This window comes from Suncus etruscus, chromosome X (assembly GCF_024139225.1).
Source record: "Suncus etruscus isolate mSunEtr1 chromosome X, mSunEtr1.pri.cur, whole genome shotgun sequence".
In the NCBI taxonomy this organism is placed as follows: Eukaryota; Metazoa; Chordata; class Mammalia; order Eulipotyphla; family Soricidae; genus Suncus; species Suncus etruscus.
In genome coordinates this window covers 99,840,109-100,128,466 of record NC_064868.1, presented here as the reverse complement: position 1 = coordinate 100,128,466, position 288,358 = coordinate 99,840,109, and the positions used below count along the sequence as shown (strand labels likewise).

At 42.5% G+C, this 288,358-nt stretch overlaps 1 protein-coding gene and 1 non-coding gene across 2 annotated transcripts; one reads left to right on the top strand and one right to left on the bottom strand.

Moving 5' to 3' along the window:
* Nucleotides 1-118,813: 118,813 nt before the first annotated feature.
* On the top strand, nt 118,814-118,948 carry LOC125999740 (small nucleolar RNA SNORA51). Its single transcript, XR_007492215.1, has one exon. It is a non-coding gene; the product is annotated as a small nucleolar RNA SNORA51 (small nucleolar RNA).
* Nucleotides 118,949-130,150: 11,202 nt separating this feature from the next.
* Nucleotides 130,151-280,582, bottom strand: GPC4 (glypican 4). Its single transcript, XM_049766672.1, has 9 exons — nt 279,936-280,582; nt 170,143-170,301; nt 154,389-154,780; nt 139,083-139,248; nt 134,187-134,317; nt 133,905-134,072; nt 132,574-132,710; nt 131,428-131,603; nt 130,151-131,323 (listed from the first exon to the last, which is right to left on the bottom strand). Exons 1-9 carry the CDS (start codon nt 280,093-280,095, stop codon nt 131,121-131,123), a joined length of 1,692 nt encoding a protein of 563 aa, XP_049622629.1. The 5' UTR covers nt 280,096-280,582; the 3' UTR covers nt 130,151-131,120.
* Between the last annotated feature and the right edge of the window lie 7,776 nt (nt 280,583-288,358).

Sequence of the window (288,358 nt, the reverse complement as noted above, 5' to 3'; positions counted from 1 at the left end):
CCTTTTCTAGCAGACCGAGAAATTCCTTTTTATTATTATTACTTTAAACACTATAGTTTACAAAGTTGTTTATAATACAGTTGTTTCTGGCATTCAATGTTCCAGACCCATTCCTACCACCAGTGTAATATATCCTTTAGCTCAAAAATAAAATGTTTATCACAAAACATAAACTAGAAAGGATATGTGCACATCAGTGTTCATTGCTGCCCTTAGTAAAATGGCAAGATATTGAAACAACCCAAATGACCAGCTATGAATCAAGTTATTTCTATGTATATATATATATTTACACATATATACACAATGCAATACTATACATTTCTAAGAAAAAACAAAATAGTGCAATTTACATCAACATGGATGTAACTAGAGTATCTTATGTTGACTGAGGTCAATATATCCTCCACCATAGCCCCCAGTTTCCTACCCACCCCCAAGCTTTCCCTTTTGGCAGACACAAAATAATTTCTTTTATATTGCTTGTTACAAATTAAATGGTAATAGAATTATTAAAAAATCTTCAGTAAAACAAAATTTGTGAAAATTGTTTTTTTGTTTTTTGTTTTTTAATTTTTATTGTGACTGAAGTGCATTACACAGAATTATTTACGGTAAATAGTGACCATGAATGAAGGGCATTCTCACCACCAATGTTGTCCTCCCTCTACTCCTGTTTCCAGCATGTCTCCCATATCTCCCTCCTTTACACCCCCCCAAGAATACTAGTGTAACTGGTCTCCACTTTACAGTTTGTTGTAGATTGGATATCTATTCTGTTGTCATTGACTTTGGGTTTGGTGTTCCAGTCTGGTCATTTTTTATTTACACTACATGTTCATATGACTGGTCCTGGTATCATCATTTCCCCCCTTCAATTTATGAGGCTAAATGATTCAAGTTATGCTATTCTGTTGGAGATAAAAAGGTTAAGAAAAAGAGAAGAAAAATTTGGTATTTACTACTAAAAAAAAGAGAAAAAATCACCAAATAATATCCACAAGAGTGAAAAAGAAAGAAAAAAGTGGAAGAAAAAAGAGAAGGAAAATAATATCAAAAACAAACAAACAAACAAAAAACAAAACAAGAAAAAGGAATGCTGGAGTGGCAGGGTTTGGTGTTACCCCACTTTTTTTTTGCATAGGCACTGTAAGTATTGGGGAAGGAAGAAAATTCCCGTGGTCTAAGAGATTCAGGGTATCTCCACTCTTGAAGCATATTGTCATGGAATAACCACTGGCTCCATACCCTCTCATTGCCATATCCCAGGTTTTTTTGTTTTGTTTTGTTTTGTTTTTTTTTGTTTTTTTTTTTTTTTTTGTGGTATCAGGAAACTTTCCTCTTGGTTATGGATGAGAAAATCAGGCCACTGTAGCTAACAATCTTGGTATTTGCGCAGGTCCTAGGACAAGGCCTAGGATAGAGTCTTTAAGGTTCTAGAGGTTCTGTTCCATCATTGTTGGTGTGTTCAGTTTTCTGTATCTTGTGCTCCATGTTTTTGCTCGTTCCCTAAGCCAAAGTCTAGGAAATTATGGTTCCAAAGGTTCTGCTTAGTCTCTGTTGTCAAAATTGGGCCTCTGTACTAAGAAATCTTAATTTTTGTAAGAGTCCTGGGCTATAGCCTAGGGTAGGGTTTTCCTTAATGGTCTCAAGGTAAGTTCTGCCCAGTCACGGTTGTCAAAGTCAGTTTTCTGTAGTTAGTGCTCTTATTTTTCATAGTTCAAAGGACGATACATCTTTTGATTTCCACTTAGTGTTAGGTGATGTGATAGGACCTCCTGGTCTTAGGTCAAGTTTTCATTTCCTCGCTGTCCTCGTTGTCATATTAACACTGGCACAAGTAAATCTCCCAACGAAGTTTAGTTCCTGATGTTCTTGCAGGAAGTTGTTTCAGTTCTAAGTCTGGGATCTGGGATTTGAGAATGAACTAACACTGTCCAATCTCATGGAGACTGAATTGTATCCACGTGACATACGTCCAGGATGGGAGGCACCCTTATATAAAAAGTGTGAGTTCTTATCCTTAGAAGAAGAGATCTTGTGTCTGTGTCTATGATTTCCCCTTAATTACTGTGCCTATACAAAAATGTATGGTGGTGTCCTTTTGTATTGCTGGTGCTATTCTGGGTAAGGATGACAGGCTACACACACATTATCTGTGGTATGGTCTGAGCTTTTATCCCAGGCAAGACGTTTTCTTGGTTTTTGTACCAAGCAGCACCAAAACTGGTGAGGATAGAGAAAATATGTATATATAAAAATAGAACAATAGATAAAACTGAGATAAAAAAGTAAATTGAAGGAAAAAAAAGTATTTGAAGAAAGTGATGGGGGAGGCTATCTGTATGTTTAGAAATACATATCTTAAGATGCATTATTATAAAGGTATTAAGCTTATGTAGGCAATATAGGCCTCCCAATTAGGTCTTCTGAGATATTCTTGTGGGGAGTAAAAGCCAAGGCACTTTTTCGTATCACAGACTTTGGTCTAGTTTGAGTTATGATTTGCGGCATTTCAGAGTCCTGTAGTGTCCTTGAGCTTGGGGTTTTGCTGAAGATGATTCTGGTATCATGCAACAGTCCACGATTTTATGGGGGTGAGAGGAGTCACAAAGCTTGAGTCAGCAGGCATGTTGGTTGTGGTTTCTCGCTGAGACACAAGATGGGGGGTCGAGAGGGTGTATTTCAATGAGGAGCTGGATGGTGGTCTGTTGGGGAAGGAGGTCGGTCTTGGTGCCTAACGAGTTAAGAACTGAGGGTAAAGAGGGTTAAATAAGGGGAAGATAACAAATCCTGGTTGGGATATAGGAGAGTAGAAGGGTCTCTGGGTGTGGAAGGGCAATATATAAGAGGGGCTATGTGAAAATTGTTATATCTCACAATGGGGTCATTAAGTTTCATTTGAAGGTTTAAATGTTGTTTGCTGCTAGTTAAGCATTCGGTGTTATTGGGCTTCTTTTTGTTGTTGTTGTTGTTGAATTTAGATGGCTTCTATGCTATTTTTCCATTTAATTTGGTGTGTTCAACTGATACATACTTAACTGGGGTGTCAGTATTGAGGAATTTAAAGTTGGGTGCTTGGCTTTATATCTCCTTCAAAAACAGTGTGTCTGTGGAGCTAAGCTGCTGGTTTTACATGGAGGCTGTGGCATGTGAGTCTAGCTGCAGAGGGTTCTGGAAATATGGTATGTAGAGGGAGGCTGCCCATCCCCTTTCCAACAAGTCTCCTGAGTTTTTATCCCCAAAACCCAGTGTACCTGAAATTTTTTGTTAGTTTGGTGTCTCTGCAGATTTAAGTTGTGAAGCAGTGAAATTGAATCATTGACATGGCAGTGACTTTGGGGTGTGAATGTGGCTGCAGGGAGGGACTTGGCTTACCTCCTCTTGAGGGTGCCCCAGAGTTTTTAACCAAGGAAACCAGTGTGCCCACGAATTTTAGAGGTTTGGCTTTCATCTCTTCTGAAAACAGTGTGAGTCTGTGGAGCGAGGCCAATGAGTTTACATGGTGGCAGCTGTGGGATGTGGGTGTAGCTGCTCCAGGCAGAAAATTTCTGCAGTCGGTAGGCCATGGGAAACTGTGTACTCTATTGAGTAAAGAAATGTGAATCTCAACATGGTGTTTGTGGTAATGAATTTGAGAGAGAAAAGGGACTAAACTGGATCCTTATCCAAATCAAGAAGTCTAACTTTCAGACTACTTACCTCAAAGCAACTACTATCCAGTTTCTAAAGTTTTTTAGAGAAAAATGAGCAGATTTCTTATGGCAACTTCCTTCTAGTAAGACAAAAGAGAATTTTTGTGTGCTAATAAGCATTTGGTCTATCATTAGAACTTCCTTGGGTGATTGAACTTTGCCATCTTTGTGGAGTCGTGTAACATGAATCTCTACTGCGTGTGAGTTATTTTTAGTGTTGTATATCAATCTTTGGAACCATGTGAAGCAAACATGCAACCACAGCAGCAGGACATGCATGCAAACCATATGCAAAATTTCCTGGCAAAGAGCAAGAGAATTGACAGACTAGACAAGGGAGTTAATGAATGCTTTCAAATTCCGTGAAGCCCCCTGATATGATTCCCATCAGAGAGCCAATCATCATACTCTGTCCTCTTCTGCCTCTCTTGTGGTCAGGCACAAGTGTCCTGTCCCAGAACATGTTCCCTCTATATGAGTTTTAGCTTCTTACAAATGTTTATTTATGCATTTATTTTATGGGGTCACATAAAGTAGTGCCCATAGCTTTTTACTGGCTTTATATTCAGGAATCACTCTTAGAGGGCTTGGGAAACCATATGGAATTCTGAGGATCAAACATGGGTCAGTCATATGCAAGGCAAACACCTTCCCCATTGTACTACCACTGTGGCTTCCTATTTATTTACTTAAACTTTTAAATTGAGATTCTGTAGTTTACAATGCTATTAATAAAGGTTTCTCATCCACCTAATTCCAACACCACACCTATCACAAGTCTACTCCCTTCCTCTCCCAAGGAGCTCCAGATCCCTCTCTTCCCAGCTTCCCCCTAAAATCAATTGTGTTGATTAGCTCTCCCATTATGTTGCCTTTGACCCTTTATTGCTATCTTGATATCACTAAGTCCCACATGTAAGAGAGATCATTCTGTCCCTTTCCTTCCGACTGACTTCACTCAACATGAGATACTCTAGTTCCATCCATGTTGGTGTACATTGCATTATTTTGTTCTTTCTTAGAAATGTATACTATTGCATTGTGTATATATGTAAAAATATATATATATACATAACTTGATCCATAGCTGGTCATTTGGGTTGCTTCAATATCTTGCCTATTTACTAAGTTCAACAACGAACACTGGTGTGCACATATCCTTTCGAATTTATTTTTTGTGATAAACACTTATTTTTGAGCTAAAGAACTTGAGTTTCTGAAGTAAATCAGCAGGCTAACTTCTGAATGGTTCAAGGTGTCACATTGGGAAGATAGAGAATTTTAAAGATTTTATAAATTTATAAAACCTTGTATCATTTTCCAACAAAAGTCTTTGAGAGCTTATAATGTGAAGGAAAATATCTGTACGGTAGATCCTAGCCAAACTAGCGATGATACTTTTCCTTGGAGGGCAAATATGTTCATTGCTTAGTGCATAGGAAGAAAATCTATCTTCAAAGAAAGATTTAATTATAGCTCCAAATATCAATGTTGCAGTAGCCTGAAACCTTCTTTCTTTTTTTTTTTTGATAGTTCTGGGAATTGAACCCAGAACTTCATACATGCCAGGCAAGTGCTTTAACCCTGGCAAGTGCTATAACCCTGGCAAGAATACCTATCTCTAATAATTATATTTTTCCTTTGAGGTGATAATACAAACAGTATTTCTTCCCTCACCTACCATTTTGGAACCCTTACTATGTGCCAATTGCTGTGTAGACAGTATCACATTAAATCTGTACAAAGAGCCTGAGAAATAGTAGGAATTAAAGAGCTTTTTTTATGCACAACTGATCTCCATTAGCACATGGCCTCTCTGACTTCTAGTACTGCTGGGAGCAACCCTACAGTATAGAACTAGGAGTAGTGGCCCAAACCAATCTCTTCTATAACATAAATCATTACAAAAACTTTCCAGCTAGAAACCAGCTAGAGGACAGTAAGGAGCATCCCAAACATTGCCCAGCAAATTAGAGGCAGAATTAGAGGGATTTGAAGGCCTAAATGTCTGACCCTCAAACTCCCTCTTACTAAAACATAATCATTTCCCAATGGAAATAGTCAACAGAGAAAGATAGGAAAATAAAAAGTACAACCCAATCTGGGACTGGAGAAATCGTATAAAGGGTAAGATGGTCCCTTGCACATGAATGATCCTGGTTCTATCACCAGCACCACAATCATGTCCCCTAGGTACTACCAGGAGTGATCTCTGAACATAAAAGCAGGCCTAATCATTAAGCACTACTGAATGTGGCTCTGATAGTGTCCAAAGAGTACAGGCAGGTGAGATTAGGAATATGGCCCTAAAGAAGAGGAATAATTGGTATGGAAAATTGCAAGGGAGATCTAATAACCTGGATGATCTAGGCTCTACTGAATCCCGACAGCACAAAAATATCAGCTCAGCATCCTCTTTGTTTTAATGTTCCACATTCTTGGAACATAATAAATAGTCACTCAACCCCCTTTAATGAGAGTATATAAAATAAGAAAAGTTTTTTATTTTCTTCAGAATCCTTCTTTAGGAGGCTCCTTCCATAATCTGGGAGCTTCTCTGTATTCCTTTTCTTTCTCTTAAATAAAATATTTTCTGAATTTGGCCACCAGATCTCTAGTCCTTCCCTTCTTCCTTTCCTTCTTTCCTCCCTCTCTTCCTTCCTTTTTTGGGAGGCCCAAATCATGGGTGCTTGGGAATTACTCCTGATTCTATGCTCAGGCATCACTCCTAGCAGTGCTTGGAGGACCATATGGAATGCCAGGGATAAAACCCAGATTGGCCATGTGCAAGTCAAGTGCCTTACCCACTGAACTATCAACCTGGTCCCTTCTGTCCCCCCTTTTTACATTTTTTACTATTTGAGAAAAAGAACCTGAATACATGTACCTGTTATAACAAGTCGAATCCTGCCATCTCACTCCACACACACTGAAATTATGCAAGCTAACTGGAGCAGAATTTGCTACAATGGAATATATACATTTGACATAAAAAGTACTTTAAGGGATATGGATGGTTTCAATAATGAAGTATTTTCTCTGCATATGTGATTCCCTGAGTTCAATTTTCAGCTCCAGGTCATCCTTGAAGAATGGTAGAGAGCAACCTCTGGCATTAATGCCAGACATGAACTAGACCATCTCTGGGTGTGATGCCCAAATAAACAGACAAGGGGCCAGTGAGGTGGCGCTAGAGGCAAGGTGTCTGCCTTGCAAGCGCTAGCCAAGTAAGGACCGCGGTTCGATTCCCCCAGCGTCCCATATGGTCCCCCCAAGCCAGGGGCAATTTCTGAGCGCTTAGCCAGGAGTAACCCCTGAGTATCAAACGGGTGTGCCCCCCCAAAAAAATAAATAAAAAGAAAAAAATCTGTTTTGTTTTGTTTGGGGTCTGCATCTTCTCAGGGATTACTTTTGGCTTCACAGTCAGGAATCACCCCTTGTGGGGGTCTCTGGCCCATAAGTGATGCCAAGGATCAAACCCAGGTTCACCATGTTCAAGTCAAGCATCAAGCCTGCTGTACTATCATTCCCACCCACAGACATAACCCTTTTGAACAGCTTGTTTTAGATAAATGTGACACAGAAGTTCTAAAAATTGATGCGAAGTTACTTCTCTGTCACACTGTTTCTAGGAGAATCTTTAATTTTCAAGCAATCTCTCTCCGCGTACCAGGAAAATGACTCTAAGTGTCTACCAACTTGCTTATCATTCGTGGACAAGCAAAAACTCGATCTGCAGAACAGTCCTAACTTTGTGTATTGTCCTTTTCCTGGTAAACTCCACAGCCTTTATTCAGTTAGTCTCATCTTTATACAGCATTTTTGGTTTTAGTTAAGGAAGATCAAGTTTGGTTTTAATTGGTGGTGGCTCAGGTAGTTTCAGGGAGCTATAGTTTTACTGTGTCTTTCTCATGTATACAATATGTATATGTTTTAAACCTCTATTTTATTTCTGTTAATTTCGTTTGGTACCATCCCCAAAATGCTGGGGGCTACTCTAGACTCAGTACTTAGTACTCGACACTCAATGCTCAGAATATCTCCAGGATGCTCCGAAGAGCCATGTGGTGCCAGGGGAATCATGTCAACACAGAGCTCCTGCATGCAAAGTATGGACCCCTCAACCTGTTGAGTGATCTCCTGGTCCTCTTCTGTTATTAGTATCATCATCATCATCATCATCATCAACAACAACAACAACAACATCATCATTATGATTATTACAATGGGATCAGAGTCAAAAATTGAAATAGGTAGAGGAAAAAGTATTTTTCTTTCCCTTCACTCACACACACGTCAATTCAATAAATAACAAGGTTTTTAAAAGGAACAGCAAGAACCAGATTAAGTAAATCATTTATGCAGAATACCACCAACACTTAAAACGAAAACTCCTTGTGTTGGTTTCAGCCAATTCCAAAAGTTGGGTTTGAAACCAATCTGGAATTTTCTGGTTAGCAATAGTGAGTGTGTGATAAGAATTTTCTGCCTTCCCTTAAGGGAAAAAATTCTTCCATGAAATAATAATCTTTCTTTTTTTGTCCTGTCTTTTATTGACTTCTTTAAAAACTTTCCATTATGCACACTCCATGGAGAGAGTTTCTAGTTAATGGATTAGATGCAAGCTGAGTAATAAATCATTTAATAAAGCCAATTAGATCTTTAATTTTATTTGAATAATTTTTAATTAGCACATTTGGTAGCAGCGGTGGGATCTGAAACAAAGTTTGAGCAGCATTTAGAGACAATGAAATATACATACATAAGGTGCAGTGTTTACTAACACTATTGAGTTCTTTGTTGTTTTTTGTTTTTCTATTTCTATTTATGGAATGTGGGTAAGTTTCTCTTTCAGCTCAGATCTTTACTTCAAGGTCCAGATCTATTTGACTTTCCAGTCTAGGGTTTAGCGGGACTCAGCCTGGTACTGGTAAATACTTTTATTCAAAATTTAAATCTCTAGCTTTTGGTTTAACTGGTTGTTTTTTTTTGGGGGGGGGGGGAGGGAGAAGGGGCACATCCAGCTGTGCTCAATATTTTTTTTTTTGGTTTTTTGCCACACTCGGCGGTGCTCAGGGGTTACTCCTGGCTGTCTGCTCAGAAATAGCTCCTGGCAGGCATGGGGGACCATATGGGACATTGGGATTTGAACCAACCACCTTTGGTCCTGGATCAGCTGCTTGCAAGGCAAACGCTGCTGTGCTATTTCTCCGGGCCCCTGTGCTCAATATTTACTCCGGCTCTAAGCTCAGGGATCACTCCCAGCTCTGCTTGGGGAACCTTATCTATGGTTCTAGGAATTGATCTTTGGTTAGCTACATGCAAAGCTACTGCCCAACCAGCTATACTGTTGCTCCAGCCATAGGCAGTTATTATTTCTTCTTTGGGTGGGGGAGAGTCTACACAAGGCTGTGCTCAGGGATTACTCCAGGCTCTGTACTCAGGAATTACTCTTTTGGTGCTCAGGGGACCATCAGGGATGCACAGGATTGAACCCAAGCCTGGCACATGCAAGAAGCACCTTACCAGCTAATGCTGGCCCCATCAACTATTCCTTCTTGCTATATCTACCCTATTTTCACTCTACAGTGCCCATTGCTGAGGGGTTGTTTGTTTAGTCTTTTTCTCACTTCCAGTCTCCATTTACTGCAATTCTCTGTTTCAGTCTTTGTGATAGCATATGGAGTTGTACTGGATATAACTTAGAGACCTATAGAGGAAAGGATGAGGCTGAAGAGACAGTACAATAGGTAGGGCACTTGCCTTGCACAGGTCACTCTGTATTGAGCCCCAGAATCCCATAAGGTCCTTCAAGCACCTCCAAAGGAAATCTCTGAGTGCAGGGGCCGGGCGGTGGCGCTGGAGGTAAGGTGCCTGCCTTGCCTGCGCTAGCCTAGGACGGACCGCGGTTCTATCCCCCGGCGTCCCATATGGTCCCCCAAGAAGCCAGGAGCAACTTCTGAGCGCATAGCCAGGAGTAACCCCTGAGCGTCACAGGGTGTGGCCCAAAAACCAAAAAAAAAAAAAAAAAAAAAGAAATCTCTGAGTGCAGAGCTAGAAATAAGCCATGTGAAGCTGGGTGTGCCCACCCAAATAGATAATAGATGCATATTATATATTGATTGAGGTATCAATATAGCCCGATGGGCTTAACTCTGAATAATATTTATACACCAATTGAAGGGGTAACAAAGTGTTTCCAAAAATGCATTGAATCTTATTGAAATAGAGTTGTAAAGTTATTTGTGATTGCGTTTACAGACGTGCAATGTTTCAACCCAATACTTCACTAGTGTGCACTTTCCTCCACCAATGGCCTCAGCTTTTCTCCCACCTCCTGTTCTGCCTCATGACAGGCACATTTTCCCAACCCCCGTTTTAGATCCTGTAGTTTATAATACAGTTGCTGATAGGGTGTGATGACCAGCACCTGGTCCTAGTCTAGAGTAACCATTTCCCACTATCATTGTTATAATGGTCTCTTCCCTGACCTATCTCATCTCTCCCCGGCCCAGTGGCATACTTCTTACCAAGGAACACTTCTCCTGCTCTTTGTTCCTATTGCCATTAAGCTTTCCTTATTCCCCTACTGTATTTCTCTTTATCCCACACGTGAGCAAGATCATTCTTTGTCTGCCCTTCTCCCTCTGACTCAGTATGATACTCTCCAGATCCATTCTGTATCAGCAAATTGTATAACTTAATCTTTTCTTAAGGCTGGCTCATATTTCATTGTGTATCTTGACCTTAACTTCTTTATCCACTCACCTATTATTGGGCACTTGGGTTGTTTCTAGATTTTGGGTTTTGTGAATAGTGCTGCAACAAACATAGAACTGCAGTCATTTTTTTCTTTTTGTGTTTGGGTCACATCCAGCAATGTTCAGGGGTATCTGGCTCTGAACTCAGGAATTACTCCTGGTAGTGTTAGGGCCAAGCCAAGTTGACAGCATGCAAGTCAAGCACTCTACCTACCATACTATGTCTCCAACCCATCTGCAAATGTGTTTTTGGATCCTTGGGATATATTCCAGGAGTGGAATTAATGGATCAAATGGAAGCTCATTTTCTAGTTTTTGAGGAATGTCCATATTGTCTTCCTAAAAGAGTGGATCAATCAACATTCTCAACAGCAATGAGTAAAGCTCTCTTTTTCCTTCACATCCATGCCGAAACTGATTGCTATTGTTTTAATGAGTGCCCACCTCTGCTGTGAGCTGATATCTCACTGTTGGTATGATTTTCATTTTCATGATGATACAGAACATTTTATTTACAATGCCTTTTGAAATTTTGTATTTCTTCTTTGAGGAAGTTTCTCTTGGTCTCTTATTTTTGATTGGGTTGGATTTTTTTCTTATACAGTTCTACCAATACTTTGTATACCTTATGTAGTAACCCTTTATCAAATGAGTGGTTGTATACCTTATGTATTAACCCTTTATCAAATGAGTGGTGGGTAAATAATTCCTCCCAGTCTGTGTGGGCTGTTTTTTTTATTCTGCTCATGTTTTCTTTTGAGGTTCAAAATCTTTTTAATTGATTAATTAATTAATTTTTGTCTTTAAGCCACAACTGGTGATTCTCATGGCTTATCCCAGCCTTTACATTTAGGGGTCACTCTTAGTGATGCTTGGGAACCATATGGGGATTCAGGAATAAAACTCAGGACAGCCACATGTAATAAAATACTTATTGTATTATTCTCTGGCACCAGAAGCTTCTTAGTTTAATGTAGTCCCATTTGTTTACCTTTGCTTACACTTGCCTGCTCAGTGGCATTTCATCTTCTAGATTCAATGTCAAGGAAATTTCTTTTTTTATTAAATATATTTTTTATTTAAGTAAATGATCCTATTTGGGTTACAGTCATAACCAGAACACCCCCCTTCACCAGTGCAACATTACCACCTCCCTCCTTCCCATCCCCTGCCTGTATTCGAGACAGGCATTCTACTACAGTAATGTTTTTAAGTTCAGTAAGTTGTATTTTTTTCCTTAAAGGATAAGAGTAAAAAAATATAGTAAAGGTGTGATAGTGGCAATCGCCAATGTTTGCATAGGTCCAGAAAAATGGAGAAAATGGAAAAAAAGTCCTTGACCTGATTACAAAAAGGCCTCACCCCAGAAGTTTATTGGCATAAGACAGACTCTGGGTTGTAAGCATACCAGTCTGTCCAAGTTGAGTCATGCTCAAGGTCCCGGTGAAACTTTTTCACACTTTAGCTATAGTTGGTATCAGACTCATATTTAAAGACTCTGGATTCTGTGCATTTCTTTCATCGATGTCAGGCTGATGTGGAGCATCCTCTAGTTTCAGCATACCATTAAATGTGGAGCGATTTGCCCTGCATGCAGACTGTTGCTGAGTCACCTGGGTGTTGGGAGTACTCTTTGGCGTAAGTCAATGCCAAAGCAGTGGTAGGACTTCTCTGGTAGAGGCTTGGATCCTGGGAATGTTAAAGACAATTGTGGTTGTTCCATAGATGGTATCCATTGTTCAGGTGTGTGTGGGCAATGCCCATTCTTCTGAGGCCTGAGCCAAATCATTATGCCAATGTTCAGGGTAAAAGGCCTAATTACATTACCACATTTATGTTCCCATCTCTATTAAATAAGAACTTGTTTGCATATGTACTATTTTCCCATTTTAATGTGCCTATGCAAAAGAGAAGCAATGCCACAAGATATTGTTGGTGCATCTGGGGGCCAACAAATAAAGTCCAACATTTCCCGTAACTTGGTATAAATGTGAAATCTATACAGAGTTACTCTTCTACCAGTATTGCTTATAAAACAGATCTCACAGGGGGAAAAATCAAACAATCAAATAACTAATCTAGTGGGCAAAATTGTCACTATATGAGGATATTCGAAAAGAGTTATATATGTTAAGGGAATACATCTGAGATATACAAAAGAGATACATGTGACCCTTTTATGTTTTAAAAAGAAAAAAAAAAGAAAGAAAACAAGGGTATTTGAAGACAGCAGGTGATAGTTGAGTTTGAGACTTTTTTTTGCGACATTACAGAACCCTATATTGTCCTTGAACTAGGGGTTATGCTGAAGCTGATTCCGGTATCATGCAACAGTTCATAGTTTAATGGGGGCATGAGGGGCCACCAAGCATGGGTCAACAGGCTTGTTGATTGTAGTTGTTTGTATAGGCATGAGCTGGGGACCGAGAGGGTGCCTTTCAATGAGGAGCTGGATGGTGGTGTTGGGGCAGAAGGTCAGTCTTGGTGTCTACCCAATTAGGAACTGAGGATAAGGAGGGTTGAATAAGGGGAAGATAATGGTTCAGGGTTTGGGTATGAGGAGGTAGGAGAGACAAAGGGGTGAGGTGAGAGGCAATACATAAGAGACTAGACAATAAAGGTCAATTTGAGTGTTTTATCAGAATCTTGGGCATCCTGATTCTATTCCTAGGAACAGTCTAGGATCAGGAACGTTTTTGGATAATGCTTAAAAAGTATATTTGTTGGTTTTGAAAAATAGTATTACTAGCAAACAAAACAGGGGGTCCAATATACATAGGGGAGGGGTTTCCCTCCTTTGCCCGCCCCCCAGGGCCGGCCATGAAGACTCGCCTGGCATGGGGGGGGTCCCAGTCTCCTGGACCCAGTGTTCAGTCCAGGAGATCTGTGGCCCGCTGTCTGACCAGCGACCCTGACATAGCAGAAAAACAGAGGGACGGCTTTCCTGGCATGTGCAATCTGCTGGGTCCAACTGCGAGCTCCCTCTCCAGTTTGAAAATTGAAAGGGAGGGGTTTCCCTCCTTTGCCCGCCCCCCAGGGCCCGAGTTGCCAGGGCCAGCCATGAAGACCCGCCTGGCGTGGGGGGGTCCCAGTCTCCTGGACCAAGTGTTCAGTCCAGGAGATCTGTGGCCCGCTATCCAACCAGCGACCCTGACATACCAGAAAAAAAGGGACAGCTTTCCTGGCATGTGCTCTCTGCTGGGTCCAACTGCGAACTCCCTCTCTAGTTGTCAAGGAAATTTCTTCTTATTCTTTCTTCTTATGTACTCATGTCAAGGTTTTTAATCCATTTTGATTTGACCTTTGTACTTGGTATTAGAAAGAGGTATAGTTCTTTTTTATGCAGCCAGCCAGTTTTCCCAGAGCTACTTTGTGAAGAGGTTTTCATTGTTCCACTTCAAACTTTTTGCTCCTTTATTGAAGATTAACTAAACATATGTCTGAGGGTCTGTCACTATAAGAATTTGTGGGGCAGAGAAAAAGTGTTGTTGAAAGGAAATTTAACCTGTTATCAAGCACTCAGAGGGAAGGAAGGAAGGAAGGAAGGAAGGAAGGAAGGAAGGAAGGAAGGAAGGAAGGAAGGAAGGAAGGAAGGAAGGAAGGAAGGAGGAAGGAAGGTAGGGAGGAAGGAAGAGCCCATATATATAGTCTTAAGAAACTGGAAAATTAACAACAAAAGGAGCTCAAAGCAGAGAGGAGGAAGGAAATAATAAAATTTAGAGCAGAAATTAATGAACTGGAATCTCTAAAAACAATAGAGAAGATTATTGAAACCAAGAGTTGGGTCTTTGAAAAAGAAACAAGACCTATAATCCATGAACAACACTGTGAGTCTTGAGTCTTGATTGACAGAAAGAGGACCCCAATTAACTAAACCAGAAATGAAAGCAGGGAATGTCACAACAGATAACACAGAAATTTAAAAGATCATCAGGAATTGCTTAAAAAATCTTTATGCCACAAAACAAGAGAACCTAGAATAAATGGATAAATTATTTGACTTCTATAACCTCCCAAGGCTGAACCAATAACATATGAAACACCTGAACTACTGAGGAAACTGAAATGATAATCAAAAGTCCCTCCAGAACAAAAGCAAAACTCTTAAAGCAATAACTAATAGACCTGAGGAAGACATCTATAGCAACAGAATAGTAGTAATAAATTTTAATACACCAGTCTTATAGGTGGACACATCATGCAGTGAGAAAATAAAAAACAATGGTTTTAAATGAAGATTTAGAAGAGTTGGAGTTAATAGACACATACTCTCCGTGTGCCTCCCACAGACTAAATCAAATACACATTCCTTTTCAGTACACAAGTATTATTCTCTAAGATAGACCACATTTTAGGAAATGGAACAACTGACTATAAAATCCCCCAAGTAGAAATTATATCAAGTTTTTCTTAGACTAACACGCTGTAAAGGTAAAATTTAACCACATAGGGCCCGGAGAGATAGCACAGCGGCGTTTGCCTTGCAAGCAGCTGATCCAGGACCAAAGGTGGTTGGTTCGAATCCCGGTATCCCATATGGTCCCCCGTGCCTGCCAGGAGCTATTTCTGAGCAGACAGCCAGGAGTAACCCCTGAGCAATGCCGGGTGTGGCCAAAATAAAAAAATTTAACCACATAAAGAAAGCTGGTGAAGGATTCAAAATCCCAAATGCCTCCTTGTCACCAACCTCCTCCAGGGTAGGTCCATAAGACACTCTGTCAATGAGGGAACAGCAACAATTTGATCTAAAGGCAGATTACCCTACCTCACCACCCAACGTTTAGATGAAATCAGAAGGCTCTCCACCCTAGGATCTGTGCGAGAACCAATATCTCTAGTTACAAAAAACTGTATAAAACAACCGTGTCTAAGCAGAACTTTTCCTGGGACCACTTTATCCTATGCTTCATCCTAGGACCTGTACAAAAGCCAAGATCTCTAACTACAGAAGGCTGACTGAGTCAACTGTAACTGAATCTTTTCTGGGACCATAAAGAGAGACATTGGGGCTGGACAACCAACATGCCCAGAGCCTGTAGTTGGTCTTTTGACAGTATGCTATTTGGTGGAGACACAATATCTCTTAGGCCAGTGGAATTTTCTTTCTAATTTTCCCAAAGTTTGATGTGCTTATACAAAGAAAAAAAGCCATACCTGCCCCTCTGCTCCCTTTTTTTTCTTTTCTTTTCTTCTTTTAGTTTTACTTATATTCTAGATAGTGGGCTCTTGCTTTTCCTTAGAACCATAGAACTTAAATCACTTTGTTCTGTCTCATATGTCTATGTCTTTTTACAAATTGATAAAAGGGGGAAAAAGTGGATGGGACCCAGGGGTCAAGTGGTCTCAGGAATATTGAGTGGGAAAAAAAAGTCAGATCTAAATACCCAAGCCAAAGTCAGTGACAACAAAATCAAGAGACCCAAACTATAACAAGCTAAACACAAAATGAACCTGTTACACTAGAAGTTCAGGGGTTAGGGGTGGAGGTTTTGGAAGCACACCAGGAACTATGGTGGAGGAAGGTCAACACTGGTGGTGGGAATGGCCCTAATTCACTGTCACTAAACACCTAAAATACAACTGTGAAAGACTTGTAATTCACAATGACCTCAATAAAAAAATTTTTTAAAGAAAGCTGATGAAGCTAAAGTATTTGGAGACCAAAACATTACTAAACAACTACTGGGTCAAAGAGAAAAATGTCTGGGAGCGCTCAGGTTTACTCCTGGTTCTGTGCTCAGAAATCACTCCTTACAGGCTCAGGAGACCATATGGGATGCCAAGGATCAAACCCGGGTCCATTCCAGGTAGGCCACATGCAAGGCAAAAGCCTTACCACTGTGCTATTGCTCTGGCCTCCTCAAGGAGAAAACTTGAAAGAGGAAATAAAATGTTACTCTGAATAAGAATGAAACAATAAACTACCAGGATCTATGGAACACAGCAAAGGCAGCATTAAGAGGGAAGTTCATAGCATAGAGGTTTCCATTAGGAAAGAAAAAAAATGCTCAAAGAAATAACCTCACATCTTTAAATATTTTTTAAAATTATAACACTGTGATTTACCACATTGTTCATAAAACAGTTGAATAAGGCATTAAATATTCATTACTAATCCCACACTACCAAATTGCATTGCATGTGGCCAACCTGGGTTTGATTCCTGGCATCCCATGTGATTTCCTCAAGTAGTGATTGCTGAGGCCAGAGCCAGGGATACCCCTGAGTACCACTAGGTGTGATCAAAAATAGATCTAAAATTAATTTAGCAGCTTGGCAATTTGATAATGTTAATTCATGGATTGGAGCCATTTCTGTCAGAGGGTGTAGGGTATGGCACTGAACTGCTATGGTTTCATGCAGAAAGGAGAATCTGCCCCAACCCATTCTGAGAATGCAACAGAGAATTTGGCAAGGATCAAACTACCTGGAAAGACTCAGCAGCCATTATTTTCTTTTAAATCTTGGTAAAGGAACCAAGTCCTTAACCTCACATCTTAAGAAACAATAAAAGTAACAGCAATTGAAACCAAAATTAAGCAAAAGAAAAAAATAATCAAAGTGGAAATAAATGATGTAGAAATCAAGAAAAACAATACAAAGAGGTTAAGTGATGTTTTTTTTTCAAAAGCATAAAAACATTGGCAAACACCTTATCTAGAATCACAAATAGAGAAAACACAATAAATTAGATCAGACATGTAAAGGCAGAAGTTATAAACACTAAGGAAATACAAAAGATCCTAAGAAATTACTGCAAACAAATTTATGCAACTAAATTGGAGAACCTAGATGAAACGAATACATTTAAGACTCATGTGACTTTCTACGATTGAATCAGAAGGAAATAGAAAACCAGAAGAGGCCAATTGCAATCAGGGAAATTAAAATTATAATAAATTGTCTCCCCCAAATCAAAAGCTCAGGTCACACAGGTTTAGTAGTGAGTTTTATCAAACCTTCAAAGAAAGCTCATTACCTATTCTTCTAGAGTCCTTCCAAAAATAGCAGAAACAGTAATTCTTCGTGGCAGTTTATATGAGGCAAATGTTATATTTCCAAAAGGTGACAGATACATCACTACAAAAGAAGTCTATAAACCAATATTTCTAATGTATATAAATGCAAAAATGATTAACAAAATCTTATAAAACTGAATGTGAATGGGAGAGAAAGTACAATGGGCACAACACTTCCTGGTAACCAGTTGACCTAGGTCAATCTCTGGCACTGCATATGGTCCCTCCAGTCATATCAGGAGTGATCTTGGAGCAGAGTCAGAAGTAAACCTGATCACTGCCTTGTGTGGCCCTAAAACAAAACAAAACAAAACAAAAATATCAAAAGGGTCTGTTGTCATACACATGTAAGATCACTTTACTTTTTCCCTTTTGCCTTTTCTAAGTTAATTAGCACAAGTACCCTTAATTATGTCAACTCTAACCCTTAGGTAATTTATGTTAAACTGACTAATAAAAGTGGCAGGGAAAAGCAGCAGAGAAGTTCAGCTGTCTCTAAGATCCAAGAAGCTGCTCAACACCCTTGGCGGAAAAATGTAATTTTAACTGATTTCTTGTGTGAAACTGCAAGCTGAGATCCCCAAAGAATTACCCCCACAGAAGGATCATGTAACACAATCAAGTAGGATTCATTTCAAAGATGTAAAGGTGGTTCATTATATGCAGGTCAATTAATTTATATATTACATCAACAAACGTAAAACAAAGCATACTATCATACTCTCATAGCAATTGATGTATAAAAAGACCTTGGAAAAATTCAACACTGATTTATGATTTAAAAAACTCAACAGAAATGGTATTTCAAAAGGCCTTAAATAACCCCACAACTAACATCATACTAAATGAAAAATATTGCAAGCCTTCTTTAATATCAAGCACAAGACATTAGAGAGATAGGACAGCAGGTAGGACACTTGCCTTGCATGCTGCTGACCCAAGTTCTATCCTAGCATGGGGGATTTAGCCCTCACACTCCATCAGAAGTTATCCCTAAGCAGAGACAGGAGTCAATGCAAGCACTACAGGAATGAACCAAAAACAAAACATAAAGCAAGCAAACAAAAATATACAGCACAGGTTTGCGTGCAGATGACCTAAATCAGCACCACAGAGTTACTCTAGTACTACCTGAATGTACGTTGAAAGTTCCTGGGTATTCCCAGATGTGGGTCTAAAATTAAGTCCTTAAGTCCACAGCTGAGTGGCTACGTTTCCCCTATACAGAAGGACACAAGGAGTACCGCAACTTGGGGGCCTCATACTGAACTTGTATCCTTGTGAGGGGCCTCATAACTTTCTAAGCACAATGTGGGATACCCCAAAATAAATAAGAAAATGTACAGGGGCAGGAGAGATAGTTCACTAGGTAGGGGACTTGCTTTTCATACAGTTGACATGGGTTCAATCCCAAGTATTGTCTATGGTTCCCTGAGCCTGCCAGGAGTACTCCCTAAGCGCAGTCAGTAGTAAACCCTAAATACTGCCAGTTGTGGCTCTAAAAATATCAAATACCAAATAAAGAAATAAATAAAGAAAGGAAAGAAAGAAAGAAAGAAAGACAGAAAGAAAGAAAGAAAGAAAGAAAGAACGAAAGAAAGAAAGAAAGAAAGAAAGAAAGAAAGAAAGAAAGAAAGAAAGAAAGAAAGAGAGAAAGAAAGAAAGAAAGAAAGAAAGAAAGAAAAAGAAAGAAAGAAAGAAAGAAAGAAAGAAAGAAAGAAAGAAAGAAAGAAAGAAAGAAAGAAAGAAAGAAAGAAAGAAAGAAAGAAAAGGAAATATACAACATGTTTTTAAAAGTAAATAACTAATCATGTGTGCTATCATTCTGGTTTTATTGTTCCATTTATAGATCACAGGCAGAACAGATTTAGCATCATTCTTTTTATTAATTTTGGTTTTGGACCATATGCTACCATGCTCAGAGTTTATTCATGGGTCTGTCAGAGCCCACCTGCTGGAGATGGGCCTATGCCCCTGGTGTCCCAGGGATCTTGCAGGCAAGACTTTGACAAATATCTGTCTTTTTTTCCGTTTTATTTTTCGGAAGGTGAGTTGTTATACACGCCTTGGTGGATTCTGACTTCTATGACCACTGTCCTGCTATATCTCAGTCTTATTTATTAGTGAAACCCAGGGGCCAATGACAAACCCCTAGACCTGGAGAGAGATAAAGAGTTCGATCCCTAGTGCAACATGGCTTCTTGAGCACCACCAGGAGTGACCACTGTTTAAGCGTAGTGCCTGAGTACTGCTGGGTATGGTAAAAACTCCCTTCCCTGAAAACAAAATCAAAAGCTTGGCCAAGTCTTTTGGAGAACTTGCTAGAACCTCTATTCTATGTCAGCACTTGCTGATTCACCTTGCCCTATAATGGTATGGCTTCTTTCCTTAGGTGATATACCTCTGTTAGCTACAAACTTTTAATCTACAGCTCCATCACCTCTCTGAGCTTTTATAGTATTCATAGAATTGGTGTCTCTCTCAGGATCAGGCTTTGGCTGAAGGGAATGTTGTGGTTGGTTTGCTTTTCCATACAGAAGACTAATACTTTCTCCCTATCAGCAATAAGGTTGTTTGCTTCTTTACCGTTGGTGTGTTCACTGGAGCGGCACTTTTCATTTCCTTTAAGAATTTTTCCTTTTCATTCACAACTTGAACAACTGTTGGGGACAAGTGGCCTAGCTTTTAGTCTCACTTGGCTTTCCACATGCCTTTTTTCATTAAGTTTTATCATTTTTGAAGTGAAGTGCATCTTGAATCCTGTCACTTGAATGATCAGAGGTCATTGCAGTGTTATTACCTGAGCTTGTTTCAATATTGTTGTGTCTCAGGGAACAAGAAGGCCCAAGGAGGAGACAGCAGGGAATATGGTTGCTAGGTAGAACCATCAGAACATACATAATCTTAATCTATTAACTGTCTTCTACAGGTACAGTTCATGGTACTCCAAAACAGTTACATAGCAATATCAAAAAATCACAAATTATTGTTTGCAGCTAAAACAGTAGTGATAAAGCTTAAAATTTTGAGAGAATTGTCAATGTTGAAGATAAAATCATGCTGAGAAGGCATGTTATCAGGAAAATTAGTGTAAACTGGGTCAAAGGGTTATCTGCATGAGGTAGACTTGTGTTTCTGCCCCATGCCATCCCACACTGCACCTCTGGAGTAACTTCCAAGCATGAAAGTTTAGGGAATTACCCCTGAGCACCACTGAACATGGGCTAGAAACAAAGCAAAATGGTGCCAATAGAATTGCTGAACTTCAAGTTGCTGCAAATCTTTAATCTGTAAAATTCAGGATCTGGGAAACATGGTCAAGTAGAAGTCATAAAAAGAGCGAGGCCTGCTGGGGTCATGACCTAAGCCTTCCCCCAACTCCTGTCTTCTACTTCCTTATAACCTGGTTTCCTTCCCATGAGACCCTGTAAGGCATGGATAGTTTCTGTCTCTAGTACCTGGGGAAACAAACAACGTTGTTTCTTCTCAGTTTTCTCTAGTGACCATTACCTGACTTTTGACCTTTTCAAAAAGAATGTAAAACAGCCACATGTAATGAGAAACTGCTGTGTCCCAACTGATATGATATGGACTGGGGGTATAATAACAAATAAGTCACACAGAACCCCTGCTCTAAGTAACTTACAATGCAATAGAGGACCTAAGTTATATTCCTGGCACTGCAAAAATGAGGAAAAAGATGACTAAACTTTCTTTACAATGTCTTAGACACACTAACAGTAGTTAATCTTAATGTTATTGTCAGAAATCTAGGTATTTTCTCTAACAATCCTTGCTATTCAATGAAGTGGTCTCTCACGCTTCCCACTCTCCAGGTAATAAGACTGAGGTGGGTCAGGAAGATACCTCAAAGGGATAACCTTCAATCACTGAAGTAAGAGTAGCTTCAAACTCCACTGAGTATGGCCCCATACTGAAGAATGGAAAGGTGAAATAACTTGCCCAAGGTCACATAGATAGAAAATAGCAGTGCCAGGACTTGAGGTTTGGTCTGTATGGATCTTAGTCATTCATGCTGGTATTGTGGGGGAAACATTATTCAGTCACTTATTAAGAAACACAATCTGAGGATCCAGAAAGACAGTACAGTGGGTAGAGGGCATACCTTGCACAGTCAATAAGAGTTTGATATCTGCCATCCCATATAGTCCTCAGAACCCCACCAGGAGTGATTTCTGAGTTCTGAGCCAAAAGTAAGCCCAGTAAATTTATTCATGAAATCCCCAAATAAAAACAAAAGGATAAAGAAATATGACCTGGACTGGAGAGATAGTATAGAAAGTAAGTCACTTGCCTTGCAAGCAGCTGCCATTGCCATGATCCTGATGCAAATCCTCTGTACCATATATTGTCCCCCAAGGACCACCAGGGATCAATTCTGATCATAGAGCCAGAAATAAATCCATAGTGCCATTGGGTGTGGCCTAAATAGAACCCCCCCCAAACAAAGCAGTCTAAAAAAACCAAAAAAGTACAACCTGAATAAAAATGATGCCACTTTGTACTGCTACTTCAGACTTGAATTAATGAATGGAAATGTCTCTCTCAAGGGCATATCCCACTCTGCATGTAGCAGATAATATTATGAAATTGTCTTTACGTTAACTATATCATCCCAACAATTTAACAAAAACAGATCCATCTTTTATATATGTCTTGCAACTAATATCTGAGTTAGGTCTCAGGAGAAAGACCTTTGGAGAGGGAATGTCTTGTGGCTTTCAAGTCCTTTCCAAGTCCTGGCCTCATAAATAACAACCAATAGATTTGACAGCAGCGATTTCTGCTGTGCATTACCATGAAAGCAAGATCAGTAACACATATGCAAAGAACACAATCCTCAGGACTGTAAAGATAGTACAGTGGTTAGGGCACTTGCGCCAAAGATGGCCAACCGGGGTTTGATTCCCTTGCATCCCATATGATACTCTGAGCCCCATTAAGAAGTATGCAGAGCCAGGAGTAAGTCCTTAACACTGTGGGGTGTGGCCCAAAAGTTAAAAAAAAAAGAAAAGAAAAGAAACAATTCTCAACTTACTTGCATTACCCAGAAACTGATTCTGAATTGGCTGGAACAGTATGGCTTACACAATATTTTCCATATTCAATCCACATTGAGAGCCATCTCACATTTTCCAGCAAAAATCACTCTTTGGAACAAGTAAAAATCACATAAATCAAAAGGGGCAGGGAAAACTTTTGGATTTGTAAAGCCCTCTTAGTTTCTAACAAATGATCAAATAATATTGAATAACCATTTTTGAATGAAAAGAAATAAAGCCTTATTCATATCCCCACTGTTTAAAATAAGCTTTTCCTCTTTTTGGGCTCCTTCTTCTGTTATCCTGTTCTCTATAATGGTATTGATACTAATGGGATAGCTTACTTTTTAAATATTTTGGCTTTATTTTTGAGCCACATTCAGTGGTGCTCAGGGCTTACTCCTGGTTCTTCCCTCAGGGATCACTCCTGGTGGGACCTGGGGAGAATATAGGACATATGGGGAGCAATACCTGATACCAGGTATTGAACACAGGTTAGCCACCTGCAAGGCAAGCACCCTACCTGTTGTATTATTTCTTTGACTCCCGAAAGTATTTTTGATGCTACTACACAGTCTTTGTAGTTATCATTTAAATTTGTTAATGGTTAAAGCCTAAGTGATAGTACAAAGGGTAAGATGATTGCCTTGAACATAGCAGACTTGAGTTCAATCCCTGGCACCAGACATGGTTCCCTAAACGTCACCAGGAGTAACTAATCCCTGAGCATAGAGCTAAGAATAAACCTTAAACAATGATGGGTGTGGTCCTCAAACCAAAAATAAGTTAAATTAAATTAAGACATTTGTGACTTGTTGCATTAATAGTTCTAAAGTAGAAGGAACATAATAGATTTAACCATCACCTATTGTTAAATGAGTAGGTTATTTCCATTTTCTCATTAGTATATTAGTATAAAAATAAAGGAGAAACACTCTAACTTATATATATATATATTCTCTATTTTTTGATATTTTGGATATTTCCATGAATTTCAGTTTCTTTGGGGGGGTTGGGGTTGGGGACACACTAAGTAGTATTCAGGACTAACTCCAGGTTCTTTGCTCAGGAATCACTCCTAGTGGTGCTCAGGATGCCATGTGATATCAGAGATTCAAACCTGGGTAAGTCAAATACAAGGCATGTGTCTTAAACCCTGTACTACTTTCTCTCCAGTTTCAGATATTTTTTTGATTTTTCTTGAGACACATTCCCTTAAGTGTAGTTACTGCTTCAAATTATGTGAAAAATATTTTAAGGGGCTAGAACCAGTGGGTGATTGTCTGGTATAACTCTTGCTTCTCCTTCAAAATTCATTTTAAAGGTATTCTCTGCAAGAATGGTTCATTACTATCTTATTTGGGGAAGTACTGTACACAGTTCTTCACCTCAAGTAAAACACCAGTGGAATAATATTAGTCAAGTCATTTAACTTCTCTATAACTTCTCTAGCTTCATATTCTTTTCCATAATATGGGAATAACCATGTCCAATTCACAGAGCAACTGCAATTATTCTATGAATAACATATACATATCTATGAAGTCCTTAACATCGTGTACACATTTTTAAATGGAAGCTATTATTATCAGCACATAGTATTGCGCAGTTACCTGACTACTTGACCATGAGCTACTAAGAAGAGGGTTTATGTCTTGGTTAAATCTATGTATATAACTCAGTCCCTCACCCATAAAAATAATTCACCTTTAATGAATAATATAGGTGAATGCTTAACAAAATGAACTAATGAATGACTTTTAGTTGAGAAAACATTAACTGCTACCAGCCCTGTTTAAAAATAATCTTCTGTAGGGTTGAGGGATATTACAGGGGTTAGGCACGTGCAGTGAATGTAGCTAATCCAGGCTTGATCTTTGGTATCTCATATGGTCCCCTGGGTCCACCAGGACTGATCCCTAGGCACAAAGCCAGGAGTAAACCCTGAATACTTCCAAGAGTGACCTCAAACCAAGGAAAAAGAATGGGATGGAAGGAAGGAAGGGAGGGAGGGAGGGAGGGAGGGAGGGAGGGAGGGAGGGAGGGAGGGAGGGAGGGAGGGAGGGAGGGAGGAAAGAAAGAAAAAAAGAAGAAAAGAAGGAAGAAATGGATAAAAGGAAGGAGGGAGGAGGAAGGGAGGGAGTGAAGAAGGAAAAAAAGGAAGGAAGAGGGGATGGAAGGAGTGAGAGGAGGAGGGAGGAAGGGAGGGAGGTAAGAAAGAAGGAAGGAAAAAAGAAGAAAGAGATGGAGGAAAGGAAGGAGGAAGGGAGGAAGGGTGGGAGCAAGGGAAGAGGGAAGGGAGAAAGGGAGGGAGGAAAGAAAGAAGGATGAGTGAAGAAAAAGAAGGAAGAAAGGGAGGGATGGAAGGAGGGAGGGAAGGAAGGGAAGGAGGAAGGAAAGAAGGAAGGGAGGAAAGAAAGAAGGAAAGAATGAAGTAAAATAAGGAAGAAAGAGAGGGAAGGAAGGAGGGGGGAGGAAGGAAAAAGGAAGGGAGAGAGGGAGGGAGGTGGGAGGAAAGAAAGAAGGAAAAAAGGAAGGAAAAAGAAGGAAGAAATGGAGGGGAAAGAAGGAGGGAGGGCAGAAGGAAAGTAGGGATGGAGGAAGGAAGGAAGGAAGGAAGGAAGGAAGGAAGGAAGGAAGGAAGGAAGGAAGGAAGGAAGGAAGAAGGGAGGGAGGGAGGGAGGTGGAAGGGAGGAAGGAACAGAGGAAGGGAGGAAGGAACAGAGGAAGTGAGGAAGGAAAGGAAAATGGAAGAAAAGAAGGAAGGAAGGGAGGGAAGGAAGGAAGGAAGACCTTTCTGCATTTTACTTTTCAAGCGTTGAGCTTTCGTGCTGTATGGAAAAGCAAGTTTATCTTCCAGCACATGTAAGGCTGTTTCTGCCATTAAAGTGAAAGATAAATAATACTTGTGGATAAGCTTCATTTTCACTCTACTCTGGAAAGGATTGGAGCTGCTGCTTATAAATGTATTAGAACTAGCCACATGTGGCCATTTATTTCTACTCAGTTCTAGCCACATTTCAAGTGCATATAAGTCTTATGGTTGCAATATTGGATGGCACAAAAGTTTTAAGTAGATAATGTTGCTGATAATCCAAAAACAACTTCCTTTGAAAACATTTCATGGTAAATTTGCCATAAAGGTTATTTTAATAGCTAAATTTGACCAATTTCAGACCAGATTATTTTGACTTTCAGTTTTTGCCGGGGAAGTATACCTAGCAGTTCTCGGGGATCACATAGGACCAAGAGTCAAAGCCAGGGAATTGCACAAGCAAGAAATGTGCCCTATAACTTCAATCACATTCATGAACCTTGTAATTGACTTATTTAGGTGGTCAAACATATCAGTGCTCAGGAACATTCTTGGAATACTGCAGTGTCAAGTATTTATATGGACTACTACATGTAGAGCAAGTACTACAGTGCTTGGAGCTATCTCCCTAACCTGTAATTGACTAATTTAAATCCAACTAATATCCCCTCCTATGAAGTGGGAGAATATAACCACAGATCTTGAGAAATAGCCAGGAGAAATTAGAATGATATTTTTTAATACAGAGGCTGGCAGTATAGTTGAGGAGTAGAAAACTTGCCTTGCAGATATAAGACCATGGTTTTGATCCCTGGCAATGAAAAAAATTACATGAAACCAAATTAAGCTTTTAATAATAGATGAGTGTGTAGAGAATATGTTGTTACATATATCTGTCTGTCATATGTGCATATGCATACATTGGATTCAATCACACATAAAAAGAAGGAAAATTTGTCACTTGCAGCAATATGGATTGGCCTTGAGTTAATTACCACAAGCAAACTGAATACAGGTCAGTCAGATAGCAAAAGACAGATATTTTACGATTTCATTTCACTTACGTGAAATATAAAAAGCAAAAACAAATGAATAAACAAAGCAAATTGTATAGATATAGTGAAGAGAAAGGTAGTTCACAGAGGGTAAGATGAAATGGATAAAATGAGTCAAGATTTACAAACTCCCAGTTATAAACTCACTAAGTCACTGAGATGCAATGTATTGCATTAGGACTATATTATAATGTATATATGAATTTTCCCAAGAAATAAAATCCTAAGATTTAACTTTGAATGGTTATATATGGTAACTATACTGAGATCATGTATGAAATATACAAATATTTAATTTATTCTGTGAAATATTGAATCATGATGTTGTATACTTAAGACTAATATGTATATATTAATTTAAAATTATTTTTAAGATAGTAACCCAGAGTTACTAAACATGGTAGTAGCCAAAACATGGGAACCCTAGGCCCATCATAAAGAACTGACAATTTGTGATATGCAGTGGAATACTATTTAGTTATAAAAAGGAATGAAGTATTGATATAAGCTATATTGTGGGTTAAGCTCAAAAGCATAATATTAAGAGGAAGAAGTCAGACATAAAATGTCACATATTATATGATTTCATTTAGATGAACTAGGCACATCAGTAGAAGAATGAAGCCTGGTAATCGCTAGAGGCTGGGGGAAGAGGAGAATAATAAAGAGTTGTTGCTTACTGGCTAAGTGGTTTTTCTTTCAAAGTAATGGAAATATTTTGTAACCAGATAGAGGTGGTGGTTACACATGAATGTTCCAAATGCCACTAAATTGTTTACTTGAAAATGGTTGATTTAATAAAATAAAATAAAATAAAATAAAATGGTTGATTTCCTGCTATGCACATTTCAATTTAATGCAGAAAGTGTTTGTCACAGACATTCCACGAAGCAGATCCCTGGCACACAGATCAAGTATAGAATTATTCAAACTTCAATATGGGCAGTGGTTTCTTTAGCTGGATATTTGCAGAACAAAAAGCTGCCAAGGAGAGATGGTTCTTGGAGGTCTCTGTAGTAGATAGTCTATTGGACTCGCGCATGTTCCAGGATAAGTAAGTAGTCCAAGGTATTGTATCTTATTGTGTGGAGACAGATTCGTGGTCTTGGAATTGAAGGAATTCACAGTGGAATGCACCAGAGGTCTCTAAACACAAAGTAAGTTTATTGAAGGATAAGCAAAAATATAACCCCCGGTTCTGGGGACAGGCTACTAGAAAACAGACTGCCCCTAAGGAAATCAAGATTCTGACTTTTTAACCCCATCTTTATAATGGAGAGGCAGAATATTCAAAGAAAAAATTGTAGGCAGTCTTTTCCTGGAAAGCTCAAGCCCTGGCCTGTTGAGCCAATCCCTGTCCCTTTTCTCCTCTTTTTAAAACAAAACTGGAAATGTAAAAATTTTGAGGGAGAGCACTTTCAAAATGGGAACAGTAATGTTAGACTTACTGGGATATATATAATAAGTAAAAGGTCACTCTGTAGGTACCTAAGACTGCCATGCTGTCTTAATATGGTTTAAAGTAGCGGGGTTAGGGTATTTATGAACCCAGATATTTATCAGCTCTTAGCAAGGCATGGTATTCTATCTGGGGTCAATACTCTGTCCCTAGCAATTTAGGATGAAGTTGGTTATGGGCTCAAGCTAACTCATTCTCTCCCTTGATCCCTCCTCTTTTTCTTACCTTGCCCAATTCATTCTAGACTTATCTGTTGTGAATTCTAGATAATGGATAAAGTGTCTAATAGACATTGAGAGGACTGGAAGCAATAAAGGAGAGAGAATAGAAAAGGAATATAACCACAGGAGACTCAACTTGCTGGGCATGAATTGTTTTTTTCCCTCACATTCTTGTTTTCACAGTTAGACATCGCCCTCTGAACAAGCATCTTCTTTTTTTTTAAAATAATATATTTATTTAAGCACTATGATTACAAACATGTTTACAGTTGGGATTTTAGTTGTGCACAAGAGTCCAATATCAGTTATTCCCTAGAATGTGGATAAGAAAGCTGTGCTGAGTAGTTCTTGGTCCTATATTTGAACCAAGTGTCTGGGCTCATTTAGTTCCCCAGATATCTTTTCCTGATGGAACGCTATGCTTGTGCATAGGCCACCTGGAGTCTAGTCCTATTTCATTAGTGATTTGCAGAGTGATTTTGACAAGTTCCTTCCCCCATATTAACACCAGTGTCTTTATCTTACAAAAATGTTGTTCTTAAAGGCCCAGTTTTCAGAGTAAACTTAAAGTGTACTATACTCTTCATGAATTTTCAAAAAGGTAAAAAAAATAGTTCACCGTTAGTATCAAGGAACCACACAGAAATTTTGAGAAAGTTAAAAATAGCACACAGGTTCATAGAGATTCCTTAACAGAAGTCTTTGTGTCTCTCTGTGTGTGCTCTTGTTGGGTCACACACAGAAGATCTCAAGGGATACTTCAGCACTGTGATCAGAGATCATCCCCAGTGGTGCTTAGGGAAACCTGCAGGGCCGGGTTGGCCTTCCTGCGAGCAAAGCACATTTTCTACCTTGTTGAGAAATATTCCCAGCCTAAGAAAGCCTTCTGTTTGTTTTATTTGAAACAAAAAGTCTCCCAAAAGTGGACTCTAAGGGTCACTTATCCATATCACTACTCGGCTCACCAGGCTGGTGGTTCATGTGTGTCGTCTGGAGATTTCCAAAGTCACACCTGGAAGTGGTTGCACACTGCTTGGGACACCATGTAGGCAGGTCATTGAACCCAGATTAGGTACATGGTAGGCATAGATCCTAACAGCTCTTCTGGCCCTTTAAAACAGTTTATGATACTTTTCTACTTCTCCAGAGTCTTTCTTGAAGAAAAATTAATGTCCTGCCAAGTCATACTAATTGTACCTTCAGAGATAAACATGTTACTTCATGAGAAGACATAAAGCTCAGCTGTGATATTTGCACACAGAGCAATCCAGACATTTGTGCCCAGCCTCACATGGGACCAATGTGATCTTCGCTGGTGAAAGACACACCTGTCCCTGTCAACTCTTGGCAAGCAAGGGACATTCTACCCACTTTGAAAAACAGAATCAGTTGATTTTAGGCAGTGCAAAAATATGGAGAATGAAAATGAGTTATTTTATTTTCTGAGGATTGGAAGAGACAAAATAGCAACTTCTCCCATGGAGCCCTATAGAAAAGGGATGAGACCAAACAGCAGCAAAAATTCTAGTAAAAACAGACCAGTTCCCTAAAACTATGAATAAATGATGGCCACATCAGAATTTGGAGCGCCTGCATAGAGAGCTGTTTGTATTCTCTGCAAAGCATTCCTTTATGTTCTTTCCTTCTTGTACAGATAAAATGTTCTTAAAATAGCAGCTTGTTTCAGCTACGTCTAGAGGAATTTCCCCAAAAAAGTATTCTGTCTACAAGGGGCCAAATCATTAAAGGAAGAACATGTGGTGAGGACGAGGCTCACAGCAGTGACTATTAAAATGAGAGTCCCCATGGGACCGGAGAGATAGCATGGAGGTAGGGCATTTGCCTTGCATACAGAAGGACAGTGGTTTGAATCCCGACATCCCATGTGGTTCCCTGAGCCAGCCAAGAGCAATTTCTGAGCGTAGAGCCAGGAGTGACCCCTGAGCTCTGCTGGGTGTGACCCAAAAACCAAAACAAAAAATTAAAATGAGAGCCCCTAGCACTGAAGAGATAGTACAGGAAGGGGATAAGTGATTTCTTTGTACGTGTCTGACCCCTGTTGGACCGTGGTAGCAAGAAGTAAGCCCTGAGGACTGCCAGGTATGGCCACCTACTCCTCCACAAATAGAGGGACAGACCCTAAGAGGACTAAGTCAACATGATACAAGTCAAATGATTTAAAAAGCTATCTTCTTGGATCTTGGGGTAGTGAGTATGAAGAGCATGCCAACCATTGATTGTCCTCTGCGTTACAGCTTTTTATTTATAGCTCAACATCAGCTTCTGTTTATGACAAGGACAGCCTTAATAGCTACCTTTCAGCAGCTCCCTTTTAGCAACAATAGCTTCTTTGGCAACTCTGTCTAGAACCTTTCTCTTCCAGGACCCCAATTTCCAGCAACTCATGAACTGTACTTATATACTTCAAGTATTGACACCCACTTGTCTCACTGGTCCAATATCAACAAGGGTGGGAAAACCCATCAATCCAATTGGTTATGCAACACAATCAGATCACTTAAAGACCAATTAGCTTACTTAAATAAAGGCCAATCAAATCACCTCTTCCATGCACCATCCAGATAGTATAGGTAGAGGCACTTGCCTCTTGGAATTCTACTGTATCAAATCCTGCCACCCTGTTCCCTTAATCTTCCTTCTCTTCATAACATCCTCTTCATATAGGCCTGTTTCTGCTGAACTTTGCCCCGGATTCGTTTATGCTTTGTTTTTTATACGAACTACCCATTCTCTTGTAGAGCCTTCTTACTGTTTGAACTACCAAGTCTTTTGAGAAGCTAAGGGAAGGGTGACCCACTGCATATTTCCCAATGTAGCAGATAGTGATTCTTCCATGCTCTGGAACTGTTGGGGGCATAAGGAGGCATTAGTAGTTTCATATACAATTGGTGGGATGCTATCTTATTAAAATGTCACTGGAAAATTGCAAAGCAATTCATGATTGGGTTTCAGACATACAATGTTTCAACCCCAATCCCTTCACCAGAGTTCATTTCCCTCCACCAGTGGCCCCACACCATTTGCTTCCCACTCACCAGTCTGTTCCTATGAGAGGCACTTTTTTTAAAGTTGCATTTTGAGCTTTAGTGTGCAGTACTGTTTGTAATAAGGGTTTCAGTACAAAACACTTTACCACCTTTGAGCATATCTCTCCTCTGGGCTGAATACTTCACTCCACTATAGATGGTGCCCCTCCTGTCCGTGTGCCCCAGCTTCCTCAAATGGCACATTTCTTACTGAATACCAGTTCTCTTGTTCTTTGCTTCCATTGCCTTTGGGTCTTTGCTTATTGGTGGGGTTTGCTTTCTGTTTGTTCACATAAATAAGTAGATTTCCAGGGGAATGGCTTTGGGTTTTTGGTAGGGGGACATACTGTGGTGCTCCATGGATCACTACTGGTAGAGCTTGGGGAACCAGAGGGGGGTTCCAGGGATCAAACTTGGGTCAGCCACGTGCAGGCAAGTACCCTACATGTTGAACTCATTCTTTCTTTTCTGAAAAGGAGCAGTAGGAAGTTATTTGCTTCACTGAATACAATTAGGTTTCCGGAATGTCTAATCAGGCAGGTGTCATGGAGAGATAAATTCTTCCCTCATTTATGAATATGGTGTAAATTATAGGATAATACTATTATTACCTACAATTAATTCTGCCCTGGAGCCTGAAGAGAGCTTAATGAGGCTAGCACTGTCTTGCACACAGAAAGCCTGGGTTACAATCCCTGGTGTTCATGGTTTCTCTGGATTACCACTAGGAGTAACCCCCAAGCATAGAGGGTGCTAATAACCCCTGAGCACAGCTAGAGTGTTGGCCCCAAGACAATCAAAAAGGAAAATCAAAATTATTCTGCCCTGACAATGAAAGCATTTCAGCCTAGACTCTCTCCCTGCTCAGCAACCCCCTCCCAGACATACTCCCAGGACTCACCACCATGTAAACCTGTAATCTCTTTTTATGTCACTATCCATATTGGTTTATAAAACAGAGGTATGCAACACATTGGAAAGAAAAATGGCACCTGTCAAATACCAAACCCTATGAAATGCCTGCGCAATTTCACTTTTCACCTAGTAAATATCCAATTATTTTCCAGAATAGCTCTTTCCAGAATTCAAATCTGTTTCCATTAATATTAAAAGTTTAGAGGTCTGGGAGAACAGGAAGAGGCTGATTAAAAGCAGACAGGGTTCATTATCTGGTTAATCACAATCCAGCATTTCCCACCCCCATTTCCCATCCGCCCCCACCCCCAACATAAGGTTCTGCCTAGGAAAAGGTCACCCTAACATTCTGCAAATAAAACCTTATCCTATAACCTATCCCAGGGTGGAGGTACATTTTGGAGGTTTTGAGATGGGTATCACTTTAAAATAAATTTATTTTCTCCCATTTGACCAGGGAAAGAAAATATCTTGCGAAGAATCGCTGACTGTTCTGTTGAACAAAGTGGATGGTCAGAGTGCTCGTTAGAGCCAGGCTCTGCCTGAATAGTAATCAGAGGAGATCTGAAGTCGGATGTGCCTCCCAAGAGCCCCTGCTTATTTAGTAGGTAGACGAAAGACTGAGAAATGGGAAAGGGGTTGCTGAAACTGCACCACCAGGTAGTAAGTAGCTGAGCTGAAACTAAGCTCCATGGCACAACGGACTGGTGGCTGTGTAGGAAAAGTGCAAAAATAGCCTGAATTGGGATGAAATGTAGCCATTTCTCAATCCCCCAGATCTCCCTGGACCACATGTTCGTGGCTCATCATTTATGGCTCCCTTGAGAACTGACTCCAAGACAGAGCCCAAATGGGTATTTTAATGCAAAGCATATTAGGAGGCCAGAAGGGAAGAGGAAGCATCTTCTCAGGCAGTCTGACTGCACTTGGGGAGGGGGAGTTTTGCTCCAGGTCTTATTAGTTTTAAAGGCTACACAAGTGAGTGTAATCGAGTCTAATGTAGAGATACAGACAGGTTCTAACTTCCTGTGGAGCCCACGATTGACAGTGCTGGGGGGCTAGCACTGGCCTGGTGCTTAGGGATTACACATGGCACTGCTATGGGGAGCAGTACAGTTTAAGGATTGAACCCAGGCCTTCTGCATACAAAGCATGTGCTCCAGCTCTTGGAGCCATCTACTGGGTCTCATAATTTATTTTTTTTTGTTTTTTGGGCCACATCCAGTGACGCTCAGGGGTACTCCTAGCTATGTGCTCAGAAATCGCTACTGGCTTTAGGGGACCATAAGGGACCCGGGGGGGGGGTTGAAACGTGGGGGGGGGTTGAAACGTGGTCCTTCCTAGGTTAGCCGCATGCAAGGCAAACACCTTACCACTTGCACCACCACTCCGACCCCTTGTTCTCATAACTTTTTGAAAAAAATTGTGAAATATACATACCATAAAATGGACCATTTTATAACCATGTGTCCAGTTCAGTGGCATTAAGTACCATCACATTTAACATGCTACCTATTCTACCTTCAGTTCACAGATCATTTTTTGGGGGGTCACATCCGGCAGCACTCAGGGGTTACTCCTGGCCCTATGCTCAGAAATCACTCCTGGCAGGCTCAGGAGACCATATGGGATGCTGGGATTCAAACTGCCAACTATCTGCATGCTAGGCAAATGCCTTACCTCCATGCTATCTCTCCGGCCCCTGGACATTTTTTCTCATACAAAGTTGAAACTTTTGACATTAATAATAGTAAAATAATAAATAATTAATAATAGTTCTCTGCTGCCCTTTCTCTTGTCCCCTGACAGCCTATGTTTTACTTAGTCTATATAGATTTGATTTACTATTACGTCCCTGTTATAAATGGAGTCTTACATATTCTTTTTTTTTTTTTTTTTAATTTTTTTTTTATTTAAACACCTTGATTACATACATGATTGTGTTTGGGTTTCAGTCATAAAAGGAACACCACCCATCACCAGTGCAACATTCCCATCACCCAAGTCCCAAATCACCCTCCTCCCCACCCAACCCCTGCCTGTACCCTAAACAGGCTCTACATTTCCCTCATACATTCTCAATATTAGGACAGTTCAAAATGTAGTTATTTCTCTAACTAAACTCATCACTCTTTGTGGTGAGCTTCCTGAGGTGAGCTGGAACTTCCAGCTCTTTTCTCTTTTGTGTCTGAAAATTATTATTACAAGGGTGTCTTTCATTTTTCTTAAAATCCATAGATGAGTGAGACCATTCTGCGTTTTTCTCTCTCTCTCTGACTTATTTCACTCAGCATAATAGATTCCATGTACATCCATGTATAGGAAAATTTCATGACTTCATCTCTCCTGACAGCTGCATAATATTCCATTGTGTATATGTACCACAGTTTCTTTAGCCATTCATCTGTTGAAGGGCATCTTGGTTGTTTCCAGAGTCTTGCTATGGTAAATAGAGCTGCAATGAATATAGGTGTAAGGAAGGGGTTTTTGTATTGTATTTTTGTGTTCCTAGGGTATATTCCTAGGAGTGGTATAGCTGGATCGTATGGGAGCTCGATTTCCAGTTTTTGGAGGAATGAAGAGTCTTACATATTCTAAGTTGAAATGTTCATCTGTGACCAGCTTATTTCAGTTAGCATATGGTATCAAGGTTTTCATATTGTACCATGTGTCAGAGTTTCCTTCCTTTCTTTTTTTGGAGGGTGGGAGTTCCCAAGGGGGCTCTGCTGATGATGCTTAGTCAACTGCATCAAGGGAATTGCTGTGAAAGAACTTTCTTTTCTTTCTACCCCAAGGCCTGAGCTTCCTGGGGAGACAGAGTAGTGATTGAAGAAAGGACTTAACTACATACAATAGCCACTAGTTGTTGGGCTGTGGGACAATTTATAGGCTTTAAGGTCCATATAAATTGCCAGAAAGGAAGAAAACTAGAGAGAGAACAATACAAGGCCATAGTGGAGCTAACTAGCTATGGAGCTGTAGTATTAGTCTCCAACAAATGATACTTTCAACAGCATCCACACATAAAAATGCAAAGAATCATGCAGTGCAAAGTCTCCCTCTTCAGGTTCACTTCTCTGCTCTTCTTCAACTTCCTTCTGAGACTTAGCCTTGGAGATTTGTGCACATGTGCATAATCCAACACAAGGAAACTCTAACTTTGTCAGCTATGCTGCCATAATAAACATCTATTGACTAGGTGGCTTACACAGCAATGTATTTTTTATTGGTTACATTGGCTGGAAAGTTCAAAATTAGAATTCCCATAGAGTTGGTTCCTGGCAAAGCGAAGAGGGGGAAAGTGAGATAATTATCTTTCTTCTTCATCTCTAAGGTAAAGTCTCATGACCATGTCCCAATCTCTGACCTCATAAAACCTCAATGACCCCCTAAAGACCCTGTTTCCACATACAACCACATTGGGGAGTTATGGCTCCAACATATAAATTCTGAGGACATAAAATTCAGTCCATAGCAGCAGGTGCTCTACTAGTTTTTGTCTCTTTGCCCTTTGGTAATTGCAGACAAGTAGACTGTGCCCTATTCAGTAGGCATTAACCAAATTTCTCAGAGACTTTGCTCAAAGTACAAGGCCCCAAGAGAAATAATAATGGCCTTTGCTAAGTATGGATATATTTTTTAAATATTTCCCTATCCCCCAGACTATAGGAGGGACCCAGTTCAAGAATATAAATGCCTCCTTGTATTCAGGTCAAGGCTTTTCCTTTCCATGTCCCCCATATTTTGGTGGGCCTATGCAAACAATATTTGCCGCTCTAACACCATTTTTACTGTGCTCCTTTGACTCTAAACCTTAAAAAAACAACACTTAAACTTTTGATGTTAACTTAAACTAATATGCATGTGTATGAAAATGTAAAAAAAAGTACTATGCCTTCAATGTTTAAGGAGTCACATAAATTTCATGACTTTAGATTGCTTTGTGTACTGCTAAAAAATGTTATAATGTACTACAATCTGGGGACTTGTGGACAAAGTAATTGTACATGGGTTCCGTTTTATTCTTCTTAATGTTCTTTGATTGTAAGTACAAAATTTAGGTGTCAACAAGGGGATTTCTTCTGAGAACTCTGTTTATGGGTGATTTTCCTTCCACTGTAACTTTACCTTGTCCTCTTTCTTTGCATCATTGTTCTCATAATTAAAAATAAAAACTTAAAAAAATACATAAAAAGAATATAAATGCCATTATAGGAAATGCCCAATAAAAATAAAATTATACAATCAAGGCAACAAACTGATCAAATATGTTATGGGATCAATGATACTTATAGAACACTAATCTGGCATGTGGGAGGTACTGGGTTTGAGTCCCCAGCATTGCATAAATAGACATGCAATATATGTAATATATGTTATATAAATGTATATGCTATATCTCTTATTTTGTAGCAATATTACAATATATATTGTATATATATGTATGTATATATTGTAACAAGATCAATGCAGCTGAATATAGTGTTCATATATGTTATATAAATGTATATGCTATATCTCTTATTTTGTAGCAATATATACAATATATATATTGTAACAAGATCAATGCAGTTGAATATAGTGTTCATCCCTTTGAAAGTAAGCACTTTCAAAAGGAATTCAGTTATGACTATGTTTTTCTGGATATTATTTTGATGTACCAAGAATATCTGATTGAGTAACTACTTGAAGACTTATATAATTCAGACATTATCTTGTCTTTGTGTCTCATAAAATTTATTTTCCTGCCTTTATAATAGTAAATCATTTTATTATGTTGCTTAAATCAAAATTTATCACCTGAATTGAGAAATAGTTATGATCTAAAGCAGAGATCAGCAAAACTTCTGTTACTGGCCAAAGTAGTAAAAGTTTGAGAGTTTGCAGAATCTAACATCTGTCTTACTACAGAACTTTGCTGTTATAGCCAAAGACCATGGTAGACAATGTTAAAAATGAGGGTGTATGGGACTATATGCTGATAAAATTTGATTTACAAAAATAAGCAGCTTACCAATGTCCATAGCTCGCTAATCTTTGACAACAAATTAAAAAGTAGAATATAATTGTTGGTCTAGGAATGTAGCTTAACAGTAGAGAGTATTTACCTTGTATGTTAAGGCTTTGAGTTCAATCTCTGCCACCACACACACAACTCTATTAAACATATTTTCATCAAAATCATACAATGCCCCTTTGAAACTTTGGTATGTTTTCAAAAGAGCTTGTTACTTTAAATACTCAAAATAAAAAAACAAGTATAACATTCTAAGTAATAAATTAAAATGATTTTACTGGGCCAGGGAGAAGGCTAGCTCAAAGAGGTGGAGCCTATGCCTTGATATGGCAACCCTGATTTTGATCCCTAATACTGACAACAGGACTGGCCCTTTAATTAATACAATGAAATTAAAACACATTTTTACTAGATTGAGTAATCATTTCATCTTATTTTGTTTTGTTTGGGGGCCATGCCCAGCTGTGCTCAAGTTTTACTCCTGGCTCTGTGCTCAGGGACCACTCCTGAAAAGCTTTGGGGTTGAACCAGGTGAGCCATATGCAAGGTTGCTACTCTCCTGCTGTGCTATCCCTCCAGCCTCCATTTTTAATCTTTTCTTAAACATATTTTATCAAAATTAAAGGTATTTGAAAATTGAATGTTCTAAGTCCACAGGGATCTTGCTACACACTTTTCACCTAGAGCTCCATATTCACAAATTAAGAATAAAATGAATAAGTGCAAAATGTTCCTTGGCTGCCAAAGACAGTGCTTATGAATTCAAAGCTAATTTGTGAATACCTTCAGAACCACAAATTGAAAGCAACAAAATGGATTTCTGGGAAACAATAATTGGTTATGCAAGAATCACTTGGTTTTTTTTTTCCATTCTCTCCATCCACCCTCCCCTTTCTTTCACTGTGGTTGTTGCTCTTTTTGTGATGACCATGGGTGGCACCCACACACCAGGCTGTGGTGCTCACCAGGAGTCCATCAGCAGGCTTGACCTTGATGTTCACTGACCCTAGGATTGTGCTCCTTTTGTTGTGATGCTTACAAACATGTTATTTGGGATTCCCGCTCTTAGTTGAGACACAATGAGTTGTGGTACTTATTGGACAGTACCATGATGCAATGATCACACACATGCTTGCAAAGAGGATCTTACTTCTTAGACTCAGTGCTTGAATATCTTTATTCAATTGTGGTGCTTGCTGCAGGGTTGCACACTTAAGTCTGTTTATGGGTGGTTCTTACACAAAACTGGCTATAGTGCAGCATTAGAAAAATTACTTTTTTTGATTTTTGTTTTAGGGGCCACATGCAGTACTGCTCTGGGCTTATTCCTGGAACTCAGTGAACACTCCTAGTGGGGCTCAGAGGCCATATGGGGTGATGGGGATTAAACTTGTTTGGGCTGCATATAAGACAAGCACCCAATTCACTTACAAAATATTGGGAAGGTTTGCTGTGTGGATGGGTCTTACCATTTTGTCTCCTTGGCTCCCAATGGTGGAGATGATAGTGTCGAATGAGATTCCCTCTTGGAGATTATTAGGGAGTGTGGGCAATCTGCTTAGTCTCGCCTTTATCAATGTTGTATTCCAGGATAGGGAAACGATTGTGGGGTTTGGCATATAACAATTCTCTGGAGGAAAGATCGTATGAGAGCTGTCTTTATATCTCAGAAGAAGCTTCCTGTGGAAGAAAGCATACACAGGATTCCCCAGAGGAAAGGCCTAGGCGCAGCTAGTAAACATTACACAGACATCATTGCTGTTCAAAGGGAGTCAGCAAAGCAAGGACTGTTCAGGCAGCAGGAAGCACCCTGTGCTGGTGCTATTTAAGAAATTTTTATGTGTCAGTTGGTTAGCATAAGGATAGAATGATTGTTGGCTAGGGCTATAGAGATAGTATAACATGTAAGGTGCTGACTGGCCTTGCATACAGTCAACCCAGGTTCTATCCCCAGCACCACATAGGTTCCTTCAAGACCCTATGTGCAGAGCCTGGAGTATTCTGAACAAAGCAGAGTGTGTCTCCCTGGAAAAAAATCTACTAAATAGTTGAACAGTTAGGACAGTCATTATTAAAAGGGGTCCTGGGAACGTGATAGTTCAGAGGGTAATACACTTACTTTGCATATGACCAACATGGATTCAATCCCTGGTATCCTATATGGTCCCCCAAGCACTGCCAGGAGTGATCTCTGAGCAGAGTTATGAGATAGTCTTGAGAACAGCTAAGTTTGGCCCTAAAGCAACAATAATTGGAATGTCCTATTCTTGAGAGCTAGCTACAGGCGACCGAGAATTGTGGTGCCCTGTGTTTGAGCCTCATGCTGTATAGCTTTCAGGGCCTTCCAAGTACCACTGAAGTTGGTTCTGTGGTTGGTACTGACCCTGAATACCTCCAAAGGTGGCTCCTCTACAAAATAAATGGCCATTAGGCCATAGAAATCTATTAGAACACCAATTAATTTCAACAAGGATTGCATAGAGATTGTATCTACTTTAGGGAACTAAGAAATCTAATTTTTGGATTACACAACCTTTTGGACTGATGTGATCTCTGTCCTTGAACAAGCACAAAACACTGTGTGTGTATATATATATATATATATATATATATATTTCTATCATCTGATATTGTTGTTTGATTTTTTTCCAGATGTGGAGTGGTCTTTCAGCCAAACTTGGTGGTGTTCAAGAGCTATTCCTGGCCCAATGCTCAGCAGTGACTCTTAGCAGTGCTCTGAAAACTTAAAGTGTTACCAAATATGGAACCAGAGTAATACATGAAAGGCAGATACCTTAATCTCTGCACTATTTCTCCAGCCCCAATGATTTATTCAAAGCTTTTCCACCTTTACCCATAACCCAGATATCCCAAACATGCAGGCTTCTTTGGGCGGGCACTCCCAGTGATGCCCAGGGGTTAATTCTGACTCTGCACTCAGGAATTACTTTTGGCAGTGTGCATGGGACAATATGGATTGCAAGAATTGGACCCAGGTTGGCTGCATGCAAGGCAAGCATTTTACCCACTCTACTACCTCTCTGGCCCTCTTGCAGGCTTCATGGGAATGCCTTCTCACTGCCCCTGACTCTGAGGGAATACTTTTTCATGAAGAAGGGTGCTGGGTGGTAGAGCTCTTAGGATCATATTAGAAGATGAAAAGGGAGAGAAAGGAAGGGACAACCCTGTTATAAAAAAGAACTTAAGTTCTCTTAAATGTTGACTCTTCCTACTACCACCATTCTATTCTATTAATTTGGCTTGGGGTTTACACACAGTAGTAATCAGGGACAATTCCAGGCTCTATGCTCAGGGGTGATCCCTAAGATCAGGAGACTATATGGTGTCAACCACATGCAAGGCAAGAATCTTAATCCAGGTACTATCTCTCCGGCCCCATCACCTGACATTTTAATCAAGGCATGAATCTCTACTGATAATGAAGCCAGGTTCACTGATGATGTGAGTCTCCAAAGCTTCTGAATGAACAAGGGAATTTGAAGTAGAAGACAAATTTCCTGACTCACACCCCTAACTCTAACAACAGCCCCCACGATGCCAACTGCTCAGGGATAGAAGGGCCTCGCTCGACCAATTTGAAAATCCTCTCACTGTGTGGAGCTGAGTAGAAAACATAATGTAAACTTTCTAAGTTGAAAGTCTATTTCCTACCGGGAAGATGAGACATCTGGTTTGTAGTTAAATAAGATGAATCCTAAGGGATCTTTGACAATGAGTTGCTTTTCGAAATCTGCCTTGTAGTAATTGAAACAAATGCGCATGAGAACCATATGGATGAAATGGAGGAAAAGGGATGCTATTGGATTGGCAAACAATGAGAGAATCTTAGAATAGCAGGATAGAAAGGATTTCCAAGGGATTGACAGTCAATTCTATCTTCTCCTCTGCCTACATGCTTTCCTTCCATCAGGCAAGCTGGGTGCCCTGAGTTTTCAGCACCTATTGTGTGCAGTGGCAGTTAACACAAAATAAACCAGGAATAAGTGGGTTTGTTGCAAGAGAGTAGGCTCTTTCAGAAGAAGAAGAAAATGGGCTAACCGGGTTCTCTTGACATCCAATGACAAGATGCTTGAGTATACCGGAGCGTATCTGTGAGCTCTGTTGTCTTCTGGGAAATGGGGCCAAGTTTCACTGTGCACACAAAATGTTATAGTATAGGGTTAGGGAGAAAATAACAGAAAATCCAATAGATGGGAATCTCGGATTTAAATAGTTTGCATTAAGTAAGTTTTCTAATTCAAGTTCTATGGGACTCCATTTTGATACAGGGGAGAGCAGCAAAGTTGGGCCACACTTAACATGTTCAGGGGTTCTTACTGGCTCTGTGTTTAGGAATGGCTGAGTGACTCCTGGTGGCAATCCAGGGACTATGCAGTGCCCCAGAACCTATAGCCACTGCCTTGTGAGTGAAGCACCTTAACTAGCTATCTCAGGGGTCCCAGCAATATCTGCTAGTATTAAAAGGACCCAAAGCTAACATGTGGCTGCATCAGAAGCCTCACAGTTAATTTTTAGACTCTCTTTTGTGGGTGCACATATCAGGGGCATGTGTATGTGTGCTGCTGTGTATCTTGCTAGCTTGCTCCCCAATGGTTGTTTGGAACCCCTTTAGCAAACGAGAATTGTCACTGTCTTGTAACAGAGTATCCTGCTGTGTGTCAGCTCCTAACTCGGACAAAAGGCTCACAAAGACTTCAATCAAGGCTGCCTCTCATGGTCTGGGCTAAGCAGAAGCAGGTTTGGGAGAAATCAAATCACTTTCCCCTCTACTTCAAAGGGGCAGACAGGAGACTGACTGAGAGTCCAGGAGGAATGCAAGGAATTTCAATAAGAAAATTTGATTAGAAATATAAGGAGCCATAGCTGTTCCTGAAAAACAATCAAGCAATTGAAAAGTAGGGAATGGGGATTTTAAGAGGCACCGAGAAAATCTGAATCTGAAGTATGACTCTATCGTTTAATTCAAAGAACAAAGATAGATCAAAGGCTAAGTCTATCGTTTACTTAAATGTCTATAACAGAAAACATGGAAAAGAAATTGAAGAACTTTGAATGTCTCGGGGAAATTAGAGGAAAACCGTGGTTTTTTTTCCCCTGAAGTATTAGGAGATACTAACTAGCTCTTTAACGTGAAAATTATACAGGAAGTCTTTGAAATTTTTGAGGGGCTCTCAAGTGGTGCTTAGTAGGCCCTGGAGTCCCCCAAGCAACTCCCAGCCAATCGGCTGGTGGTATAATGCAAAGGCTGGAGAATGCAATGTTGCTCAGGCTCTGTAGTGCTGTGCATAGGAGAGGGTCTGTTGTTGCTGGAGGCCTTTGGAGTCACCCCCAGCGGTGTTCCTGGGCCTCCAAGGCTGCACCTCACAATCTCAGGGTACTGTGTAGTGCTGGAAATTGAATCCAGATCAAGTACATGCTAGACATATACGTTCACTACTGTATTATCTCAGCCCTCTCTGTAATCTTTTCGCATTTCCGTCTGAAACAATTTCAGAATAAGAACAGTTCAAAGGAACAATAGAAATGTCCGTCAAAATACAGGAACCAGGAAGTTCAGAGCAGCATTACTCCAGGAAATTCCTAACTGAAAACAACACCAAACAGTCATAAAATGGAGAAATAAAATATCAGGTTTGAGCAAGAGCAATCTTTACATTTGCATGCAAATAATCAAAGTACTGGGTCAAAGAACCAGCTCAGGGGGTCATGAGCTCATGCTTGTATGCACAAGGCCCCAATTTCCAGATCCACTATTACATGTGGCATCCAGCACTGGCTGGGCCCAAGCAGTGAACCAGGCATTGAATCATCTGGCCCAGTTGGCCAAATCTTATGAGGAATGATTCCCAAGCTACTTGAGCAGTGCTTGGGGGACCAAGTTTCACTCCAAAAGTGCACACCAGAGCTAGAGCAATATGAAACAGCATGAATGAATTTCACAGACAAGCTCTTTTTCAATGTAGTTATAATTTATTGTGCAGTATAAGTGGTTCTAGGTCTTTCCTTGATGTCCAGGTCTCTTTTTGATCTGTGAATGATACTACTTACCTGACTCTTCATTATATTCGATCCAACGTATGATTTCCTGGTCTGAAATCTGCAATGGAACCATGTAAACTTTGAAAACTCTTGCTGGGGTTTACTGCCCTGAACTATGTCTCTGGAACCCCTGGGCTGTGAGTTCCAGAGAATCCCTATCACTTTGGCTGTTCTTTGTTCTCAGGCCACATGGATGAGAAAATGTTGCTCTTTTTTGGCCCAAATAACAGGTCAGAGAGTAAGATACTTGACCCCATCCTCCCTTTTACATCTTACCATTTTCCATCAGTTATCTCATCATCTGTTTTGCTCTCACCGACAAAGTCTTGAATGAAAGAAGCCAGATCAGAGGTTAGGTATTGTGGAATCCCATTTATTAGAAGTTCAAGTATGTTGAGCCCTGATCTACAGCAATGGCATTCAGAATGGTTCTTAATCTGGGGCAGGGGATATGGATTGGAGAGGGACCAGCCATGAAAGAACCTGGGGTTGGCAGAAGTTGTCACAATTCATGGAGATACAAAGTGGACTCTGAGCACTTGAGCCAATAAAACTGCACCCTGATAAATGAAAGTTGACTTCTAGAAAAGAAGGGGATGGAGAGATAACACAGCAAGTAGGACACTTACCTTTCATGGCCAAATCAGGTTTTATCCCCAGCATCCCATATGGTCCCCTGAGCCTATCAGGAGTAATTCCTGATAGTACCAAGCCAAAACTAATCCCTGAGCTAGGAATGTCCCCAAACCAAAATATTTTTACAAAATAAAGAATATAAGAAAAGAAAAAGAATAAAAGACCTGGGATTGGAGAATTCCAGTTCTGGCTTCTTATCTAGTACCATACTCCTCATTCATCATTTCCTTTTTTAGCCTTTACAGTGTGCTGGGTTTCAGCACAGAGCATATGTCCATTTCATTACATTAGAGTGGGCCTACATCCCTACATAGCTGTTAATTTAACCAGATTTCAACTTCCTGGAGGATGGGGGAGAATATCTTAATCATCTTTCTCAGCATATGAGATACCTGGCCTCAGAGTTATATATTTATATATTTATGATTGAAATTCTGTGATTTACAATGCTTGTTTATGATGGTTTCTCATGTACATAATCCCCAACCATACTCATCACCAGTGTTCCCACCTCCCTCCCCTAAGAAATCTTTCAAACTGCCTCACCAACACAATTGGTCCCATGTTTTAGGGCCTCCTCTGGACTGTGCCTTTTGCAGAAACAAATTAAAACTTCCAAAGGAATGTGCCAGGCCAGAGGTTCTACAGCTTACCTTGCAATCCATACTATGGATTCTCAGGGCTCAGGAATTGTCTGCCTAAAGAGCCAGGTGCCTGCTTCTAGAACCTTCTGTGTTGATTTCTATGCTCAGTTCATCCTCCAAGCAATGTGAAAAGTTAGATACACAGGGCCTGGGTATCAAGTCTATGTCTGTAAGATCCCTCGAGGGTTTCTGAGGAAAATGGGGTGAAATATGAAGGGGAAAGAAAGGACAGACTGTTCTCTTTAAAGCTCCAGTGAGACACTGGAGGTTCTTTCTCTGGGGATTGGGGGATGGTGCCTAGGATGGAACCCAGAGCCTCAACCCTGTTAAGCATGTGCTCTCCACGAGCTACAACCCTGCTCCTGAAGTTCCCAAATAGAAGAAACATGTGGTGAATAACACATTTTAGGAAGAAGCATCTGGAGATCACAGAGACTAGTCAGTAAGAGGAAGTGAGGAGGAGGAAGAGGATGAGAATGTTAGTCATAGAAAGTTCTGCCAGTTCACTCTGCTTTGTCTAGAGTTATCTTCTAGAAGTATCTCCAGGCCAGAGGGAAAAACGTTATTGCTTCCTTTTTTTCATTTTCCAGGTACTATATTTTACATTTATGCCACACTGATGTTTTGTGTAGCTCTAGGGACAACAACCATGGGCTACTAAACACGGTTTCCACAATGGTGATATCTTGGTAACTGGGGACCCTGTGTCAATAACCAAATTCACCCCACAGAAAGGAAACATGTCTCTTTGATTGGTTTTGGTTTTTGTTTGGTTTTGTTTTGGGGCCATGCGTGGTGGTTTTCAGGGGTTACTCCTGCCTCTGACCTCAGGAATCACCCCCGGTGGACTCAAAGGATGACATGGGAGGACAGAGATTAAACCCAGGTCAGCCATGTGCAAGACAAGTGCCCTACCTTCTGAACTATCCCTCTGACCCTGGCTGCATGTCTCTTTGTAATAACATTTTCTTGCTGGCAATTAGAATCACTAGAGAGCTCAGTGTCTTTTGTATCCACTGTTGCCATTCTGAAGAGACATCCCCATAGGACCAATTTGCAAGCACACAACAAATTCCAATAGGAATATTACATGAATGCCTTCAATTATCAAGAGCTCCCCACCCAATTTCCTCCAAACTAATAGAATTGGCCCATATTCCAACGTTTCCATTGGAGCATATATACACACCTCAATCAAATGAAGGCAACCCAAGCACATGTGCATTCTGGCAGCTCAGCAAAACTTGCACATGGTCCAGCATACAGACAGGCTTGGCATGAACAAGCTCTCAGAAGCCAAGACTCAGGTCCCTGATATTGGTTATTATTAGGCTAAGAGAGATAGGATAGGCTTAAATTGTCTATGCATGCAGCTGATTCTGATTTGGTTCATAGCCTTGTATACCATTCCCTGAGCCCTTCCAAGGTTGCCCATTGAACTCAGAGTCTTGAGTAAGCCGTGAGCACTACCAGGTGTGACTCAACCCCAGCCCCCAAAGGTCTAAGGATAGATAGACACTTCTCTCAGAAATCTTTGGGTTTGCTCTCATTAATGTTGTAAGGAGAACCAAACCCTCCATCACTTGTTTTGATGGCTTCCATCTTCAGGAGGGTCCATGGTAAATCTGAGCTTTCTTGCTTTGTGGTTGTTGTTGTTATTGTTGTTGTTGTTGTGTGTATCACCCAGCAATACTCAGAGGTTACTCTTGGCTCTGCACTCAAGATTTACTCATGGCATTACTCAGGGGACCAAAGGGGAAGCATCAGATTAACCTGGGTGGGCCACTAGCAAGGCAAATTCCCTAGCTGCTGTACTAGCTCCAGCTCGTATATACCCTAGCTCCAGCTTTCGTATCCAGGTTTCATGAATTAAATTGTTTAAATGGGCACACATGCTAATAGTTCTAAGACATATGAACTACCTCCAGTCTCTGAATTTCATTATCCTAGGTACCCTCTGAGAGCTCCGATACACCCCCCAAAAACATCTTAGGGAAAGAAATAGGGAGAAAATGAAAGGAATGGTTTGAGTTAACACAAGAACAAAAATAAGAATCCTGTCCCTTCTCAGTATGTCCTTGTAATTAAAAGCAAAGATTCAGCCGAGCTGAAGAGACTAGATTACAGTGTTCTGGTAGAAACGCCGCCAGAGCTGAGCTCACCGATGCAGTCACCGCACCCACTCAGCTTGGAAACCCACCAGAGAAACAACTTCATTAAATCAGCCAAAGCCATTTGTCTAGGTATCCTGGCCTTTGTAGATCACTTTCAGCTCAAACTTGGGAAAGATGTCCTAGTTGCCCACCTCCAACACTTGTCCCAATTGTGAAAAGCCAACTAATTATTTTATAGCAATTTGGAATTGTTTACATAAACTAGATGTAAATTATAGTTGAGGCCAATTGTTACCTTAGATCCTGGTTCTTGGGAAATGGGGGCTACAGTTGTTTTGTGGATTAGCATTCCCTTAAATAAAGTATTGTAGAAGATGAAAGTATTATAAAAGTTATGACAAGTTGGGGAGACCTTTGAAGACCCTATGTTCATGCTTTGCATGCTGGAGCTCCAATTCCATCCACAGCACTCTGTGGTCCCCTGAGCATTCTAAGATGCATACCTAGATATTATAGCTATGGAAAAATACAGATATGTCCCTTCAAACAAACAAAATTTATTAAAGCTTTAGGCAATAGAGTATAATATCAGAGGTCAGGCTGGTTAGCTTCACTGATTTAGCATGCAGTTTTTGCTTGTTTCTTTTGGGAACCACATCCTGCACTGCTGAAGAATTACTCCTAGCTCTGCACTTGGGAATCATTCCTGTCAGTGCTCAGGGGACCATATGGAATGCTGGGGATTGAACCTGGGCTATCCATGAGCAAGGCATACTTTACCTGCTGTACTATAACACCAACCCCAGCATGCTTTTTTTAAATTCAAAGATCATCTCAAAAGACTGGCATTTGGGCCCCTATTATATGTTTCTTCCTATTTGGATTTTCATATTTTTGTTTATTTGGGTTTTTGTGGGTCACACCCAGTGACACTCAGGGGTTACTTATAGCTATGCACTCAGAAATCGCTCCTGGCTTGGGGGACCAGATGGGATGCAAGGGAATCGAACTGCGGTCCGTCCTAGGCCAGCGCAAGCAAGGCAGATGCCTTATACCCTGTGCCATCGTTCCAACCCCATGGCTTTTCATATTTTTAAGGCCCAACCACAATGTCTGTATGCCCAACAAGATCTCTATAACCAACTGTTATAGTTAAAATTATTGTATTTGAATTGCTATATTTGAAGATGCAAAAAAAGGTGGGGAGTAGGTCTGGAGTGATGTACAGCAAGTAAGGCACTTGCCTTGTATATGGCAGTCTGCACCTCAGTACCTCATATCTTCCCCAAGCAAACCAGGAATGGATCCTGAACTCAGATCCAAGAGAAAGTCCTGAGCATTTCTAGGCATGTACTAAAAACAGAAAGAAAGTTAAGAAAGAAAGAAAGAAGAAAGAAAGAAAGAGAGAGATGAGAGAGAAAGAAGAGAGAGAGAAGAAAGAAAAGAGAGAGAAAGAAAGATAGAAAAAAAGGAAAGAAAAGAAAGAAACAAGGAAAGAAGAAAAGAAAGAAAAAGAAAGAAAAGAAAGAAAGAAAGAAAGAAAAGAAAGAAAGAAAGAAAGAAAGAGAAAAGAAAAGAAAAAGAAAGAAAGAGAAAGAAAAGAAAGAAAAAAGAAGAAAGAAAAAGAAAGAAAGAAAGAAGAAGAAGAAAGAAAGAAAGAAGAAGAAAGAAAGAAAGAAAGAAAGAAGAAAGAAAAAAAGAAGGAAGAAAGAGAGAAAGAGAAAGAAGGAAGAAAGAGAGGGAGGGAGGGAGGAAGGAAGGAAGGAAGGAAGGAAGGAAGGAAGGAAGGAAGGAAGGAAGGAAGGAAGAGAAGAAAAGAAAGAAAAGAGGGAGGGAGGGATGAAAGGAGGTAAGGAAGGAAAAGTAAAATTCTTTACTGCTTTGTGTTATTGCTTCTACTTTGTCTAAAGTAAACAGCAACAGTAATCACTGTTATGTGAGTAGTTTATATGTGTAATTTTCTCACCCCTAGTCAGTCCTTAATGAGTCCTTGATGACTGGGATTGCCCAATTGTTTTGGATATTAGCACTTTGAACAGACACTTCTATGAAGAGTACACACAAATGGCTCTTGAAAAAGTAGGTAAAAGTGTTAAGTGTCACTTTCTAATCAGAGAAATGCAAATCAAAATAGCACTGAGATATTACCTCACACCAGTGAAAATGGCCTATACCATAAAGAATGGAACAACTAGTGTTAGTGGGAATGTGGTGAATAAGGAACCCTCATTGGTAGAAATGTTACCTGATGTGGCCATTATCGAAAACAAAATGGAGGTATCTCCAAATATTAAGAATTGAGTTCCCAGGTGACCTTGCATTCTACTTCTTGCCATCTATCCCAAACAATAAACCATTAATTTGAAAAGATACATGAATAATTATGTTCATTGTAGATCTTAGAACAAGACCTAAATGTCCAAGGACAGTTGAATAGTTCAAGAAGTTGTAGGAGGTATGCTCAATGGAATACTATGTAACTGTAGTTGTTTTAGTTTTGTTGTTGTTGTTGTCTTAGTTTTTGTTGTTGTTGTTTGTTTGAGGACCACACTCAGCAGCACTCAGAAGTTACTTCTAGCTCTATATACAGAAATAACTCCTGGGAGGCTCATGGGACCATATGGGATGCCAGGGATCAAACCTGGTCATTCGTGTGCAAGGCAAATATTCTGCCTGCTGTGCTAATGCTCCGGTCCACTATGCACCTGTAAGATAAAATCATGTCATTTCCTGAACCTTGGATGGTACTAGAAGGCATCATCTTAAGCAAAGTAGGTAACAGGGAAAAAGACAAATATCTGATGGTTTGTCTCATATGTGGAATATAAAAAATAATAATAGAAAATAGCAAACATCCAATGGCAACAGACCCTGAAAGCTGGCCTACAGAACTGAGTTTTAAGAGGGTGGGGTAGAGGATGGGAGGAGGGGACCTTGAAACAGTGGTGGAATAATCACACAGCAGGTGTGATTCAAAGGGCCAGACATGGCCCAAAAAATAATATAGTGGAAGGTACTTGCCTCGCATATTACTGACCCTAATTCAAATCCTGAGCACTATGAATCATTTCCCAAACACCCCTGATGGTTGCTCTTTAGCACACAGCAAGGTTTAGCCCCCCCGAATACCACTAGGTGTGTCTCAACAGCCCCCCAAGCAATCAAATAAATAAACAAGGTCCAGGTCAAACGAGATGAGCAACAAGCTAGAGCTGGAGACTCTACCAAAAAATCCTCAAGATTTCCCAATTGACTTTTCTCCCCTGACTTAGCATTCAAGATTTTCAAATAAACACACATCTACTGATTGTCATGTGCCCCTTGAAGCAGACACCAAATTTACACAACAAACCAGGACTTTGTGCTGTTCCTCAAACACATGAAATATTTGAGCAAGATATTTTCACTTGCTTTGCCTGGAAAACTCTTGTATCTAAAATCCCCAGATATTAGATATAATTCTGCACCCACTTACTCTAGTATTTGATCAAATAATATAATAGCACTATGCCTTCCCTATACCTTTTCTTTTTTTCTTTTTTTCTTTTTTTTTTAGTTTTTGGGCCATAATCGGTGATGCTCAGGGGTTACTCCTGGCTATGTGCTAAGAAATCGCTCCTGGCTTGGGGAACCATATAGGATGCTGGGGATTGAAGCCAGGTCTGTCTTAGGTCAGCCACATGCAAGGCAAACACCCTACCACTGTGCTATTGCTCCAGCCCCTCCCTGTCCCTTTTCTCTCTGACTCCCAGAACTTCTCATGCACCCTCCACTTTAGAACTTGTTTCCACATATTGTGTCCATATTTATTGGTTTTTCTGTTTGACTTTCCTTTAAATGTAGGCTCCATGTGTGGAAAGGGAGAGAAGGGTGCTGTCTCTTAGTCCCCACTTCCCAGCAATGAGCAGGGTCCCTGACATGGAATAGATGCTCAATAAATATTTGTGGACAATGAGGTGAAAAGTTTGTTATAAAAAGAGTTGACCTTCAGAGTCTTCATAATGACTCCCTAACTGCACTTAAAGCATTTTAAATTCTTGTTCCAATTCTTTTTCACAAAACAATGTCAACTTTTATTTGGGCATTCATGTCATATTATAAACATTTCATAGTAAAAGTTATAATATAGTAAAATAATATACAAGTTTGCTGTGTTCTAAGCATTTGATTTTGACCCACAACAGCCCTATAAAGGAGTTCATTTTGGATTCACTAATGAATTCTTTCAAACTTTCCAAGAGGAACTACTACCAATCCTGGCAAGACTCTTTCATGAAATTGAACAAACGGAAACACTTCCAAACAGCTTTTATGAAGCCAACATCACCCTAATACCTAAACCAGACAGAGATGCTATGAAAAAAGAAAATTACAGACCAATATCGCTGATGAATGCAGATGCAAAGATCCTCAACAAAATCCTGGCAAATAGGATTCAATACCTCATTAAGAAGATCATCCACTACGATCAAGTAGGTTTCATCCCAGGAATGCAAGGATGGTTTAACATCTGTAAGTCTATCAACATAATACACAACATCAACAACAAGAAAAATAAAAACCACATGATTATATCAATAGATGCAGAGAAAGCATTTGACAAGGTCCAACACCCATTCTTGATCAAAACTCTCAGCAAGATGGGAATGGAAGGAACCTTTCTCAATATAGTTAAGGCCATCTACCACAAGCCAGTGGCAAATATTATCCTCAATGGAGAAAAACTAAAAGCCTTCCCTCTAAATTCTGGCACAAGACAAGGCTGTCCTCTTTCACCACTCCTATTCAACATAGCACTGGAAGTACTTGCTATAGCGATTAGGCAAGAAAAAGATATCAAGGGAATCCAGATAGGAAAGGAAGAAGTCAAGCTCTCACTGTTTGCAGATGACATGATGCTCTACTTAGAAAACCCTAAAGACTCTACCAAAAAGCTTCTAGAAACAATAGACTCATATAGCAAGGTGGCAGGCTACAAAATTAACACACAAAAATCAATGGCCTTTCTATACAGCAATAGTAATAAGGAAGAAATGGACATTAAGAAAACAACCCCATTCACAATAGTGCCACACAAACTCAAATATCTTGGAATCAACCTGACTAAAAATGTGAAGGACCTATACAAAGAAAACTATAAAAGTCTGCTCCAAGAAATAAGAGAGGACACGTGGAAATGGAAATGCATACCCTGCTCATGGATTGGCAGGATTAACATCATCAAAATGGCAATACTCCCCAAGGCGTTATACAGATTCAACGCTATCCCTCTAAAGATACCCATGACATTCTTCAAAGAAGTGAATCAGGCACTTTTGAAATTTGTTTGGAACAATAAACACCCTAGAATAGCTAAAGAAATCATTGGGAAAAAGAATATGGGAGGAATTACTTTCCCCAACTTTAAACTTTACTACAAAGCAATAGTTATCAAAACAGCATGGTATTGGAATAAGGACAGACCCTCAGATCAGTGGAATAGGCTTGAATACTCTGAGAATGTTCCCCAGACATACAATCACCTAATTTTTGATAAAGGAGCAGGAAATCCTAAATGGAGCAAGGAAAGCCTCTTCAACAAGTGGTGTTGGCACAACTGGCTAGCCACTTGCAAAAAATTGAACTTAGACCCCCAGCTAACATCATGTACGAAGGTAAAATCCAAATGGATTAAAGACCTCGATATCAGACCCCAAACCATAAGATATATAGAACAACACATAGGCAAAACTCTCCAGGACATTGAGACTACAGGCATCTTCAAGGAGGAAACTGCACTCTCCAAGCAAGTGAAAACAGAGATTAACAGATGGGAATATATTAAGTTGAGAAGCTTCTGCACCTCAAAGGAAATAGTGCCCAGGATACAAGAGCCACCCACTGAGTGGGAGAATCTATTCACCCAATACCCATCAGACAAGGGGCTAATCTCCAAAATATACAAGGCCTGACAGAAATTTACAAGAAAAAAACATCTAATCCCATCAAAAAATGGGGAGAAGAAATGAACAGACACTTTGACAAAGAAGAAATACAAATGGCCAAAAGACAGATGAAGAAATGCTCCACATCACTAATCATCAGGGAGATGCAAATCAAAACAACAATGAGATACCACCTCACACCACAGAGAATGGCACACATCACAAAGAATGAGAACAAACAGTGCTGGCGGGGATGTGGAGAGAAAGGAACCCTTATCCACTGCTGGTGGGAATTATGTCTAGTTCAACCTTTATGGAAAGCAATATGGAGATTCCTCCAAAAACTTGAAATCGAGCTCCCATACGACCCAGCTATACCACTCCTAGGAATATACCCTAAGAACACAAAAATACAATACAAAAATCCCTTCCTTACACCTATATTCATTGCAGCACTATTTACCATAGCAAGACTCTGGAAACAACCAAGATGCCCTTCAACAGACGAATGGCTATAGAAACTGTGGTACATATACACAATGGAATATTATGCAGCTGTCAGGAGAGATGAAGTCATGAAATTTTCCTATACATGGATGTACACAGAATCTATTATGCTGAGTGAAATAAGTCAGAGAGAGAGAGAAAAACGCAGAATGGTCTCACTCATCTATGGGTTTTAAGAAAAATGAAAGACATTCTTGCAATAATAAATTTCAGACACAAAAGAGAAAAGAGCTGGAAGTTCCAGCTCACCTCAGGAAGCTCACCACAAAGAGTGATGAGTTTAGTTAGAGAAATAACTACATTTTGAACTGTCCTAATATTGAGAATGTATGAGGGAAATGTAGAGCCTGTTTAGAGTACAGGTGGGGGTTGGGTGGGGAGGAGGGAGATTTGGGACTTGGGTGATGGGAATGTTGCACTGGTGATGGGTGGTGTTCCTTTTATGACTGAAACCCAAACACAATCATGTACGTAATCAAGGTGTTTAAATTAAAAAAAAAAGAAAAAAAAGGAGTGCATTTAATACTGCTCTATGTCACAAACAAAAAGACTGAGGATCTCAGAAGTAAAACATCACACCCAAGACCTCACAGCTAGCTACTTGAATGGGGCAGGGATTGTGCAGCCTTAAACTCAATGAATGGATGGGCAAATATCAGTTGAGAAGTGTTTATATAAAGAGGTATGGGGATATGGGTATGAGATGAGAAGGGGAGCAAGAAAGAACTGAGCAATATATAAGAACTAGGAAGTGGGACCAGGGAGATATTTCAGTGGTTAAGGCACTTGAATTTATGTGGTGGACCCTAGTTCAATCTCCAGCACCATATAGTTCCTTAAGCACCACATGGTGTGATCCCTGAGCAGAGTCAGAAATAGTTCCCGAGTACCTCCAGGTATGGTCCCAAAAGCAAAAAGAAAAGAAAAAGAACAAAAAAGAAACAGAAAAGATAAAGTACTAGAAAATGGAAAATTAGTTCTAAGACATGGCCCTGGGCCCGGAGAAATAGCACAGCTGATCCAGGACCTAAGGTGGTTGGTTCGAATCCCGGTCTCCCATATGGTCCCCCCTGCCTGCCAGGAGCTATTTCTGAGCAGACAGCCAGGAATAACCCCTGAGCACCGCCGGGTGTGGCCCAAAAACCAAAAAAAAATAAAAATAAAAAGACATGGCCCTTTAATCAGCAAGACCCAGAAATCAAAAGTTCAAATGTACATTTGTCAAAAAAGGAATTCTTATTTACTACTATTGGTTATTTAAGCCCTCTTGGAAAATGGTTTGGAGACAAACCAAGAAAGTAAGACTAGAACTTTCATCAGGCTCTGCAATCCTGGGCATCTATCCCTAAAATACAAAATCCTTCATCTTAAAGGACATAGGAACAATTATTTTCATCATAGCATTATTCACAATTATGTTCATCATAGCATTATTTACAATTGTGAAGCTCTGGAAACAACTCAAGTGACCAGCTTATTAAAATGGGAAGGGGATTCCTATAGCAGATAGGGTGCATAAAGCAGATCGGCTGCTTACCTTGTATACAGCTGACCTTGGTTCAATCCCTAGCATCCTATATGCCCCACCTCTGAGCTCTACCAGAAATGATCCCACACAGAGCCAGGAGTAAGCCCTATATAGAGATAGATGTGATCCAAAGACCAGTTTTTGTTTTGGGGGGGCTCACTCAGCACAGGGCTTGCTCCCAGCTCTGTGCTCAGGAATAACTCCTTGCGATGCTTGGGGGAATGTATGTAGTATAAAGAATTAAATCAGGATCTTTGACAAAGAAGGCAAGTGCCTTAACCCCTGTACTATCTCTCTGACACACAAATTGTTATTACTTGACATCAAAGACTGTACACTGCCAATGCCACACATCAGCTATGTCTCTGGAATGGGAAGGAAAGAACACAGAATGCACAACTGTTGCAATGGGATCGAGGTAATCAATACCCTTTCTTATGACTTTGCTTCCTCCTTTCCCCTTCCTTACCACTGAGTTGATAATAACTCACAGCAGCCACAACATACAAGATTGGACAAGAAAATTCTGCTGCACTGTCAGGGCTATGTTAGAAAGAGTTCAGGATAAAGCTGGCTCTAGCCTGGGCTGACTCAGAAATTATCCCCAAGAACCCCCATTCTCTTGGCTGGAGAATGTTCAGGGGGAAAACTGTTTATCTTGCATGTGACTGACTTGGCATCAATCCCCAGCACAGTATAGGGTCCTCTGAGTGCTGCAAAGTGTGATTCCTTTGCACAGAGAGAAGTAGCTCCTGAACACCATTGGGAATGGTCTTAAAACCCACCATACTCAATTAAAAAAACCCTATTTTGGAAGTCATTGCTGAGGCCCAGGTTAACTATAACCCATTTTGTGTGTCATGCCAAGGGACTGACCATCCAGATTAGGTTTGATAGGGTCTGACTGGCTTTGATTCTAGGATACAAAATTTACTAAAAGACAAAATTATTTATATGTGTTTATTTCTGGTTCCCTCATTCTGTGATCAGCGGGTTCCAGGGATCACTCCCAGTGTTTCTTGGGTGTTCCTTGGCCCAGCAATACTAAAGGCCACGAAGATTCCTCTGCTAGTGTTGGAGAATCAACCCTAGGACATGCAAACCATGAGCTCCAGCTCTTTGTGCTGTCTCCCCAGCCTAGAGATCCACTTATTTTTATTTTGTTTTGTTATGTTACATTCAGTAGTAGATCTTGGCTCTGATCTCAGAGACCATTCCTGCTAGGGCTTAGGGGATCATCTGAGGTGCTGAGGATCAAACCATGCTGAGGTCACATGCAAGGCAAGCACCCTATCTACTGTAATACATCTCAGGTTCTTATATATTTGCTTCTTAACCCTAAATCTGAATTGTCTTCCTCCTGCCTTAACATCTCCACAACTACAGCCAAGACCCGTACTTTTTATTCATGCTCTACTTCCTCCCTCCACTACAAGCTCAGCACCCCTCCAGTCTTGGTACTTCTGGAGGTGACCAGGGGAAATGGCTGCATGTCATGGCCTGATTATTCCTGGAACTCAGGCCCAGCCCCATTTACTCTGGCAGAAGAGAAATCTGAGACAAAAAGGAACATGGTAGAATGAAATCAAAATATATATGGGAGGAGCCGGAGCAGTGGCACAGTGGTAGGGCATTTGCCTTGCACACAGCTGACCTGAAATGGACCACGATTCGATCCCCTGACATCCTATATGGTCCCCCAAACCAGGAATGATTTCTGAGCGCATAGCCAGGAGTAACTCCTGAGCGTCATCGAGAGTGGCCTAAAAACATATACATATATATACATATACATAAGTATATGTATATTTGTATATTGTATATATACACATATATGTATACATATATATTTATATATAACAAATATATATTATATTATATATAATAAATACATATATATAGAAACAAATAAAAATTAGTTTACCAAGTGTCAGGGTAAGTGGCTACAGGAGAAGGAAGAGGTGAACTAGAGGTGGCATGTGAGTGCTGGTGGAGTCTTGGGCACTTTAATGGTGGGGTTAAGGGTGTAATACTTTGTATATCAAAACTGTAATATCAACACTATTATAATCATGTTAACTAAACTAAATAATATGTATTGGGGGGACTAGGGGCCATGATTGGCAGTGCTCAGGGTTTACTCCTGGCTGTAAATTTACTCAGCAATCATTCCTGGAGGGCTTGTGGGACCATATGAAGTGCCAGGGGTTGAACTCAGTTTGGCCACATTGCAAGGCAAGTGTCCTGCCCACTGTATTATTTTTCTGGCCCCTAAATAATAATTTTTAAAATAAAACTAAAAATCTTCCAGGGCTGGAACCAGAGCGATGGCGCAGTGGTAGGGCATTTGCCTTGCACGTGACTGACCCAGGATGAACCACAGTTCAATCCCTCAGCATCCCATATGGTTCCCCGAGCCAGGAGTGAATTCTGAGCACTGAGCCAGAAGTAATCCCTGAGTGTCATCAGGTGTGGCCCAAAAATCCAAAAAAAAAGTAAAAAAAAAAAGAAAAAAGAAAAAATCTTCCAAGGTATATAAGTGTTTCATGTACAACTATAATAGTGAAACATTGACTTAAAATAAACTCGCAGTTACTAGATAAAAGCACCTTCCTGACTGATTCTCTAATCAAAGTTATTTGTGTGTGTGTGTGTAATTTTAAAGAAATATGTATTAGGGGGCCAGAGCAGTAGCATGAGAGGTAAGGCATCTGCCTTGCGTGCGCTAGCCTAGGACAGACTGCGGTTAGATCCTCCAGTGTCCCATATGGTCCCCCAAGTCAGGAGCGATTTCTGACCGCATAGCCAGGAGTAACTCCTGAGCGTCACTGGGTAACTAAAAAAAAAAAGATGTCTACTAGGCTAAAATGTAGTGACACCTAAGCAGACTTGGGATTCCCCTGGAGATATTTCAGGCTCTCTCAGTAGAGATTAGGGGTGAATCTTCTCATTCAATGGAGTCATTGATCAGGTCTCACAACTCAGTTGCCTAAATAACCCTCAAAGTTCAGAATCACAGAGCAGGAGAGATAGGACAGGTGGTAAGGTGTAGCTGATCCAGTTTAATCCCCTGCACAATATATCATCCCCTAGCTCTGCCAGGGTTCACTCCTGAGCACAGAACTTGGAACAGCCCCTAAGCACCATTGGATTTAGCCAGCCTTCCCACCGCCAAATGATAAAGCCCTTTCTATATCCCTAGGAAAATAAGCTCAGAGTACTTGATGTTAGCACTGGGGCATTGGTATCGATGTGGCCATATCCTGCTATTGGGCATATTGAAGATTGCCTTAAGATCTGATGATCAGGTAAAGAAGGCACTCCAAAGAGCTGACTTTTACTTTTACTATTCCCTTCCCCCTCCAAAGAAACAAGGTTTGCTCGAAGTAGGTACCACAGTCAGTTCTTCAAGCCTCATCAAAGGTCCATTTATGTGTCTCAGCTGTGACTGATGAATGGCGATCCATCCTCCTGTGACTGCAGTGGCCGTTAGTTGTCATAGTAGGTAAGCAATTGTATAAATTACCTCTCATCCAAGTCACGCAATATGTTTGCCAAAATGACTTCTTCTAGAATTGTCAAAGTGGAAATAGAGTGTACAGAGAGAAATTGTGTTTGCTCCAAGGGGCTATGAATGCACCATTAAGGAAGCCTCAAAAAGAGATTAGCAATCCATCTGGTGTGTATGCACATCATTTAGTGCCATTTTGGGACATTTTAGAAGCAATGACAGTCATGGAAGGGAGAAAGAAGAGGAGGTGCTACTGGTCATTAAGACCATATCCTAAGAGGCTGTGCTTATTAGGGCATACAGCTGGGCAGGGTGCTGACCTCAGCTCAGTGAGAAATGCAAACGTGCCAACATTTCATAAAAATCAGTGCTGGGATACCAGTGCCAGGAAATTTGCTAAGATATTGTTTTAAGCTTTGGGCCAAGTTCTCTGAATAAATGACTTTTCACATTTTCAGATCTCTTTTTGCTCTGTGTTTCTCTTTGTCTCTCTGTCTCTGTCTCAGGTCAAAGAGATTCTACAGAAATGAAGGCACCTAGCTTGTATGTTACTAAGCCCATTTCAATCTCTAGTGCTGCATATGGTCCTACTGAATACCATGCTCCTACTTATGCCCAAAGCCAAAATATTGACCTCTGAAGCTATTTTCTGAGACAATACCACAAAGTAAATTTTCAAAACGATAAAATATTCGAGCAGAAATAGTTTATTTTAGGCTTGAGAGATGGTACAGAAGGTAAGACAACTGCTTAGCATGATGCCGACCCCAATGTAGTCGCTGGCATCAAATCTAGTCACCATGAGCACCACCAGGGGTCACTCCTGAGCACAGTGTCAGGTACAGTTCCTGAATGCAGCTGAGTGTAGCCCCAGCCCTCACCTTCCCATGCAAAATATGTTTATTTCTTGGCACTAGCCCAGGAAGGAAGGGCCCCAGAGGTATGAATCTCTGTAGAATGCTGCCAGTTGGAGCATAATCCACATTTCTGTCTTATTTTCTTTATTGATTAGAATTTTAAAAGCTTCATGAGGCTTCATAGGGTCTCTAAAGCCTGAGTAAGATGGCTCTAAAGGAATGAATTTTGTTTGGTCTGCTTTGGGTAACACGTTGGGTTCCTAGCATAGAGAAGTATCAGACACATAGTAAGGACCCAACAAATATTACCTGGTTTTTGGTTTTAGCTAGAAATAATGATGTGGATTTTAAATTTAAGAGGGATTAGCTTGGGGATCAGGTTTCCCTGGCCTTGCACACATAAGGTCTGAGTTTGATCCCGAGTACCACATAGACCCCAGAGCACCAAGGGCATGGAGCCCTGGATGGGCTCAAGTTCCTTGAGAACTTCCAGATTGTAGCATTGAGCCATTAAGTCTGGCTGTCCAAGTAGCTCCAGGAGTGCCCCCTCACCTGGGGACACTTGAGCCTTGTTATCGAACCTTGCTTAGGACACTCTGAAATCTAACTAACTTCAGGTTGAAATTATTAATATAGATTTTACCATTCTGAGAATCAGTAGTAAGAGGAGAAACCCTGTCTTGTGTCCTCTGTTATGTTTCTCTACTTCTGTGCCCAATTCACGTCTTACAACCCTATGGACTGTGAGTCAGAGCACATTCTCTCAGCCAGAGTTGGCCACCGCAATGCAATAGCATGGAAGATCCAACACTGTCTAGGACAACTTTGCCAAGAGAGCAGATGGCAGACAAAATGGACAACTGGTGTCCCCAGGAGACTGCTGCTCTTACAGAAATGGAACCCAAAATGTGGTTATATATGAAAGCTGGTGGTTATACCCCTGCCTCAATTTCTAGGGCATGAACTTCTAAATCCCCAGACACATACTCTTTTAGAAATTTTTGGTAGGATCTATGTGACACTTAAGCATTAGTACCAAAATACTTGGGGCCCAGAAGAAGTCAGGTAGTTACTGGTTATTCAAACATAATTAAGGAGTAGTGTTCCCCAAAGCAGGAGGTACCAAGCCCTGGGGGAAGCACTGGCATGAACCAGATGGGTGGTATTAGCCGCAGATGCAATTGTAGGCACTTTATGTTCATTCATTTAACACACTGACTTGACCACTAGTGGCTTACACTTGCATGTCCCATAAACAGTGGATATCATTGGTGGCTCACATTTTTATGTCATCAGAGAGAATTTTACCACCAATTATTCACAGTAGTTCAGTATACTCACTTGGGAAATAGGAAAAAACTATCATATGGTTGAAAATTAATTTACCCATTGATCATTTCAAAATTTTAATTTATATTTATTGAAAGAGAGTAAGATGTATTTAATGAAGGTGCCAGATGGCAAGAAGCACAATTTGCATACCCATGTATATGTGGAAAGAAGGGCAATTTCCAGGAGGTCACTGAATAATATTTTTCTGAGATGGGGATGATGGGCCAAATAAGTTTGGAAATTTCTGACCTAGAAGTTGAGGGTTCCCTACTCATTACACTACCTATCAGAAATAAGCTTACTCTGTTTTTCAAAAAAAGAACCAATTATACCGGTACAAAAGTATAAGAATGAAATAAAAAGGATAAGAATGATTTTGAAAATGATTTCTAGGGGGCAGAGAGATAGTACAGGAGTTAAGGTCCTTACTTTGCACTCCCTTGACCCAATTTCAATTTTCACATACCTGAGCATCATCGGGTCACTCCCAAACACAGAGCCAGGCCTAGATTCTGAGCTGCTATGTGTGGCCCCTAAACCAAAACCAAACAAAGTATTGTTGTATAGCAGGTAGGGTGCTTGCCTTTCTCATGGCCAACCCAGATTCAATCCCAAATACCATGAATGGTCCTCTGAGCCAAACCAGTAGTGATCACTGAGCCAAGAGCTAGTAGTAAGCCCTGAACACTGCTGGATGTGGCCTAACTTCTACCCAAAAAAAATTTTTATTGTAATTATAGTTAAGAAATGGCAAAACCAAAAAAAGTGGCAAAACAAATTTGGGTTTGGGGAGAAAGCACCAATAATTCTATGCCTTCAATTTTTTGTTTAGAATTTTCTTGACTTCTAGCCCCAAATTATATTCATATTTTATTATATATAATATTTGTTTTAGTTTTTGGTTTTGTTTTTGGGTCACATCCAGCAGCACTCAGAGGTTACTCCTGGCTCTACGCTTAGAAGTTGCTCCTGGCAGGCTCAGGGGACCATATGGGATGCCGGGATTCAAACCACCGTCCTTCTGCATGCAAGGCAAACGCCTAACCTCCATGCTATTTCTCTGGCCCCAATGTAATATTTTTAAGTATTTAAATACATAAGCATTATACATTCACTATGTAAGATTCAAGAGTAGGGTATATTTCAAAGGACTGGAGCACATACTTTGTTTAATGGAACCCTGGACACCATTGTACTGTTACATGGTCCCTTGAATGTCCCCTCATCTTTGAGTAGTATCTCCATCTCCACCAGATGTGGTCCCAAAATTCAAACCAAATTATATAGGTGTGGAGGAAGAAGAGCAAAATGGTTTAAAATCTTAGATACCATAGACAACCAATGTTAGCATTTTGGTGCATATTTCTCATCTTAAAAAAAATAACACACATACACACTTGTGTGCAAATGCCTTTAGATTCACATTTTCCTATTTAAGAAATTGCCTTTTAATTTTGATTAATAATATATTTTTAATATTTCTCTAAATAGCATCATGGTTATATACTTCTTATAACTTCTCACAGCCTATAAGTTCTAATTATTAACTTTATAAGTCAAGTCTCAGGTACCTACATTAAAATGTATCAATTAAGAAAATCATGGTCCACTGCCTGTTGTATGCCTTACAGTGGGTTATATTTCACAGAGAAAAACATACTTACCTACTACCTATTACCAATTTATGCTCCAGACAATGTGCTAATGGTTCAATGCAAAGTTTCCTTTTGAGGTTAGTGTCTATTCAACCCTCTGTACTTGTTTCTATTAGATGAAGAAATACAAAAGTCTGAAAGAAGTATTTAAACTGTCTCTTAAGGTCAGAGAGATCAGGTCAGGCATTTGCCTTGCTTGTAGGTACAAGGGCTGTGACCCTAGTTAAAATCCCAAGTACCCAATATGATCTCTTGAACACCACCAGGAATCGCTCCTGAGCACAGATCCAGGAATAGTCTCTGAACACTGCTGTGTGTAGCCCCAAAACTCTCCCCAAAATATATATATCATTGTTATAGCTAGAAAGCTAGGAATGACAAATTGAAAGTAAATATATCTGACTTCAAGGCCACTCTTGTTCTTGAAGACATGAAGAGTTCTTGAAGAAATGGGAATATAGTTCCATATAAGCATTCCATTTTCCATATAGGCAGTTGGTATATGATATAAAAACTGAGTGGAGTAGAGGAAAGCAAGGGAACTAGGAGATCCAGTCCAGTAAAAGCTCTCAACTTGTGTGGAGGCCAGAGGTATAGTACAGAGATTAAGGCACTTCTCACGCATGCAATTAGCTCTGGCTAGTTCTCTACACTGCATATGGTCCCCAAATATAACCAGGAGTGAATCTCCTTAGCATAAAGCTGGAAATCAGCCTTGAGCACCTTCTGGGAGTTAACAAAAATCCAAATTATTTTTAAAATATATTTTTAAAGACTCTTAATTTGTGTGAGACTGACAATAGATCCTATGATTTTGGATAAGAAGAGATTCCTATTGCCAATAGTCAGAGAGCTTCCTGAGAAGGAGAAATTAGGGATTGCTCTTGAAAGATAAGCAAGGAGGGCATTGGTGATAGAAATGTAACACTGATGGACTTGGCCTTGGCCTTGGACTATAGTCTCATGAGAAAAAAGGGTTGGTCCTGGCAATGAGGCCATTGAAGAGGGCTGACTGCTTGCAAGTAGGGTCCTGCACAGCATCAGTGAGAGTCACTCACACTCTGACAGTATTTGGAGAGCCAAGCTATGTAGAACATTTTGTTTCCATATGGTGAGTTAGTTATGAGTTCCAGAACTTGGAAACCTTGCAACCTTTGGAAAGAATCAGACTACATATTAAGGGATTAAAGTTTGAAATGTCATTTTCTGTTTCTGTCCAAATGAGGTTGAAGCATTTTTGATAAAAAAAAAAATAAACTTCATAATGGGTTTCTTGCACAGTATCAGAATGCTCTGATCACTGGTTGACTTGAGGATAGCTACTAAATGCTAAAATGCAAGTCCATGCTGATCCAGTAGATCTCAAGAATCCAAGTCTAATCCTGATACTGATTGCAAGAATTTCTAAGTTAAGTTGTTCAAAGTATTTTCTTTCTCCTAAATACCCAACCCAAAGTCAACAAAAGAATCAAGAGACCAAAACTACAACAAGCTATACACAAAAGGGACCTGTTACACTAGCAGTCCAGGGGGCTAAGGGTGGATGTATGGGATGCATCCTGGGAACAGTGGCAGAGGAAGGTCAACACTGGTGGTGGGAATTGCCCTAATTTACTGTCACTATGTGCCTGCAGTATACCTGTGAAAGACTTGTAATTAAAAAATAAAGAAAAAAAATCTTTCAATTCGCTTTGTTAATACCACTTCCCTTTTGATAATGCAAAGCTTCTCTTTATCATTTGCTCTATCTGTGTGTCTAAGTCACCCCTGTAGAAGTATCTTCCTGAGAAACACCCTTTTTGAAGGACTCTACAGACTACAGTTAGGCTGAAAATTCTCTTGATTCTGTTTTGGCACCTGTCTACAAAGAGAACACTGCTTATCTGAATTGTTAACCCTTGAATCAATTATTCTGATGACAAGTAGATCTGGGCTAAAGCTAAGCAAGAGTACTTGCATTTGTTCCCCTTCATTGATGCAACAATGGAGAAGGGTTCAAATGTCATCAAAAAGAGTAGGCAGCGTTTTATGTTTCTCCTTAAAAGCACAGTTAACACACAGTTCACCAGATCTTCTCTATCTGGTTTGGCTAGGAATCAGGTGAGTCTAAAGGATGCAAAACCTTCTTCAAGAAAGACTTTGAAAATGGACACAGTCTCTATTTGCCTTTGTTATCCAAACTCTAATTGCTATTGGCAGTGGCATTTATTTGTTGAGAAAATCAGATGTGAATTCTCAGAAGTGTAACACGATTGATCTCTGAGATTCACAAGGTGACCCAAGATGAGGATTACTTTGGCCAAGTGGCTTGAACTGCCTTTAATCCTTGATGCCTTTCTTTAGATGTGTGCTAGTGAGTCATCTGCTGGAATTGGATCAATGCTGCCCTGTCTTGTTGAAGTGGACAGAGATTCCACCCAGATCTCATATAACACATTGACTTGGAGTTTACCATGCTCTCTTTTCCAGTATCAATTCCTCGCTACAGGGCATTCTACCAATTCTGAGTAATTATCAAGCCTAGAGCTTATATTTTCATTTCCTTTAATAATTTTTCTACAATAGAACCAATATAATTTTGCACTTGCAGTGCTGCTACACATTGTCTACCCCAAGGGGACCAGTATCTCTCTGTCATTATCAAAAGTCCCTTTCCATGCTCCACCCCTCTCCTTGGCACCCATCAGATTACAATTCTACTGACTTTATCTCAGGGTTTGTTAAGCCAGTATATGTGAATGTATGTGTTTTAATTGGGGGGGGCACATCTGTAAGTGTTCCGTGTCTTCTTCTTTCTGTGTACTAATAAATCACTCCTGGTGTGGCTCAGGGGGCCATATGTGATAATGGGGATAAAATCCTGGTCAGCCATGTACCAGGCAAGTGCTTTACCCATTGTATTATCTCTTTGGCTCCCATTTTTTATTTGGTAGCTTGATTCACAGCAGTTTCTCTATAGTTTAATTATTTTGCAGTGTATTTTTCCACACCCAGAACCACCATGTCAGTAGCCCATCACCACCTTCCCAAGGCCCCTGTACACACATCTTTGGCACAAACATCTCTGTGTTGCTGGCATTGGCTCAGAATTTGCTTCTACTGGAGACTGTCTACTCTGTCTTTCTTCTTTATATTCCATCTATGAGGGAAATCATACAGTGTTAGCCTTTCTCCTTCAGCCTCATTGTGTTCAGCATGATCCTCTCCAACTCCATCCTGCTTGCAGCAAACTGTAACTCAGATCACAATTGTGGCCATTGCATTGCTACAATGCAAATCTTAGCTTTAGATATATCCCTAATCCAAATCCCTTTTCTCATGTAAATGAGACTCTCTGAAGCTAGTTTTTCTTATTTATCCAATGAGTGTGGTCCAAGAATTTAAGAGTTAAACTCTCTGAAATGGAATTCTGTTCCTCATTACCTCCATGACCCAAAGCACGAGTCACATTTAAATTCTCTGGACCTACATTTTTCTCACCTATGTTTCTCACATGACTCTCTTTCTGCTCTGCATCCCATCAGTGCTGCTGGAACTATCACAGAAGCTAAGGTACATCAAAGTACTTCAAAGACCATCGATGATAACACATATATGGGATTATTATCATCAGTCTGGTCTTTCAGGACATGGCATCGTTAGTATGTTTGTCTGTTCAACCTAAAACTTTATAATATAAAAAGTAGTAGACATCTAAAAAAAGTAATAGACATCTATATTTTTCTTAAAGAAGCCTTGTGGCACTGCAAAGATTTGTAAACTTAGGCAGAAAGTTTGAGCATTCCAGGAGAATCTATCCCTCCCCCCAAAAAATTATACTTGAGATAAACCAATAAAAAGGATTTTTTTCACTTTAGGAGCTTCCAAGTGCCATCCCAGCAGATGGGCCCCAGCTGTCAGTGACAATGCGGTCCTTGAAGCATTGCCAAGAGCCTACCACCCAGATGTTCTGAGCATCTGTTCCATGTTTAGCAAACTCCTAAACTTTCCAGAAACTACCTAAGAACACTCGAAGATGTTATTTATGCCAGGCACTGGCACAGGAACCTAGTTTAAACCAAAGAGGGAAGGATGTCTTTTGTGGGGCAGGACCAAAGAAAGGCTTAGCTATTTCTGTGAAAGAAGAATCAGACATAACAAATTCTTGTTCTGTATACATAAGGATGAAGTGAACCAAGCGAATACAGGTTTGGCAAGAGACAAGGGTCACTAGCACAGGCCACCTGATGCTATCCCACAGCCTTGTCTCCTATTCAGGTCAATCTGAGTTAATAAGCACCTTTTGCATTTAAGATACTACTAATAGTCATGAGAATAAGAATCTATGAGGTCACTTACACCTTAAGAGAAATGTTTTTAGCTAAGTCTCAGTGATATTCAACAATCTGATTTATATTACAGTGTGACTGCCAACACCTAATGTACTTTTTGAATTTCAAGTATGTGGGGGAAAGGGTGGAGTTCTGGTGGATTATTTGATGGGTCAAACATTTTCTGTCATACATTTTCTGGGGCTAAAATGAACAAAAGCTACCAGAATGCCAGATGAAAATATCAAAATTTGGGGAAGAAGGACCTCAGGGACTCAATATAGATCTCCAGTTGTTTAGAAAGCTAGTGAAAATAGAATAAACTGGATGTGTTGGAAATATTAACTGTGGCTAGCCCATGAGAAATAATGGGATGTGTACCAGAGAAATAATACATGATAGAAGGGGAATTGCCTTGCATGTGGTCAACTCTAGAGCCCCAGACACCACATATGGTTCCCTCAGCACCACTAAGGGTTGCTCCTGAGTACAGAGCCAGGAATAGCCCTTAAGCACTGCCAAGTTTGGGCAAACATCTTTTCCCAATCAAATGATACACTTATGGCCATCTCAGTCACCAAGGCCCTTCATTCAGCCTCAACAACAAATACTACACAGATTTTCAACTATTTTAAAATTGTAGTTACATTTTTTGTTTAAAATACTATTGATCGTGGTTTCTTATGGTCAGAATTCAACTGGAGCTCACTGAGCTACACTAGTAGTTTAGCCACAGAGCCCTGGTTCTTCCTCTTATCCAGACAGTACCAGGAACCTGGAACATATCCGGGAGAATATCCAGGATATACCAACTCACTAGAGAAAATAGCACTTTCAGGTGAAGATGGATTTTTCCTTTTAGTAAGTAGAGAAAAGAATAAAAGTTTCACAAGAGTTCCAAGATATGCAAATTACTTGGAGCATATTCATTAGGCCCAAATCAACTTTTCTACTTCAAATGGCCAGAGAGATTATATAGGAATTATGGCACTTTCTTTGCATGTGAGAGGGTATGGTTCAATCCATAGCAATGCATATAATCCCTCAAGCCTAGGGCCATTTAGCACTGAGGCAGGAATCACTTTGAGCACCTTTGAGTATGGCCAAAGGTAAGATAGGTCTAGGGAGGACAGGCAAAATTTGATCACAATCTTTGCATGCAGGACAGGAGGTCTTGGTTCAAACCCCACCACATGGTCCCCAAGGACCTCAGGTCATTGCCCCCAAACAAAGAAAAAGATGTCAGAGGATGGATGGAACCATAGTAGGTTATTAAACAAATATAGGTAAGCAATGATGGCAAAATATATGTATGAGCCATAGCAAAGGTCTCTATAAAATATTTTAAAGTTGCCATGGGTTTATATTTTTCATAGTAGAATGTTGAAAGGAAAATAAAATTAAAATTTTCATTTGCCAAATGGATCATTTAGGGCAGTGGTCCTCAAACTATGGCCCATGGGCCACATATTGTATTTGTATCTGTTTTGTTTCTTCATTGCAAAATAAGATATATGTAGTGTGCATAAGAATTCATTCATAAGTTTTGTTTTTACTATAGTCAGACCCTCCAATGGTCTGAGGGACAGTGAACTGGCCCCCTGTTTAAAAAGTTTGAGGACCCCTGATAGGGCATGTGTAATTTTGGTACTTGCTTAATTTGGGGGGTATACCCAATAGTGCTAACAGACTATTATTATCATGGGTTATTCCTGATGGTGTTTGGGGAACCATATATGGTGTTAGGGTTGAAATGGGTTGGCCACATGTAAAGCAGTGCCTTATCTGCTATATTATTTCTCTGGTCCTTTATCTGCTTAAAGCTTTAAATAAATGCATCTTTTCTGAAAGAGATAGGGTGCTAGTTTAGTGCAATCCTTGTTCAATTGGTTTTAAGTACACTGCCCAATCTCTTCAGAGATAGAAGGAGCTTCAAAATAAGAGATGTCCAAAGTTTTCAAGGAAGTGTAACCAGGTCATCATGACTTTTAATATAATGTTCCAAAACTTTTAAGGAGGAAAGTATTCCTCCAGTTTTAAATAGCTATATCACTCTGTTTGGGTATGCTTAATACACATGTGTATTTTAAACCGTCTCTTATAAATATTAGTATAATTTTTAGTGGATACAAATCTGCCAATTAAAATGGTTTGAAAAGAAATCTTTAGGTGAAAAGAATACCCTTTATGAGAAATCAAGAACAATGGACTTAGGGATGGGGAGGTGTTGGGGATTGAACCTGGCTTCACACACATATACAAAGCATGTGCTCTACCACGAAGTTGTGAGTAGCTCCTGAGTACTGCCAGCTGTGGCTACACCCATAAATTTAAAATAAAATTAAATGAAAGCACACATTTTTCTGTATATGTGGCTCAGTGGTAGTGTAAAGACTTGGTTTTGATCCCTTAATACAGGGGTCTTCAAACTACAACCCGTGGGCCACATATTGTATTTATTCCCATTTTGTTTCTTCACTTCTAAATAAGATATATGCAGTGTGCATAGAAATTTGTTCATAATTTTTGTTTTTACTATAATCTGGCCCTCCAACACTCTGAAGGACAGTGAACTGGCCCCCTGTTTAAAAAGTTTGAGGACCCCTGCCTTAATAGGAAGGAAGGAAGGAAGGAAGGAAGGAGGAAGGAAGGAAGGAAGGAAGGAAGGAAGGAAGGAAGGAAGGAAGGAAGAAGGAAGGAAGAAAGGAAGGAGAGAAGGAAGGGAAGAAGGGAAGGAAGGAAGGAAGAAGGAAGGAAGGAAGGAAGGAAGGAAAGAAGGAAGGAAGGAAGGAAGGAAAGGAGGGAGAGGGGGAGAAAAGGAGGCAGGGAGGGAGAATGGTAAGCAAGGAGGGAAAGGGAGGGAAGGAAGAAGAAATGAGGAGGGAAAGAAGTAAGGAAAAGTTATAAAGGGAGGAGAGGAAGGAAGAAATGAGAATGGAAAAAAGGAAGAAGGAAATGAGAGAAGAAAGAAAGAATGGAAGGAGGAAAGAAGGAAAGAAAGGAAGAATGGACGGGAGGGAGAGCAGAAGAAAGCAAGGAAAGAAAGGATAGAAACAAGAGAGGAAAGAAGGAAGAGATGGAGGAGAGAAAGGACGAAAGGAAGAAATGGAAGAAAAGAAAGGGAGGGAGAAAAATGAAAGGACCGGGTATGAAAGAAGAAGAAAAAAAAAAAAAAGAAAGAAAAAAAAGAAAGAAAGAAAGAAAGAAAGAAAGAAAGAAAGAAAGAAGAAAGAAAGAAAGAAAGAAAGAAAGAAAGAAAAGAAAAGAAAGAAAGAAAGAAAGAAAGAAAGAAAGAAAGAAAGAAAAAAGAAAGAAAGAAAGAAAGAAAGAAAGAAAGAAAGAAAGAAAGAAAGAAAGAAAGAAAAGAAAGAAAGAAAGAAAGAAAGAAAGAAGAAAAAGAAAGAGAAGGAAGGAAGAAGGGAGGGAGGGAAGGAAGGAAAGAAGGGAGGGAGGGAAGGAAGGAAAGAAGGAAGGAGGGAAGGAAGGAAAGAAGCAAGGAAGGAAGGAAGGAAGAAAGGAAGGAAGGAAGGAAGGAAGGAAGGAAGGAAGGAAGGAAGGAAGGAAGGAAGGAAGACACTCGGAGGTACCCCTCTCTGTTGCTTTAAGCAACAACCTTTCTCTCTGCTGTTACTAGGCATGTGGATATTCAGCAAGATCACACATGGCTACTCAACTCAGTACTGTGTATTTTCAGACTGGTAAATATATGAGAAGGCAGGGTAAAGCCCTTTATCTTTATGAAGAGTCTCTAATAACCAGTCAGCCCAGCAGGCCTTGGTGAGAGGAAACTTGTTTTTTTGCAACAGGCTTTGCTAAGCTAAATAGAGGAGCAGGTAGTATCCCAAGTCATGTATGTCAGTGAGTGAACTGAGTGACACCTGCTCTCTCTGCTTTCCTCTTAGACCTAGGGAAGAACTCAGTGATTTTCAGTGCCCTGACCAGGGAGAAATCAGTGTGTTTGCAATATCGAAATGGCAAGGCAAATCCTGCCTTTTTGATCCAAAGGGATGTTTGGAGAAGAGAGATCAGAGTCAGCTTTGTTTCCCCCACCCCTGGTCCCCCCTTGGCTGATTTCATAAAGGAAAAACTGGGAGAATAGTCTGTCAGGCTTTCTCAAATGAAAAACACGTCCACACGGACCGACATAGACTGTTTTCTATTAAGGAATCTGGTCATGGTAACAATTATATTTTTGAATTTATCATCATGTTTATAAAATGATACTCAAAAAAATATTTGGGGAGGAGATTTTAAGAACGCATTCCTCCAGCCCGACTCTCTTTGGGAATGGCTCAGTAAGCACCATTAGCTCCGCTGCTGGCATTTTTATTTTCTCTTGAACTTCAATCCAGAGGTTTGACAATGAGGGCTAATTGACAGAGAGGGTCATCTTCTGTTTTCCAATCGGTGATATTAGGGCTTTCTGTTTATTAAGTTCTCCATGCCACCTAGTGTTTATCTGAAGAAATACCAGGTTCCTGGGAAGTACCCCCAGTGCAGTGTTTCAGTGTGGGATTACATGTTCCAGCTGTAACTCAGTCATACATAGACAGGGTATGTGGAACCCTGTTTGTCATCATCTTCATAATTTCACAACTCAACATTAACACAAATGACTAAATTCTTCTTTCCGAAGGAAACCTTGTGTTGTTGCTCTTCTAGGATATACTGATATTAAAGACTCTGGAAAGATAATAGAGGAAGAGTTTTTGGACCATTTCCATCTCTCTACCTCTAACTCATTGTTGGACTCATTGTCAAGCAGTGTTTAAGGACTTCTCTGAAACTTCCACTTTTTTTTTTTTTTTTTTGGTTTTTGGGCCACACCCGGCACTGCTCAGGGGTTACTCCTGGCTGTCTGCTCAGAAATAGCTCCTGGCAGGCACGGGGGACCATATGGGACACCAGGATTCGAACCAACCACCTTTGGTCCTGGAGCGGCTGCTTGCAAGGCAAACGCAGCTGTGCTATCTCTCCGGGCCCATTCCACTTTTTTTTTTATCTTGACTTGCTTTTATTTTCCAAGTTTCTAAAGGACTTTGCAAGAAAGTCCAGGAAGGGCCCCCAAACTATTAAGGATCTGTGTTTTCCTGCGAAATGCAGCAGCACACTCCAGAAGCAATGAGAAGAGAGCATCCAAGAAAAAGAACAGGCCTGCCTTAGCTCTTGGCAGATGCTGGCCGAGCAGCAAAATCCAAGACTCACGGGTCCTAACTGGAAGGCTTGACCGAATTCTCCTCCTTCTTCCTATCCTTGTCCAAGAACAACAAACTCTAACAAACAATGCCCATAATGTTGGCAACAACATGCTGTCCTTCGCAAAAATCTGTGTTCTATCATTTGCCTTCAGTGATTACCAAAGCCTTCTAAATGCTACCAAAACCGAGTGAGGACTGGCGGAATCTGTGAGGATGGCAACAGAAGTAGGAATGAAGACCGGGTTTTCAAAGAAACCGAGGCAATCCTGCAGAGGCCCTTTGGGGGGCAAGGGGGTTTACAGAAACTATTAGTAGTTATAATTCTGGCAAACACATGTCCTGTATTTTAGACAACTATTCCAGTTTCAAACGCTCTCCATTATCATTCATGGATGCACATGGCCCAGTCACATCATGAGTCGTGATTTTGTGGGAGGGGAGAGCTTGGAAGTAAGCTCACCATTTCTTCTGGGGGAAATTTCATGATAGCCAGCCACATACTCTGCACACTTTGGCAAGCATCCTCATTCACTCAGTTGCTAAGGTTGGGGCTTGGGCAGTTAGCTTGAGGCATACAGAGTTGGCAACCTTGATCTATGCCCTTGGAGTCTATAAAGCACATTTACTGTGGGTTAGTAAACTTGAAGTCGATCTGAATTTGTTTTCTTTGTGGGGGAGAGCATTTTCCCCAGTGTACAAATCTTACTGCAATAGACAAAATACCATTAGAATGACTATATTCAAACCCATGTGCAGTGAGACAGGGAGCCAATTGTCAGAAGTCTCTCCATAGTAGACCCCAGAGGATATCACCAGGAGGTGAAAGCTACACTTGACAAAATCCACAGGCTCTGAATTTCTTGTCAGCTCTGCAGGGGAAGGATAACATTCCTGCTGACCACAGAACCCTAGAAAATTTCCTTAATTGGAACTTGGTCACCCAAACACAAAACCCTTAGGTCCTATAAAATTCTCAGTTTTGGTAGAAACATTGCAAAGGAAGCACCCAAAACCAGCTCTGAGAGAAAGTGGGGGTGTTATAGTAGAAGCAAAAATGCCAGACAGTAAAGAAGAGGTAAAGGAAAAGAGACCAGGATGCAAGGAACAAAGATAACCTGCAGAGTGGGTCAGGGCAGATCAGGCAAGACTAGGAAGTAGGCCATGTTGGCTTGACTCAAAGGCCATCAGGGCATGCCACCAATCAAAGTTTCCCCAGTACAATTTAAAGAATAAGAGAAATGTAGGTGCACACCTTAAATCTTTTTCTCCCTTTGAGTGGCATTACCACAACCTTGTTTCCCTGTTTGGTTCCTTATGAATTTCGCTTGCTTCTCCTTCTGTGCTTTTATTGCATTATCATGACACCTGCCCCATTTAGCAACTCATTTATTTTATTAATTAATAAATTTTAACTGAATCACCATGAGATACACAGTTTGAAAGTTGTTCATGATGGGGCCGAAGCAATAGCACAGCAGCAGGGCATTTGCCTGGCATATGGCTGCCTAGGATGGACATGGGTTCAAGTCCTGACATCCCATATGGTCCCCCGAGTCTGCCAAGAGTGATATCTGAGTGCAGAGCCAGGAGTAACCCCTTAGAGCAGCCGGGTGTGACCTCCCCCCAAAAAGTTGCTCAAACACTCATCCCTTCACCAATGCATATTTCCCACCATCAATGATCCCAGTTTCCCTCCAGACCACACCTACCTATATGGCAGACATTTTCTTCTCTCTCTCTTTCTTTTTAACTTTTAGACACTGTGGTTTGCAATATGGTTATTGAAGGTGTATCAAGAGCACTTTCCCTCCTTCCATCACCTAGTTCTTGTCCAGAGTGATTATTTCCAATTCTCATTGTCATAGTGGTCCCTTCTCTGCCCTAACTGCATCCCCCACTCTTTGAGTCAAGCTTCCTACAATGAACTGGTTGCCCTTGCCCTCGTCTCTATTGTCTTTGGATATTTTTACCATACTATCTTTTTTTCCTATCCCACAAATGAATATGATTATTCCATGTCTATCCCTCTCCTTCTAACTCATTTGTTTCTTTTTTCTTCATCTGGCAGTTTCCAAGCATTTTCTAGTCTGTGGCATTTCTAGTAGTCACTCCCTTAATGCTTTCAAACTAGGTGTACCAAGCCCCTTATCTCACCACTTCCTGTTAATACCTTCTACTTCTTTCTCACTGGTCTCTCCTTTCCTATGGCCTCCAAGTCCTAAACAGCAGGGTATCCCCTAAAGAGAACTTGTGTTGGTGACTAAAAGGGACTTAGGCAGGCCCCAATGGTCTAAATTACACAGTTTCATTGGCATGAGGGTAACCAAACCTCCTACTTAGTAGGAAGCAAGGTTTCTTGCTCCACACCCCAGAGTTTAGGTAATGTTCCCCTCAATTTCATGGAATAGAATTCAAGGCCTCTGTGGAAAAATAGTCCTGCTAACTTCCTCCTTCCTACCTAGCCACTACCACTGGCTGTCTAATTTGAACTACGTTATATCAAAGTACAGAGTAGAACATTCCAAACTACTAAGCATAAAATATATTGTTGGGTCAGAGCAAAGATACAGTGTGTAGGGAACTTTTCTTGCACATGACCAGCCCAAGTTCAATTCCCAACATTATATAGGGTCCCCTAAACCCTGCCAGAGTCAGGAATAAACCTGAGCACTGCTGTGTATGGCCCCCGAAAAATATCTCAATGATAACAATTATCTAGAAAATAATGTCTTGAATTTCTACTCCCCAAATTTCATTTCTATGGCAGGGGTGGTGGCAGGGTTCCACTCATTTCTGTTTAATACCCTTGGCAAACTAGTTTAATTTTATATTGCCTTAGATTCATGTGGAGAGGAGGCTACTAGAGATATATCCAACTCTCTAGCCATTTTTTATTTTCACTCTAGAACCTTCAAGGGGGGAAATACCTTGAAAGTAGATATTACATTAACAACTATCATGACAATGCTAATGAGAGAAGGAGAATGCCTGTCTTGAATACAGGCAGGGGTTGGGTAGGAGAGAGGGGAGGCATTGGTGGTGGGAATGTTGAACTGGTGAAGGGAGGTGTTCTGTTTATGACTGAAACCCAACTACAGTCATGCTTCTAATCATGGTGCTTAAATAAGATTTTATTAAAATATTAAAAAAATGAAAGTAGATATTTATACCACGGTGAGTTCAGACGAGTTCAAAATGGAAAAGCTTTAAATAGTCTCAAATTTTTGGCACCAGAATCTCATATTGGGATTCTGTGGGGTTCTTCATGGCATGAAGTTTGGACTTCTAGAGTCAGAGACAGAGGAGGAAACTCCTGGATTAAAAGTAAAGACCACTGACTAAGGAATGGCCAAGCTCTGCAGTCATTGTTCTGTGGTATTTTTCCAAACTTGCAGCCTGGTAGCAGGAGGAGGGGACAATATTGGCAACTGTACTTTTCAACTTGGGGCTCAAGCTCTCAGTCTTTGATCTTTTCTTCTCACTTTATGTTTAAACTTGTGTTTCTAATTTCACTTCTTCGTTGCCTAGCTGACAAACCCTACTTCTCCAGTATAAGACATCTTGTACACAATGTACTGTGCTTTCTTCTCCAAACCCAAGAGACGTGAGCCCATTTGACCTCTGTGGTTTGCACCAAATCACCACAGGCCTCAGAGGAATCGCTACATTTGCGAACGTCATGAACTTGTGGAATCTCATGCTGAGTGGGGCTGTTGAAATGATCTAGTTCAGAGGCTGTTTGAGAGATGAGGCAACTATTCTCCAGAGAGGTGGGAACATGTGTGAAAAGGCACAGTCTGAGACTCAGATCTCACAATCCTACTTGATTTCCTTCCTCCCTCCCTCCCTCTCTCCCTTCCTCCCTCCCTCCCCCCTTCTTCCTTCCTTCCTTCCTTCCTTCCTTCCTTCCTTCCTTCCTTCCTTCCTTCCTTCCTTCCTTCCTTCCTTCCTTCCTTCCTTCCTCCCTCCCTCCCTCCCTTTCTTCCTAACTTCCTTCCCTCCCTCCTTCCTTCCTTCCTTCCTTCCTTCCTTCCTTCCTAACTTCCTTCCCTCCCTCCTTCCTTCCTTCCTTCCTTCCTTCCTTCCTTCCTTCCTTCCTAACTTCCTCCCTTCCTTCCTCCTTTTCCCTTCCCTTCCATTCTTTATTTCCTTCTTTTCCTTTTCTTCCTTTCTTTTCTTTAGTTTTTTCTTTCTTTTTTCCTTACTTTCTTCTTTTTCCCTTAATTCTTCTTCCTTTCTTTCCTTTTCTATCATGTTTTTTCTTCTATTTTTGCTTTTCTTCCCTTTGTTCTTTTTCTTTCTTTCTTCTTTCTTTCTTTTTCTTTCTTCTTTCTTTCTTTCTTTCTTTCTTTTTCTTTCTTTCTTATTCCTCCCTTTATTTCATCTTTTGTTTATTACATCCTTCTGTCCTTCCTCCTTTTCCCTTCCATTCTTTCATTCTTTTCTTCTTTGTATTTCCCTTTCTCCTTTTTCTCTTTCATTTTTTCTGTTTCTTCTTCCTTTCTTTGCTTCTTTCTCTCTTACCTTCTTTCTTTAGTTCATTCATTTCTTCATTCCTTTTTAATCTTTCTTCTTTTGCCAAACCTGATATTGATTCCAAGTCCTTGCTCTGTGCTCAGGAGTAACCCCTCGTGGTGTTCAGAGGACTGGATGTAGTGCTGAGGATCAAACTTGGGTTGGACACATGAAAGGCCAACTTGAGTAGGTGTCTTACTCACTGTACAGTTTCCTTCCCCCAACCAACTCTGGTTTTTTTTTTTCTGGTTTCTTAATAGTACCCTGCCTTATGTGGTTTGAATCCCTGCCAAATTATTGGGAAATGTACCATAGTCATATATTGAACATCCTTAAAATAGATGAAAGTAAAGGGATACTATAAGTATGAAAAATGGATTATATAAAAAGATATATAGAAAGTCCAGAGAGATAGTATATGAGATTAAGATGTTTCCTTTACATGAGGCTGACACTTTTTCAACGTCCAACACCACATATAGCTCAGGAGTGGTTCTTGAACATAGAGTCAAGACTAGGCCCGAAGTATAGCCAGGTATTCCCCAAATACCAAAAACAAGAGCCACATCAAAGCCATATCTCCCACTTTACACCAAAATCGATTCAAAGTGGAATAAAGATCTTAATACTGGATCTCAATCCATAAAGTATATCAAAGAAAATAAGTCGAATACTTGAAATTTAATATGGAGGCACCTTAAATGTCATTGTTCAAGCAAACAGAATGAAAAATAACCAAATTGGACTATATCATAGAAGCTTCTGCTCCTCAAAAGTAGTACTGACAGGAATGAAAAGATACTCCATATACTGGGATAAATTATTTGCCCAAAGGATGGTGGTACAAATCCTGGCATCCCATATGGTCCCCTGTGCCTGCCAGGAGCAATTTCTGAGTGCAGAGCCAAGAGTAACCCCTGAGCGCTGCCGGGTGTGACCCAAAAACCAAAAAAAAAAATTACTTGCCCACCACTCACCTGACAGAGTGTTAACTTCAATGATATATCAAGCACTGGAAAGTTTAGCAACAGGAGCAAAACAAATAAAACCATCCAAAAAATGGTGAGAAGAGATGAACAAATACTACCTTAAATAATTCAGACAGGGGCCTGGAGAGATAGCACAGCGGCGTTTGCCTTGCAAGCAGCCGATCCAGGACCAAAGGTGGTTGGTTCGAATCCCAGTGTCCCATATGGTCCCCCGTGCCTGCCAGGAGCTGTTTCTGAGCAGACAGCCAGGAGTAACCCCTGAGCACCACCGGGTGTGGCCCCAAAAAATAATTCAGACAAATAACCAATAGAATATAAAAATTCCCCTTCATCACCTATTAGGGAAATGCAAGTCAAAACAACCAGTAGATGTTTTCCCACACCCGTGACACTGGCACTCATATAAAAAGAACAAAATAATCAGTTCTGGCCTATATGTGGGATAAAAGAAATACTCATCCACTATTGGTGGGAATATCAACTGATTCACTCTTTTATAGAATAATATGAATACTTCTCAAAAATCTAAGAATTAAGCTTTAATAAGACCCAGAAGTTCCTCTTCTTGGCATGTGTCCCTATGGTCCCAAACCTCTCTTTAAAAAAGATCTTTATGGTGTCCAGATAGGACATTCACCTTGCCGGTGGCAGACCCAGGTTCATTATCCTGCTTCCCATATGGTCCCCCAAGCCTGTCAGGAGTTATTTCTGAGTGCAGATCCAGAAGTAACCCCTTAGCATTGCCAACTGTGGCCCCAAAACAAACCAACAATGAAGACCTGTGTATCTCTATGTTCATTGCATCACTATTTAAAATAGGCAAGGTTTGGGTAAAACCCAAGTATCCAAGAACAGATGACTGGACAAAGAAGCTATGGTGCATATACACAATTGAATACTACTTGACTATAAGAGATGATGAAATCGTGTAATTTGCCTGTATGTGCATGACACAGTAGAGGGTATTATGCTGAGTGAAATTAGTCTGAAGGAGAGGGACATATACTGAGTGATCTCTTTCATATGTGGTATATAAACAAACAGTAAGAAAACAACAAATGATACGTGTTAAAAAGAAGTGGGTACCAACCTATGGGTTTGGGTCCAGGGATAGGGAAGTTGCCCTGAGAGCATTCTCATTTTATGCCTGTCCAGAATGGAGTTTTCCAAAATGTGGGGAGAGGGGATTTTCTATGTAGTGTATAGAAATGTGTCAGGGAAGCTACCTGGCAGCACAGAGGGAGCCAGCAGCTCAACAATGCCCTAAGGTGGTCAGTTTAAGCCCCACAACCTTGACCTCTTCTTGGCCCAATAACTGAAGGGGAAGAGGCCCTCAAGACTATAGAAGCAACCAATCATTTTCTCAATACCGCTCCACCAAGGCTGGTCAAAGACTTCTGGTTATGTTTGGACCATGGATCAATATATTTTATGGGAGTGGGAGTAATGGGAGCAGTGGTCCAGACAACAGACTCTAGCTGCCCCTGAACTAAGGGGAGAATCACCTTGCAGGGAATACAAGGCACTGGGCAAGTGCTTCATACCCACCCTTGGAGGGGCCACCAGGGTCCCCTCCTCTTACCTAAACTACTTCAATGAAACTGTAAAGGACAATGTAGTTGCATGGGGAAGTATTCCCCATTGGGGATCAAATGAAACATGGCTTGACATGTGTACCAAGGAACTGACCCCCTGTGTGTTTGCCATTGCTGTTGCAACTTAAACAACTCTCCCAACAAGTAGACGTTGATCTGAAAAGATCTCATTTTTCTATTGATTGTGATGTTAGAAGAACAAGTTGCCTTCCTAGCTGAAGTTGCTCTTCAGAACAGGCTGGGACTTAACCTATTCTTCCTGAAAGAAGACTCTGGAGATCAATGTTTCTAAGCTAACAAGTCAGGGGCCATCCATGAAACATTGCAGCAGTTGAATGGAATGGAAAAGGCGACGGAAGGATTCTGCCACCTGATAAGAATAGTGGTTCAATCACCCTGGAAAACCTTTCTGATTATGATGCTTGTGCTGATGTTCCAGTATGTGCCCACAAGTCAGAACAAGGATGAGGAACTTCAAGGAGAGTCAAAGATTTGACTCAGATCCATAGGAAGTGGAGGAAATGTGGAGACCTGGGTTCTGAACAAGGTGGGATACCATTTTATAAAGGCCACATAGCAGGCTTCTCTTCTGTTCTGTACAAGGAGGGATGCCATTTTGTAAGGACCACATGGTATAAGCCACATGCTAGGTTTCCTTAAGCTTATTTCCATTAACATCATCCCAAGATACCTGGCCATACCTGGTAACTGATCAGGGAAGGACACAAGGGAATAGTAGGAAGATAGCCCTAGTCAATAGCCAATCATTTTAAAGATCACCAAAAAGCTAGGACCTCCCTATATTCCTTCCCTCTATAATCCTCTTCATTACCTTGGGTGAGGTTCATTTCCTTCTAGAGATGACCCTGGCCAGACAGTTTTGGGGTTGTTGGCAGACAGATTAAAGTATTCAACTTTAAAAAAAAATGGCCAAAGGCCTCAGAATTGGAGAGTTTGTTCACAGAATTTAGCTAATCTGGGTAGGGAGAAGGGTGTGAGTGGGAGGTGTCCCTGGGATCAGTGGAATCAATCTGATACCCTAGTGATGGATGTTGTATTGAAACAATGTGTCCATGAATCTATTGTGAACAATATTGTAAATCACATCACCTCGATAAAAATCAAGGGAAGGTGCCTTCTCCATAGACACACTGTTTTCTCTAGAAAATATAAAATATATAAAAATATAAAAAATATTTTGATGTATACCATCGAGATGTACATACCAAGCCATGAAAGACCATATTCAGTAGAAAGTGAACCATATCAGGAGGATTGGGTGGGCTGAGCCCTTGCCCTGCTGAAAGCATGCCTGCACCCACAATTACTATTTCTGCAAAGGCCCTGCCTCATACTGACCCTAGAATTTCCTTCAGAGACACCAATCTGACCAAATTTCAGGTACACCAGTATTTGGGCTAATAACAATAGGGTACCTGATGGTGAGGTGAAACTAGAGGACACCCCACATCATCCTGACTTCACTGAAGGAAATGCACAGAAACCAGAATCTTTAACTACAGAAACTTGACACCAACAACAGCTAACCTGTGAAAAAATTTCATCGGGACCACAGAGAATGACTCAGGGGTTGAATAACCTATTATGACTGGAACCCAGAGTCAGTCATGCCAGAAAACTTCAGGGATAAGGTCTCCTTGTATTTAGGCCAAGGCTTTTTTCTTTCCATTTTCCTCATATTTTGCTGGGCCTATGCAAACAACAATTGCCACTTTCACACCGTTATTACTGTATTTTTTAACTTAACCTTTATTTTTTTAAAAAAAGGAGGGCTTACTAAACTTTCTGCTGGTACTTTAATGAATTCATTGTGATTCAATAATTTTCAAAAATATACTTGCTACTGTTTCTTCTTTCCTTTATCTTCCATCTCTTTAATTTTTCTTTCAATTTTCTAATTTTTTAAATTATATTGCTTTTGGTCTTCCAAAAACAAATATATTATGATCAGTTATGTCAATTATATAATGCATTTTCTTTAAATAAATTAAAAATAAAACAAGAACTATACAAATCTCCCAGAGTTTAGATACCAAAATCCAAGGTTCCTAAAGGGTCCCAATGAAAATAGACCTAAATAGAAAAACTCCAAGGCATATTATAATCAGAATGACAAAGGCCAAAGACAGATTTAATATTTAATAGTAGCAAGACCAGAAAAGGAACTTTACATACATACAAAGGAAAGCCCATGAGATTCACAGATCTATCAAATGAGACCCTACAAGCCAGAAGAGAATGGTGGAATATAGTAAGAAAAATACTCAATAAAAAACTCACCAAGAATACTCTATTCAGTAGATTATCATTCACACAGAGCTTCACAAACAGACAACAGCTTATGGAATTTATAGATGTTAAACCAGTCCTTCAGGAATCATCTTTAACAGACAAGACAAACTTATCAGCAATTGAATATGGTATTCATTCATGGCACATATAGCTATACCCTCTACATTAAAGGGAAGGTATATTTAGTCCTAAATTTCTCAGAGTTTTTTTTAAATAATTTTTATTTTGACCAAAGTGAATTATGAATCTTTCACAGTAATATTTTAGGTACATAGTGACATTGAATCAGGGGCATTCCCACCACAATATTGTCCTCCCTCTAACCCTGTTCCCAGCACGCATCCCATCTCCCCCTCCTTTACCTCCCCCCGGGCTGCTAGTATAAGTGGTCCCTTCTGTGTCTAGCTTGTTGTAGATTGGGTATGGATTCTGTTGTAGTTGGCTTTAGATTTGGTGTTTAAGTCTGATCATTTTTTATTTCTACTCAATGTTCATACAACTGTTTGGTCTTGGTGCCCTTCATTATTTCCCCCTCAATTTGTCTTCAGAGATTTTTTACGTTTTCAGTAATTAACATTTCATTCATATGGATTAGTCTATGTCTATTCAGGTATTTTTTGCATCTATAGAGATTTTTATAAAAATATTATATATTAATGCAAATAAACATTATATATAATATTTTATAACATAAAAACTATACAAGCTTTGGAATGATAAATATGTATTCATATCAGAAAGAACTTTATGTATAGTTAGTCATTCTGTCAATATTTTACTTAGACATTAATTGAACTAATACTGATTTTAGATGGTGGGCCATAACTGGTAGTGCTCAGAAGCTATTTATGGCTCTATACACAGGAGTAAACCTTGGCAATGCTCAAAGGACCATATGCCATGCTGAGGTTGAACCAGGATCAGTCATATGTAATATAAGTACTCTCACACTTGCCCCAGACTAATATTGATATATTACATGAATGACTCTAAGAAGTCTTCCCAAACAAACTCAAGAACCCTCCAACCTCAAAACCATGTCATCACTTAACCATTTTATATTGTTTATAATATTTAACAAAACCAAAAATTAACTGACATATACTCTCTCCCAACCCCCATTAGAATGTGAACTCCCTGGTAGAAAATGGGGGGGAACAATATTGTCGGGAAAGTTGCACAGATAAATGGGGGTGTGCATTCTACGACTGAAACCCAGTTATGAACATGTTTGTAACCATGGTGCTTAAATAAAGGAATTATTTTTAAAAATGGCTTCTGATACTTATCAGGTAGTCCAGTCCTGGCTGATACCTCTATGGCATTCTCAGTAAGGGAGGGAAAGATTCCCCTTTAAAAAAAAATGTGAAGATTTTGCCTGCTTATTCAGTACCTATGTACCTTCTTCATCTAGAACTTAGCAATATGCCTGAGATAAAGGATGCAATTACACATTGGTTAAGGATTTTAAGATATAGGAGGCAATTGCACATTGATTAAAGATTTTGCAGTGGCTTAAAGGAAGGTTCAATATTAAATAGCATGAAAAGTTGTACAAGTCAGACTGTTGCATGATAGAAGTAGAAAAATATTCCTGATATAATATCATTTAAATTTTAAGAAAACATTCCAAGTAACACTACATATGCATATATGCCCTTGTAAATGTATTAAAAATGAATAAAGGGATCAAGAGATAGCATGGAGGTGGGGCGTTTTCCTTGCATGCCGAAGGATGGTGGTTCGAATCCCAGCATCCCATATGGCCCCCCAAACCTGCCAGGAGCGATTTATGAGCTTCAAGCCAGGAATAACCACTGAGCACTGTCAGGTGTGAACCAAAACCAAAAACCAAAAAAAAAAAAAAGAAATTGAATGAAGAGTGAAAATACTTGCTGACTCATTCCATAAGGTCAGCATTGCCTTCATAACAAAAACTAAACAAAGATACTACAAAAAATCCAGATCCATAATAAAACTTGATCCAAAGGTCTTTAACAAAACATCAGGATACTGAATTCAATAGCACAAAGAATTACATATCAAAACCAAAACACCTAGATTGCCAGTATAGTTCAGCACATGAAAACCAATTTAATATACCACATTGACAGATTTTTTTTTAAAACTACATCATTATCTCAATTTGGTGCAGAAAAATGTTTGAAGAATTGTAATGTCATTCCAGGATATAAATAATCAAACCACAATCTAGGAACAAATGGAAACTACCTCAATATAATAGATACCACAGTTATCTTATTCAACAATGAAAGACTAAATATATTTCTTCTAAACTCAGCAAAAAATTTAATATTTGCACCACTCATTCAACTGTTTTAGAAGTCTTAGCTAGAGCTTTAATACAATAAAAAGAAGACAACCCCACAACAAATAAGTTGATTATGAATATTTGGTACATATATATAATGGAATACATAGTTGTAAGGAATAATGCAATTATGCAATTCCCCGAAACATGGTCGGAACTGGAACAAATTATGTTAAATGAAGTAGTCAGAAGAAGAAGGACAAATACAGGATGATATCACTTATATGTGGCATTTAGAATAACTGCATGAAGAAATGCAGTGGTTTAAGTGGAAGATATCTAGAGCACTCCCAGCCATAGGGTATACTGAAGAGAATCAATGAAATTGACTGGAGGATGAGAAAGACAAATAAAATAATAATGGGAACAGGAGCCAAGGGGAATCAGGTAAAGGACAGACTAAATATCCAAACAAGAGAGTAAATAACAATGAAATCATGAGACTCACACTTTAACAAACAAAATTAAAATCAGGTCTGTGGTGGGAGATGGTAGCATGGGATGCACTCTGGAAACATTAGTGAAGTGAGGTTGATACTGGTGGCAAAACTGGTACTGAAACATTGTATGTCTAAAATCGGTTGGAGTAATCGATTTTTACTTTATCCAGGATAATTCTTCTTTGAATGTGAAGTACCTTAGATTGGACCTCTACCCCTACCTGTTCTGCACATGAGGGTGATCCTACTCTTCCCAATAAAGACCTCAGGTCAGAGAGTTTTTTTCTGGTTTCAGTCCCCACCTAGTGTGTCAGCCTGCCAGTAACTTTTGCCTGCTTGCATACAGCTTGTGCTGAAATTTTCTGAACCTGTTTTATCTCCCTAATCTTGTGTCAGCATTGCATCCAGACCTGTGTTCCTCAATATCTCCCCAGGACTGGGGCATGAGGCCTTCACTACAAAAACCAATTTATGAAACTATGAATAACTTTGTAAATCACAATGGGTTAAATAATTTTTTTAAAAAAAGAAAAAGATTCAAGAGCCAGAGCTATGGTGCAGCGGGTAGGGCGTTTGTCTTGCACACAGCTGACCCAGGGCAGACCTGGGTTTGATCCCCAGCATCCCTCGAGCCAGGAGCAATTTCTGAGTGCATAGCCAGGAGTAACCCTTGAGCGTCACCAGGTGTGGCCCAAAAACCAAAAACCAGAAAAAAAAAAGAAAGAAGAAAGAAAATGATTCAGAGATAATACAGCAAGTAAGGCACTTGCTTTGCACATTGTACACCACTAGGAGTGATCTCTGAGTACAGAGCCATGGATAAGCCCTGAGTACTTCCAGGTATGTCTTCTTGCTCTACAAAAAGACAAAACAACATCCAAATTTGGGGAAAAGTTATCTCCATTCACAAAAGGCATCATCTTATAAAAGTAGAAATATCAGGCTATAGTGAAAATACTGTGGGTAGGTTGCTGGCCTTGCACATAGTTAACCAAGGTTCAATCTCTGGTACCCCATATGGTCCCTGGTGTCCTACCACGAGTGAACCCTGAGCACTGATCCAGGAGTAAGACCTGAGCAAAGTCAGGTTTGGGCCCCCCAAAAAATAAATAAATAAAGGAGAAAAACTATAGAGATTCTATGTAGAAAACTTTTAGAACTGAAAAACAGGTTGAAGTGATAGTGCAGTGGGTAGAGCACTTGTCTTGCATGGATTTGATCCACCACATACCATATGGTTTCCCTAAGCTCCTCCATGAGTGACCCCTGAGCACGGAGCCAGGAATAAACAATGAGAGTTGCTTGGTGTGGCTCTGAAACCAACAATCAAACAAACAAAATGCAAAAATGTTACCTAATACCAAATCACTACCAATGCCAATTGTATTTTCATACAGTAAAGATGACCAATCTAAAAGAAAGAGGAAAACTGATCTCAATTTCACTAGCATCAAAAATGAATGAAGAAATTATAAATAAATTTAACCAAAGAAGCATAAGTCTTACACAATTGAAAACTTAAAAACAATACTAAAATAAATCAAAGAACATATTAATAATGGAAGACATCTTGTGTATGTGAATTGGGAGGTTTAATATTGTTAAAGTGTTCATAGTACCCAAAGACCTACAGTTTGATTGCAATACTCATCAAAACCCTAGTGGAATTTTTTGTATAAATAAAAAAATCTCAAATCTCATATGGAATTTCCAGAGACCTTGAACAACCAAAATAATCTTGAAGAAAGAACAAAGGCTTTACAATTTGTGATTTCAAACTTGCTACAAACAAAAATAGTCAAGACAGTTTGATGGTACAAAGATAGACATATAAACAGACCACTGAAACAGAAAGACCAAAAATAAACCCTTGCATGTAAGATCAAATAATTTTGACAAGCATTTGAAGATCACAGAATGAGAGACAGATAATTCCTTTAACAAACTATTTTGGAAAGAATGGAATGTCCATGTGTTAAAGAATGAAGTAGAATCTTAGGTCTTAAACTAGATTAAAAAGACCTATAAACCATAAGACCTATAAAACACCTAGAAGAGAACACACAAAAGATTTTAACACATTGCCTTTTTCAATGACTTCTTGGATATAATACCAAATTGCCAAAAAAATAAAGATAGACAAATGGGATTCTATTGAACTTTAGAAATTTGATGCATCAAAGGAAATGATCAACAAAATAAAATAGCATTTACATAATAAAACATACTCAAAGAGCCGGAGAGATAGCATGCAGGTAAGGCGTTTGCCTTGCATACAGAAGCACGGTGGTTCAAATCCTGGCATCTCATATCGTCCCTTGTGCCTGCCAGGGGCGATTTCTGAGCCTAGAGCCAGGAGTAACCCCTGAGCACTGCCAGGTGTGACCCAAAAACAAACAAATAAAAAAACATACTCAAAATTCACATATCTAATACAAAATGAAAAAATAAACAGACAGATTAAAATGAACAAAGGGCGGGCTGAGAGATAACATGGAGGAAAGTAAAGCACTTACCATTCATATGGCAGACCCCAATTCAATCCCCATCATTGTCTCAAATCAATTCCAGGAGTGATTTCTGAGCACAGAACCAGACGTAAGCCCTGAGCACCACTGGATGAAGATCAAAACAAAAATGAAATCGAGAAAATAACTTAAAGATTCAATTTCCTATTAAAACTTCTACAGATATCCAATAAGTAGATGAGAAGTACTCAATATCAGTAATCACTAAGGAAATTCAAGTCAAAATAACAATGACATACTACCTAGTAGTCACTAGTATGGTTCTTAGTCCAAGAATAAGAAGCAATAGATGTTGGCAAGGATGCAGTGAAATTAGAAAATGTGTGCCCTGCTGGTGAAAAAGTAAAGATTGGAGGCTGCTGTGGAAAAAATGTATGGTATACCCTCAAAATTTAAAACCAGCAGCTCAGGAGAAGGTTCAGTGGCAAAAATTACCCACTGAGAAAGCCTGAAGCTGGAGTTGTTGATCCTCACTCAGTCTCATAGACCCAGTGTGGTCCAGGTGCGTGCCGTTTGAAACCCTAGGCAGCATTCCATGCAGAATGTTCGAGAGCACCATAATTAAAGGCTTGCAACCCCCCAAGCATGTGTGTGACCCCTGGTTGTCACAACAGCAGCAACCACAAAAGGATAGGGAAGGGGGAGAATCTCAAACAGGATTATCATAGTAATCCCACTTCCGGGTAGATATACACAAGACATCAACACAAGCTCTCAAGGAGATACTTATAACCCTGTGTTCATCGCTCTGCTATTCACCTGAGCTCAGAAACAGAACCAGCCCAAACGTACCTCCATGGATGAATGGGTAGACATAAGATGGCAGAACCATTCCTTGGAATAGCTTTCAACTATTTCGGGGGGAAAGAGAGCACACTTGCTGGCTCTTTTTCTCAAGGGGGCATTCCTGCTAGGGCTCAGGGGTTCCTAGATGACACCAGGAAACAAACCCACATTAACTGCAAGCAGGCAATCACTTCACAAGGTGTACTATTTCCAGGACTCCCAAATATCATTCAGGAATGACATTCTGACCCATGCTATGATGTGGCTAAAACTTGCTGTGTTTCTTCTGAATCAAACAGGCCAATTCTAACAGACCGGAGGTGTGGAGTAGTCTTGCATGCATGAGGCCATGAATTCGCTCCCACATCCTGGAATATAATCTTCAGGACTGTGTTGTGCTCCCCAGCCCCCCAAGTGCAATCCTTTGTGTTCTATGCCAACCCCCACCCTTACTCATCACAACTAAGAATAGGACCTTTGGAACAATAGCCACAATGACAAGAGTAAAGGAAGAGGAGTGTGTGATTAGTTTGACGGGAGGCACCTTCATGTAGAAAAAATTCAAAGAGCAAAGAAGTGGACAACAGGTTGCCAAGGGCTGGAGGGAGGGGAGAGAGGGACACTCACTCATGTTTAAGAGACCGAGAGTTTCAGTTGGGCAAGAATGAAAAGTTCTAGTCATCAGTTGCACAACAAAATGCGTGCAGTTAACAATCCCAAGCTGTATAATTAAAAATGATTAAGGAGGTAAATGTAATGCCCTGGGCTTGTAAAGAAATTTAGAAATTCAAACAAAACCAAATGTCTCAACCCCCCTCTAGCTTCCTTCTAGGGAAGGAACGGGAATAGGAAACTGAGGAGCAATATTGCTTGATTTCAAGCACTTCCCGCCATCGTCCTGAATTTGTTTTTAGGTATTACGTGTATAATTGAAATAGTTGTTAAGAGCTTTAGGAAAAAAATTAGAAAGGGTCTCTGCCTGGGAGGCTTTAAGAGTCTGGTGAAGGAGACAGACATGTACACAAAGCTTGTGCCTTCGAGTGTGGCGGGTGCGTGAGAGCTATCTATGCCAGGTGTGGGGAGACGGGGGCTTTCTCTTCTAGGCAATTGCTGTGGCTGACTCCGAGGACAGGTAGGGATTTGTCTGGAGGAAGGCCAGTCTCAGCCGAGACCACACCATTCAAAACCTCCTACTTTACTTCCAGAGGCTCAACTACAATATATTCAAAACACACTTAGCTCAAAGAATGCCATGAAATATGAAGAGGAAGAAGGCTTTTAAAGATCCCTTTGAAAAGAGTTGATAAAATAACTAAACGAAATGTCAAAGAATGCTAAAGCCCTAAAGCTTATTCTAGGCATCCACAAAGTGATCTAAAGCAGAGGCGGGGCCTGCGAGACCCCACAAGCTGGTTCGAAAGTAATTTTCATACACTCGTTAGGTTTAGCCAAACAAACCGATTACACAGAACTCCTTAGAGGGGCTGCCGAATGAGTAAGAATGTGTTTTAATCAGCATATTAGGGGTTTTTTTGCATCAATGTTTTAAAAAATCAGCTAGAGGGGGGTTGAGACATTTGTTCTCTTTAATTCAGCCAGGCTTCAGGGTTTACACTATTAATTTGCTCAGCACAACATTTATTCATAGCTGGAGCAAAGGAAGCTTAATTTCAACCCTTGTCTGAAATTCAAGTGAAAGGGATTAGAGTTAGAGAGGCCAGTCAAGAAAGAGTAAAGTTAGCTAGTCAACTCTTAAGTTAACCCCCTAAAAGAGGAAATGTTTCCATAGAAGGCTAAATATTTTCTTCAAGGAATACAGTTTTGTTTTCTTTCAGTAAAATATGAAAACCAGTTTGCAGTCCTAGAGTTCCTCGGGGACAGAGGAAGAAATTAAAAAATAGCCATTTGAAGGCTGGAGCAATAGCACAGTGGGTAGGGTATTTGCCTTGCACGCAGCCGACCCAGGTTTGATCCCTGGCATCCCATATGGTCCCTGAACCTGCCAACAGTAATTGCTGAGCACAGAGACAGAAAGCAACCTCTGAGCACCACTAGGCATGGCCCAAAGCACAAAAGTATATAGTCAGTTTGGGTTGAAGAAATAGTACAGAGGTTAAGGTCAACCAGGGTTTGCTCCCATGTACTGCATCCAGTACCCTGTGCGCCACCAGGGGTCGCTCCTAAGCATAGAGCTTGTAATAATGTCAGAGTACTGCCAGTAGTGATCTCTGAGCATAGAGCTAATAGAAAACCCTGAGCACCACAGGTGTGGCCCCCAACAAAAGCAAAGTAAAAGAAATGAAAATAACAAAGTCCCAAGTTGAACCATGCCAAAGGGCTCTCCATGAGTGACAATGGCTTCCAGGAATCTTCTTAGCTCCTTGATGCTTCCCATATCTCCAGGTTGGCCTAAAATGCCAACTGGCAGCTTCCCAGGCTACAGTGCCAAATCATTTCTCAAAATAAATAGTTAAATGTAGTCACCAAGTGTGCATTCAGCCAGCTCCATAGACTCACTCTGTTCTAGAAAGAGATGTAAACTAAGATGTGAAAAATTATGGGTACACTGCCACACAGCTGACAGCTGGCAATCTCTGGAGGAGAGGGCAGTTAGAGTACCCACTCTGCCAAAGCCATGCCTGTTGCACTCACTCATCACCTACAATCATCACTTTGCTAATGGTCCAGCTTCACCACTCATCTACGGCTCTCTGAAGACATCAATCTGACCAAAACCCCAGGTATGCTGGTATTTGGGCTGGCAACTCCAGGACTTTTTTTAAAGTGAGTGTGGGTACCCACTCTTCTTAGCCCCCAACCCACCCATACCTTCTCATATTTCCAGCAGCTAACACTACCCACAAAAGCTGCAGTATCAGGAAATACTGAGATGCTCAGAGTGACAACTCCAATTTTTTATTATTGTCATCCCCATAGAAACAAACCAATTTATATGCCAATGTGTATCTGAAGCCACCTATGTTTAGCCACAAAAGTCATAATGAATGATCAACTAGCAGTAAGAGCTTACTAAAACTTCTGACATGGTTTAATGATATCATTGCAAGTTACAATGATTTTCACAAATTTTCTTGATGTTATACTCTTTTATTTCTTTCTTTTATTTTTCATTTTTAATAATTTTGCTCCAACTTATCTGGGAACAAATGTATTATGATCAACTATGTCAAATATATCAACAATAAAATATTTTTTAAAAAATTGTTCACGGGCCCGGAGAGATAGCACAGCGGTGTTTGCCTTGCAAGCAGCCAATCCAGGACCAAAGGTGGTTGGTTCGAATCCCAGTGTCCCATATGGTCCCCCGTGCCTGCCAGGAGCTATTTCTGAGCAGACAGCCAGGAGTAACCCCTGAGCACCGCCGGGTGTGACCCAAAAACCAAAAAAAAAATTGTTCACAATTTGTGCTGGCAGGAATGTGGTGGGAAAGGACCTCTCATTCACTGCTTATGATAATGTATACTGGTCCAACCCCTGTGGAAAACAGTATGGAGACTCCTCAGTAAACTTGATATTAAACTGCCATATGACCCAGCAATTCCACTTTTTACTTTTTGCCCCAGCACTTAAAATCATTCACCTTTCTTAGCATGACTTCCTTCAATTCCATTCAAGTTGCAGTAAAGTCAAGATTTCATTCTTTGGGGCCGGAACAGTGGTAGTGGCACAGCGGTAGGGCATTTGCCTTTCACATAGCTGATCCAGGATGAACCACAATTCAATCCCCGGCATCCCATATGGTCTCCTGAGCCAGGAGTGATTTCTGAGCGCATAGACAGGAATAACCCCTGAAAGTCACCGTGTGCCCCCCCATAAAAAGATTTCATTCTTTTTCTTAACTGAGTAGTATTCCGTTGTGTCTCCAGCCCAAGACTTTTCTAGATATGTTGTTGGGCACATGGGCAGTTTCCCTATCTTTGCTATTGTAAATCATGCTGCAATGAACACAGTGTGCAGATTGTCCTTTCAAATTAAAGACTTTGTGTTCTTGAAGTAGATGCTCAGGAATAGAATCACAGGACTGTATAAATGTTCTATTTATGATTTTTCAGAAGTCTTCAAACCATTTTCCAAAGTGATTGAACTGGGCAAAACCTCACCGGCAGTGAGTGAGAGTGCTTTTTCAATATCAGTCTTATTTCTAGTTGTATCTTACTAACAAATGGCTAGTAAGAATCCATTCCTTCTCAAAGATTATCAGTGGTTTCCCATTATACACTGTGTAAAATGCTCAAAATGAGGCCACAGGTCTGATTCCTGCCACTGAAAACAAAACATCGAAGGATTTCATTCAGACATCTGTTTCTGAATCAACTTTCTGACCTCGCTAATCACTGTTTCCAGCTTCCAGACCTCATATTCCAATAACAAGAAGTTTCATATTCTTCCCTGGATGTGGGCCCCTCCACCCTTGTTTCTTAGGCTTTTCAGGAGGAGAGTTGATTGTCTTTCTCCTTTTCTCCCATTGAACTAAGCTATTAGCCAATGGATGCAATAGTGGATTTGCCATACTTCCCTTGAGCTCACTGTATTTGACCTCTTTCCAGGTTACATTTGCCTGTCACCCTAGAGCATAAAGACAAAGGAGATAGCAACAATATCATAAGTTCTTGAAATGTGTTATCTTAACTTCTCACCACCACTACCTCTCCTACATACAGAGCTTTACGCTACATACAGAGCTTTACACTTAATAGTAAACCAGAAGTCAGCAGGAGAGATGGTGCAAAGGTGAAAGTGTTGCTGCTGTTCCAAGTCTGATTCCAAACCCAGCACCGCATAAAGTTCCCAACAAAGCATCTCTATGCATGGCACCTGAATATGGCTGGGCATGGCCTAAGAGAAAAGACAAAATAAATACTGCAAGAATAAACATCTGTTGGAGGGGGGTCAAATTGACAGAGTTGCAAGAGCTTATTATCTGTATTTCTCAAGTGCTCTTCCCATACTGTGCAGGATAAAAGGTGATAAGATTGGATATGGTAAAGGTTTGATTTCAAGTATATAGAAATGGACTGGAGAGAGTTCGATGAGATGAGTGCATGCTGGGTGCATGCTTTGCATATAGGAAGTCTGATCATCAGCACCACTGTTCTAAACACTACTGGGAGTGACCCTCTAGGCACAGAGTCAATGGAAGCCACTGAGTCTGGTCAGATTTGCACCACCCTCACCCTGCAAAAAAATAAATCAACTCTATTACATACAGGTATATATACTAACTGTGTGACTGCAGGCAAGGTACTGTATATTCATCTGTGATAGTCTCACTTATAAAATAGAAAGGAGAACATGGGTTCTAGTTATATAGTACATGGGATAAGATGCTTGCATTGCATGCAGTCAATTCCAGTTTGATCTCGACCTCCCAGTACCACATATTAATTGACAAGCACTGCCAAGAGTGTTCCCTGAGCTCAAAGCCAAAAACAGTTCCGAGCACTGCCAAGTGTGGTCCCCAAACCAAGAATAACAAGAGCAACGATTAAAACTAAGGAGAATATGGTCCTTCTTTGGTGTGTAGTTAGTGAAATGAGAAAAAAATAACATTTCAAAGACCTTGAGAGACTGTCCGCTATTACTGTAGTGGAATGAGGATAATGATGATTGCATTCTTGACATTAAGTCTGGCCTCTAAAAGCCTTGCCATTCCACTTTCAGGTGGCCTCAGATTCCTCTCTTCACTGAAATAACTGCTCACACCACTCAGATTAGGTCAAGGGTTACAGGTGATTTAAATTCGTGAGAAACTGCCTCTGCTAAGTATGTTAAATCTTTGGTAAAAGGCAAGTCACAGCCTGTTTTTTTTCATATTGTCCCACCAGCCTCTCAAGTCAGCCCCCCCTCATCAAAATCTCCTCCAAGACAGGAAAAGGAATTGTTAATCATAACTAAACCCACAGGCCCACTTTTCTAAATAATGGGCATTTCTTTTTATTTTTTTTAACTTAAAACACTGTGGTTTACTATGTTGTTCATAATACAGTAGTTTCAGGCATTCAATGTTCCAGCATTACTTCTATCACCAGTGTAACCTTCCCTCCACCATTGTCTTCAGTTTCCTACCTAACTTGAAGCAGGTACAAAGTCATTTATTTGGTACTGCTTTTTACAACAAAATGGTAAGGGGGGTTATGGAACAATAGTCCAGTAAAGAAAGTTTGTAAAAATTGATATATCTCACAATGGGTTTATTAAAATCATTATCTGAGGATTTACTGAGCTGTTCGTTGCTAGTTGAGATGGTGTACCTGGGAATTTCGTCAGCTTGGCATCTTTGCAAAAATTAGTCATGAAGCAATGAAGTAAAACTGTATGATGGTGGCTATTCCTTGTGGGGGCAGCAGCCAGGACTTTGGCAGGACGGGGGACTCAGCCTCCCGAGGCTGCAAGAATGGTTATTTCTAAATTTGTTCTTTCCATTGGATATCACACTGGACTGGATGGCTAAGAATAGACCTTTGGAGTACAAAACCCCAGGGTGGGGGGTAGGGGGGTTGCAGTGTGTTGGCTGGTTTCCATGGGTGATCTGACATCAGGGGCAAACTGAGACAGGGTGGGAACGCTGTCAAGTTCAAGTCGAGGCTCCTTTTAATGAGTGGGCGTCCTCCTTTCGAAACAGACTTGAAGTGAACTTGGATCCGACCCTGAGTCCTGAAACAATGCATCCTACCTTTGTTGCAGTGCAGAGAGCTTTTCTGTGCAAAGGCTAGTGTGTCTTTACAAAGGGCATTCCACACATTTTCTTGAGTTTCGGACTCCTGTCTCAGCAGGATTCCACTGCATTCTTGGCAGTGGGGCACCTCTTGGCTGGCAGGGGGTCAGCTGGGGGCCATTAGGGGTCAAGGAATCTCCACAGGCTGCCCCTGCCTTGAAGGCAGACAATGCGAGTTTACCCATAGTGCTTCCTGCTGCAGCAGCTGGGGACTGCCCTGTTCAGAATGAGGGGGCCTAGGAGTTCCTCTGCATGCTGCTACAGCAAGATGGCCAGTCCCCAATTTATTTTGCCTTTGAAAGATGGTACTCCCAAGCATACTATAGTCTCTATTCAAGTAAAATGAAACATTAATTTAAAAAAAGGCATATGGGGGCACATGGGCCACACTCAGCAGTGCTCAGAGCTTACACCTGACACTGTGCTGAAGGAATCACTACTGACAGGCCTCAGGAATCTCTATGAGGTGCTGAGGCTTGAACCCACATAGCCAGTGTTGTAAGGCAAGTGTCCTGTTTTCTGTTCTATGTCTCTAGTGCTAATAAGGACATTATTTTTTCACAGCACCTCAATAAAAATTAAAATATGAAAATAATATATTTAATAGGTACCAAAAAAGACATGTAAAAATTGACAGGAATGGGGCCAGAGAGACAGCATGGAGGTAGGGCGTTAGCCTTGCATGCAGAAGGATTGTGGTTCGAATCCCAGCATCCCATATGATCCCCCGAGCCTGCCAGGAGCAATTTCTGAGTGTAGAGCCAGGAGTAACCCCTGAGCACTGGCAAAAACCAAAAAAAATTGACAGGAAAGCCAGGAAGATAGTTTGCTGGTAGGGACATGCTTGCCTTGCGTGTTACTGAACCATTCCATCATTTGCTCCACTAGAGGTAGCCCCCAGCACAGAGCTTGGAGTAACCTACAAACATCCTCAAGTGTGCTTTCCCCATAAAATGTCACAGGAAGACACAAAGGATGGGGTACCACAGGGAGCAAGGTGTTGATCACTTTCCACTTCCATGGATTCCCTGGCCATCAGGGTCCAGCCCTAGGGTGCATCTTTGAGTGGGGTAGAGGTTGTCCAAGATCTTTAGGGAAATGAAGGAAAGCCTGACACTGTGAGCTTAAGTTGGCTACAGGGGTGTTGGGTGAGCTTCCTTTATTTTCTGATCAGTTCTGTGGGTTCTCACTCATTCAAACCATGACTAGGCCTGTTATTGTGAAAGCAACTAACTGGCCCACCCACCTTTCAAGGCAGGCAGCTTCCCTTTGCTTGAGTGGGGTAGGACCTCCCACAATGGGAAGTTGGGGAAAGGCTCCAGACTCTAGAAGACTTCGATTAAAATAGTGCATGCTTTTTGCTTCTGTGACCCAGAATCATGGAAAGAAAGAAACTGGTGGAGGCGTGGAACAAGAAGAGATGGGTGGGAGGTAACTGGGATCAGAGTCAGATGCTCAAGCACATGGGTGGGTGGTGTAGAGGTATGGTATTGGTATATGCATGTACTTATTTGACATACATATATAAACTACAGAGCCAACCATACTGCAAGCATGGGATCTAAACTGCAATAACTAGACTTAAAAATGTCCCTGCCAAGGAAGCAGACTGGGGGGTGGGTGAAAGAGAACCAAGGGACATTGGTGGAGGGATATTTATGCTGGTGGTGGGATTGTTGGAACATTGTACTCCTGAAATTCAACTATGAGTAACTAGTAATTCATCATGCCTTAAAATTTGATAAAAATTTTGATAAAATTTTGATTTAAAAATGCAATAGAGAGGACGGGTTTAAAGTAGGGGTGAAGAGGAATCCAAATATAAACCTACTAGCACCTCCAACTTATTTTGATTGACTTGTTATAGATTAATAATATCATGGAATTTCAGGGGTTAGCTTTTTATCCATGGATGTGTATAATTTTCACCAACCCAACCACTGAAGTTCCAGGGCCATGTCAATATTCCAAAAGATTCCTGTGTTCATTCTTCCTCCCCCGTTTCCATTTCCCTCTAGTCTTCACTATAGTTTTCCATCAGCCAATGAGTTTGTTTTGTTGTTTCTTGCCGGTTAATTTGCTTTCATTAGTCATACTCCACATAGGAGGAGCCTTTTACTTTCCAAGTTATTTCACTGAGCATAATCCCCAAAGACCCATTCATTTTTTCCCCAAAAGGCATGATTTCATCATCTTTTTTTCATCATTTTAATGGCAGAAGAATATTCCATGGATTATATCTTTATCTTTCTTTCTTGCAGTGTTCATGATTTACCTCTGGCTGAATGCTCAGGAATATTATATGCAATGCTGTGGATCAAACACAGGTCAGCTGCCTATGAGGCAAGAACCCTACTTGCTGAACAGCTTTCTGGACCTAGCACATTTTCTTTATCTTGACCTCTGTGTGTGTGTGTGACACAGAGGTAGATGATGGTATTTCTTGGGTCTTATGAAAAGGCTACAGGGCACTGCATTAGGCATAAGATGGCATTAACTTCCAACCAGGGATTCAATTCTCTAGTTTATCCAATCTGAAAGGCTAAACCTGGGTGCCACAGGCTAGAACATTTTGTCTTAGGTGGGCCTTGTCAGATGTGATGATGTGATGGTGGCAGATGGCAGATAGCAGAGTATCTGTTTGTTGGTTGTCTGCCTCTTAAGAAAAAAGAGCCATACCATAAAGTATAAGAAAAGAACTAATGGTATTGCAGCACTGTTCACAAGAGCCAGAATCTGGAAACAACCAAGTCTGCAAGACCAGATGAGTGGATAAAAAAAGTGGTACATCTACACAGTGAAATACTATACAGCCACTAAGAAATAACAAGTCATGAAATTTTCTTATACATGGATGTACATGAAAAGTGTCATGCTGAGTGAAATGAGTCAGAGAGTAAGGGATAAACATAAAATGATTGACTCATTTGTGGGATATAAAAAACATAGATTGAGAATAATACACAAAGAAAATAGAAACAAGGGTCAGGAAGGCTGGTCCATGATAGAAAGATTGCCACAAGCAGAGGAGTGGTGGGAGTAGACTTAAGACAGAGAAGGGATCACTATGACAATGATGGTTGGAAATAATCACTCTGAACAGGAACTGGGTGCCTTGCATGTGACTTAGGCACAAGTCACCAGCACCACATACAGTTCCTCTTATTACCACCAGGGGCCACTGCTGAGCATTGACTCAGAAAGAGCCCTGAATTCTGGCAGATGGGGTCTAACCTCCCCTTTGCAAAGAAAAAAAGAAAACAGAACTAAGATTAGAATCCCAAGATTTCTAGGTTACTATTTAGGGAGGAGTAGCAGTCCCCCTCAATTCTTCATTTGTAAACTGAACACAAGCCTAGCACATAGCTGTGGAGCACTTGAGATATGACATTTTCAAAATGTAAGCTACCTGACTTTGTCCAGTTGGTACAAACACTGTAGCTTATCAATGCTTTTGGAGCACCAACAGTATGTTGAAATGACGAGATTTCTGGGTTAAATTCGTCTAGATGCAGAAATGAAGTTCTCCTGTACCGTTTTCTTCTCACTTAGAGGACACATGGGGTGTGTATTATATTTCCAATGGACAGCACTAGGCTGTACATAAGTTTTTGAACGTCTTTGGGGGACCACTCCTAGGGATCACCCATGGCTCTGTGCTCAGGAACCACATTTGCCAGTGCTTAGAGCCCCATATGCAGTGCTGGGATTCGAACCATTGCAACGGAAGCAAAAAAGACAAGTGCCTTAACCACTATTCTATTGCTCCAGCTCCATCCTTGATCTTAAGTGTTTCCCTGGCAACATCATGATAGCTTGGAGCTCTCATGTATCCCAATTTCTTTTCAAGAAGCCAGGAAAAAATGAACTAGAAAATGCTTGGCGAGACAGTTCAGCAGGGAAAGTGCAGGCAACCTCAGTTTGATCTGTGGCACCACATATTGTCCTCTGCAGGAGGATGGAGCTCTGAGCCAGGAGTAAGTTGGATGTGGGACTCAAACTAAAAAAAAGAAAAGAAATAAAATGGATTTGTGCTTATTTTAGTACCACAGGTCTAAAAGACCAAAAAGCCCTTCATGCTCTAATCAGCATCATTCAGTAAAAAAGCAGAAACATTTCTGGGGGAGGAAACTTGATACTGCTGGTAGGATTGGGGCTAGAACATTATATATCTAAAACTCAGTTATCAAGTTATCACTTAACCTTCTAAATACATATACATATGTATTATACATAAATATACATAAATACATATACATATGTGTTCTAATATATATTAGAAATATATATTTAAGATAATATATCATATATTAATTATAATATATATTTAATATATAGTAAAATATTTTCAAGCCAAACCATCAAGTCATTTTGGGAAAGAGAAGTACAAAGTTCCTAAGTGTAAGGAATTCCGAGCCATTTCTTCTTCGAACAAAATAAAACTTTTCTTTTAAAAAGAAAGAAAGCAACAACAACAGAAATTTCTTCTGTGGTTCGAGCCCACCCTACCTCGACACTCTGAACTGACCGAAGTCTTGAGGGGGGGTGCGGACCTCCGTCTGGGAAGCCCAGGTGGTGAGCTCTAAAAGGAGCCCCCTTTCCATCTTTCTGTTTCAATAGGAGGCTCCTGAGTTCCTAATTGCCACATGTCCCCTTTTGTTTGGAGGATCTCACCTTTGCTCCCACCTCTTCAAGTTCTCAAGGCTCTGGGAGTAGATTGGATCCAATGAAAAGGCCCGAGTCAGCCTTTCTCTCTGTGTGTCGGAGCCCCGCAGAGCTCCCGTACACAGGTGCCCCCATACATACTTGTCCTGTTGAATAGTTGAGTAATCAGAAGTGGGGCCCGGCCCTCCTCCTGCAGCCAAGCTGGCTCCTGCTGCTGCTCTCAGTGTGAAAAGCTCTTTTAGACGCACTGCTTTGAAAATGAACTAGGGAAGAAAGCCGGCTCCGGGCCTTTGGGGGCTGGGGGAGATGGCTGGGATGGAAACCAAGGAACACACAAGGAAATGTGGTCAGAGATCACTTGGGAGCTGGCGCAATTCTGAAAATTCCCAGTTGCTGTCTCGGAACTGGAAGTGAGTGGAGGTAAATGGGGCTGGATCACTAGTATCATCATCATCATCATCATCATTATTATTATTATTATTATTATTATTATTATTATTATTATTATTGCAAACATCATGGTTTCTCTCTGCTGACCCTGTATGAGCATGCCAAGGAACTCGGCTTCCTTGGGTCGGGTAACACCTTTTTCCACTTTCATATTCCCTCTAAGAAACAACGCTAACAGTCCTTGGCTGTCAGATGACAAATGCCTTACTTTGTGTCACTAACCAGGCAGCCGCTTCCAGAGGCCGGATACACCCTGTTCCCCCAACACACTCTCCAGCAGAACCCACAGAAGCTATAAAACTTCTCCAGGACTTTACTGGCCTATTCAGCCTCCACGTAGGGTGCGTTTCAACCACCATCTCCTTGAAAGAGTCTGCTTAGAGCATGGTGCTCGCCTCTAACTTCCACCCCACCCCAATAAACAGGAGCTAGAGGCCAGTTCCTGTCTGGGGTGTGGTAAGGAAATTGGAGACCCAGAGAACTGTTTCTGAGTACAGTAATTTGTCAATTAGCATCCTCCATAGGTTCTTGGAACTGGCAAGTTTGAGCGAAACCTACAGAAATAAAGAATGAAATGTATGGAGACCAGGTCCTCCAATGTGTGGTTTCATTCACTGCACACACCAGCAGTTCTTTTTTTTCATCAATGTTCTAAATGAAATGACATTGAGTCTGCCCCATTACTGGCAGACCTGCTGTACAGTGGCGCGTCTCTTGAGTCTAAGATAAGGAAATTCCTGTGTGCATGCTCCTAGGGTCAGAATGAACCTGTTCAGCTGTTCGGTGGTTTCTGGAAGTTCAGAAGGCCCCCTTTTTGATTTAATGAGCTCCCACCAGCTTACACAGCCCCCAGCAGGTGGAAAGTACAACAGATACTCAACTAGCTCCCCGGTGGGGGGGGGGACCAGCTGAAATGCTTCTGGGCCAAGTGTGGTCTCTTTCCTGTTCACAGAAAGCAAATTGGATAGAATACCCAAGTCCCTCAGTGGACCAGGATTGGACAAAGGCAGTTGTTTTTCTCCTGTGGTCAAGGGGATGTTTCATTGTGTCATGGAGGAAGTACCATGGTGTTTGTGTCACTTAAATTATTCCCACAGATCGATCTAGGGTGCAGCTTGGTGAAGTTGCAGGCTAATAGATTGCTTTTCTTCTCTAAGCACATTATATAAAATCGGGAAAGTGCTTTTGCTAACAACAGGGTCCATCCTTTCACTGTGATTGTGAAAAAGCAGAAGCCCAGCAAAACAACACAAAGTTGGGGCCGAAGAGATAGCATGGAGGTAAGGCGTTTGCCTTTCATGCAGGTCGTCATTGGTTCGAATCCTGGCATCCCATATGGTCCCCCGTGCCTGCCAGGAGCGATTTCTGAACATGGAGCCAGGAGTAACCCCTGAGTACTGCTGGTCTGACCCAGAAACCAAAAAGAAAAAAGTTGCTTATTTCCCAGCAAGCTGGTGTTCAGGCCAGGTGGGAACCCAGCTCTCCCGACTCAGCAAATACTTGACCCTCCACACCTCATCTCATTCCTAGGCAGTGGGGATACCTTAGTGAAGAAGGTGACCTTGGCTCTCTGCTGGCTCAAATCTTTCTGTCTCTACACAATATTCTTTCTTTTTCATTTTTTTGGGTGGGGGCTGTTTTGTGGCCACACCCAGCAGTGCCCAGGGCTCTCTCCTGGCTCTCCTCACAATAATTACTCCAGTAGTGATCGAACTGAGGTGAGCCATGTGCAAAGCAAGCAATTTACCTACTGCACTATTACTCTGCCTCCCCCTCTTTTTTTTTTTTTTTGGTTTTTGGGTCACACCCAGCAGCACTCAGGGGTTACTCCTGGCTCTATGCTCAGAAATCGCCCCTGGCAGGCACAGGGGATGCTGGGATTCGAACCACAGTCCTGCATGAAAGGCAAACGCCTTACCTCCCTGGCTCCCTTTTTATATACTATTTTAAATGGAACATTCACCACTAATTATTCCAACTCAGCCTGGCAGATTAACTGGCTCTCTGTTTCCACCAAGAATTAGAGATTTCTCTAACATTACTCCGATTGCCCTATGACTTTGGCCACTTTCTCAGTATGGGCATGCTTGTCAAACTGCAGCCTTCAGGCTAGAGAGATAGTACAAGACTTAACGTGTATGCATTGCACATAGCTGATCCTAGTTCACCCCCTAGTAGCCACACTTGACACCATCTGATCTAGAAATGGCCCAGATTCACAACTGAACCTCATAAAACTCCCAAGCCAACATTTTTCGGCTCTCTAGCTCTCAGACACTGTAACTGCATGACACCTCTGATTTTTAGTGCTGTCAGCCCAGTAGGATCATAGCAAATCTAATGGGAAAGTTTCATGGAAGACATCCAAGCTCAGTGAACCTAAACAATAACACAAAAGGCTCAATGAGCACCAACCAAACCAGTAAATCCTCAGACAATGACTTTAACAGCACCATTGAGAGATATAGCAATTATCACAGGTTGACTTTTATTGATCTAAGTTTTGATAATCCCATTTGCCTTTGTGTAGTACCAAACAATAGAAAGTGAATTTGTTTTTTCCTATAAGGAAGCAAGGCTAGGGTGGTTGGTGGGAAACCAGGAATATTGATGGAGGGAAGATTACATCAGTGGTGGAATTGGTGGGATTTAATGCCTGAAACAACTGTATTATGAATACGTTGGTAAATCATGATGTTACAATTTAAAAAAGAAGTTTGAAGTCCAGGCTTTGCATGTGTCTGGGTCTGGGTTTTGGATCTCAGTATCTAGCACTGCACAAAGGAATCACAAGCTTTTCGAGGATGAGGGAAATAGTTCAAGGTGTTAGAACCATGTGGGAGGACTGGGTTTGAGCCCTCGTACCACATGGTTCTTTGAGCGCCAGTAGAAGGAATCCCTGAGCAGATGGCTGAGGAAAGTCTCTTAGCTCTCACTGCAGCAGCGAAAAATTCTCTCAAAATAAATAGAGGAGGAGAAAGAGGTGTTGTTGAAGTTGGACTGAATTCAAATACAATTATTTAAAAACTCTTCCAAGGGGTGGTGGAGGTGGATATTTAAAAGCACATAAGGCCTGCTGTCATACTTATTATTGACACTAATGAAATTGATCATTTATATACTCCCAGGTCCATTGATTTATAAGGTAAGCAAAAGGTTTCAATCCCAATTCTGGTCTTCCTTATTTTGGTGGGTTTATTTGGTTGTGTTTGGGAAGGCACACTCTGCAGTGCTCAGGGGTTTACTCGTGGCTCTGAACTCAGAAATTACTCCTAGTGGTGCTTAGGAGATTATAGGGGATGACGGAGGATAACACCCTACCCACTGTACTATTGCTTCGGCCCCTAATTGTTTTGTGTATAGCCCTCACCAGTTATACTCCAAGCTTACACCTGGCTCTGTACTCAGGGATCTCTCCTGACATGTTCATACCTAGAATTCAATCCAGGCCTCCTATATACAAAGCAGGTGCTTAACCTGTGCTATCATTCTAGTCCCTCCATATATTAGCTGGAATGCTTTCTAGAAAATAAATCTGTCAAGGTCCAGAGATGTGGCTGAGTGTTAGAACACTTGTCTGGGTGACCACAGTTTCATCCCTACCACCTCCCCACAGGCCCAGTGTGATCCTAACACAACTTTTGTTCAGATTCCCGGCCCCTAGCACTACAAGTCAATAACTAAATATATGTGTAAGCACAGCAAGCAAGCGTGGGACCCCTGTTTTTCAAACAATAATGCCACCACCAAGTTTGGGGCCTACACCATTGCAGCAACAATAATGGGAAGGAAATAAAAAATACACCTGTACATCAATACATGAATGTATGCATGATGTTCCCCCTCATCGTTGGTCATCCTCGGGTTGATCTTGAAAGGAAATAAACTATCTTTATTTATTGCTTTTGCAAGAGTTAGCTCCCTAACACTTTCAATGGAGTCCAACAAGTTGATTTTTTTTTGTCTTAGTTCTTGTCCTTATTTTTTGTTTTGTTTTGGGGACACAACCGGTGGTACTCAGGGGTTACTCCTGGCTCTGCACTCAGAAATCAGTCCTGGCAGGCTCAGGGAACCAACAAGCATGGGATGCTGGGGATCAAACCTAGTTCAGCCACATAAAGGTAAACACCCTACCTGCTGTGATATCTCTCGGGTCCCTTGTACTTATTCTTTAAGGGACATTTTATAGTATTTAACAGGAGCAATTTAAACAATAATGCTCCATCACCTACTCAGTACCAAGCATGCTCTGGCCACTGGGCTTATAATTATGACTAAATCTTGAATAGGTCTCTCCCTTATGGCATTTATAATCTGGGCATATTTCTCTGTGGAATTGCTTCCCGCTGCCTTTTCTGTGGGTTGTTGGCTCCCTGAATGTCAAGATGTGGCCATCCATAGGGGAGCTTAGCAGATAAGCCACAATCATCAGTTCTCACCACGTTCCCCTGAGGCCCTTCAAGCTCACCCTTTGTAATATCCCTCCACCCTGTTAATCTGCACTGCACAGATTTTGTCTGACCAAGGTTTAGGGTGGAAGATGATCAAACAACAAGAGAACTCTCCTGCCTTGCCATTGTACTGCCCTTTTGGATCTCCCATGAATAGCCATCTTCAAATTACTCAAAAAAGCTAGCAGATTTTTTCCAAGAAATGCTGTATTCCAGTTATCCATGACCACCAGCACCAATGCCCTTACAGATGGGGGTTTGCTGTGCCTCCAAAGGGGAGCAGTACTGCTGAAGAGCAAAAACCTAAGCTGCAGGGTCAAGAAACTTGGCACAAACTGCAGCCTTTGGCTAACCTGCTGCCCAGGAGATATTTAGGAGAGAAGCAGGTTCCTTTTATTTCAGTTTGCCTGCCTTGGATCCCAACCATCACTGACATGGACTAGGTTGAAGAGGTTGCTGACTGCAATGAACAGGTGATCTTTTAATTATTTATTTTTGGGTTCTATGCAAACTTAGAGCATTATGGCAAGGTCAAAGCAACAGTCCACACAAAAGTTGGCTAAACATGTAAGAGATGGAAAATGTTGATGGGAGCAGCTAAATATAGTTGCACATATGGGTGGATTCCGGAAACTGCAAGGCAGTGAACCTGACCCTGAGGCCCAGCAAGATTCTGTACCACATTCTCTAACAGGTGGCTTTTGCATATTTAGAAAAGAATGTGGAGCCCAGACCCTATTGGGCTGAAAAAGGTTAAAGAGGAAACCTTTGAGCAACAACAGTCAAGGAAAGATACTTGGCACTGATGAGGAGGTATGTTCTTGTGCTCTGGTGTTCTTGTTTCTGTAATAACACCTGGAAAAGATTTTAAATATACAAGATCGTAAAAAATAATGAAACTAAACCTGTAGCACGAATTACCTACTGCCTTGTGGTTTGCCTCAAATCTCTCCATAGTCACAGAAGCTGCAGATGTCACACTGGATAAGCATGGTCATTTTATAAAATTGGGTATAATCAATAAAATAAATACTGGGACTGGAGAGATAGCATGGTGGTAAGGCGTTTGCCTCACATGCAGAAGGTCGGTGGTTGGAATCCCGGCATCCCATATGGTCCCCTGTGCCTGCCAGGAGCGATTTCTGAGCATAGAGCCAGGAGTAAGTAACCCCTGAGCACTGCCGGGTATGACCCAAAAACCAAAAAATAAAATAAAATAAAATAAAATAAAATATAAATACTATCTACATTGGTTTTTGGTTGAGTTTTAGCTGTCAGCCAGCCTGGGATATTTCTATTTTCTCAAGTCCACAGGCTTAAAAAGGCTTCTATAATAAGACAGTCTATTTAAATATGAATATAATTGGCCAATATATTTTCAACCTTTCCCCAATCTTATTTCTAGACCTCTGGAACACACAATTGTGACCACCTTCGTATCTTGCTTCTTTCCTGTGCCCCCATCCTTCAGTTGCCACCATACTCTACCAGGGGTCCTCAAAATTTTTAAACAGGAGGCCAGTTCACTGTCCTTCAGACTGTTGGAGGGCCAGATTATAGTAAAAACAAAAATTATGAACAAATTTTATGCACACTGCATATATCTTATTTAGAAGTGAAGAAACAAAATGGGAATAAATACAATATGTGGCCCACGGGCCGTAGTTTGAGGACCATTGCATAGCCCAGCAATGGCGAACCTATGGCACGTGAAGGCCTTGCAGCTGGCACTCGGGAAGGTCAACAATTAAGATATTTGGCATGGCAGGAGGCGAGTGTGCCAGTGTCTGCTTTGCAGCTCACCTAGCAATAGGGCTGGACTGGTCATTGGGAGGACATGCTGGCACTTTGAGGAAATTCTTTGGTTTTGTGCAGCAGTTTGGGCACTCGTATTCAAAAAGGTTAGCCATCACTACCATAGTCCCTCATGGTCACAGTTTTTACCTGAGGCCCCCTCTGGAATATCATGGGGACCTTTAAAAAGCCATAGCTCACCCCATTTGAGAAATGCTTACCTCAACCCAGATTCCTTAAATATTTCCATTCACAACTCCAGGCAAGAACTGCCAGCAACATCTCAGACCCAGGATGTAGTTGATTTTGAATTCATTTTTGGTTTGGGCACTCGGCAACCTTTTCCTGCAGCTGAAGTTTGGATGATGCACTCATTCAGTTAGGTGACCCCATATGAGGGTCACGAGCCACTGTTTAAAACAATAGGCCTTAGACTAGAGTGTGTTTCCCAGACGGAACTCTAATTGCTTCCTCCCTCCCAGAGCTGTGACACCCCTGCTCCAGATTTGCTGCTCTAATAGGCACCCTTCTTGACTAGAATGTTCCATGTTTCACAGATCATTTGAGTGCCCTAAACCGTGTTGACTGCCAGAATAATCTTGCCAATAAAATGCTGCAATGTGGCTGCATGGGAATGGTTAATCAGGGCTGTGCCTGGTTGACTGACTCTCCCCAGGGAACTGGTTAATGGTGGTGTCAAACTGCAGGAGAGACTGGGGCGATTCTAGAACTCCGACCTTGGGCTGATAAGCAGTCTTTGTCAAGGAAAGATGCAATAAAGAGAGTCTCTTGATCAAATTTGTTCATGACCCCAAAGCTGAGAGGGCTCGCCTGTTCAATTCTATACATATAAATAACACACAAACTCCTAACCTAAGCCTTTAACCTGAGACTAGGGGGTTTGAAGAACTGGAAGAATTGACCTGCTCACATTCCTGCTCTGAACTTCGGAAGTCTCTGCAAGTTGAAGATCCTTCATTCTTATCAACTTAATCTCAGCTCCAAAGAACCAGAGGAACTCACACTTCTATAGCCCCTCTGTTCTCACTCCAGGTAAGCCCTGTGAGAAAACAATAGTTGAGAGGTATCCATTTCATTCAAAGATCCTGGGAAAATGAAATTCTTCATAGAGATCATTTCTTGTTAAAGCTGTGCATACCAGACTCACTCTAGGGCTGAATGGAACACAATGCAATTTGAGCACAAATCTTAATGTTTTCACCATCCTTATTTGCTCAACAACAAGGCATTGCTCTCAGAAAATTCTTTAGGTCAATCCTGCCATTAATAATTCCATGAACTGAGAAGACTGACAAAGTAACGGAGTATGCAAAATTCTGGTTTCTTTAACACAGTTTTATAATTAGTGGCCTTGTGGTCCAAATGCCTTGATCTCTAAATTCAATTTAGAGATCACAACTCTCCTTTGTTTTTGTTTATTTTTATTTAATTGTGTTTAATTTGTCTTTTATTTCTTGGGTTTGGGACCACACCGTGCTCAGGGACTAGTCATGGCTCTGTACCGAGAAGGAACGCCGGTAGTGATTAGGGGGAACCATATGAGGTGCTGGTGATGGAACTGGACTGAGCTGCATGTAAGGCAAGCACCTTACCCCCTATATTATCTTTCCATACTGTCCTCCTTTGTTTTAGAAGATAGTTTAATTACTTTGATAAATCTGGAAATTTTGACCTACTCAATATGTAAGCAACTTATTCACTTGGGTGTTGCCAACTAGTTCATGAACGATACTCAAGCAAACCAAGGGGCATGGCACAGTACTTGGCTGTGAACTCTTGCTAAGAAAAGAGCAGATCTTATGAATAGTTCAAATGGGACTCACCCACTTCATCTCAGTCGCTTGAGTCACATGGACCAAAAAAAGTCCTTGAGTTTGAGGGACACAGGAATATGCGCTTTCCTCCTCCTCCTCCCCCTTCTCTTTGGACCTCCTTACTCAACAGGTGGTTATATTTTTATTTCTGTATCTTATCAGCACCTTATTTGCCATGGAATGAAGAAGGCAGTTGTTCAAACACTTTGTATATACTGATCAGTTACAAGGAAAGTTGGGCCTTAAAATACTCTGCCTGGAAAATACTTTCGACGTCCAAGAAGACGAGGTTGGCCTCAGTTTAAATTCTAGCTTACAACTGGGAAGGAAACCCCAGTGTATCCTGTTCTGAAACCAGAAAACCTAATAAACTTGGTAAATGCAAAACTTCATTCTCTTTTCAAGTCTCAGCGAAAAAATATGTAAAACACATGTACTGTGCCCATACCTGCTATATTTCTACCCTTTCCCTGTACTCCTTAGTTCTCAAAGTTTGGGGGCCCAGGATGGAGTGCAATTAGCACAGTATAAGACTTCCATGGGCAGAGTTGCTCCATTACCATATTGCTCAGCATGGCTGGGTGTGACCCCTCTACCCCCTACACAATTCTTTTTTAAAAAGTAAAGTCTATTTATCAAAAGACTCACATTTGCAGGTGACTATTACTAAGTTCTCCTGGATTTAACAGAGAATGGCTATAAGTGGTTAACATATTTAAATGATTGCTTATTTATTTGCATCATAATTCTTCCCCATGACATACTTTATGTAAGACTTCTCTTTCTTTCTTTCTTTCTTTCTTTCTTTCTTTTTTTTTCTTTCTTTCTTTCTTCTTTCTTTCTTTCTTTCTTTCTTTTCTTTCTTTCTTCTTTTCTTTCTTTCTCTTTCTTTCTTTCTTTCTTTCTTTCTTTCTTTTTCTTTCTTTCTTTCTTTCTTTCTTTTCTTTCTTTCTTTCTTTCTTTCTTTCTTTTCTTTCTTCTTTCTTTCTTTCTTTCTTTCTTTCTCTTTCTTTTCTTTCTTTCTTTCTTTCTCTTTCTTTCTTTCTTTTCTTCTTTCTTTCTTTCTTTCTTTTCTTTCTTTCTTTCTTTCTTTCTTTCTTTTTCTTTCTTTCTTTTTTCTTTCTTTCTTTCTTTCTTTCTTTCTTTTCTTCTTTTCTTTCTTTCTTTTTCTTTCCTTCCTTCCTTCCTTCCTTCCTTTCATCCTTCTTTCCTTCATTTCTTTCTTTCCTTTTTCTTTCATTATTTTGTTTTGAGACCACACCCAAAGGTGCACAGGGGTCATCTTTTAGCAGTGCTCAAGGGATTATATGGAATGTTGGCTACATGCAAGACAAGAGCCCCACCTGCAGTGCTATCTCTCTGACCCCCATATTATGTAAGTTTGCATAAAACTCTTAAGTGGATCCTCAAACAATCTGTGAGGATACCCCTATATATATTTTATATAATAAAGAATGAAAGCCATTATATTGAGTTTCAACAGAGGATAACAATTTGGGGTATTTAGAGTTCAAATGGTCTCTGTTTAGTTCCTTGCTTAAGTTACTTTGGTAAATTCATGCTAGGAAGCAAAAATCCACAATGTATAATCTGGGCAGATTCCAAGCAGTGCCCAAAGGAACCAAGAGGTTACTACAATTTTCAGCTAACCAGAAGACAGTTCAGTCCTAGAGTCAAAGGATTCCTTGTCATCTCAAGAAGGCCAGGACCATTCTGGTAGTGCATGAAGGTTTAAAATATGGGGATGTCAAACTATGTGGTGTCAATAATTAGGGTTAGATGTAGTAAACAAGACATGAACCTGAACCCCTGTGCTATCTTTCCAGTCCCCACAATGTATATGTCATTTTACTTATTTATATCTGTAGTGAGAAATTTTCTCCAAAGATATGTGAAGCCCCACTCTCTTATTTTGGTGCTCTCTTTTATTTGCATTGTTTTATTTAGGGAGGCCCCCCCTGAAATCACCCAGGATCACTCTGGTCTTCTTCATGAGATCATAGATAGTGTCTGAGTGAAATAAGTGTCAGCCACATGCAAGGCAAGCATCTTATCACCTATCCCTCTTTAGATATTATATTTTAATATATTTATTTATAGATATATTATAAAGTATATTTATATATTAATATATTTTAATATAATTTATTTTAATATAAATATTTATATTCTATAAATATTTTATTTTATAATTTTTCTAAATTTATAAATTATATAAATATTATATATTTTATGTGTTTTATGAATATTATATTTTAATATAATTTGGTGCTCTCTTAAGAATTTATATGGGAAGGCTTCACAGAGGAGTCTAGTTACTTTAAGATTCAACAAAGTAATAAAACCAACCTCTCCAGAGGGTAAACATTTGAAATCAGTAACTGTAAAATCTTACTGGTTGCTTTCCAGGTCATTCTATTCATCCCAACAGAGAACTCAGTGTAGCCCATTGCACTGGAAAAATCTCAAGGGAATTTGATCATCTCATTGAAGTTAATGTCTTTACCAATAAAACACAATTGGGCCAGAGAGATATTACAGCAGATACAGAGCTTGCCTTAAACGTCCCCAAGACTCTTCTCAGGAATCAAACCAAATAGGGTTATCTGAGCACTGCCAGGAGTGATCCCGGAGCACACTTGTGGGTATAATCTCCAAACCAAAAATTGTTACAAACAAAAGAAGCCACAATCAAAAGCAATGATGACCAATAAGGGCTACTATTAAACACCTCTGTAACACATCCTCAAACTGGGCAAAACTAATGTTATCTATGGATTTGTTCCAAACACCTGACATTTTGATCAGGTTAAAAACTTTCGAGAGCATATTCAGATCCCTAGGCAACCATTGCCAAGAATAATGGTCTTTTTGATCCAACAACACTTCCAGACTAGACTGACAGGGGTGGGAGTTCTACAATTCTTCCTTTCAACATCTCTGAGCTTTACCTCTCAACCTACATGGAACCAACATATCAAGTACACCAACCTGCAAAATAACCCAGTGAGGACCAACCTGCAGCAGTTGTAACCAGCAAACAATGGTTTCATTAAACCACTGAAAATAAAATAAGTACAAATGGCATCACGTAGGCTCACATAGGGCAAATTGGATCATGGAGCATACAAAATGCAGACACAACTTTCCATCTTTAAGTAGCAACACCTGAATGAATCATGTTCTAATATATTCTTTTTAGACAGTTCATTTTTTAATATTATTTATGGTTTGGAGGCCATTCTTGTTGGAAGTTAGAGATTACTCTTGGCTCTATGCTCAGAGATCACTCATGAAAGTGTTTGGGAGATTACACATGGTGTGATGCCTTGGATCAACTTGAGGTTGACTGTGTGCATGGCAAGCACCTTACCTCCTGTACTCTCTCTTTCTCTCTCTCTCTCTGCAGCTTGATTTTATTTGCTTCAACTTTATTTATTTTGCAGGGCCTATTCCTGGAGGTGCCTCAAGGGTCACAGTGCTGGGGATTAGAAACGGTGCCTTATACATATGAACTAGGCATGTGCTCTACCACTTGAACTATCATTCTCGATTCTTATTATTTTTGATGTTTAGTGGTTTTCTTCCCCTTTCTTCTTTTTGTTGTTGTTGCCACCAGAGAGGACGCACAAGTGTGGTGCTGCTGGTGGCTGCACACCTGCTTGTGATAGTCACTCACACTCAGTGTCAATGAGCTGGAGATTAGGTAACTAATGGCCTCACACTTGCAGGAATGGCACTTTACTACTAAGTTGGCTCTAGGCCAACTTTCTTGAAAGTCCCCCTGACTTTCTTGAAAGTCCACACACTAAAAAGATGAGATAAGAGTATGGTTTCCATCATAAGAAGAAAGGAAATGTATTATTTAAATAATAACTAGCCCTTACTTAGGGAAGTAATAAGGGATCAGAAATCAAGGAGCTTGGTTACATCAGTAGAGTGGAGAAATGGTATAGCCATATAGACAAACCACAGTTTATAGCACTGAGATCCAAACTACCAAAAACTGAACTTTAACATGTGACAATCAAGGCAGAAGTCCAGTGGAGACATGAAATAATGCTCAGCATCACTTATCATTAGGAAAATCCAAATCAAAATGACATTGAGATACCATCTTACAACAGTGGGAATGGCACATATCAAAAATAAGAACAATCTGTGCTGACAGGGATGTGGTGGAAAAAGAACTCTCCTCCACTGTGGGTGGGAATGTATTCTGGTTCAACCCCTGTGGAAAACAGTACGGAGAATTCAGTACACTTAGAATTGGGTTGCAATATGATCCAGCAACTCTACTTTGGAGCCTCTATCCCCAAACATTAAAGCCATTGTCCAAAATGGCATATGAACTTAGTATGGTAACTAAGCTATGGAATCAACCATGATGTCCAATTATAGATGAATGGATTATGAAGATGTGGCATCTGTACACAATGAAATATGGTACAACCTGCAAGCAATTTGCTGCAACCTATTGTAATTTGTTGCAATTTATTATAAGTGTAAGATTATCAATCATGTTGAGTGGAGTAAGCCAGAAGAAGAAAGAAGAAGCCAGAAGAAGAAAGATAAATACAGGATGATCTCACTTATATGTGTTGTATAGAATAATTAGATGAGGAAATGTAATGTACTAAGGGGGTGGCTAGATGACTCTTGACCCCAGAGTACAGAGGAGAGAAAGACTGGGAAGGAAAGGAATCCAAGGGCAGGAGGTAGAAGATGAGAAAGGGAAGTAATGGGGGAAGGAGGTTTTGATATTTATTTGTATTGGTGATGTGGAGGAGTGGGATAGTTATAAATCCAAAGCATGAACTCAATAACACTGAAAACATGAACTCTAAGCTGCATCCACCAAACTTTGTAAAGAGCTTGTCAAGGTTGTTGGCAGGGTTGGAGGAATAGGGGTGTGGGTTGTGGGATGATGGAGTATGGGAACACTGGTGGAAGGAGTGGACACTATGGTGGGATTGATTGGTGTGGAAACATTATATACCTAAAATTCAACTATCATTTGATTACTTTGTAAATAACAGTGATTTAACAAAATTTTAAAACTTTAAAAAAATGACATCTCAGTTCTGACTCTTTTGACTAGTAGAGATTATAGGGAGATCTTTGTGGTTTAGAGTAACTTCCTTGCAATCATGAAGTTATGAGTTCAATCCCTGGTGCCGCACATGTGCCAAGCATGATTCTGACGGCTCTGCTCCATGGGACTGCCAGTAGCTTCCAGATTACTGCACCCAGGGGTGTGAGACCACCACAACAAAGGATTGAGATGATGCCTGATGAGCACTGCAACTAAAAAATGCAAGTGTACAGCTGGAAAACGCAAGCCCAATGAACATGTGTCAAAGTACCACGGCTCAAGGAGTCCAAGCTGCGGAGCCCAAGTGATGGTACAACAGGTAGTTTGCTTGTCATGCCACTGACCCAGGTTTGATCTCTAGCACTGCATAGGACATCCCCAAGTTCCCACAAGGAGTGACCCCTGAAGAGAGCCAGAAATAAGGCCTGAGCCTTGATAAGCACCTCAGCTGACTGTTTATGACATGATGTGTAACTCCCGGTGAGCACCACAACTAAACTGTCAACACCACACCAGGGTGTATGTGTTTGTGTGTGACTCTCATTATCAAAATAATCTCAGTGAAAGAAAGGAAGGTGCATATTTAAAAAAAATCAGAGGCCAAATAGGTAATACAGTAAGGGTAAGATGCTTACCCTGCATGTGGCTACCTGGGATTTGATCCCCAGCATCCCAGATGGTCCCCCCTGAGCATCACAAGGAGTGTAGAGCCAGGAATAAGCCCTGAGCATTGCTGACTGTGGCCCCCAAACCAAAAGCAAAACATAGCAAAGAAGTTACAAGTGGTCTGGAGAAAAAAAGTACAGCAGGTAAGGTGTTTGCGTTGTGTACAGTTGCCCTGAGTTCAATCCTCAGCATGCCCAAAAACTGAAGGAAAAAAGAAAAGAAAAAGTTTCACAAAAACTATCTTGAAAAGTCTGCTTCAGTGCACTTGGTAGTTGTTTTGCCTTCTACAGTTAGTTTCTAGAAAGGAGGGGCTCTTATTTTTGTTTTGTTTTGTTTTGCTTTTTGTTTTGAGGCTGTAGCCACTGCTGCTTGGGGACTACTGGCAGAGCTCAAATTCTATTTTCCTACTTGCAAAGCATGTGCGATCCCATTGAGCCATCTCTCTTGATCCAGGTATGTCTCTTTGTGTTGTACTTTGTTATATAAGACTTCACAGAGGCTATATTGTTTGGATAAAATTAAGGTCTATATGTTGAACCTGACTATCAGTACCAATTTCCACTGACATATTGGTATATTGATATATTGGTCTCACTTTATATTTCTTTTCTTTTTTCCTTTTTCATTTCTTTCTTTTTTTTTTTTTGATTTTTGGGTCACACCCGGCAGCGATGAGGGGTTACTCCTGGCAATACACTCAGGAATCGCTCCTGGCAGGGTTGGGGGACCATATGGGATGCCGGGATTCAAACCACCATCCTTCTGCATGCAAGGCAAGTGCCCTACCTCCATGCTATCCCTCTGGACCCTCACTTTATATTACTTGTTTATTTTGTTTGCTTAGTTGGTCCACACTTGGTGGTGGTCCTAGCTTACTTCTGAGCTCAGGGACCACTCCTGGCAGGGATAAAAAGGAACCACATGAGTTACTGGGTATCTAACCCAGATTGGCTTCATGCAAGGTGAGTGCCCTATCCACTGTACTATCATCTCTACTGCCTCCTCCTTTTATATTTCTATATTGTATATTAAGTATTTTTGGTTTAGGGTCACACACACTTGTTGCCAGGGGCTAACTCCTGGTTTTGTATTCAGAGGTCCCTCTGGTGGTCCTTGGGAGACACTATGGGCTCCAAGGATTGAACCAATATCAGTCCTGTGTAAGGAATTGCCTTCTTCCTGTCCTATCTCTTTGGCCTATGTGTATTTTGTCTGAATATTCGTTTTTTCTTTTTAATATCTTTATTTAAACACCTTGATTACAAATATAATTATAGTTGGGTTTCAGACATGTAAAGAACCCCCCCTTCACCAGTGCAACATTCCCATCTCCAATGTATTTTTTTTCATTCTAGGATATACCTGGTAGTAATTAAGGGCTAATCCTGGCTCACAGCTTAGGGGTCCCTTCCATAGGGGTTTGGGGGACCAAGCAGTGCCAGAGATTGAGCCTGAACTTCTCACATGTGAAGCCTGTGCTCAGTCCATTGGGCTTCCTTGAACTACATATTTTGTTACGCATTGCCACATAAGCCTCTCTCATATGCCAATGTGATGCCTGCCTACTCATTAGGGCTCAGTCATTTTTTTTTTTTGGTTTTTGGACCACATCCGGTGACACTCAGGGGTTACTCATGGCTATGTGCACAGAAATCGCTCCTGGCTTGGGGGATCGTATGGGATGCCAGGGGGTCAAACCACAGTAACTCCTAGGTTAGCTGCGTGCAAGGCAATTCCCTACCCCTTGCGCCACCATTCCAGCCCCTAGGGCTCAGATTCATTTTTGCTGCTACTTAGGAACTTAGTACCAGCAGGCCCAAAGTATCCACATTTACTTCCTGCTGCTCATAGGGCAGCCCCCTTTTCATGTCCTGCTCAGCACTCTATTTTTTGTTCCTTCTTTTGAGCCACACTCAATAATGCTAGGGGGTTATTCTACTCAGAAATGGATGCTGGGCATCAGGGATATCGGGCACCAAACCCTGGTTGGCTGCATGCAGAGTCAACACCCTACCTGCTGTACTATCTCTGCAGACCCTGCTTGTCACTCTTAGGTGCCATCTTCAATCTTCAGGAAATAAAAGGTTGGGCCTGTCCTTAGTGGACATCATAAATCACAGCAGGGCTGTGAATTTGGAGCAAGAACTCTGTTATGGGTCTCTGACGCTCCATTTTAGGAGAATGTAAACCGACAAAAGCCCCAACACCACCTGTTTTCAATCTGCATGTCTCCAATTCCCAAATGTGCTTTTTGACTTCGGCCTCAAATTAGGTCGAATTCTAAAGCAGCCTCCAACTTCCCACCGCCAGCCCAGCCCATCCCAGAGCTGGGAACTGCCTGTATAATCAGCGTGCATTGCCCATGTTGGTCTGGCTGGCATCCACTCCTGCTTCCCCCAGCTCTGAGTGCTCACTCAGCTTATCTGCTTTCCAAATAGCCACCCGATTTATCTGGTCACTTCAGCAGGAAGGCTGCTGCCTGCAAATACAACGCTGGATGAGATAAAAAAAAATCCCCCTCCTCATGCAGGGGAAGAGCCCAAGGATTGAGGACATGGAAAGCATCTTCCTCTTGGCTAGTCATGACAAGGTTCTGGAGACCAGCTTGGTGGCACGTTCTCTCAAGGATATGAAACAATCCAGCGGCTGGTATTTTGCCGAGCTAATGAGTGATTTGGGAAACTTGGAAGCAGCCTTAGAGACCCACCCTTCCTCTCCACCCTGGCCTCAAATCCCCAAATGACAATGTCATTGGTGTGGCTGTACACTTGGCTTTTGGTCAAGAGGCACGTGGTTTGGGATGGAAAGCAGGCCCCTCGGAGTTTCTGGGGAGCAGAAGGAAGACGTTGGTATCTGGGATATGAAATAGGGCTGGGAGCAAATTTGGGTTTTCTTGCCTTTCTCTGCCTCGCCTTTTATTCCCCCCTCCCATTACAAAATTGAATTGGGGCACAAATTAAATTTCGAGACAGAGCAATCTTGAAAAAAGCTCATGGAACCATAGAGACAGCTTACTGGGCTGAGTGAGTGCTGTGCATGTGGGAAGCTGGAACTTGGTCCCCAGGACAGCAGGATTCATTGAACACTGGTCAAAGAGGCCACTGAGCAGAAAGCAGAGAGTTGGCCCTGAGCGTATCTTGAGTGTGACCCAAACAGAAACAAATGGGATGTCCCAAAGTAGCCTTGGAGCAGTTCACATATAGAATGATTTATTTTTATAAGAGGAGGAGCTCTCCCAAGTGACACACAAAGATAGGGCACTGCGCGACCCTGAGGGCTAGGGATTACCCAAATCACAGCATCAGTGCACTGGGGCTGCACCCAGGCATGTTCTGTGTGATGCTAGAAATCCAACCATAGTTGACCATGTGCAAGGAAAGTGCCTTAAACCCTATGCTTTCTCTAGGGCCTAGACCCAAAGACTTTTGTTTTATTTTGTTTTTGTCTTTGTGCTATATCTGGCAATGTTCAGAATTGACTCCTGACTCTGCTCAGAAATTACTCCTGACTGTGCTCAGGGGAATCACACAGGATGCTGGGGATGGAACCCAGTTCAGCAGCGTACAAGGCAAATGCCATACCAGCCATTCTCCAGCCTCAACCAATGACTTCTTTTTTATTTTATTTTTTATTAATAATTTTTAATTTGACCAAAGTGGTTTACAAATAATTCACAATAGTATTTCAGGTACATAGTGACATTGAATCAGGGGAATTCCCACCACCAATGTTGTCCTCCCTCCACCCCTGTTCCCAAATTGCCCTTCCTTTGCCAATGGCTTCTTTTTTTTATGGTTTTTGGGCCACACCCGGCAGCACTCAGGGGTTACTTCTGGCTATCTGCTCAGAAGTAGCTCCTGGCAGGCACAGGGGACCATATGGGACGCCAGGATTCGAACCAACCACCTTAGGTCCTGGGTCAGCTGCTTGCAAGGCAAATGCCTCTGCCTCTGTGCTATCTCTCCGGCCCCGCCAATGACTTTGGGGGGGGAGTTTGGGATGCTCAGGGGTTTGATGCTCAGGGGTTACTCCTGGCTAAGTGCTCAGAAATTGCCCCTGGCTTGGGGGACCATATGGGACGCCGGGGGATCGAACCGAGGTCCTTCCCTGGTTGGCTAGCACTTGCAAGGCAGGCACCTTACCTTTAGCGCCACCTCACCACCCCCACCCCCACCAATGACTTCTAATAAGAACACCTGACTTTCATTTTGATGAATGCTGGCTCCCCCTTCCAAGGACACAGAGGTTTCTGAGAAATCATGACTAGATCCAGCCACACTACCATGGCTTGAAACAATGCTTTGAAAACCCATCTTCATGAACTATTTCTGAGCCATGTGTGAAAATCTCCCTCCCCTTTTCCTGCACAAAATCAGTCATATGGAGGCTGAGGGAACCCCACAAGAACTTGACTTCCATGGCATTTACTCTACATGCAGAGGATCTGACTGGTGGAAGAACCCTTTAGGCAGTGCAGCAGAAATTGCATTTGTTAACTTGGTACTATGAAAAAAAAATCCAGGATTCCCAGGCATGGCTTAGTAGACATGAAGTCATGAGTTTGATTCCTGGTGCTGTTGACCTAGGCCAGGGGTCTCAAATTCGTGGCTCGTGGGCTGTTTGCAGCCCTTGGTACAACATTTTGTGGCCTGCGGCTGGCCTTCAAATATCGCGGTATTCGCGATTATTCCTGTACCGAATAATCGCAATAAAAATCGCATTAGTAAGAAAAATCGCACTAAACATTCGCATACCCCGAGCAGTTCCGTTTGGGGTATGCAAATGTTTAATGCAATTTTTTGCGATTTTTTTCTTACTAATGCGATTTTTTTATTGCGAATATTCGGTAAGCGAAATCCCTTGTGCGGCCCTGCCTCACCCTGACATTGCCTCCGGCGGCTCCCAGGTAAATTGAGTTTGACCTAGGCCAAACTGTCCAGAATAAGGTAGTGGCTTGGCTGTCTAGGACCCCAAGTGTGGTTGCTGGTGTATCACAGCTAGGTGTGTGAAAGCACCACCACTAAAGTGGGAAAACTGCATCAGGTTCCATATGTAAGAGTAATTGACCTTTGGTAAGTACAACAATGAAGGGGAAAGATTAAATCATCATTTAAAAATTCATATCCATCATCAGAACCTGGAAATATGATCCAAAGTGGAATGACTCCAAGCATGCAACAAGGTGTGAACTCAATCCCCATGCGGTTGCAAAAGCAATGGCTAATATTGTGGGGAACAACCTACAGATCATTGGGAAACTTGGAGCGCATCTGTCAATGTGCTGGGACAAAAGCTGGGACCAGAGAGACTACATTGGTCCCAGTGCATGCCTTGCATGCAGTCAATCTGGGTCCAATCCCCAACACTATGTCGTTCTACAGGTAATCTCTATCTGCAGAGACAGGTATAACCCTGAGCACAACATAATGTGGCCCCCAAACCAAAACTATCAAAAAAGAGTAAAGGCCACATGTATCTATTTGAAAGTTGATGAGATTTCCTGAGGGGTATTGTACTGGATGTGCAAAGCACTTGGCCACTGATAGAGAAGTATGAATGTACTTTTATGTTCAGTATATTTGGGGGTGGTTGGCTGCACCAAGTGGTGCTTAGGGGGTACTCCCAGCTGTGTGCTCAAGTGTGACTCCTGGTGGTGCTCAGGGAACCGTATGTAGTGGCAGGGATTGAACCAGGGTTGTCTATGTGTATGGCAAGTGCCTTCTCCACTGTTTTACCTCTCTGGCACCTCTGCCTTAACCTTATTCCCACAAATTCTATGTCTGGATATAGAGTAGCCAGGACTAAAGAAGAGTGAGGAATGAGGAGCTGCTGCAAGGAGATTAACTTTAGGGCTAGTTGTGGAGGAGAGGAACACTATACAGAAGGGGGTAACAAAAGGAGGCATGGAGCCTGAACCATAGTATAGCAGATAGGGCACTTCCCTTGCATGCAGCCAACCTGGGTTTGATCTCCGGCATTCCATGTTTTCCCGAGCCCTATTAGGAGTGATCCTTGAGTACAGAGCCAAGAGTAATACCTGAGAACTACTGGGTATGGCCCCCTAAACAAAAAGTCATTCATGACAGGCTTTCTAGAAAACCTGTAGAAAGCCTATCATCTAGAGTACAGGCCAGTGTGGGGTGGGGAGGAAGGACACTTGAGATATTGGTGATGGGAATGTTGCACTTGTGAAGGGTTTTATATATATATATATATATATATATATATATATATATATATATATATATATGTATATATATATCAAAAAAGGAAAAGATAAGGCCTCCCAGTGCTTACCACAGGCTGTGTTTTTACACTGACTGTACAGAAAGAGGAGGTACAGTAAATGCACCTCATATACACTTCAACCCAGGCCTTTTGTCTGGTCTGTATTGTGAATGGGGGGGGGACAAAAAAGTCATTCATAAACCCCATTTATCTGGATCCATGTGAACACACGAGTCTCATGTGAGGGAGTACCAAGGAAATCATGTCTTTCGAAAGGGACAACTGAGAGTTCAGCGAGGCTTCCTTAGTCTCGCTGAGGCAAAGGGACATAGGATACATCTACAAGTACTTTGTCTAAAACTAATAAATATCACAAGGCACAAGGCATCCCCTTAAAACATGCCCAGCCCCTCCCCAAGTGGCAGTGATTCGCTTCTGCTATAATCTATCCATCTCTTGTAGAAGTGTAAAGTACACATGGATTTGCCTTTTGAAAAAAATCTCAAAGGATCTTCATAAAGACAAGCCAATATTTTCCCAGAGCTCTTTGGTTGTTTATTATTTTTTAAAAGTCTTTCTTGGCAACACATAAGAATCTGCAAGAAAATTTTTGTTAGAAACATCTGAAAACTTCCATTTCCAGTGAAAACAACTTCAAAGGCTCTGCCACCTAATCACTGAGCAAACAGTACATGAGTCCAGTTCAGAGTCAATAGAAAACCCCTTCAAGATTCCACATGCCAGTTCTTCTGTGCCTCTTCAGCTGGTATGTTGGGGGCTCTGGGCAAGACAGCTAGCCATAGGCCCCCTGTGCTGATCACTTAGTCCAGGGGACTGAGATTCCCCCCATGCCAGAGTGGTCTTCAGGGCCACGCCTGGTAAATCGGGCCCTGGGGGGAGGGTGGGGGAGAGAAATTCCTCCCCTATGCATACTGGACCTCAGTCATGAGTTCTTTTCTTCCTAGTATTCATTTTCAAAAGCGCACGGGCGCGACATATATACTTTTTAACAACACACAAAAATATTCTTAATTCTCGACTGTTTCTAGAAAAAAAAAGACTGAATTCCCTAGATTTGAAGGATAGTATTCAAATAGGTCTCTAAAATCAGTGTATATGTAGATGTGACTTCCTATACAGTGGTCCTCTCTGACGGCCAAGCCTAATCCATAAACTAGTCATCTATACAATGTATATAGCCTGTCTGATATATTTCCCCTCCTCCACACCAGAGCCCCTTCTACTCCCTCATCTCCCAATCTGGATTCATTATCTTCCCCTTAATTAACCCTCTTTACCCTCAGTTCTTTAATTTTTAGACACCGAGACCGACCTCTTGCCCCAACAGATTCTGCCCTTTTGCACACCCCTACAAAGCTCATTATTACTCCTTAACTCTCTCACCCCCAACCATCAGTACCCCACATTTACCCTTTTTAACTTTAGTACTACACAGTTCTAATCATACACCAAAGTCGTGCATTGGCTTTAACAACCCCCAACTGTTTCAAAAGACATAAAATGGACACATATGTCTTTTGAATAATTTATGTGTATTTTCTTTAACAGCTATAACTCTTTCTAAATATTCTTTTACCAAGACTATTCTACCCAGTTTTTATCTTGTCTTCTCTTTGTGAGCTGTTCAATAAGGAATTTCGGTGGAAGAATCCCTCAGTTTATTATGATTGAACCATGTCATGAGGATTGTTGGACTTGTTCTTATGGCCCCCATATGCGCCGATAACGCCACGTGGCATTGTTCCTTGTTTGCATAAGCACATTAAAATGGGAAAATACTATACATACAAATAAGTTCTTATCTAATAGTGATTGGAACACACAAATCTCGTAGTGCAATGGGACCTTACACTCTGAACATTGGTATAATGACCTGGCACAGGCCTCAGAAGAATGGGCATCCTCCATTCACCCCTGAACCATGGAAGCTATCTACGAAACATCCAAGGTTATTCATAACAACACCTGGAAGCAATCCTCCACCAGGGAAGACCCTACCACGGCTCTGACATTGACCTGCTCAAAAGGACTTCCTTTAACACTAAGAAGATTTGACAACAACAACGACCTGCTTACAGGACAGGGCTCTCTACATTGTCCTTTAATTGTGAGGTGAAACGAGAAGACGCTCTGCACCATCCTGACTGCAATGTAGGATATGAAGATTCCAAGATCTTTTTTTTTGTTTTGTTTTTAGATTTTTTTTTGTTTTTTGTTTTTTGGTTTTGGGGCCACACCCGGCGGTGCTCAGGGGTGACTCCTGGCTGTCTGCTCAGAAATAGCTCCTGGCAGGCACGGGGGACCATATGGGACACCGGGATTCGAATCTACCACCTTAGGTCCTGGATCAGCTGCTTGCAAGGCAAACACCGCTGTGCTATCTCTCTGGGCCCAGATTCCAAGATCTTTAATACAGAAAAATGATGCCAACTACAGAGACTGTGTGAAAAATAAAAGTGTAATGGCACTATAGACAATGACTTGGATTGGACAAACTAGTTTGCCTGGAGCCTAGAATTGGTCTTATGCCAGGAAACTTCAGTGGTAGGGTCTCCTTGTATTTAGGCCAAGGCTTTTCCTTTCCATGTCCCTCATATTTTGGTGGGCCTATGCAAACAATAATTACCACTCTAACACCGTTTTTACTGTGCTCCTTTGACTCTAATCCTTAAGAAAAACAACCCACTTAAACTTTTGAGGTTAACTTAAACTAATATGCATGTGCATGGAAATGTAAAGAAGTACTTTGCCTTCAATGTTTAAGGAGTTACGTAAGTGTTATGTCTATAGATTGCTTTGTGTGCTAAGAAGTATTATGTACTACAATCTGGGGACTTGAGGAACAAAGTAATTTTACATAGGTTCTGTTTTATTTTTCTTAATGTTCTTTGGCTGAAAGTTCAAAGTTATCAGCAATGGGACTACTGAGAATTCTGTTTATGGGTGATTGTCCTTCCACTGTAACTTTACCTTGTCCTCTGTCTTTGCATCTTTGTTCTCATAATTAAAAATAAAAAATTAATAAAAAAGAAAACCCCTTCGAATATTTAGAGCTGCCTAAGAATAGAAATTGTTAAATAGTGAGATTCAGATCACTTGGGGTGATCAAAGTGAGTGGGCAAATGTTTTGCAGGATTACTATAGAGAACAACCAATTGTCAAAGATTAAAGTTTGTTCCAGTATCTTTTAAGGGTCAGTGGGACTGACTTTGAAGGTCTAACAGGGGTCTTCAAACTACAGCCCGCGGGCCACATATTGTATTTATTCCCATTTTGTTTCTTCACTTCTAAATAAGATATATGAAGTGTGCATAGAAATTTGTTCATATTTTTTGTTTTTACTATAATCTGGCCCTCCAACAGTCTGAAGGACAGTGAACTGGCCTCCTGTTTAAAAAGTTTGAGGACCCCTGGTAGGTGATGAATTAATATTCTGTTGTTATATATTCTTGAGTATTTGAAGCTCAGTGATTTTCTATCCCTGCCTCAGTGGGGGAGTGTGTGCCCTATACACCTACTAGCATTCATAGCAGGTGTAGTCAGTCCAATGGATGATCTACTAAAGAGCATTTCCTCCTATCTTCCTTGTCAAAGCTCTGATTCATTCAATCTCTTTCAGGTACAACTGTTCTTAACCAAGGGCATAAATCTTGGTTAGCCTTCATTTTCAACAGCTTGGGGCATATGAGCTAATTCTTGGTAATGAGAAGCAAGGACATATATGCATTAATGGGGGACCTCCTAGAACAGTTTTCTTCACTCCTCAAAAAGATTGAGGGGACAGTCTGGAGGGGAAAGTCTCCTGCAGAAAGTGGTATGTGAAGACCTACTATTGTAATCACATATTATAGCCACATTTTCCTACACTTTGCTGAGATTTTCCAGCCTTCTTTCAATAAGGGGTAAGGCTCCTCCTTAACACACTGTAGATGACAGTTTAAAAAGATGAGAAATACAAATCCTTGAGAACAATGTGAAAAAGGCCCTTCTCTGACCCTTCCATGCACCATGATGCCTTGTTATGAATGCTAAATCCTGTATTGTTTAAATGATTTTAGCTGGATTTCTCCTTGAGTCAAGAGCAGCTTAACTCATTCCATAATATCTGATGGGATCTGACCTTCTTAACAGGCAGTACACATAGATTTTAACCTATAAGGTTGGGTTTGGAAGAGTGTAGGATGGACAAAGACCTCATCCCTCCAGTACTGCTCTATAATCATTGTCATACCTGTCTCCTTATTTGACTTTCCTCTGTGGGAGTGTGATCCATATCAAATGACATTTTGATCCATTGTAAAATAAGGCAACTACATCTATCCATGAGAGATCTACATACGTCTCAATGACTCTACTTTTACTTGGCTTGATACTGCAGATGCTTCAGTATCTACTCTGATATCCATTGGGGAATACTAACCTCACCTGTCAGTCTATGGCAAGGCACTCTGAGCCAGTTTATGTGGTTTATTTCCATTCACTATTTCTCTGGAAGTGCTTCTAACTAATTGCCCAGAGGAAATGTATTTAGCCTTCTAGGGTAAACTTGAAATCCTTTTACTTAAGATCCTAATTCTCAAATTGAGGCTCTCAAGACCAGCATAAAGTCTCTTGATAGAGATGCAAAAATCTCCTACACACACCAGCTGCCCTGAATCAGAAGAGCCAGTGGTAGTTTAGCTATCACCCTTAAAAGATTCTGATGCAGTGTTGGAAAATCACTGTCCTAGACTTCAGCTACTGATACAAGACCTAAGTGAAGATTTGGGATCTTTTGGGGGCTCAAATTTATTGTCTTGCTTTGGGGTCACATCCAGTAATACTCGGGAATCACTCCTGCAGAGCCAAGAGTTAGCCCAGAGCATAGCCATATGTGGTCCAAAAAATCAGGGAAAAATAGGGTCAGATATTTGAGACTTGTGGATTCTTAGACCAGTGTTCTCCATTCCTCCCCTACTCATCAGAATATAGAGGTAGGTGGGTAAACTGGGACCAGTGGTCAGAGAGCAACCAAAACCAGTTTCCACATTCATTAGTGGGTAAGAATAGCAAGTGAAAATCTAATCAGATTTTTGGCATTAGATGTTGTCAATTTTTTGTGTTGGGGGGGTCACGCTTGCCTGTACTCTGAGCTAATCCCAGCCTGGTGCTCTGTGGTTGTTCTCAACAGTGCTCTGGAGATCATGCACTGCCAAGGGACAAGCCCAGATTTCTGGCATGTAAATATCATTACGCCTGGCCTTAGAAGTAGTCTTTTCAAATGTGCACTTGATCCTCCAGGAAAAAACTACTTGTTCAAAAACCTGAGCAATGACTGCTACCTTGGTTCTGTGTGTCCAATATCTGACCTAGGTGTAGCTTTGGAGATGGGATCTTGTCTAAGTCTCTTTAGGAAGCTCAGATTGTATTCACCAGGCCTCTTTTTATCCCAAGATATATTTACTTCCTTACAAAGCCCCAGCTGATTAGGCAGGCATGAACTTTTCCTACATAAATCATGGCAATTCTTTTCACAACAGATTGTATTTGCTGAACTGTTGCACGAGTTCAAACTTCCCAGCAATACAACTGCCAGGAGTCAGCACAGGTTTTCCAGCCAGATCACATGAGGCTGTCCTGGAGAGGGTAGACTACATCACTCATGTCCATCTTGTTTTTCTGCTGCTGTTGTTGAGCCACCCCCGGCAGTGCTGTGGGTGGAATCAGGCAGTACCAGGGATCAAACCTGGGACTCCCACCTAAAATGTATGATCTGGACACATTAAACTCTCAGCCCTGTTGTCGGTTTTTCAAGAAAGGGCACTAAGAGGCCATATGGTCTCCAGACATTAGCACCCGAGCTCTTTCTCCTTTGAAGTTGGCTACAGTGTGATGAGAGCAAACTTTTTTCATCATCAGACTTGTTTTCCAGATGGTTCTGGACTTAGGTTGGTCAAGTAAAGCCACCCGTGCCTGCCAGGTTCACGTGGCCATTCCCCAGATCTTTGTATGGCTAGCTCCACAGGCTTTCTTTTCCAGAAAATTCAGACAAGGCAGGCTAAGAGGGTTAGGGTGAAGAAATGGCCCTGGATATATACAAACTCTGGTGCCCAACCAACCTTTTTCCCCAATCTTGACTGTCACACCTGACTTCTTTGAGTCCTTTTGCTCATCCGCGAAATGCAGGGATTTCTGCTTTACAGGATGGCAAGCAAATCGACATGACCCAGTGAATGTCACAGGCAAATTGATTTTCCCCTGTACATTGGCTGTTACAGAAGCAAACGTCCCATCAGGCTTTCTTTTTAAATACAAATATGTCCAAATAAGTGCTGGAGTGATAGTAGAGTGGGTAGGGCATTTACCTTACATGTGGTTGACCTGAAATCACCCCACATGACTTTGCAAGCCTGCCAGGAATTAGGACTAGTTTGAACAAAAGCAATCCAGCCCCCTCAGAGTTCAAGCCCTAACACAACATGGTCCCCCGAAGCATTGCTGGGTGTGGCCCAAAACTCATAAAAAACATATCCTCAACACATATGCAGGGATGGACAGCTTGGAGGGTGGCAGCACATGCTTTGTGTGCAGTTTTCGGATTGGCACCCTGCATGGATTGGTTCGCTGAGTGCCACTGGATGTGCCCCCAACCTCCTGCCCTACGATAAATGCAATGAAATAAAGAGGCCCTCACTCAGGATTATTTCTTTGTGCCCAACCTGGTATCCACTGCCCTACACAAGGAGTTCCTAAGAACAAGAGGGACTATAGCTACTTTTAAGTTCTTGATGGTGAAGCAGAAAAGCAAATTGAAGACAGTGGTAAGTCAAAGCAATCCTATCTGGAATATATTTTGTGCGTGTGTGAGCACATACTCATGCATGTATTTTTTTCTTGGCAGGCAACTTACCTTCCTGATCATGTTTCCCTTAGGCAATCATTAAAAAAATGAGTCTGCATTCCCCAAGTGCTCACCACTGACAGCAGAGCAAAGGCATCCTCTTAAGTGACGAGTCAGTTGGACCTGGGAGTATGTGTTTAAAGATACACAAAAATCTGTGGGCTGGAGATAGTACAGCAGATAATCTATTTACCTTACACCTGTTTGAGTCCTGGCAACCCATATGGTCTCACCCTCCCTACTTCCCCCAACTCTACCAGGACTGATCAATGAGCAGAGAGCCAGGTGTGGCCCCCAAACAACAAGAAGAAACTTCATCTAGGGAATGAAAGTGGCAGAGAGTACAGGAGATAAGACATTTGCCTTGCAAGCAACAGACCTGTCTGATGATGCCCAACACCCCGTATGCTCCCCTGAGTAGATCGGGGGGTGGCCAAAGGTCACACCTGAGCAGAGGTAGGAATAGCTCATGAGCACTGGCAGGTGTGGGAGAAAGAAAACCCTAAAGAAAGCATATTGATTCACACTCAGGATAATAGCACTGGAATGCCAAACTTCTTCCCCATTCCTGAATCTACTTAGATAAATCAGTCATAATATGGCCCTCTCCTCTCCTAAGATGTGGTACATCACCAAGATGTCATGCTATTAGAACAGAAATCAGGAGCTGAAGAGTTTTCCGGAAGGAGATTTAAGGTGTGTTAGCCTTTATACAAAGCTGGGCCTGGTTCGATCCCCAGCACTCCATAGGGTCCTCTGAGCAACATCAGGAAAGAATCCTAAACCCAGAGCCTAGAGCTAAGGGCATGGCCCTCAACATCCCAAACAATAATTAGAGGACTCTCTATCTTTAGGAACCCTTTAAACAGTTTTCACATTAACCAAAGTGTGCTATCGCAGGGCAGGAGATACCATCTTTCAAGTCAACGGGGGAAAGATGGGGTTGGAACAATAGTATAGCAGGTAGGACTGATACTTGTCTTGTATGCAATCAACCCAGGTTTGATCTTTGGTTCCCCATGTGGTCCCCTAACCAAGGGGTCTCAAACTCATGGCCCGCGGGCCGTTTGCGGCCCTCCGTACATTTTGTGGCACTGCCCTAGAGGAATCTTTTTTGTTGTTTTGTTTTAGTTGTTTAGGTCACACCACCCAATGTTCAAGGCTTACTACTGACTTTGCACTCAAGGATCACCCCGACTTTGCCTCTTGTGGCCCCCAGGTAAATTGAGTTTGAGACCCCTGCAAGCCCTGCCTTCATTCCTGAGTGCAGAGGCAGGAATAAACCAAGCACTGCTGGGTGTGGTCCCCAAACCAAACAAAAAATGGGGTAAAGATAAAATTTACTAATCCTCTCTACTTGGTAAGTATAAACATGCTTTAGAAGATACATGTAAACAAACATTTATGTCAGGTATGGGGGAATCTTGGCAGAAACTCAAAATCAGAAGGAAATTTTTTTTTTTGTGGTTTTTGGGTCACACCTGGCAGTGCTCAGGGGTTACTCCTGGCTCCATGCTCAGAAATTGCTCCTGGCAGGCACGGGGGACCATATGGGACGCCGGGATTCGAACCGATGACCTTCTGCATGAAAGGCAAACGCCTTACCTCCATGCTATCTCTCCGGCCCCATCAGAAGAAAATTTTACGCTCTAACACTATTGGGGCCATACCCCATGATGCTCAGGTTTTACTCCCTGGCTCTGCACTCACAGGTCACACCTGGCAGATCGGGGGATACCAAAGGGGATCAAACCTGAGTCAGTCACATAAAGCAGCACTTTATCTGCTCTAGTAGTATTTTTCCAGCCCTTTTGTTTCCATTTTTAAATTCAGTCAATATACTTCATAATTAAAAATGGACATGATTATTATGTGGCAACTAACACATGGATGCACTTGAATTCCTATGTGACCATGTCATCGTTTAGATATTTTCACATTATTAGGATTATTAGGAGTTTCAAAGTTAATGCTTCATTTGTAAAGTGTCATTACATTTTTCAACTGGTTCAAGATGAAAAAAATTCAGATTATTTTTCTCTTAGTTCCAAAAGAGATAGCAAACCAGAGCGATAGTCCAGGGGTGAAGGCATTTGCTTTAGATGTGGCTAATCCCGGTTGGAATCCCTGGTACAACATATAGTTACCTGGACTATAACAGGTATATATAACAGGATATAACTATATCCTGAGCACTGAATATTGCTTGTGTTGACCACCCTTCCATACCCACACCCCCCAAAAGATAGAAAGTTGCATTTGGTAGCATGGTGTTCGCTTGAGATTGAAAAATAATACCACTCTTGTAATAAAGGGGCAGTTGCATTTTATATGCTGTTAGCTATAACCCTATTTTTTCATTTCTGTAACCACAATAAATTTCCTTTCTGTAAATTCTCTCAGGAACAGAAGTTTAGGTTGTTTTTTAGTTTTTGTTGTTTTGTCTGTTTTTGCTTCAGCTGGAGATGCTCATGGGTTACTCCTAGCTCTGCATTCAGAAATTACTCCTGGCATTCTTGGGGGACCATGAGGAATACTCAGAATTAAGCCCAGGTCAGCCTCATGCAAGGCAAGCAATCTACCCACTGTACTATCACTCTAGTCCCAGAAACATAAGGTTGAAAATACAAGTCAGGGTGTGTGTGTGTGTGTGTGTGTGTGTGTGTGTTTGTACTTTTTCTTTTTATCAAAATCAGGTCCTAATTGCTGACAGTTTTCAAAACATAGTCAAAAAGTTTTTTCCTTATGGAACAGACTGGATGAAGTGTTTGAAAAAAAAATAATTTATCAACGACTTTATAAAATAAAAAAAAAACTTCAGATACTATTAACCGAGATTTTGGAAAAGTCAGGTCACCCAACAAAGCTTTTATTTTACTTCAGACCCTGAACTCTGAAGGCTTTAAAATATTCAACTTGTCTTTATTCTTTTTTATGGTGGGGGGCAGGGGAAAGGAGAGGGGGTAAACCTGCCAGCTGGTTAAAAGCCAAAAGTTACCCAGTCAGACCTGAGTGGAAAAATCTATGATTTGTTTATTTCATAGTTCAAATTCAAAAGCAAGAGACAATTTGAATAATAAAAGGGTAACAGGAAAAATGCAAAGAAAGAAAACAAATCACTAAGAGTCCAAAAGAACCTTCAAGAATATTTAATTCGGAAAATGTTATTGGTTTAGGGAACTTGACTGAAAGAAAACAGCTGGGCAGAGTTCAAGGTTTTAAATTAAAAACAATCAAACAAGGTCTATGGGGATAACTCTTTGAGCCACATTTTGGAGACCAGATTCTATTTCTACCAAGTAAAAGTAATAGCAGTCTAAGCTAAAAAGGAAATTCCTCACAACTGAGGTAGTTACTAAGTACCGGCACAGTTTCCAAGTTCCCACAAGGCAGCTAAGCTACTTACAATCCATTTCTGCCTCATATGTAAATGCAGCATCTTGGCAAGTTTATGTCTTCTGTGATTTGTCCTCTCCCCCCCAAAAAAACCACACTTATACACGCTGGCCAGAATATGCCTATTTTATTAACATCATGCTTTAATAAATAACTGGCTACTTCTAATAAAATTAAGCCTCTGTTCACAACAGCCCCCCCACCCCAATACTCCATGTTGACCATTCTGCAGAATTTGGTGTAGAAAGGTGAATGAAATGTAGACCCTGAGCTATCAAGTAATTATGTTTCAATATAAAAATAGAGAATTACTTTTACAACTGAAGATTGAACAAGAACACAAACGAACTTTGTGGGGTTTAGCTGCTACAGAACCGCTAGGGATCTTAACAGCGGTCTAAAGCCGGAAGAGACTGGCAGATTTTTCCCTTTGAATTTCTGAAGACTTTGGGGAATGCCTTTGAAAACGATTTGCTCTATTCTCATCAATTGTTTTGTGAGCCATCTTGTGGTAAGGATACAAGGAAAGGCTTCCAAAAGGTCCAACGTGTTTTTTTGTTTGTTTGTTTGTTTTTGTCTTTGGCCTGTGACAACAGATAACTCGGTTTTGCATGGCCCTGGCTGACACCTAAGATATACTTTTCTCCACTCTACCTACTCCTATCACCCAAAAGAAAACAACATACGATAAAGGGAATACCCTATTCTCCAAGAGGGCTCAAGTCATGGGTAGCACCCCAGTGCAAAGCACTACAAGTCATTTGCCATTCTGATCAGAGGGGTCTGGGGAAAAAAAAAGAAAGAAAAAAAAAGAAAGAAACAAAACATAACAAAAAGAACACAAGACTGGAAAGATACCCTTAGAAGCTCTTGGGAACCTAGAGTCCAAAAACCAAATAAAATACACCTGCACAAACAACAAAACAGGATTTGAGTGTGGACAACTTGTCCGTGAACCCAAGCCCTGGACCCCAATTTTGGATAGCCCTCACATGGCTCTTATGCTATGGAGGACCATCAGTAACGCAAGAAACCCAAATGAGTGTGTGAGTGGCATCTTTGTGCCAGGGGATATCAATTCAAAAAATGGACATGAAGCCCACCACAGTGACTTGCTAATATGCTTGGATGAAACACAAAACTAAAAAACAAACACCCCCCCCCAATAACAACCCATGAAGTCAATCCCAAACTAAATGTGCGCATATGACAAAATTGATATTCTGAATGCCTTACATACCTTGCTAGAGTGAATGGATCAGGACATTTCTTTCCAATGAATGACCCTTTAAGTATTAGTGGGTTCAGAGATGGACCAACATTTGATCTTAGTTTTGGCAATCCCAGTCAACCAAAATGGGGTATCTGCAGTCTCTTCCAGATAGTAGCTATACAAGAAGTATAACCTTTCTGTGTTGATGCTTGAAGACAATCTTACAAGTGGCTTAGAAGCCTCCTTGTTCCTTCACATTCTGCCCTAGTTTACAAATCAAAACCCCAATGACCACCACTTCTCTTTAGGTAAGGCAACTCAAACAGGGATACATGGAAATGTTACTGTTTGTTGGGTTTCTTTCTTTTAATAAGATAACATGATAAATAAAACCTGCTTCTGTACAGCTATTTAATATTTTGGCGATACGTACATGTTCACATGCCAAGAAAGGACCCTGGTTTTCTTGGGAGAAACAAGGTGAAATCATAACTGCAGAAAAAAAAACCCACAAACAAAAAGAAAAAAAACAACAAACAATAGAATGATAAAAATCACAAATGCACAACTAACTACAGTTCTGTACCTACACTGTTAGCCACGTTGAACAAGATCGGGGCACGGGGGCATGGGGATGGAACTGATTTTATATCCAGGTCCTCTCCCCATCTCCCAAAACTGAATGCAAAAAAAAAAGTCAGCAATTTTTAAAACCAGTGGCCACATAGTAAAAACTGTACATCGTTGTCCATTCACTGAAAAAGCAAAGTCACTAAGATGGTATAAAAACGATAACCGGTGCCTTTGTAACTTTTGGATGATGAACACTTTTTGCTCTAATGGGGAGAATTATCTCCACTCTCTTTGCATAAGCAGGAACAAGACGAAGAAGCCGGTGACCAGGTAGGCCTGGGCCCCGGCACGGGCCCCAGCACCGCTGGCTTTGCCACTGGCGCTTTTCCCGGAGTGGTCGGTTGCATTGTATTCCACCTCCACAGGGCACTGCTGATACTCACATCCACTTCCGCTTCCTTCTCCACTGCTTTCATCACCTAGGATTTTAAAAAAAATGGAAAGGGAGAGATATATCATTTGCTTTGTTCTCTGTACAATGCACAGGAACACCATTTCCGCTTTCCAATCACAAAAGGCTTACTGATATCAAAGAAGTCCACATCATTCCCGTTGTAAGCATTCTTCATCTTACTGGTCATCATCCGCAAGGCCATGATTTGGCGAAGGATAAGCACATCTGGCTTGCTGGTGTCCACCTGAACCTCAGGATTATTGCCCTGGTTAGCTAATCCATTTCCAGTCACTGCAAACAGGTACCTGAAATTATATATAGAGTCTGTATAGGTTCTCAAAAACAAAAGAGTGATACAGATATCCAAGCTTTCTGCCCAGAGTCTAGTATTTTTCCAAAGAGCAAAATGAAAGAGTCATACTCCCATTTCTTTTTATTTTTAATTTTTGGGTCACAGCTGGCAGCGCTCAGGGGTTACTCCTGGCTCTGTGCTAAGAAATCGCCCCTGGCAGGCATGGGGGACCATATGGGATGCCAGGATTCGAACCACCATCCTTCTGCATGAAAGGCAAATGCCTCACCTCCATGCTATCTCTCTGGCCCCATTTCTTTTTCTTTTACTTTTTCTTTGGTTTCTGGGACATACCAAGCAGTGGTCAGAAATCACTCCTGGTGTGGCTCAGGGTATCCTATGTGATGCAGGGGATTGGATTTGGGCGGTTGCTTGAAAAGCAGATTCCCTACCCACTGTACAATCACTCTCCCCATGCTTTCACTTCTAATGAACTCAAATTTCTCCTTGCTTGGATTTCTCTTGTTTCCCAACATGGCACTGACCACTTGGAAAATGACTACTTTTGCAGAGTTGGTGGGTAGGAGCGAAGAACACAGATTATGGAGTCATGGAAGGGATGGAATTGGTAAGCAAAGTACATGGAGTGACTTCAAGTGAGAGAGAAGGCATTGGGAGAAGTGAGGCATTTGGGGAGAACTGGGACTTAGACTACAGGGATAGAAAAAGTTATCAACTTTTCTTGAATGACTTGATACCCTCCCATCACAGGTTCGTGCCAGCATGGAACTGCTGTCCCAAACTTTGGCCTCAAAGCTCTGCAAGTATCTGGGTACCTTCCCAATACTTGTAGAGTGAAGCTTATTCTGAAGAGTGGCCAAGTTATTGGTGCTGGTGTCTCTACTGATCACAGAGGACCCATCCTACACATTTCCCAGGAAGCTAAGGGAGGGAGTCAGCTTATTGCTTCACCTAGGGCTGACCTGCTTTTGCCTTTGCCATTCCAGCAATCATCCTCATTGCCATTTCCCGAGGCCATCCGTTCATCATTGCACATGTTGCTAGGAAGAGACGACCAGAATTTCTTGGCCTGCTTCAGTTTCTCTTTGACATCAGTAACCTAACAAAGAAGAAGTGGACTCATTTTAAAACGAGGTGAAGCTACTGCCCAGATCATCCTGCTGAGCCTTGCCCAAACATTCCCCTGATGTGCAATTCACTTACAACTGGAGCCACCCACCAACAGAAATGAAGATCAAAAGTGTACTCCAAAGCAGAACCATGACGATAAATTTAGCATTGACAGGTAAGCTCTGGAGAGGTTGCTGGGGTCCTTTATCCTCTTTTTCTTTTTCTTTCTTTCTTTTCCTTTCTCTCTCTCCCTCCTTTTTCTCTCTTTCTCAAGGTTGCTGGTGTCCTTTGTTCTCTTCCTTTCTCTCCTCTCTCTCTGGTATTCTTTGTTCTTTTCCTTTCTCTCTCCCTTCCTCCCCCCCTCACTCCCAGCTCTAGGTTGTCTTGGATTCCATGTCCCAGAGATTCCATGATTGAAACCAGTCTCTTTTTGAAAGACTTTAATATCCAGGCCCCAGCTTTACTGTAAGAATCATTCTTTGAAACTTACCCACTTGTTCTCCTTCCTCCACCCCCTGCGAGACCTCAGATCCCCTCCTATTATTTCCCTGTGTAGGCAGCACACCTAAGTGGCCTCCTCATGCTTTCTTCCCAGTATCCCATTTACTAGCTGGCAGTGACTTGTGTTAGTGAGCCTGGAGGCCTACTCCTCACTCTTTTGTTGGATCTTATTCCTGAGCCTCCTGGAACTAGCATGGTCATGGCTTTACTGATGTGCCTATGGTGAAATAAATGGCAGATTTTGCCATAAGACCTCTTATTTGGACGGGGGAGGTACTGCTCCCTACAATACTGGGCCATTTGGCTCAAGGCAAGAGCTGGAGAATGCAGTGCTTCTTGAGGCTTGAGACCTAATGTGCCATGAACCCCAAAGTCACGCCTGGCAGCTCTCATGGTCAAGATTCAAACCAAGACCCTAAAATGCTAAGCCTAAAAGTGCTAAGCCCTGGTGCTATTCCCTAACCCCAGACTTTTTCCCCCCTTGGCCACTTATCACCTAGACTCAGATGCATGGAACTTTCTGAGCCAAAGGCCACACCAGCTTCCTGGCATCCACAGTAAGCTTGCAAAATTGCACCTAGAATTCTCGCCCTTGCAAGCCTTCTAAGGAGGGAGGTGCTCCAAACAAAAATGTCTGTGGGGTTTTGTCATGAAGCAGGGCCCAGCCTGCCAACTTGCTTACCAGTCGGTCCAAGCTCGTGCCAGCTGCTGTGGTTGGACGTTCCTCAGGGTGGTATGGTCGGAAGCGAGCACTAAAGGCACTAAAGGTGCTGAAGGCAGTTCCTTCAGAGACAGAACGGGAAATCCGCCCAGCTGGGACAGGCTTAGGGGGGCCACAACCCTGGAAAACCTACAATGGGAAGGAGAATGGGGGGGTGATGGTGTTAGGAAAGAGTCACTACTTTTTGGAGAGGATATAGCAGCTCCCCTCCAGATGCCTGCCCATCTCCATTATCTCCATTACCTTCTGAGAAACCTGCACACTGTTCTCTTGCATGTTCATAATAGCGTCAGAAATCTTCACGTCGATGGGATCCATGACTGACTCGATGTTGAAAGGTCCCTCGAGCCTCTCCGCCACCATGAGCATAGCGTCTGACAGGACAAGGGGTGTGGAGAAAGATTCAGAATCAAAAAGGAAATAATCAGTTGGGGCCTGGTCACTCAGTGGTTTTGTTCTTTAGGGATGTTGGGCACACATCCTAATTCACTCCCTATTTTGCATCTATTTCAATCCCCCACAACTGCACTTAATCTGAGTGCATTGCTCGCACTCTCTCTCTTTTTGCTCTTCTAGCTCTCTCTCTCTCAAGTATAAACTGGCCAGATAAAGGCTTTATTTTACTTGCCAGCAATAAAACCCAATCATGATTCTTCCCCCCACTGATTATTCATCCCTTCAAACATCAGTGGCTGTCAGCGGAAGGCTTGGAGCTAGCTCCCAGCTGACAAATGTCAAGCTAAAGGCACAATACATACCAGTTCTTCAGGAGACTTTCGAAGATCTTTTCATTTCAGTTTCCATTTATAAGAGTCAGAGACATAAACCAGTTAAAAACCCAGCCTGGCAATGCTTTCCTTTCATTTTTTAATGCAACCTTTTCAGATTTGGGGGTGCACCATTGGAAAATACAAATGAGAGCCATACTAGGAATGCTAATGATTTTGTAAAACAAAGGGAATTCTGGAGAAAAATTGCACGAAGACAAGTTTTCTAGTTCCAATCAACGGGCCATGATTTATTTTCAAAGAAGACTACATTCCTCCTTTTCATCATGTGAAAAGAGAACAACAACATGGCACACTAAAACAAGGCATGGGGCCAGAAAGATGGGACAGCAGGTAAGATGCTTGCCTTATAAAAAAAAGATGCTTGCCTTATATATGGCCAACTCAGGGTTCCATATTCCAGCCTCACAGCTAGGAGTGATCCCTGAAGAAATTCAGGAATATCCCAGGTGTAGACCCCAAACAGATAGATGGATGCATAGATAGTTGGGTAGGGAGGGAGGTAGATGGGTAGGTGGATGGGTAGGTGGGCAGGCAGGCAGAAAGGTAGGTAGGTGGGTATGATAGATAAGGTACTTCCAACAGGTCTTTTTGTTTTAGGACCATACCTGGCAGTAGTCAGGGTTCATCCCTGGCTCTGTGCTCAGGGGTCATTATCCCTGGCAGTGCTTGGGGTACCATATAGGATGCTGAGTATTGAACCCAGGTCGGCCACATGCAAGGCAAATGCCCCACCCACTGTGCTATCACTCCAGCCCCCAATGGGTCTTTTGCAGATTACTCTGCTGGCCACCATGAGTCTGAAACAGTCTAATACATCTTTTGAAATAGGCTGGATGTATTTTCCTGCCATTGATGTTTATTGGGATAAAACGATTTAGTATTTTTGCCTGAGATTTCAATTGTGCAAAATGGAAAGACACTGGAATGTCATTTTTAAATAAAATGACAAGTTGCAAACTTAGTGTTCTGCTTCTTTCACTTTAATGCTTATTATAGTAAGATAGAAAAAAGGATAGTTAGATTATATTATCCAGAGCCTCAGGCAATCCCAGGCCAGGGACCGTCAGAACAGCTACTTCCTAGCAGATTCCAGTTGTTCTCAAGAGAAGGCCCTTCTCAAAGATAGGCCAGAGCTCAACTTGTACCTAACTTTCCAGAGTGGAGAAGCTTGTTAAGCATCAGCATATCAATGAAACCAAATTTGGTTCTCAAACCCTTTCACCTTCAACCTCCAACAAATGCCACATCACTTTCTCAAGCTGGGGGTCATTTCTCTCCACTCCAATTCCGATGTCACAAACCCCAAAAAGATTTCTGTGAAATGCCATCCTCCCCCCCACCCCCCGAGTAATAACAAATGAAGTTTCAGATTGTATTGTGGTGTGCGCCCATAAAGTGACGCTTCCAAACTCTAAGGAGAGGCTGCCAGCATGAATATACCATTGTACTGGAGGAGGGGGAAAAAGCTTTTGATGTGCGAGCAAAAGGAGACTTTTGTAAACAAGTGGAGCACAACTGAAATGTGTTCATCACTGACAAAGACGTCAGGGCGGCCACATCGAGAAAGCACATTCCTTTGGAGCCGCGAAGTCGGCGCTGGCTCCAAGTAAAAATATTATGAAGAGGCAGATAACAAACATCCCAGAGGCAGTGTTGGAACCAGGAGGGGCAAAAAATAGCACATTGGGTAACTACTTACTCCCCTAGTGGTGAGGAAAAGCCAGAGCACAAATGTGTTTATGAAAGACTGAAAAGAAACATAAACCCCAATTCTTCTGGCTGTTTGGTGTCTTTGTCAACTCCGAGCCAGTCGGCCATACACAAGAGCCTGGGAATGGAGAGGGAAGCCAGGCCTTTGTTGGCGCCGGTGCCATGGCGTTGCATGTTGTGCGGCTGAAGAATGTGAATGAGGTTGTGAGCTGCCTAAAGTTTGCAGCACAGGACCAAAGCTGCCCCACAGACTTGAAGCTGCCATCGAGGGGGCTCTTCCGGAGCAGCAGCCAGCCAAGATGAAAAGCCCCAAAGAAAACCCCCAAGACAGTAGGTTTGGCCTCAGGTTTTCTTCTGTTTGACCTAGACCAATGGGTCTCCTGCCCCTTGTCAGCAATTGGCTTCCTGTTCTCACTGGTTATCTCAATACTCCAATATGAAAGCTGGCTGGCAGTAACACAGACGTGAAAAGGTGGTCTGAATTCAGTTATGCTGACACAGTGACACTGGGTGATGGAGAACAATTTGTCCCTGTATCTAACAGAAACTGATACCTTTGGGGCTTTTGTTTTGCTTTCAAAACTTTTTAAAAATGGAATCCTAGTAAGATACACAGTCACTCATGATTGAGTTTAAGTCATATAATGTTCAACACCCATCTGTTCACTAGTGCACATTTCTGGTCACCAATGTACCCAGTCCCCACCACCACCAATAGAAACTGACATATTTGGGAAATGTTGTGCGTAGGTACCAAAAGAGACAGGAAATATTCAGTTTTCTTTTTCAAAGAGAAGATTTCATATAACCAATTTGTAATTCCTGGCTCTGTGCTCAGCATTCACTCCTGGGGACCATATGGGATGACAGGATCAAACCTGTACAAGGCAAGTAAACTTTTTAAAAACCAAGATCAAGGCATTTCAACTATTCGGGTTCATCTTCAATAGATGCAGTTCAGGAAAGAAATGAGACTCCTCAGCAGAAGACTAGAGAAATCCATCCTTCACCTCTTACAGTTTTTAATACGTCACACACTCAAAAACACTCAGGACTTTATCCTGGTTCTGTGTTCAGGATCACTCAGGGTCATGCTCAGGGGACCCCCTTGCTATATTAGGGACTGAACCTGGGTTGGCCACTTGCAGTTAGTAAGTGCGTTAGAATCTGTACTGTATCTCAGTGCCATCCTTTTAGAGTCTAGTCCAACTGCACACTTTTAGCAATCAGAATACTGGCACTGAGTGCTCCCCATTCCTCACATGGGAAAGCAACTCTTTTCATACTGTGCTAATATTCTCAACCCCCCCAATCTGCTGTCTTAGAGCCCGACTGGGAAAAATAAAAAAACAATTTCCAGACTTAACTCCAAGATTTTATTTAAAAGGGCGTGTGTGTATGTGTGTATATGTGTATGTGTGTGTATGTGTATGTGTATGTGTATGTGTGTGTGTGTGTGTTGGCTTGACCATTCATTAACTGCATTCACTAAAAGGAAAAAGGAGAAATGCTTTACAAAAAAGAGAGAACTTATAGCAGAGCCTTGTAAAATGGGAATTAATTCTACAACAACAGAACAAATTAATGAAACTCTTTTGAAACTTCATGAAAAGGCACCAAATATTAACAATGTCTATTGCTGCTGGTGTTTCATACCAGCTTATTGGAAATAAAGAATATACTACAAAAAAATCAAGTTTAACTATAATTAGATAACCACATATCCTGTAAAAATATCACTTAAAATGACAAAAAGAGGCAGCTTTGGCAATTATTGTAGCCAATGAAGTTTATCCGAGGTGTGATTATAACTAATTGAAAATGACAAAGCGGGCCAGTGACTGTACAGTGTGTAGGACACTTGTCTTGCATGTACTCGACCAAAGTTCAACTTACACCAAGAACAGCACTGATATCTGTCTCTTGTAAAGTATCAAAAATAGGCCTTTTGTGTTTATAGCAGTTCCTGGTTGCAAGAATTAGTTAAGTGAGCCAAAGTATGATTGTGGTTTGATATGTAATTGCAATATCTTTGATAAAGACAAATGAATTTTTAAAACAAGGATATGAAGACTTGAGTTAGAAGATTCCCCCAAACATGCTCTATTGTTGGAAGGATGCAAAGAACAATTTTCTCTGCACTTTATTCCTGATTTGTGTACAGAAAATTTAAGAACCGTAGATCAGAATCACCATATACTGATAGGGGGTGGATAGTTATACAGAGGTGCACAGGAATCACTTCCAAAGATCCTTGAGGGACTTCATGCAGAGCTGGGCATTCCAACTGAGAACAGCCCCATGCAAGGCAAGTACATCATTCCCTGTATGATCTATCAGGGCTCTGCACCCCAGCTTTACTAGGATGTAGAACTTACATTTATGGGAGGAACCTCTGAAAGTTACTTTCTTGAAATTCCAGTTGTTTTTACTTACTGTGACTAATACTTTCAGAGAGGTCACCACCCTGAGTGCAAGAGCATATTGGCTGGCAGGCAGCAAGGAGCTTCAAGCCCAGATGAAACTCTTGCACACACTTACCAACCCAGCATAATCTCACGGCTGACCACGATAGTTTTCACCCAGGTCAGAAATGGAACTAGCTACCAGGAGACCCATACCTCGATGGCTCACTCACCTATGAAATTGTTCCATTCATAATCAAGGTCTCCTTGGTTGGCCAAACAGCCTCTCATGATGTTTGAACAATAGTTGTAACATGGCTTCACGGGCACAAAACCTTGGCAATGGGAGCAGTAGAGCATCTTCAGCAGTGCCTGGGAGCATTCGGTGGTGGGTGTTACCTAATTGGGGAGAAGAAAAAGAGGATGATGAAATCTGGACAGATGCTTGACCATATTTTTAAGGTAAGAATTAATGGAAAAGCCAGAGAGACAGAACAGTAGGTAAAGCATTTATTTGCCTTATCCATATGGATTCAATGCTCAGGTCTCCATATAGTCTCCAGAGCTCCACCAAGAGTGAAAACTGAGCACAAAGCCAGGAGTAGAACCTGAGCACTGCTAGGTGTGCTGACCAAAAAAGAATGAATTGAGGTGGGCTAGGGAGAAAATATAAGAAAGACGCAAACAGTTGTATTATTGGATCTTTTGTCCGATTTTGACAATTTAGCTTTAAAGGAAATATGAATATATACCTTACAGAGAATAGTGAAGGTAAAGGAAATTTACAAGAATGAGTGATACATTATTTTTCTTTGTGAAAGGGTATATAGAATATTCTCTACCCATTTCCTCTCTTCATTTCATGTGCTCCTGATATATGGTTTACTTCTTTCATTACTTTTGGGAACCGGGGGGGTGGGGTGGGGGCGGGGAACCACACCTGGAATTTCTTGGTGCTTACTTCTTGTTGTTTTTTGGGGTTTTTTGGGTTTTTTTTTTTTTTTTGGCTTTTGGGCCACACCCGGCGGTGCTCAGGGGTTACTCCTGGCTGTCTGTTCAGAACTAGCTCCTGGCAGGCACGGGGGACCATATGGGACACCGGGATTCGAACCAACCACCTTTGGTCCCGGATCGGCTGCTTGCAAGGCAAACGCCGCTGTGCTATCTCTCCGGGCCCGGTGCTTACTTCTTATACTATTTTAGATGTAACTCCTGGTAGTTCTGTGGGGGAATCCTGTATTGATGCTAAAGCTTTGAACTAGGGTCAGCACCATTCACAGCAAATTTATATACTACAAGGAAAACTTCTTGAAATATCAAACCCTCTTTCTCATACATTAAAATTCTAATTCTTGACCATTAATGAAAGATTGTTCGATTAGCTAGCTGGCGGAGTACTCAGTAATAGAGTAATTGCTTTGCATGTATAAGGCCCTGAATTTGATTCCCAGTACCACAAAAATGGCTCAAAGCCTTTCTTGTTTTTGTTTTGGGGGCACATCTGGTGCCACTCAGGATATATACCTAATAGGTGCTCAGGGGTCCATATCGGGTGACTGAGATTAAATCCAATCAGTTACATGCACAGCAAGTGCCCTATCCACTGTACTACAGCACTCGCCCCTTCAAAGCCTTTTTATAAAGAATTTTCCAGGATCATCTTCATCCATGACCTATGGTTCCATCTTCTATCACTGTGTTCTTTCCAACTGGGCCTACAGCACATTTTCTTTTCAAACCCAGTGATTTCAAGAGTGTCCTTTCAACATGAACGTCCCTCTCCCCCAAGGTTTAGAAGGATATCCAGCATGAACTTCATTCTGTGCCACTAGCTTTACAGAAGGCAAAAATCAAGGTATTCTACCACTAAGATCATGAGTCAATCTATTTTTATTTGGAGAATTGGTGCCACACTTGTCTGTGCTCAAGGATCTTTCCAGGTGTGCTGAGGGGACCACCTGCAGTGTCAGGGATTGAGCCTGGGTAAGTCATGTGCAAGGCAAGTGCCTTAAACCCCTGTGCTATCTCTCTGGCCCTTACACGAGTCCACTTCAACTCATGGTGACATGAAGACTTCCAAAGCTTGGAAGCAAGAAAGCAGGAATGAATGAAAGATCACCTGGTGGGAGTCATGGGACTTCACTCAGATTGGGAAAGAGTTGGACCTATGTGGCCCTAGGGAGGGAAATGATCCCAGTTTGCGAGAATTCAATATACAAAATCTCTAAGCTGATAGGGACAATACATCCCAGAGTGTTGGAGTGGGGTGGAGGGATGGTGAAAATAAGGGTTGGATGCATATATATGTGTGCATGGCCTGAATTGAAAGGAGCTCAAACACCAGGCAGAAGCTGAGACACCATATGGCAGGTCACAGGGGTGATCCAAATTCCTGATGAAGGGAAGCAACAAGATGAAAGCAGTACTGAAGGTGGGAGGCTAGCTTTTTTAGCTGCCTTTGGCAGACTCAAGGCAACTTAAGTTTCACCTTTCCCACAGTCTATCATGGAAAGATGTGGGCCCTGGAATAAGTGATTCCATCCTGCCACTCATTTTCCAGCAATACTTCCACAAAAGGACCCTGGGCAAGTATCACACACCCTGTCAGTAAAAGTTCTTGTCTTTTCATTTTCTCAGACCCATTCACAATCTCTAGTAGAGGGCTCCTACATCCCTCCCCTATCAGTAGCATCCAGCCTTGCAAACTTCCTTGTGCAAGCAGATTCCTACCACTATAAGAAACAGATATTAAACTGCAGGATAAATCAGTGTACCTGCTCTAGGGTGTTTCTTGGACTACCATTTAAGGTTTCTATCTGATATTCTTCCTTTCACACACCTCAAACAGAACTCTATGCTAACAGACGAACAACAGATTATAATTATATGGAAGCAAGTCCACATTCCCTTTGAAGGATTAAGCCCTTTTCCACTGTTTTAAGCAGTTCCAAAGGCTTTCCTAGGGCTACAAATTCATTCTTTTAACTATCTATGAAGATCTGAGCTAGTCAGGACATAATGGTCATTTTGAATAGCTAGCTGATTTCTAGTTAGTTGGACGTTTCTACCTTTAAAGCCAGAGATGATTAGAACTTTGAAACATGGCCGACCCAATCATTAAGATGGACAGGTATGGACAGAGAATGATAAGAGCATAGAAGCCATAAGTGTTTGAAGGAGGAGGGCCAGAGCAACCCTATAGCTGTGACCCAAAACAAAACAAAACAAAAATATTATGTCAACCCTTCCTGGTTTATTCCAAAGAGCAGGCCCTGGTTAGTGTTTTCACAAGTTCTCATAACTCCATATTATCAGGGACAAATGCTTCCTTTGGAAGCAAATAGAGCAGTAACATTTTTATGGAATCATAAAACATCACAAATAGCTAAACCCACAACAAGCTATAAGAAATTTGGATGTATCACATAATATAACTTGAAACTATGCTATACAGTTATAGTGGTCAAAACAGTATGGTCCTTAAATAAGGATAGACTCTTTGAGTTAGAATCAAGTACCCCCCCAAAAAATATCTAGATGTTTGGTTAATAAATTTTCAACAAGGAAGCTGGGTATATGAGGTGGGGTAAAAATAGTTTCTTAAACATATGTTGATGGGAGACTTGCTAACCACATATTTTAAAAAATGAAGCTGGATCCATATTTCAGATATTACAGAAAAGTCACTTCAAAGTGGATCAAAGACCTTGACATAAGATCATAATAAATTAGGTACTTTGAAGAATTATGTTAGAAGAATGCTCCAAGATTTAAACCACAAAGGTGTTTTCAATATTATTCCATTGGCAAAGGCAACAGAAACAAAAAATTAAAAATAGGACATCAAATTAAAGAGTTTCTGCATGGCAAAAGAAACATGTACTAAAACTGGAAGACATGCAACTGAATGGGAGAGAAATATTTGCACTCAACACATGAGATAGTTAATATCCAAAATATATGAAAAACTCATAATCATCAACAACAACAAAACTATCAAAACATGAGAGAAAACGAACAGACAGTTGTCTGAAGAGACAAATGGCCAATGGGCACATGAAAAACTGCTTATCAACACTTAATATCAGAGAAAACCAAATTGCCAATGAGGCATCATCTTACACTAGTGAATGTGGCACATATTGATAGAACTGAAAAGAATCATCTATATTGGTGGAAATATGGATGGGGGAGGAAACTCTCATCCACTGCTGGTAGAAATGCTGTCTGGGTCGATCCTGATAGAACACATGAAGAAGTGGTTGGGAATAACGGAGGAAGGAGCAGAGCCCTGGGAACAGTATACAGTATACAGGGATGGTATACCTAGATATCTGAGCTAATACTGCTGAAAGTTTCAGATCCAATCTGGAACATGTCAATTTTAAAATGTACCTGTCAAGGAGGCAGGCTGGGTGGTAGGATAGAAACTGAGGACACTGACTGATGAAGGGATATTGACAACGATGATGGACTTTATTGATCGAATGCTATATGCTGAAATTCAACTACCAGTAATTTTGTAAATCATGGTGCCTTAAAAAAACTGGATAATCCCATCATAACTGCAAATTTTGTCTACAGAACTGAGCTTACATGGGTGAGGAGTTACTGAGAAGGTCTTTGGGATACTAGCACGGGTAGCAAGGCCCTCTGCCCTCTGTGATGGGTGTGGTAATAGAATGACGTCTGCATAAAAAATATAATTAGTAGTATTACAAACCCTAGTACCTCTATAAAATGGTTAAAAAAGATAAGAAAAGTAACCAGTTCAAAGCAAGCAATCCTGTAACATGTAGTACATCCATAATGTTGTATGATAATCATTTCTATCTAGTTCAACATCACTTTCATCATTCCTAAATAAAATTGTCCAGTAGTGATTAAAAAAACTAGACTAAGACATACCTTACCTTTGAACAGAAATTCAAGTTGATTCATATTCCACTCAATTAGAAGCTCAAAACCAACAACTTCTACTGCTTTAAATAACTGATTGACATAAAGCTATTTCCTTCAAGATCCAACATCAACCAAGTGAGGTCACACATGGATTAACAAGAGGCCTCCTCTAAGGCCCCCCTTCTTTTACATATGGCCATCACTGTTGCAATTTGTATTCATTAAAAACATTTGTGTGTGAGCCACCGGTGGCACGCATCAGCATCAATGTGTTAATCCTCAGTGGCAATATTAATTCTCTACTGCCTGGCATTTCACTTTGTGATGTAATTGTTTCTTGGGGATCACAGCTTATGATACTCATTTAAACTCTTTTTTGTTTTGAGGAGGGGGTCTGTTGTGCCCATATCTGAACAACGGCAATTTCTGGGAGCTTGAGAAAAGAGGCCGAGTGGAGATCAATGACTGCTTTGAGCCAACTCTTATTTTCAGGCCTTTCTTGGGACTAGAATAACGTTCTCAAAATTCAGAAAGAACAGAGCAAGGGAAAGTGCAGCCTTTCCCCTTTTGAATCACTAAAACAGGATGATGCCATTAATCTCAGAGAGAACATGTTTATTTAGCTTCTGTGGTTTCATTGTCATGAAGGTCCCAAGGTCAATATCCTAGAGAAAACTTGTCTGTTCTTGGGACAGAATTATTTGTCTGCTGATAGTGTCTATTGCATTGTATTGATTTATATGAGATAGAGTGTTCATTATGGAGCCAGGCTTGAACCTGAGTTATGTGTAAACTCATTTGAGTATGAGTAAATTCATTTGAGCCTCAAAAGAATCCTCTAAATATTATCATCTCATGTTATTCATGAGGAAATAAGTCCAAAGAAATGGAGATGTATTTGTAGAAGGCCCCTTTTTGATCGCTAGTACCATATGGACCCCTTCCCCAGCACATACACCCCACCAAAAATGGAGCTGTTGGGAACTGACAAAGTCAAAGATTCAATCCAGGCAGTTGTTTTAATTAACTTATTCTGTGGGGCATACTCAGCACTTTTCAGAGGTAATTCTTGAATCCATATTAGGAAGTAATCCCTTAAAACCATTTACTATGTCTTTGGGCCTGGCAGTTTAGATCTTGAGTAAATACTCTTGATTCTTGCTTTACTTATTGTGTATCATAACATTTTTATTTTTATTTTTTTGGTTTTTGGGTCACACCCAGTATTTGGCATTCAGGGGTTACTCCTGGCTCTACACTCAGAAATTGCTCCTGGCAGGCTCGGGGGACCATATGGGATGCTGGGATTCGAACCACCATCCTTCTGCATGCAAGGCCTTGCCTCCATGCTATCTCTCTGGCCTCCAATAAGTTTTTATTTTTGAAAGGACTGGGCAGTGCCCATACTTTACCCTTAGCTCTGTGCTCAGAAATCATTCCTGATGAGACTCTGAGGACCCCAAGTGGTGCTGGGATCAAACCTGGGTCAGCTGTGTGCAAGGAAACCTGCTGGACTATCTTTCTTACCGTGTTTTCTTTTCAGTAACTCACCTAAAAGTCACACCTGGGACTCCCAAATCTATAACACATTATTATTATGTGTATGTATTGAACACATGTAATGCCCAGCTTTCAAAAGTCATGACCACATAATCATTTTTGGTTGAGTTTAGGGCCAATTCCTGACCATGAGCTCAGGAATCACACTTGGCAAAGCTCAGGGGACATTATGTGATACTAAGGGTGGAAACAGGGTCAGCCACATGCAAGGCAAGCCCCTTACCTCCTGTACTAATCTCACCAGCCTAGCAGAATCTATTTTATGTAGGATGGCAAATTAGGATACAACTGTTCTACTAGAGCAATGCTTCATTAGACATAAGGACAAGACACATCCTGTTTAATAAACCTGAATGATTTATTCTGACCATGTTCAATTTTGAACCATTCATAATTCTTCAGGCATGAGCAAAAGAGCAATCTCAATCACCATATGTCAGCAAAAATTCCAAATAATTTTAAAATAAGGGGCTGGAGAGGTGGCGCTAGAGATAAGGCATCTGCCTTGCAAGTGCTAGCCTAAGATGGTCCATGGTTCGATCCCCCAGCATCCCATATGGTCCTTCCAAGCCAGAGGTCATTTCTGAGTGCATAGCCAGGAGTAAACTCTGAGTGTCTAACGAATGTGCCCCCCCAAAAAATGTTTAAATTAATACTGCTGGCTGACAAGGAAAAAGCATTCATGAACAAAACAAAACGGAAGCAAAACCTAACATGTTGAAAGAATTCCAGCAAAATACAGCAGAGATGGGAATTTTCTAGTAGAAATCAAGATATTATTATTTATGTAAAAAATAAAGACCAGGGGCCGTAGGAGGTAGGGTGTTTGCCTTGGATGCAGAAGGATGGTGGTTCAAATCCTGGCATCCCATATGGTCCCCCGAGCCTGCCAGGAGCAATTTCTGAGCATAGAGCCAGGAGTATCCCCTGAGCACTGCCAGGTATGACCCCAAAACCAAAAAATAAAAATAAAATAAAGACCAGAGAGATAGATGCCTTGCATCGCATAAAAAAGATTGAAATATCCTACATCACATAGGGTCCCAGTGAACTGTCAGAGTGATATCCGAGCAAAGACCCTCACTGGATGTGGCCTAATGCTCCCCCAAAAGAATGATGTGTTCTGCTTTGTGTATATAAGAGCCGTATAATAGAAGGGAACATCATCTGGGCTTAAGACTTCTACAAGAACTCAAACTCAGTTGAGTTCTTGACCCATCAGGACAAAATAATAACTGATTTCCAAGGCACACTCTAGGAGATGCCTGAGAAGGGCAATTTTAGGAGCCAGACTACATTTCATGGTCAAAGCCAGTGGGGGGAAGGATCCTCATTTCCTTCTTAACTTATTACGAGCCCTTTTTTTAAATGTTCATTCCTGCCTGCATCAGGATATACATTTAAAATGACATCTGCATGCCATTTCTGCTATAAAAAGTCTTGGCAGAACAGTCCCCTTCTTTGCAAAGTCTCTTTCAATAGAGATTGAGACTTTTGACCAAATAACCTGCATTTTCCAAACACCACATTAAACACTACTGCGAGCAGCCCCCCAAACTGAAAAATGCTGGAGTGAGCGCTTCACCCCGCCTGGATTACATTTCAGTAATTCAGAACGAGCCTGAAGCCACATTACACAGTGAGGGAAGTTAACATGTTGCAGGGAAGTGAAAAACACATTTATTTTTTACTTTTTTCCAGCACCCAACTACATTCACTGCAACATAGTGAAGAGTCCCAAACAAACCAAAAAAAGGCTAGATTTTATCTGTTGCTTGGTAACAGAAGCACCCAATAAAAATAACAGGAAATATTTACCTAAATTATGGTAAAAGAAAGAGATAGACAACCCAAACATGCTGGCTAATGTGATGAGTTGTTTCAATGGAACAAACGTTCTAAATACGGGCAAAGAGGCGTTCTTTGTGATTTTCCTGATAGTGAAATTTGTCAAGGGTAACAAAAGCTAGGGAATGAGCAGAGTTTTTACTCGGGAGATTTCAGAGGGAGTTTGGAGATCTAATAGAAACTGCATGCATGCTAGAAAGTCTGTCTGGTTTTGTTTTCAATGAGCACAATCATCCCCACAACTAACTTCAGTTCAAAGTTAGACCAATGAGCATTAGAAAGTTCAAGTTTGAACACTAAGACTGAGCATCATTGGAGCTACCCTCTTGTGGAAAGTTCTAGGGGTTTTGTTTGTTTTGGCGATTTTGGACCATACCTGTCTCTGCACTCAGGAATCACTCCTGGTGGGCTCAGAAGACCACGGAGTGTTGGGGATCAAACCCAGTTGACCACATGAGAGACAAGAATCCTACTGTACTATTGCCCTATCCCCTGGAGTACTCTATTCTGGTCTTAAGAGTGCATAAAGCCACTGGAGTCCATTGTTAGCACATCCTATACTACCTATTATCCCCATTTCTGCCCCAACACCCCCTTGAGTCTCATTGTCTTCTCTACGAGTCTTGTGTTTAAGGTTGTGACTGAAAGAATTTGGAATCATATGTAAATGGTTGCCCTTTGCTTCATAAAAAACATTTTCTTGCATTGATGCTTTTTTAAAAAATTACACATTTTTGATTATGGGAAAGGGCAAAGCAATTTGTGCAGTACATTTGTAGGTGTTGGGGCATTGTTAATAAACAGAAGTGCAGGAAGAGCAATGGAAATTGTTTTTCAGGTAGGACATTCATTTAGACATCACAATGGTGAGGCCCAGATTGCTAATTATAGCCCTTAGAGTTTGGGGTGGGGGTGTGTAGACATCGTCCCATTATGTCAGTGTTAATTGAAACCATGAGAATGCAACTCTCTTTGGCATAGGAGCTATTAATTTTCATGGTGCATGTAACCACTTGTGCATTTTTGAAAGACCACAACAGACTTCACCCTTCAAGGCAAAACTTGCTGCTCCAAAAGCAGGTAAATAAGAAATGTCTCATGAACCATGACAAGGAAAGATGGAATAAGTAATATAAAGATATGTAGCACCAGGGTATTTTTGAACCATCTGTTACTAATTAAAGGGCCTTTTCTGCACTTGGGATAAAAAAAACCTCAGTGCAGTGAGCAGGCAATCAGTGAATGTTTGGGGTACAGGAAGATGAAGCAAGACAAATATGTTTCAACTTGGTCTCTTCAAGTTTAGTTTGCTGAATCTCTGGACCTGGAAATGGGTCTGTGATAATCCAATTGTTGCTCAACCTCTGCCCCACAATCGTTTTATTGCAAAGGTAAACTGGAAAGGCAGGGCACCCACTCCTGAAGAGAAAATGGGAACATCCCCATCCCCGAGTGAACTATGCAATAACAATCCCCGGGCCACAGAGCTTTTCATAGCTGACTTGAAAGACTTCTTTGTAGATTAAGTAGTTAAGGTGGCTCACTTTCATTTGGAAACACGTTCTCTGATGGAAGAGTCTTTTGCAGATTCAGAGCAACAGATTCTAATGTGTGCCCCCCCAGTGTTTGAACTGTTAAAATTCTACCTGCAAACTACAGTTGCAGATAGTGGACAGGGTCAGACACCCCCTGCTTCTGTATCCTGTAACTTAGTTATACAAATGTCAAAGCATGTTGGATTTGAACTCCTTTATATCGTGAAACCATTTATTTACTTACCATTTTGGGGGTTTCACAACCAGTGATGCTCAGTGGTTATTCCTGGCTCTGTGCTCAAGAATCACTTCTGGTCATGCTCAGGGGACCATATAGGACACCGAAAATTAAACCCGAATTGGCCAGGTGCAAGACAGCTGCCATACTCACTGGACTATCTCTCCAGCACCCTGAAATGTCTTTTTACTACATCATTTAGATGGGTGATCTACAGACTAAGACAGGTGGGCAAAAACTTCCACCAGTCTACAGAAGAGCTACTGCTGTGAAAACAACAGTGGTTCCCCTTCCATCCTGTAAACTGGTACCAGTCTGCAGGACACAAAAAGATTGAAACCCACTGGTTTAGATAATCAAACTTAATTTCAATGGAAGGGATGAGTTCAAATCAGTTGGGTTCCAAATCAAGAAGCAGCTCAATTGCGAAAACACTGATTTTTAAAAGTTTCCAATTACAAACATTTGATGTAGTCATCACGTTTTTCCACCAAGTTAATCTTTGAGCAAGTTAACCTTTACTCAAAACAAACTATATCCTAGAGCTCATACACAGTGGATTCTCTTATAGCATTAAAAATCTTAGGCAGGGGGCCAGAGCGGTGGTGCGAGCCATAAGGCGTCTGCCTTGTGCTCACTAGCCTAGAACAGACTGCGGTTCGACCCCCCAGCGTTCCATATGGTCCTCCAAGCCAGGAGCGATTTCTGAGTGCATAGCCAGAAGTAACCCCTGAGCGTCAATGGGTGTGGCCCAAAAACCAAAAAAAAAAATCTTAGGAAGGTACAAGAAATCAGTGACTCTGGATCTAGAAAAGTTCAAATCTAAAACACTTTCAGTATGGATCACACATCTCTAACTCACACAAACGAGGATGTCTGAATCTTAACTGCAGATGCCTATCTTACTGATTTCTCATAGCTTATGTATTCTCAAGAAGAAAAGACAGAGGAAAACCGCAGTAATTTACGTCTCACTGCCCTAGGACTTGAGACACATGGACAAAAGTCCAGTCATCTTACGCCTCAACCTCCTAATCTGCAACAAACTGTCTCTAAAAAGTGTTCTTATTTCACCCTGCCCTTCACCTAAGCTGGGGTAGGTGCTATCTCAGTTCCTGAAGGGAGTTTTAATGTTCTACAGGAAGTCAGGCTTGTGCCAGCTGACTAGTCCTGCTAAACTGGAGTGGTTAATGCACAGAAACCAATTTTCAGGGACTACAGAGATGGTATAGGAAGCATGCCTTGCAATGTCATGCTGATTTGTTCACCGACACTACATTGGTCCTTTGAGCACTATCAAAAGATACTCTGGAGGGGCCGGAGAGATAGCATGGAGGTAAGGCATTTGCCTTGCATGCAGAAGGTCAGTGGTTCAAATTCCGGCACCCCAATGGACCCCTGCGTCTGCCAGGAGCGATTTCTGAGAATAAAGCCAGGAGTAACCCGAGTGCAGCCAGGTGTGAGCACCCCCCCAAAAAAAAAGTTGTTCCTGAGCACAGAGGAAAGAATAGCTATTTAGTACTACTAGGTATGGACCAACCACCCTTCTAGTCCCTCCCCCAAAGAAACCACTTTTCATTCTGCATCTATGCCTTTCTTACTGGTTGAATTCACTCAGCAAATATCCTCTAGTTCCATCTTATGTTGCTGCGAGTTGCATGATTTTGTTCTTTCTTAGAGCTTCATATTACTCCATGCAAGTTTTTTGGGACCATACCCAGTGGTACTCAGGGGATACTCTTGGATGTGCATTCAGGAATAACTCCTGGCCTTGCTTTAGTATGCTGAGAATCAAACCTGGGTCAAACTTGTAGAAATCAAAAGCCCTACTTGTTGTACGATCACTCTGGCCCAGACCACAACTTCTTGATCCATTTATTTGTGGTTGGGTATGTGGCTGCTTCCATATCTTGGCTATTACAATAAGTACAACAATGAACACAAAAAAAGTGTGCATATATCTCTTTGAATGAATGTTTCTGTATTTTGGGGATAGATGCTAAAAAGAGATGTTACTGGGGATCGTATGGGAGTTTTCATCCTAGTTTTCTGATACATCTCCATGCTCTTTTCATAGGGGCTGGTCTCACATGCGAGACTTAAAGCTACATAGCAAGGGGGCTGGAGAGATAGTACAGTGAGTAAGCTGCATATCTTGAAAGCATCCGATCTGGGTTTGATGCCCAGTACCCCATATGGTCCCCTGAGCCCACCAGGAATAATCCCTAGCACAGAGCCAGGAGAAAAACCAAAAGCACAGCCAAGAGTGGCTCAAAAATCAAAACCAAAAACAAGATACATAGCAAGGTAGCAACAAAGAGGCAAAAAAAAAAGTTGGGAATGGGAAGTTGAAATGGAGGGGTGCTTATAGGATGGAGGGAGGTACACTAGTGATGGGTGTGGGTTGGAAATATGTGCATGAGATACCATCATTAACAGTACTGTATATCTAACAAACTCAATCAATTACTTTTGAGAATCTTCGGGGAGGTGGGGAAGAAACCACTTTCCAAACACTCGCGAAGAGCTTTCTGCTTAGGACTTTCCTGTAGAGACTTCCATGCACACGCACACAGAAAAACCACAGAGCAGAACCTTCCTGCCTGTTCAGCTGAGGATAAACGTGAGGTCTTACAGAGGGAGGGCAAATGTGTTAGGTGAACTACAATGTAAATAACTTTGATCTGGATTAACTGTGCATTGTTAAATGACTCTGAATGAGCATCTCCAACATTATTAATGTTGTTGAGGTTGGCAGAAGTTCAGGAACCAGATTATTCCTTTAATTATAACCATCAGCTCGCCCCTACTTACACCCATCGCTCCCTCACATGTCCCAACAAATTTTTGCAATTTACAATGAAAATACCAGGAGAAGTAAACAAAAACATGCTGGAAAGAATTGTTCCCTGACAACTTCTAATCCAGAGATGAGGTAGAGAACAAAAGTGAAATAATCAAAGTACCTAATCAACAAATCCTGAAATCATTCAATTCGAACAAAATACACTGTAAGAAATGATTTGTCTAACACAATTTGTCCTCCTTTTTATTTTGGTTTGGTGGGTCACAAAGCCTGAGCTCAGTGTTTTGTACTCTCAGCATTCCAGTGTCACTCCTGGTGGATTCAGGAGACTATGTGGTGCCAAGATCAAACCTGGTTGACTTTGTACAAGGCATAAACCATGTAATATACCCACAAACTCAACAATCCTTTAGCATAACAATCTCTCAGTCTCATTCTCCACAATCCTTTAAAATATGTGTCATCTCCACTCTGATGATAGTACCAAGCATTGTGGTCTGCCCAGGAAGTTCTGTTTGCTTGTGAAAAATTAGTGGGGACGAAGTAAATGGCTCAAAGCAGTCAGGAATCCTGGGTTCAATCCTTAGCACTGCACGGCCCCCAAGCATATCCAGGAGAACTCCACCCAAAGACCAACTTGGAGCACAATCCTGAGCACCACCAGGTATGCCTCCCTAATAATAAAATAAAATAAAATGTAAAAAAGGGGCCATAGAGATAGTACAAGGATTAGGGCACTTGTATTACATACAACCGACCCTTATTTGATCCTTCAGCATTGCATATGGCCCACAGAGCACAGATAAGTGTGCCTCCCCAAATAAAAATAAAGAGAAAATATTGGTGGTACATCTTGTCCATATCTGAATGATATATAATATCTGGATACTAAGCATTTCAATTTGCATTGTAAATTATATAGTCACCCTAACTCAAAATGAACTCTCTGATAATCAGTTGCTTTTAGTTTGTGCTTTTTCGTTTTTGGGGCCAGACCTGACAAAGTTCAGGGCCTACTCCTGGGTCTGTGCTCAGGGATCATTCCTTACAGTGCTTGGGGGCCCATATGTAGTGCCAGGGATCTAATGCATGTTCATGTTGATGTTTTAATGTTTCTATGGTCAACAAGGATTTTGTTTTGTTTTGTTTTGTTTTAGTATTCCTAGCAGTACTCAGGGCATACTCCTGGCTTTGCACTCAGGGATCACTCCTGGCAAGGTTTGGGAGACCATATGGGGGCTAGGGATTAAACTCAGGTCAGCTACATACAAGTGCCCTCCCTGCTGTTCTAGCTCCCTGATCATCCAGTTTTGATTAGTCTACATCTGTGGTCTCAAAATAACCTATGTGAAAGCAATGTCTGCCTAGCAATGGGCTCAAATGCAGCATCCTTTGTATGCCTAAAGGTCACACCGAGTTAATTGTGAGACATTGGGGTAGCAGTAGACATTCCAAAATATTGAAATTTCATTGTGTGCCTGAGACATAGAACCTTTTTTAGTCCCCCCAGATATCTTGCTGAGAAGTCTAATGTGTAACACTGAAACAAGCCAAGCTTATCGGTTACAAGAAGGACTCAGTTCCCTTGAATCTCACTGAACAAGAGTCATCTTTCCACAGAAAACAGCGAAGACCCCAGACACACATCAGAGCTGGCTCCAAAGGACATTCTGTAAAACCTATTGATCGAGTACACCTCCTTTTATATACAAATGAGTAAAGTGTGAATCATTTCATCTCTTCTTCCCTACATATTATAATTTCATTTTCTGTCCTATAATACTACAAGAAAAGCCATAAGCCTAAATTACTTATCCATTATGTGTCATAGAAAACCTACCAGTTTCTTCTTCTGAAGGGGAAGTAACTTAGCAGTTAACTATTTTTTTGGGTGGGGGGAGGTTTAGGTCACACCTTCAGGGGTTACTCCTGACTCTGTGCTCAGAAGTTGCTCCTGGCAAGCTTGGGTGACCATAAAGGATGCCAGGATTTGAACTGGGGTCTGTCTTGTGTTGGCTACGTGCAAGGCAAATGCCTTACCGCTGTGCTATCACTCCAGCCCCTAGCACATGAGTTAGAAAGGGGACATGGAGGTATTAAAACCAATGTTAAAATGAAGATTGCAGAGTGAACAGACATCGTACTCCCCCCCCCAAATTCAATGAAAGTGATAATAATTAAGATGTTCCTCATAGGATTTTTATAACAACTTAATTATATATGTATAAGACAAAGTGTGAGACAGAAAGATGATCATTATGAAGCCAGTGGAATTTTGATTTTTTTCTACCACTCCCCACTTTCAGGGGTGGAGGGATTTGGAGGGTCACATTTGGCAGTAGTCAAGTAAGTGCCTGCTTTCCTGTGCTCAGAAATAACGGCTGACAGTACTCAAGAGACCATATGTGGTATCTGGAATTTGAACCAGGGTCAGCCATGTACAAGACAAAAGCCTTAAGCCCTGTACTATCTCTCTCTAGTCCAGGTCCCACTTCCTTTGAAAATATCACAAAATGGGATCAGCGATGTGGCTGGCGGCAACATATCTGCCTCACATGTGTGAGGTCCAGTGTTGAATCTCTGGCACCAGTAAAAGCAAACAGCAAAACAAAACAAAACAAAACAAAAGCAGAAGGGAAAGAGTGCTTACCACGGAGACTTTGCTCACTACATCTCTTGCAACTGCTAAGCCTTGAGCAAAAGTGCGAGCCGCTACAAAGGCCCGGGTAACCTGCAACTTCAGCTTGCGTGGAACGTCTCCAAAGGGCTTTAGCTGCTCCGTGTACTTGCTCACGCATTCCAGATACTCATCTGTAAAGTGGTACTGGGAGTTCACCAGGCGGAACATCCGCTCCAGAAGGCGAGCCCAGAAGTCATTTAGCATTTCTTCCAGGTTCACGTTTCCTGCCACATAGTAGCGCTTCAACTCTTCGAAGAGATCTTTAAATAGCTCTGAATTTTGCATGTATAAGCGGCCATATGTCTTCACAAACATGTCATTCAGGGATTTCTCGGCATTTTCAAGGAGCTCTTTGAAGAATTCTAAAAGCAAAACCAAACAAAAACGGTTTTCATAATTAAATAGTAGTGTTTTTTTTTCAGATATATTTAAAAATAGGGGGAAACCACAAAATTTTGTGGGTATACACACACAGGCAAGATGGTTTCTGGGGAAGCTGACATCTCTGTCAACAAAGTCACCAATGATCACTTTGTTTACACCTGTGCCTACATCTACAAGGAATTAGAAGAAAAAAGATAACACTTTCTCTCTCATACACACAGTAAATTAAAAAAAAAATGAAAATGGGCACATGAAGTCTAACCTGAGATTTTCCAACACTTCCTACTGCAAGATTCTAAACCAAATTTAACAATACGTCCTAACTATAACCTGAAACCAAGACAGGTGTTTCCAAAAGGGTGTTGCTTTCCTTGGACACACAACCCCACCCCCTCCACCCCCCAACTCCCCACCCCACTTTTCTCCTCCTCACATCTGCATGAAATGCAAAGAAAGTGCCTGGGAAAAGCCCTGAGGCCAAGAAACATAATGAAACACCTCCAGAAGGATCCAGAAGGAAGCACAAGTGTTTTCTGAAGCAAGTTCTCAGGTGTTCCTGTAACATTCGGTATCTACATTGACCTTAAATTCCTCAATGATCCACACAGTAATATCCTAACATTCTTTTGAGTATGGGGTTGGGGTGAAAGGGGCAGGAGAAAAGGTGGGGGTGGAGAGATAAAATATGCAGAAAGAACTCAGATCTGGCATATTTTGAAGACAGCACGGAAAAAAACTTTGGTTCTTTCAGATTTACTATTTGGCTACTACTTCCATAACTGCCAAAGTGTTAAAGATTTTAATCTTGTAAGTACAGATGGAAAATTAGTTTCTCTGAAGCATTGCTCTGCAAGTGCAGTGATGAACTAAGTATAAATCTGTAACATTAATCACTTCTAAAGAATCTCTTGTCTGGAATAAAAATAAACACCTCATGATATCAAGTTTATAAGCAGGAAATCAAATAAATACCAAAGCAAAATATAAGAACCACATCAAATAAGAAAGTGCCTCCAAGTGAATATGCAGCAGGAAAGAAAATATGAAAGCTCCTTCAAAGCCAGGAGAGCTCCTGTCCGCTTATCAACAGGCAATGGGACTCAAAACCATTTTCTTCTCATGCTGGGTGGGCAAGTCAGAGGCTGCCAACTCATTCCAAATAGTTTCTTTTCAAGTGCTAGTCAAGCTAAATGCTTATAATCATGTTCAAATTTATGGTATGGATATACAAACTTACTTCACTTCACTGCCAACAAGGTGGCTTAAACCCTCCATCACTAATCCTTTGTCCCCTCTAACTCACCTCTTCATTCCTTCCCTACACTAATTCTCTCCCTATAGTGTTTGGTAATCAGTTTTGTAATCCAAGGCCAAGGGTTTTGTCATCATTTGATATTGCCTATCACTATCAAATCAGACCCTGTACTGTCTCTATTCCACAGATGAGTGAGATCATCCAGTATTTGTCCTTCTCCTCTGATTTATATTCCTTAATAGGACACTCTCCAGTTCCATCCCAGTTGCAGACAACCATGAGCTTTCAATTTTTTTCTTTTTTTTTTGTTTTTTTTTTGGGGGGGGGGCCACACCCGGTGGTGCTCAGGGGTTACTCCTGGCTGTCTGCTCAGAAATAGCTCCTGGCATGCACGGGGGACCATATGGGACACCGGGATTCGAACCAACCACCTTTGGTCCTGGATCGGCTGCTTGCAAGGCAAATGCCGCTGTGCTATCTCAAGCTTTCAATTTTTTTTATGTCTGCATAGTAGTCTTGTATGTGTTTAGATAGATTGATCAATAGACAGACACAGCTTCTTTGTCCATTCACCTCGCATTGGGCACAAACAGTATCTTAAAACCTGGACCGAATACACTGAAATTTTTTGAAGGATGTGTGTGTGTGTGTTTCCTGATCCATGAAAGCTGGTGTCAATTCTTAAGATTTGAGACTAAATTCTTTAGTCCTTTGGGTTCCAGTTTTTCAAAACTGTGTGGTTTTATTTTGAGGAAGGGGAGTTATTTTGGGGGTCAGGCAGAGAATAGCCACCTTTCCGTCTCCTCTCCTCTTCTTTCCTCAATAAACACCTGAGGTGTATTATTTCTTGGAGGAGAGAGAGAGGGGAGAGAGAGAGGAGGGAGAGAGAGAGGAGGGAGAGAGAGAAGAGGGAGAGAGAGATAGAGAGAGGAGAGAGGGGGGGAAGAAAAACTGAAGTTCCATGGAAGAGGAAATAAATGGATACAACCTCTTATCCCCATTTCAAGTAGACTATCTGCCTGGCATTTGGGTCAAAGTTCTCTCCTAGAATAAGGCCAGAGTACACAAGGCATGAGGAGAACCAAGTGAGAAGTGTTACTAAAATAAGTTCCCTGAAAAGGCCTCGGTTATTCCTCCACTTCTCAGCAGTTCTCAAATGTGATCCTAAGATGGTAGGACATGTGTAGTAGATGTTAGAAGTGCAAGGTTTTAGGCTTTACCAGAAATCCCACTATTTTTAGAAACCTTAGGGTGAGGGTCCAGACACTGTGACTCTACTGTACCCAAAGCTAGAAAAATCCTCCCCTATTCAATCATCACTCATTTTCCCTCTCATTAGCGATCACTGCCAGATATGGTTCTGTGTTGAATGTGAGACATGTCAGACATTTATTTTAACATATTAATTAGGAGAAAATGTCTTCAAATGTTCTGTTTTTTGAGCTATACTTGGCTCTATACTCAGGAATCACACCTGGTGGGCTCAAGGGACCATATAAGGTGTCAGATATTGAACTGAGCCCAATCATCTGTAAGACAAGCATCTTATCTGTTGCTCTATCTCTCAAGCCCCATACACTGAATATTTTGTGGGGGGTTTGGGAGGGGGGTTACACCCAGCGGCGCTTAGGGGTTACTCCTGGCTCTGCACTCAGAAATTGCTCCTGGCAGGCACGGGGTACCATAGGGGATGCCGAGATTTGAACCATCATCTGTCCTGGATCGGCTGCTTGCAAGGTAAATGCCCTACCATTGTGCTATTTCTCCGGGCCACAATTAATTTTTTAAATCTTTGTTGTACTCTGAGTATAAAATATTATGCTTCATGGACATGTTTTCTTCTATGAAAATTTCTCTAAACCAAGTGTCAAGGCATAGGCAACTCTTTTCTAGGATTTAAAGTTGGGGAGTTGCTTGGTGAGAAGAGATTATCTAGTCTACCTTCCAAATGGAATCACTAGTATTCTTGTCAAGGGTTATAAAAGAAGGCTAACCTCAGGGGCATAAAAGAAAGAATAGTACTTGCAGTATTACATGTCCACGATATAAAATTTCTTCACATATTAGAAATATAAATTCTGATAATTGAGATCAATAAGCATTTCTTGTGTTAAACGTCATATTTCAAAGATAACCAGAAGTCTTTCTCTAAATGGATTCTTATGCTACACATTGTTGGCACACACCATGTAGGGTAGAAACGGGTTGTTGGGAATTACTTGACTTATGCTTTCATGATTCATTGAATAAGACATTCCAATTATTGACTCACAGTTCCAGTGAATGCCATTTATAGTTGGGCTGTTTCTAAGGGTGGGGGAGCTAGGGCATGCCATGCTCAGTGTTAGTTTAGAGAGTCTATAAAATGTCAGAGTTCATCTGTTAGGCTTCAAAGTGCTCCAGGTCAAACAAATACTGAAGACACTGAACATTTTATAGAAAAAAATTAAATTTTTTGAGTTCCTCGTTGAGGTCAAGAAGCTGTGAGTTGATGTAGCTATGTTGTATGTAGCTACTTCAGAATATGAGAGAAACCGTCTGAAGAGGAGCAGGTCAATTACAAACCCGTATGTCCTCTGGCTACCACCATGGCCCTAATTCAAGTTCCCAAAAGTCAAATCCTGACAGTTTGAATGTTTGTATAAAATGTTACTTTATGGGCATGAGCAGTGGTGCAATGGCAGGGCGTTTGCCTTGCATGTGCTAACTTAGGACGGGCTATGGTTCGATCCCCCAGCGTCCCATATGGTCCCCCAAGCCAGGAGCGATTTCTGAGTGCATAGCTAGGAGTAACCCCTGAGTGTCACCGGGTGTGGCCCAAAAAGCAAAAAAAAAAGTTACTTTATACTTTTAGAAGGTAGGCATAAACAAAAGCCTAATTTACTGAATCAATTGATTTTTTTTCTTTATAGTTTTGAATACTCATTAAGTGTGGCCATGTTGGTGCAAATATAAAGATCATTTAAGTGGACAATGTGAGAAAATGCTTATTTATTATTATATATGATCTAACAACTGATAGGACAAATTGTACTGTGAGCTTATGCTCGTCAAATGAAGGTATTTTAACAAGTATGCACTTGAGTGGCTATTACAGGGTTCACATTTGAACACCCAGCTTTATCAGAAATCTTCTGGGCCCCATCAGACTTAACCTTTCTGCCCCCATCAGACTGTGCTAAACATTTTAGAAGGCAAATGTCCTCCTTAAGTCACCTTTACTCTCCTGCTGCTGCCCACACATAGCTTTATGTGTGCAGCAGGAATCTTCAAAGCATTGATAGACTCTTTCATCCTTCACTTCACATAACAAGTTCAAATTTTTCATCTGTTTCACTTATGGGAGTCAACAGAACATAAGTCTAGGGATTCAAAAGACCCAAATCCATTCATCCTTGGACTTAAATCTTACTGGCCCCAGTCAATGAGGATTATACTATGTACACGTTTTGCCTCAGCAGAGACCTTGAAGATAGGCCAACATCACATAAAATTCTAAAATCCTTACCAATTCAGTGCAACAACAATCATAGTTATTTGCTGTAAGAAACAAAGGAATTTTTCCATCTGTTCTCTTCAAACTAGCAGAGACATCTACCTCCATATGCTGCTCTTTTTTTAATCCCCCTTTTCATCCCATGACATTTTCTTTTTTTTTCTTTTGGAGCCACACCCAGTGACACTCAGGGGTTACTTCCTGGCTATGGGCTCAGAAATCACTCCTGGCTTGTGGGACCATATGGGACGCCAGGGGATGGAACCATGGTCTGTCCTAGGTTAGCACGTACAAGGCAAAGGCCCTATAGCTTGCACCACTGCTCCAGCCCCAATCCCATGATATTTTCTTCTGCAAGGAGGAATAGAACCCAAGTTAGAGATTTGGGTCTTGGGCGAAAGCACCACCATTTATCTTGGTTAGTCCTGTCTCCATTTCTTAATTCCCTAACTGAGAACTCAAGATCAGGGTCAGATCTGAACTGCTAGGGAAGCAGTAAGCAGACCAGAGATAACTAGGTAGCCACCATTCCTTTATCATCATGCTGTCAGAAGTCAGTTTCAAAGATGCTGGGTGGTTAAGACAGGCCTGGCCAAGAGCAGTGTAAACCAGAGTTCCACAAATGAACAGAAGCTGAGTAAATTGGAAATCAGATCTCCCTTGCAGCAACTGCTTGTGTTCATGGAAAATACTGTCCAGGGAGTCAGTTTCAAGGGCAGCAACTGGTGTCTGAGAGAATCTAACAGACAGGAGGCAGTTTACAAGCATTTGAAATATAGTGTCTCTGTGATCACTGGATTCTCTCTCCTTCTGTTTTCAGTTTGGAAGTTTAAGTATTTATGTTCTAATAATCAAGCAACTGCTTGTTCTCAAGGCTCACATAACACAGAGAGATGGGACTGAATAGTCTGTCTGACTAGGGATGGAAAGCAGCCTGGACTAGAGGGAAAAAAACCTGGGTTTCCTCACTTTTGAGCTTTGCAGCCTTGAACAGAGACCAAACAGAACCGGAGTCTCTCTGCTTTCTGGTCCATAAAATGGGCTAGGTGGACTCATCCCATTAAGGATAATGCATAACACACAGGAAATATTTTATAGATGGACACAGTAAATAGGTGCACTGACACTATCACTACCTTTAGAATTTCTTCATATTTATCATCATTGATAAAAATCGCTTCAAGCCTAGTTTATTTGGGGAATCTGGGGACCACAGCCTGTAGTACTCAGAGCTTACTCCTTATGGTGCTCAGGAGACCAGCATGTAGTACCAAAGATTGAATTTAGGTTGGAAACATATAAGGCAACTACCTTAATCCCCTGTTCAAGATCTCTAGCTCCATCAAACTGGTTTTTTTCTCCAGAAAATTAGTTTTCCCACCAGTGTTAAATATCACCTATAAATTCAACTAAAGCTGATGAAAATGAAGTATAAAAACCAGGGAGGAATTTAGTAAAAAGAAATCCTTCATCACCTTTTTTTGGTTTTTGTTTATATATGGTGTTCATGGTTTCTGACTCTGTACTCAGGGATCACTCCTGGCACAACTTGGAGTGCTAGAAATTGAACCTCAGTAGGTCCCAACCATGACAAGGTCCCTACTTGCTATATTATCATCCTGGCACCCATCATCATTTTAGCTTCTTAATGCTGTTGAGTATTTCAGATGATTCAGAAGGTAGGAGTGACTATCATCTGAGAATACCTCAGGAAAGAGATACCCATGATATTAAGAGAGCAGATCACACACATCATATCTCACGCACACAGATAACTGATCCTGAAGAAGGGAAGAGAAAATTAAGAAAAATCACCTTCAAGTCATTGCCGTCCTTTCCAACTACTTCATTCTAATAGTACTTTCTTTGTCAAAAGTCAGTCTGATTCAAGCACTAAGTTGTACCTTCCCATTTCTAAAATGAGATAGGGAGCCAGAATGATAGCACAGTAGGTAGTGTGTTTGCCTTGCAAGAAACTAGCCAATATGAGATTGATCCCCAGCATCCCACATGGTTCCTCAAGCACGGCCAGGAGTGATTCCTGAGTGTAGAGCCAGGAGTATACCTGGAGTAATGTTAGATGGAGCCGCCCAAAACAAAAATAAATAAATTGAATAACATCATTTTTCACATCAATAGTATCAGATTAATATGGAGAAATCTAGAGTGAAAGGCAAAACCTTTTCATGTAAAAGTGTTCTATATAAATATTCTGTCTTTAAAAAAAACATCATGTAGTTCTGAAAATTGATGAACTCATCATGTTCCTCTGGAACCTCCAGTCACTTGCCTTACACAAATAAACATACAAAATTCTTGAACAGGTCAAAGGGGTCCTGGTTCTGTTATTAAATACCATTAGTTACTCTTTTATAAACAATGGAAGGGCTACTGATTAATGAACTAGAGAATTAACCCACGACCTTTATGACACTGAAAGCCCTTTGGGTTCAATCCATATGCTTTGTGATATAAATGATCCCCTTTTATATTGACAGTAGGAGGAGGCTGCCTTTTAAAAACATGGAAGTCTGAATTTCTTCCTTACTGTAAAGGCTGTTTCATAGCTCTGGAAAGAGCATACAAACATTAAGCAAGCACAAAAACAGATTTCCAGAGAACGGCGGCCCCCTCTTAAATGCTATCCACCACACTTTCCAGACTGTTCAAACAAGATACACTCATCTACTCTTTTGCCCAAGACCAAGTGTTTAATGAAGAACTGCTAATAACATGAGGATGCAAATTTACAATAAAATCTGCAACCTAATGGATACTTTGGATTCTGACTATCAGCTCTTCTAGGTTGCTTTTGGGGGTCAAGATTGTATAAATGTGTAGCAGGTGCTCTCCTCTATTATGATGTCATCTTACTCCTCAAGAGCACCCACTAGAACAAGGTGAACTGATAGGACATCAACCGATCACTCCTAGGTTGACAAGTCCATTGCCAGCAGCAGACTTATTAGGGGCTGTTAATATATCAAAGCAGGCTAGGGGATTCTGCCAACAAAGGCACAGTCCAAGCTTAATTATATTCATTAATGCTCTTCAAATATTAAAGTTGCTAGTGAGTTAATATAAATCTCTTAGCAAATAATTATCACCGTTTATTCTTGAGCTCAGGGGAGCATGGGATACCAGACCAGTCTCCAATAAACCCCATTCTCTTTCTAAGGGGACTTCCAGTATAAGCTGATCAATTTGTTTTAGCATACCTATAATCCCTTGCACTACAAATGTCCAGAAAAAGCTCAGTGTATTCAGGGAGGCTAGGTATACCAGGAGGCCGGTGGTTTGAGATACTAGAGGTTCGAGTAGCCATGGAAAGTATTCCCTTGTTCTGTCTCATACATGGTCTATTTGCTCATGAGCTAATAGCAATAGGAAAACACCAGGACTGAAAGACAGAATCCATTTTGATTATGTGTCTGCACCACAATAAACAAACAACAAGAAAAGCTGATGCCTCGTGTACAAAGGGGACTAATGATAACAACCAGAATTTTTTTTATTCTCACTCTGCTTCTCAGGAGTGTTTTTCCCTATCAAATTTTCAGTGACATTTTTGGATCAGAAAAACAGAATTTCCTCGTGCCTTCCAAAATAACTTTTGGAGGGGTTCAGGGAGATGACTCAAAGGAATGGAATGTCTGCACATGGTATGGCCCCATGAGCAACTGCTGAATGTGGCCCCCAAACAAACAAACAAAAACCAACTAACAGGGCCACAGTAATCATACAGTACGCAAACTGCTTGTTCTGCATGCAACCCACTTGGGTTCAATCTCTAGCATCACATAAGTTCATTTACTAGAGTGATCCCTGAGTAGCAAGTCTGAGCACCATCAGGTGTTGTTGCAAAAACAAAACAACTTTTCTTTTCTTCTTTTCAGTTAACTTAAGTGCTGCAGCCTTCAATTTTTCTTTTTCCAACATGTTGACAGCGAGCTTTGTGATACTTGAGAAAATAAAACCCAAACATTATTTTCAAAACCCTGAAAACTATTCTAACATTTTTCACAGAAAGACAATGTTTTTCCTATAAAGCATTCCTCCCACACTGTAACAACTTGAAAGCTGTGAAGGTATGAGGAATATATAAGGGGGCTATAATCTCACTGCTAAGTCAAGCCAACAATGCGTTATTGAATTCCCTTCCTGTCTCTTTCCTATGGAAATCTATATTGTCGTGGGTTGAGCTCATACTGTAGCTACACCCTGTTCTCATTAACACTCTCTGGTCACCATTTCCTATGTGAATAGAAATCTTCCAAAACATCATTTTTAACAACTGTATTACTATGGCACCATATGGACAAATCATAATGCAATCATTATGGGACTCTGGGTCTGATGTACTATAATTATTATATGCAATGCAGCAATGAACATCCTTGCACAGCAATTCAATATGCAAAATCTTGTTTTATTTGAGATCCATACCTAGAAACAGAAAGAACAAATCAAAGGCTTTGGAAAATACTCAAAACTTTGGACAAGTGGGTCAGAGCAATACAGAGAGTACAGCAGGTACTTGCCTTACATATTGTTGACCCATGTCCACTACCTGGCACCTCATATGATTACCTTCAGAGTCCTACCAGAAGTAAAACAGGAGCACATAATTAGAAGGAAGTTCTGAGTACTGCTGAGTATAGCCCAAAAGACCAAAACCACTACCACAACAAAACAACTTTGAACTAATTCCCAACTAGGCCTCATCAAAGGGCACATTGGTGTATGGGCCTTCCTCTGTTGAAGTCAAATTTACTTAATTTGGATTCTCTCTCCAGCACTAACACCTATGGTCCCCCAAGACCCACAGAAGTAGTCCCTGAACACAGAGCCAAGAGTAAGCCCTAAACACAGGGAGGGAGGGAGGGAGGGAGGGAGGAAGGAAGGAAGGAAGGAAGGAAGGAAGGAAGGAAGGAAGGAAGGAAGGAAGGAAGGAAGGAAGGAAGGAAGGAAGGGAGGGAGGGAGGGAGGGAGGGAGGGAGGGAGGGAGGGAGGGAGGGAGGGAAGGAAGAAGGGAGGGAGGGAAGGGAAGGGAGGGAGGAAGAGAGGGAGGGAGGAAGAGAGGGAGGGAGGAAGAGAGGGAGGGAGAGAGGGAGGGAGAGAGGGAGGGAGGGACGGAGGAAGGAAGGGAGGGAGGAAGGAAGGGAGGAAGGGAGGGAGGAAGGGAGAGGGAGGAAGAGAGGGAGGAAGGGAGGAAGAGAGGGAGGGAGGGAGGGAGGGTGGTTCAGCTGATTTAGTGACCCTTGCTTTGGGGTCTCACCGAGCTCAGTGCTCAGGGGTCTTTCCCAGCAGTGTTCAGGGGATTACAAAGTTCTGAGGATAAAACCCTGGTCTCCAGTATGAAAAGCGTGCACTTCAGTCATTTGAAGTATCTCTCTGACCCTGTATTTGTCTTTTATGATGAGTGGCTAGCTCACTGCCACTGAGGTCATTACTTGCACAGCACATGAATTTTAAGGCCTTCAACTCACCAGTCCTTCACAACCGTTGTCCTACTGACCTCATGAAGTGCTGGCCGGTGAGAACTGTGGTAATTTTTCAGTGCTTAAAATAATGATCTGTACTAGCAATACTAGTACTAATACTAGTACTAGATATTCGTGCTTAGGGCTGACCTAGGGTTCAATATAGGTCCCCCCAGCACTTACATGAATGATTCCTGAATGCAGAGACAGGAGTAACCCCTGAGCACTGCAGGGTGTGTCCCAAAAACAAAAACGGAAAAAATTAAAATAAAAAAAGCAAAGCAACCCTAGTGATTTGCATAAATCTCAGGAGTGAAGTATTTCATGTTGTGGCACAGTGAAATGACCAAAAGCAGGGTGGGGGTTGGGGAGAGTTTGAGAGCTGATGGGAAAGGGGGGGGCACCAATGTCTACTTGGCCCCTGAAGCTAGATTGGACAATTATTTCTTTTATGTGCGTTTTCAGCTAATTCAGAAAATTTCTACTATTATTCGAGATAACAAGCCTCGGGCTCATGGGAGGGTTTTCAAAGGCCTGGGGAAAGTGGTGAGAGTCAAGAAATGATAGGAAGAAAATAAAAGTGTACCATACAGACGGCTAATTAACATCTTGTAAGACCTTTCAGTAAAGCAGCTGTTCTCGTCACATGTTTAGAAGATTTGCAAAAATTTTGAGAACTGAAAGGGGTCTTTAGAGATCATCGAGCTCAGCCCCTCATTTTATGGATGGGAAAATTGAGACTTGGTTAATTGCCCGGGTCACAGAGGGTTCACAGTAGTAGCAGACTGACAATTCCGTATGTTCTGCCTCCTGCCCCACATAGCTAAATTTGCTCTTAAAATGACAAATTAGAGGCGTTTTCCCCAAGGATCAGCCATAGACATCTCAGTTGCCTTCAGATTTCAGGCTAGCGGTGCAAAATATCCCACCGACAATTTACTGCAAGGCCGTGTTAGCAACAAATCTAACTTCAAAGTTGCTCATTCATTTTTCCCTTTTGCTGTCCAGAAATATACTTGACATGGCAGCTCTAATCTCTATCTATTTGGGCTGTGGGGTTTGAACTCTCTTACTTTGAAAACCAAAGAACTATTCCTCTCACCCACCAAAGGTGACTTTTTTTTGGGGGGGGGTCCATCTTTAGGCTGTGGTCCCCAAAACGTAGATTAGGCCCCCAACTTTTACTAAGCTTGTTCTCTTTGCCCGACAAGTCTTTCAAAGCCCACTGAACTGAGTCTCTGATTAGCATATTCATGAGGTAACTGATTCAGCTATGTTAATTAGCTCTTTTTTTCTTTCGTTTTCCGCCGTTGTACTTGCAATTTCAGAACTGGCCAAAAGGGGGAGCAGCTCGCTGTTGCTATCATTTCCTGGCTTCTATTCAGCCTAGGATGGTAAAACAGGTATTGAAAAGGGTGAAGATAATGAGATCAAGATTTCAGTGTCTGGAAATAAAGAGATGAGTCCTAAAATGCACAGGTATTAGGTTTCAAATAAGAAAAAAAAATACCTCAACTTCTGTTATAGAGGGCTAGGACTAAAGAAGTATTCTGTAATTCACCCTAGATCAGAAAAACACTGGCACAGTTTTGAACTTACAAACTGATCTCTGCTTTGTACAGTCTCTTTAGATGTTCAAACAATAGAAAACTGAATGTATTGGATAATAAAGAACCGTAGAAATATGGGAATAGCGCTCCAAAATTCTGGAACTCAATAGAAAAATGGAAGTATTATGACAATTTCTGGTTAAAAAAATTCACTCCCCAAAAAGCCCCCAAATCTTTTTTGTATTGATAAGTTCGTGAAAAACTGTTTTATCTACCTTAGAAAGAAATGGTATCTCATAAGATGCCTGGACTCAGGGTTTCACATTTAGACTGCAAGCTTGGTGACAGTAACCTACTCCTCCTGAGTGACCAAACCCTTTCTACCTGTCCATGGTCTCAGGTGTCCCTTTGTTATTTTTCTATATGCTTGGCCCGTGTCTCTTTGAGAAGAGAAGCCATCTTGGTTCTCTGAGCACCATCTTTTTACTGTACCCAATGATCATATCTCCTGACCTGATTTCCTGGGGGCTGGAGAGAATCCAATGGACTAGGCACCTGCATTGTATGCAGGAGATATAACTTAATCCCTAGTACCACATGGTCTCCTAAGCACTGCCAGGTGTGAATTCCCAAAAATAATGTATATGAAGTAGTTTGAAAAATTGTTTGTACAAAAACTCCCACCTTTGAGCTTTGGGGAGAGACAGTCCTTTAACAATTTTACTCAACACCCATGAATCTTTAGGTGTTAAAGAGTGCTCGTAAAATTAAAGAGTCCTTAAAATACCAGTTCAATGTGGGGCAGAAACATAGTACAGTAGTAAAGTGCTTGCTTTGCATGCAGCCAACCCAGGTTAAATCCCCAGCACCAGATATGGAAGGAGTGGATCCCAAATGCAGAGCCAGGAGCAATCCCTGAGCACCACATGGTTATGGCTCCCCAAACCAAAGAAAAACAAAAGAGTCCATTGATCTAGCACCCACTTGGAAAATTATCATATAAAATTATTCATCTCAGAAAACTTAACCTGATTAAACTATGCAATATATCTCAATTATATCCTGTTCATCAAACATATTTCAGCAACTCTTCCCTCAAAAACTTGTTTTCATCTCTACTGGCTAAATGATCTGCCTTCTGCCATATTTTCATTTGGAGTCCAAAGAAACATATTCATTTTTATTTTTTGTGATCAGTTTTGAAGCTGATAAACAGTGTTGAGTGCATTTTTTGAATGTGAAGCCTGCTGGGGAAGGGAAAGAAACTTTTTTCAATATGTAAAAAATACATATGTTAACACTTAACTGATAAACGTTTTTCTGTATGGCTTTCTAAAAACTCCACATTGTAATCATATGAGGAATGCTATAAAACCATGGGGAGTGATCAGGGGAAGAAGAGCTAAACGGGGCCAGACAGATAGCATGGAGGTAAGGTGTTTCCCTTGCATGCAGAATGTTGGTGGTTCGAATCCTGGCATCCCATATGGTCCCCTGAGCCTGCCAGGAGCGATTTCTGAGTGTAAAGCCAGGAGTAACCCCTGAGCGCGCTGCCGGGTGTGACCCAAAAACAAACAAACAAAAAGAAGAGGAGCTAAACCAGCAAGCGAATGGGCAAGAAAGGTCACTTTCACACCAAGAGACATATGTACAAGAAAAGGTAGACTGAGGGAGGGGATGGGAGCCCAGTTGTCAACAAAATCAGCATTTCTAAATACCCAGGCCTTTTTTCTGAATTCTAACATTAGGTCCCTAAGTTAGACAAATATTTTGGAGGAGGAATCTAGGCTGCACCTGGTAGTGCTCTGGTGCTATTTCTGGTTCTGATCTGAAGAGTGACAGTGGTCAGGGACTAGATATGAGATTGGGTACCAAAATGGGGTAATTCACCTGCCAGGCAAGTTCACTAACTCCTACAAACTTTCTCCTGCCCCAACGAACAATTCTGAACATTCATTAACACCTAAGTTTTGCAAGACTTTCATGATGATCTAACTTTTCTCCTCAAAGAAAATGCTTAATTATCTTACAGGAGAAATAAAACAGTTAAGAGGATACCATTCTTTTCCCAAACAAATGTGCCCAGTTGACCTATTTTTTCACAGAGTTGTTGAAATATTGCTACATAGACGTCACTGTAACAGAATAGGTATTGAAGAGTGTGGGATACTAAACAGGATATATCATTTATATCTACCAAGGAAAAGGAGGATATGAAATTAAGACTAAACACAATTTTGCATATGAAGTATTGGGGGGAAATGGGCAAGACAAATGGTATGCTCCACAGAAACAAAATTTAGTTCAACTACATTACAAATTAAATATGCTCTTGTGGTCTAGCCTGGGAACCTAACGAACCCTTATTAAATCAGTTATAAGTTTCAAATGACGAATCTCAAAGCCAACATTTGAAATACAACCTATTCTTTAGCTGGGGACTGCCTTATCAGCTCTATCAAATCTAATTTAGTTCAAATTCTCACCATGGTAACGAGCCCTTTGCAGAAATACTCAAAGACATTTCACATCTTGAAATCTGCCTTGTACTTCTTCACTACACATAATGTCAAGAAAGGCATGCTTCAAAGGTACTATGTAATTAGAATGGCCTTTAAAAGCAGCACAAAGGAAATCATTCCTATTAAAATGAAATCTACTTCGGAACCATCTTCAAACTGAGTGAAGGGTGCCAGCGAGTCTGAAGTTCTTCTGGACCCCACACCCCACATTCTCCTTTTGTAAACTCTGATAGCATTGCTTCAAATATGTCTGAAGTGGTTCTCATTTGGTTCCCATTAACTATTTCTTCTCTACTAAAAGCAAGTGTACAAATGTGCATCCTGTTTGGGAAAAGGCTGGAGATGGGTTTGGTTGTGGCTTTCCATGACTACTAGGCCCAAGCCCAAGCCAAAAAATTAAAAGAAGCCAGGGTGGGAACCAGCATAATAAAGACTATAGGCTAGTAGCTAATTCTGGGTCACAGCTACATGGGAACTCAAGAGTTGAGCTTTAATCCGGCCTGTGGTCTTAACAGAGCTTCTAGGAATTCTAGCTGTCTTTGGGGGAATCCATTTTGAAATTGAATTTGAAGTCCAGCATCTGCAGAAACTCGATGATTATTTTGACTACGTTTTTGGATGCCTGCTTTTTATTAGAAAGATTTTTTTTAGTGACTTGCGTCAACAACATTAGTCTGTGTTCACCCAAGAAAATAACTGAAAGCATTTCAATTCAGTGACTTTAATCTATTTCTTGGCTCTGTGTGACCATATTTCCATAATGCCTACCATCCAGATTCTAATGCATCCAGAAAGATTCTAGCAATAAAGCTGGAAGGCTAAGTGGCTCCAAGTAGACAATGGGTGTGCGGGGGGGGGGGGGGGGGGGAGAGTCATCCTGGCAGAAATGGGGAGCAGAGAGGAGCTCCAAAGAGGTAATGGTAACTATTTCGCTGTCAACTCTTCAAAGGGACCTGAATTAAAAGGTGGTGTAAAATAAATTCCAGAACAAAGCAAGCATCAATGCCTATTGAGACCATCGTTCCAAAACATACCATCAAACTTCTTGTAACGGGAAGCAAAGACTGCTTGCAAATGGTTGCACTGCTCACTGACAACACTTTTGAAATCATCTTTGCTTTGCAGGCTGTATTTCTCCTCCATCTCCTGAGAGCAGCAGGTGTAACCCTTAGAGCAGATCTTCAAATGATCACCTGGAAGATAAAATGGATGATCAATCTCCATCATCATGCATCAAATCAGGGGAGAGGCATGACTGAGGGGATGTCAGATTAACCAGCCTTCACCCTTAACAATGATGGCTTCCTCTTTTACATGTCAAAGACCCATCTGGGTGGGAAGAACTTATAGATAGGTTCTTTACCTTAGTCCTCTTCCCCTTTCTTGGGGTGGCCCTAACTTTTCAATAAATATTGTGGTCCCAGCTGGCCTCTTCCTCTTGCTCCACATCATGGAAAGATTCTCAGAACTGTGTTTCATTTCTTTTCACTCTGTTTGGATTACTTTGTGTAGCGGCCCTGCTCCAAACTTGCTTCCCCCTTCCTCTACTGTGAGTGGAGCCATTTATAGGGTGATAATATTCAATTTCATGTCGATCTGCGAAGGACCTCCAAATAGCTCTACAGATTGTGTCTCAGAAAAGAGCCATGACACTAAAACCATCAACCCCCTTCCTTGATAAAGAAAATATGAAGTTACATTCAAAGCTGGGACCCTGTTGCTAGTTCTGGGTTTAAAAAGGTTAAGTGGCTGTAGAGATAGATAGCATAGTGGGGAAGACATTTATCCTGCTCATAGCCAAGCCTGGTTTAAACTAGCACTGCATACAGTTCCGCTAAACACAGAGCCAGGAGTAAGTCCGGAGCACCACCAGGTGTAACCCCACCCCAAAGACAATAAAATACAATGAAACAAAATAGTTGAAAACAATTGCAGAAGACAAAAAGTTCTTGCCATTCAGGAGGACAAGTGAACCATACTAGCAAGTAGTTTTCAATACCAAGAGTCTGAGACTGGAGGCTAAAGACTACACGGAACACCTGTAGAACACATCAGTTTTCCATTTGGGGAGTTGATACTCCAAAAGCAAGAGAAACCATCACAAAGAATTATTTCTAAAGTACCGAACATTCAGGCTGACACACAGTACAGTAGATAAGGCATTTGACTTGCATATTGGACCCAGATTTAATTTTATATGCTTTCCCGAGTACCACCAGGAGTAATGCCTGAGCACAGAGCCAGGAATAATCCTCGAGCACTGCTAGGTATGGCCCCAATCTCCACCAACCAAAAAATTAAACAAGATATAGCAAAATAAAAAAAACTGAGCAAAACCACAAGCCAGATTGCTAGACTATGAGGAAGGAGACAGACACCACAGAAGCTTACACAGGATAATTCCTGTTTATTGCCTTGTGCATGGCAAACCTTAGTTTGATCCCTACTTAAGAGTGTCTTCTGAGCTCCACTGGAAGAAGTTCCTGAGCACAGAGCTTGAAGTAAGTCTTGACCTGAATACCCTTGGGTGTGGCAAATTGTACCTTCTAAAGGGCAATGTTAAATAATCCTCAATTGTTAGATTTTTCTTTTCATTGTGGCCTCACCCAGTGGTGCTCAGGGCTTACTCTGAACTCAGCCATCACTCCTGGTGCAATCGGGACCCCCTACTGGCTGTTAGGGATCAAACCCAGGCCATCTACATAAGTACTGTACTACCTCTCTGGCCTATGCTGCCAACTTAATTTTTAAAGCATTTCAATTTCAATTATAATTTCACTTGTTTCCATCACTACCATGAAGATTTTTCTTCTTCAGTGTTTCTGTGCACGTCCTCAATAATATCTACCTTCCTTTACAGCACATCCCCAAAAGCAACTCTCTGATCCCATAAGAGACTACCAGCTTCCAATACATGTCAGGGAGCCGTTGAGTGGGTCCCAAGAATTCCAGATGAATGAAAGCTCACAGCTCAACCCACTAAGTATCTCTCTCCCCCCCTGCACCAAGAGCATTTCCACACTGCTATTGGGGCTGCTGCTTCTAAATCCCCAGGTTCACCAGTTTCCTCCTCTTTGTGGCCATGCAAAAATCAGATTGAGAAAAGATCCTCATCCTCTCTCATAATGCCCAAGCAACGTGTGGTGCTACAGAAAAAGAAAGTACACAAGGTCCAATGGTGTTAATGACACTCTGATAGCAAAAGGTGTAAAATAGGTATCCTGGCCTGATTGTGCACAGATGTTCCAAAGGATTCACTTTCACTACTCTTTCTGCTTTTGCTGCCCACATTCCATGGAAGACAAAGGGGTCTGAAAAGAATCAAAAGCTTTGGAACTGCAGAATGAGGATATTGAAGACAGATGAGCCTGTCAATGGTTAAGAATGTACAATAAATAAATGACTGGCCAACCAAGAACCCATCTTCCTAACAGTGCTAATCTTGGAGAATGAAATGGGCCGTGTACTGGCCACTGCTGATTTTTAGCTGTGTGTGCTTATAGGAAATAAGCTTTTTACCTATGATAGACATCAAAGTAGCTCTGTGGAGGGAAAACTATGTCAGAGAAGATGGAGTTGGCAATTTTTGGACTAACACTATCAACTACACATATGCAAATATTACACAAACACACGCCTTCATTCTTCCTTTCTAGCAGTTAAAAACAAGGAAGATTTTTCTGCCAGACTAAATCACGTTGTGGAGCTGAAGAGATAATATAGCAGGTAAGGTGATTGTCTTGAACACAGGAGATGTTGGTTTGATCCCCAGCATCACATATGGTCTCCTGAGGCCAGGATAAAGGAACCAGCACCACTGAGTGTGGTCCAAACACCCAAACAAACAAAAAAGGATATGCAGGTAGCATTTAAGATGACTGAAAGAATAGGGAAACTATTTTCTCTGATGTTTAAAAAAGGTGGGGGATGGGGGGTGGAGCGCTAGTGCAGTGAATAGGACATTTGCCTTACACACAACTTACTTGTATTGGATCCATAGCATCCACATATGATCTCCCAAGCACTGCCAGGAATAATTCCTGAGAGCAGAGCCAGGAGTAATCCCTGAGTACCACTGGATGTAGCCCCAAAACAAAACCCAAAAAATTAGTTGATATCATTATTTAAAAAAATAAAGGAGTTAGTTCAAAGAGCTAGTGCATCTCTTGTGTAAGCCATGGTTCTAGATTTCATCTCTGGAACTAAATGACCCTCCTGAGCACAAACCTGGAAGTAGCTTCTAAGCACCAGCAAGTGTGGCTCAAAAACCAATGTGTGGGGGTTTGTATAACAGATTTGAGAACTGTGAAGCTGTAGAGCAAGAGCGTCTGAGATCTTGTTGCTGAAAGAAGAGTGGCACATACTCAGTTTTAGGGTAAGTTCTTTGTTACAACTCTAAACAAAATCCCATCTCTGATGGTCACAGCATCCTGTGATACCCAGACACATAATGAACAAAAAATTGTCCAGCTACCTCCTGTTGTCAGGATTGAAGATTCCTCCATATGGTCTTATTACTAAAAATAATCCAGGAGACGCTCAGAAACAAGGTGACCACTATAGTTGTACTACATCATAACTACCAGACTTCACCCTGCTCATCCCTCCCATTTATGAAACTAATTGGAATGTGCAATATAAAAAAAGCAAGTCACCCAGGGCTGCTTTAATGAATGGTAAAAAAAATAGCTACTTAAAAAAATTCATTTTAGGCACCAGAGCAGTGGCACAAGCCATAGGCGTCTGTCTTGTCTGTGCTAACCTAGGAGGAACCGCGAATCCATCCCCCGGCATCCCATGTGGTCCCCCAAGCCAGGAGCAATTTCTGAGCACTTAGCAGGAGTAACCCCTGAGCATCACCGGGTGTGGCCCCAAAACCAAAAAAATTAATTTTAATAATTTGTATTTATTTTTCATGAGATACACACAAAGTTGTCATGACTGAGTTTCAGTTGTATGATGTTCCAATACCCATCTTTTTACCATCGCATGTTTTCCTTCCATGCTCTACCCTTGGCTTGCCTTTATGGCAGACATTTTCTTCTGTTTTTCTCCCTCTGTCTCTGTCTTTTTATATCTCTCATTTGCAATGTTACTGAAGGGGTATCATGCATATCACTTTACAGCCTTTCAACATCCAGTCCATATCCAGAGTGATCATTTCCAACCATCTTTTCAAAGTGGTCTCTTCTTTAAAAACAGCTATATTTTTTGTGCCACACCTGGTGCTGCTAATGGGTTACTTCTGGCTCTGTGCTCATAAATCATACCTGGCAGGCTCAGGGGGACTATTTGGGATACCAGGCTTCAAACCCGGGTCGGCCACATACAAGGCAAAGCTCTACACCCGCTGTGCTATTGCTAGAGCCCCTGAAAACTTTTAAGGCTGTTGGGCTAATGGATCTGAAGTCTTCACAGATGAGTTACACAGGGCCTGCAAAAAATTTCATCATGAGATGCATGGACTTTTGAATATATAACAATTCCTCAATTTGGAAAATCATCTCTGTTTACTCACATCATCTAAACCAGGTTCCCACACCCAATAAACTAAAGGTTCACTTCTCAGATCCTATCAAAGTAGGCTCCCATGGTCAAACATCCCTTTCTCCCATATCCGATATACACTCATGGTGATAAGCATGTAGCCTGAAGCCAGAAAAAAATGCAAAATTCAGAAAGAAAATGTTTCGCATTGGAAGGTGTCAGACTTGAAAGTTTTAATCCGGTGGGGGGATTTACATTGTGGAAGAGCCCTTCAGTGACAGAACAGGGGTCAAGGTACTTGCCACACAAGTGACCCTGATTCAAATCCCTGGTATGGTAGGTGATTCCCTCCAGCACCACCAGGGGTCACTTTTGAGTATAGCCCCTGACCACTTGCAAAAACAACCAATAAAATGGGGAGGCAATGCAAGTGTAACTAACTACTAAACTGCTGTAAATTGAGAGCACAATTACCACTGGCAGGTAGAGAAAAAATCACAAGGGGCCCTCAGTAGAACATGGGGTCCATCTTAGTTTTGGTCCCACGGAACACAAAAGGACAAAGAATATGCTTTCAATTTAGAAAAACCTTTCCATCAAGACAGTTAAAAGCCAGCTGTGGATAGAGGAAGAGGGTAGGTGCTTGGCTAAGGTTACTGCTGGCAAAGTGTCTCCCCTCTGTGCAAAGAATCCCCCCCAACACCCCACTTTTGCCCACACAGCCTTGAACACGCCACTTATTCTGCCAGCATTTCTAAAAAGCATTACTTGAAAATGTAATTTGACATTCTTTGCCCAAAGCTCTGCCCGAAAGACATGCGGTCCAAGACTTGTAAATTAAATCCCAAGACATACTTCGGCTACTGGGGATTTGGTGCCAGAACCGGTTTTGGCTGATGAGAAAGACAGTGGGGTAGGGCAGTGAGGGCGTCTGGCTGCATTTGAAAAGGGAATGATAGGTCCGCTTTCCCCTAAGAGAAGCCTCTCTGATTTGCAAGTACTTGACTATTTCTACTGGAGGCTCTAGAAATAGTTTCTCTTAATAGCCAGCACATAAGGATTATTTAAAGACAGTGTTTTGTCTGTGTGAGACTTTTGTGAAATGCTGTGTCTGAATGAGAAATGCCTGCGCTTTCTGGAGATCTCCTTTCTAAACCCGATGATCCTAGAGACTTCTCATTGAAGAAAGACAGCACCATTTTTCCTCCTGGCTGAGGAATTCAGCAAAGACGCTGTAGATATAGATATAGGCAGAATGGTGTACACATGGTTTTTGTTACCTATCCTTCCTTACTAGTGGGCCCAGAATAATAGTATGGCAGGTAGGGTGTTTGCCTTGCACACAGATTATCCGGATTCAATCTCCAGAACCCCATATGTTCCCCGAGCCCACCAGGAGTGACCCCCTGATGCAAAGCCAGAAGGAAGCCCTGAGCACTCCCAAAATAAAAGAAAAAAATTTATTATTTGAGGAGCCATTATCTGGGTTCAGGGGCCAAGGTGCTTGCCTTCCACACAGTAGTCACCATCAATCCCTATTACCACATAGGGTCCCACTAAGCACCACCAGGAAGGACCCCTGTAGTAGTGCTGGGAGGCCCTCCAACTATTAGAAATTTAAGGAGATAGTCCAGTAGATTGGCTGCATGTCTTGCATGTGGCTGAGTGCATCCCTTGCATGTGGGGTCCTGCTCTGGCCCTCACAGGCTATCATGGTGCAAAACAGTGTGGCCTAAAGTAGGTGATGCCAATATACTCTTCTTGGTGGGGGGTAACAATTGGAGGGAAAATTGGGTAGAAGTCTTGGGAGCAAGTGGGGGTAAAGCACTTTTAATTTGTTCAATTACAGAAGGTAGAGTTTAAGGCTGGGGAGAGTTCAGGTCTTACTGTTCTTGTCTGATACATAACCAACCTGGGTTCAAGCTCCAGCACCACTTGGAGCAGTGCGTGCCAGAAGTGATCCCTGGCCACAGCGAGGTGAGTCTCACTCAACAAAATAAACAACTAGATAATAAATAAGATGATAGATTTACAGGGGAGTACTGAGCAATATTTTTCCTTCAAAAGAAAGAAACAGACCAAGTCAATTTTGGAATCTTTGTGATAAAAAATTGAAATCAGCTATATGCATGCACATAAACAGACACAGCACAAAAACAGTATGAGTCGCAAGGCTAAGCCATCAAAATATGGCTGGGCTGGGTCTAAACCAGCTAATTCAACAGCTCAAGTGAACAGTGGGTCGTGATCCCCACGTAGCATTTGTCTCCCCTATTTCTATGACCCTTGACAACTTCTGGCAGGGCTCTCTTTGGGTTCCTTAGAACTCTCAGAACTCCTTTCTCCTCTCTCTTTCACTCCCCATAAACGGCTCTCTTAGCTGGCATCTCCCTCCCCACATTAACTGCACTTATTATGAAGCCAAAAGATGGTTTTATTTGTTGGTACTTGTTGAGAGTTCCCTGGTCTTAATTTAAAAAGCAGGTGAATTGAACGCTTTATGGTTTTCTAAGGAAGCACTCAAATTAAGTTGCTTTTTGTACATGGCCTTTGATTAGTTTTTTTCTTTGTGGGTCAGCGGTCCACAAAAGAAAAAAGGTCCCCTCGCCCTGTCCTTGGAGGCTTCGCTGAGACTCAATGAAGCATGCTCTTAAAGCTTAACTCTATGGCATGACAAACAAAAAAATCACTTGAAAGAGCCAAACTCTTTTTCAATTGCACCAGCTCTATGTAATTTCTCTTTAGTCTTAATATCAATGCCTGCGTTTTCAAAGCGGAACAAAGACAATCACAATAAATTACTAGTCAATCCGGCAGCATGTGTATTGGTTCTTAGGAGGGGGAAAGCCCTTTGAATCAATGGTTAAAGGAGCAGACACTGAATCTGAGGACTTGATCCCAGCTGTAACAGGCTTGGTGGTGAATCAAACTGGACAAAGGTGCTTTCTCCTTTTCTATTGTTGTTGTTATTGTTGTTGTTGTTGTTTGTTTTTGGCTTGTGCCAAGCCCAGCATTGCTCAGGGGTCACTTCTGGTTCTGCACCCAGGAATCACTCCTGGCACTGCTCAGAAGACTATCTGAGGGGCTGAGGATCAATCCTGGGTCGCCATGTACCGTGTACAAGGATGCTGTACTACTGCTCCAGTCCCTGTGCTTTCTTTTCTTTCCTCATCTGTGTGCTCCTTGCACCAAGACTGACTCTTTGGAACAATGAGTAAGTTTCTCAAAGAAAATATTCTACATGGGAGGTGCCCCAGCCAGCTCTCAGTACATTTACAACCAACTGGACTATTGGGAGGAGTGTTAGGGCCACATCTGGCAGTGCTCAAGGCTTTCTCCTGTTTTCGTTTTGTTTTGGTTTTGATTTTTAGACCACACTCAGAGGTGCTTAGAACTTATTCCTGGCTCTGTGCTCAGGAATTACTTCTGGCAGGGATAGGGAAGACCATATGGGATGCTAGGGATCGAACCCAGGTCAGCCATGTGCAAAGCAACATAGGTGCAAAGCAACATAGTTGTACTATCACTCAGGCTCAGGCCTCACTTCTGGGGTGTGGCTCTATGTGGTGGCAGGTCAGCCAGGTCAGCCCTGTACATCCTACCTTCTGTACTATCGCTCCAGCCCAACTGAACTACTTTTAACTTCCTTATAACCCATTTGCAAGTTACTCTTACAATTCTTTAGGCTGTCCAAGTAAATGGCAAGAAATAAGCCTCCAAATCTCACAATATTGGACACAGGATAGAAGAATATTTATGTGAACATGAAGGTATGAGCTTTTGCTACATGAAGGAAGCTGTGAGGAATTTCCTTCCCTGGGCACATCACATGCAGCAAATAGCAATGAGAAACTTTCACAGGACAGACACTCTAGGCTTTACCCGCATATGTGGTGTCTGTCTAAGGCAGACTCTCTGGTTTTCATCAATTAGGCAACCAAATCTCCTGTACAATACGAGACAAACCGCACCCACTTGCTAAGAGCTGCAGTGAGAACAGACTGGAAAGCACTTGGTTGAAATGGGAACTGCCAAAGAATGTTCTCCAGCTCTGGCCTTCCTCAAGGAAACTGAGGGCCTCCCTGGGGCCACGAAGAAACGAGACTGTCTTTGTAAGAAGTTCTGGAGAAGGAAATTTTAAAAGGTGCCAAATCCTGGGCTCAGAAAGAACAGCAGGTAGGGTGGCTAGTTGCAGGTTCAATCTCAAGTACTCCAGAATGTCCCCCAAGACTTTCCAGTACTCTGAGATAGAGCTCCCAAACAAATAAGACATAGCAAGTCATACATAAAATAAAGAGTAATTCTTCAACAATCAATAGGGAAATGGAACTTGGAATTACAACTGAACTGAAATTTGCCATTTAACAAATGAGTTTGGAAGAAGGCCCTAGATGAGGGTGGGAACAATAGTAGTTCTGAGGGTAGGGAGTTTGCCATGCAAGCAGCAGATCTGGGTTCAATCCCAGGCATCCCACTGGTCTCCCAACCACTGCCAGGAACTGATTCTTGAATGCATAGCCAGGAGAAAGCCCTGAGCATAGCTTACTCAGAGCAAGGCGTGGCCCCCAAACCAAAAATAGGTGCCAAGTCCTTAACATTATCTAGATCTTTTGTCCCACAAGGGTAACAGCTGTATAGGAATATGAAGATATGATACCAGAATCGACTGAAGAGCATGATTTGAATGCAGAAAGCTGGAAAACCCTGGCACTGCCAGATATGAACCCAAAACAATAATAAAAAAAGGACTGGTCTAGAGGCTGGAGAGATAGTACAGGGGGCTCAAGGTGCTTTCTTTTTTTTATACATGGCTGAACAAAGCTCAATTCCTGAAACTAAATATACTCTCCTTAATAGTATATGGTATGGTCCAACCCCCATCCCCCAAATAGTCTGATCTGTGATTCAGAAATGTGTGTCTGAGACCCTTTACTGTAGGCTCTTAGGTAAGTCACTTACTCACTGTAGGTTACAAATGTCCTTTGTGGGTCCCGGAGAGATAGCACAGCGGCGTTTGCATTGCAATCAGCCAATCCAGGACCTAAGGTGGTTGGTTTGAATCCCGGTGTCCCATATGGTGACACCCCCCCCACCCCGTGCCTGCCAGGAGCTAACCTCTGAGCACCGCTGAGTGTGGCCCAAAAACCAAAAACAAACAAACAAACAAAGAAATGTCCTTTGTAAAGAAGGAATAGGTCAGGAAAGAACCATTGCAACTGCAAAGCAAAGCCAGAAAAGAACATCTATGGGCGAGAGAGATAGTACAGTGGGTAAGGTGCTTGGTTTATACACAAGTGATTGTGGTTGGATCTCTGGCACTACTACTTAACAGTGACCCAAGCATCACTAGAAGTGATCCCTGACAACAGAGCCAGAAGCAAGCTCAGAGTCCAGCCAGGCCTGGTCTTAAGGCAAACAAAATTGAGCATCTACTCTACTCAGATGAGCCACAAACCAAAACAGAAAAGACTAGAAAGGGCACTAGGGAAAGTAGAGGAGCCAGGAGAACAGCCCCATTTCTCCTGCAGCTAGTTCAGGAAGAGTCCTTAGTGGAGGAAGAATTTAGGGGAGGCAAGAGAAGCAGCAAAGAGAGCATACCAATTAGAAGAGAAATGGCATGAAGTGGCATGCAGAAGGGCTGGTAAACGAATGACAAGTCAGCAGAGAAGCAAAAAGAGCTGTGCAAAAAAAAGGCAAAGGCTGTGGAGCGGCTGGAGATGTGACAACGAAACAGAATGTGACATCTGGATGGGAGCCTGGATTAGAGGAAACAAAGGAAATCACACTAAGGTTATAGGCGAATGTTCATAGCAGCATTAGTAGTAGCCAAAGATCCATCACCAGATGGCTAGGCGCAGTGTGGTCTATACAATGGGATATTATTAAGAAGAATGAGGTTCTGCTATGTGTTACAGCATGACTGAATGCAGAGTACACTGTGCTAAGCAAAAGTGCCAGTCGCAGAAGTCCACGTCTCATTTGATTTCCTTTGGAGGAAATGTATGGCACGTCTAGGACTTGGAGACAAAAAGTAGAAGAGTGTGTCAAGGGTGAGAGGACTCAGTGGGCTGAGCACAGGAGTTGTATGCAGGAGGCCCAGGTTCAACCCTGACAGGGCATTGTCTCCAGAGCACAACCAGGAGTGCCCCTGCTCCAAAAATGAAAGGTGGATTTGATTAATGTCTGCTTAGGGTTGAGGAGGGAAGTGGAGAAAATGAATGCATTAGAATAGAAAGCAAAAGAAGGGTAATTGCTCAAACTTATGGACTTGCTAGGATGACACTAACGTACTAAGGTTGATGTGGTTGGGTGGGTTAAAAACCACTGTGTGGGGCCAGAGAGACAGCATGGAGGTAAGGCAATTGCCTTGTATGCGGAAGGTCGGTGGTTTGAATCCCGGCATCCCATGTGGTCCCCTGAGCCTGCCAGGAGTTATTTCTAAGCATAGAGCCAGGAGTAACCCCTGAGCATGGCCAGGTGTGACCCAAAAACCAAAACAAAACAAAAAAAAACACTGTGTATGTTCAACTGGGAACCCATTGGGCTGTGAATGATGCCTCACACTGTTAGTCGTGGGGCTGGTTTCTCAATTTCACCAATTTGTCTTTCAATGTCATCCATTTTGGTTGCACAACTGTGACAACGCACTACTGCAAAACACAAGGAAATAGGTACAAATGAAATTGTGGGCAAAAGTGAGCAGGAAAGTAGTCCTCTCTTAACCTCTGAAATTCTTCCACTCAGATAAAAAGGCGATTTTTTTTTTTTTTTGGTTTTTGGGCCACACCCGGCGGTGCTCAGGGGTTACTCCTGGCTGTCTGCTCAGAAATAGCTCCTGGCAGGCACGGGGGACCATATGGGACACCGGGATTCAAACCAACCACCTTTGGTCCTGGATCTGCTGCTTGCAAGGCAAATGCCGCTGTGCTATCTCTCCGGTAAAAAGGTGATTTTTAAAAAAAAAAATATTTAAAGCAAGCTTTGGGTTTCAAAGTATAAATTAAATGTAGGGGGAATGGACTCTTTTTAAAGCAGGCTTTTTAAAAATATAAATACCTGCTGTAATTCCAAGATGGGGAGCTACATTAAGTTATTATTCGCCAGGGTGATTTTGCTAATCCTTCAATTACCACCTTACTCTCTTTTCTAATTTTTATTTGTTCTGAAAGTAAAACAATTTCTGGCTGTTGGGCTAAAGAGTTACGAAAATAGTTTCTGTTCACTTTTTAGGCCTAAATTCTCCCAGAACCACAGAGCGAACTAAAATGCAGGTTGCTGTAAAGGCCGGTCTTGCCAGGCTACCTGAGAACTCCCAGAGGGATATACAATGGTCTGCTTCATGGGAACAAAGAAAGAAAATCGCTGAAGGTTTTTAATAATCCCAGGGGTGGGATGAGGGAACATATACATTAACCCAGCCTCCCCCCTTTAAAAAAAAAGGAGTGAAATGACTGCATATAATATGCTCTGCACATGGAAAGCCTGAAGTCATTTGACCTAAACCTTAATAATAAAGCCCATAAATTACAGTCATTATGCAGATGCATGATTTGTGATCACCTACCAATCAGTAGGAGAAATGCTGCTACTTAGCATTTTGCAAAAACCTTGCCAAAATATAGCTCTGGAGGGCTTAAGACTGCCAATTATTTTTAGGTCCACTAATCCCGCGAGGTAGGAGAGAGGAGGCCAATCAGAAACACATACATTTTGAAAATCAGTTTTATTATATTTTTCTAAGAATACTTTGCTTTAGTGGAGTTGGAAGAGTCAAGACTGCCGCTTTAAAAGGCCACACTTCTTTGCGGTGCTCTGTGAGAGCTTTTAAAAACTCCATTCCAGGGCTTTGCATTGCTTTTTTAAGTGATAAGCAAATTAACAACCAAAGGGGCTGCTTGGTTTCTGTAAGGGTGGGAGGACGGGGTGTCAAATGCTTTTGATTATCTGCTCCCTCTAATGAGTTAAAGGGGCCAGATCATTTTTCCTTGATCACGTCATTCTTAGCACCCAACACACTCTTTAAGTGGGGGAAAATCACTGTTAACGCAAGATTTACTCTTTCGGAAAAATGTTTATTTTCAGCATTTATCACTGGCTTACAATCCTCGAGAGTTTCAGAGCTCTGGCTTCACACTTTTATGTGTGTGTAAGACTCATTACTCCACTCTCCCCCCTCTCAAGTTCCAGTGCCACCACACCCCCTTAAAAAAGGCCCTGGAGCTATTTCTCCCCTCTCCCTTTGCCCTCTGAGAATTGCCATCACGTCTATCAAGTTGAGTTATTCATTCCGTTGGGTGGTGCCTAGGAGAGCACAGTTTTCCTCTGACAATCTTAGACACTGCCCCCACTATTTCAGCTGTGCCAGGCACGCAGCAACCAAACAAAGTTGGGGGGAGGGAGGGCGCTGAAATGCATGCCCTGAACTTCAGCTACCACTGAGCAAATGAAGCAACTGCATCTATTTATGTGTCTGCTTGAAGGCTACGCCCAATGGGGCCTGGGGGTTACTCTCTGCTCTGCTCAGAGGTTACTCTTGGTGGTTCTCTGGGGAACATGCTGTGCCAAGGCCTCCTGCATGCAATTCCTGTGCCCAACTCATTGAATCCTATTTTTGGTCTGCAACTGCATCTTTCTTGCACAACTAATACTCTAGGGCTCAACAGGAATAAGACTGGTCAGTAACTCCAAATTCTACCAATCTGAAGCAACAATAAATATTACCTAACCAGGGGTCCTCAAACTTTTTAAACAGGGAGCCAGTTCACTGTCCCTCAAACAATTGGAAGGCTGAACTATAGTTTTAATAAAAAAGAAAACTATGAATAAACTTCTATGCATACTACACATATCTTATTTTGAAATGGAAAAAAATAGCAGCCACAAAAACCCCTGGTGGGCTGGATAAATGTCCAAGATGGTCTGCCTGTGGCCCGCAAGCCATAGTTTGAGGATGCCTAAGCCATCAGCATTAACACAAGGATTTGAGAAAAAATGGTATTGGGAGATTGGCAAAAAGGTGGAGTTTTTGTTTGCCGGATATCACTCGTGGCAACGCTCAGGGAACCACTAAGTGCCAGGGATCTAACTGGGGGTGGTCGTATATAAGGTAATGCCTTGCCTGCTGTCCTATCTCTCTGGCTCCAGAGCTCGTTAGCAACTTACACGAAGACCTGTCCTGCCAATGACAGAGCCTGCCTTGAGGATCTCACTAGAGACCTTCTCTCCACTGCTAATTTCAGGCTCTGAATTGAACTGCATATCTCGGGATAAATACAGGATTCCTAGAGCCTCTCTGGAGTTCACAATCATCCCAGTGATTGGAAGGTGGCACCTGGTAAATTCAAACCTTTTCAAAGTAGAAAGAAACATAGAAAGAATCAAAGGATGTTGGTGTTATCCTGATAATGAAGCAGGATTCAGCATATTTCCTTAGAGGCTTTCTTGTGTACCTGTGTGTGTCTGTCTTTCTTGTGTTCGTGTGTGTTTGTGTGTATATACGTGTGTTCTGAGCTTCTGTATTGGAGGGAGGTTGGCAGTGGCTGCATAGAGACTGATTGATTCCTGGACTGGACTATTCTAGCTTGGTGATTTGGCAGCAAATAGAAAACAGCATAGAGAGAAAGGGCAATGCCTAGGAAACCTTTTTCTTTGCTGACCAATAATATTTCTGGAACCTTCCCATGCACCAAGATCCCTGGGAGTCTGAGGTCTTGCTAGAGCCTTTTCAAGAGCTAATCAAAGTATATTCAGAGGGTCATAGGGAGGCTCAGGGTGGGAGTATTCTGCTGTTTTGCCCTTTTTTTTAATCCCTGGTGTGCTAAGGTCATACAATTATCCTGTGCACAATTTCCTGTGGGCAATCAAATTAAGATCTCAAAAGAAATAAAATGGAGCTATCTGCAGAAAAAATCTTGAGTAAAAAAGCTCACAGACAGCAGACATGGGCAATAATATAACTATAAATAATTTTAATATACATGTCTTGGGGGAGTGAGGCCTGGGCATTTTCAATATTCTTATTTATTTCAACTTTTTTTCAGTTTGCTTAATTAGGAAACTAAAAAGCCTTCAGAACCTCTCCTAGCCCTTTCATGATAAAACGAAAATTCCCTACAACACAGTGAGAAGAGGTTTTCAGTAAATAGATTCTCTAACTGTACCTAAAGAAAAACATAATCCTTCATTGTAAATTCTCCAAAAGATATTTATCTACATGACAATCTAGAATGTTCTTATACCACATGATAGCAAAGTTCAATGCTTCAGATAAAGATTCCCTCATTCACACACACACACACACACACACACACACACACACACACACACACACACACACCATTCTTTACGATTCTTTTTTTTGGGGGGGCCACACCCGGCAGTGCTCAGGGGTTTCTCCGGGCTGTCTGCTCAGAAATAGCTCCTGGCAGGCACGGGGGACCATATGGGACACCGGGATTCGAACCAACCACCTTTGGTCCTGGACTGGCTGCTTGCAAGGCAAACGCTGCTGTGCTATCTCTCCGGGCCCCATTCTTTACGATTCTAACCAGGTATCAGTGAAATAACGGGAATGAAAGTTACTTTTTTGGTATGTGTACACTGGCAATTGCAATTACATCCTGAAAAACCTATATCCACAAGATCATGTTAAAAAGGTTTGTCTTGGAGCCAGAGCAATAGTACGGCAGGTAGAATGCTTGCCTTGTATGTGCCCAAATTGGGTTTGATCCCTTGCATCCTATATGGTCTTCTGAGCAGAAGTGCAGAGCTAGGAATAACTCCTAAGCATTCATTGTCAGATGTGGAACCCAAATTAAAATAAAAAGGTGATCTGGTTTTCAGGGCTAGAGATATAGTACAGTGACAGTGGAGCAAGCCCTTGTCTTGCTTGTGGCTCACCATGGTTTGAATTTCTGGTACTATACAGGGTCTCCCATGCACCATCAGTAATGATTTCTGAGTATAAAGTCAGATGTAAGGTCTGGGTACAGCCAAATGTGGTTTAAAACCCAATCAAAGAGGTTCCAGCTTTCTTTTTTTTTTTTTTTTTTTTTTTTTTTTGGTTTTTGGGCCACACCCGGTAACGCTCAGGGGTTACTCCTGGCTATGCGCTCAGAAGTTGCTCCTGGCTTGGGGGACCATATGGGACACCGGGGGATCGAACCGCGGTCCGTCCAAGGCTAGCGAAGGCAAGGCAGGCACCTTACCTTTAGCGCCACCGCCCAGCCCCCAGGTTCCAGCTTTCTCTAATACCTATTTGCATCATCTTCTTTTCCATGGACACAAACCCAAACCACAGTTAAATGGAGTTAATTTTATAATAAGAAAAAAACAATTATTCTGGACCTTCCTATAAGTAGATGGAAAGAAGAACAGTTTCCCACAACCCTCCAAATAGCTCCTCCTCAGAATCAGTGGGTGATTATTTCCCAATGCAAGGAATCAAAACATCACATTGTACACATCTTGAACTTAAACCAAAATATAAAAGTTGTTTAAAAACAGTGTCCTCCTTACCATTATCCCTAATACCTGGGCTATCACCTTTAGGACATACACTTAAGAATTTATTTCCACTTGCTGTTTAGAAAAGCTTAATTTCAATAGCTACTTCCCCTTGAAGGAACTCTGGGGGCTTGATTTTAGTAAAACTGGTCTCAGGCTTCCTTTTCTAAAGAAACCCCATGTTGATGTTGCTAACCTGAGAAGCAATCAATTTGTCCCTAACCTTTGCTTCCTGCCACCAAGTCCATGGTAATGTTTGATGAAACAGTCCCAAACTACCAAGGGGGGTACTGAGTATTGCGAGTTTCCTTGGCTCGGTTTGCAATTCCATGAAAAGCTTTTTAGAAAGTTTACATTGATTACATCCACTGCTGAGAAACACAAGGTCGGGGCTGGAGACACAGGGCAAGGGTTAAGGTGTTTGCCTTGCAAGCAGCCAAACTGAGTTCAAATCTCTACCACTAAGCACAGCTAGGAGTCCCAAGCACAGAGCCAGAAACAGTCCCTGAGCAGTGAAAGAAGGGAAAGTTGGGGAGGAGAAGAAAGGGAAAGCAGAGGGGGGAAGGAAGAAAAGGGAGAGAAAGGGAGGGTGGGCCGTAAGAAGCCAAGCACATAGTCCCCTTCCTGATGCTGCAGAAAACTGACTTTGCGGGGCCAGAGAGGTAGAGCAGCAGTAGCGTGTTTGCCTTGCACGCGGCTAACCCAGGACGAACCTCAGTTCGATCCCCAGTGTCCCATATGGTTTCCCAAGCCAGGAGCCATTTCTGAGCACATGGCTAGGAGTAACTCGAGTGTCACCAGGTGTGCCCCCCCCCCAAAAAAAAAAGAAAAGAGAAAAAGAAAACTGGCTTTGCATTTTCAAATTTTCCACTATTTATTCTAGATTTGAACAAACTTGTCTTTGAGGGTCAGGCAGCCCATTTGACGGACAGTTCATTGGCATCATTAGACTGCCCCGTCCCACCACTTTTTATACCCATTCCTTGAAGTACAAAACTAGTTGAAGAGAGGCCGAAGAGAGAGCATGGAGGTAAGGCATTTGCTTTTCATGCAGAAAAAGAATGGTTTGAATCCCGGCATCCCATGTGGTCCCCTGTGCCTTCCAGGGGCAATTTCCGAGCACAGAGCCAGGAGTAACCCCTGAGCACTACTGGGTGTGACCCAAAAACCAAAAAAAGAAAACTTGTTGATGAATTCCAGTTAATGTGTTCATTACAAGGAAATAAAAGCTATTTACCACTTGTTGACCTAGTTATTTCAATCAATCCACCCCCAAGAGAGATACTCTGGAGGGAGAGGGATATAGCTAGACAATAGAGTACTTATCTGTCAGTGCTGAGACCCTGGGTTCAATCCTAGCATCACCATAAAGAAGCAAAAGGTGGAGGATATCTGGGAACAAAGCACTCGCTGTACAATTGTCTAACTCTAAATCAAAGAACTGATCGACTTCTCCCAAACTAACCTCGGGCCTCATTTGGCAACACAAAAGCAATGTTCATGCTTAATGCAGTTGTTTCTCAAAGGCCTCTTTGGGGCCAGCTGCCCTCCAGTAGTGGAGAAAAGACAAAAGAATTCATCCAAATTATAAGATGAACAGATGACACCGATTTTACTCGAGCTTTAAAGGTTTTTTCTTGTTTCACCTTCTTTTTTTTGGGGGGGGTTGGGTTTATGGGTCACACCTGGCAGCGCTCAGGGGTTACTCCTGGGTCCAGGCTCAGAAATCGCTCCTGGCAGGCTCAGGGGACCATATGGGATGCCGGGATTCAAACCAATGGCCTTCTGCAGGACCATGCTATCTCTCCGGCTCCTGTTTCACCTTCTTGCAGAAGCAGAATCTCATATATTCAATCCATGCCACTCACATGATGATAAATACAAAGGGTTGAGAAATTGCCTTGCACACAGCTGACCAGGGTTCAATCCCTGGCATTCCATACAGAATCGCTGAGCTTCGTCAGGAGTAATTTCTCAATGCAGATCTAGGAATAAGCCCTGAGCATTGTCAGGTGTTGTCCCCAAACCAACCACCCCCCCCACACACACAAACAAATAGTCCTGACTTGGCTGTGGGGAGTGAAGAGATAGAAGAGTTAAGGAGCTTGACTTGCATGCAGTTGACCCTGGTTTGATCTCAGGTACCAGGAGTGATCCATGAGTATAGCCAGAGGGTGCTTCTGTCAAAAAAAAAAAAAACTCCACAAACCTGAAGAGGTGTAGATGGACTGAAATCAAGGGGATTCACAAACGCAGAGGTAATTCATATCTTGCCAAATATCCCAAGTCCATTTTTTGAGTCACCTCAAATTACAGAAGATTTTGGGTTAGCCTCTGAGAAGAATGTGGGAAAGAAACTCCTGAAACTTTTTTCCCCCTCACTGCTTGCTCAATAAAGGCCCAATCCACAAAACAAAAACTTTTTAAAGGAATGCAATATTTAGTTGATTAGGTTTGATGAGCTGCTAAGAATGCCAATTGTCTTCATCAAAAAGCTCATTCCTGGGGCCTGAGTACAGCAGTAGGGTATTTGCCTTGCACTTAGCAGACCTGAGATAGGTTTGATTCCCAGCATCCCATATGGTCCTGTGAGTTTGCCAGGAGCGATTTCTGAGTGCAGAGCCAGGAGTAGCTCCGCTCCTAAGAGCCACCCAGTATGGCCCAAAAAACAAACCCACAAAAAATAATCATTCCTCAAGCCAAGCAGCTGGCCCAGATTTCTGTCCTTGGCATCCAATTTAGTCTCACAAACAGGAGCGATCACTGAGAACAGAGCCAGGAATAAATCCTGAACACAACTGGCTGTAGTCCTCCCCCCAATCCGATCCCCTCAAATGAGGTAAATGTTTAGATGTTTAAAATCTTTGAATCTGAACCCTGGATGATATGCTTCCTTAAAATTGCACCCTGCAATCAATTTATCCACGGTAAAAGTTCATTGGGTCTTTGCAGCTGGGTCTCAGGAGAGAAGTCCCCAATGCTCTAAAGGGAAAGACACACCAAACAGAAAAGGAAGTAAAATCCTAGGATTCCTCGCCATCACACTAGGGAGAATTATCAGGTGTTAGGGTTTTCTGAAAGGTCAATTCAATGGTGTTGGAAGTTGAATGGAAGGCATCAAGTGGGGATTTTTTCCTTTGAATTTTGTCAATTTTTGCCAATACCAGCCACTTAACATTTTCCTCAGATAAAAGCAGTTCTTCAACATTAAACTAGAACACAAATGTGATTATTTGTTGTGTTGTTCTTAATGGGCCATACCTGGTCGTGCTTGTGGTTCTACTCTTGGCTCTATTCTCATGGATCAGTCCTGCTGCTGCCCATGGCAGCAAGAATTTGTGAAACCAAGAATTTACTTCCTTCTCAGAACCAGAGAAAGCAATGGCCACTTAGCTAACAAGCTACAGGGCAAAGGATCCCTTCATTTGCTCTGCATTCAATGCCCATTCAAGGCCTGTTCAATTTCTCATCACTTCCTGAGGTGGGGACTTGCCAGGTCACCACAAATTCAAGGGCCAGAAAGAGATAGGGATTTTTCAGAAAGAATTTTGTGCACTAGAGGTGGCCTTCCCTCCTTTGTACAGAACTGTTTGATGACAAAGAAAATGGGAGGGGGCTTCTTATTATCAGCTTCACTTTGAGTGAGGATAAGGGGAGATAGGTCACTATAATTTGAGTCTTTTTCAAGAAAACAAAGTTTTTTTCTTCAGGGTTTGTGCCAAAGTCACCATATAAAGAAATAGGAGATAGTACAATATGGATAGTCTTGCAGTGACTGATCCAGGTTCGATACCCAGCACCCAACATGGTCCTTCAAACGCTATCAGGAGTGATCCCTGAGTGCAGAGCCAGGAGAAAGCCATAAGCACCACCCTATATGGCGTAAAAACTTTGCCACATGACTAAGAAAGGCACTAGAGGGAATGGGGGGACCAGCTCTAAGGACTGGAGTACATACCTGGCATGCACAGAACCAATTTTGATCTCCAGCACTACAAGGTTCCTGGAGCAATCACTATCCTGCTGGAATTCCCAGATGGTTTTCACCATCAAATTGCTGGGCCCAAAAGCCAAACTGTTAGCATCACATACCTGAAGATGACCTACGCCCTCTAGAGCACTGTTGAGAGCACCCATACCAGGATGTTGGCACCAGAACTTCAAAAATATGTCCAATCTGTGCATTAAATAAGCTTAAACCCTGTGGCTCACAAAGGCGAAATACTTACCAGCTTTCTATGACCCTGGAGCAACTGGCACTTATTCCATTATTTCAACATACAATTTGTCCCTTTATAGATCTTTTGGGTCATGGGCCAATGCTTTCTCAGAAGACCATTAACCTGGACAAGCAACAGACCATGAAGGGGTGCCACTATTCCTCCAACCCCAGAATGTGGCCCACTAGGGGCCAGAGTGAGTGTGCAGTGGTTAAGGTGCTTACCTTGTACACATCCTCTGGTGGTTTCATCCTCAGCAACACAGAGGATACTCTGGGCACTGTCAAGACTGGTCCCTGTACCTGGAGGACCAACTAAAGCACTGAACACTGCCAGATGTAGATCCCCCAAAATAAAAAGAATTTGATCCATTAGCTAAGTCTAAGAGCAACTTTAGATTAAGCACTAAGAGTGGGGTAAAAGGAGGATGTGGACTACAGTGAATGGGGCAGTGCAGAAACCCAAGAGGCCCAAGGCTGCAAGGCTCACAGAGGCCCGTGGGGCCCAGCTGCCGGGTGGTGCCTCATGCCCACCCAGGGACACCACATGTAGCAACTGCTGGCCTGGGACTGAGAGAGAAAAGAAAAAACTAAGTACACTTTTATTTCTTCTGGTGACTGAGACCTGCCGCCTCTGCCCAAGGGTTCCAGAGAGAGGGAGAGAGTTAGATGGAAATTCACCAGCCAGAGATGACTGGCGGAAGCCCAAGTGCAAAGAAGACAGAACAGAAAATAGATGCAGAACAGGCAGCATTTCTCCAATGATTTATCTCTGACCCCCGCCCCCACACACACACATACACAAGCCAGCAGGCATTGCTCTGGTCACTATTCTGGGCCCCCTCTCAATAATCCAAGTTTCTCCTTTTATATCCACTATGACAGGGGGCGTATCCAAGGAGCGTGCCCAGGTTCAACAGTCATTACAGTGGGGGTATTCAAGGAGCTTCTCTAAGACCAATTGCCACGGTCCAACTGCTATAGGGCAGAAAAAACAACTGAAGTGAAATGCAGGAGTGGAGCGATATTACTGCGGGTAGGGCACTTGCCTTGCTGGCGGCGAATTTACGTTTAAGCCCTGACACCCAATATGGTCTCCTAGAAACCCCGCCAGAAGTGATTCCTGAGCACTGCTGGATGTGGCCCCCCCAAAAGATTTGAGGTGTGGGGCTGGAGTGGTGGCGCAAACGGTAGAGCCTTTGCCTTGCACACACTAACCTAGGACAGACTGCAGTTCGATCCCACGGCATCCCATCTGCTCCCCCAAGCCAAGAGCGATTTCTGAGTGCATGGCCAGGAGTAACTCCTAAGCGTCACCAGGTGTGGCCCAAAAAGAAAAAAAAAGATTTGAGGTGAAATTGACCCAAAGAGGTAAAGGAAGGAAGAAAGAAGGTAGTTTCAAACCCAGGGTCACCAGGCAAGTGGCTGCCTGGTATCTGGGACTCATGCTCCAGCATGTTCATCAAGGAGACCCACGGTCCCCTTTCTCGTTTCTATTACACAGAGCCTGCAGATGGCATTGTATATTCCTACAGCAATTACTGACTATAATTATCAGGAGAAGTCTTTGATGTGATTGCAAAAAATTTTTATTTAAATGACCCTTCTTCGAAGCCAGCAATAAATACATGCTCCTTTGGAAAATACAAGGACCCAGTTTCATCCCAGTACCTTTGGCCAGCAAAGAATAAGTCACTAAAAATAATCCTTATTTTCAGCTCTTTGCCCCTTGACGATTGTTTTAACTCTGAAAAAAAAACTAATGGGATGTGGTTCAGGATCTATTTTGAGGGGTAACCCAAAGGTAACTTCAAAGGAAAACAATAACTAAAGTCACCTACTGGCAGACAGTGGATTTTCCCAACCTATGGGTTTGCCATGATCCAATGGTCACCAACAAGAGCCCAGTTCTTCGACTGTCTTCAAGGATGAGAACAAAAGATAACTGAAATTGTTTTGAAGATAATACTTCTGGTACTCTGCTGAGTGAATTAGTAAATATTTTTCTCTACTGTAATGAGTCCTGGTAGCAAGTTATGAAAGAACAGAGAGTAGTGGCCTTTGTTCTCTTCCTTTTGACTATAAGTTGTGCAAGGTCACATTGTTCTTTTCAATCAAATTTTAGGTTTGAAATCTTGGGTCAAGATTGTTCCAAATTAGAGCCAGTATGATATGACAGGAGCACATATATAGTTCACCCGATCCAACATTTCATTTTTTAAGCTGATCAAAACAAACTATTTTTCAGTGGCACTAAGGGGTTACTCCTGGCTCTGTGCTCAGAAGTAGCTCCTGGCAGGCTCCGGGGACCATATGGGATGGCTAGTGATAGAACTCGAGTCCATCTTGGGTCGGCAGCATGCAAAGCAAATGCCCTACCACTGTGCTATTGCTCCAGCCCTCAAAACAATCCTCCTTTTTGACTAGCTTTCAAACAAATTAGCACAATCATAATGAACTCCCCAAATCTGCTTTTTCACTTTGCTAGAAAAAAATGTTTAAATGTCTTCAAACGAGAGAATAATCTAAATTAATAAACTACTACCAATTATGAACTAGAAATAATAAACTGGAATCAATAACAATAAAAAAGAAAATGATTGTTTCAAAATCTGAAGTGAACGGTTGCTGCAATAGCGCAGCAGGTAGGATGTTTGCCATGCGTGCAACCTACCCAGGTTCAATTCCCAACATGCCAGATGGTCCCCCTAGCCCACCAGGAGTAATCCTTGAATGAAGAGCCAGGGGTCAGCCCTGAGCACCTGCCTGAAAAAAGCTAAAATAAAGTTAACTGTCCCAGAGAATAATTTGTGCAAATATATTGCCTAAATGGAAAAAATAATATATACTTGCCTATAGGCATTTCTATTTTTAATATGCAACAAAGAAAACCACTCAATACAAAAAGACCAACTAATCTAACCCAAACTCCAGTCTCCAATGTCAATTGGATCATATAAAATGACAGCATTCCAATTAAGCAAACTTAGTAGCGAGCTGTAGGTTCATCTCAAAGTTGATAAACATCCACCTCAATGGGCTGGAGTGACAGTACAGAATAGGGGGCTTCAGTGTATGATCCTGACCTGGGCTCAATCCACGGCACCTCATATGGTCTCCCAAGCATGAAAATGATCCCTGAGAACAAAAAGACAAAAACAGATGTATGCCCTCAGCACCATGAGTGTGACTCCCTTTTAAAAAATTCCCAAAACATCTACCTGAAGAGGCACAGGTCTAAGTTTCTATTTGGCTGAATGCCACAGTTGAGATGGGCAAGTGTGGGACATGCCTTTAAATTAAGGTGTTGCTGGAACTGAAAAGAGTGAACAGGGGTTAAGGCAGTTGCCTTGCATGCAGCTGGCTCCACTTTGATCCATGATACCTCGGAGGGCCCTCTGGACACTGCTAATGTTGGTAAATGTGCACAGAGCTGGATATAAGGGGCTGGAGTGGTAGCACAGAGGTAAGGGTGTTTTCCTTGCACACAACTGACCCAGGATGGCCATGGGTTCAATCCCCAGCATCCCATAAGGTTCCCCAAGCCTGCCAGAACCAATTTCTGAGTGCAAAGCCAGGAGTACCTCCTGAACGATGCCAGGTGTGTTCCCCCAAAACAAACAAACAAACAAACAAACAAACAAAAACACTGGAAATATGTCTTGAGCACCACCAGGTATGTATACATGTATGTATATGTATATGTGTGTATATATCCCTTATGTGTCCCCCCAAAAAAACCCAAGTACTTCTGGGGTTGGTCACTTCTCAGCAAAGAGCTGGAAATAGTCCCTGAGCATTGTTGTATATGTTCCAAATAAACATTTTTAAAATAGGTGCCAAAGAGTTAGTGCAGCAGGTAGGGCATTTGTCTTGCATGTGGCTAACCAGAATTCAATCTCCAGAATCCTATATGGTCCTTCAAGCACCACTCAGAGTAGTTGCGGAGTGCAGAGCCAAGAACACTGAACACTGCTGGGTGTGGGCCAAAAAAAGATTAAAAAGATTAAAAAATAGAAAATTAGGGGCCAGAGAGATAGCATGGAGGTAACGCATTTGCCTTTCATGCAGAAGGTCATTGGTTTGAATCCTGGCATTCCATATGGTTCCCTGAACCTGCCAGGAGCAATTTCTGAGCCTGGAGCCAGGAGTAACACCTGAGTGCTGCTGGGTGTCACCCAAAGACAAAAAAAGAAAATTAAAGAAACTTGAGTTTGAACTGACTAGCCATTGATTTTGAGTCAATCTCTTCCATCTCTGAGATGATTTCAACTACAGCATTTTTTCTTTGTTTTGCCTTTTCAGACACACCTGGTGATGCGCAAGGGTTACTCCTGGTTCTGCCTTCAGAAATCACTCCTAGCAGTAGTGCTCAGGGAATCATCTCGGATGCTCAGGGGTCAAACCTGGGTTGGCTGTGTATAAGGTCCTACCTGCTGTACTATTGCTCTAGCCCTAATTTTATCTAACGTGAAAGGAGGACTCCAACAGAACTTGCTTCCTATCTGCTAAAAGCACTGACTATAGACAGAGCCTTTCCTCATCAACAGCAGCTGCAATTAGGAAGACTGACAATAGAAGATGCTAGGTATTCCTCAGAAGGGAAATACTTGCTTCAGGGGTTGGCTAGATTTAATCATGTTTTGTTTGCTTGTTGTTCTACATTATTAAATATTACTACTATTATACTGTGATAACTATTAGCCCTTGCAAGCATTTCTTTCTACAAATAACAAACCAACTGGCAATTGAGCTTGATTTAGCCAAAAAGCAAACTTGTCCCTTGATAAAAATTCAGGTTCTAACAATACCACTCTGCCATTAAACGCTTTAAGAATCTTTTCTTAGCTTTGAAATAGCTGTTAGTACCTTTGAGATTAATGGAAAAATAGTCAAGGTGAACAGCCATGAAATTATCAGCTGAAAAGTTAAGTAGCAGTCATTTCACATAATCCCATCTACTATGCAGGAATATTGGGGACTCAACTTTGCATTCAGATTCTATTCTTTCTAGGTCAAACTGTCATCAACTATCATTTGTACATCTCCCCCCAATGCCCGCAAAAGACTGAAAGAAGACATTCCAATCAACTAACTTCAATAAACATCTTCTTTATAGAACACTTCCCCCAGGCAGTGATGGCTAACCTTTTTGAGTCCAAGTGCCCAAACTGCCACACAATGCCCGGTCCTCCCAATGGCCAGTCCAGCCCTGTTGCTAGGTGAGCTGCAAAGCAGACACCAGCACACTTGCCTCTGGCCGCGCCGAAATTCTTAATTGCAGACCGTTCCGTGTGCCAGCTGCAAGGTCTTCAAGTGCCCCCGCTGGCACTCGTGCCATAGGTTCGCCATCAAGGCCCTAGCCTAGAGTATATTTTATGTTAACTGCACTTTCCTGACAAGAAATCAGGTCTTGTTCTTGTTCTAATGGTTCTTCTTGTTGTTGGTGGTGCCACACCCAGCAGTGCTCAAGGCTTATTCCTGGTTCTATGCTTTGGTATCACTCTGGCAGTGCTCAGGAGACCATTTGTGGTGCTAGGGATGGAAGTGGGAATGGTTAGCTGGATACAAGGCAAACATCTTAACCCCCTTCCCCTCTCTCTGGCCCTCAATAGTCAATCGCTTTGTTGAAATCACACAGCTGGAGAAAACAAAGGTGAATGATTCCGAAATGTAAAATCTCTGAGGATAAATGTATGTCAGATTTTTTTTAAGTCCCAGACACCCACCCTGAGATGAAGGGCATTTGTTCCTGTTCCCTATCACATCAAAGGAAAGAAGAACAAAGACAGAAATGACAGCTCTCTGCACAATTGTGATGCATTTCAGTGCTGATTTTTTGATGCTGCTGATGAGAGTATATCGACTTCAGAGCGTCTGTCAATTTATCACCTGATTGCTTCCTGATATTTTATTTCTTAAACATTTCTGTCACACAGATCTTCTTCAACTAGGTTTGCAACTGGAACCACAGGTTTTCCCCACTTTACCCCCATATTTTTTTCATTCAGGTCTGTATAAGATGCACAGAATCTGAATGAAAAAATGCAAATTCATCAATGTGATACTTACCTGCACATATGGGTAAGGTTTTGGAAAATGAAAAGGGACTATTTCCTGAGCAAGTGCTCACAGGAGTTGGATGGGGGGTGGCAAGGGGAATACAGGGAAGAGGAAACTAGGAAGGAACAGGTACCCCTGGAGACACCCTAGCCTTGGTCCAGAGTAGTATAATAGGACTTGGGGCACCAAATAACTAACCAAATTATTATTTTTTGGTTTTTTGGCCACACCCAGTGACACTCAGGGGTTATTCCTGGCTATGTACCAAGTAATCACTCCTGGCTTGGGGAACCATATGGGATGCCGGGGATTGAACCCAGGTCCTTCCTGGGTCAGCTGTGTGCAAGGCAAACACCCTACAGCTGCGCTATTGCTCCAGCCCCATAATAAAACAAATCATAGTATCATTATTAATTTGAAAAGATTATGAGGGAGGAAAATAAAAGTACAAAAATCATTGCACACCTTTTTCTTTTTTCCTGTTTAAGAGAAAGAAAGTATAACAAATTCCTGGCATTTTCTAGTAGACAGAGTTGCAAAAAATAAAAGGTAAGATGCCCAGAGACTGGTCTAAAAATTAGGCGACTAGAGAGAAAAGTACAGTGGTTATGATACCTATCACACAGCCAACCCCAGTTTGATTCCCCCAGCATTGTCAGAGGTTGGTCACTCCTCAGCACAGAGCTGGGTATAGTCCCTGAGCATTGTTGTATATGTTCCAAATAAACATTTTAAAAATGGGATCCACAGAGATAGTACAGCAGGTAGGGCATTTGTCTTGCATGTTGCTAACCACAATTCAATCTCCAGCATCCTATATGGTCCCTCAAGCACCACTCAGAATAGTTCCAGAGTGCAGAACCTGAAGTTATCCCTGAACACTGCTGAGTGTGACCCAAAAAGAAAAAGAAAAAAGTTAAAAATAGAGAATTGAAAAGGGATGAGTTTAATGACTTAAGGAGGTGGAGCACATGCCTGGCATATGCAAAATTCTGGGATCAATCCCCTGTACCATGAAAATGGCCCTTGAGCACTGTGAAATGTAGCCCTGGTGGCCCCCAACCCTGCTCACTCTTGAGTACTACATGACCAAGATAGCTAGAGCTCTGCGCTGCTGTGGGGCACAGCTGGGCCGAACACCATGTCAGCAGGGACCCAGGACATCATCCCCTGCCCCCTAGCAAGGCTAGGAGTTGCCCTTTAAAAGCCAAATAAATACTTAAACTATGAGGAGAGGTTAGCCAATTCAATGAAATCCAAAGTATCTTTGGTTGAAATTTTTAAAAAGCTTGTCCAGACTGGGAATGAAGTGAGACCCATCAGGCATAGCCCATTGGACACAAAATCAAAACCAGGCAGGAGTAACTAGCAAGAAGATTGTGAAGCCAATAGCATGAGGCACTTTCACTTACTCAAAAGGGAGGAAGCCATTTAGAGCATCCAAGGACCCACTTAATCACAGTCACAGAGCCCAAAAGGAGAAGGTGAAGCGACTGAATGAATTCTTTGTCTGTTAAGGGGATTCACACTCCCCAGACAGAACACTGAACTCGGCATGTCCGAGGTACTAGATCAAATAGTGCTAAATACGATGCTCTGAGTCTAATCAACAAGCCAGGAGTAGATAAATCACTGGAACCAGATGGGATCCACCAGCCAGTTTGGAAGGAACTCAAGGGTGAAATTGTTTTAGCCAACATGTGTCGGCTGCCTTTACAAGTGGCCACTGTGCCCAAGATACTGGTGCTTGTCACTCTGATTCCAATTCATACTAAGGGAGTTTCAGAAGGGACCCTGGGAAGTTGAAACCAGTAAAACTCATTTCCATATCAAGCAGGCTGGCCCAAATGCCAAGAAAGGTAAAATCACTGTGTATTGATCCCAAAATAAACTTGGGGGAGTGGGGCACAGAGAACAAAATCATTTGGCACAGGAGAAATACTGTCTTCTCTAATAAACCAGAGCTGGGTGGATGGGGGGAATCCATGTAAGGACAATATGCTTTTGAATAAATAAGACCCTGAAGATAAAATTTAGAGCAATGGTGAAAACACAGAGGAGAATCAAAGCTTAAAGCCTGGTCCTGCATCTGCCGAGACACACGAAGAAATAAGTAAGGATAAGAAGTTAGGTACAAGACAAGGGGAAGCCACTTTAAGGGAGGCAGCCAGAGGACAAAGGCAAACGGATGAGGGTTCCAGTGGAAAGACAAAAACATCATTTCTTTTCATCAACTCAAGGGAGAAGCTTTAAAGCAGTGGTCTTCAAACTACGGCCCGTGGGCCACATGCGGCCTGAAGAGGAGTCTGATCCGGCCCGCCAGCAGTGAGCGCTGTTTGGTTGCCAAGATACCTGCCAGCATATACACTCAGTGTCACGGTCTCTCAGGGATGACGTCAACTGCCTCCGCCCACGGCATGTTGTGTGCTGGGAGGGTGGGCATGAGGGCGGTGTTGAGAGGGACACTGATGCGCCCTTGCTCCTGGCGGTTGGCACCAGCGTTGCTGATGACGTCACTGGAGGGCGCCGGACACCTCGTGGCGAGGAGTACCACATGTGGGTGACTATATGATGTAAAAAGGCGCCTGCTCCACCCCCAGGCAACGTGGTGTCTGTGTGCTGTACCTGCCTGTCAGTGAGGTTTTCCTCCACTCCCTCCACTGCCAAAGGTCAGTCAAAAGTGCCATAGAAATAAATTTTTGCCAGATGGGGGGTTCTGCTGGATTGGGCTGTGGGTGACTCATATGAAAATTCCCCTTTGGGGGTGATGAGGCATTCAGTGCTGAAATCAAAGTTAGAGGATGGGTGGTGGTTGGGAGGTTAGGGGTTTGGTGCTGAATTGCCCATGTGGAAAATTAGGGGGTCGATGCTGAAGCATTTTAAAGGGGTTACATTGAAAATTTTATATGCATTTTGTAATTCCTTTTCAGTGTTCACATGCTGATTCCGAACATATCAATTTGGGCATTATATAGGGAGATATAACTGAACTATCAGGGACTGTGCTAGTCTGCTTAGAAAAGCCTGCAAGGGGTAAGTGTTCACATCAGGGACTAATGGGGGTTCATACACTGTGTGTATATATACACACATATTTGTATTTCACTAATATCAGTTTGGAATCCCTAGGAAACAATGATGTCAAGAAAAAGAAAAATTGATGGCGAGTGTAGGGTATTCAAAGAACAGTGGACTTACGATTACTTTTTTATGCGGTACAAAGAAAAAGCTGTGTGTCTGATATGCCAGAATATAGTTGCTGTGTTCAAAGAATATGATTTGCGACGCCACTATCAAACTCAACGTAAAGATAAATACGATTGTTTGGTTGGAGAAGTGAGAAAAGATAAAATATTACAACTGAAACGTACACTGACGACTCAGCAAAATACTTTTGTGAAGCAGAAGCAGTTAAATACCTCCTCACTGTGGGCAAGTTTTCAAGTTGCCAAGCTAATAGCGTGCAATGGCAAACCATTTGTTGAGGGAGAATTTGTTAAAGAATGCCTTATGGGGCCGGGCGGTGGCGCAAGAGGTAAGGTGCCTGCCTTACCTGCGCTAGCCTTGGACAGGACCACGGTTCGATCCCCCGGCGTCCCATATGGTCCCCCAAGCCAGGAGCGACTTCTGAGCACATAGCCAGGAGTAACCCCTGAGTGTCACCGGGTGTGGCCCAAAAACAAAAAATAAATAAATAAAATAAAATAAAGAATGCCTTATTTCTGTTGCCAAAGAGATGTGTCCAGAGAAGGCCTTTCAGGAGTTACAATGACACGAAGGATTAAAGAAATGGGAGAAAATTTGCTGCACCATTTGCAAAACTCTGCAAAGAAACTTTGCTATTTTTCCTTAGCACTCAACGAAAGCAATGATGTTCATGATTCTGCCCAACTTCTCATTTATATGCGTGGGACAAATGAGTATTTTGAAGTCACAGAAGAGCTTGCTGCACTGCAAAGTATCAAAGGTACAACCACAGAGTGGATATATTTGAAAAGATTTGCCAAACTGTGAATGGTTTGGAGCTGGACTGGGTTAAACTAGTCAGTGTAACAACTGATGGTGCTCCTAGCATGTTGGGGTCTAAGAGAGGAGTAATTGCTCACATTACACAAGAGATGAACAAACATAACCATCCTCATCCAATTGCCATACACTGCCTCATCCACCAACAAGTGCTGTGTTGTAAATCACTGAAGTGGGACTCTGTTATGAAAATTGTGGTATCTTGTGTTAATTACATTAGAACTCATGCACTAAACCACAGACAATTTCAGGAATTTCTATCTGAGGTAAATGTTGCCCATGAAGATGTTCTGTACCACACAGAAGTCCGTTGGCTGAGTAGAGGGAGAGTTTTGAAACATTTCTATGACTTACTTCCACAGATTACAGCTTTTCTACTTTCAAAAAACCAAGAAGTATCAGAGCTCAATGATGCAGAATGGAAATGGCACCTTGCCTTTCTGACAGATATAACAGAGCTACTCAACAGTTTCAATCTGCAACTTCAAGGCAAGGGGAAGCTCATCTGTGATATGGCATCGCATGTGAAAGCATTTGAAGTAAAATTAGGCCTTCTCATCAAACAAGTACAGGAGGAAAACTTCAGTCATCTCCCAACAACTCAAAACCTGTCAGCAGACAAACCATTGGTTGCATTCCCAAAGGAAATATGTCTGGCTTCACTAGAATTGTTGCAAAAGGAGTTTTAATTTAGATTCAAAGAGCTTCATCTCCATGAACAGGACATACAGCTTTTTCGTAACCCATTTTCTGTTGAGATTGAAAATGTCCTTACAATTTACCAAATGGAACTGGCTGAACTGCAGAATTGTGACTCTCTGAAAGACGCATTTAAGTCAAGTAACCTTTTGAATTTCTATGCATCTCTCCCCTCTGAGACATATCCAAATATCAGGAACCATGCACTCAAAATGGTAACCATCTTTGGTAGCACTTATGCCTGTGAACAGACTTTTTTCAAGAATGAAACATCTGAAATCTCCAACCAGATCAAGAATAACTGATGGCCACTTGCATCACTTGTTACGGCTGGCAGTGACAAATATGGAACCGGAAATTGACCATCTCATTAGCAAAAAGCAGGCCCACAGTTCCCATTAAAATACTGGTGCGTGATCTGTTTATTAATAAATGGTTTTCATTTTATTTATATGAGATATGTGCAGTGTGAGTAGGAATTAGTAGCTCATATAGTCCGGCCCTCCAGCTCTCTAAGGGACCGTATTTCGGCCCCCACTTTAAAAAGTTTGAAGACCCCTGCTTTAAAGTATTCTTTTTATAGCTTCTGAATAAACAGTCCAAGAAGCACAGCCCCCCACCCCAGAGCCATGGCTTCAACTGGGGGGCTAACCCAACCTGCCTTGGTCTCACAAACAACTCCAACAACAAAAACCATTCAGAGCCTGTAAAATTTACTGGAGGATACTGGAGACACTCTGGGATACCGCCTTTCGTTTTTACACATAAATACTCTAGTTGCATATTTAACCAACTCTGCTGGCTGATTTGGAGACATTCAGTTCTGCCCTGGGTTAAGGAGGACAAAGAGTGAACCCAAATCAATGACAGCAGAAGTGACAGCTGAAAGAGGAGGCAGAAGCAACAGCGGGGCGGGAAAGTCTGGGGCCATTTAGCCCAGGGGCAAATAGATGCTGGGACTTCAAAGCCCCTGGAGGACATTATTGCATTAAAGCACCATTTATTAAATGATTTTCATGATGATGACCCTGGGCCTTCTTTAACTAATTGTGTTATTTTCCCCTCCTATTTAATAAGGCAGTGGGGGTGGGTGGAGAAAATGAATATTTAAGAAACATCTACATGGTGCTGTTTAAAAGAACCTTTTTTAGAAAGTTGGTTATTAAAAGGGCAGTTATCTGGAAAAATCTCATACTAGTTCCTTTTCAGATAAAGCCAGATAATAAGCCACTTTCAAATCCAGGGGGAGAAAGGTCAACAGTCATTACAGGTTGCAACTACAGATTGCTTCATAAACGTTTTAGATGTACTCAGAGAGAAATCAATGAGTGAGTTATTAAGGAAAACCAGTGTCTAATGTACACATGTAGAGTCTTTGAATTGTGTTCCAAAAAGAACAATCATTTTCCTTCCACCTGAGTGTCCTGTCCAGAGAAACAATAGACCAGAAAACACCGGCACAAGCAACGCAGGGGTTTTCCTTTCCAACAACATCAAACAGCAAATTCATGTTCCCCCAAATATGAATCCCAGAAGCCTTTACAAATGTCAAGTAAATAAAAAATAAAGCTTATTTCTTAGAACAGGCTTCTTCAGTTCTTCAAACACATCTTCTCCCATTTGGGAAGAGATTGCTAATTGATCTTCACACCATTCTTTTTTTCCTCTTGAGACAACTTGAACGGGAGCCGATACATCCAAGAAGCTGAAAAGACAATGCAAATGTGGAGCCAACTCGCAAACCAACAAACACCCCAGCAGCACACAGATCAGAAAAACTCCAGTGCTGGTCTCCTTCACAAAATCTAACAAATCTTCCAGGGGGGAAACACAGCAGAACAAAACCAGGAGGATCCCAGAGCCAAGACAATTTCAAGATTTCTGGAAAGCAAAATTGACAAGTGGCAGTCTTCATTCTCTCGGGTTTTAGAATACCCCTTAAGCAAAAGCTGTGTCCCTTACAAGACAAGGAAAAGCTGGTAAGGCAGGAATCTTTGACAAACAAACAAACAAACAAAAACCCCAAACACATGAAATAGAATAAACGGCTAGGGCCTTAAATAAAAGACAGGCTAGAGGAGAGGCAGGGGAAAGTGGTGTGGCTCTGTCTTGTTTTGGGCCACACCTGACTGTGCTCTGGGTTTACTCCTGGCTCTGTACTCAGAAATCTTTCCTGGCATGCAAAGAGGATCCTATGGGATGCCAAGGATTAAACCTGGTTTGGTCGTGTGCAAGGTAAGTGTACTGCCTACTGTTGTTTCACTCTAGCCCAGGCTCTGTCTTTTCTTCATGTTAAAAGAATGCCAATATACTGCAAGATACAAGCCACATCCATACCCTACACTGAAGGCAAACGCAATATGAATGTTCTGTACTTGAAAGAAACAGAATAGTTTTGACCACTTTCAATAGCCTTACTCTGGGGTTGAATTTTACTATAAACTGCTGTGAGACTGTAGGGCCACGTCTAAATGGACTTGTGTGTGTTTGGTCATAGAGGGCCCTCAGCACTGATTTTAGAGACCATTTCATTAGGACAATGGCCTCTTAACATTTCCTATTTCTTAGCAGGATCCGAGAGTGCAAGAGCCAGAGCAATGCCTTGCAAAAGAAGGGATAAAAAGCTTCCAATGTTGCCAGCATTTGTGAGAGGAACAAACATCCTCTGTGAACGATGTCCTGCAAACAGCCGTGCACTGTGGATGCTCACAGTCTTTGGCTTCATGAAAGCTTGAAAAAAAAACCTTGTTTCCTCTCACAGTGATGAATGAGTGAGGCTGGGGTTCTGGACCTCCTCCAGCTTCCACTGCTACAAGCTCTCTCCAAACACAAAGGACAGGTAAGTGAAATCAGTAGGGCCAGAAAAACCATGGAAGGGGAAAGGGGCAGAAAACAGTGGGCTTTTCAGCAAAACAAGTGGCAGTGATGGCTTGCAATTTAGTTAGGAATGTCATGACAGAAAGGCCAAAGGGCATCTGCATAAGTCATTCTTGATGCTCTGAATAGTACCTTAACAACCAATTTATTCAATGGTCTGGGAAAAGAGGACTTTGAACATACAGTTCCAGGAACCAGAGATAATACAGGGGTTTAGATATGTATAGCTAACTACATTTTTATCCCAAACATCCTTCCCTGATCTTCACCAAATGTAGGCTCAAGACAAAAAACCATTTCAAATCAAAATAACCATACAACCCCACGACAGACAAATTTGTGTGTCCCCCTAATTCATTTGTTGAAACTTAATCCACAACATGGTAGCATTTGAAGATAGTTTAGGACATGAGGAAGTCATAAGTGTAGTGGCTTCTGAATGGAATATTAGTACCTTTATAAAGGTTCATAGAGACCCTCACAAGATAGAACATCTGCCAGCACCTGGATATTTAATTGCACAGGCTTCAAGTAAGTGAGAAACCAGCCTACTGGCGTGTGCCCTAGCAGTGGACTCATTATTTATCTCATCCCTCACCAAATACTCTCCCCTTGTTACTGTTGCTTTATGAACCACACCCAGCTATACTCAGGGGTTACTTCTGGTCCTGCACTCAGGGATCACTCCATGCAGAATTATTGGACCATATGGGATGCCAATGATCAAAGCCAGGTCAGTCACATGCAAACTCCCTACCCACTGTAATATTGCTCTGGCTCCTACTCAGAGACCTTTTACTTTTTTGCTTTAAACTTTTATTTAGAAATAAATCTATTGGGGGCCAGAGAGATGGCGTGGAGGTAGGGCATTTGCCTTGCATGCAGAAGGATGGTGGTTCAAATCCCGTCATCCCATATGGTACCTCAAACCTGCCAGGAGTGATTTCTGAGCATAGAGCCAGGAGTAACCCCTGAGCGCAGCCAGGTGTGACCCAGAAACCAAATAAAGAAAAGAAAAAGAAATTAATTGAATTACCATAAGATACACCATTACACATTTTTTCATTATTGATCAGTCATCACCAGTACACATTTCCCAACATCAATGTCCCCAAGTTTCCCTCCCGTCCTCCTCCCTGCCCTCCCTGCTGCCCGCCTCTGTGGCATTTTCCCTCCTTCCTTTTCTTTTAGACACTGAGTTTTGTAATATTATTATTGAAGGGGCATCATGCCTAACACTTTATCTCCTTTCAGCACCCAATTCTTGTCCAGGGTGATCATTTTAACTCTCATTGTTATAGTGGTCCCTTCTCTGCCTAACTACACTCTTCCAACTATTTGTAGGTAACTTCCTACCATGGCCTGCTCCTCCTGGCTCTCATCCCTATTACCTCTGTAGAGTAATACCATACTATCTTTTTAATATCCAACAAATGAGTATGATCATTGTCTATCATTCCCCTCCCTCTGTTCCATTTTGGTCAGCATAATACTCTCTATATCCATGTATAAGCAAATTTTATGACTTCATTTTTCCTACCAGTTATGTTTTTATTCCACTGTGTAGATGTAGCACAGTTTCTTTATCCACTCAACTATTCTCAGGCACTTGGGTTGTTTCCTGATTCTGGCTATTGTGAATAGTTCTGCGATGAACATAGGAGTGCAATGGGCTTTTCCTGCACTGTGTTTTGGGGCCCCTAGAATACATTCCTCCTAGGAGCTGTATCCTCTAATCATTTGACTATAAATAAAGCATACTGCTTTTTCCTATTTCTGACCTCCGCACATCAACTTACAGTGCTGGGGTATGAAAACCTTGAAGTCAGGTGTTGCATGTCATCAATCAATCACATGAGCTTCAAGTAAGGAAATGCTTTTCAAGTTTTCCATCACTGTAAGAATAGCATGAAACTCCTGGCCTGCACACGACTGACAGAGGACAGAACTCGGTTCGATCCCCAGCATCCCATATAGTCCCCCAAGCTTGCCAGGAGCCATTTCTGAGCAAGAAGCCTGAGCATCACTGCAAAGATATAGTCTGTCAATGAATTAACTAGATGGCTTACCATTTTGACAAGTAAATAATACTACTACAAAGCATCATTGTTTGTTATTGTTTTCCAATCACACTGGGTGGGTGCTCTGAGATCACTCCTATCAAGGCTCAGGGGAACACATGTGGTGCCAGGGATTGAACCTGAGTCAGCTAGATGCAAGGCTTACCTGCTATGCTATCTCCTCTGTCTTTATTTGATTGTTTGTTCTGATGCCAGATACAAATATTGACAGGAACTCTCTTTTTTTAGGGGGGTGGGTTTTTGGGTCACACCCGGTAATGCTCAGGGGTTACTCCTGGCTATGCACTGAGAAATCACTCCTGGCTTGAGAGACCATATGGGACACAGGAGATCGAACCACAGTCCGTCCTAGGCTAGTGCTGGCAAGGCAGATGCCTTACCACTTTGCGCCACTACTCCGGCCCCTGACAGGAAATCTATTTACAATGTTAAAATCATAAACAATACCCAATCTACAACAAGCTAGAAAGGGGATCATTTATGCCAGCAGCCCAGGGGGTAAGGGAGGGGGTATCAGATGCATGCTGGGAATGGGGGGGAAGGGAGTTCAACTTTGGTGGAAAGAATTCCTCTGATTCAATGGTAATATGTACCTAAAATATTACTATGAAAGATATGTAATCCACTTTGATCAAAAATAAAAAATAAATCATAATGGTCTCCAAAAGTTCAAAATATCTCACTCACACACACACACATACACACACAAAGAGATTCAACTCTCCTGGTATGATTCTGCAAGTAGAATTGTTGGATCTTACATGCTGAAATTTTTGAGAATATCCTACTCACTTATGTGTGTTTTGGAGTTAATTCTTCTTCCTGTACAAGCCTCAGATAATACTTCAGTCTCAACAAGCTGCTCTGGCCACCGAAACAACAATTAAAATTAAAGTGATGAGCCAAACCAAAATTGCTCAAACAAGGATGTTAATGCCTTAAATAAAAAAAAACACTTAAATTTAGCCACTACTTCCTGTTTTCCACCTAAAATTTGAACACGGCTTTCTGCACGTCAATCTGCACTTGTAATTGTAAGAATGTGATGTAATATGGGGCTAGAGTGATACTAAAGCAGGTTGGACATTTATCTTGCAATTGGCTGACCCAGGTTCGATACTCAGCATCCCATATGTTCCTCAAGCACTGACAAGAGGAGTAATTCCTGAGTGTGGAACAAGGTGTAACCCCTGAGCACCAATGGGTATGCCCCAAAAGAAAAAAAATGAGAGCCCGGAGAGATAGCACAGCGGTGTTTGCCTTGCAAGCAGCCGATCCAGGACCAAAGGTGGTTGGTTCGAATCCCGGTGTCCCATATGGTCCCCTGTGCCTGCCAGGAGCTATTTCTGAGCAGATAGCCAGGAGTAACCCCTGAGCACCGCCGGGTGTGACCCAAAAACCAAAAAAAAAAAAAAAAAAGAAATGCAAGAGACTGTGCTACCATCATCCATAGTAACTTTCATGTAAATTACATCTCAGAAGCCCTAAAGAGGAAGGCATAATTAACATTCAGGATCAAAACACAACAAATTACCCCCAAAGAGATCTAGATATAAATGATGCTGGAAAAAATCTAAGAACATCCAAGTCCCTCACACACAGCTAAAAAAGATGGACTTCCTAGAGTAATTAGAAATTTGACCATCTTGTGCTCTATCAACTCTTATCTCTACTCTACTATCTCTATCTACTGTCTCCAGGGGTCGCAAACTCAATTTACCTGGGGGTTGCAGGAGGCAAATTTGGGGTGAGGCAGGGCCGCATAAGGGATTTCACAAAAAAGTCCTCAAACGTCATTATTAACAGTTTTAATTATTTCTTCTGAACATGAACCTTGAGTGAAAATCATGAACAGTTCTTCTGAACATGGCATCTTTTGCCTATTCCTTACTGCCAGAGACTTGACAGCGCTTCTTCTCACAAATCTGAACCACATTTGGCTTTAGAGAGAAAGCAGTTGAGACCCTCAGTATGGCTTGAAGATGATCATCAGTAAGTCTAGACCTGTACTTTGACTTACTGAAGTTCAATGTGAAGAATAACTTTTCACACAAATATGTGCTCCCAAAAAGGCACATGGTGCACTTGAACATTTGGGAAAGCTCAGGAAAGCTGGGGGCAATTCTCTCAAAACTTGCCCATGCATGTCTGCTTTTCCACTAATCTCCCTGAACTTGACTTTGAGATCAGAGTTGCATTGCAGGTTAATGAGCTCCATTTGAAGCACAGGAGGGGCATCTTGCACATCAAAGGAAAAGGGGTCCACAAAAATTTGGAAAGTGGCTCTGTGCTTTTTGAAGTCTGCAAATCTGTGATCAAATTCCTTCTCTAGCTTAAAAATAGCATCAACATATTTCTCACCACTGAATGGTATGCCTGCATCCACATGTTCCTTGCATGCTGGGAAATGACAAAGGTTTGGCTGAGAGAGCTGGGATTTCCATAACAAGTTTTGTGGAGGATGCTCTCATGTTGTCATAGGCATCACTGATAAGCTGCCCCGGGCCTTGTAACATCTTATTTAGTACATTCAGTTTATGTGTGATGTCAACAAAAAAAGCTAAGTCCATGAGCCATTTGTGATCACTTAACTCAGAAACAGCATTCCCATCCTTCTCCATGAAGGCTTTCACTTCTCTCAACTCAAAAAATCTTTTCAGGACATTTCCCCTGCTGAGCCAACGTACCTCGGTGAAATAGAGCACATCTCCATATTCTGACTCCATTTCTTCTAAAAAAGCATGGAACCTCCTGTGTTTTAAGCCCCTGGATCTGATTTGGTTGATGCATTTCACAACAGACATCACATTGTCACACGGAAGGCATTTACTGCAAAGGGCCTGCTGATGGATAATGCAGTGAAGAGCAATGGCCTTCTCTACACCCTCCTCTTCAAGTTTTTTTGAACAAGTGCCACCAGTCTATTTTTCCTCCCTGTCATCAATGGCGCTCTATCAGTTATTATTCCAACAAACCTCTTCCATGGCAAACCTGCATTCTCAAAGTGGTGGTCTGGCCATGCATTGGAATTATTGTGAACAGCTCCTCTGTCAATTCAAAATTGCAATCAACACCACGGACATGGGGGCCAGCAAGGTGGCGCTAGAGGTAAGGTGTCTGCCTTGCAAGCGCTAGCCAAGGAAGGACTGTGGTTCGAATCCCCAACGTCCCATATGGTCCCCCCAAGCCAGGGGCAATTTCTGAGTGCTTAGCCAGGAGTAACCCCTGAGCATCAAATGGGTGTGGCCGAAAAACCAAAACCCAAACAAAACAAAACAAAACATAAAACCACCACGGACATAAATTGTGAGCTGCGCAGTGTCTGTTATATCTGTGCCCTCGTCAGGAGCAACTGAATATGCATCAAAACATTTGGCTTTCTGACACAGTTGATGATAAATGTCACTTGACATGTTAGAAATGCGCTCTGCCACAGTGTTGGAAGAAAGGCTGATTTTGCTAAACTGACCTTTCTTTTCTGGGCAGATAATACTTGCAGCCTGTAACATGCATTTTTTTTAACAAACTCTCCTTCTGTGAATGGTTTCCCTGCCTTAGCAATCATCTCACTAACCATGTAACTAGCTTCGACTGATGCAACATTCTCTTTGGTTGCTTTCTTGAAGAAATCTTGTTGCCTCATTAGACATGCTTTAAGACTGGCAACCCACTTGGCTTTCTCATTTCCTTGATATTTTGCACATTTCTCAGCATGTTTAGTTGAATAATGGCATTTCAAGTTGTATTCCTTGTGCACTGCAACTTTCTCTGAGCAAATAAGACATGTGGGGATGCCCCTGTGCTCAACAAAGAAATACTGCGCCTCCCACTTTTCCTGAAATTGTCTGTGCTCATCATCAATCTTGCTCTTCACTGTAGGCTTTGATGAAGTCATGATGAAGGTATGACAAAATCTAATTCTGTAATAAATTTCTCTCTCTTCTCTCCCTTAGGCCCCCGATAATGCAAGGGACAGCGGGCAGGAGCAGCAGAAATGATGTCTGTACTAGGTGCAAAATATTCGCAATTATTCACTTACCAAATATTCGCAATAAAAATCGCAAAAAAAATCGCATTAAACATTTGCATACCCCAAACAAAACTGTTCGGGGTATGCAAATGTTTAATGCGATTTTTTTCTTACTAATGTGATTTTTATTGCGATTATTCGGTAAGCGAATAATCGTAAGTACTGCGATATTTGAAGGCCAGCCGCGGGCCACAAAATGTACGAAGGGCCGCAAACGGACCTCGGGCCACGAGTTTGAGACTCCTGGTCTACTCTATCTACTGACAGGTTACATTAAAAAAAAACATTATCAACTGACTTTAGGAGACTGGCTGGGATCTGGAAAACAGCTTCCTTGTCAAAGATGGGGGAAAGCAGCTCCTGGCCTGTGCTGTGAACAGTCACAAAGTTTGTTGCTTCTCTTTTCATTCACCCCACAGGCTATTGGGCAGGGCCTCTAATTTGATCACTACTGTTAGCACCAAAGCCAAAGGGGTCAATTTCACCCCTATACTATTTCATTCTTTCTCAACTGCTATTTTGAGGGCTGCCTGCAGATAAAATCCTGTGCTGCCAACCTGATTTTAAAACATTTCCATTTCAATCACCATTTCACTCGTTTCCAACACTACCTTTGTCTACCTAGGTTCCCACCAGCAAGTCTGCTTTCCTTTTCTGAACACTCTGAGAACCTAGAATACATGTCAAGCTGGGCTCCAAGACCTGGAGAACAGACAAAAGCTGACCATGCCTCTTAGTAGTATGATGGGCTCCAGCCAATCCCTCATACTTCAATGCTAGTCATAACACTCTCTTATCAAACTTCTGTGCCAAGGCTACCTATATGAGAGCCTGTTGAGTTTGAGGCCCTGGCTATTATGCCCTCTACTGTTTGGAGAACACATTTGGGGGGGGGGTGTTGGCTATACTTTTGGTAGTGCTAGGGGAACATACATAGTTTTCAGGATTAAGGTCAGCCATATGCAAAACAGGCACAATGCATCATCTATCCATCCCCCACAAGAGACCTTCTAACACTCCCCCTTACTCTGATTATTTCATTTTCATTCTGATACCAGATACAAACATGCATAAGGAAATCTCTTCAGGACACTAAATAATCTTAAGATTTTCCACCTCCTTTTAATTAGCCCATTAGGCTGATTTTTCCAAGACAATCCACAAACTATGATTCCTTTTAATTTTTGGTAAAAAAGGAAAAAAAGCCTTTGAAGACGTGCATAGGTGCACTATTTTCTGCATTACTTATCTTTCCTAAGTAGTTGCAGCTGTTCTTATTACTTCTGTCCACCAAAGAGGTAAAAGCAACAGCCTGCTTTGTAGATGGAAACCGTGCTTCTCAACTTTTTATGGACCATAGACTTCTTCTGACTTTCTTGCCTTCCTGAGGTCCCCATGTGCTACTGGTTTACCCCCTAGTATCAAGCTTTAATTGCCCCCCCTTTGACACCATTTTCACCTGCGATTCCCCAGGGGCCCCAGCTAAGAAATTCTGGATTGGGTTTGGAGAAATAGTACAGGGGAGTAGGGTTCTTGCATTGCACCCAACTGACCTTAGTTTGACTCCTCAGCACACTATATGGTCCTGCAGCACTGCTGGGGGTCATTTGTGAGCACAGAAAAATGCTGGGCAAGAGCATATACTTTTATTGAGGAGTCTATACCCAGCAATGCTTAGCTGTTATTCCTGGGATACTCAGGGGACAATATGGGATGCCTGGAATTGATCCTGGTTGACTACATGCAAGGCAAACACCCTACTCACTGTACTGTCTCAGTACCCAAGAATATATACTTCTGAATTAGATCCAAAATAGTGAATGACTGGTTACTAAAACATTAATTAGCAATCCCTAGACAGGAGGACAAAAAAGGCTAGAGTACGGTAGAAAAAAGGCATATATTACAGTACATAGAGCAGGGCATTCATCAAGCCTGCAAGTTTTCACATGCTATCAAAACAGCTTTCTCAGGTCCTTATCAGCTTCATGGATTGCAGGTCAAAAATATGTATGAAGGCATCAATCAGGCATGCCAGGAGATGATGCAAGTGTAAAAGCATTTGAGATCATGGTCTCAAGTTCCAAGACCAACGTTCCAAATGTTACTGAAACATAAAAGCAAACACATGTTTCCAATGGTTTCTCCAACTTGTGGGTCTTAGAAATAAATTCCAAAGTCTATGGATTGATGGCACTGTCACGGGCTTTATGCACATGGAAAACAGTCTTGCTTTTACAACATGCCATAATTATACTGAGCTCTCCCACACTGGCTGCTGTCACTACTATGCCCTACTACTTCCTGGATTTCTGTCTCTGGGATCAGAGACTGGGCGAGTCAAAATGGTGCAGGTTACCCTCAGTAAAGCTCATGATAACAAATCATCAGAATTCTATGTAAAAGAATGGGGTACCCTTTCCAAGTTTTGTACTCAGCAGTAATATGCTGGTGCCTATAGAGCCAAGGCAGGAGCCTGAGAGCCAGTACAGCAGACAGCACACAGATGACCCAGATTAGGTCCACCACCCTATAAGGATCCTGAGCTACACCAGAAGTGAACCCTGTGTCCCCCAATAAAAGCCAGGGCAATGTCATCCAGGATTATTTACTTTGTTTTGGGGCTGCACCCAGTGCTCTTCAGGGGTTACTCCTGGCTCTATACTCAAGAAATACTCCAGGCTATGCTGGAAGTACCTATGGGATGCCAGGGATGGTACCTGGGTCGACCCCATGAAAAGCAAATGATGAACCCGATGAACTATTTCTCCAGACCCTGTCCAGTATCACTTAAATAGCCACTCTGAACAAGCTCAGAAAGCTCCAATATCAAAGTGACTGCCATAAAATGTCTTGGTGGTGTACATCACCAACAATTCTGTTATTGTTTGTTTCTCTAGTATTGGGGCCACACTTGGTAGTACTTCCTCCTGGTTCTGTGCGCAGGGATCTATCACTCTGGTGGGACTTGAGAGACCCACATGTGCTGCCAAGAATAGAACCTTGATTGGTACAGGTAAGGCAAGCAAGCCAACTGATCATGCTAGTTGTCTGCCATGCCCCAATACACTTCTCTGGGTCTCAAAGATCCCATCTGTTAAAAATTACTTGTCTGCTACCCTCTGATTAGAATCACTTGAATCCTAAATTTCCTGATCCTCAATGTTCTTCCAGAAGCACAGGAGTGTATTATGAGAGCCTACATACCTGGTTGAATTGCCTCTGATGGTTATCAAAAGATTTAGAGGGCTGGAAGGGTTTTCCAAAGGCAGAAACCACTCCTCTCATTTCTGAGTTAACTTAAGCCCTTTGTGGTTCTTTTATACGTTTCTTATTGGAGGTACCCTCTACCAGGCAGTGTTCAGGAGGCCTGGGGTGGGGGGAGTCCTCTTAGCAACTGTCAGCCCCCCTTCTAGGGCCAGTGGCTCATGCAAGGTCCTGAGGACTCAAGTTGGTTTTAGGAGCCTGTGGGTCTGAGAGCAAAGTCTGAGAACCTCCAGAGCTAAACCTGGAGAGGCTTAGGGTACCAGGTGGTGCTAGGCACTGACTGGTTGTGTGCAAGTGCATGCAGGGTAAGCACATTTATCTTTCATTTAAATCTTTTTGTTTTAAGGTGACACCCAGGTGTGCATAGGGATTTCACTTTGCACTCAGGGACCACTCTATAGGGTGGTGGAGATCAAACACAGTTAGGTTGTTTGTGATGTAGGTACTTTACCCAGTCTCTTATCACTCTGGCCCCTCTTTTTTGTGGGGGGTGTTGGGGACACACCCAACAATGCTTAGGGATTAGCCCTGTCTGCATGCTAAGGAATCACTCTCAAGGTGCTCAGAGAATGTGATATCAGGGATCAAACCAAGGTTGACTGTTTGCTCGGCAAGTGCCCGTACTAAATCTCCAACCTCTTTTTAGTGGCTCTAAAACCTGATCAAAAGGGTCAAAGTAGGGGCTGGAGTGATAGATAGCGCAGTGGAAGGGCATTTGCCTTGCATGCAGCTGATCCAGGACAAACCTTGCTTCGATCCCTGACATCCCATATGGTCTGCCAAGGCAGGAGCGATTTCTGAGCGCATACCCAGGAGTAATCCCTGAGCGTCATTGAGTGTGGCCCAGCCCTGCTTAAAAAAAAAAACGGGCCAAAGTATAAGATACAACTGATCCAGGTTTAATCCCAGTATTCCATATATCCTTGAGCCCAACAGGGGTGATCTCTGAGAGCTGGTAATAAGTCATAAGTACTGACAAGTGTGACCCAAAAAGACCTGATCATTTCTGTGGGATGATTCCATTTGTATAATCAAATCATCTCTGAACCCCAAAGTCTGGGAATCAGCAGAGAGCTCTCAGGCCATGATATCAGTAGAGTTGGGGGTATATCAAGACTGATGGCTGGACCTTTTTTTGGTGTTTGGGCAATACCCAGTGATGCTCAGGCTTACTCCTGGCGGTACTCACAGGTTACTCTCAGCTCTGCACTAAGGAATTACCTCTGTATGGGTTTAGGTGATGGGACGCCAATGATCAAACCCAGATTGACCTTGTGAAAGGCAAATAGCCTACCCACTGTACTATCTATCACTCCAGCTCCTGGAGGGACATTTTTAGACATTAAACATGGGGCTCTTTTTTTTTTTTTTTTTTTGCTTTAGAAGTCAATTCAAATTTATACCACTAACAAATGGAACAAGATTCTGGTTCTATAGAAAAGCAAACAAGTGAAAACAGTAATTAATTCAATATTAATAAATTAAGGCCAAACGTTCTGTCTTGGGCTTCTGCCAGACCAGTCCCCCACAGTGCTGCCTGACAGAAGAGAGTTAGTCCAATGGACAGACTCCATAAATTATACGCAAGCAAAGCACTTACCTTCTAGGGAAATCTCAGTTTCTCTCTACCAAACCAGATGCCTCTTAGGCTATTTCTAGCTCCAGTACACTAAGGCATTTCTCTATACTTGATGCGAACAGTGACTTCCAAATAGTATTCAGCAGATTCAGAGGTCCCAATGGCAATCCGCAGACATTTGGGCAGGCAGTTCAATGCAAGTGCCTGTGGATTCCGTGCTGCTTGTGTCCTGTGGTCCGGAGATTACTCAGGCCACTCCCTTGGTGTTTCTTAAGAGCCTCCGGGGCTGCACCTGGCCACCTAGCTATGCTCGGGGGACCACATAGTTCCAAAAATAAAACCTGAATCCAGGTTAAGAATCTAATGCTGCAGGGGAAATCACTTGCAATGAATTATGACAGTGAAACTAAGGAAACAAGTGATCTCATCACCACTAAAATGGAAACGCAGCAAGAACACACAACCTATTAGAGAAGATCAGAAAGGCTCACTCTCAAGCCACTGCCCAAGAACATTTGGGGTATAGGGTTCTTTGGAAAGAAATGCTGAGACAGTCCAGAAACTTCAAGGTACCCAATCTGAACTTCTCATCAAAGACGCTTTCAAAACCTGGGGAAATGTAAATTTTTGCCTAATTCTCCTATCATAGGCTCCCTGAGACAGATGGTCTTTTAAGAAGTGTTTGCCCAGGAGATAGAGAGACAGTATAGGGTTAAGGCCTGATCAGCTTCCTGCTGATCCTGGTTTAAATCCCTGGCACCTCATAAGGGCTCCCAAGCACCACTAGGGGTCACTGGAGCACAAAGCCAGGAATGACATCAGAGTATATTGTTCGATGCAACCCAACAAAGAGGCATTTGCTGACTTACAAGGAAATCCATGTCTCACCCAAGGCTATTAGTAGCTAGCTACTTGTAGCTTTTACCTGCTCTCCTCACTCCTGCCCAAATAACAGTAATAATATCATATAATATCATCAATAATAACAAAGAACAGTAACCATATCATCAGCCCGGCTTGAACTGGAGGCCTCACTGTGCTCTGCCCTGCAGTTCTCCACAGGCCAGAGGGCCCTGCCACTCAAGGCTCTAGTTTCAAACACTTCCCACGAAAGGAAGCTGACCTAGCCCAGTGCCCCAGAACTAAAAACGACTTCTCCCACCCAGGAAGCTGGCCAGCTCCAGCCAGGAAGAGCAGTTGTTCCAGCTTTCTTCCCTCCCGAGATTCACACTGGTTCACAGGGTCAAGGCCCACTCCACACTGTGTATGTCGTTATGCTGGGGTGAGGGGAGACCACATTTTTAGAAATACCAGAGGCTGTATGAGTGAATATATCAGGCAAGCCAGCCATTCTCTTCTTGAATCTGGAAGAGGTCTTTAGCCATGTTAAGTCTTGGAAAGTTTGAAAAGAAACCTAAGAAAGAGAAGGATGAAGTGACTTCTCCAAGGTCATCCAACTGAGCCTCAAAATCATCTCCCAAATAGAAATCCTCAAAACCACGTGATATAAGAACAAAGACATAAATGTGTCCAAAATATTTATGCTCTATCCTTGGGGCATTTCTATACATTGGGTATCATAGTGCTGCTCCCCTGACTGATCTTTGATCACTGGGCAAAAAATCCAATCCCTACTTAAATCTACTGTTCTACAATCTTTTTACTTTCTACTATAAATCTTTCTACTCATGAGCACCCTAATCTCCTGCCATGGGCCCCTTTGGAATATCCTGGGGGCAACTGAGAAACTGCTTTAGTTAAATAGCATTTCTAGGGCCTGGAGAGATAGCACAGCGGTGTTTGCCTTGCAAGCAGCCGATTCAGAACCAAAGGTGGTTGGTTCGAATCCCGGTGTCCCATATGGTCCCCTGTGCCTGCCAGGAGCTATTACTTTTTTTGTTTTGTTTTGTTTTTTGTTTTTTGTTTTTGGGCCACACCCAGTGACGGTCAGGGGTTACTCCTGGCTATGCGCTCAGAAGTCGCTCCTGGCTTTGGGGACCATATGGGACGCCGGGGGATAGAACCGCGGTCCATCCTAGGCTAGCGCAGGTAAGGCAGGCACCTTACCTTTAGCGCCACCGCCCGGCCCCCGCCAGGAGCTATTTCTGAGCAGACAGCCAGGAGTAACCCCTGAGCACTGCCGGGTGTGCCCCCCCCCAAAAAAAAACAAAAAAAAATAGCATTTCTACCCAAGCCTCAAAAAAAAAAAAACACAAACAAAAACAAAAAACCCAAATGACCCAAATGCACAGAGACAGAGCCAAAGAGACCACATTTTGGCTGCTCTTTGTTGCTCCCTGGGAAGAAGTTCCCAAAGAATAAAAGATTCCCTTTATCCATCACTTCAAGAAGGAAAATCTTGGCAGGCCCTGGGGGAATGCACCTGTGGATTCTGCTGCCACTTTCAAGTAGAGGCAGTGGGAGGACTGAGAGGATAGGACAGTTAGTCCAAAAAATCCCGGGGTATGAGCCTTGACAATTACTGTATGGCCTATGGACCCAGAGAAAAGAATTTTTCAGAGAGATGGCTCTGAGCTGCCATCACAAACAGACTCACTTCTACTAAGTGTGATTCTTTTATGGACAACCATTACTTAAGGGCTTCTTTGCTTGTTTTGAATAGTGGTCTCCCAGACCTGCACAGACTGTAGTGGCTAAAGCACTTGCTTTGCAGGCAGCTGACCCAGGCTCAATCCCTAACACCCCACACAATTACCTGAGCACTGATGGCCACAACCCCAGAGCTACAAAACCCACAACATTGTGGGGATGGCCCAACCATGCCTCTGCCATGAAATAAAGTGTTTCTCCAAATATACATACAACCAACCAGCTTATTAGCCAGGCCACGCAATGTGCCTCATTCCTCAACCTTTGACCAAGATGTCCCTAGCAAAGAATGAGCAGTTCACTTCACCTTTCCTGAAAGCCAGAGTATTTTCAATCCCTTGTAATTATCGAGTTCTTTTGGCAACTACTCCATTTCCTGTCCTTAGGTGACCATAAATTATAGTCCATGCAGGGACATAGCTGTGAGTCAAAACAAGGGATATTAACAAGCAGTCCGGGTGATAAGTGTGAACAGAAACCAAGCAGGACAAAGAGCCAGTGACCTTGCCTATCAAGTTCCAGAAATGGATCTCCTTTGTGGAGAGTCTTGGAATCAGAGGAGGGGCCTGCCTAATCAAGAAACCCCATGCCACCAGGTTTCCAACTGAGAATTTGGTGAGACACATGAACTGGATGTGCTCTTTCCCCTGAAGGTAATCTCAATGATTGGGATAGTCAACCAAGGCAATTCAATGAACTGCAGGCCACTCCCTGAACATCAAGAGATTCCAGAGCAATGAGGCGTCATTCTCCACACACCCCAAAAAGAAGTAGACAGCTCAATATTTCCAGCCTCTATACCTGAGGTCCACTTCCAATTCTTCAAAGCTCATTCATAAGATGAACCATCTGTCAGCATGCTTTGTCATCTTGTGATATATCACCAATAAAGATTATATGGGCTCATTATTGGTTTGGTTTGATTTGGGGGAGGATTTTTATCTGGCAGTGCCCAGGGATTATTCCTGGCTTTGTGTTCAGGACTGACCCCTGACACTGCTCAAGAAATGCATGTGAGGGGCCAGTAAGGTGGCACTAGAGGTAAGGTGTCTGCCTTTCGAGCACTAGCCAAGGAAGGACTGCTGTTCGATCCCCTGGCGTCCCATATGGTCCCCCCAAGCCAGGGGCAATTTCTGAGCACTTAGCCAGGAGTAACCCCTGAGCATCAAACAGGTGTGGCCGAAAAACCAAAAAAAATGCATGTGGTACTGGAGTTGGCAAAATGCAACATACACCTTAAGCTAATGTAGCTGTTTGGTCCTTTGTTGATTTATTAAAGCTACAACTAAATTTTTCAGAATTTACTCATTCTGTCAGTGAAAAAACAGAAAGAGTCTAACACAAAGCAAGAAAATCTTGGAGTAGCACATTTTTTATGCTTTGAACTGGTTTCTTGATTTCGTTCACAGAACCACACACGTAGAGATGCAACCTTATACGAAGATTCATACATGAAAGTTATCGTAAATGACAGTACTTTATAATATGCAAGAATGGGCTATTTTATTCTATTTACAAGTAATTTTACATAAAACATGCTTTCATTTCCTCTCCCAAAGCACATACAATGAAGTTAATCTTCATTAGTGCTCTAGCTGTGCTTTCAATTCTGTTACTGCAGCCCTTCATGCAATCAAGTAATTGTGCTTTAAAAAACCCAGTACACATGCAGGGGCTGAAGAGATAGTAAGGGAGGTATAGAACCTTCCTGCATATGGCTGACCCTGGCTCAAGACCCAGCACTGCATATGTCACCCGAGCCCCATCACAGCTCAGTCTTGAGCAGAGTTGGAAATAGTTCCGGAATACTCCTGGTGTGACCCTCAAAGCAAACAAAAATCTAGTATACATGCATATTATTTAGCTTTGCCTCCTTTAGGAAAGGTTGTGACCCTTTCATAACCCATGTGGCTTATGACCCTCAGTCCTGTTTTTCTTGTAGTTCTGTCAAGTTCCAGTTCACAAAGAATCCTTGTCAGGTACACTCTAGTGTTATAAATGCTATTAAGCTTAGACACTGTGAGCTAAGCAAAGAAACCAAATGCAGTATTACAATGCATGTGATAAAGAATGGCAAGAAAACCTTTTCACGAATGTCAAAATATTTTTCACATGCTTTCCTTGCATGGCAAATTATAATGTGCACCATTCAACCCAGGGTGCCATTCTCACCAAAAGGAATTTCAATCGAATTCAACCTTCCACTATTGACAAAGCTTGCTTTCCAGAATAATCCTTTCTGCAGAGAGGACACCATTTCATGGGCAGATTCTTGAATAGCAAAGAAGTCATTCACAGTAGAGGTCTGGGCTTTTAATTATCTTCAGGGATTGAAGATTGGAGAATGACGGTTTCAAGAAATCATTTTCACCCAAAAATTGGTTAGTGACCTAGGAACCATTCAAGCAACGAATCTAAAAGGAAGCACTCACAAACCAGCTGTGACTAATGTTACTATTAACCATCATCTACTCATGGCAGGTCAAAATAATTCACACTCAGCTTGATTTAAAAGAAAGTCTAGGAGGCTGGAGCAATTGTACAGTTAAAGTGATGCCTTGCAGGTAGCCATCCCAGGTTCGATCCCTGGCATTCTGTATGGTTTCCCAAACACTTCCAGGAGTAATTCTAGATTGCAGAGCCAGGGGTACATCCTGAGCATTGCCGGGTGTGGCCCAAAAAATAAAACACACGAAGGCCAAATTACTCCCATATGATTGCTTTGCCAAATAACCATGTGAGGCCAACTACCTAAAGACTTAAATTTCAAATGAAAGCTGACAAGGTACAGAGGGAAGCGGTGCAGAGGTCAGGTCTTCCAAGCTCTTCTATAGGAAAATAAAATTTCAAAGGCCAGTGTCTCCTTACCAAATGTTCTAAAGCAAAAGCATAAGTGCACTTCCAACCCACCCACAGGCTCTGAAACAGAGTGGGTGTCCTTGAATTAAGGATAGGAAATCTGAGGTTTCTGTTCACCTCAAAAACCTCAGCAGCAAACAATCCCCCCTTTTCTGGTAAAGTCCACATCTCTTATATCTTTTCCTGGTAACCCCCCAACAAAACATGGTTGAAAGGGAGGGCAGGGTGAGAATTATCTTGGCAACAAGTTGATTGCGTTCCAGGGTTATTGCGCTGAATGGAAAACAACTTTCTAGGGACTCACTGAGAATCAAACAGCAAAAAGAGTAAAGCATAGAAGAAACTCTCATTTTTGACACTCTGGCTTATCAGCATGGGTTTTTGATAAAGATAATTCTTTCCTGCACATAGAAGTTCTTCACTCTTAGGTGCTTGGAGATTATTTATTTTTCAGACCTTCATCAGTTCGGAAGACATTTCCATCATCTCAACTTTTCAACTGGATCCCATTTCCAGGCTTACTTACCCTGGAGATGCTTTCAATGGTCTCATTGTAACAAGCCACGTTTTTCCTTCTTGGATGGGTCTGAGGCCTCCAAAGTCACTTCCAGATTTAACTAATTTCCCCTCCAAGGATAAAATGACCACTAGTTTTATAACTATTTGAGAACCTACTTCTACATTCAGAAAAATTCCATCCAATTGCTACCCCAAAAGAGATGTTCTTTTAAGACTGTGGCTCTTGGAAAGGGAGGGCAAAAGCTTGAAGCAAAAAAAGGAAGTTTCAATTACTTTGTGAAGTGAAGCAGAAAAATTAAGTGAGATCCAAGCAAACTTGATTAGCTATGACAAGCAATCCTTAATGCTTTTGTTTCATGAGAGCTCTGAAACCTTTGCTAAAATATTTGAAAAATTCATCAAACTATGCCATCCCAATTTAATTGCTGAGTAGGGGTGTGTGTGAATGTGTGCATATGAAATGAGGCTTTCCATGAAGCACATTCATAATCAGTGTGTTTTATGGGGCATCATTAGGAAATTAAGAAAAAGTCCTAAGCCTTCTTCATCTTCAAATATAAACATAACTGCCAACGATGGAAAATTTGAAAACTGTTCATTAAGATTGAGGAGCTAGGGCCCGGAGAGATAGCACAGTGGCGCTTGCCTTGCAAGCAGCCGATCCAGGACCAAAGGTGGTTGGTTCGAATCCTGGTGTCCCATATGGTTCCCCGTGCCTGCCAGGAGCTATTTCTGAGCAGACAGCCAGGAGTAACCCCTGAGCACCGCCGGGTGTGACCCAAAAACCAAAAAAAAAAAAAAAAAAGATTGAGGAGCTAGTAAAAGTGGGGCAGGTTGCTTAAACTGCACACAAAGGATGACCTGAGTTCCATTCCCAGTACCACATATGGTCCCCGAGAGCCCTGCCAAGAGTGATCCCTGAGCACAGATCCCTGAGCCCTGAGAATTTCTGGGTGTGACCCCCCCCAAAAAAAAAACCAAAACCCCACTTCATTAAAAGCCTACTTTAATTATTTATTTCTAGGTCTAAGACTAACTTCAATACCTCTTCTTTCAGAATTTGTCTTCAGTCCTGGAAAAGATAAGATAGGATGCAACCTACAAATTCTATGAAGCAACTTCTACTTGGTTGTAGTGTTAAGGCAATTATGCAGTCATTTGAATCATGGTGCTCATCATTTGAAATTACTTTCTGTTACAGGAATAAAACTTCACACACACACACCTTTATTACTTTATTACTCTGAATTCTTTTCCTTCACTCAAATGACTTGTTTTTGAGAGGTAGTAAGAAGCCTGCCCCTTCCTTTGCCCCAGTGTTGAAATATGCTCAGATCTGGTAATCTAAACAAACCCATCGAGTAAAAGCCTGCAGCCATCACTTCTAAATACAAATAAAGCTATCTTTTATATATGAAGCCTGTCCTTAATGGCTAGACCATAAAAAAATGCTTGAGTTGATTTCTACGTTTTTTCCCCCAAATTGGTTAATATAAATATAACAAACCTTAGGCTATAATACAAGTAATGATGTTTCTCATAGGGAGAGGCAATTAACTCACTCAATGCAAACTGAGCCCCCAAAATAAGCACTTCACTTTCCAAAACATTCAAAAATTGAGCCAAGGGGAGCAGGTGACTTAAAAGAAATGAGTACTGTTCTTTGCCTAAAAGAGAAGCAGCATTCCTTTAGCACAAACCCAAACAGCAAACCATGACACCCAAACCAGGGCTTACGAGCCTGAAAAAGAATCCACATGAAATACCCAGTTTGCTTGTAAATTTCACCAAATGTTTTTTTTTTTTGAGGGGGGGAGTCTTTTGCTTTTTGCTGAGGCCTCAGGGGCATCTATTAAGGTTAATCATAGCATGCTTTTTATTCATTTTGTAGAAAGTCTTAGTGCCCTCTCTGCAGAGCCAACTATAGCTACTTATGACCAAGGACCATTGGAGTCATTTGGTTTCAAGGGTTACTATTGGCAACTATGACTTTCAGAGAGGAAAAAAAGAGTGTAATTTCTGGTTCAAGAACACTGACTTACTAGCTGCCTTCTGAATCCTTCCATTTTCTGGAAATGATTACAAAGCAAGAAACATGGCATGAAGAATGTCTGTCTGTCTCTCCCTCTCTCTCTCACACACACATACACACACAAACACACAGAGTAAATTATACGTTTTCCTCAATGCCAAAATGGAGTGAAACATTTTTATCCCATGGTTACATTTGACAGAAAATAAATGTGGCCTCCATTTACCAATAAAGAAACCAGAACCCTTTATCTTTCCCAAGAGTACATTATTTTAAAGTCCTGGTTATTGACACTTGTATAGGCCCTTGGCATTTCCTGATACTCCAACTCACTCTACCGATCTACTTTCATGTTTCTCCACAAGCAACACAAATTTGTCTTTGAGGAAAATACTAGGTTAATGGTCACTGAGACACAGATGGGTAGCACTTAAATTTCCTAGCAGCATCTGTCTTATGAATCATCAAAACTTCTTTCATAATATTTAACAATGGGGCCAGAGAGATAGCACAGTGGTAGGGCATTTTTGCCTTGCATGCAGCCGACCCAAGACGGGCAGTGGTTCGAATCCCAACATCCTATATGGTCCCCCCAAGCCTGCCACGAGCAATTTCTGAGCACAGTGCCGGGAGTAGCACTCCTGAGAGGTGCCCAAAAACCAAAAACCAAAAAAAAAAGATGTAACAATGAGGGGCCAGGGAGAGTTTAGCAGTTAGGCTGTTTTCATTGCACACAGCCAACCCAGGTTCAATCCACATTACCTCATATAATATAACCCCTGATCCCCACCAGGAGTAAGCCCTAAGCAGGGCTGGGTGTAGCCCTGAAACAAAACAAAATGAAATATTTATCAATAAAGACTGAATCCTGGTTCAATTTCCAGCACCACATAGGGTTTTCCCTCCACCCTCTCCCACACCACCAGGAGTGATCCCCCAGCATCAAGCCAGGAGGAAGCCTTAATATCAGCACTAGGTGTAATACCAAGCCCCCTTAAAATGGAATTAAAAAGGAAAGCAGTTTGGAAGGGTCCTATTCATGGGCCAAACTCAGCTGTGCTCAGGCATACTCCTTGGTCTGCTCTCAGAGGGCGGCTTATGGATCTTAACTGATGCTGTAGGTCAAACTCAGATCAACAGTGCAGAAGGCAACCTCCCTACTTTCTCTCCAGCCCCCAAAGCAGGTTGTTTGGTTTGTTTTTATTTGTTTTTTATTTGTTTGCTCTTTGTTTTTAGCCATGCTCAGCAATGCTTAGGGCTTACTCCAGGCTCCAAACTCAGAGATTGCTCTTAGGAGGCTCTGAGGACTTTATTGGATGCTGGAGAATGAACCTGGGTTGGTAACATCCAAGGCAAACACCCTATTCTGCTGTATTGTCAATCCAGCCTGCAAAGTGGGTTTATTTGAAAAGGTTTGGTTGCTAGTGATATTCTAGCTCATTGAACTCTAGGGGAGAATAGGGGTGAAAATTGAAGGGTTGACTATGAAGCCGATTTGCACAAAAGGGGATAACATTTTTGTTAAAATGTCAGCACAAAGTCGGGACAGTAGTCTAGGAGTTAAAATGGAGGTGAGGAGGAAAAAGGAGCCTTTCCAGTGCCTTCTTTGCCTTATTCATTCCCTTTCCACAGTGAACTGACCACTTGCCTTCAGAGCTGAAAGCAAAATGAAATGAGCACACCCACCTTCACCCCACGATTCCGAATTGTTCACCTCAACAAGGCACATCATTGTCAAACCAGACATTTTGTGCCCTTTGATAAGGTCTTGGGTGCAAATTGGGAATATTTTCAGTGTTGGTTTAAGAGCAAGCACATATCTTTCCAAAGGGCCACACTGTCCCTCTTTGTAAAAGTTGCCAGCGTAGTTCAGATAACAAGCTTTGAAAGTTCAAAGTGATTTTCAATATGCTGTGCTCCTTAGTGTGTGGCTTTTCAGATCCTATGACCCGATGGGGTTTGCTTTTGAATTTGGCCCTTACCAGAGTGTCGGAAACATATGCTGAGCCTCAAAAATGCCGTCAACTGCCAGAGAATTCCCATTAACTCTTTTATTGACACTTTCGCAACTTGGCAATGCCAGTTTCACTGTTATGGCAATCAGAGGAATTTGAGATACAATCTCTTCACACTCCCATTTCTTCTCTGGCTGTACCACAGACATGGACTCAATTGCAAGTAAAAGCATTCCTTCCCAGATGCCCACCCTCAGATAAGAAAGAAAAGAATGAATGAGAATGAGCACAGCTACCTAGAGACCTCATTTCAATAGCATTAGTAGAAAAAAATAAACAGCACAATGTCCTCAAAACCTTCCTTTTCCCACTTTAAAAAAAGAGCCTTGTCAAGTTTGGAAACAGCCAATTTTGGCGGGGTTGTGGTGAGAAAGAAAGGTCATCCACTATTGGTGGGAATATCATCTGCAGTGGAAAGCAATATGGAGATCTCTCCAAAATCTAAAAATAGAACTACTATATGATCCATCCATACCAATATTTGGCATGTATTCCCCCCAAGACACAAAAATATTTGAAAGGATCTATACACAACTATGTTCATTGCTGCACTAAGTACGAACAGCCATGATACAAAAACCATTCAAATGCCCAACAACAGATGAATGGATTAAGAAGTTGTAGTTGGGGCCAGAGAGAGAGCATGGAGGTGGTGCATTTGCCTTGCATGCAGAAGGACAGTGGTTGGAATCCCGGCATCTCATATGGTGCCCCCAAGCCTCCAGGAGTGATTTCGGAGCGTAAAGCCAGGAGTAACCTCTGAGCGCTGCTGGGTGTGACCCAAAAACCAAAAAAAAAAAAAAGTTGTGGTAAGAGACTGGCACGATGCCCAGCCCTTATAGAAAACAATATGGAGATTCCTCAAAAAATTGGAAATTGAGCTCCTATATGATTCAGCTATACCATTCATAGGGATATACCCTAGGAACACAAAAATACAATACAAAAATCCCTTCCTTACACCTATATTTATCACAGCACTATTTACAATAGCCAGACTCTGGAAACAATCAAGATGCCCTTCAACAGATGAATGGCTAAAGAAACTGTGGTACATTTACACAATGGAATATTATGCAGCCATCAGGAGATGAAGTCATGAAATTTTCCTATACATGAATGGATATAGAAACTATTATGCTGAGTGAAATAAGTCAGAGGGAGGGAGAAAGAAACACACAGAATAGTCTCAATTATCTATGGGTTTTAAGAAAAAAAAGACATTATTGTAATAATGCCCAAAGATGAGGGCCAGAAGGACCAGTTCACAATATAAAGCTCACCTCAAGGAGAGATGAGTGCAGTTAGAACACTAACAACTACCATGACAATGCAAATGAGTGAGAGAAGTAGAATGCCTGTGTCTAATGCAGCAGGGTGTATGGGTGGAGGGATATGGGGTGAATTGGTGGTGGGAATGTTGCACTGATGAAGGGGGTGTTCTTTTGTGACTAAAGCCCAACTACATCATGTTTGTAATCAGGGTGTTTAAATAAAGATAAAAGATAAATAAAGTAAAATTTTTGGTTTTAAGCCTGTAAAAAATAAAATGAAATATTTTATTACCTTTATTTAAACACCATGGTTACAAACATGTCTGTAGTTGGATTTCACTTATAAAAAAGAATGCCCCTGCCCTAAACAAGTGCAACGATCCCACCAGAATGAAAATTTTAATTTAAAAACATAGAGGGGATGGGGCAATAGAAAAAAATAAGTTGTGGTAAATATACACAATGGAATGCTATGCAGCTCTAAGAAAGAACCAAAGCTAGCAACACGAATAAAACTAGAGGATATCATGCTGAATGAAGTCAGTCAGAAGGAAAAGGATACATACAAAATGATCTCACTCATTAAAATATACAACAAAGGTCAAAGCCCTAATGTAAAAATGGATCCAAAGGACTGAGTTTGAGGATGAGGGACGGGTGTTGGCTCTTAGGAGAGGGAGATGGGTACACTGGTAATGAGTGTGGTGCTTGAATTATGTGCATAAAAACCATCATTAAACAGTATTGTACACAAAAATATAACTAAATAATTTTGGAGGGCATACCCACCGGCACTCAGGGGTTACACCTGGCTCTATGCTCAGAAATTGCTCCTGACAGACTCAGGGGACCATCTGGAATGCCAAGAATCAAACCACCATCTCCTGGGTTGGCTCCCGTGAAAGGCAAATGCCCTACCATTGTGCTCTCTCTGGCCTCACTACAAAATTTTTAAATAAATAAATGCACAATAAAAGGAGCCTTATTTAGGGGTAAAAGATAGACTCGAGGTAAAATATTTGCCTTACAGTAAGTTGCACTGGTCACAACCCTGATTCAAACTCCAGACGTCCAGACACTACATATGGTACCAGAAATACATGAGCAAAGTGTCAGGAATATCCCCTTGAGCACTGCTTGGTGCAATCCCCAAACCAAAAAATATAATAATTTTTTTTTAAAGAGCCTTGTCTAAAGTCACAAGAGACAAAAAAACATGAATCTGATTGGTACTCAAAAGAGAAAAACCCAGGACTAATGTAACCTAAGATTTAATTTGCAGTTTTCTTCTTTTGGGGCAACTTTGGAGAGGAATACCCATCAATGTTCTAGGGCTATTACTATATTAGGTGTGACCCATCTGTCCTCAGAGACCGTATGTGGTGGGGGGAATGACAAAGGTCAGCAACATGCAAGGCAAGTACCTCCACCCCACACTATCACTTTGGCACATAGCTTGTTATTTTTAAATGGTCATATATTTGCACTTCTTTTTTGGGGGCCAAACCTGGTGATAGTTATTCCCAGCTAGGCACTCAGAAATTGCTTGGGGTACCATATGGGACACCAGAGATTGAACCGAGGTCCATCCTAGATCAGCCATGTGCAAGGCAAACGCCTTACCATTGTGCTATCGATCCAGCCACCACATTTGTACTTCTTATTTGGAGGGGCATACCTGGCAATGCTCAGGAGCTATTTCTGGCTATGTGTTCATAAATGACCCAGGATGATGTTCAGGGGACTGTGCAGAGCCAGGGGTAGAAGTAGGATCAGCAGCATGCAAAGCATGCACCTTACATTCTGTACAGTATGTCAAGTCCCTAGTTGTGTTTATTTTCAAAAAGTAGTCCAGTAAGTTAGCTTAACATATTGATAATGACAGGTATGTATCAAGAGTGAGGGGAGATTTCACCTTCATTTCCTTCTATGCTCAGGCTGGAAGTACCAAATCTCTGCCCTAAAGTAGCTTCCATAATCCTACCACCAAGATACAGAAATAAAGGAGAAGTAAACATTACCAAAGAAAGCAGGGTGTATGAAGTAACACATAAAGGGCCAGAGAGATAGTACAGTGGGTAAGGTACTTGCCTCAACCAACCAGGGTTCAATCTCTGGCATCTAATATTGGGCTCCAATCCCAATATGGGCTCCTATGCACACATCAAAAGTGAGCATAGAGCCAGGAGCATAGTGACTCCCCCCAAAATTAGTAACATGTCAAAATAGGAGTTCAGGTTTCAGAAAGGTTACCCCAGGTCACCTTTTGAAGATCTCTGAAACAGGAATCAAGACTACAGCAGCAGCCCATTTTCCAAGTGTTCTTGATTTCCAGAACTGTGAGTGACAATGTCAAGCTAAGAAGCAGAAAACTAGGGAGGGAGGAAAATAACCGCCAAGTCTCAGCCAAGGTAGCAAAACAGTAGCAGTCAAGCCAACAAGCCATACACAGAAGGTAGATTGTTGGTTGCCTGGTTTGGGAAGGTAGATGTGGGGAAGTGGGAGCAGGAGACATACTGCCAAAAGTATGCAGTTTCCCCTACGTGGCTATGCTTGCACAACTGGGTCTACCACACACCACTCCATGATCCACTTTGGCAGGGTGATTCTTAGCTTATATGCTGTTGCTTGAGCAAGCTGAGAACAAATATAGGCCAATCATGATGCAGTTGGGTGCAAGTACCTGGCATGCTGGATTGGGGAGAAAGCAAAACAAATACAGTGTGTATGTGTGTGTGTGTGAGTGTGTGTGTGTGTGTGTGTGTGTGTGTGTAGCCCTATTCATTATTTTAAAAAACGGGTTAAATTGCCCTTGTGCAAACTCAATGAAATAAATGCTTCGCCTAGAATACTGCACCCAGCAAAACTCACTTTCAGGTTTGAAGGAACAATACATGGTTTCACAGACAAACAACAGCTCAGAAACTTTACAGACTCAAAACCATTCTTAAAAGAAAAACTGAACAGCCTACTTTAAGACAGAAGGAGGGAGGGAAAGGGAAGTAGAGTTTAGTGGAATGGTGGGGTAAATTTATGGGAGGGGAGGGAAGGACAGATAAAAAACAAAGGAAGCAGAACAGAGAAGTTTAGTTAGAAAACAGATCAAGGATGGAAGGCAATGAGGGCATAGCACATGTAGTGTGTAGAGTTCCAAAGTTTATGGCCAGGACAAGGCAAGGCCGGCATTCAACATGGAAACCTGTCAAAGCTTAAAGGCAAGAGATCGGGCAGTGGGGCAAGGGGGCACATGTTGAGAGGAAAGAGCACTGGTGCATCCATCTGACTCCATGACCTTGAGAACCAATCAGTGACCCTTCCTGTACTTCCACTTCCAGGTTTCAAAAGCAATGTGATTCCTAATTAGGCTCAAATCTTTCTCGCTAATCAAGCGGAGCCCTTAAAAAACCTGGGCAGCTATCATGTTCCACTGAGTACACATTATAGAAGCGTACTGAGGAAGTCATTTCATAGGTACACGGAGAACATCGAAAAGGACTCTACTGCCCACATAATATCCTAACCACAGTGCTTTTCATTTTTTGTTTTGTTCTCACACCACGCCTGGCAATGCTCAGAGGCTACTTCAGACTGCACTCAAGAATTACTTCTGGTGGTGCTCAGGGGACCATATGGGATGCCACAGATCGAATCTGGGTTGTCTGTAGGCACGTCAATCACCTTAAGGGTTGTTCTATCACTCTACCCTCCCCCATGGTGCTTTTAAAACCTTGGCAAAAATCTTTGACAAAACTTGAGACTCCCATACATAATTAAGTCTATCAAAAGACATAATGACTCGGAGTTCCTCTGTTCCCCCAGAAACCTACTTTCTTTCATTAAGAGAACAAACAGAAAGTAAACTCCAATTGTACCTTAGGTTATTACCACCTCTTCCCATCAGTCAAGGACCCCAGAAGACAGGGGAGGCAATGTTGCTCATTTTGGTTTTAAGTTTGGGGGCTGCGTCTGGCAAGGAAAACACTCACCCAATGGTAGTAGCTCTATAGTGTAGTATTACTCACTTTGGGAAACACTGCTTTAGTGTGCTAAAAAAACACTCTCCAGGAATTTTCAGGCTGGTTATAAAATATAGAACTGTATTTTTTTGCTGCCGGGCTGGCCAGTAGAATCTAAAACAAGTACTATAAACACTTCTATTTCTACTTTGTGCATAATAATTCACATTCAGAGCTTCTGACTATTTCGGACCTCTGTCTGTAAATATCATCTGTCACACATGACAAAGCATCTCCCAGGATTAATACAATCGCCAATGTATTGTGAGATCACAGACACTGATCCACGCACCCCTGGTATGTGTTTATATAGTAGTTTTCGGCCTCTTGATTTGTGAATATGTCTCCCAGAAAATAATTCTAATGGAAGCAGATCACAGTCAAGTTTTCCAAGTACAAAAAAAAAAGATGAGATATTTGTATAGATTTTCACCAAAGAGCATTTTATTGCAAATGTTTAAATCCAGTCTTCAGATAATCAGACAATTTATAGGGCCAGAGAGGAGTTCAAGGGTTAAGATGTTTGCACTGTATAGTCAATCCAGGTTCACTTTCCTGCACTGTGTATGACCTCCCCCACCTCCAAGCACCACCAGAAGTGATCTCTGAGCATATTGCTAGGAGTATCCCCTGAGCACCACCGGGCTGTGTGGCCCCCAAGCCAAAAATTTTCCAAATAAACAATTTAAACATATTCATGGAAGCAAAGAATCTTTTTAGAAGGTAAAAGCCATTGACACTTAAAAAAGGGCTTAAAGGAAACCACTTGACAAAGGAGGTAATTTCCATTTCTTAAGAATATTAAACCAGACAAACTGTGGAACAGTCATACATTCTTGGAAATGGCCCTCTTGTACTTGGGAATACCTATCGCCTTTGGCCATGTAGTGATCTAATTCACAAGCTCTGTTCTTGAGAGCAAAGCCTCCCTTCTTTCTTCTTTCCAGTCACTGAAAAGCAGATTTAAAAAAAATGAATGAGCAATGCTATAACCCAGGGAAGTAAGCAGTGGCTCTAACAGGAGTGACTATTAAAGACCAGAGCGTGGATTGGAACCTGCCTTCATATTATTCGTTTCAACAGGCCCTACACTATTTTATGGGTCCAGAGAGGGGTTTAATCCCCTCCAGAGCTGCCAAAGCACAAAGGTCCATTAGGAGATTATGCTGGAAGGATTCACACCAGTAAAAACTCAGTTGAGGAAGGAGAGAGAAAGAGAAGAATGTCTCAGAAAACAAGACTGAGAGAAACGGCCCCTCTTCAAACTTCCCAGGAAAGCTTTGAGAGCTGTCCTCTAGCCAAGTCTCCCCAGGGTTCTCCTAATCCTCGGCAGTCACTGAAGGGAGCCAGGATGAAACTTTTCTGAACAAAGAGAACTGAAAAGGGCCAAGTCTCAAAGTCACAGGCTCTCAGCTCACCACTGGCTCAAAGCCAAGGTGCAGCCCTTGTGCTCAGGTCTGCAGCCTGGCAGCTGATGGACAGACATGAGGCTGAGGAGGGGCACGGGTGGGTAGCAGAGAGCCCAAATCTGATCTCCAGGGCTCTCTTAGGCTGCCCAGGGCAACAGAACCATCCCCTCCTGGTCCCTGGTCCTTCGCGAGTAGTTCACACTTCCAGGGGTGCAAACCCCACATGTGACCTGAGCACCCACTTCCACTAGAGAATCCAACACAAATATCCTACAGAAAAATGCTACTGCCCAGAGTTTCAGTGACAATTCACTTAGCAGGTGTGTGGCTCTGGGTTTGCCCAGCTGTCACATGGAATCAGTTCACACACACAAATGTGCACTCACACGCACACACTATCCCCAGGTGCTTGAAAGGCAGCCCCTTAAATGATCAAAAAGCTTGCTGGAAAGAATCCATGAACTGGACCAGAGAGATATTCCAGGGGTTACAGAGCTTGTCTTGCATTCAGGCAACCCGGGTTTGATCAGAGTGAACTCTGAGCATAGAGCCACAAGTTAAAACCCTGAACACTGTTGAGTGTGACCCCCAAAACCAACCAAAGAATGAATTCAATGGCACATAGCGCTTGACACACTGGGGTGACAGCCTGGTCCCCTTGTACTCACAAGTGGTTCCTTTCTACCAGGTTCTCTGCCAGGATTCCTCAGTTCCCCATATCTTTCTTTTTTTTTTTTTTTTTTTTTTTTTTTTTTTTTTTTTTTTTTTTTTTGTGGTTTTTGGGTCACACCCGGCAGTGCTCAGGGATTATTCCTGGCTCCAGGCTCAGAAATTGTTCCTGGCAGGCACGGGGGACCATATGGGACGCCGGGATTCGAACCGATGACCTCCTGCATGAAAGGCAAACGCCTTACCTCCATGCTATCTCTCCGGCCCCAGTTCCCCATATCTTAAGGAGCTCAGAGAGGGGGCAGAGGGAGGATAGACCTGATTCTGTCTCTTAAAAGTGACATTGAGGGGAGAGAACCGTAAGATGAACTCAGACCATAATGGTCGTGGCAATGTTTTGAGAAGACCTTCCCAATGGCAAGTGAGTGGGAGGCACATATCATGTTCTGAGTCTTGGTGATCCCTGTTCCCCACCATTCCAGCCTACATTTCTCTTCCAGCCCGCTAGGAAAGCTTCACTTGATTTCTACTGGTGTCAGCACCTACCTTGAGTCCCAGGGAATGGGAGACATTAGGCAAAGAGAAGAAAGCAGAGCAAAGGATGCTGATCTATACCAGGACTGCTTTGAAGATGGTGGGCTTGTGACCTCCAAAGGAATCAGAGGGAGGTTCCAGAGGGGTCATACAGAGCCCTGAAGCCCAGAGCTCCAAACCTCCCAACATCTGTTAGTGACAGCAGAGCAGCCTTTGTAATACAATTTCCTCTCCTACATTAGCACTATTATTCTTTCCTTAGCGCCCTGCCACCTCCAACACCACATGACCTCATCTCCCATTACTACCCAAATGATGGCCTCGTTACATTGTCCGGTATTGCTCATTTCCGGCTATGGCAGGGTTGAATGCGGAATTTAGCATTTAACCTATTTCCTGTCTTTGTGGCCCTGGCGTGAATACCATCTATCAGCTGTGTCCTCAGAAACTTTCATAACACTAATGCCAAGAGTCGGCAACAGGCATTGAGATCCTGCTAGTTGTCATAGACTGTGTTATCTATATCAGTTCCACTGATCATCACAACTCTATACGGCAGGAAACCAGACCTGGGATCCTACCCCTTCACCCCAACTTTTATATGAGCCCTGGTGTCAAGTCAGTGATGAAATTTTCAGAGCCAGTGCAATTTCTTAATGTTTAGATATGATTTAGATATCACCCAACTCATCCATTTGAAGTCCAGCATCCAACAGGCATGCCCATGCCTGGCTATCACCACAATGGAAAAATCATATTACCAACAACATTGTCTGGCACAATGAGGCACCCTCCAACCAATGGGATTCTGCTGTTGGCTGGAATTAAGATTTGGCGAAGGGATTCAAGAGACCCAAAGGGGTTGTCAGGAGAGTGTAAGTTCTGAGAAAGTCAGCTCATGCTCTGGAGTGAGGAAGGCTGTGCTTATTTCCAACTAAAAGCCACATAAATAATTTTTAAATTTTATTGATTGGTTTTAGGGCCATATCCAGCAGTGCTCAGTGGTTACTCCTGGCTGCAGAGTAACTCAGAAATCGTCCCTGGCAGGCTAGGGGACTATATGGGATGCCAAGAATCAAACCAGTTAACTCCTAGGTCAGCCACATGCAAGGCAAATGCCCTACCGCTGTGCTGTCTCTCCAGCTCCCCATAAATAAAAATTAAATTTGTTAAAATGAGTGTGCTTGGGGTTGGAGAGATAGTAAAGTGGGTAGGGTACCTGTCTCACACGCAACTGACTTGGGCTCTATCCCCAGTATCCCATTTAGTCACTGGAGCACTGCCAGGAGTAAATCCTAATTGAAGAGCCATGAGTAAGCCCTGAGCAATGCCAGGTGTGACCCAAAACAAAACAAAACTGTGTTCACTTAACACATAGCAGCCAGTGAGAATGGACCTTAGAGCCAGCACCATAGAGAAGTTTGATAGTCCTCAAAAAGTGAAACCTAGGATGATAAGATGAGAGATAATGCTTCGATAAAGATAGGAAGGAGAATTGTCTTGAATCCTAGCAACCCTGCTTCAAATCCCTGACACCACATATAGTCCCCCGGCATCACAAAAAGTGATCCCTAAGTAAAGAGCCAGAAATAAATGGAACATCATCATGCATGACCAACCCCAAGGAAAAAGAAAATATAGACAGGCATGTGACAAGAAAACTAAAAGCCAATGTTCATACAAAAACTAAGAATCCAGTGCTCACATTAGCACTATGCACACAGCCAGAGGTAGAAACAACACTTACATATACCAAATGATAGTTTATATATCCTGGGCAGGAAATGAGGGGACAGAGTTAGTACAGCAAATATGGCACTTGCCTTGCATGCAGCCAAACCAGGTTTGATACCTGATATCCTACTGGACCCAAGAGCACTGCCAGGAGTGATTCCTGACTGCAGTGCTAGGAGTAACCCCTGAGCATTGCCAAGTGTAGCAGAATAACCCCCCCAAAACAAGGGGAAATGTAGTCATTTCAGAGGAGGTAAAGACTAAATTCAACAATTGGGGACAATCCTAAAAACATTATTCGAAGTGAAAGCAGCCAGATGCAAAAGTTGGATAGAGTCAGACTTCATTTACTTGAAATTTCCAGAAAAGACCAAATGCAGAGAGACAGAAAGCAGATTAATAGTCTCCAAAGGCTGGTGCAAAAGATGGCTGGAGATGAAGAGGATGAGGCAATGATTATTCATGGGATTGCAAAATGATAAATGCACAAACTGACACTCAGATACAAATTTTAAATATGATATATTCCAGGTTCCATTCCCAGTTCTCCGTATGGTCAGTCCCCTGAGCTCTGTTAGAAGTGATCCCTGAGCACTGCTGGGTGTGACCAAAAAAAGAGGAAAAAATTATGATTCCTATTATTTGTATTTGACTTCAATAATATAATTAAATCAGTTAAAGGAGTCTTTGTAAGAGTTTTCATTTGCGGCATTGTGATTTACAATACTGTCAGTAACAGTGCTTCATGTCTTCCACCTACCACTTTCCCCCCACTGTCATTCCATCTACCCCATCCCATCTCACTGTCCTTGTTAAGCTCAATTCTGTAGATCGACTCCAATTTTGTTGTCTTTGACCGTCTATTATCCCCTTACTATGTTTTCTCTTTATGTCCCACGCATGCGAAAATTCCTGTTTCTATCCCTCCCTTCCTAACTTCACACAGCATGGTACTCTCCATATCCATCTACTAGCCACAAAATGCATGATTTTTGTTTTGTTTTGTTTTTGGCCTACATCAGGTGTTACTCCTGGATCTGTGCTCAGAAATCACTGGCAGGCTCAGGGGACCATATGGGATGCTGGGGATTGAACCAGGGTCGGCCATGTGCAAGACAAATGCCCTCCGTACTGTGCTATCATTCAGACTTCAGAGGGCATAATTTTCTCTTTTCTTACAGCTGAGTAGTTTTCCACAGTGTTTCTTTATCCACTTATCTGTTCCTGGACACCAGACTGTTTCCAGATGTTGACTACTGTGAATGGTGCTGCAATGGACATAGTATAAGAGCATAACAGCCTTTTCAGAATTGTATGAGGCACTAGTTGGAGCCCTGGGATTGCAATATATTAATTTTTTACAAAGAAATACTGAACAAAAAATAAATGCAAGTGCCAGAAAGATAGCTCAGGGGGCTGAGTAAATGCTGCACATGCACAAGGCTCAAGTTGTATTCCCAAGACCACATGGGCCCCTGAGAATTACCTGGTGTGGCTCAAAAACAAAAATAAAAAAATAAAAAGTGAGCTCTAGGAGCCAGAGAGATAGTACATCAGATTGATCATTTCCTTGCCTTACTGTCCCAGGTTTGATCCCCAGGACCCTGTATGTCCCCAGACTCCTTCTTCTGGGGGTGATCTCTGAGCATAGAGCCAGGAGAAATCCCTAAGCACAGCAGGATGTAGCTCCAAAACAAATAATTAAAGGAGAGGGGCTGGAGCAATAGTACAGTGGGGAGGGTACTTGCCTTGCAGTGGCTAATCCAGGTTCAATTCCTGGCATCCCATTTGGTCCTCCAAGCTGGCAAGGAGATAATACTTGAGTATTCCTGAGCATCACTAAAAGTGTGCCCCCAAATAAACTAATTAAAGAAGAAGGTCTGGACAATAGATGATAGGCAGGCCTGGGTTCGATCCCTGGCACTGGTAGATGTGGCCTAAAACAAAAAATGAATTAGAGGCCATTGAAAACACAAGAAAAATCATAGGGCTAGCATATAGGACATCCTCTACTAAGAAAACCAACAAGCAAACTAGGAATCAAAACCACCACCCTCGGGGCCCAGAGAGATAGCACAGCGGAGTTTGCCTTGCAAGCAGCCGATCCAGGACCAAAGGTGGTTGGTTCGAATCCCGGTGTCCCATAGGGTCCCCCGTGCCTGCCAGGAGCTATTTCTGAGTTGACAGCCAGGAGTGACCCCTGAGCATTGCCGGGTGTGGGCCAAAAACCAAAAACAAAAAAACAAAAAACAAAAAAAACCCACCACCCTCATATTCTACTCAAAGATACCAACATGGAACTGGAGAAAATGTAGAGTATGTAAGGCTCTTGCCTTGCACACACCAAAACTAGGTTCAACGTCAGTGTTCACCCAGCACAGCCAGGAGTAATTATTCCTGAGTAGCATCAAGTGTGACCAAAAAAACTAATCAAGTATGAAGACATCAACAGTTCTTCCCTGCCTAAAACAGTAGTGTTTCTCTAGCCAAGTAAAAAAAGCACCTAAGGTGGGGGCAGAGAGATACTACAGCAGGGAGGGTGCTTGCCTTGTACTCAGTTGATCCAGGTTTGATCTCCAGTATCCCATATGGTCGCCTGGGCACTACCTGGAGTGGTTCCTGAGTGCAGAGCCAAGAGTAATCCCTGAGTATCGCTGGGTGTGGCCATAAATCAACAGCAAAAGCCTCTAAAAAGAGAAATCTGGGAATCCATAAAAAGTCAGACTGTTTTGGGACCAGAGAGTGAGTAGAGTTAAGGTGCTTATCTTGTATGTGGCCAACTTTGGCATGATTCCCAACACCACAAGAGTGATCCCTGAGCACACAGCCAGGAGTAAGTCCTAACCACCACTAAATACAGCCTTACAAAATTGGACTGCTTTGACTCAGAGTCCTGCCAGTATTTTCTTGATAAGACCTTTAAAATGTCAGGTTCTAAGGGGCCAGAGATAGCACAGTGGTAGGGTGTTCGCCTTACACACAGCCAATTCAGGACAGAAGGTGGTTCGAATCCCAGCATCCTATTTGGTCCCTCGTGCCTACCAGAAGTAACCCCTGAGTGCCACCAGGTATGACCCCCCCCCAACAAATAAAAAATCCTAAAAACTAAAAAAAAGAAAAGAAAAAGTCAGATTCAAAATGCAAGGACCCAGGACAGCAGGGGTCCCATCATTTGCTTGACACCTCTGGGTGGCTAGGAATGTGTTTATCAGTCAATCTACCGAAAAATCCACAGCATTCCAAGACTAATGTGTATCTAATGTTTCACAAGTGAGCCAGGTTATGAGAAATAACACAAACACACAGAGCAGTGTAGACTACCTCCTTTCAAACTAAAAATAAAGTATTTATTTCCTAGAACAGAAGGACCTCATTTTGTTGTTGTTATAGCACTTGTCTGTGTATTTATATGCAATGTGAATGTCTATTTTTGAAAATAATTTCCTAAGGTGTTGTTTTCCCTTTGAAAATTGAGTCTTAAGGTGATCAAAAGGGTTTTTCCCCCCAGCAAGCAACTGTTGCTGTAATCCATAAACATAGGGAAGGGAGGCATATACAAAAAAAAAAGGAGTGCAGATACAACTGAATACAGTTGAGTCCTATGAAGAAAGATCCAAGCTGGAGAGTTAAAAGATAACTGGCTTCCAATATGCTTTCAATTATCTATGAAGACAGTCTATGTGGAGGCCTCAAATAGGAGTTAAGACGGGGATCAGGGTCGCTTTCTCACCGCTCATCTCTAATCTTCATCAACATGAGCAATTTGGAGTAAGCAGTGTATCTCAAACAACCCAGCAATCTCCCCACCTACCCCCTTTCCATCCCCCACAGAAAAGAAAACCACAGACCCCAAGCTAATTACTTGAGTGCAACGGATAAAAAACAGCACAAGAGGCCCCTGGTGAATGAGTTGACTGATGATACGAGTGCTGATCAAATGGGCAGCAGGTACAAAGAAGGTTCTAAGTGAATAGCTACTATGAGACGGACCAGAAACTAGATTAGAAAACGAAACCCAGGATATGAAGGCTGGTATAAATACATATACATACATACATAAATGGCAAGGCTCATTTACAAAATGTGCATTTGTTCTACCGTGCTTGGGAATGTTAAGCAACAATTTGCACAGCATGTGAATGGCACCATGTTCCTGTTATATAATTTGAGCATGACGTGAATTTTATGAGTTTAAATCACAAGTGGAGCGTGCTGTGTATTTCACCATGTTAACCTGTTAACTGAACAGGGAACGTGATATGAGTTTCACATTTGCTTCACTAGGTGACTGCAGAAAACTGCAAAGCAGCCTCTGAAGATGGGTCATCAGGTATAAAACGTCCACATGACAACTAGTAATGTTTGGAGTCAAGCGCATTCAGTGTTACAGTTTTCCGTCTAACTTTAGATAACCTGCCCTGTACCACACTTCACAATCACTTATAAGCTGGAACCCTGGGCCAGAGAGATAGCACAGCGGTAGGGTGTTAGCCTTGCATGCAGCTAATCCAGGACAGATGGTGGTTCGAATCCCGGCATCCCATATGGCCCCCCGAACCTGCCAGGGATCATTTCTGAGCGCAGAACCAGGAATAACCCCTGAGCGCTGACAAGTGTGGCCCCAAAACCAATACATGCATACATACATACATACATACATACATACATACATACATACATACATACAAATAAAAGATGGAACCCTTCAGACTTCACAAGCACATGTAAAAGCAGGTATTTAAGGGGAAAGGCCCTATTTAGTGTATTATTTGTACACTTCTTAACCTGTTAGCATGTATAAAACAATGCTGTGTTGATAAGATTCCTGAATTCTTTAATGTGTTCCTTAAGTTTTTAGTGTTGTGGCCTAAGCCCATGTTTCTTATAAGCTCCATAGTTTTACTGTGCATAGCACAGTAAAGTTGAAGAATGAAATATGTGTGTTGAGACCAGAACTGACTAGGCTTTGCTGCAAGGTTTGTACATTCTGTAAGTTAACTGGAAGCCACTGCCTCAGTTGATCACTAACTTCTGAATTGCTCTTTCACCAGAATTATGTTAAGCAAAGTGAATCTTCATCAAGTCCAGGGGAACGTTTTACAAGGTACTTTCTTCCTTACATGTTTAAAGAGCTATGGACAATATGTAATGAAAATGTCCAGGGAGCAAGGACTGATAGTTTAGCTTTAAGTTGCTTCCCTTGCATGCAGCAAATCCAGGTTCCTTACCCCACATGGTCCTCCGAGCCCACCAGAAGTGAAACCTGAATGCAGAGGCAGGAGGAGGAAACCCTGAGCACTGCTGGGTATGGTCCCAAAATTTCCAAGGCAAGCAGTCTATTCACTGTATTTTTTTCACCAGCTTAATGGCCAATCCCTCTCCTATTTCCAGTACCACATATGGTCTCCCAAGCACCTCCAGGAGTAAAGAGCCAAGAGTAAGCTCTGATCAATGGATAAAGGAAGGAAGGAGTGTCAAGCGGCTGGAGCTAGAACAGGTAGTACAGGGGTAAGGCTCTTGCTTGCATACAATTGACTTGGGTTTAAGTCCCTGGGGTTCAGTTTATAGTCCCTAAGCATAGAGCCAGGAATAAGCCCTGGAGGGACAGGGTAGACAGAAAAAGAGAAAAGGGGGCCGGAGAGATAGTATGGAGGTAAGGCATTTGCCTTTCATGCAGGAGGTCATTGGTTCGAATCCCGGCATCCCATATGGTCCCCCGTGCCTACCAGGAGCAATTTCTGAGCCTGGAGCCAGGAATAACCCCTGAGCACTGCCGGGTGTGACCCAAAAACCAAAAAAAAAAAAAAAAAGAAAGAAAAAAAAAAGAAAAAGAGAAAAGAAGAAGGAAAAGAAAAAAAGAAAGGATTGTCTAGCCATGACAAGACTAAGAGAAAGTTCACATGAACATTACTAAGTGCACAAAGCCAATGTGAAAAGGTTACTTAAGATTTCAACTACATGGTATTCTGGATTAAAAAAGAAAAACATGACACGAAGACAGTAAAAAGACCCCGAATGGTTGGAATGGGGCGTGGGAGTGGAATGAATAAGCAAATACAGATGTTTGAAAATAGTGAGACTCAGTTGATACCATAAAAGTAGATACATACATGTATGTACATACATACATACATAAAATAGACACATACGTACATATATGTACCCAACCCATAGAATGGATTTCCCCCACAGAACCTCTAAATTACATGATTAACTCTAAGTAAAATTGCAAAGTGTTGATTGTAGGTACATCTACCGTGACAAATGTACCACTCTGGTGGGAGATGTGAATAGTAGAGTCCATATATGTGGGGGATCAGGAGCTATATAGGAACACTGCACTTTCTGCTCAGATGCATTATAAACTTCAAATTTATCACTTAATGAAGCCAGAGTGATAGCACAGCAGTATAGCATTTGCCTTGCATGTGGCTGATCCAGGACAGATCCCTGGCGTCCCATATGGTCCCCAGTGTCAGGAGCAATTTCTGAGAGCATAGTCAGGAGTAACCCCTGAGTGTAACTGGGTGCGGTCCAAAAACCTAAAAAAAGTGTCACATAATTATAGAGTAACCCCTTGGGGCAGGGGATATAGTTCAAAGTTAGAGCATTTCCCTTGCTTGGTGGGGGATATTCTCATACCCAAACCCCAAAAAAGTAGCTCTTTAAGTTCCAAAGTTCTGTCAAACACCTTTATGATTATTGCGACACAACACTGGAGAACTGAATATGTACAGGAATTGTTGTTTGGAGCCCGAGTGGCAGCACATGCTTTGTGCATACCTCGATAATACATGCCTTACATGTGTCTGACTCTCATTCAAATCCCTGGCACCACGCATGGCTCCCTGTACATCACCAGGAGTAATCAGAGTACAGAACCAGAAGTAGTCTCTGAGTACCAGCAGATATTGTCCCCAAACCCCTCAAATAATTGCATATCCATCCCCAGAGCAAATGCCTATGCATAAGACAACAATATAAAAGTGAACCAGGGAGGGCCCGGAGAGATAGCACAGCGGCGTTTGCCTTGCAAGCAGCAGATCCAGGACCTAACGTGGTTGCTTCGAATCCCGGTGTCCCATATGGTCCCTCGTGCCTGCCAGGAGCTATTTCTGAGCAGAGAGCCAGGAGAAACCCCTGAGCACCACCAGGTGTAACCCCCCCAAAAAAAAGTGAACCAGGGAGATACAGAAATTAAGGTGCTTGCCTTGCACACGGTTGACCCCAATTTGATCCCTAGCACCGAAGAAGATTCCCAGAGTACTGCCAGGCATGACCTCTGAGCACAGAAGCAGAAATAAGTTCTGAGCCACTGCCGGATATGTCCCAAAAGCTCAAAAACAATAAATAAAATTATAAAAGGTCTAACTAATTGTAACTCCTTTATGAAAAGGAGCCACCCAATCTGTTTCCTTCTTCCCTGAAAGAACAGTGCTGTCCATTTTTGAAGTCCATATGCCTCCAGGATCTTGGTCAAACAAAGCCACATCCTTTAATGGAAGGCTGGAACAGGGTCACACCCTGCTGACTGAATTTGCAGAGAATTCATCTTTTTTTCAAGCCTGCCCTCCCTCCCCCAGGATCTCAAGGTTCAACATGGAAAGAGAGAAGTGAAAGAACTTCAAGTTGCTCTAAAGGTCTGTCTTTGAAGGTTACCAAGGATGTACAGGACAAACAGATGCCAAAGCCAAAAGCAGACTCAGCAATGTCACTGGCTGCAAAACACCAAACTTCGGCCTACACCTCAAAAGGGACCTTGCACATTCTCAGGTCCGATATCATTCCTCAAGGGAATCAAAGACCTTTTTAGGAAACAGGAGCCAGAAACAACTAACACATAACTGTCAGGCACCCCCAATATCACCCCCTGCTGATCTACTGGCCACCAGTCCCCTTTCCTTGGATGGTCTTTAAGATAGTACCAGGCCAGAGAGATAGTACCAGAGGTAAGGTATTTGCATGCAGCTACATCAATAGTAACCCTGATTCAAATCCTCAGTAGCACCTAAAGCCTCCTAAGCATAGCCAAAAGTCACTTCTGAGCAAAGACAGGAACACATACACACACACATACACAAAGGAACACACACACACACACCGTCCATTCCAGGCACACTAGGTGTGGCCACAAAGCAAACAAGAAATATCTCAATGCATCAAAATCCAGAAAACAGTGGCCTCCAGAACCCTACAATCAATGTTCTCTCCCTTCCACACCACAACCCCAGCATATTTCAACTTGCAAGTGAAGAAAGTCCATGCATTTCTGGTTAACATTAATGATCCCTCCCAGAAACACATCATTTTGGACCATGGAGCAGCACAGCCACTTTAAGGAATCAGAGTAGACAGTTGAGTACTCTGTAAATAGACACTGTAGAGCAGTGTTTTCTGGGATGGCAGACTAGGGGAGAGAGAAGACAATAATGTAATCTAGATCAGTAGGTTTTAACCAGAGTCTTAGAGCCCCTTTGGTCTGTAAGAGTTTTGTTTTGTTTTAGAGGCCACACCCAGTGGAGCATGATGGACGCATGGATTGCCAAGGTTTGAACCCAGGTCAGCCTCATAAAAGGCAACAAACCCACTTGCTCCAACCCCCTGAAAGGTTTATTTACTTTTTTAAAGTTACAAATCACTGATCTAGAAACCAGAGTGATAATGGATAGAGCATTTGCCTGGCACAAAGCCAACCCAAGTTTGATCTCTGGCACTCCATATGGTCCCAGCAGACCACCAAGAGTGAATCCTGAGAGCAGAGCCAGGAGTAAGCCCTGAGCACAGCCAAGTGTGGCCTCCCACTACTGCCCAAGTCATAAAATTTGCTTATACATGAATGGACATTAGACTATTATGTTCAGTGAAATGAGTCAGAGGGAGAGAAATAAACATATAATAATCTAACTCACTTGTGGTATATAAGGAAAATAAAAGACAGTATGGTAATAATATCCAGATACAATAGACATGAGAATCAGGAGGACCAGTCCATGGTAAGATGCTTGCCACAAAGGGTGGAGAGTGCAGTTAGAATAGAGAAGTATCTATTATGACAATGATAGTTAGAACTGATCACTTTGTACAAGAACTGGGTGCTGAAAGGGGATGAAGTGACATGCATGGTACCTCTTCATTAACAATATTGCAAACCACAGTGTCAAAAAAGTAAAGGGGAGGGTAAAATCCCTGCCTCAGAGGCAGGCGGAGAGGGGTGAGTGGGAGCGAAACTGGGGATATTGGTGGCAGCAAATGTGTGTTCGTTGTATGACTGTAACTCAATCATGAACAGCTTTATCTGTTAAAAATGTATTATGAACAGTCTTGTAATCACGATATTTATAAAGAAAACTTGCTGGGGCCCGGAGCGATAGCACAGAGGTAGGGCATTTGCCTTGCACATGGCTAACCTAGGATGTACCTTTTCAATCCCGGGCATCCCGGATGATCCCCCAAAGGCAGGGGCAATTTCTGAGCATATAGCCAGGAGTAACCCCTGAGCGTCACTGGGTATGGCCCCCCCCAAAAAAAAACAAAGAAAAGGGGCCAGGCGGTGGCGGTAAAGGTAAGGTGCCTGTCTTGCCTGCGCTAGCCTTGGACGGACCGCGTTTCGATCCCCTGGTGTCCCATATGGTCCCCCAAGCCAGGAGCAACTTCTGAGCACATAGCCAGGAGTAACCCCTGAGCGTTACTGGGTGTGGCCCAAAAACCAAAAAAAAACCAAAGAAAAAACAAAGGAAGGTACCAAGACCAAACAGGGGTAAGCCCACTTAGTAGTAAGCTAGGCACAAAGGGGACCACTTATTCAAGCAGCCCCGTGGGTGAGGGAAGAGGATATGGGAGGTAGGACGGGAACGGAGGTGGAGGGAGGACAATTTGGTGGTGGGAATTCCCCTGATTTAATGATAATATGTACCTAAAATATCATTGTCAATGATATGTAACCCACTATGATTAAAATAAAAGTTATATTAAAATTAAAAAAAGAAAAATTGCTAGTTTAGATTCTCTGAGGAGAAATTTCAGGGAAAAAATGAAGATTTTCTATGCTAAACATAAGTAACCAGTCAAAAGACTGGGCCCATTTAATTTTAATTCTTGCAAGAGTTTCTAATCAGAAACTATTAAGGCAACTGCCTTAACAGTGGAAATACTAACATCTATGTGCTGATTATCATTTCAGATAGTGCTGGGAGATGGTATAAAAGACTAGAATGCAGTATCAGTGTATGATAGTTTGATCCTTAGCACCACTTGACTCCCAGAGCATTAAGCCAAGAGCAAGTCCTGAGCACCAGGCTGGAGTAGCCCCTAGCACCACTGGACATGCCCTCAAAACAATAAAAACAATTCTGCATACCTCTTTTATAGTCCTTACAAGAAGCCCTCAGCTACTCTATTTTATAATTACAGAAACCATATCTGTTTCTGAGAAAATAATTGAAGATTATTATTATTATTATTCCCATGGGGGCTGGAGAGATAGCACAGTGATTGGGCATTTTCCTGGCATGCAGTGGACCTAGGATGGGCAGTGGTTCGAATCCCAGCATCCCATATGATCCCCCGACCCTGCCAGGAGAGATTTCTAAGAGCAGAGCCAGGAGTAAACCCTGAACGCTTCTGGGTGTGACCCAAAAACCAAAAAAAAAATTTTTTATGGTGCAGGGGTAAAGGACAGGAGCATATGGGGGTTTCACCACCCCCCTACATCCTGGCATTGCATAACCATCAAGCCAGGAATAGTCCCTGAGTACCACCATGTATGACCCCAACAATCAAGCCAGAGAGATAGCATGGAGGTAGGGCATTTGCCTTTCATGCAGAAGAATAGTGGTTCAAATCCCAGCATCCCATATGGTCCCCAGAGCCTGCCAGGAGAAATTTCTGAGTGCAGAGCCAGGAGTAACCCCTGAGTGCTGCTGGGTGTGACCCAAAAAACCAAAAATACAAAACAAAACAATCAAGCAGCCTCTTTTAAGATGCCTGGGGGGATAGATCACTGAAAAAAAATAGAACTAAAAGTGCTTGAATCCCACATAAAACTGAGACCAGAGCAATAGTACAGCAGGTAGGGTACTTGTCTCACTTATTTTGCACAGGGCCAATCTGTTTTCAATCCCCAGCAGTCTATATCCCCAGCACCGCCAGGAGTGATCCCTGAACACAGAGCTAGAGGTAAATCCCACGCATCATCAAGTTAAACTGAAAGCAATACTCATGAAAATGCAGGCTGGAGAGCCAGAACAATAGTACAGATAGAAGTATGCTTGCTTTGCATGTGGCCAACCTGGGTTCCATCCCATATAGTACCCTGAGCACTGCCACGAACAACTCAAGAGCAACCCCTGAGTATCACTGAGTGTGGCCTTAAAACAACCCCCTCCCCACCCAAAGCCGATCCACCTAACTGCAGCATCAAAAGTTGAACTCACAAGAGCATCTGCAGAGCCCTTTCTAACATCCCATGCTGACATCCGGAAAGGCAAAGTCGCCAAAACTAATGTTTGATTTGTGGACGTAGCATGTGTGTATACGTATTATTAAGCTAATGCTAAAATTAAAGGACATTCCTAGAATAATACCAGTTTGACCAAGGGAGGAGACTGAGATTCCGGCTTCACTAAGGTGCTGATACTGGCTTCTGTGCAGAACCTTCCTGAAGGGCAGCCAGGGAAGGGAAGGAGACAGGGAGACCGGCCCCTGGAGTCCAGTTTACTGTGTATGTGTGTGTGTTTGCACGCATGCATGCGTGATCCAAACAGCTCTTTAAGCCGTCTACCAAGGACACAAATAGAAACGGAAAACGTTTAAACAAAGAATACGTACGTGCTGTTCAAATTAAAATGACTTCGAGGCATGTAATCGGGAAACTTTATCTGGGAAGTAATTGGGCAAAGCACAAGGGCTCTTAATTTTGCCCCGTACTGTTTCAGGGAGAATGAAAGGGACATGATTTTATTCCCTTTCAAAGAACAGCAATAAAGACCCTGATGATCCTGTATTACACGCGAGCTGGCGGTGCCTAATGACATTAATGGAAATGCAGGCAGGTGCATATTCTTGGAGACTAAAGAACAACCTGAGTAGGGGCTATTAAGTCAGAGATCTGTCTATTCAGAGCTCCAGTCGCCTCCCTTGTTTTAAGGAGCAGCTCATAACTAGCGGTGTTGTTAAAGCATTAATAGTCCTAATTCGCTCTGACACACTTGAAATAAAAGTACCTATTCTCTGAGTACAAAGGGCTCCCTTGCTCCACAGTCCGTTTTGCTTTTGCTTTGCGTTTGGGAAACTAAAGCTAATTTTATGCAGCTTTTGGATTCAAGGGAAAAGAACTCCCCAGTGAATTCACCCAGGGCTTCTAGACAGCCCCAACTCATTCTTGTGGCCACCAAGAGGCCCAATTCTGTCTGATGACTTGGGAAAGGTGGGTCAGGAGCTCTAATAAAGCAAGTTGGGGGTTTGCCTTGCACACAGCCAACCTGGGTTTGATCCCTGGCATCCCTTATGGTCCTCCAAGCCTGCCAAGAGTAACCCCTGAGCATGGCTGGGTGTGGCTCCAAAAGAAAAAATAATAAACTTGGAATAGATAGAGCAGCTGTCAGAGGCCACTTGACCCCTCCCAGTGAGAGCTCAGTCATGCAAATTGAAGCAGAATCTGCAGGATACAGAGGAGGGGGCCAGCACACCACCCCCCTCCCACCATGTTCCACCTGTAGCACCCCCAGCACCAGTTTCCAGGTACTGATGGAAAGGACCCCATCTCCACCCAGTACTTTCAGCTAACTTGCCAGGTATACACCAACCAAAACCAAAAGAAAAGTCAGAGGAATACAAAGACACCAGAAAAAAAGGCCATTTCTATCTACTGGCAGACTTAGGATCAGATGGACTGTGATGGCTCCTGTTTGCACTTGAATCCACTAAATCTTTCCTTGGCTCTGACACTAAATCAGTTTCAATTTTCCAGTACAAACTGGTTGGGACATGAAGCCTCCCCTTATTTCTGGAGAAGGCTGACCCTCTCTACATGGGTTGGCTGGGGCTTCCTATCCAAAAGCTTTGTTTTTATTGGGGGGGGTCACACTCAGCAATGCTCAGGAGTTATTACTGGCTCTGTGGGAACTATATGGGGATGCTGGGGAGTGAACCCGTGCCAGCAATGCAGAAGGCAAGTGCTTTACCTGCTGTACTATCACTCTAGCCCCCAACCCACAAGCATTTTGCTATGAGCATCTTCCTCATCAGGTTGACTTGTCGGGCCCTATGGCCATGCTATGAAATGGCAGCAGCCCACAGAGCATCAAGGTGAATTCCAGACTATCCAATAAATAAATGAAAGCGCACAGAAGACTAAATGAGATTTCCACCTTGTTAGTGAATTATAGCTTATGGGTTTAAAATATTATTCTCAAATTCTTTCCTGAAAGGTTTAGGAATAATTATACAGCACTTAAAGGACAAGCACTGCCAGATAAACCTAATAAGTCTATAATTTGTACTAGAGGCAGGGTTTCCTGTAAAGGAGAGCTGGATTTAATGTTATCATTGTACTTAGAGATGTTTGTTGATTGGTAATCACATGGTAGGTCGGACGTGTGAGGCCGCAGCCCTTCATTTCCCTAACTCCAGTACAGCACTAAGACGTACTGGCTCAAAGGCTTCTTGAAATGAGGGCCCCAGTAAGGTCTTTGGTTTCTAGCTTGGAATATCCATTTATATCAGTACATGCAGCCAAAAGCAATAATGCAGCGGATAAGGTGCTTGCTTGCCTTGCACACTGTCAACTCAGGTAGGATATCTGGCACTCAATATGGTCCTCCAAGCACTGCAAGGTGTGTGGCCTAAGTGCAGAACCAGGAATAGGGGCCATACGGGATGCCAGGGATCAAGCCCGGGTTGGCTGCATGCAAAGCAAACACCCTACCCGTACTGCTATTGCTCTGATCCATGTGCTCAGATTATTTTCATGGCACTAAACTCAGGAACTAGATGATGACAGCCTGCCTTCCCCAACACCTATGTGGTCTCTAAAAGCCCTACTGTTGGGGACCATGAGAGGGCAAGTAGGCATGTTTTACATGTAGGAAGCCAGGGCTCAATCCCCAGCTATAAGTGTTAAGTGTAACTCCCAAGTCACAAGCCAGGAGTTGCCACTAAGGCCACTCAGTTGTGCCCCCCCCCAAAAAAAAACCCAAAATCTTATTCTTCTAATGGGCTCCCCTATGGTGAGTAGATGGCATAGAGTCTGTGCACAGGACACAGGATTACTAAGGCATGGGGGAGCAGCTCTGGCTGAAGCCAGAGGTGACAGGCTGGAATATGTTTTCTCTGGGAGCCCATGTGGGCAGCAGTACTAACTTAGGTGGTCACACAATGAAAGAAAGAAAATCCTCCCTGGACCTGCCAGTGGCCAGATCCATCCTTGTGTTTTTAATTCACTTGATGTAAATGTGCTTCAAAGTCCCACATCCCCCAGTGCTGTAGATCAAAGAGCTATACAAAAAGATGATACTTTGGAAGAAGCTTCTGGAAAGGTCTACCCTTTCTTTTATAGGTAAGAAGTTGGGCGTTTTTTCAAATCAAGTGAAACATTTATTCAGTCCCTGCATGCTGTGAGTATATAAAAGCATGATGGGAGATTTTAAAAGCTGAGGCAGGGTGCCAGAGCAATAGTATAGCAGGAAGGTCACTTGTCTCACACTTGCCCAACCAAGGTTCAATCCCTGGCACGTCTTATGGTCCCCTAAGCATGCCAGGAGTGATCACTGAGAGCAGATCCAGGAAAAAGCACTGAGCACTGCCAGGTATGCCTACCCTAGCCCTTCCCTTAAAAAGCTAAGGCAGGTCACGATACCCAACTTCAGAGAGCTTCAAACTGGGTGGAGGTAACAACACTAACCATGCGTTTTAGTGTCAGGTAAGTACTGCAGAATATGGAGCCAATGCAGTCCTCACTCTTCTAGGGAATGACCTGCATGGTTTGACTACATGTTGATTGGTATAGCAATGGTCCTCAAACTATGGCCCGCGGGCCACATATTGTATTTATTCCCATTTTGTTTCTTCTAAATAAGATATATGCAGTGTGCATAGAAATTTGTTCATAATTTTTGTTTTTACTATAATCTGGCCCTCCAACAGTCTGAAGGACAGTGAACTGGCCCCCTGTTTAAAAAGTTTGAGGACCCCTGGATAGGGTATTGGAAGAAGGTGCCCCCAAACCAGAAAGGCAGGAAGATGAAGGTTAAAGGGCCACTAACCTAAAACCTTGATCAGAGAAGAGGTATTCCAGGGTTAAGGCATTTGTCTTGCATGCAGCCAATGCCAGTTGGATCCCTGGTATGGCATATGATACCCCAAGCATTACTGGAGACAACCCACGCACCACCAAGTGTGGCCTAAATCTAAACCTCACCAAAAAAAAAGATGGGGTGAGATGAAGGGTTTCTATTACCAGTCCATCTTGTCATAAGAAAATAGATGTCAGGGCCGGAGAGATAGCCTGGAGGTAAGGCGTCTGCCATTCATGTGGAAGGATGGTGGTTCGAATCCCGGCATCCCATATGGCCCCCCGTGCCTGTCAGGGGCGATTTCTGAGCGTAGAACAAGAAGTAACCCCTGAGCGCTGCCGGGTGTGACCCCAAAAAAAAAGAAAAAAGAAAAAAGAAAAAAAAAGAAAAGAAAAGAAAAGAAAAGAAAATACATGTGTCACCAGCACCACAGAACCTGGTGTGAACTGAACATGCAATAAACCTGGCTGCCCTGACAAAATAAATGTGAAGACAGCAACTGTCCATTTCCACTGTTCCGTGCTGGGGCTGTTGAAAGAACAAGGAGTGAATAGGCATCACTGGACAGTAATGCATCCCTGGATGGCTCTCTAGTGCTTCTCATGCCCTGAGACAAAAGAATCAGGCACTCTATGTGCCATACTGCTGGCAGCAGCCTGGCAAGTCAACCAGAAACATACACACAGTGGCTGGACTTCCTGGCACCCTTCCTATAAAGCCAAGACACATACCTTAGGCAGGTTTCTCTTGAGAGTCCAGCTCCAAGTGTGCCTCCAGCTTTCTGAGGAGCCTAGTTCTTCACCTCAAATTGCTTGTTTGGACCCTTTACAAAATAAGAGCTCTCTGATCCAAGTCTCACTATTTGGCTAGACCCTGGGATGGAGATTATACATACATACATACATACATACATATATATATATTTACTGTATTAGCCAGCATATAAGACGACCCTTCAACCCAGGAAAAACTTCCTAAAAGTCTTAAAAGTAAGTTACTTCTTAAAAGTAAGAGGGGTGCGGATCACTCGTCCTTGAAGCTGGAACAAGTTTCAGCATGTCGTATACCAGCATATAATATGACTCCCGACTTTTAGGAAGTTGTTCATGGGTTGAAGAGTCGTCTTATATGCCGGCAAATACGGTATATACACATGTGTGTATATAGGCTCCCTCTACTGTAAGTGCTTCCTTGTTTCCTCTCTCTCACCTGTTCCTCTTTCTTATTTAAGTTGCATTGAGTTGATCAGTGCTTATTAACTACAGTAACGTCTACTGACAAGAAACAGCCTATCTAAGGGGCCAGAATAGGGTAGGGCTCTGCTCTTTGCATGCAGTTAACCTCAGTGTGATAACTGGCACCACATAGGTCCCCCTGAGACCTGACAGAAGTGATCCTTGAGTACAGAGTCATGAGTAAGGCCTGAGGGCAGCTGGGTGTGGCCCCCAATTCACCCTCCCCTCCAAAAAAATTGGCCTGTCTGGACTCTCCAAAAAAATCATTCAATCAGCTGTCAAAGACACTAATAAAGCAAAATGCAAAGAGCTAAAGCTCTAAGCAAAGCAGGTTCTTACCTGGCACAGAGCTCTGACGAATTTCATGGTACAGTTTCTTAAGACTGCCAGGGAAGCAGCCCTGAAGAAGGGACAGGCTGACAGCAGGACAGAATAGCAGTTGACAAGAAGCAAGACAAAAAGCCATTCAGAACTAGGGAGGAGAAGGATAGAGAAAGAAACCAAGGCAGGAAGGAAGATGAGAAAGGGAAGTAATAGGAGAACAGAAGCTGGGGTTCAGTTATATTGGGAATGTGGGAGAGTGGTCTAGCTATACATCCAAAGCACAGACTCAACAACACTGAAAACATGAGCTCTAGGCTCATGGGACTTTAATGCGCTTGGCAATGTGACAGGTGGGGGGTAGAAGAGTTTGATTGTGGGGATAAGGGATGATGGAGTATGGGAGATGACATTGATGGTGGGATTGTGTTGACATATATGCTTAAAACTCAGCTATCAATAACTTTGTAAATGACAATTTTTTATTAAATTTAAAAAATGTATTATGGGAGGCAAAAATCCTTCCATATATATGTATGTATATATTTTTAAATATTCAGAAGGGGCCAAGCGGTAGTACCGTGGGTATGGCATTTGCTTTGTATGTGGTAGACCCAGGACTGACCAGAATTCAATCCCCCCACACTGAGTGTGGCCAAAAACAAACAAACCAAAAAAATGCATTCAGAAAACTGTTACTCAGAACTGCTCATTTCAAGTTTTTATTATATTCACAACTACATATGCAATGAGAAAAAGGATGGTCCACAACTCCCCTAATCTTTCCAGATAATCTCTTCAGCACTCAACGCATTTGCTGTGAAATGCTAACCATCAGAGATGGTGATAATCTAGTTCAAAGCCCTCATTTTATGAACACCAGGAACCAGGCTCCAATTCGATGACAACCAATGCCCATCAGGCAGCTGGTCAGTGGCCGAGCAGAGAGCAGCTTCCAAGTTTCCTCTTCCTCCCGCCTGGCAGTGAAATGTTTATATTCTTACTGGAGCCTGAGTCTACTTCAAGAATAGACACCAGAGCAAAACCAAAGAGAAATAGATTTAGACACTAATGTAAATACTGAAAACCAATAAAGTCCAAGTGAAGAGAAGGACTTTTGAAGCTTAGGACTTTTGAAGGGGCAGTAAAAAGGAATGACAGATTCTGACCATTGTAAAAAAATTTTAAACTATTTATTGATCGACTGATTGGTTGTTGAGCCAGCTCCGGCGGTGCACAGGAGTTACTCCTGGCTCTGCACTCAGAAATTGTCCCTGGGGGCCCGTAGAGATAGCACAGCGGTGTTTGCCTTGCAAGCAGCCAATCCAGGACCAAAGGTGGTTGGTTCGAATCCCGCTGTCCCATATGGTCCCCCGTGCCTGCCAGGAGCTATTTCTGAGCAGACAGCCAGGAGTAACCCCTGAGCACCGCCGGGTGTGGCCCAAAAACCAAAAACCAAAAAAAAATCGTCCCTGGCAGGCTGGAGGACCAGAGGGGTGCCAGGAACCAGATCCCTCCGGGGTCAGCTGTGTGCAAGGCAAATGCCCTATCACTGTGCTCTCTATCCGGCCCCCATTGTGAAGTTTTGAGAAAACCCCTCCCCAATCAAACTGGAGTGTTGTTATAGCTGTCCTCCTGCCTTCACGTTTAGAGGAAGCCCTCTTGTTTATTCCCAGGATCAATACTTTATAGAGAATTCCTGCACTACCACCCCAACCAGCATCCCTTCACCCCTGAGCTTACTTTGCCTCAGCAGATGGCCTTCTTCCCATGCAACTTAGCAAAAAGTTCTAGTCTAAAAAGGGTAGGCAGAGGGCTCTCTGCTTCCTGCTTGTACTCTAATTTATCAATTTCATTTCTAACTCATCGATATCATTTCTGGCGTGGAGGCTTACTTGTCAAGCAGGATTAGGTAAGACAGTCTGGAAAAGAACTACCTGAGCCCGCACTCCTTAGTTCTGTCCTATCTACGGGGCTAATTTCTATATCTTCATTCTTTCTATCTGAACCTTAAATCTCGTCCTGAATTATTAACGGGCTTTAATCTGTTAAATGTACTGTAGTGGGCTGGGCGGTGGCGCTAAAGGTAAGGTGCCTGCCTTGCCTGCGCTAGCCTTGGACGGACCGCGGTTCGATCCCCCGGTGTCCCATATGGTCTCCCAAGCCAGGAGCAACTTCTGAGCACATAGCCAGGAGTAACCCCTGAGCATTACCGGGTGTGGCCCAAAAACCAAAAAAAAAATGTACTGTAGTGGACAATAGAAAATAAAGTGACTTCATGTACACAGGAAGGGGAAAGGGAATCAGAAAATAGTCTCTGACCTTAAATCTTCAAACCACCTGGAATATTACTGACTCATTCTGGATTGCACACGTGCAAGAAGGCATAAGTTGCACTGAAAATTTTGGATGAAACAGCTGAAGTGTCAATCGGGGCAGGGTATGCTGATGAGGGAAGCCTGGCATGGGGTTTTGTGTAGCTAGATAGAGAGTTCTGGGCCAGAAAGATTATGCAGGGTTTAAGGCACTTGTCTTGCAGGTGGCTAACCCTAGTTCTATCCCCAATACCAAAGAGGATTCCCTGAGCACTGCCAGGAGTGATCCCTAACATCAGAGGCAAGAGGAAGCTCTGAGCATCACTGGGTGATCGAATTCTCATAACACCAAGACCTCTAAGCCTTGCCAGATTCATTTCCAAGGGCTGCTCCCAACTACCAAAGTTTGAGGAATGGAAAGTTTTTCTAGCAGATAATTCAGAAGTACCAGCAGCTCCTCCAGCAGGCAATCAGCAGTGAATGCATCATTCCCAATCCTGGGCTAAACTGAAGACACTGTAACAAAAACCAATTAGGAATATTGGAAGCATTCCTAGGACCATCTCTGCCAGCATGCTGGGCTGGACTCCGGCAGATCCAGGGAGAACACTACTGATAAGAATGCCTAGTGCTTTGAGAATTCATCACTCTAGCTCATTAAATGAAATTAATCAACATCCATCTATCTTGCAGTTCTTAATCATGCCCCCCAAGAGAGGGGCCCCTAGTTAAAAGGCCAAGACCCAGGAGTGTTCCTCAAAATGGCATAGCAGACTTCCCACCACAAGCCTTTGGGCAAAGTCCTCCCTCAAGGCCCCACTCAGAGCAAATCATTTGTCAGAGATTCCCCCACCCCCCACAAAGCAGCAGCTAGCTTCATTCCTCCCCCTCCACTTAAAGGCCTCTCCCCACTGAACTCCACCCCTTCGGCACCTCTTTCACCAACCACCTGTCAAAATAAAGCGTGCCACGAACCTTTCAAACACTGACACTGGAAAGAAGCCCTTGGACAATTTCTTCCCAGAACTGTTGAAAGATAAAAGATGAAGGAGGCACTTTAAGAGGCGAGACTGTACCCTCCCTGTCACAAAGCTGGGAGCAGACAAACCGTGCAAGTCAATGACACAGGAAACGCCCTTTGACCAGGCACAGACACTAGGCAGCCCAGCCAAGTTATTTTCCATACAGAATGAGATACTGAATTAAACCATTTCACAACTAATAGTCATAAAATCATGTTCTTGTTTTAAAAAAAAGGTGGATAAAGAGGGAGCATGGGGGCTTATTGGGAGCCCTGCCTTTTAAAAACAGTGACACTGCTTTCTAGGAAGTTTCTGTTCAAATGACAAATGTTTTAGGAAAGGTTTTTGTTTGGACTCTTTCCCTTTGTTTCCCGTCTTTTTTTTTAATGTGAGACACACATGTGGGAAATTCTCCTCCAATCAAAGAGGAAAAGGAATCACAGAAAAAAGCCTGGCCCTCTAAGCAAACAGTGTGTACCGCCTTCAGGCTCAATCAGTCCTCCCTGCAGCCCACATTTTAGCTGTTTCTGGGAATACTGGGGAAGTCGATTTTTAGTAACAAATGTAGAGGCAGGTTCCTGGCAAGGGCCCCCGAAATGGGGCATCTGGTAAATGCTGAAGAAAACCCAAAAAAAAAAAACTCAAAGCCCCTCCCCTATCCCTGTGCCACACACCTGAACAGAGTCCACTGGACTTGTGCTGTGGTTAGCTAGACTAGGCTTCAAGCACACAGGAAATGTTATCTTCTTTGAAACTCTTTCAAGTTAAAAAAAAAAGCAAAACACCTCAAACAACTATCCATAAACTTGAACTTAAAGCAAGGTATTCAACAGCAGCCAAACAGGAATTCATGATCATGTTTGTGCTCGTTATAAACCACACACACACACACACACACACACACACACACAATCAGCAACAAAAACTAAAGCAAATATCTTTAAGAGACAAATAACAGACTATACAACAACCATTTCCAGCAATATTATGCAGTAACTGGGAGGAAAATGTAACTGGTGGGGATGCTAGAAGCATTGCTTACACAGATTGTGTGTTATTTTAAACAGATAGTGTCAGGGATGGAGATAGCACAGGGTAAGCAGCTGAGCTGGGTTTGACCCCCTCTACCCCCACACACAGACACACAACAAGGGTCCCAAGCACTGTCAGGAGTAAGCTCTGAGCACAACCAAGTGTGGCCCCAATCCCCCTCCCAAAGAGTGTCATATGAAGTAATATGTGCTGCCACTTAAACCACATAAAACATATAGTGTAAACCCTCGCTAAAACTGTGATTAGTTGGTCAGAAACTGCAGTTTTCAGTGATCCTAAGGAAGCCAGTGCCTTCAAGAGCGTTTCATTCAAAATCTTTTCATGGAAGCTTCCTAAACAAGGCTGAGAGTCTCCAACCACGGCAGAGACAGATGAACCAGGACTAGACTACTATAGGCAAAGAATGTGAAATGAACACTGTATCATTGGGGTTAGATCGTTTTTTGGTTTTTGTATTTCAATTGGAAAAATCAATCAGTCTACCCTAAGCCATAATTTCCAGAGGCTAAATGACACAGTGACAGCAGAGTGCCAAGTACAGTACAAAGTCAGGAGGACAGAAAGAGGGAAATGAAAGAAGGCTTTGGAAGCAGAGGGTCTGTTACTTGGGAGACATCAGCCGCCCCCCCCCCCCCAATGATTTCAATTATGCAACCAGAAGTGCCTGGGTTTCGAACCTTTTTAGTACTCCAGTGTTTGCAGCTGGCTCTATCTGTTGTTGTCATAGTGGTGTTAGCAACTTCTCAGGAGCTCACTGACTCAAAGAGACCAAGAGATAAAATTCCTATCCAAGAAGGAAGTAATTGCCAATAAAGATAGGATGAAGTGGTTTCTTTTTATCTTATTTTTATTTTGTTTGTTCGGTTGGAGGCCGCACCCAGAGGTACTGAGTGATCACTCTGAGTGGTGCTTGGGCCCCAAACTGACTTCTCTAGGGACATTACAGGAGCAAACCTTGACCGCAGCCACAGTCTGACTCCATTTCTCTCTCGAATGTTATTTCTTTGGGGTCCATGGGGGGTCACAGGGCAACACACGCTTGCTGCTGCTTATTCTGGGGAATGTCTTACAAAAGAAACAAGGAAAGACATTCCCTCTAAATTTAGCAACAAGCCCATGTCTTGCTGAAGAACAGTTCCAGCTTCTTTTTTGTTATCAGATAAATGAGAAATGCAGAACCAGTTGGGTGTCATTCACTGTTCCAGCCTTGCTTTTAAATTTCTTTTATTCAATCCCAAGCCTTTTTATTTTCTGTTGATATAAAATTGGCTTATTTGCATAATGTGTTCCACAAGGACCCATAGTGAGTGCTCAGTAAATGCTTGCTATTGTTAGTAAAACAATAATTAATAACAATTATCACTCTGATTCTAGGACTCTCACAGAATAGGCACTGAATAATTTGAAGTAGGTAGGGTTTGTAGTACAATTATATTCTTCAAATAGTGGAATAAAAGGACATGCATGACTAGGACCCTGCCAGATTTTTAAAAATTAAAGACAGATGGTTGAATTGGCCACCAGCTCCTTTTAAAACTGCACCCTTGCTGTTTGAGGGACCAACAGCTTTCCATTAGTACAGCAATTAGAAAGCTGATGAAATCATGTTACCCTCTTCTTTTTTATTTCTTTAACTGGAAAAAAAGTATCAATATTGACTGATTACGCAAAACAAATATTGGGAAAGAAAGAAAGAAATGAGCTGAAAACAAGTCACTGAAGGTTATTAAAAATGTATTAAAAAATAACAAGAGGTCTGGAGACCTAGTTCAGGGGCAAAGGCACTCGCCTTGCAGGCAGCTAACCCCAATTTGGTCCCTGGCAGCACATGATCTCCTAAGCACCATCAGGAGCCATCACGGAGCACAGAGCCACAGTAGTAAGCAGCCCCACAAAATAAATAAAAAGAACATGAGTACAAATCAACTGTTGCTGTGAGGGGAAAAAATACAATCTAATCCAAATAAGAAACACACTTGCATTGTATAGTATCTAAAGAAATTAATTTTTTGCATTACTTGGACTACCATGGCCTGCGTCATCTTCTGTATTCAGGATATAAAGAAACAAAGGAAGAGAATAACAAATGGCCAGAAACAACTAGACCTGAGAACTGGTCTACAAAACTGAACTTATATGGTAGGCGACAGCCAGCAGGAGAGTGTGAAAGCCTCATACTGTGCAACCCAATCATGAAAAGTGTAGATAAAGGTGACTTAAAAGTTAATTAAGGGGCAAAGGAGACAACACAGGGGTTAATATGCTTGTCTTGCACAAAGCCGAATCAGTTCAAACCCAGGAACCACAGGTGGTCCCTTCAAGCACCACCAGGAATGATCTCTGAGTGGGGCTGGAGAGACAGCACAGCAATAGGGCGTTTGTCTTGCATGCAGCTGACCCAGGATGGACTCAAGTTAGATCCCCAGCATCCCATATGCTCTCTGGAACCTGCCAGGAGCTCAGAGCCAGGAGTAACCCTGAGCTCCACTGGGTGTGGCCCCCAAATAAAACAAAGGAACAAAAAAGAAATGATCCCAGAGTACAGAGCCAGAAGTAAACTGATGGAGCACCATAGGGTGTCACCACTTCCCTTCAAATACCTTCATTTCAAAGAATGACCATTAACAATTTAAATATTTTAAATGCATTGTAAAATATGCGCAGTTGGAGATGGTACTTCCATTCACAAGGGCAGGCACAAGTAAACATACAATATCATATAGAAATGTAAGGTTTGCAAGAACTCCCTGATCACGTATCAGCTAACATGAAGATGGGGAAAATTTCCTTTGCGACCAATTTTTGTTCAAGAAAAGACTAACTTGAGGCAACAGTTGGCTCTAAATCTACATTTCTTAAATGTGACCTCAGGAAGTCACAAAGTATTGGCATAACATGTACACAGCACAGATTCGAAGGCAGTTCTGAAATTAATAACAGCGCCAAATGCGACCTCACCCCCCCCTTCAATCTTTGTGATCAGCCAGCCATATCAATGGGGGGGTTGTTTTGTTTTGCTGCAAAGTAAGAGGCCTACAACAGCTGCTGGGGCTTCAAGAAGGAAAACAAATATCATTTCCTTACAGCAGAACTGGATTAGTCTCTCATGTTAATGTGGCCAATTATAGAAATAATTGGAGAGAATAGGGGCTTTATTATACAAACTTTTAAAGATACAGACTCATTTTCAAACACAAAGATCACCCCCAGAAGTAATGACAACTACAACTGAAAGGGCCTTTTTTAATGCAGTGGATCTATTTGCAATTAATACAATCCTTTCCATTGAAAGGGCTCTTCCTGAGGTTTGGAAATACTTTCTGCTGCTCCTGTAGGTGCTAAATATCAAGTACTATTTACACCATTCATGTGCTTAGCACAACACTCTTTACTACAGACCCAGCAGAAAAGAGAATTGCCTTTTTCTTCTCCATTCTTGAGTGGAGAAGCAATCCAGAAAAAGAAAAAAAAAAGCATGGTGAGGGATAAAAATGGTACAGGTGACGTCTATTTTAAAAATAACAGCAAGAGTGGCTGGAGCAATAGCACAGCGGGTAGGGTGTGTGCCTTGCACTCGGCCAACCCAGGACAGCGGACCCTGGTTCAATTCCCAGCATCCCATATGGACCCCCAAGCTTGCCAGGAGCGATTTTGAAATGCAGAGCCAGGAGTAACCCTGAGCACCGCTGGTTGTGGCAATAAATATAAAATCACAGACAATTAAAGCTATGTTTCCAGAGCTCCAGCCTGATTGGCTATGTCACCAATTCACACACCAGAATACTGTAGGAATCATTTGAACCATCGGACAAATTGGCTACTGAAGACTCACTTTGGTGGTACTCAGTGCTGATAATATGGTGGAGGATAGAACCAAGTTGGCTGCATGCATGCAGAGCACAGCACCTTAACCCCTGTACTAGTTCTCCAGCCCACAGATTCCTAATTGGGCAAGTAATCCTTCTAAAGCCTATGGTATTGTAAATGGGACATATTCCATGATATGCATATTTTGCTTACTACTACAAGTCGGGTACACTTCAATCTGCATAACTAAGCTTGGCCATTGCATCAGACCACATGTTCCCAATTTACTACAGCACAGTTAGTTGCATTAAATGGGGAGCTAGGAGCTTCCGTCTTTGTCAGCATGCTTTGCAAGAGGGGTCTGGTTTAGTCAGTGGCCAAAAGTCCTGTCTTGGAGTTAAAAAAATAGGAATATTGGAATTGGGTGGGGGTGGCAGGACTGGGGCTAGAGAGTACAGCAGATAGGGCATTTACCTTGACTGGGGTTTACTCCTGTATCCCATATGATCCCCCAAACCCCTCCTTTAACTCAGCAAGGAGTTAGACCGGAGCACTGCCAGGAGGAATTCCCCCTTCTCCCACCACCCCACACAAACCAAACAAAAACCACTGCTTGTTCTCAGAGGCCCTTTCAGTGGTTCTCGGAGGCAGTTCTCAGAGAACCACACAGCAGTTGATTCTCAGAGGCCAGTTCTTAGGAGTGAATCCTGGCAGTATTATGAAGACGGGATTTTGAACCAGGGTCAGAAACATGCAAAGCAAGAGCCTTACCCACTGTATTATCACCCCCGCAATACTGAGTTTTCCATGATGATTCATGTACCAGGCCAGTGAGGACAACAGCCCAAAATATTATTAGAGCTTTAAATTTCAGAACAGACTTCACAAAAACAGGGCCCTATTTTATCTAGAGTAGTGATCTAAAATTGAAAAATAAAAGTGTGATTCTATTCCATTAAAAAGAAAGTAAACTGAGAGGCTGAAAAGATAGTAAATGACCAGGAATTAAGCTGTTTGCCTTGCACACAGATGACCCCAGTTTAATCTCTAGCACTGCTAGGGTCCCCGAACAACCACCAGGACTAACCCATGAACAAAAAGTTAGTCCCTAAGCACTGCCAGGTGTGGGCCCAAAACACTTGCCCCCATTTTTTTCAGTTTAAAGAAAAAGTTGGAACTGGAGTGATACGACAGCGGGTAGGGCATTTGCCTTGCACATGGCCAACACAGGTTTGATTCCCAGCACCACCAGAAGTGATCCCTGAATGCAGACTCAGGAGTAAATCTTGAGCACTGCCAGATGTGGCCCAAAACAAAATTTAAAGAAAGTCATCTGAAAAGCAATCTTTCCTTGCAAATCTTACTTGAAAAGTCTCTTCTCAGAGGCAGCATGATGAGCCCACATATCCTGAGAAGTGCTTGAACACTTATCACTCAGAAGCACTGGCTTACCATCTTCTCTCCCTGGCCACGACCTGCATGCCCCCTCTCCCGACAGCCAGGGCCCCTTTCCTCCTGGCCACTGGTACATTTACTCAGCAGGAGTTCAAATTTGGGGAAGAAAGGCAACAGTTCCAAGCTGGCAAGGCCCCCTTCTGATGCATTCGGTACAAAGCCCAGTTCATGACTGTGCCAAAAAATCTGTCAGTATAGCCACTCACCAATCGGAAACACTAGGATTTCTGTGCCTTACAGAAAACTGAGGGGCCTCTGATCGTTCACTACAAATCCAAAGTGGTAGCCTATATGGGTCTGGGGTGCCTCATTAGCAGACCACCCTGAGAATAGAAAACAAGAGTGTGAACTGAGAGAAGAGTCCAATTTACATCAGTGGAAGGGGCATTGGGCCACTCCAAGCAGTGCCCAGGACTTCTGGATTCAAGAGTGACCTCTAACAGTGCTCACAAGGGCACCATATGGTATCAGGAATCCCACTGGGTTGAAGATGGTACTTCCAAATTCAATCCCCAGCAAAGCCTGGCCCCTTGAGCACACCAGAAGTAAACCCCAAGCACAGTAGCCCCTAAACACCTCCAGGTGTGGCCCCCAAAAACAATGTTAGGATATGAAGGTAACTAATACACTAGGAGAAATGAGCATTCAGTACTCCTGTGTGGAAACAGAGTTTTCAGCACTAAGTAACATTTCCAGAGTCTCGGAGAAAATCTGGTGGGATTGAATAAATAAATAACCTGCAGCAGAAGAGGGGAAGAAAATAGGAGGCACCCCTCTGGTTTCAGAAGCCCTGGCTTTTGCACTGGATCTCAATGGAAACTACTGGTGCATTTAAGGCAGAACAGGATCTTCATTAGGTGGAAAAGCAAACTGACTACAGAGCTACAATCAGTCTGGGGTGAGAAATGACCGAAGACAAAGAGACTGGTAGGAGAAGCAGCTGCAATAAACCAAGGAAGAGGAGATGGAGGCGAGCAAGCTGCTCTGTGGAGATAGAAGAGGACTGACTGAGTGATAATACAGCAGGGAGGGCATTTACCTTAAATGAGGCTGACCTGGGTTCCATCCCACAGCACCCCATCTGGTCCCCCGGAGCCAAGCAAGAGTGATCCCTGAATTCAAAGCCAAAAGTGAGCATTGAGACCTGCCAGGTATGGCTGATAAATGAAAGAGAATTGATACCTGTTGACAGCAAGCTCCAGAGCAAACCTTGGAAAGACCATGCAAAAATCAAGTGGCCCAGCCACCTAAATCTTTGTTCAGATCACAACATAAAATGACCTTAGGTTTGGGGTTAACCTTATGGGATGTCGGGGATCAAAATTTGGATCTGGTGTGTCCAAGACAAGTAGCCCACCCATTGACACTATCTCTTTGGCTTTCAGGCCCATCTTCTAATTCTGCAACTCAGCTTAATGATCAGCAGGCCTCCTGTACTAGCAGGAGCTTCTTTCTCTGATTATATCCAAGCCCATTAGAGAGAGCTAGGGGCAGGGGCAGACCATCGATGATGAAGCAGTCAGCTGGGGGCATTCCATCCAAAGCCAATTTATAGTGAATTCACTGCACCTTCTTTCAAAACCCCAAACAGGGGCCAAAGAACTAGTACAGCAGATAAGATGCTTGTCTTGCACATGACCAACTCTGGTTGAAATCCCAGCATCACCCAGAGCACAGATCTAGCAGTTAGCCCTGAACACACTGGAAGTATCCCAACTCCCACCCTGTAATGAAGAAAATATATAAAAGCTCCCAACACACACACACACACACACACACACACGCGAAAAAAATCAACACACTCAAACAATTTCTCATCACATTCTCCCAGGCCCCACTCAAGGTGGTTTTGAAGGACACTCAGTGGAGGGGGAAATAAGGGAAGGGTCTTGTTTTGCATTCTGCAAACCTTTCACAGGGGGAAACTATTCTGTAATTAAGGCAATTTTAACAATAGTAGATAATAATTTGACTATAAATTGTGAGGAATGTAATGACTGCTTATTCTGGCACCAAAGCAGCAGGCCTTTCTGTGAAGTGGCAGCCAAGTAAAAAGATACTCCCACTCAGACTGGACCAGTGCAAGTAGTAACTGCTAACCACATGCTCCACACTGCTGTTTGCTCGCATGGAGAGCACGCTTTGTTTTCCACTCGAACCCAACGTCAGACGCAACACTCAATGGATGCCAACCCGGTGGTAGAAATAGAAACAAACACTGAACCCCAGCATGCGAGGGGGGGACTCCACCCAGCCTTGGTTGCCTGCTTGGCTGATGCCCTGTGTTAAGGGTTTGGAGAACTAAGGAAACCTCTGCAGTTGGAGAGAAACCACTTGCAGTCGGCTCCTGCAGACAGAAGCCCAAAGGGTGAGCAAGGAGCCAGACTTTAAGAGGCTGGCAAAGGCCAAGCTGCCAGAGGAGCTGGGAAAAGAAAACACCAGCCTGAAAAGAAAGGCGGAGAAGCAGCAGAGGCCAGGTGACCTTGAACTAGCACTCACAAAGAGGCACTCCCCCAAGTCTCTCACAGCCTAGCCCCACCCCTGTCCAGACTGACTTTCAAGACTAAGAGGAGGGAAAAGGGAACACCTGGCAGAAACAGCCCTCGCCCCTCTTTTCTGGAGGCACAGTGGACTTTCTGCTGCTCACAGGTGGGATGACTCATAAGAAGCCACCATTTGTTTGCTGGGCTTAAAAAATTAACCACATTGGGGCTGGAGCAGTGGTGCAAGTGGTAAGGTATCTGCCTCGCACACGCTAGCCTAGGATGGACCACAGTTCGATCCCCTGGCATCCCATATGGTCCCCAAGCCAGGAGTGATTTCTGAGCACAGAGCCAGGAGTAACCCCTGAGTGTCACTGGGTGTGGCCCAAAAAAACAAAAAAATAAAATAAAGAGAAGAAAAATTAAGCATATGTGGGGCCAGAGCAACAGCACAGCGGGTAGGTAGGGTGTTTGCCTTGCACATGGCCGACCTGGGTTCGATCCCCAACATCCCCCGAGCCTGCCAGGAGTATCCCCTGAGAACTGCCAGTTATAGTCCCCTCAAACAAAAAAAATATCACCAGGTCTTGCTTAATTAAACCTTTAAAAAGAAAAGGGGCTGGAGAGACAGCACGGAGGTAAGGCATTTGCCTTGCATACAAAAGGTCAGTGGTTCGAATCCCGGCATCCTGTATGGTCCCCCAAGCCTGCCAGGAGCGATTTCTGAATATAGAGCCAGAAATAACCCCTGAGCACTGCCTTGTGTGACCCAAAACAAAACAAAAACAAAAAAAAAAACTTTAAAAAGAAGGGACTGAAGCGATATTACAAAGAGGAGGGTCACTGCCTTACCCATGGTCAACCTGGGTATAACACCCAGTACCCTTTAGAGACATCTGAGCACCTCAAGGAGTGATCCCTGATTCTGCTCTCAGGAATTACTCCTGGGAGCACTTGCAAAACACAATGGGGTGCCAGGGACTAAACTCATTTTGGCTGCATATAAGGCCAGTACCCTACCCACTATATTAATCTCTGCAACCACTCACTTCTTTTGTTGAAGATTGTAATAGCCATAAGGGCAGACCATCAGATATGTCCTCATTCTTAATATGGTCCTATCCTGACCGCCTATCCTGAATACTAAGTGCCTCTTTCATTAAAATTATATATTTACTTAAGTTGGTAAATGTTTAAAAGAGAAACCAATATTTGAATGTTTAAACCCATCACCTCCGGTACAAAACCGACTTTTGCCTCTTGGGATATCAGGTCAGAATTCAGCATTCTGAGCAACCTGAGCACTATATTTAAGATATGAACAGTTTTAGACCCTAAATGTAACAAGAGGTTCTAGAACTATTCCAACAGTGATTATGGGTGCATGTGGTTGACCTCGGTTCAATCCTTAGCACTGCATGGTCTACAGCGCACTGCTAGAAATGATTCTTGAATATTCACAGGTATAGCTCAAAAAAGCATAAATAAAACGTATCATTGTTACCAGTAAACAATTTGTAGATTTTTCTACTTGCTGTATATGTCTCTACATTTGGGGTAACATAATAATTTCTTGGGTGGAAAGGATTCACAAGTGGTAAAATTTGGCAAGCTGTGATCTAGTCTAGAAGATACAAAGGAACACAATCACCCATCAAATATGTGAACAAGTTTCTGGGTTAACAGCATATGTGTTAAGTTTCTGGGTTAAGGCATGTTAAACTTCTTTTTATACAAAGAGGGCAATGTGAGTTCTATAATTGATTGATTCCTATTATTACTGGAAAATTAGATAAACATGGAAGTTAACTCAATCATCTTTACTGTCAAAAGCAAGTTTCGTATTTCAACATAGAACCCAACTTTCTGAAATTTTTTACTCGACTATGATCAACACAATTATTTGATACTACTACCCTGAAATAAAGTGATACTGTGAAGGGGAACCTTCAGTACTCCCTGAAAAATATCTCCAACTGTCAAGATCAACACATTCCAAGGCTACTGTTCTTGGGAATGTAGTGACAAAAGTGCTTTATATAAATGAAGCCCAGGGTTCAAGACCTGGCACCAAGTAAAGCAAAACTGTTTAATGGCCAAGGTACAAGTAAATGATTAAAAACACCCAGGGCCAAAGAGATAGTACAGTGGGAAAGGTGCCTGCAAGGCACACAGCCAACCTGGGTTCGAAATCCAACATCTCATAGGGTCCCCTGAACACTATCTGGGCACAAAGACTTGAGTTAGCTCTGAGCATTAGCAGGTGTGGGCCAATAAAAAAATAAGTAAAAAAGTAAATAAGACCACAAGGTCTGTTCAGTGGCTAGTCTCATCCTCTTTCTCTCAACCCACAATACACACATACACACAGCCCTGTGGTTTTTCATTATCACTCCCTTATTTCTCCCCCAGCTATCAAGTCTTGTCTTCCTCTCCAATTCTCTCTGCCTAAGGACACTTCACTCCTCCACTAGGAACAGGTAAGACAGATAATCTGAACTTTTTATCTCCTTACTAGAACTTGAGGCCTATCAGGGCCAGGAATGCAGCACAATGGCAAATGGCAGAGGCTCTGCATGGAGGAGACCCTAGTTCCTCACCACCAACCACCCTACCAGGCCCCAGAATGAAACATTATCTCCCAAACAAATGGATGCACCTCAAAAGCTTGCTTCCCATTTGAAACCTCTGACTCCTCAGCACCTAGTAGTCTCCTCAGAAGAGCGGGGATTCGATCCATGGTGGCTGACGCTACTACATCTCTGCAGGCCTTGCTTGTCTCCAAGCAGAGCGAACACACTTTTATGACAGCTGTTTCCATCATTTCTTTTCTCTGCCTACTTCTACATTCCCAGCTGTGTTCTGGATGGCTGGACAGGCCAGAAGCCCAGGGATTTACTGTACTTCTATTTCTTGATAAGATACTTGAGAAGAATAAACACATGACAAAGAGGACATTAAAGTCAGGGATAAAGAGTTTTTTTTTCTTATTTTACCAATAAAGAAAAAGGACAGAAGTATCACGGAGCCCAATGACACTTAATCAATACATGGCAGCGATGCTAGATCCCTTTCTAAGTCTCTCAAAGTACTCTCAATGTCCCAGACTTAGCTCTCCACCCTCCACAAAGCGTCACTGCTTATGGCTTATGCTTGCATCTTGATTAAAAATGCAATTTTTCCCGAGCCTGATAGAACGTCCTCTAAATCCTAGGGGCTACAAGTAAAACTAGCAGGCACAGAGTCTCCACAAAGTTTTCTTCTGAGACAGCAACACTGTGATGCATTTCACTGGAAAAGTTGGAATCTTAGAACCGGAGAGATGAAAAAGACCTGATATCACCTAGGCCCTAGGTCCTAGGGCAGCATTCTTCAGCCTTTTAACACCCGAGAACTAGCACCTGTCCTGCATGCCAGTCCACAGATTGGCAGTTAGAACTGAGGTGGTAGGGGCTGGAGATAGCACAGCAGTAAGGTGTTTGCCTTGCATAATAGCCAATCCAGGACGAAAGGTGGTTGGAATCCAGACATCCCACATGGTCCCCCATGCCTGCTAGGAGCGATTTCTGAATGCAGAGCCAGGAGTAATGCCAGAACACTGCCTGGTGTGACCTGCCCCCCCAAAAAAAAAACTGAGGTGGTAGACCAGTTGTTTTTCATTTTTCTACATCTGTGGAAGGAACAGCACTGGCCCATGGACATGAGGTTGTAGACCACTGATTCTCAACCCTGGCTACTCATTAGAACCACTAGGGAGATTTTGTTGTTATTGTTGTTTGTTTCTTTTTTGTTGTTTTTGTTTTTTGTTTTTTGTTTTGGGGCCACACCCGGCGGTGCTCAGGGGTGACTCCTGGCTGTCTGCTCAGAAATAGCTCCTGGCAGGCACCGGGGACCATACGGGACACCGGAATTCGAACCAACCACCTTTGGTCCTGGATCGGCTGCTTGCAAGGCAAACACCGCTGTGCTATCTCTCCGGGCCCTGTTGTTTGTTTCTTGTGTTTTGTAAACACACCAACATGCACTATGGAACCATTTCTGGCAGGGATCAGGGAACCTCCTGCACTGCCAGAGTTTGAACCCAGGTCAGCAGCATGCAAGGTAAGCAACTTCCCTGCATTACTATCACTCTAATGCTAGAGAACTTTTATAAAAGAATTACTATGAACTAGTCCAAGTGCCAGAAATGATGACTTAATTACTCTGTGGTGGTGCCGAGGCATTAGTAAATTTTAAAAGCCCTCCAAGTGGTTCTATTATGGACCAATGGTGAGAATAATAAAGCTAATTTAGCATCCTAACATCCTGCCATTCTAGTTTCATACCAAGAAGAATCTTACCAAAAGTATCAAACAACTCATTTGTCAGAGTTAGGTTAGAATTGCTTTTGTTTTTACCAATAATTGGTCCTCTCCATGTAACTAACCCATTTAGGGCAAGGTGCATTGACTTTCTCTCTCCTTTCAACTTATGAAGACAAATGGAGATGAAGAGGTTCAAACATTCCATTCTAGACTCAGTCACAGCTGATAAGTTAGTCTAGGAACTACCATCAATAATATTGTAACTGGGCCAGAGCAATAAGACAGCAGTCAAAACATTTGCCTTACACACAGTAGATCTGGGGTCGATTCATGTGGTCACCAAGCCCAACCAGAAGTGATCCCTGAGCACAGAGCCAAGAGTAAGTCCTGAGCACAACCAGATGTGCTTCCCCCGAAAAAAAAAAGAAAGAAAAACATGAAGGGACTGGAGAGATAGTACAGAGGAAAGATAGTACAAAGCACATGCCTTGCACACAGCCAGGCTAAATGCTATGTACCACAGGGTCTGGCCCCCAAATCAAAAGAAATAATAACATTCTAAGTAATTTTAAAAATTGCCATGGGGTGGCAAAGCAATAGTACAGCAGTTAGGGCAATTGCCTTGCATGTGGCCAACCCAGGTTTGATCCCTAATATCCCATGTCCTATGAGCTTTCCAGGAGTAATTTGTGAGCGCAGAGCCAGGTATAATCCCTGAACGTCAATGGTTGTGGCCCATAAACCAAAAAAAATTGTCAAGGGGCCCACATAGCTCAGTGATTACAAGTCTCTGCCATACCAGATGGCCCAGTGCCATGCATAGGTGCCATGTGTGGTGGTAGTAGAGCTGCTGTCTGGGTACTCAGTGGTGTAAGATCTCCAGCAAGCACTGCTCCTCAACATAGGTAAGCTCTGAGGTCATGGATGCAAGTCCAACAAAGAAGTCCAAACTCCACCACTCCTACTCCAAGAATAAAAGCCCAGACAAACAGTATGGCTAAGTGTGTGAGCAACAACCACCATCGTATGTACCAACACCCTTATTGTAAAAACAGTCATAGAAAGAGAAGGGGAAACAAAAAGATAAAAAATTGGGGGGGGGAGAGAGCATGGAGGTAAGGAGTGTTTGCCTTACATCCAGAACAATGGTGGTTCGAATCCCGGCATCCCATCTGGTCCCCCTGCCTGCCAGGGACGATTTCCGAGCCCAGAGCCAGGAGTAATCCCTGAGTGCTGCTGGGTATGACCCCCAAACCAAAAAAAATTTGAGGGGCTGGAGAGATAGCACAGCAGTAGGGTGTTTACTTTGCATGTGGCCAACCGTGGATGGACCCTGGTTCAATTCACAGCATCCCATATGTTGCCAAAGCCAACAGGAGTGATCTCTGAGGGCAGAGCCAGGAGTAACCCCTGAGTGCCACCAAGTGTGACCCAAAAACCAAAAAAAAATTTTATCATATAGGGACCGAAAGGGGGGCTCAATGGGCTAAGCACATGCTTTGCACATAGAAATCTCAGTCTGGCACCATATTTGCCCATAACCCCCTAACTCCCACTAGAAGTGACCCCCCCCAGCATAGAGCCCCAGTAGCCCCAGAATACCACCGGGTGTGACCCCCCAAACTAATCCAAAAGTTTTATTACAAATTGCCAAGCTAATAAAAGTCAAATCTGTACTGTAGTGATCATTTTGCAAATGTCACACCATGGTGTCCCATCTGCAGCTCATAAAACAGAGTCCACCCATTATGCCTCCATCAAGATCAATGAAAACGGTTGTCGAGAGAGAGTACAAAGGTTAAGGTGCTTGCCTAGCATGTGGCTGTGGCTGCCACACTGGTTCAAATCCCAGCACCACACAAGCATGGCTCCTGAGCACAGAAATAGCCCATGAGCACTGCTAGGTGTGCTCAATACAGCCGTACACACCAAAGAATCAATCAAAAAAGTCAACATTTCCACTTACCCAAAGTAACTGCTTTTCTTGAATAATTATTTTGCATTTGGACATTCATTGAACAATTTGTGCTGCAGAAGAGTGATGACTGTGCTTCACCAATCTCTATCGGTGCTGAAGGGACCATGTGGCACCAGGGATCAAACTCTGGGCCTCCACACACAAAACCTGCACTCCAGCCCTTTGATCCATCTCCTTAGCTCCACACAATTCTTGAAACCCAAATCAAGCATATGCTTGTTCCTCTAAATCCAATTGCTGCTTTTATTTCCCTCAATAATTCTGAGAAAGATTTGCTCTACAAGTCTGTATTCTCCCTGGGATATGACTTTCTTTCTACCCTCTCACATCTTTCTAAGCAAGTTTTAGTTACTAAAAACTAGCTTGCTTCACTAGCAAAAAAAGAACTTGGAAAAGTTTGGGGGCTGGAGAAACAGTCTAGAAGGGAGGGTGGGTGCTAATCTTGCATGCAGCCAAGTTAATTCACTCCCTGCATATGCCCCAGTCCTGCACTGCCAAAGAGTAGTCCCTGAACACTTTTAGCTGTGCCCCAATCCCACCCAAAAAGAACTCTACAAGGTTTAACACCTGAATGCCGGTGCAGCAATTTGGCATGTGCTAGGATTCTCTTCATCAGTTTCCCCTTAAAGAAGGCCATCTTGCTTTTCCTGATATTACTCTTTCAGCTCCCATGATCACATGGGCTTTCCAGCAGCTCCCTTTCGTGTACACCCCAAAGTTGCTTGGGTTCCCTTCATTTCTAGTTGGTACCTGCCCTGCCATACCTTAGGGACTTCCCTCTTCTGCCATACACTATATTTTGTAAAAGATGCCTTTTTCTCTGGAATGGAACCTCTTGCACGCTGCCAGTTAGTCATACCGGGTTCTTTTTATTTTCTTCCACCAAGCAGCTGGTCTTTTTGATGTCTGGCACAGTTATCTGGGCTTCCAATAAGATGTTTTTACATAAGTTGGTGACTTTTTTTTATAACTCCTCCATTCAACTTTTTTTGGCCCTAATTTCTAACATTTGTTCGAGTTTCCTTTTCAAAAGCTGAATACCTGGCTGATGGATCGCTTTGATACTTTTTTTTCTCTCCCACCAGATTGCTGAATTAAATGCATCAGAACTTAAATGTAATATTTCAAATTATCTCCAGGATGGAATTGCTTCTTAAATGTTCTGCACTTTTCATGTTCTCGAGAGTAAGCAGCAGATGTTTAAGTGGAATTGAAAAATGCTTGTTCTTACCTGTTTGTATTTCGGTGTGTCTATTTGGATAAAAAAAAATATTCTGGGGCCCGGAGAGATAGCACAGCAGTGTTTGCCTTGCAAGCAGCCGATCCAGGACCTAAGGTGGTTGGTTCAAATCCCAGTGTCCCATATGGTCCCCCGTGCCTGCCAGGAGCTATTTCTGAGCAGACAGCCCAGAGTAACCCCTGAGCACCGCCGGGTGTGGCCCAAAAACCAAAAAAAAAAATCTGATATCCTTAAAAGCCTAGTTAGACAGTCCTGCCTGGTGCATAGACTCCGCTTAAGATTTCATGTTTTAAAAAAGGTAACTGCTGTGTCCTGAACAGCTCTATCTGCTAAATCTAATATTTTATATTACTCTTCCAAACTTGAGCCCATTGCCTAAGTCTAAGCCTAATCACAAGTCAAGACTATCTCTGAGCAAAAAAATCTTCTGAATCATTATGAACACATCCTTTAGCACTCAGTTATTAAAGGGGTAAAGACAAGTACTCCTCCAAAAGAATAAAAACACTCTCCAAGTTATACCAACACATCAAGTAGATTTACTCGCGATTTATTTCACTTCAGAATGTTTAGATCCAGGAGTCCCAGGAGAGCAAAAGACCACGAGATGACAATTTATCATCAAAGCTACATAATCCTGTAATAGCGCTGGTGTCCTGGCAGAGAACAGAATTGTTTATGTCAAGGCCTAAGAGTGTCTGCTTTGCAAGTGCATGGTCACGAGTTTGAATGTCCAGTGACCCACATGTGCCCAAATTTGCAGTCTGAGCCCAGCAGCTGTAACATCTGTCACTCCATCTGGTACCACCAGCTACTCCCAGCTGCTCCCAGCTGCTCCCCAGCTGGCTAGTGCCAGCACAAGGAGCTTCACCCCTGGTGACAATTTTAACTCAGAGAATTTAATGATGAGTGCCATCTCCGGAAAGTGTGTTCCACTATGAAAGGAACACGAACTTCAGTGAGCACTGAGGCTGAGAGGGTACGCATCACACCCTAATGTAGATTGAGAGGCCAAAGTGATAGTAGACACAGTACTTGCCTTTCATGCAGCCAACCTCAATTCAATCTCAATTCAATTCAATTCAATTCAATTCAATGGGCACCATGAGCACAAAGCCAGGTAGAAGCCCTGAGCACAGCCAGGTGTGGCCTAAAAACTAACTAAAAATTAATCCTTAAATAAAATCTCCTTCAATGGGCCAGAGAGTGGGTAGGGCAGTTGCCTTGCATGGAGCCAACCCTGGCTGGAAATCATAGTACCACATAAGGTCCTCTGTGCACCTCCAGGAGTGATGCCTGAGCACTAAGTCAGAAGTAAGTCCTGAGCATTGCCAAGTATGGCCCAAAAGAAACAACAACAAAAGATAGCTGGTGGGGTCAAAGTATAGGAAATAAGGCATTTGCCTTGCATGTGGCTTACCTAGGCTTGATCCCTGGCACCCCCCAAAAGTCCTTTGAGCCCTACAAGGAGTGATCCCTGAACACAAAACCAGCAGTAAGCCCTGAGCACTGTTGTCAGGTGTGGTCCCATTAACAAGCACACAAAAGATACAGGACACAGCTCAACAGGTTGGGCACATGCTTTGCCTGTAGGACACTTGGGCTCAATCTCTGGCACCACATGTCTCTCTGAATACCACCAGGAGTGAATCCTGAAGCACAGAGCTGGGGCCAGAGTCTGAATACTTTCAGTGTGTGGCTCAATTCTCACATACCTCCTTCCCAAAAGAAAAGTCCTTATTTCAGGGCTAGAGCAGTATCGCAGCAGTAGGGCATTTGGCCTTGCACATGGCTGACCCAGGACGGACCACAGTTCGATCCACTCCCCCAAGCCAGGAGTGATTTCTGAGCGCATAGCCAGGAGTAGCCCCTGAGCGTCACTGGGTGTAGCCCAAAAACCAAAAAGAAAAGTCCTTATTCACTAACTCTAAGATCTTTGATGTATTTTATAGTCCCTCAACTATCCTTGTTTTAAAGTGAGGATAAAGAGGCCAGAGCACCAGTATAGCAGATATACTACTGGCCTTGCACACAAATAACCTGTGATTTACCCCAGCATCCCATATTATCTCTTGAGCCACACCAAGAATGATCCCTGAACCAGGAGTAAGACCTGAGCCTGCTGAGTGTGCCTCTCCACAAAAAGATAAAATGGGGACAAAGTGATTCTGACATCAGTGTTTAAATGCGACAAGATAAAGGTGCTAATATAGGACCAGACCCAGAGAAAACAAACTATTAGCTCTTTGCATGAGACCCCAATGCACATACCACAGGAGCAGACACAGGTATGAGTTCTGTGTCAGTGCAATTCATTTTACTAGGGAGCCAACATTCATTTCCACTTGCTGATCTTTCCCTTGCAGCAACAACCCCCAAAACATCCTTTTGAATTCTTCATCTAGTCTCCAGCTAATCAGGAAATCACATGCAACCCAATGTGAATGCAGTAACAAAGGTAAACAATAATTATGCAGAAGCAAACATGCACTATTTGCATGAAAGAAATAGAGTGAAACATATTAGCCAGATTTTTTGTTATTGTATTTGGGCCACATCAGTTTACTCCTGGCTCTGTGCTCAGGGATCACTCCAGGTTTTGCTCAGCAGACCATATGAGATGCCAACGATAGAACCCAAGTCAGCTCTGTAAAAGGCAAGCATCCTACCCACTGCACTATCTCTTTGGCACTTCAGAACTTAATTGGGGGGGTGAGCCACACACTGCAGCACTCTCTGTTCAAAAATTACTCCCAGTAGGCTCAGGGGACAATATCAAACCTGAGTCTGCCGCATGCAAGGCTAATTCCCTACTCACTATGCTATCACTTTGGCCCTAGAACTGAACTTTTTTTTGCAGAGTCCGGGCCTCTTCTGTGTAAGGCAAGTTCTCTAGGTACCCTCCACTCAGTTCTTTTTGTGCATGTCCAAGAGAAGGACTTTCTGTATTCCTTGAGCAATCTCTACACCAACAGATCGTATGGCCCTTGAGACCCTCTTCTCATGTGTCACATCAAGAATCAAAATGATGGGGGCCGGGAAGGTGACGCTAGAGGTAAGGTGCTGCCTTGCAAGCGCTAGCGTAGGATGGACCACAGTTCGATCCCCCGGCGTCCCATATAGTCCCCCCAAGACAGGGGCGATTTCTGAGCGCACAGCCAGTGCGTCAAACAGGTGAAGCCCAAAACCAAAAAAAATCAAAATGATGATTGGGCCAGAGTGGTGGCACAAGCAGTAGGGTGTTTGCCTTGCATGTGCTAACCTAGGATGGACCAAAGTTCTATCCCCAGCATCCCAGGTGATCCCCCAAGCCATGAGCAATTTCTGAGTGCATAGACAGGAGTAACCCCTGAATGTCACGGAGTGTGGCCCAAAAAGCAAAAAAAAAATGATTATTACAACAGAAGATCACGTGCTCACTAAAAATTCATCAACTTCAAGTGGAGAGAAAAGAAGATTCTTTTTTTGGGGGGGTTGGTTTTTGGGCCACACCCGGTGGTGCTCAGGGGTTACTCCTGGCTGTCTGCTCAGAAATAGCTCCTGGCAGGCACGGGGGACCATATGGGACACCGGGATTCGAACCAACCACCTTAGGTCCTGGATCGGCTGCTTGCAAGGCAAACGCCGCTGTGCTATCTCTCCGGGCCCAGAAAAGAAGATTCTTGAAGAAACATAGTAGATCTTTTTTTTTGGGGGGGGTCACACCCAGCAGTGCTCAGGGCTTATTCCTAGCTCATACTCAGGGATAACTCCTGGTGCGTGATCAGGGACCATATGGGATGCAGGAGATCAAATCCCAGTCAGCTGTGTGCAAGACAAGCTTACTAACCACTGTGCAATTACTGCAATTCCAACATATGCTAGATCTTACCTACAATAACAAATGATCAGAAACCTTCACTAGGCCTGGAGAGATCATATATGGGTTAAGTTACTTGACTTATATGCAGCGAACTTAATTCCCAGTACAACATATGACCACCACCCCTCTCCCAATTCAATCACTGCTACAAGTGACACCTAAGCACAAAGTTGGGTGCAGCCGTAAAATCCACAAACTAAAAATTAAATTTAAAAGACTTAGTTTTGTGAGTCAGAGAAGATAACAGAGCAGGTGAGGCACTTGCCTTGCACACACAACTGACCCAGACATGATCATCAGCATTACATGCAGTCCCTCAAACTCCTCCAGGAGTGATCCTTGAGTGCAGAGCCAGGAGTTAGCATTGAGAACTCCCAGATGAGCCCAAAGGACACCAAAAAAAGACTCACTATTAGAAAAATTTTCCTACTTCTCCAACACACACACACACACACACCCTTGTAATCTTAGTAGAGCTTAAAGAATTCCATGCTCCTTGGCAAGACACATGCATGCATACACACACACACACACACACACGCACACACACACACGCACACAGACCTGGACTCTACTCACAAACATAAACAGGAACAGAAAACAGGAACTCCCAATTCCCAATTATGACCATGTTCTTTTTGACACCAACTCACCATCCCTGCAAAAGGAACCTCAGGCAAGCTTCAGTTCTGAAGCTTTCTAACCCACGGCCACATCATGAATGACAATTTCCGCAAAGATTAGTCATTTCATTTATATTGGCAATTTTATGAGTAATAAAAGTCGAGTGTGGCATGTCCTATGTCTTTATGGAGGAAAGGATAAAGAAAATAGTTATTTTCAGTGCTGAAGTGATAGGACAGTGGGTAAGAGACTTAACTGGCACACAACACACCCTAATTCAATCCCTGGCACCACATAGGGTTCCCCCAACACTTTCTTGAGCACACACAGAGGAATCAGGACTTAAGCCCTAGACCCAGCTGGTGTGGCCCAAATCCTCCAAAAATAGAAAGTGACTATTATCATATTTCATATTATAGATTTTCATAAATAATGAACTAGCATCACTGAGTTCAGACATTGCCAACCTTACTTGACCTACTGCCCTCTTTCAAAAACAAAATTACTCAGCCCCCACTCCACAAAATTGGCCTTCTTTATTATTTTTGTTTTGTTTGGGGGCTGCTCAGAGTTTGCTCTTGGCTCTATGTTCCAGGGATCACTCCTGGCAGCGTTTAGGAGACCCTGGCAGATGCCAGGATCAAACCCAGGCCATCCACATGCAAGGCAAGTGCCCTACTCTTTGTAGTATCTGTCTTGCTTCCAAGTCTACTTTCTTTAAAAGGACAGGAAGAATCCCCCCACCCAGCAATACTGGATTCCCCTGGATCCAGTCCTCAGCCCAAGTGAGAAGGAAACAGTATTGCCCATGATGCTGTTGTTGTCGTTGTTGTTGTTTGGTGGTGGGGCCTTACCCAGCAGTGCTCAGGACTTATTCCTGATTTTGTGCTCAAGAATCACTCCTGGTAGTGCTAGGCGACTACAAGAGTGCCAATGATCGAATCCAGGTCAGCTGTGTGAAAGCCAAATTCCCCCTACCTGCTGTACTGTCCCTCTGGCTCCAGCACTGCCCACCATGAAACCAATGATCCTCTAATTCCAAATCACTTCTCCTTTGGAATTCCTGGGGACACACCTTCTCTTCCTCTATATACTTCTCACATGCCATGTGACATTCCAATTATGTATGCTCATGGCTAAGCTCCCAGCTACCTGGCAGAGCCTGGGTGGCAACAGCCCCCCATCCTTCCTGCTGCCTCCCTGAAGCACAGACACTGCACACAGTAGGCACTCCAGCAAGATCTGCCCTTTGAAAGCGGAACAAAACACAGCGCCTTTGTGCAAAAGCGTTCTTTGAATAGTGACATCTGGGCTTCCCATTATTTGATAAGCAGAGGGGTCAAGCGGATAGGCAATGCAAGACCTCGGCTGCAAGCCCTGTCAGCCAAGATGTACTCCGGACACCCTTGAGAGCACATCAAATTATCTTCATTATGATCTCAAATGACTGAGACTCCTTAAGGGAATCTTTTCAAAGCCGGTGTTCAAGCTGCCACCAGGCTAGAAGGCAAGTCCAAGGCCAGAGGGAATAAAACCTTCAACTTGAGCTAAGCCTGAGGCAAGGCAACCAGACATTATGCCCCTGTGCCTGGAAAATAATCTTCCACTTGTTGCATTTTAAAACTCTCTCTGCTTGTGCAACCCAGCTCTACCTCCCAGAAAAAAAGACTTAGCAATTCATTCATTGTCACTATGTGAACTCCACTTCCCTACCACCACCTATAACCCAAATGACCAAAATTTATCAGAGAGTATAGGCCAGGAAAGACAAGGCTAATGCATGCATTTGCAGAGGCCAAGGTGATGATAAAGATTACCCCTGTTTCTATACTGGCCGTCTAAAGGTATTTACTTGGGTCTGTCTGTGTTGTGACAGGGTCCTAGACGCAAATGAATGCCTCTAACACTCCACATTTTTGAGCCATTCAGTCATGCATTTTTGTTATTGTTGAAAGTGGTGCGAAATTGCACTGCATGAGCTAAAGTCCTTGGTGGTCTTCCAAGGATTCCAGCTAAAAAGGCACTTCCTTTGTTCCTCTGGAGAATGCAGTCCAGTAGGTCATTCAAAAGGGGAAATAAAAGCAGAAGCCCTGGGAGGGAGATGAAGGACAAGACAAAAAGAATCAAATGTTTTGGGTGTGAGCACATTAGCTTCCATTTCCTGCTACTGGTCCCTAATAACTCTAGGAACTTTGGGGGAGATAATGTTCAGTTCAACACCTTGAGGCAAAAGCTGTGTGTGTGTTTGTGTGTGTGTGCAAAAGCTTGTGTGTGTGTGTGTGTGTGTATTTCTCAGGTGTTTTCTGCTGATCACAAGGATCAAAGGACACACCTAGCAGAATTCCTGAGAACACTTGAATCTTCTTTTCCCCTGCTGGAATCCAGCCAGGAAAAATGTTCAGCCTGGTGGGTGCCAGACTGCTCAATGTTAGAGCAAAGCAGGAGGGGGGCTCATGTGTCCCCCTCCCCAATGCCATCAATCCATCTCAAAGGCTCATATTGTTTGCATCAGCAGAAAATGAAAAGTTGTCACATTCCCAGTAAGTGCACTGCTGCATGCAGCCCTTCTAAATGCCGGCATGACAACTGTAGCCTTCACGCCAATCATCTTGGTTGGGCTCAGGCCAAACCTCGCCAGGGCACAAAGACCCTAGGTCTGACCTGCCAGGCCCTGGAGCTTTAGCTCCTGCGGGTTCACTTCACTTTTCCTGGCAGGGCGGGGGGGGGGGGGAGAGAGCGGGAAAGAGAGAGAGGGAGCACGTGAGCATTCCTGGGCTCTACAACCAATAAAATCGGACCATTCAACGGGCATACTTGAACTCCCCAAAAGACAGGCAGCTCAAGGGCAAAGAGGCTCTAATCAGAACTGTGCCAGTTATTTGATGACTGCCAAGGTGCGCGGGGCTGCTCCAAAAATTTCTTCGGTTCTATTTCTAGACCGATGGTGCTGACACTCACAAAGTGTCCGCAACTTCCCTCAATCGCCTTTATAATTTATATGTAATTGAAGACTACACTTAATCTGCAAGGTAACTCTTCCTCCCTCCACCCCCACCAAACGACTCCCAACTCTGCCCAAGCCTTAAAGAAATGCCTGGTTGGGATTACTGTATTCCCTTTGCTGGCTGTCGGCCCCCCTGCCCGCCCCCATCAGGGGAGACCGACACCTCGAGGCCAAGGTGCGCTTGGCTCACTTCCAGAAAAGGTTCGGAATGGAGCCTCTGCCCGGAGGCTCAGATCGCTGACTGGTCCGTTAAGGGGTGCGCTGATAGGGAGTCTCCGTTAGAATTCTGGTGTTTTTTCTGAGCCCTCTGGGCGTGTGGTCTAACCTGAGCAGCTACTGGCCTCTGAGAGCCCCGCGGGGCTGCGCGCAACAGTTAGTGTGATGCAACCTGGAGGACTGGCCTGGTCCCAGCTGCCCGAACAGCAAGTTAAGACCAGGGTACCCCCCTCCAGAGCTCTCAGAGACTCCACGCACCCCTCCACACCCCGCACAGCAGCGCCGAAATCCCACGAACTTTTTCCTCCCCTAAGCCGTCTCCTTTTGCATAACCATCTCCAAACTGCGAGTCGGGTTTCCCGAAATTAGTCCTTTGCAAGGTCTGTAAGTGCTTAATTAACCCTTAAAATGGTGTGAAAAAGAAACGGGAGGAGGGGGAGACTAGCCAGTTCGCCCCCACACCTTCCGGTTGGTTAGTAAGAGCGTGCGCCCCTCCGAGAGTCAGAGTTTGGTGGCGTGACGATTTTGGATTTTGGATTTTTTTATGATTTTGAAGGCGACTTCTTAAGCCTCCAGAATTACTCCAATTCCTTCCCAAGCCGTGGGAGCGAGGCGGGCGGAGGAAGGTTGGTTAAGAACATCAATGAGACATCGATTCAAGTTCCACGTTTCTACGCCCCCCTCCCCGCCCCGCAACCTGGCAAGGTTCTCCAAAGTTCCCCCCCCCGCACACCCCCTACTGGTGACCTACACCCCCACCCGGCTTCTCCGCACCCACACAACAAAGCGGGGAGCTCTGTAAGGAGTTTAACCCGGAAAAAGCCCTAAGAGCTGGTGACATGCACTTTGCGGGCCAGAGTCCTCTTCGGGGCAGAGCGCGGGAGTGGCACCCCCGCAACTCCGCTGCGCCCCTCGGCTCGCAGAGTACTGGGGAACGGGAGAACCGCAGGACTCGCGGAGACCGCTCGGTGCCAAGACTCGTCCGGGCGCTCTCGCCTTCTCTCTCTGGGCAAACCTGCGGGCGGGCGGCCGCCGCCAGGGAATTCCACGACCCGGGCACCAGGGGTGCCCATGTCCGCGCTAGGCTGCCCCGAAGGGGATTGCTCCCACTTACCGTTGATCTCATGCGTGGGGGCATCGTCCTTGTTGAAGCCTTTGGCCACGTAGAGGAGTCGCACATCCGAGCAACTTTTCATCTTGAGCTCGGCGGCCAGCAGCGCGGTGCTGAGCGCGGCCAGGGCGCAGAGAAACGTGGGCATGCCGAACCGTGCCATGGTGCGGGCCGAGGGGACGCGTTCCCACCTTGCGGGGGACGGGACGGCAAGTGGCGGCACGGGGAGGAGTTGCAGGAGGAGGAGAGGAAGATGAGGAGGAAGGTGAAAAGTAGAGCTGGGCCTCGAGCAGCAGAGCAGGCAACGGTTCCCGGTGCCAGGCGCGCCGGAGTGGAGGAAGAGGAGGAGGAGGAGGAGGGCGTGGAAACGCTGCGTGGCCCCAGGGAGCCGAGGCGCGAGCCGGGGGGAATCTCGGGGCTCTGCGGGAGCAGCGAGGCGGCCCAGCGGGCTGGCTGGCTGGCTGGCAGGATCGGGGTTCGGGGGGGGGGAGGTGGCAGGCGCCGCGGGGGCCGCTCAAGGTGTGGGCGTCGGCGGGCGGCGCTTTCTGCGCGCTGCTGGGTGGCTCGGCGCGGATCTGCTGGGCTCGCCCGGCTCGGCTCGCTCTGCCCTGGGCCGCGCGGCTGTGCCCGTGTTGGCTCTGCCGCTGATTGACTGGCCGGCGTGCGCGGCGACGCTCCACAAACTTGGCCCAGCGGGCGGCACGGGGGGGAGGAGGCGGGCCGGAGACAGGCGGGAGCAGACCGGGCCGGGCCGGGAGAAAACGTGGAAGCGGGGTGCAGGATCGGGAGCGGCCAGCTTCACTTCCTAGGGGGCCGCACCAAGCGCGCGGCGCTCCTTGGAGCGCCCCGCCCCGCCCGACTCCTCCCTTCACCCCTCCTCCCGCGGAGGCGGGGAGCCCGCCGGCCGCCCCCATCCCCACCCCTCCCCCCACCTGGAGAGGCCAGGCTCACTTCTCCCCGAATGGAGAAGCTCGACTCCCGGGGCGCAGGTTGGCTAGGACACTTGTTCTGCTGTCCGCGTCCCGCCCTCGGTCTTCGGCGTCCCGGCCACCTGGCCCTGAGCCCCGCATACCTGCCTCCCAGTGCCTGAGCCTGGAGGGGTAGGAAGACACCCGCATTGCTCGCATTGTTTCGGGGCCAGCACCGGCGTCCCGAGAGGTGGGGGTCACTGGGGACTCGGAGCTGGCCCCAGCGCCTTCACCTGGGCTGCCTAGAACTACTTTGCACCCAACGGAGTTCGAGAAGCAACTATTTGTGGGAACTCCAGGCACGAAGTGCGGGATTCGACTACAAGTCTTAGTGCCCCCCAGCCCCAACACGTCACTCTCGCCCCGACTGCAGGCCGCTGTGGTTAATTTTGCAGCCCCCTAACCCGAACCCTTCTTTTACAGGTAGTGAAACTGGGGCCCAGAGGAGGCGAGTCGTGCTGACAGCACGCAGCAGGGAGGAGGTAGGGAGAGAACCTAGAATTTCCGAAGCCCATGGCCCCTTATGCACCCCAACACACATGTGGTAGGTACAAGTAAATGAAGGTAGTTCAGAACTGCGCCCCACCCTTTACCACTCCTCAAACTTAACACTAATAATTTCTCTCTCTCTCTCTCTCTCTCTCTCTCTCTCTCTCTCTCTCTCTCTCTCTCTCTCTCTCTCTCTCACACACACACACACACACACACACACACACACACACACCAAAACAAACATTGGAAATGGGTGAATCTTTTGTCAGATTCCATTAATGAGTGTTCTTGAAGTTCCTTTAATGAAGGGAACTCCACAGATTGGGAACTTGTCATTACTGCCGTCATTGTTACAATCTACTGTAAGAGATTCGGGTGAGAAGTGCCACAGACACCTCGGGAGTGTGCTGGGAACTGGACAGATAAAAGGGGCTGGAACTTATTATTTGGCGCGACTCTCAATTCCCATAAAATTACATAGGGTGAAGATATGAACCATCATTACAATTATCGCCCTCATAGGGTGTGTTGAGACTTCCTCTGTTGTTTGTAAACCACATGGACATGGTTGGGTCTGGCGAGCTGGAGAGAGTCTCTGGGCTCTGAACACATTTTTATTAAGTCGTGGAGATCATCAACATAAACAGATTGTGACAGGTCTTGGCGGGATCAAGAGGTGATCAGTGAGTTGGCTGAATGTTGAACTCTGAAACTCGAAGTTTTGCTAAATAGGCAAACTCAACTGCTAGCAAATTTCTTGCCATTGAGAGGGACTCAGCAATACTCCAAGGTTTCTCTCCAACTGATAACCATCAGTCCCCCGGGCATTGCTAGGGCTTTAGCCCAGCACTTTCAACTTTCATTGATTGAGGCAGTCACTTGAAGAGGTTCTTCATCAAAGAGAATGTGAGCTGAGATGCAACCGACATTTATAATCAAATGAAAACCCCGGATCAGGAACTATATAACAAGGCTCCCAAACTCTGAAATCCAAATCAGGAAGTTTCTTTTCACACCACGTTCAGGGCAAGCTCATTCTTTGCCTTCCAATTTATTCCTGCTCTTCCAGTTCACGTCTCTCTTATTAACCTAAACTTGAGCCTTTTCCACGAGAAACAGTAACCTCTGGCTAGAATGGGATCTGGACAAGTCTGAACTTTACCACACGAGGCAGGAACCCCAAGACCTGCTTGGAGGCTGCTGCCACTTCAAAGCCGCCTTTCATTTAAATACAAACGGCGAACAACTGGCAATCTACGAAACAAATACCATCGAGCTTCCCTTTCAGATGTTCCATAATGCCTCTTTTCCCCCCCACCCACCGGCTCCCCAGGTTCTGAGGTGGCTTATGCAGCTCCCCCAGAGTACAAGAATCAACTTCTCAAACCAATTCTGAATCACTTTTTTTTCTTTATGGGAAAACACCCAAATATAAAAGTTCCCATTCCAACCTTTTCAAAGTGCCCAGTTTGGGGGCCTAAGACGTGGTCCAGCAGAGTAGAGTGCTTGCCTTGCAAGAAGTCAACCCACTTTTAATCCCTGGCACCTTATCTGCTCCCCCAACTCCTCCAGAAGAGATCCCTGAATGCAGGGTCAGGAATAAGTCCTGGGCACAGCTGGGTATGACCCCCCAGAGCAGTAATAATTTAAAAATAATTTTGAAACTATTTTAGATAATTTAGATAATAAAGATAACAGTTCTGCTTTGGACTGTAGCTCAGTGGTAGAGCATATGCCTGGCATTAGTGTGGCCCCAATTTTGATCCCTGGCACCAAAATCCTTAATCATTCAATGCAAGCACGTTAATCTGTGCGCTTTTTTTTTTGTTTGTTTTTTTTGGGTCACACCCAGCGGTGCTCAGGGGTTACTCCTGGCTGTCTGCTCAGAAATAGCTCCTGGCAGGCAAAGGGAACCATATGGGACACTGGGATTCGAACCAACCACCTTTGGTCCTGGATCGGCTGCTTGCAAGGCAAACGCCGCTGTGCTATCTCTCCAGGCCTGTGCTTTCTTTTCATCCTCAGGAGTCCAGTTGTTTTTTTAGTGAGTCCAGTTTTACATAAAGTATAGTCCACCTTTATGGGTTCAACCAATTGCAAATGTTACTTGGTTGAACCCAGAAACATGAAACATGAAATTCAAAGTAAGAGGAGGCTGAGCATCCTTCAGATATTTTGTATTTATGGGAGTCCTGATACCTCACCTATTACTGTTGAGGGGGGCACTCCAAGGTCAAATGTGGATCTTCCTTCCTTCCTTCCTTCCTTCCTTCCTTCCTCCCTCCCTCCCTCTCTTCCTCCCTCCCTTCCTTCCTTCCTTCCTTCCTTCCTTCCTTCCTTCCTTCCTTCCTTCTTTCCTTCCTTCTTTCCTTCCTTCCTTCCCTCTCTTCTTCCCTCCCTAAATCTGGTGGTGTTAAGGGACTATTCTTGACTGGTGCTGCTTCAGGGACCTTTTAGGGTGCTGGGAATCAAACCTGGGCCAGCTGCATAAAAGGCAAGCTCCATACCCACTGTACTCTATTTTTTCTCTCTAGCTTCACATTACCAGAATTATTATTGACCTATGCCAACTGTGATAAGGGGCTTGTGAGGTCATTTCTAGCAGTACTTTGTCGATCTTGCAGTATTGGGATTAAACCTGGAACTCTGTATGCAAAATTTGTGCTCCAGCCCTTTGAGATACATCTCCAACTCCTATGAGTTTCTCTATAACCTTTTGTTGTGTATGTAAACATTTTATGGGATTATTATGTTACTGACCCTACCCTGATGGTGATTGTGCCCTACTCTAGGGTGTGACCTGGCATTCTACCCCCACCCTAGGGTGGTCCCTGATTCGCTTCCACCATTGAGTGGTATCTGATCCCACCATTGGGTGGTACCTGATTCTGGGGCATAAAAACAAGGGTCTGTGGAAGGCGAGGGGCTTTTTGGCTGGAACTGATGCTGAGGCTTTGGACTTCAGTCTTGTCTACAGAATAAAGCTGATATTTCCACAAGCCTGACTGTCTGCGAGCTGTTTACCCACCGCTTCACCTCAGAACCGCCAGCTGAACAGGGTGGCAGACACGTGCTCCAAGCTGGAGGGGAAAGACCTCATCCTCCATCTCTCCATCAGTCAACCTCTTCAGGAGCTGACTTGCAACACCTTTTACCTTCTCTTTGTTTACTTTAAGGATACAGTGTATATGGGCTGGTAGGACAACACATAAGACTATTAGAGCCTTGCACACTGCCTACCCAGGTTTGGATCCTAACACCCCATGTGGTTCCACAAGCCCCACCAAGAGTGACCGGAGCACAGAGCCAGAAATAAGCCTTGAGAACCCCTGGTTGTAGCCCCAAACTATAAATATAAAACATGTAAAAAGCAGAGCCAGAGCAGTGATGCAAGCAGTAGGGTGTTTGCCTTGCATGCCACTGTGCTACCTCTCTGGCCCCTGTTAGCAAACTTTTGGGGGACACACTAGGCAGCTCTCGGGTCCACCCGAGCACCATCAAGTGTGGTCCAATAACTACCCACCCCCCAAAAAAAGATATTGAGCAATGGTACAGCAGATAGGGTACTTGCTTGCTTTGCACAGGGCTGGTCCACAGTCATCAATATCCGATGGCATCCCATATGGTCCTCTGGACCTTTCTTTCCAGTGCAGGGCCAGGAATAAACCTTGAGTATCACCAGGTATGATTAAGAAACAATTCCCTGTCCCCAAAAGAGAAATGACTGATTGCTACATCTGAATTTTTAGCCTGATTTATAAAAAAGTATTTCTAATTACTGAAAAAATTACACTTTTCATCCAATATACATTTCCATGTGAGGGCAACTTGGTTGCCATAGATATTCATTCTTCTATCTTATGGCACATGATTTGACCTATGGTTTTTCAAAAGAAAACGCAATTGGGAAACATTGCCTTATGTCTAATTTATCATTTTTCCACTGAACATAAATGGTTCAGTCAGGGCAAGAATTTTTCTTCATTTCCTTTCTTCTTACAGGATTTACTTCCAATGGTTCTCCTGAAGCCATGTGGAGCCAGGGGTGAAATTTCTTGGGGATTTTCAGGGCCTTGCCCATGCAAAATATGTGCTCTACATTTGAGCCTCATCCTTACTCCTCTTCTGACTTTTCCAGATTACATAAACACTATGACTGTGGCTGGAGCTGTGGCGCAAGCAGTAGGGCATTTGCCTTGCATCTGCTTACCTAGGATGGAAGGACCACGGTTTGATCTCCCCTTGTCCCATATGGTTTCCCAAGTCAGGAGCTATTTCTGAGTGCAGAGCCAGGATAACCCCCGAGTGTTACACAGGTGTGGCCCCAAAACCAAACCAAACCAAACCAAAACAAAAACCCACTACTATTGGACTTGAATGGTAGTAGAGTAGTAGAAGAGCTAAGGATCTTACTCTGCATGTGGCAATTCCAAATGATGGTTCCCCGGCACCACATTTGGTTCCCAGAGCACATAGCATCACTGGATGTGACCCACCCACACCCACACCCAAAATCAATACTATTGAGTATTGAGATTTTGAAAGCATTTCAGGACTACCTATTCTTTTAGATGATAGAAGTCTCGGGGCTAAGAGATAATACAGGGGATATGGTACTTATGCTGTACACGGCTGAGCTGGGTTCAAGCCTGCCACCATATCTAGTCCCCCCCAAAGCCCCACCAGGAGTGATTCCTGATCTCAGAGCTTGAAGTAAGCCCTCGTTACCACTCAGTGTGGTCCCCAAGTCAAAACAAAAAAGATAAAAGACTTTTCATCTCTCACCTAGTTGATGAAAAAGTCTGACAGGCAAAAAGACAAGGCGCAGGTAGGAAACACCAAAATGACCAAGCAGACTTCAGTAGAACATGTGAGCTGGAAGGGACCTTGACATTTGTCCAATGACCTCACCTCCAATTTGACCTTTTAGTTTAAAATTTCCTTCTGGAAAGAATGTCAGAGACAAAATATAGGGCCTGAGGAGAGCAATTGCTAAAGTGTTAATGTTTTCTGACCTTGCTGCTTCTGCTCAAGGTTTCGGCTGAGAGAGGGCTTCCGAGGTATCAGGTACACAGTGACTCAAGGCCTAAAAGGCTGAAGCTGGAGAGATAGGACAGGGGTGAAGGCATTTGCCCTGCACGCAACCAACTGTGCTTTATTCCCAGCACTGCATAGGGCCCCTGAGCACTGCCAGGATTGATGGCTGAACGCCACCAGGTGTGTCCCTAAAAGCAAAATAAATAAATAAAAAAAAAAATAAGAACATGTGCCAGAGAAATAGCATGGAGGTAAGGCATTTTCCTTGCATGCAGAAGGACGGTGGTTCGAATCCCAGCATCCAATATGGTCCCCTAAGCCTGCCAGGAGGGATTTCTGAGCGTAGAGCCAGGAGTAACCCCTGAGTTCCACAGGGTATGACCCAAAAACTAAAAAAAAAAACAGAAGAGAGAAAAATATTTCGAGAGTCACCTTAATGTATATTACAATTTTAATTGATTCCATATTATTTCGTTAGAAACCAGGTGGCTAGTGGCACCCTCATCCTCCAGGGCTCCCAGAAACTGAAGGAGTCCCCACACTCACAACTTCAGTCCTGAACATTATAAAACGAGCTCCCTTTGTGGGGATATGAAGACTGAGTTTACAACACCAAGGTCCCATTAGCAAGTGATAAAATGGGGCTGGAGAGAAAGAACGGGGGTTAAGACACATCTGGTGACCTGGGTTCAATCCCCAGCAGTACACAGGTTCCCTGAGCACTGTCAGAAGGGATTTCTAAGTATGGAGTCAGGAATCAGTCTTGAGCTTAGCTGGGTGTGGCCACTAAGCCAAAAAGCACAGAATGGTAATATTCTTGAACAAATAAGAAAACTTGTCTCTCTCTCACTCACTCGTCTCTGCCTCTCGCTGTCTCTGTCTCTGTCTCTCTCTCTGTCTCTCTGTCTCTCTCTCTCTCTCTGATTTTGTTCAGACCTACCAATGCTCAGGTATATTCCTGGCTCTGTGCTGATGGTGACTCATGGTATTCTCAGGGGTGGGGGGTTCAAATTCAAGTTCTCATGCATACAAAGCATGTGTTCTGATCTGTTGAACTGTGTCTCTGGCCTCATATGAATGCTTTAATGAAGTTCCAGTTTAAGCAACAGGTTTGAGATACTGGTTTGTTTGGGTCTAAGAAGTCAAAATAGGGCCAGAGAGATAGTAGAATGAGTAGCGAGTTTTGCCTTGCACATAACCAGCCTGGGTTCAATTCCCCACCAGGAGTGATCCCTAAGCACAGAGCCAGGTGTGTAAGCTCTAAACATTATTGGGTGTGACCCTTCTACCCAAACCACTCGAAATAAATTCCTTGTTTTCTTTTCTCCCTCCTTCTCTCCTTTGTCCTCCTGCTCCTGCTCTTCCACCTTCTCCTCTTCATGTTGCTTTTATATGAAGAGACAGTGTGCATGTTTCAGAAGACACAACAGGAAGTAGACATTTTCTTATTCCAAGGAAATACTGCAGATTAAAAGTTGAAGTGAGTCAAGGTCACACAGAGCTTGACAGTTGTAATTTGCTAACTACTGATGGGTGGTGTCTGTGGGACTGCAGCTGTTGGTGCTGTTATAACAATAATTCATTTCAATGAGCAGGGAAATTATTAAACTTATATCAACATTTCAAGCATCTTGCCTAACTCAGCAGCAAACATAGTGAAGTTGGCTTAGTTTTTCCTTGTTCCTCTTGTTTGACATCTACAAACTTTCCTTACCCTAACTGACATTCAATAAGTCAATTATCTTCCTCTTTCCCTCCCTCTCCCCTCCCTCCTTCTCTCCTTTCCTTTTCTTTCCTTTTCCTTTCCTTTCCTTTCCTTCCGTCCTTCTTCTCTTCCTTCTTTCCCTCATTCCTTCCCTTCTTTCCTCCCTCCCATCCTTCTTTTCTTCCTTCCTTCCCCATCTTTTTTCTTTTTTGTTGTACCAGGAA

Coding starts and splice junctions, on each gene's coding strand:
- GPC4 (XM_049766672.1), bottom strand. CDS start 280,095: ATGGCACGGTTCGGCATGCCCACGTTTCTCTGCGCCCTGGCCGCGCTC. Junction 154,781..170,142: donor CCGTTACAAGAAGTTTGATG/GTATGTTTTGGA, acceptor TTTTGCTTTTAG/AATTCTTCAAAGAGCTCCTT. Junction 134,318..139,082: donor TGAATGGAACAATTTCATAG/GTGAGTGAGCCA, acceptor TTGTCCTGTCAG/ACGCTATGCTCATGGTGGCG.